This window comes from Schistocerca cancellata, chromosome 1 (assembly GCF_023864275.1).
Source record: "Schistocerca cancellata isolate TAMUIC-IGC-003103 chromosome 1, iqSchCanc2.1, whole genome shotgun sequence".
Classification (NCBI taxonomy): domain Eukaryota; kingdom Metazoa; phylum Arthropoda; class Insecta; order Orthoptera; family Acrididae; genus Schistocerca; species Schistocerca cancellata.
This window is the reverse complement of record NC_064626.1, coordinates 866,028,127-866,316,484: the sequence shown is the minus strand read 5'-3', so window position 1 is coordinate 866,316,484 and position 288,358 is coordinate 866,028,127. Positions and strand designations below refer to the sequence as shown.

The following is a 288,358-nucleotide window of genomic DNA, read 5'->3' as shown; positions in this document are numbered from 1 at the left end:
TCTATCTTCGGCACGGATAACAGTGACGATGCGTTTTTGCACGGAATCAACAAAGCCTTGATAGGTCACTGGAGGGAGTTGGCACCACATCTGTGCACACAAGTCCCCTAATTCTTGTAAATTTTGGGGAGTGAGCTCTGATGCCATGTTCAAGTTCAGTCACATGCCAGTCTGTGTGATGGGCAAAATCAAGTGTGTCTGTATGATCACCCTGTGTGAACGAGTTCTTAAATGCAAAATTTAGGACTTCTGTCTTCCTTTTGCCTTCTTCTACAGAAAGTAACCAGCTACAACGCTGAGTTGGGCCTTTATCCAGATTATATAGCAGCCATGACAATGATTCAGAGTTAGGTGAAGAAGAAGAAAATGAAAACGAGGTAGAAAATGAAGAAGTGTTGGAAGAGGTCATATTTTGATCCAGCACTTACCAGGCATTGGTCCTGCATAGGTCTCCAAAATTCTTGTTCTGAATGCAGCATCTGTCATTCCATGTAATGGGTAATATTTTTGGAGAAAATCTTAGAGCAATTAATGATTTTTTTCTTCTTTTTGTGAATACATCAGAGGTGGGATATAGGACTGCAGCTGGCTTCAAATTCTTGTGAAAAACCTTGTACCAAATAGCTGTTTTACTTTTTATAAATCCTTTACTATATGCAACTAGTTTCGGCATCCCATTAATCTTAAGGCTATACATAAACCACCAGATAAATATATCACATAGTTGGTCTGCATTATGCAGGTGCCACCAGGTTTTTTTACTAGATTCCACGGACTTCTTCAGACTGACGTGGACACCTCAGTCATAAGACAACTAGTTATATTTCTGCAATTATATGCATGGTATCCATTCTTCACCATGCATAAAATTGTATCTATACATAGCCTAGCTTGGCATTGGAGAACTTTCTTCAGTTCAGATGCACTCATACACTCAGAGCCATTTGCAGGAATATCTCATGGATACGGCGAGTGAGATGGACTGCTGTATTGAGGGTACTACTGCAGTAGTAGTGACATATGCAATTTTGGGTCAGATGGGAGACTTGCTGAGGTAATCCACATAGTCGTGATGGGCACTGTGTCTTGGTAGTGAAGTAGTCAGTGCAACTGCCTTGACAGCAGGAGTGACGGGTTCAAATCCTGATCCAGTAAAAATTTTCTTGTGTCACCATTGATATAGATCAACACAGCAAGAAAGCATTTAATAAAATCATCATAATACTTTTATGTCAGAGACATCCACATGGAACTGAAGGAGACATTCACAGAATCTAATAAAAAACTGCTGGGACCTGCACAACGCAGACCAACTACGTAGACATGTTTATCTGGTGGTTTGCATACAGCCTTAAGATGGCTGCCATTGGGTCACCAAAACTACATGCATGTAATAATGGATTGATCGTAGAAAAACAGCTGTTTGATACAAGGTTTTCCACAAGAACAAATGAAAAAATTCTGAAAAACCAGACTATTTCTCCAACAGAAAATGCCTGATTGGTGATATGTGTCATGCAATTTAAGGCATCTTGAGATTATTATCCAATTCAGCTTTCTTGAAGTAAAAATGTATTTACAATTATGCCTACACAAGTTTATCTTGTTGTCCATCTTTTCTATAACCTTTGCAAGCTTTATAAAAAAAATTGTATGAAAAGTTTACTGTACATGTTTACTTATCCTATAACTACAGCTAATTGATGCATAACATAATGCTATTGTGATGGGTTTACTCATATGTTAATTCAACCAACGGGTTTGGTTCTTAAGGTTTCAAGAAAACATAACAATTCCATATATTATGCACATGTCAGAAGCATTTCAATGTAAACATTTAAATTATGGTGAGGAGTATGTGATTTTCAACATGCTTCAAAAGTTTGATTTTAATTGCTTTAACCAAAGAAAACTAGTTTGAACTTCTCGCACAGCCCACTTTTGTATATTATCCCTAAAATGTCACAAAGTTGCCAGCAGCAATGGCAGACGGCTCTGCTGTGGCTGGTGTTGGCCTCATAGCACTTACCATGTTAAGTAATTACCAGACATTAACTGAATTTTGGGCAAAAACGTTCCATTAAAGGAAAATTCCTCAGACAGACATTAGAATTTTGGCTGCACTTTTTAAACAAGACTTCTAGATGCATATACTTCATGCTCAAGGTCCCGAAAAGCTGTTAACACATCGACTGCAGTATTGTCACTAAAAGCCACACACCTGATGCCATATGCCTGGTGACAAAACATTCATCACCAAGCATGTCATAACCAACATGTTAAATATAGAAAATTAGACCAAGAAAGTCAGCAAAATAGATTCTCAGGAACTGTTTTAATATAAATAATAATAATAATAATAATAACTGGAACTGAATAAATAATGTTCAGCTTGTCCAAGCAAATTTTGCTTTTTGACTTCATTCAGTTGTCAACTGGAAAACATTCGTACTGTAGGATTCTGGTGAATACTCATACTTTACCTGTGAAAAATAGCAAAACCATTTGAAATGACTATGTACATAGTCCAATTAATGTTACAGTTTAGTAGATATTTCAGTTACATTTTGTTAACTACATGCAATAGGATAAATGAGTCAAAAGAAACACACAAACAGTGACATTTTCTTTATTAAGCACACTCGGATTTCCACATCACCCTGAGGTACCGAGTATGATGCGTTACTCATTTTTTTACATGACGAGTTTCCCCAGTAGGCCTATAAACCATGATACCCAAACATGCACACACAACTGTAGGACAGATAAATTTAATTCTTAGAGTATGTGTGATCAAAGCCAACATGTACACTCAACACTTCACTGTCAGGTTGCACCAAAGCACTAGCAAACATCTGACTTTTCAGCCAGGGTTGGTTTACCAAAGACACTTTTTGGACTGAAGTTCTGTTTGTTAGATGTTCGTTGAACTGGCATCTTCTCATTTCTGGCACAGTGTTGGCTGACCTCCTTTCTTGGAGCGAGAGTTAACAAGTGACAGCAATTTCTTCCCACAGCTTCAGAATTTTCTCACTATCTCCCGGTATGTCTAAATTGTTCCTTTTGCTACGAGAAATCTGTTACACATGTAACTGGATTCCAATCTGGGTTCCATGCGTTGAGCAATACGAAAAAGAAACAGTTTATTCACAATTTATGGACAGTAAAAAGGTTTGTTAATTACCCATTGTGGATTACAATGATTGTGACTTAAATGTCTTCTAAGACTAGGCCGTTAATACAAATAATCCTTTCATGTGAACTGAAAGAAACTTTGCAGTACAACATTGCACCAGATTACTGAATGCACAAAGAACGAAATTCTATAGTTTTACCAGAAACGATCCTACTATTGAATAGTAAAAACTTATTATTATGCGGTGTTTCTTACCATCCATTGACTGGAATACAATCTTTTCATCCGCAGTTCGAACCATGTGCTTTTTCCTCCACATGTGCTCTCAAACTAGCCGATGTATTGAAGGAATAGCTGCAGTCGTCTTGTGGGCACTTAATCTTACCTTCTGTATTTGGCTCTACATCATGCAATTTCCTGATGTGCGGGTACAAAGTTTTTCCAAGCTGAAATGCATTATAGCACACAAAACACGTGTTGGAATCTGCCATTATAAACATAGGCCTAGAACACACAACAGTGAAGTACTATAACGAGTTAGCCACATAATGTATCGACAGACGAATGGCCTCGTTTAAAGAACAGCGCGTTTCAGACAGTAGCAACGATCTGGATTGGCTGGAGTGAGAGATGACGTCATGGCACGACGTGGCCAATCAGCAAAGCCAATTCTTTGGCGTCCCATAGACACAAGTGAGACATGGCCGCGGCGCGAAATTCATAGCAGGTCGTGACGTCACTCCAAGCGGGCCACCATGTTGTGTTTCGAAGCGTTTGTTTATCTACACGTTTGTTGGATCAAATGCTATATTCGTGCTTAAAACTAGCGATTACAGTGTTTACGTGTAGTGAAGCTACTGTGAACATGGTTTACAAGTGTTGTGTGCCAAGGTGTCGCGGGAATTACGGAACTCGACCGAAAATAATGTTATTTTCCTTTCCGAAAGATGCGAATCTGCGTTGGAAATGTCTTTCAGCGATTCATCGAAGGTAGGAGACGAGGTACTGGCAGAAGTAAAGTTGTGAGTACCGGTCGTGAGTCGTGCTTCGGTAGTTCAGTTGGTAGAGCACTTGCCTGCGAAAGGCAAAGGTCCCGAGTTTGAGTCTCGGTCCGGCACACAGTTTTAATCTGCCAGGAAGTTTCATATCAGCGCACACTCCGCTGCAGAGTGAAAATCTCATTCTGGAAACATCCCCCAGGCTGTGGCTAAGCCATGTCTCCGCAATATCCTTTCTTTCAGGAGTGCTAGTTCTGCAAGGTTCGCAGGAGAGCTTCTGTAAAGTTTGGAAGGTAGGAGACGAGGTACTGGCAGAAGTAAAGCTGTGAGTACCGGTCGTGAGTCGTGCTTCGGTAGCTCAGTTGGTAGAGCACTTGCCCGCGAAAGGCAAAGGTCCCGAGTTCGAGTCTCGGTCGGGCACACAGTTTTAATCTGCCAGGAAGTTTCATATCAGCGCACACTCCGCTGCAGAGTGAAAATCTCATTCTGGAAACATCCCCCAGGCTGTGGCTAAGCCATGTCTCCGCAATATCCTTTCTTTCAGGAGTGCTAGTTCTGCAAGGTTCGCAGGAGAGCTTCTGTAAAGTTTGGAAGGTAGGAGACGAGGTACTGGCAGAAGTAAAGCTGTGTGTACCGGTCGTGAGTCATGCTTCGGTAGCTCAGTTGGTAGAGCACTTTCCCGCGAAAGGCAAAGGTCCCGAGTTCGAGTCTCGGTCGGGCACACAGTTTTAATCTGCCAGGAAGTTTCATATCAGCGCACACTCCGCTGCAGAGTGAAAATCTCATTCTGGAAACATCCCCCAGGCTGTGGCTAAGCCATGTCTCCGCAATATCCTTTCTTTCAGGAGTGCTAGTTCTGCAAGGTTCGCAGGAGAGCTTCTGTAAAGTTTGGAAGGTAGGAGACGAGGTACTGGCAGAAGTAAAGCTGTGAGTACCGGTCGTGAGTTGTGCTTCGGTAGCTCAGTTGGTAGAGCACTTGCCCGCGAAAGGCAAAGGTCCTGAGTTCGAGTCTCGGTCGGGCACACAGTTTTAATCTGCCAGGAAGTTTCATATCAGCGCACACTCCGCTGCAGAGTGAAAATCTCTTTCTGGAAGCTGTTTTCATGTTTAAAAAGCGATCTCTCTGTATGAAGCATATTTGTTTTATTTTTCGATGTGTCAAACAATGGAACAAATTAATCTAGAAATAGGTTAAATTTATTATTGACGTTTTTAGCTTGACACATTGTCTCATTCCAACTGCTGAAAATGTCTGCTGAAGGTTTGTAGATTTTCACTGTTGACTTATGCTCAAAATCTGCCATATTTTTATAGGAAAGAAAATTTACATTACAATAACAACGCATAATTGTTTATGTGGGAAATACGGAAGCGTCCGATCCCGCTCGTCTGCTTTGACCCATGACGTCACAAATATGGCGGGAACGACCACAAACCACGATTCCAATATGGCGCATATAAAGTCATTACGTACACATTATGAGGACGAAAATACATCGAAACACACACACACTCTTTCCACAAAAAGCCTAATAATACAAACGGGACAAGCGCGGGAAATTGGGTGTTTTTGGGTGGGGGGCAAACTAAATATAAACAAATTTAGATACCCACCCCCATACAAAACCACACAAAACGACGAAAAAAACCGACATCACAAAACTCCCCAAATGCCTCTAAACACCATCACCTGGAATCGGACACTTCCCTTGACCTATATAGCTCAACAGCAGCTCCCGATCCCATAAAATAGGATCAAACACTTCCCTTAGACTATAAAGTTCAAAAACATTTCCCAATACCAATATCAATATACACAGCCACACATTGGGATCGAACACTTCCCTTGACCTGCGCACTGTTAATTTTATCCGTCATATCCATTCCTGAACAAAAACAACAACCGATTAATTTTACTAAAATTACCACAAGATGTACAGCGAAAACACTAAATTAACTCTCACACAAAATCGTTAACTCACTGAAAACGAATTCCACTACAAACACAGCCGACACTCAAACAATTCTGGATAATGAGGAAAAGCAAACTGAGCCCATTACACCACACAAACGAAAACCCTGAACATACCACCAGAGAGCGCAACAAACCACAACACGACGACATCTACAAACACGCCACGCTCACAAACCAAACTCCGCGCCGTTATGACGTCACACACAACACCCTTACGTCGCGGGTCAAAGCCGACGCGTGGGATCGGACGCTTCTGTCGACCCTTTATGTGAGGTGAGTTAAAAGTGATTGTTTGCTTGGGGAATGTACTCAGCTTTCCTGAGGGAGCTCTATAAACAGCTACACAATATTTATTTAGGATACTAAAGGCAGAGGAATTTAATATTATACACTGTATTAGTGCAGAATTTTTCATGTGAGTGTAAATAATAGTTGTCTGGTCCAGAAAGAATGTACTTTATCACAGTGCATTTTTCACAAATGTACCTTGTTTTATCATGTATATCGCAATATTATTTACATCCCGCACTCGTACGTTTTCACTGGCTATTGATAAGTCTTATGCAATTACATTACCGGTAAAAAAATATTATAAACTATAGTTTCTGCTATACCGCGATTGATAAAGTAACTTATTTTAACCATTCGGCAAAATACTCTCCTCTTTGCGTGGTATCATTTGCCAAGATCTCGTTTCGTTATCTCCAGCCGTTTACGAGATATGATAGGCGTTACGAATATTTCATTCCCGCGCGTTGCGATCGGAAGTGAAGTTGCTGCAGATGCTCAATTTTTTCGAGATTGGAAGCAGATATTGATCCAAAGTTTTACGAAAATTTCAAAACCTCATCTGTATTTCATACTCAGCAATAGAATGTGCAATATGCATCAAACACAAATTCATAGCGACACCTATTTTTGATGGCAACGTTCTCAAATTTGATACTCATCTGTGAAATACCACAATAGTTATGACCATTATCGAAATGATTGGCACTTCATCAGGAAGCTGCCATATAAAGCTAAAAGTATTTCAGAAATTAATTATTTTTTACGGAATAGGTTCTGTAAAACCGTTTGACAAAGATTTGCAGGCCGTACGTCTCGATTCTTTAATCGCAGCGCCAAGCCAACCCTGGCCCGCTTTGCGTGACGTCACAAGTAAAGTGTCTGGTAAATCTACAGAAATTTCATTCTTTGTGCCTGATGCATTTTGTTACACTGTGAAGTTTCTTTCAATGCATCTATGTCGATTACTTATGGTAATGGCGTATTCTCATAACAAATGGCTTCGATATTTAAGTTGCAATCATCGTAACTTTTTTCCTGATCAAAATTTGTGTAGTAACTGTATTCTAACTTCAGTAACCTGCACATTTGAAAACTTTTGAATGTTCAAAATTACATCATTGACCATAGTCAGTATTTTTTACAGTAAAATAGGTATGAATTGCAGTGACTGAATCCAGATTTGTGAGTGATGTAATCTGTTTTTGTAATGGATGTTTCAGAGTTTGTGAAGTGAAAGCCCAAAGAAGAGAAGACAGCGAGAAGTAGCTTTTTGTCTGTTTTATGGTTTATAGGCCTACCAGGGAAACTCGCCATGAAGAAAAAACGAGTAAGGCATCAAGCTAGGTACCTCTATGATGATGTGGAAATCCAAGCGTTGTTAATAAAGAAATTAATTCAGTGTGTGTCTGTTTCTTTTGATTCCTTTATCATGTTGCTTATAGTTGACCAAATTTAATTAAAATACCCAGGTGATAATTTCAACATAAATTGGACTATGTGCATAGCTGTTTGTAATGACTTTGCTGCTTCTCACAGGCAAAGTATGAATATCCATCACCCTCTAGCATGTATGTTCACTAGTCAGTTATGGCAAAAGAAATCACTGACTCAAAACATAATTTGCTTGGTAGACATAATTGGAATGACCTTTCTAGTTATAATTTTACGTTTTTAGATTATAGTACTCCCTGAGAGATTATCTTCTGCATTTCTTGGCCCTGACTGACATGATTAGTAATGGATGTTTCACCACCAGGTCAGGCATACAGCAGTAAGTGTCCTGCTATGCTGTCAGCAGCATGGTAGTCGATATGTTAAGCAGGCATTTAGGAACTTTGAGTGTGAAAAAGATACAGCTAGAACGCTAATTACTGTTTCAGAAATGATCCTTTACGCAGTTAAATATCTTAAGTTAAATATGTATCTAAAACTCAATTCATGAGTAACTTTGTAGTCATTTAATCATTTGGTTTTGTAAGACATTTAAATAAAAATACTGCAGACCCAAAATTGTCTGGAAGAAGTAAAATTAAAGTGTAAAATTGCTGATACCTGGTTGTTACCATGAGATCACTGCTGGGCCAAGCAGAGCAATCTGCTGTGACCACCGGCACCATCATGCCAGCCAACAGGTTAATACACAAAACAGGGCAGTGCAAGCCTTGGTCTGTAATTATCATTGGTTGAAGCAACTAAAATTAAATTTCTGAAGTATGCTGGAGCTGTGTTATTGGTATATTCCCCAGCATGATTTAAAAATTTTACACTGAAATGGCACTGACAGTGCATAATATATTTTGCAACTGAGAATAGATACTTAAAAATTTATGTGGGAATATATTTCAAGAAAACCTTTCAAACCAAACCTGACAATTATATTGACAGACAAGTAAACCCACCTGAATGGCACACAGTTACACAAGCATTAGCTGTAGGTGTAGAATAGGTAATTTAAATAGAAAACTTTTCATACAAATTTTATTGTAAAGCACACTAAAGTTAAGGGAAAGATTCAATGCCTAGATGAGATAAACTTGGACACGCAAGAGCTGGTTTTGCTCAGATATATGGAAAATTAACTGTAGTATTATATGACATATAACATACATATGACATATAACACATCTGAGGTGCAAATTTGTGGAGAGGAGAGATTGCATTGAACCTATCGTGTATGGTGCACATTTTGTTGCAGTGCAGGGATGATGTCGCCCAGATTTCAAAATTAGGAGTCTAGTAATGAAACTCTCATCAGTTTTAATATTTAAAAATAAACACGCCTGAAAAAGGAAGCTGAATTAGGACTTTCAATTAAACTGCAAAAATTCTCTTGCTTTGCATATTCACTGCAGCTGACACTTAAAATCACAGGGTTAATAGCTCTTATTGACCTTTGTGTCAGCCACAGTGAACATGTTGAAGATTTTAAAGTAACAAAGTAGTTGTTGACATTGTGGTATTAACGGATGACAGCAGGAAACACAGCAATGAAATAATGTGAATTACTTAAACCAGGAATTAAACAAGTCTACATAGCATTGAACACAGTCATTTCACACTTCTTAGTCACTGCATATTTGTGTGCTACAACGCATACAGCAACCTTTTATTTTTTCATCTTTGATCTGGGACACGTGTCACATCTTATTTGTTTTCCTAGAGCAGATCTACATTTACAAGACCCACATTTCAGAATTCTGGTAATTGCTAGCCCTACCTCATGCTGAAAGTGTGGGTTGATAGCTGTCTCTTCAGATATGATCTCATCAACTGCCATTTCAGAAACTTGAAGCAAAAATGTGATTATTTAATTTTCTGTTAGTGATGAATATATCACTAATGTATGTACTACACAAATATTCATGATGGTATAGAACAGTGCAGGGCCATCTTCTGGAACAACTGTTGGGTAGGCTAAACTGTGCACTTCACACCCAGTGCATCAATTTCTTCATAGATAGTATCACAGTACACTACTATCTCAGGCTTGATTGTTGTGATGCTCAATGAAACAGTATTATGCCTTGAAGACACTAAACTAACAGCCTTCTTAAGTTTTTGAATGAAGGATATAAGTAAATAATATATCCAAAAACAATTAAGTTTTACATTTTGCTGTCAGTAACTCTTTTGGAATCTTTCCTTTTATTATTATTTTGTACATGAATGGCCTTTTTGTATCCTCTTCCCAGTTTGACAAGTACATCTGATTGAGGATATTTATGGTTACAAACAAAAAACAAGAAAAAAATGTGGTGACAATGCAACCTGCAAACCAAGATCATCCTCTAAAACTTTAAGAGCCTAGGAAATAAGCACAATGATTTGAACATAATAGCATGTTTTAATAAACCAGATGTTTCAGTTATTACTGAGCACTGGTAAACCAAAAAAGAATCTTATTATGCACCCATCAACAAAGAATTTCTGCTCATCTTTCAGTAGGGATATCAAACCTTATGGTGATGTTGCAAAAAGTGGCAATAATTGGTGCTCAAAGATGTAATTCCTTACATGTTGAAGGTGTTACTGAACTTTCTGCGATAAGCTATAGATGGGAAAGGAAACATAATTTTAGATATAGACAGACCTCCACCTGAAAGTACAGATATTGTTTTAGCTAATCTCTATCAATTGCTTGTAGAGAGAGATAGTAAATACTCTGGGAAAATGGCTGGGTAATTATGCTGATAATTGTTCACAGTTTAATAAAACCTTATCTAACACAAATGAGTTTTCACTATGGCGAGTGGCACACACAGATCTAACATTACTGATATGTAATACAGGGTACCCAGGACTTTGTACTGGGATACTTTCTTTTGATGATTTGTGTAAATGACAAAATACTGCTCCCCAAATTCAAGCATAGTTCTGTATGCACTTGCATGGAAGTGTAAAGGTCATGAGCAACTATAAAAACTATGAAACTGTATTACAAATGAAATAATTCAGTATTTCTATGAAAGTCATCTCATTGTCAGCACAAGATAGCAGCAGTAATGAATTTTAACCCCACAAGACAGATTTTGAAATTCAGTTGTGCACTGGAACTGATACTGTCATCAAAGAAAACTACTGCTTGGTTATTTTTAAACTTTCTATATTTAACATGTTATAACATGGAAACTAATTACTGTACAAGAACATAACTTGGTAGCATTAATGTCAATGACACAGGGAAGAGAAATAATGCAGAATCAATTCAATTGAAACACTTTTAATGTGCTGCTACAGTACACCATACCATTACATACCAGCAGGAGTAGGCAAAATGCAACAGGGAATAACAATATTAATGTGCTAATAGTAAACTGCAGGAGTGTCTATAGAAAGGTCCCAGAACTGCTCTCATTAATAAATGGTCACAACGCTCATAAAGTACTAGGGACAGAAAGTTGGCTGAAACCACACGTAAACAGTAATGAAATCCTATTCTCAGATTGGAATGTATACCGCAGAGACAGGCTGGACAGTGAAGGGGGAGGCGTGTTTATAGCGATAAGAAGTGCAATAGTATCGAAGGAAATTGATGGAGATCCGAAATGTGAAATGATTTGGGAGAAGGTCACGGTTAAAGCAAGCTCAGACATGGTAATTGGATGTCGCTATAGTCCCCCTGGTTCAGCAGCTGTTGTGGCTGAGACCTGAAGGATAATTTGGAAAATATTTCGACTAGGTTTCCCCATCATGTTATAGTTCTGGGTGGAGATTTTAATTTGCCGGATATAGACTGGGAGACTCAAACGTTCATAACGGTTGGCAGGGACAAAGAATCCAGTGAAATTTTTTTAAGTGCTTTATCTGAAAACTACCTTGAGCAGTTAAACAGAGAACCGACTCGTGGCGATAACATATTAGACAAACAGACCCGAACTATTTGAAACAGTTGACGCAGAACAGGGAATCAGCGATCATAAAGCGGTTACGGCATCGATGATTTCAGCCATAAATAGAAATATTAAAAAAGGTAGGAAGATGTTTCTGTTTAACAAAAGTGACAAAAAACAGATTACAGAGTACCTGATGGCTCAACACAAAAGTTTTATCTCAAGTACAGATAGTGTTGAGGATCAGTGGACAAAGTTCAAAACCATCGTACAATATGCGTTAGATGAGTATGCGCCAAGCAAGATCGTAAGAGATGGAAAAGAGCCACCGTGGTACAACAACCGAGTTAGAAAACTGCTGCGGAAGCAAAGGGAACTTCACAGCAAACATAAACATAGCCAAAGCCTTGCAGACAAACAAAACTTACGCGAAGCGAAATGTAGTGTGAGGAGGGCTATGCGAGAGGCGTTCAATGAATTCGAAAGTAAAGTACTTGGCAGAAAATCCTAAGAAATTTTGGTCTTATGTCAAAGCGGTAGGTGGATCAAAACAAAATGTCCAGACACTCTATGACCAAAATGGTACTGAAACAGAGGATGACAGACTAAAGGCCGAAATACTAAATGTCTTTTTCCAAAGCTGTTTCACAGAGGAAGACTGCACTGCAGTTCCTTCTCTAGATTGTCGCACAGACGACAAAATGGTAGATATCGAAATAGACGACAGAGGGATAGAGAAACAATTAAAATCGCTCAAAAGAGGAAAGGCCGCTGGACCTGATGGGATACCAGTTCGATTTTACACAGAGTACGCGAAGGAACTTGCCCCCCTTCTTGCAGCGGTGTACCGTAGGTCTCTAGAAGAGCGTAGCGTTCCAAAGGATTGGAAAAGGGCACAGGTCATCCCCGTTTTCAAGAAGGGACGTCGAACAGATGTGCAGAACTATAGACCTATATCTGCAACGTCGATCAGTTGTAGAATTTTGGAACACGTATTATTTTAGAGTATAATGACTTTTCTGGAGACTAGAAATCTACTCTGTAGGAATCAGCATGGGTTTCGAGAAAGACGGTCGTGTGAAACCCAGCTCGCGCTATTCGTCCACGAGACTCAGAGGTCCATAGAGACGGGTTCACAGGTAGATGCCGTGTTTCATGACTTCCGCAAGGCGTTCGATACAGTTCCTCACATTCGTTTAATGAACAAAGTAAGAGCATATGGACTATCAGACCAATTGTGTGATTGGATTGAGGAGTTCCTAGATAACAGAACGCAGCATGTCATTCTCAATGGAGAGAAGTCTTCCGAAGTAAGAGTGATTTCAGGTGTGCCGCAATGGAGTGTCATAGGACTGTTGCTATTCACAATAAACATAAATGACCTGGTGGATGACATCGGAAGTTCACTGAGGCTTTTTGCAGACGATGCTGTGGTGTATCGAGAGGTTGTAACAATGGAAAATTGTACTGAAATGCAGGGGGAGCTGCAGCGAATTGACGCATGGTGCAGGGAATGGCAATTGAATCTCAATGTAGACAAGTGTAATGTGCTGCGAATACATGGGGTCAGCAACTGGAAGCAGTTAATTCCATAAATTATCTGGGAGTACGCATTAGGAGTGATTTAAAATGGAATGATCATATAAAGTTGATCGTCGGTAAAGCAGATGCCAGACCGAGATTCATTGGAAGAATCCTAAGGAAATGCAATCCGAAAACAAAGGAAGTAGGTTACAGTACGCTTGTTCGCCCACTGCTTGAATACTGCTCGGCAGTGTGGGATCCGTGCCAGATAGGGTTGATAGAGGGGATAGAGAAGATCCAACGGAGAGCAGCGCGCTTCGTTACAGGATCATTTAGTAATTGCGAAAGCGTTACGGAGATGACAGATAAACTCCAGTGGAAGACTCTGCAGGAGAGACGCTCAGTAGCTCGGTATGGGCTTTTGTTAAAGTTTCGAGAACATACCTTCACCGAAGAGTCAAGCAGTATATTGCTCCCTCCTACGTATATCTCGCGAAGAGACCATGAGGATAAAATCAAAGAGATTAGAGCCCACCGAGAAGCATACCGACAATCCTTTCCACGAACAATACTCAGGGTACCCTCCGCCACACACCGTCAGGTGGCTTGCGGAGTACTAGTGATGGTGATGGAGGCTGTTATGAAAATCTTACAATTTTATTCAAGTCTGATGTAGCAAGTTAACAGAACTTTTTAGCCATGTGAGTAAAATTATTGTGTAAAATCAATAGCGCAGCTTCTTACAGAAGACCCTTCAGGGCCCTTCGGAGTCTTTCACTTACATGTCAACATATTTACTCCATAATAGTATTTGTTGTTTGTAATAGGGACAATTTTACTCTGTTCAGTGAAATTAACTTGCAAAATACTCGAAGTAAAAACAATGTCGATGTAGACTATACATCCCTGCTTACGATTCAGAATGGAATTTCACATTCTGATCGAAAGTCTTTCCAGGTTGCTGCTAGACATCAGGTAGAAAACTGAAAATCCTAAGATATAAAAAAATACAAAGTAAAAAAATTATTTTACCAGCCTCTCCTTCTATAATTATAATTAAACGAAATGTTTCGACTCAAGGATGCATATGCTGGTTAACACTAAGGTTCAAATTAACAGGATTTTAATGTTACCATTATATGTAGGGTTGACAGTACTCATTGTAAAATTATGAAATGCTTTGTACGAAGTATGAGAGAAAAACAGCACTTGAATAAAAAAACCATTTCTAGCTTTCAGGGTCATTACTTCCTTGCTCTGGGAAGATGAATATGTTTTGTGACTGGAAATGAGAGGAAGATCACTTAGACTACCCGTACGGAACACTTATGTGACACATTCATGAGTACTGCTCAAATGTTTGAGATCCAGGTCAGATTTAGGCAACACACTGAAACAACTCAGAGGCTGGATGCTAGATAGGTTACCAGTAGTTTCAAACTATGTGCGAGTATTATGAAGATGCTTAGAAAACTCATGTGAGAATCCCTGGAGGGAAAACAATGTTCTTTTTGTATAACACTATTGAGAAAATTTAGAAGGCATGAGAAATGAGGGCTCATATGGTAGATAGCCTTTCTTCCCTCTCTCTATTTGCGAGTGGAACAGGAAAGAAAACGATTTGTAGTGGTACAAGGTAGATCTCCTCCACCAGGTACCATTTGGTTGCTTGTGTAGTATGTATATACATCAAAATACGGAAGAAAATTGTGACTGCCTACTACATTAAAAAGTAATAGTTGAACTAACCTAAAGCTTCGTGATTTACTTCAAATGTTTTGTCCAACTGATACACTTTGGCAATCAGTTCAAAATGGTTCAAATGGCCCTGAGCACTATGGGACTTAACTGCTGTGGTCATCAATCCCCTAGAACTTAGAACTACTTAAACCTAACTAACCTAAGGACAACACACACATCCATGCCCGAGGCAGGATTCGAACCTGCGACCGTAGCGGTCGCGCGGCTCCAGACTGTAGTGCCTAGAACCGCTCGGCCACTCCGGCCGGCTGGCAATCAGTACCTTGCATCTATAGCAGTCTTACAATTTGGAGATGTCAGTATTGCTTCGATCTATTAATATTCCCTCATTGAGCTCTTTTTATCGAAAGATCACATAAACTGGATTTTTGAGAAACTAAATACATGAAAATATGATTGGCATATAACTGTTTGTTTACAGAAAAACTTATCTCGGCTAGAGCACTATACTGGATTTCACCCCCTCCCGTCCCCCCTCCTCCATTTCCCTAGAAACCTTGGCTGGAGTTATAAATTTATTTGTAGCATAGTCTGAGGTCTACATTAGGTTGATGGTGGTGATTAGTGTTTAACGTCCTGTCGACAACGAGGTCATTAGAGACGGAGCGCAAGCTCGGGTTAGGGAAGGATTGGGAAGGAAATCGGCCATGCCCTTTCAAAGGAACCATCCCGGCATTTGCCTGAAACGATTTAGGGAAATCACGGAAAACCTAAATCAGGATGGCTGGAGACGGGATTGAACCGTCGTCCTCCCGAATGCGAGTCCAGTGTGCTAACCACTGCGCCACCTCGCTCGGTACATTAGGTTGAAAAGCGATAATATCGTTGACAGTTGTGGAACACAGCGAATGAGAAATACTGGTTGTGGTAACAGACAGACCTGTGGCTTTGCCTAATATTTGTTTGCGGCATATTTAAATGCACTTTCCCATATTTAACGCATTTCTCATAATAATAATAATAATAATAATAAAAACTACTAGGTCATCCCCAAAAAACATATATCAGAAATTGAACAAGCATCCGACGTGTTTGGATGCATATTACATACAGATATCGTACACAAACTGGAAAAATGCAATGGGCGTTCCACTACGTATGCTTTACCACATTTGATTCGTTTTTCCGCATTTGCTACTGCTGGTATGGGTTCAAAGACAAATTCGTGCTGCACACGTCTCAGTGGTAGTTAGCCTACATTAGTAAACTGCAATTAATGCGTTAAAAACATTTACACACATTGTCCTCAATGCGTAATGTGTGTTATGCTATAAATCACTCTGCCTTTCGACCAATAATTTGTAATCAGTTGGCTTCAATCAATCACGTAAGACTCTAATATGTAACTTTGACTATGCTGCGGTTTATTATGTCATCATAACCCAGATTATTCGCATTCAGACCTTCTTTCTACATTTAATTCTGTTATCGGTAGGTTCATTCAAACAATCTGGATTGATTTGACGTTCCAAAACAACAGCTGAAGGCAAGTCTCTATAAATGCTGTGGCCAACGTGTGACGCCACTTACGTCAACAGAGTTGTTTACAGGTCTAGTCACCAGGCAGCGCTGTCACGCTTTCAGCCTTTCTGATGACGTCATGAAGTGATTCCTCGGGGCCCGCGAGACGCACGTCTACTTTAGCGTTGACGCCACCATCAGCAAACGGCGGAAGCAAAGTTGTACACCTTGTATTCAGATATATACATTTTTTTCTTTAGTAAATTATTAAAGTGAGGATTGAAAAAATATGAATCTTTTATTACTATCCTCACAAAAATCAACGCTTATGTTTCAGCCCTTTCATATCAACTGCCCCCGTATCATATGACTGATGTGATTTTTTCTGACATTGAAGCAGAGTGAGCCCAGCTGCTACAACATGTTTCCTGCTCATAATGCTAGAGACCAACTATGGGTTTCAGACAAATCAAAACAAACAGGTTTATCAGGAGGTCATAATTGTTGCAGATGGCAGGGTGTTTGAGGCTCAGTTGATAGCAGAAACCCATTCTGTTTAGCAACACTGATTATTTTATTTGTGTGAAAGTGGATCTGCAGATGTCTGTAGTATGAGACCCAGACTCTATCTCCTGGATGATTGGTGCAACTGGTGGTGGTGGATACTATTCTTGCTTGATAAGCTGCTGTAGTATAAGCTGATGCTGGAACAGTTTCATGAATTCTGGCTCACTGACCACTGAGCTTAGTCTGTTGCCCTCACACATCACACTAACAAATGAACCTCCCCATCTCACCCCCCTCAGATTTAGCTATGAGTTGGAACAGTGGATAGGCCTTGAAAAACTGAACACAGATCAATCGAGAAAACAGGAAGAAGTTGTGTGGAACTACGAAAAAAATAAGCAAAATGTACAAACTGAGTAGTCCTTGTGCAACAAAGGCAACAACAAGAAATGTGGCAGTTCAGGAGCGCTGTGGTCCCGTGGTTAGCGTGAGCAGCTGCGAAACGAGAAGTCCATGGTTCAAGTCCTCCCTCAAGTGAAAAATTTGCTTTCTTTATTTTCGCAAAGTTTTGATCTGTCCGTTCGTTCATTGACGTCTCTGTTCACTGTAATAAGTTTAGTGTCTGTGTTTTACGACCGCACCGCAAAACCGTGCCATTAGTAGGCGAAAGGACGTGCCTCTCCAATGGGAACCGAAAACATTTGATCGCAAGGTCATAGGTCAACCGATTCCTCCACAGGAAAACACGCCTGATATATTCTATACGATACTGGTGACGGCATGTGCGTCACATGACAGTAATATGTTGTCGACCCACCTAACTTGTACACTTGGCGAATGGGTAAAAAGATTCTTTTACCTTGCCCGATTTAGGTTTTATTGTGGATGTGATTATCACTCCCAAAAAAGTGATCGCATCGGACGGACAGATAATAATTGTCTGAAAACAAAAAATTAAAATTTCACTCAAGGGTAGACTTGAACCATGGTTCTCTCAGTCCACAGCTGCTCACGCTAACCACAGGACCACTGCACTCCTGACCGTATACGACCCTCGAAGTTGCATATCTTGTACATGGACTACTCAGTTTGTATATTTTGATTATTTTTTCATAGTTCCACACAACTTCTTACTGTTTTCTCGATTGATCTGTGTTCAGTTTTTCAAGGCCTATCCACTCTGCCAACTTATAACTAAATCTGAGGGGGGTGCGATGGGGAGGTTCCCTTGTAAGTTCAAGCCCTCTTCACCAGCACTACACCAGCTACAGTGCAACACACTCTTTATAAGACAGAAAATGTGAATCTGCTGTATCATTTGCTTGTTCATAATTCCAGGGCATGCCAGATTGTAGTAATTTGTAAAACACACCGAGAGAATAAACCCGATAGTCCAGGGTCAAGAAAATCCATTAACAATCCGCACAACTGCAATCCAAAACATAATCTACTGGAAATCCACTAAAACAGCCAGGTCACAGAAGTACAGTGTAAGTGAAATAAAGACTTAAGCACTGAAGGATTTGAAGTATCTTGCAGCTGCTCCACCAGATTTTATTTCTATCTTGATGTTAGTGGGCCGGTCCATGTGACAGCACGCTAGTGCCTCTTACCAGCCGCTGGAAGAGTCACTGAAAGCAGACATTGCAAGGTATTGACCTCACTATCAGATAACAGAGATGTATCAGTATTCAACAGAGTATATCAATGAAGACAATTACACCTTGGTTCCAGATAAAGCTCCACAGTTTCTTAGTTATCTTTTTGAGTCATCAGTTATCTGACTGGTTTGATGTAGCCCACCAAGGACTGCTCTCTCGTGACAGCCTATTCATTTCAATGTTACAGCTTCGTATATATCCTCAATTATTTATTAGCTGTGTTCTAGTCTGTGTCTTTCTCTATAGTTTTTAGACTCTATAATTCCCTACAGTTTCATGGAAGTTATTCCAATGGCCAACCAGCAAACTGTACTGATAATGCTCCATCTAATTATGTACAAGATGACACCCCAAAAAAACAGAATAACATTGCTATGGGCAGAGCTTGTGTAGTGCGTATTTCTGTTGCTAAATGTGTATAGCGCAACGCATTGCCGGTTCAGTGCTGCCTGTGTTGTTGATCTGGCTTGTTCTGTTGATATGAGTAATTATTTTTGCTAACGCTGTTTTGTTCTTGATTCGTTTTTTATGATGGCATGTTTAAGTGAACAATGTGCAGCTGTGAAATTTTGTTTTCTTCTAGGTAAAAATACTACTGAAACTGTTTCAATGTTGAAAACAGCTTACCAAGAAGACACTATGGCAAAATCTCAAGTGCATTAGTGGTTTGCTCGATTTAAAAATGGCGACATGTCAATTGATGACAAACCTTATTTTGGACGTCCATCAACTTCGCAAATCGACGAATATATTGAAAAAATTCGTGAGCTTGTGTTCACAGACTATTTTAAGAAGTTTCAAGAAGATTGTGCAACAGCATTTGTCAAAAAAGGCCCGATTAGTGGCAGACAGGAGACTGGTTATTCTACCATGACAATGCACCTGCACCAACAGTCATCTCTGTTACTCTTTGGCAAAAAATGGCATGGTTCCTCAGCATCATGCACCTTATTCGCCAAACCTGGCTCCATGCGACTTTTTCTTATTTTCATGCAAGAAAAGGGGCATGAAAAGACACCGATTTGTCAAAACAGAAGAAGTAAAGAAAAAAAAGAGGTACAAATGTATTAGTTGCAATGGAGAGTATTTTTTAATGGGATAAGGTTGTTTTGTAAGCAATCTGAAAATACATTGCTTTTAAAAAATAATTCCTTTTTTTTAGTACCCCTTCTATATGAAGATTTGTGTAAATTTTGACTAGATCGGGTACCTCAGATCAATGTGCATTATTTATTGAGCTGCCACAGACAGGAAGGAACATTTCAAGTGCAAAAACACATACGACAAGGGACTTAAGAAAAGAAAACTTTGTAATGTTTAGTAAGAAGGTAAATGGACAAAATAGCCCTTTGATCATTGTACTGTGAGTGATGAAAACTTTTTAAACTCCTACATAAACAGTATTCTAGGTGTTTTTAATGAAATATTTTCATCTAGACTCCGTAGTAATAAAGTGTCAAATAAATTAAAGTGTACCACACGGTGTAAGGAAAAGGCAGCTGCACTGACTATTAAATGATAAGTCAGATAGTGATTTCATTGAATGTGCTAGACTCTATAAAACTGTACTGAAAGAGTTTTCAAAAACTGTTAAAAATAAGATAAAGCTTTGTGATCAGGCATTAAATCTGAACTAGTTGTTAAAATCTCTAACCAAGAAATTACAAAAATTAATATTGAAAGGAACGCTACTGTAACTCCAACTCAAATACAAGAGTGTTTCAATAAATTCTTTATAAATTTAGCAAAGCCTGATGTCAGTGTAACAGATTATTACAACAAAGTATATCCGTTTGGCCCCAATGAAAAGACTGAACACCCTACAAAATTTTCAAAAATTTCCCTGAAATATGTAGAAAATGTAACCCTAGCATTATAAAACAAAAACTCTGCAGGGTGGGATGGAATATGAGCCAAAGTTATTAAAGCAGTACATAATACAATTGCAAACCCACTAGCTCAAATAATAAATCATAGTTTTGAAGAGGGCTGCTTCCCAGGGTCATTGAAATATGTCAAAGTTAAGCCATTTTTCAAAAAGGGATCAAGAGAGGTTATGGGAAATTATCATTCTGTCTTAATTCTTCCAATCACTTCTAAACTATACGAAAAAGTTGCTATTACCCAAATCGAAAACTCCATTTCAAAATTCTCTGTTATCCCAAATAATCAATTTGGTATTCTGCAAGGAAAAAACACCATGGATGCAGTAAACAGGTTCACTGAGAAATTAGACAAGAGCAATAAGGTGTCAGGAATCTTCTGTGACTTCAGAAAGGCACTTGATTCTGTAAACCATGCATTGCTTATTTACAAACTGGAAATGATAGTATTGGGACAGTGCCCTACAAGACTTAAATCTTACTTATCAAACAGAAAGGAAAGAATTAGGATTTCTTTAAATGGGGCAAACTAATACTCTGACTGGTAAAAATATCTCATGCTGTTGTACTACATTGAGTCCTGTTTCCCTTCTATGTTAATGACTTACTATTTAATATCAGCTCCCCATCTGTTCTGTTTGAAAGTGATACTTCTGTGGCAGTTGAAACACAGGACTCAGAAAAAATTCCCAAATCTTTGATCAGTACCCTCAGTACCTTAGAAATCTGGTTACAATTAACTGTGTTGAATCTTAACATACCTAAGACACACGTGATGCAATTTAAAACCAAACAGTCAAAACGTAAGCATATTAAGGTCATTCACAGCAGCCCAGATATAGAAGAAGTTGACTCAGTCAAAGCCTTAGGATTAAATCTGAATAGAAATTTGAGTTGGCAGACACCCATTGGGTACTTGATAAATAAATTAAGCAACTTCATATTTGCAGTGCAAATATTTTAAACTGCAACCGACACAGGCAAACGAAAAGTAGCATATAAAAACTACTTTGAAGCCATTATTAGATATGGTACTGTTGTTTGGGCTGACTTGACGAACATAGTGTAGATACTGAAAATACAGAAAAAAAATCATTCAAAATATAAAGTCCCATGTCTTCTATTATTTAGAAAACTTATCTTTCTGTGGAACAGAAATGAATAATTTGAGGGAAATGATTTTGCTCACTCACATGATACAATAAACAAAGAAAATTTTACGCTTGCCCACTGCCCACTGCTTCAAACTGTGTGCCCAGGGACCTCAACACCGTATTAAGGCAAATTATAATAAATTAAAGTGGTGCAGCTTAATGCAGATGAATTCAGGTTCACTTAAAAGAAAACTATACAAGGCACTGTCAATGAAATAATGTTACTCAGTGGATGATTTAACGCAGGACGAACTGCAAATTTGAGCTGGATACAATGTGTTACACATCCCGATAAATATTATTTTAGTGCTATATTATTATTTGTTAGTGTAAAAATTGCATAGTAAATTTTTGACAAGTCTCCTGCATGCAAACCAAATTAACTGCAGATGTATCTCATGACATGAATAAACCATGACAGACCTCTTAACACATGTCCTATCAACCTGTCCTTTCTTCAACACTGTTTACCATGTGTTCCTTCCTTTCCCAGTTCTGCTGAGAACCTCCTCATTTATTATTTTATCAGTCTACCTAATTTTTAACATCCTTCTGTAGCATTAAATCTCAGATGCTTTAATTCTATTCTTTTCTGATTTTCCCATAGCCCACAATTCACTTCCATACAGTGCCATCTACATCTATATCTGTATGGTTACTCTGCAATTCACACTTAAGTGCCTGGCAGAGGGTTCATCGACTCATTTTCATACTACTTCTCTACCATTCCACTCTCGAATGGCGCTTGGGAAAAAGGAACACTTAAATCTTTCAGTTCGAGCTCTGCTTTCTCTTATTTTATTGTGATGATCATTTCTCCCTACGTAGGTAGGTGTCGACAAAATATTTACACATTTGGAACAGAAAGTTAGTGATTGAAATTTCGTAAATAGATCTCGCCTCAAAGGAAACCGCCTTTGTTTCAGTGACTGCCACCCCAACTCGTGTATCATATTAGTGACACTCTCACCTCCATAACGCAATAACACGAAGCGAGCTGCCCTTCTTTGTACTTTTTCGATGTCCTCCGTCAATCCAACCATGTATGGATCCTACACCACGCAAAATACACTCCTGGAAATGGAAAAATAACACATTGACACCGGTGTGTCAGACCCACCATACTTGCTCCGGACACTGCGAGAGGGCTGTACAAGCAATGATCACACGCACGGCACAGCGGACACACCAGGAACAGCGGTGTTGGCCGTCGAATGGCGCTAGCTGCGCAGCATTTGTGCACCGCCGCCGTCAGTGTCAGCCAGTTTGCCGTGGCATACGGAGCTCCATCGCAGTCTTTAACACTGGTAGCATGCCGCGACAGCGTGGACGTGAACCGTATGTGCAGTTGACGGACTTTGAGCGAGGGCGTATAGTGGGCATGCGGGAGGCCGGGTGGACGTACCGCCGAATTGCTCAACACGTGGGGCGTGAGGTCTCCACAGTACATCGATGTTGTCGCCAGTGGTCGGCGGAAGGTGCACGTGCCCGTCGACCTGGGACCGGACCGCAGCGACGCACGGATGCACGCCAAGACCGTAGGATCCTACGCAGTGCCGTAGGGGACCGCACCGCCCCTTCCCAGCAAATTAGGGACACTGTTGCTCCTGGGGTATCGGCGAGGACCATTCGCAACCATGAAGCTGGGCTACGGTCCCGCACACCGTTAGGCCGTCTTCCGCTCACGCCCCAACATCGTGCAGCCCGCCTCCAGTGGTGTCGCGACAGGCGTGAATGGAGGGACGAATGGAGACGTGTCGTCTTCAGCGATGAGAGTCGCTTCTGCCTTGGTGCCAATAATGGTCGTATGCGTGTTTGGCGCTGTGCAGGTGAGCGCCACAATCAGGACTGCATACGACCGAGGCACACAGGGCCAACACCCGGCATCATGGTGTGGGGAGCGATCTCCTACACTGGCCGTACACCACTGGTGATCGTCGAGGGGACACTGAATAGTGCACGGTACATCCAAACCGTCATCGAACCCATCGTTCTACCATTCCTAGACCGGCAAGGGAACTTGCTGTTCCAACAGGACAATGCACGTCCGCATGTATCCCGTGCCACTCAACGTGCTCTAGAAGGTGTAAGTCAACTACCCTGGCCAGCAAGATCTCCGGATCTGTCCCCCATTGAGCATTTTTGGGACTGGATGAAGCGTCGTCTCACGCGGTCTGCACGTCCAGCACGAACGCTGGTCCAACTGAGGCGCCAGGTGGAAATGGCATGGCAAGCCGTTCCACAGGACTACATCCAGCATCTCTACGATCGTCTCCATGGGAGAATAGCAGCCTGCATTGCTGCGAAAGGTGGATATACACTGTACTAGTGCCGACATTGTGCATGCTCTGTTGCCTGTGTCTATGTGCCTGTGGTTCTGTCAGTGTGATCATGTGATGTATCTGACCCCAGGAATGTGTCAATAAAGTTTCCCCTCCTGGGACAATGAATTCACGGTGTTCTTATTTCAATTTCCAGGAGTGTATATGAAGAAGGTATTATTAGCCATCGAGCCAATATACACTTACCTATGAAGATTTAGTTTTAAGTTAGTATTAAGTTTTTTTTCCAGGGAACGATGCATCGACATGTCCTAAAGCAAAGAAAGATAAATGCTTGTAGAGTGGTAGGTAGCATATAAACATAAGAAAGGACCGCACCGCAAGTTGAATATGGTTGTAAATTTATGGTATGTATGAATGTCGTAGTGTGAAAATATCTCACGAAGAAAACAGTTGCAGTATGTCACATATCACGATGCTGAATTAACGTTGAGTACTACCAAATAATCAAGGGGTCGAAACCTACCTGCTATGAGCGGCGACTACCCATGGAAGCGTGGAACACCTGAATTAAAATGAAATTTTTATGCACGTTTGTTACTTGTGTAAACATTGTTTTACGCTGAAACTTCCTGGCAGATTAAAACTGTGTGCCCGACCGAGACTCGAACTCGGGACCTTTGTCTTTCGTGGGCAAGTGCTCTACCATCTTTTTTTTATATAAAAACATTTATTAAAAAAACAATGTTACACTCCAAATACATACTAAGTTATGCATACATGAAGTTATTTAAACAAAACAGTTTGATCATTTCAGTTACGCTGACGTTAAGGAAAGACAACAGAGGATTGTGTTACTGACTAATTACCAGAAAGAATTAATTTAAACTTCAAGAACAAAATTTTTAAAGACATTCAAACTTCAACCTGAAGAAGTAAAATCTGCACTTTGAATTACATGAGGTGCAATCTTTACAGAAGCATAATTTCTTTATGATGGATATCAGCAAGTTTATGGGATAATTTTAATTAAAACAATTTAATAATCATATTAGACAATTTCTGAAACACTTGAGAATGGCGGAAAGGAGATATATAATAAAGTTGACTAGCCTTCCAACTACACTTTCTGGACATTAATTGAATCTTAAGTATCTGAAGTGATCAGATCTATATAATCAATCTTTCACTGGATCAGATCTACATAATCAGTCTTTCACTGAGAAACTGACTTGCACATCACAGTGCAAAAATGAACAGGGCAATGTGCCAGCCATTGAATATTACATTTATCAGATAGAATCTTATGGTTTTAAACAATTAATAAGGACATTCTATAAAAACTGTCTATTTCCAAATTTCTAGTATAAGCCAATAATGCACCTTTAATGTTTTGTGTTTTGACACTATTTCTACACACAATCTCAATGTCACATAAGTTCTGTACATTAGCTTATAAGTTGCAAAAACTACTCTCTGAAGTAGAAAAAGTACACATCATAAATATACTGTAAAATCTTAAATAGTATCCTCAAGGTAACTACAATACATCACTGTCAACACAGTCTTCTTTTTTATATTAACCAACGCCTATTCTTTCAAATACAATTTTTAACATATTACCGAACTTTTTCTTGTGATTCGAATAGCTTCTAATTTTGTGAAACTCACACAGCATGTGTACCTTGAACTCTATGATGCTATCGGATCCTAATTTGTTAAGGACGTAGTTAACAAAATTTCCCAGCAACCAGTGCACAGCGTTATTTTTTGCTTCTGGGAAATAGCGTGCGTCAGGCCTGTGTATCAATGACAGCGATATATACTCAGGGGATGTTCTTGTAATCAGAGCTATTTGCTCTCGGACCCACTTCCAACTATTCATGTGACCACTGCAAGTATATCTGTGAATTACTGTGTCAACTAGATGGCATTGTTGACATAAATTTGTTTCACAGAGTCCGATTGCGTGCAGTCTTTCATTGGTGCTAACTATGTTGTTAACTGTCTTGTACCATGCCGTTTTTATGTTAGACGTGAGCACATTAGAACTAATGTTTTTCCAAATCTCAGTCCACTCAATGTTTGGAAACTGTCGTTCTATTTTGTTTCTTCCTTCGCTTTTCTTTCGTTCCCGCATTATGGCTCTCGATGTTAAGTGTCGTGACTGCCTGAGTTCGACACTGACGTAACTAAACTCAACATAGAAAATCCCCACGTGCTGTAAGCGACTGTTGACATTCTGCACGTCAATCGGGGGAAGCAGGCTTGGAGGCTTAATGATCTCGAAAAGTTGGCTGGTTATGCTTTCTCGCGAGTCTCTTATTAAATTAACTTGCCTTTTGATAAAAAGAGCAGAGGCTTTATCCGTTATATCAGTTAATCCTAGTCCACCATTTTTAGGATCTAAAGTAGCTACTTTAGCAGGTACTCTGAACACTTCACATCTCCACAAAAAGTTGGTGATTTTGGACATTATTCTCCTCGCTATCATTCTAGGTATTGGAAACAGCTGGGCAGTATAATAAGCCTTAGCAAGGATGCATGAGTTGATATACTGTGTTCTTTGAACTTGGTTCATATATCGAGTTAAATTCTCTACAATGGCTCCTTGCACTTTATCCGCTGCAACTTTCCAATTTAAAGCCGTCATTTTCATAGGACATGCTGTCAGGGTGATCCCAAGTGTTTTATGTTGTCGGACTATTTTTGCCCACTCGACGTTGATATTATCAAAACCTCTGAGATTTAACATCTTACTTTTTTTTCGTTTGCATTGGCTCCAGATGCTCTACAGTACGAATCAATCACCGTTGCTAGCGTGGTTACCTCGTCATTATTCCTTATAATGACCCCTATATCGTCAGCGTAGGCTCTTATAACTGTTTTATTTCCTGATAATGTTAAGCCTTTTCATGTAGCATGGACATGTCGGAGGAAAGGTTCCAGCGAAATGGCGAAGAGCGACATGGACAGAGGACTTCCTTGAGGAACACCTCGTTGTATTTGCATCGGCCTGGATTGTTGACAATTCACCGCTATTTTAGCATTTATTCCAGTTGCTATGTTCTTAATCAACTGTATGACCCTATCGTTGAAACCTATTTTCTTCAATGTCTGTAGAAGATATTCATGATTTACTACATCGAACGCTTTATAAAAATCTAAAAACAATAAAGCACACTTTATGTTTGTTACAGAAGTTATTGCAATGATATCCCTGAATTCCGCTAGATTTTGAAAAATGGTTCTGCCTTGCGCACAGTTCTGATGTTGACTAATAATTTTATCTGTAAGGCATGAAATTCTCTTGTTTATTATTCTAGCTATTAATTTATAATCAGAATTCAGCAGTGAAATTGGACGAAAATTATTTAAATCTTTGTTTCCATTATTTTTTGGCACCAAAACAATTTTACTCTCCTTAAACTCAGCCGGAATAATTTTACCCTGAATAACCTCATTTACAATGTCCGTGATTTTTGCACCTACTATTGGCCAGCAACGGATGTAAAACTCTGCTGGCAGACCATCCGGTCTTGGGGATTTTTTTGGTGGTGAGGCGCACAGAGTCTCATACACGTCTTCTTCAGTGACAACCTCGAGAAAATTTTCGTTGTCATCTTCTGTCAGCTGTGGGGCTAGGATGTCAAGGAATTCTTCCAAGGAAGCATCTCTACTTTGATGTACAGAATATAGCTCGCAATAATAGCGATAAATCTCGTCCATGATATCCTGCTGGGTTCTGAGAATCGTACCGTGTTTTGTTCGAATTTCATCAATAAAAGTCCTTCTCCTGTTTTTCGTATGCTTCACTAAATGATATAGGGAAGTAGTTTCATCTTCTGACACCGAATTTGCCTTCGATTTTATTTTTAACCCTTGCATTTGACTTCTCTTGATATTAAGTAACTTGGCTTTGACTTTTTTGATGTCTGCTATCCGAAGTGAGGAACCTGCTGAGACTTGATTATATAGATCTCTCAAAACGGAGTAGTAATACTCTATAGTGCATTTCATTTCCCTTGCGCTCTGGGCACTGTATTGAATAAGAACTTTCCTCAACTTTGGCTTTGCCATTTTAACCCACCAGTCAATAGCAGTGGCATATCTACTATGGGCTCGCAGGCATATTGCCAATGTTTCTTTAATCAGATCTTCTAAATCATGATTTACTAACAAGGAAGTGTTCAAATTCCACTGATTCTTGAATCGGCGAACCGGCTGTCTTGTTAGATTTATGCAAGCTAAGACACTTGAATGGTCTGAAAAGTACGTAGGAATGGTTTCTACTTTTGTCACGGAAGTTTCAAGATTTTTAGAAATATATAGTCTATCAATCCTGCTGCGTGATATTGCTGTGACATAAGTGAACTCAACACTGGAGGGGTATTTGATTTCCCATACATCCTTTAATTCTAAACCAGTAACTAGTTGTTTTAGTTCACTTGAGAAATTAAAATGAGGTAACTGATCTTTTCGATTTAAAACACAATCAAAATCACCTCCAAGTATTAACTGTCTTGGCGATTTCCTTAACAAGTATATCAGGTCATCTTTGAAGAAACGTGCCCTGTCAGCTCGATGAGAACTTCCTGAAGGGGCGTACAAGTTGACGATAGTCACATCATAGATATTTAGTCCTATTCCTCTTCCGGATTCCAGTCGTTCCACCTCACTTACTGCAATCCCTTCCCTCACCAAAATAGCTGTTCCAACACTTGTTTCGGGAGACACATTTATGTAACTGACAAAACCGGGAATTACCAAATCCGAAATTAGAACTTCTTGTAACAGGGCAATATCAGTCGCGGATTCGTACAAAAATTCCTTAAGGGCCGATAATTTCAAACCGGTCGTGATTTTATTTATGTTTATAGTGGTGACAGAATAAGATTGCGTCATTGTGCTGTCGCTATGTAGTTGTTTTGATGAACTAATATAGTTTTATGTGGTTCAGGGTTCAGTTAAGCTGTAACAGCTTTCTCGGAAGGCTGAACATGGAATAACACTTCAATCAGTTTATTAGTTACTGTCCCGTTTTTTTCTGCTTCTGATGTTTTCTCTTGTAACGCAAGCAGACTGATTTCCTGGTAAACTTTCTGATTTTTCCTCCAGTGATTCGTGTACGACCGTTTCGGACTGAACATTCTTTGGGCTTGGGTCGCCCCTACCGGATTTTCCCTTCCCTTGGTTACGAGCTGCATTCTCATTTGGTTGTGTCGGTATTTTACTTCGCGGCTTATCTGGAGCAGCAGCAGACGCTTTCGCAATTTCAGTTGCCGGCGCCTGCCCTGAGGTGTTGACCGTGATTTCAGTTTGGCCACCACTTCCTCTTTCTTTATTAATTTCACTCACTTTCTGATCGAGGGAAACAAGTGGAGACTGCAGTTTTGCAACCTCTGCTTGAATCTGTTTATTAACAGATAGATTCTGATCTTCGCAATCGGCTACTGCACCTGATGTTTCTTGCAAATTAATGCTGATTACACCCCCTTCATTTTCTGGTACCGTATGTGTATTATCTTTCTGTTCATTAGTTTCCATTCGCATTTTGCCTTCAGGTACCTCTGCCTCCTTATCGCACTGTTTTTGCTTGCGAAGTGAGGGAGTGGGACAAGACAGCTCGTCCTCTCAACAACTATCAGTTATCTCCAGAGGTCGTTTTTTTCTGTTGCGTTTCAGTTTCACGAGTAGTGGCAACAGGGTTTCCTATTGTTGTTAACGGGGGAAATTGACTGTTATCGTGAAGGGAGACATCAGCTTGGCCCGCTGCGTTAACATCCTCAACCAGTTGTTCCGGGCTAGTCTTTGGTAACAGATCATTTAAGGTAAGCTTCTGACGCTGTATCAAATTACTTCTAAGAACAACAGTTCGCCGCGGACATTCCTGTCCGAAGTGGCCGGTTTCGTTACATATATGACATGTAGCTTCCTGACCTGTATAAACAATTTGTGTCTTATACCCACAAACAGTTATGTGAGACGGAATATTCGTCTTAACGTCCATCTCTACACAGCGGACCCCGTTAAAACACTGCAGTTTAAAGCGAGGCGACCATCTTTCATTTGCAATTGATTTAATGTCGCCGTAGTTTGAAAGAGCTTACTTAATCTTATCATTTTCAATTTCAATGGGAAGATTCAAGACACGAACGGTTTTGTAATGAATGTCCGCTCTATAGATGGAAACCTTACTTTTATAACCATTTCTATGCACAAAATCTACTTCATAGCCCCACTTTCGTAACACTTTTATCAACAGTCGAAGCACTGATTAACTTGACAAAAACACAGTATTTTTCCTGATCCAGTTGCCAGGTATGAACGGTTTCAGAATTTAGACCAATTACCTGTGTAATCCAGTCATCTATTTCCAGGGATGTCGGCTGAACAGGACGGGATTCCTTGTCAAAAGCAAATACCAGAGTATTCTTCCTGAGGTTTGTAGCCATGGTTAAACCAGCGAAGCAGTGGTTGGGAAGGGAGTAAGACAGGGTTGTAGCCTCTCCCCGATGTTATTCAATCTGTATATTGAGCAAGCAGTAAAGGAAACAAAAGAAAGATTCGGGGTAGGTATTAAAATCCATGGAGAAGAAATAAAAACTTTGAGGTTCGCCGATGACATTGTAATTCTGTCAGAGACAGCAAAGGACTTGGAAGAGCAGTTGAACGGAATGGATGGTGTCTTGAAGGGAGGATATAAGATGAACATCAACAAAAACAAAACGAGAATAATGGAATGTAGTCGAATTAAGTCGGGTGATGTTGAGGGTATTAGATTAGGAAATGAGACACTTAAAGTAGTAAAGGAGTTTTGCTATTTGGGGAGCAAAATAACTGATGATGGTCGAAGTAGAGAGGATATAAAATGTAGACTGGCAATGGCAAGGAAAGCGTTTCTGAAGAAGAGAAATTTGTTAACATCGAGTATAGAGTTAAGTGTCAGGAAGACATTTCTGAAAGTATTTGTATGGAGTGTAGCCATGTATGGAAGTGAAACATGGACAGTAAATAGTTTGGACAAGAAGAGAATAGAAGCTTTCGAAATGTGGTGCTACAGAAGAATGCTGAAGATTAGATGGGTAGATCACATAACTAATGAGGAAGTATTGAATAGGATTGGGGAGAAGAGAAGTTTGTGGCACAACTTGACCAGAAGAAGGGATCGGTTGGTAGGACATGTTCTGAGGCATCAAGGGATCACCAATATAGTATTGGAGGGCAGCGTGGAGGGTAAAAATCGTAGGGGGAGACCAAGAGATGAATACACTAAGCAGATTCAGAACGATGTAGGTTGCAGTAGGTACTGGGAGATGAAGAAGCTTGCACAGGATAGAGTAGCATGGAGAGCTGCATCAAACCAGTCTCAGGACTGAAGACCACAACAACAACAACAACAACAACAACAACCGAAATTCCAAGTAGCAGCAGCAAGACCAGAAAGAGCGATCAGATCACAAGGAACAGGAACGAACACGGGGATTAACGGACGGACGGCACTCGGCGGAGCACAAGTACAGCGATGTAAACACTGAAGTGCAGCGCAACAGTTAACAGCGGCCACTCGCGAGCGCGGCTGAAACGGAACTGCCATCTGAGCTACCGAAGCACGACTCACGCCCGGTACTCACAGCTTTACTTGTGCCAGTATCTCGTCTCCTACCTTCCAAACTTTACAGAATCTCTCCTGCAAACCTTGCAGAATTAGCACTCCTGAAAAAAAGGATTGTATTGTATTGTATTGTATTTTTATTGATCCAGGCAATCATAGTATTGTACAGCTGTACATATGATATTGGATAGGTCAAGAGAGCTATTTACAAGTAATTTTTACAAATTGATTTTTACATTATTTTGTAGCAAGGAAATTATCTATCTTAAACAAAACAATTAATACAAATTTTTACAAATTGATGTTTACATTATTTTGTAGCAAGGTAATTATCTATCTTAAACAAAGCAGTTAGCAGAGACATGTCATATCAGCGCACACTCCGCTGCAGAGTGAAAATCTCATTCTGGATTGTTTTACGCTCATTATACGTAACATATCATATTGATGATACAGCTCTGTAAACCAGCACATGAAATGGTTATCCTTTATACAATGATCATAACAAGTAAATACTGAGCTGCACTTTTCAACACTGAGTTAAGTATTTGATACGATTGGTATCGTCAGTTTTGAGTTGTACTTAGAAACAACAAACTATTGTGTTCTTGAGGTCACAGTTAAGTATATTAACGAGACATAACTGACCACATAAATGACTTTTCATGGAATTTCTACAACCCTGTAGTGTGTACATCCTTCCTGGAGAATGCTAGAGAGGCGAGGCCATGCATAGTTGTCTAAGCGGCGCATAGTATCTATTGTAGCGACTATTGTTTACTGCTTTGATTCTTTTTGAATTTATCAATATGCTCTGAAAAGAGGTCGCTGAAAACTGACATATATGTCATTATATAGCATAAATGAAAACAGAATCTATTATTGTGTAAGTGTTACATGAAGCATGTATAACCACACGAAAGTAAGATGTGTACTCATATAATTGGAATCGAATAATGTTACGAAAATGAAATCTGACAAAATGTACTAAAACCTATATATGAAAAGGTGAGAGAATATGTTACAGACTATAATGTATATGAGCAATGATGATGGCATGTCAGCAAATGTGTAGCATAAGTGTATTTTGGAATTGTATTTTATATGGCACCTGTACAGTATGTGCAAAGGACACTGCAGAAGCTTTATGTAGTATAACTGTATGAAAGGCGCTCAAAAACAAAGCACAAAAACATACAAAACCTGGCAACAAAGCTTTAAGTGTACGTGTGTTAAAACGACACGTGGGTCTGAGTGTGGTAAACTATAAATGGGAATACTTCGTGTAACATGAATTTTCCGTGTTTGACAACTTCGTAAAAGCAGCAAGGAACTTACCTTGTCGACAGATGTTGGATGCACGGCTGGTCTCCCCACTGAATAAGTGAGAGCTACGAGGTGAAATAAATTCCTCGGGCCACTGATATGTCACCGCATCGAAGTTTTCACGGAGGATCACGCCGCTGAACACGAGCTTCACGAATTTGTGCAGTGTAAGCCACTGTAAATGTGCGACATGGACACTCAGGCCTCATACTGGACATGTGAGTGAGAACTGTGACGATAACGGACGTTGGGGTGCACACGCATACTTTGCAAGCTAAACATTTCAAATATCTGTATGAAACTAAGTAAGAAATACCCCCTTCAATTTTATTAATCCATGTATCGTCGCCCTTTTGTTTCGGGAAACTGTATCGTACGGACGTATGCTTGGATCCGTCATACGAGCATTGTTAAAAATGTGTACTGTTCATTGAAAGTATTATAAAAAGTTATTAGAAAAGGAATATTTATTCGCAGAGTTTGTAAGTTCAATTCCTATCTGTTCATCATTTCACTAGCCTCCTGCATCAAGAGGTTAGGTGCAGACATAAATAATTAATGCAGTATCTGGAGGAGCGTTCCTGCATTGACATTGTCACAGTTAAGATTAGACACAATGGAATTAATGTGATGGTAATGACTCAGACTTGACAGACACCGATTGAACTTTCTTTACTTATACTAAAAATATTGTGTTTCGTGTGTTTAAAACTTATAGACAGATCAACACTTTCAAAGGCTGCAGTGATTATTCGGTACCGCACACAACTGGAAGCAGCATTATGTAACGTAAATGTTTATTGACCTTGAATGTAATGATATTCAAGGTCTGTTGATATTGGTATCAGTTAAAGTTCACCCAAGATTCTGCACAGATTCATAAATTATCTTTAAAGTTTTCTCAACTATTCTTTCCAATCAATTTTTCCAATCATTCAAGCAATTACTAATCCATTTCCACACAACTATTCAGCATGAGGGTTTGGTTGCCGGAACAAGTGGATATGGGCCACTGTTGTCCACTCCCGGGTATGCCATCTTTGTGACAACCATACGGCCAATGCTCTAGTGGCACGACACTTTGACCAGATATGCCCCTGCCTGCCGGAAGCTTTTGGTTCATGGTTGTGCCAACTGTCACCGCAGCTGCCCTCTGCCTCAAGGTCGTTGTCGCCTGGCTCTCCATCGAATTGGCTGCTTGCTTCCTCCACACGTGTGTTGGGGTTCCAGCTTCCAGGCGCCAGGTGCCATTCTGTCTCCAGCCTCTGGTCCGCTGCCACAGCCTGTTGTTCCAGCTGGGGCGCCTCCACTGGCCCGCTCACCATCGCCTCAGCCATCTTTGCCAGCAGATACAACCCTATCTCCTCCACACTTGGGCCGCATGCTGATGATGATGCAGAGATGGTGATTGCACCCTCGTTCCTGGTGCTGTCGTTGTACACCAAACAGGTCCACTGCCCTCGGGTGTGCTCATGTCTCCCAGCATTCCTGCCCTATGTTCCAGTGCCTACACAGCATCCATTCCGCCCCTGCAGTTGGCATTGACTGCCACAACTCTGTGTGTGATGGACTAGGACGGCCAGTAGAGGCTACCTATAGGAACTGTTCATATGCCACAGTCACGGCCATGTACCTACGTACGTGCAAAACAGCGCCGACTCACTCTCACTATGTTCTTTTAGTTTGTACCTCTCACATCAGATGTTCAGTGTATCACTTATGTTGCACCTTCTGTATAATTATTTTGTTTTGTAATTTATGAAGTCATGAGCGACTTATTTCCATTATTGTTCAGAGGTTTATGAAGAAAGACATATTCGTGTTACATCAGATTTAAGTATATTCTGTTAATTGGTACAAATATTTTTTTTAACATTCAAGCCACTAATTATATAAATTCTTTAATGACTACCAATGTTCACCAGGATTTATATTTGCCTCCTATCCTGTTCGCATTGTATACATTATTTCGTCAAAGTTTGCAGTGTAATAGGTCGACAATGTCAAATACCTGCAATATCGTTTGTGATTAAGAAGAAATTATGCTGTCCTTTACTACAAATGTAAAAATATTTAATTTGTAACATCAATTTATGTTATGAAAATGACATAACTTGTATTCTGCTTATAAATTAATCAAAAGTAATTCACATTGTTAATTTCCGTATATTCTCTTGCTTCACGCCTCTAAATTGTTTATTTCACAAACTACCTACATGTACTAATCAAGAAATAAAGTACCTAAATTACACTGTCCACAGTTTACCTATGTGTATCAATTTTCTATTGTAATTTTACAAATTTGCATCATAAACAATACTACTGATTTTTACCAAACTTATAACTAGATGTGCAACAGCACTGTTATTAAACAGATTACAGTCGGTTTTGAGTGAGGTAAGATGTAGTCTATTTGTAAGGCCAATCGTTCACTGCTGATACACCACCTATGCTGTAGTGAGGGACTTCATTGCAACTCCTCAACTTTCATGATTTTGCACGATGTGGCAAGATTGCCACATTTTCTTGCAGCAACATATAACGGACATCAAATACGAAAATCAAAACACAGTATTAAATTCTACCATTGAGCTTATATCGCCTAAGAAAAAAAAAATGGTTCAAATGGCTCTGAGCACTATGGGACTTAACAGCTATGGTCATCAGTCCCCTAGAACTTAGAACTACTTAAACCTAACTAACCTAAGGACAGCACACAACACCCAGTCATCACGAGGCAGAGAAAATCCCTGATCCCGCCGGGAATCGAACCCGGGCATGGGAAGCGAGAACGCTACTGCACGACCACGAGCCGCGGACATATCGCCTAAGAACTTCATTGGCATTAGATTCAGCTGAAATTTTCGGTATAAGCACGTCATGTTCGGTACCTTTATTATTAATTTTTGGTGAGACTACTCAGAGAAAATTTCAAAGTCAACATTACTATTCAGCAGTTTTAAACAATTACATTTACACACATTCCCTGCAGTAACTTTACACAATATTCTGCAGATCACTAGCATCATTGTATCTGCATTATGTGGCATTCTGATGATGTAATATAAACAGTGTCCTGTCACAGAGCCAAGTGTAGTAAGTCTGCCCTTGTCTCTTTAGTTCTGAAAACATATTTTGCAGCTATCGGACTCTAGTTTGGTGTCTATGCTGAGAGATCACTCTTCGTTACGAAAATAAATCTGACCATGTGCCTAATACAAATATGTTTCTCTTACACTTTTCCAATGTCAAAGTTATTTAATTAAATAATGAATGTGTTACTTTGAAATTATAACAGTTCCAGTAAAATTACTTTGGTTTATTGTTCCATTCGCATGCAACACTCTTTTCTCACCATTTTTATAAGAAGGTAAAAAACACCGCTCTGGCTGTAGGAAGTTTTTTCGTTAAAACCACGACAGGTCTCATGCCAGTTTAGGAGTATTTTCAGGTGATCTAAACAAGGATTAGAAAGGAAGTATTTTACAGTTTTTTCACAGATTTGTATAGTAAATATTGCTATATCAAATAGGAAATTCCTGTACATTACGTAATTAATAAATTGTGTCTACCACATCGTCCTGAAGCCTCTCCCCATCTTTCACGCCACTGATGAAGTAAAACCCGCTAGTAGCGTTTGTCAAATTGATAAGAAGGAGTGTCCCTAAAACAAAATAAAACAATTATTTGGGGCAGAGAGAATAAAATAAGCCCTACAAAGATATGCGAGGATGAATATAAGCACCAATAAAAAATACATTATCAGCTGGAGGTGTTTAACTAGCTAGAGCCCTATGCAAGCAGCCTTCAGCAAACTGCATTGGCTGTGGTATCCGAAAACCCAGTGACGTGGAGCTATAGAAAGTGGGGCAAGTGCACTGAACGGTGAAGCCTGAAGGAGAGGGAAGCACTCTACATAAAAACTAAAGTAATATAAAACATGGACGATTCGAGGATAGAAATCTAATAAGGTAAGTCTGGAATGATGCAGACTACTGGTACTAATATTTGTAATAAGTAATTTTATTCCACGCAATTTGAAAATCAATGGAGAATTTATAAATGGTAACCGTTTTTACATGCAACAAAACACGCTGTCGAAAATTGGGCTATCCGGTTACGTAGTCAAAATTTCCTAAACTATTTATGTCTCAGTTCTGTCTGGGTGTTTAAATGCTCAGAAAATCACTCTCTCTTCTAAAATATCAAGGTTGTTACCCTTATTCTCCAAATATATACGATTTGCACAGCCTCGTGTATGTCTGTGATCCTATGTCCTGTGTCACTTAAATGCACACTTACTGCTGATCCTAAATTCATGCAGTTGGTAGAGTTGAAAATCTTCTGCCAGTTTGCCCTATATCTGTGGTGTCACACTGCTGCTAAGTGTTGCAATAGACACTGGATAACTTAAATCTATGATGAAGTATATTTTCCTTGTGTCTAAATGTTTTGGCATTGTTCTTAGGAATGTAATAAGTCAGGCTTGCGTTGTTTGAAGCCATGCATTCGCCTATTCTGTCAGAAGTATCTAAAGAAAGGAATCCTATGTTACCTTTTTCTAGTAGAATCTATATTGTCTATGGTGATAAGAGTGCTGACAGTCTTTGGTTCCCACATTGCAATACACATTTAGCCCTTTGTACTATACCCCCGCTATGCACAAAAACGTTGAAATCATTTGGGGCTGCTAAAAATTGTTTTGCCTGAAACTCTCATTCCAAAGCTTCAGTAGATAACAGGAAACTATGCAGCCTGTGCAGAAGTATTCTAAATGCTACCCTATTATGTTGTATATGGGTGATTGGATGTGCTATGTACAACCATGTCAGAACTTGTTGGCTTTAATGTTTATACAAAAACCTAAAAATGAGAGGATTCCTTTTTCACTCCGTTCGATGGTAAACTGAATATTGTGTAGTATTTTAATTCCTCCAAAAAGTTATCACACTCCTGACAAGGGCTTCTATATAACAGAATGTTGTCATCAACGTACCTTGCTCAAATCTATTTTTTTTTTTTAATAATTTAAGATTTTCCGTCATCTTATGTTCAAACATAGTCATGAATATTTTGGTAAGCCAGCAGGATAATGAAGATAAAAACTAGTCTGAGGAATTGGGGTACTTCATTGATTTCGTTAGGGAGTATTCTGTTATGCTCAATATGATTCCTACTTCTTATTTGGTACAAATGGTCAGTTGGGGGTGCTGGAGTAGATGTTTTTTATTACAAAGGATACCTTCCTACAATATCTTTGCCGCACGGGGACGGCGCGAATATTTATCTACTTTCCTCTATGTTATTTACCTCAGTAAACTTTAATTTTATCAGTGTATTGGTCTTCGTGTACGATTATGGCATATTTTGATTTGCCTGCCTTTTTGACAACGACCTTATTGTCTTTATGCTTTTTATTTATTTTCTGTAAGATGATGTTTCCTTTATGTCTACAAGAAGGTGGGTAAGTAGGAACATCGGTATCAGTCAAGTATTTTTCTATTACTCTGTTTATGCCTATGGAATCTTTGCATCTAGGCCCAAAACAGTACGAGGAATCAGTTCGTTGAACTACTGTTGTGATGGTACCTGCTGAGTGTTATAAGGCAGGTCCTTATCCAAAAACTTTTTCCTTTTGGTCAAAAACAATGACTGTAAAATTACTAGTCTTTGGAAAGAACAGAAATTCGCTTTATGGTAATGCAATATTAGACCTGCATGCTGAAAACTCCTGTAGATTCTGAAATTTCCTATCATGGCCGTTAGACACACTACTTGAAATTACTGATACACACATTAATATGCAGCGAGACCCACTTGAACTGCTGGCCAAATAACATTCCAGATAAATGCAGATGAGTGAGATAAAATTCACTATCTTACCCTTCTACGTATAAAAGGAGCGAATTTCATTTCGAATTCAGAATAACGTTATACTCTTCGTATTTTTACCTGTGTCACTTGCACATCTGTAAAATAGGTTCTCACATAATTCGGGATAATGTTTTCCCTTAGGCAAGATTTGTTAAACTGGACATTTTTGGATATCCCCACAATATTTTTCTTCTAATTCAGATATTTACAAAAAAAAAAAAAAAAAAAAAAAAAAAAAAAAAACTGCTTAGGCATACAGGGCGATTTTGTTCATATTATTTCGAATTGGGGGCAACTGCAGCAAAATATCTGCATTTTTATAAGAAGGCTTTGTAGGGCTTATTTCATTCTCTCTACACCAAACGCACATTTTGTTTTAGGGACATCTCTCTTTACCAGTTTCACAAACACTTCTACTCGGTTTCAATTATCAGGAACGTGAAGGATGGGGGAGAGGCTTCAGGACAGTGTAAAATAATATTGTATACACAGCTTCGTGTAAGTACCTAATGTACAGGATTTTTTTACTTCATATACCAGTATTTACTAAGCCAATGTAAAATATTTCCTTTCTAATCCCTGTTTAGAACGCCTCAGGAAGCACCTAAATTGTTGTGGAACCAGCTGTGGTTTTAGTAAAATACTTTCTACAGCCAGAGCGGTGTTTTTTGCCTTCTTGTAAAAACATGGAAATCTGGCTGCGGTTGCCAGCAATTAAAAATATTATGTACAAAATGTCACCAGTCTCCTTTAACAGTTATGTTTCATTCACATTTACAATGAAGCAACCATCACTACACTGCATTCCCACATTAATTAAATAGGTAATCACTGATCATAGAAGCCTTTTCATTTTACATTCTAATATTCACATATTTCTCCATGACAATTACTGACCCTCAGACAGGACACTGTTTCAAACATCACCTAATTAATTAATTCTGTGCGCCTTTTCTGAAAGTAACTGAAATACTTTTCTTTTACAAACCATGTACCACTTTTAACCCACTTTCTACCAAATTCTGCACATTACTTTTCCATAGTGCTGCACTGTGTCACCACTCCGTATAGAAGCTCAAAACCGACTCCTCCACTTACGCAGCATGCTAGACGGCATGTGACCACTAGCGCTTGAGCATTGTTGTCAGTTTGAACCAAGACAATGCTCTCACACATTGAGGATGCTTGGCTCCTAAAAGTTCTAGGAGCCAGCATCAAGTAACGAGTACAAAACTGATATGTTATGACATCAGAGATAGCAGCACTCCTACAGTGGCCAGCGCCTTTAACGTCATACGTTGTGTTACAACATTCAACATGAAACTGAAGCTGATATCCTTACATTTATTTCCAATCCTGATGATTCTGCACCAGTTTGCATATTTGTCTATTTTGTCAGTACAATTTTGCATCTAGTATTCTGTTAAAAAGTTTTTGAGCATTAATGCAGAATGTCAGTAACTATATATCTAAAATAATGTTGGGAAAAGAACAATTGACAAAAGACAGGAAGAGCTATCCAAGTCTTCTCAGGGCTGACTAAATCAATTGTTACATTATTCCTCCACATAAAAACCTGTTGCACAACTGCTTGCAGTAGGTTCATTTTAGCAGTGGCTGGGTGATATCTCACTAACCCACACCGAAAGCCTCTAAAAAGGGAAACTCCTCATCGCACCCCCCTCAGATTTAGTGCTACCATAATGTTTCCTGACACAACGTGTCCAGTGACATAGACAGTCCTGAATCCAGCTTTCACACACAGGAGCAGTTGCGAACTTCATTATTGGTGGACTCGAAGTCCCTGGAAGATGGCCAATGGTGGCAACAATTTGAGTGAAATATTCCACCATTGTGTATGCAATGTGCCCTTGGTTGGTCAGAACATTGTCGTGACTCATTACAGCTCCCACTTCTCCCTGAAAGTCTCCATCCAGCCTATCATATGTGATGGTTTATTGCAACTATTTATCAAGGGCAACAAGTGTTGCCACAAACTCTTCTTGCTCTTGTTAATGTTTTCAGCATTTTGTCCACATGGTAGATTTTTAGGACTTAAAACTTCACCAATTAGTGTGCATGCTGTGGATTGTAGAGTGAGAAACTATGCAATCACCAGGAAGCAGTCTGCCTAATAAGCTACTATGAAAACTCTGGCATGATCACACCAGTGGCATAATGAGTTCCACTGGTGATGTGATCCATCCATTCCTAGTTGCATTATTTATGTACAAACGTGGTCAGCTGACTGTACAGTGTCCCGTATGTATTACTGAAGATTTATCGAGGCAGTTTTCTTTCATGTACTCCTCTGTCTAACAGATGTAAATGCAGAAAGTGGTCAATGGAGTGAGAGTTGTCCTCTTGCCACTGAGATTGTGTTTACTTCTACACAATACTTCGCAAGTCACTGTACGGTGCGTGGCAGAAGGTATCACTACTAGCCATTTCCTTTTCTGATCTACTCAGAAATGAAGTGAGGAAAAAATGACCCCCCTTGTTTCCATATGAGCCCTTTCACCTGATCTCTATGGTTCTTTTCTGAAATGTACATTGGGGGCAGTACAGTAATTCTGCAATTAGAATTTTCTCAATACCACCTCACCAAAAGAATGTAGTCTTCGCACCTGGGATTTCCATTTGAGTTCACAAAGCATATTGGTAATACTTGAGTGGAGGCCAAACCTACCAGTATCATTTCTAGCAATACACCTTTGAATTGCTTCGACATCTTCCTTTAATCCAAACTGGTGGGGATCTCACACACCAAAACCATGTTCAAGAATGGGTCGCACTAATGTTCAGCTTGTTTGTTGACGGTGAGGAAGAGAATGATACGCATAATTTATAAATAAGGTTTTCCTTTGTCAGCAGGTTGCCCTCTTTTTTTTTTTTTTTTTTCAGGGCACACAACTACAGTGGTCATTAGTGCCCAGACTAAATTATGAACGCACTGCAAGGCACAATGTTAAAACAGCAACTAAAAAGGACAACACTATAAAAGGCACATTAACAGGCAAGGGATTAAGAGAAAACAGCATAATCAAATGTCCTCAGACAGGTATGTCAAGTGGATAAAATGAAGAATGTGAGCAGCTGCTCCTGGGTTAACTGCTAAAATTTCATCCAGAGTACATGGCAGGCCAAGATCAATGCACAGTGTATTAAAATTCGGACAGGGCGTTAAAATGTGGCGTACCATCAGCAATTGCCCACATGGGCAGAACGGCGCCGGTGCATCAATTAGCAGATGGCAGTGGCTGAACTGGCAGTGTCCAATCCGTAACCGGGCCAAAATGACCTCCTCCCGCCGAGAAGGGCGTGAAGAGGTCGTCCAAGCCGTGGGGAGAGGTTTCAAGGCCCAAAGCTTGTTTTCAGTAAGTGTAGACCAATCGGCATGCCACAGCGATAAAATGCGCTGACAAATGACCCTGCTAAAATCAGATGAAGGCACAAAACAAGAAGCTGTCCGAGGCTGGAGAACCGCAGCCTTGGCCGCGGCATATACAGCTTCGTTCCCAGGAATACCGACATGGCCAGGAACCCACATAAAGGTAACTGGAGAACCATCGTCCACCAGCTGCTGAAGAGAGCGTTGGATCTGGTGCACGAAAGGGTGAACCGGATACGGATCTCTGAGGCCCTGGATGGCGCTCATGGAATCAGAGCAGATGACAAAAGCAGAATATCGGTGGCGGCGGATGTAAAGAACAGCCTGATAGAGGGCAAATAGCTCAGCTGTGAAGACTGAACAATGACCATGGAGCCGGTATTTGAAACTGTGTGCCCCGACAATAAAAGAACACCCGACACCGTCACTGGTCTTAAGAGTCATCCGTATAAATGAAGATCGTATTAATGAAATTCGAACGAAGTTCGACAAACCGCGAGCAATATACCGAAGCTGGGGTAACTTCCTTTGGGAGCGAGCTGAGGTAAAGGTGAACGCGAACCTGAGCCTGGAGCCAAGGTGGCGTGTGGCTCTCGCCCCATCTAAAGGTTGCACGGAGTGGAAAATCAAGTTGCTGAAGGACGCAACGAAAGCGAACTCCAGGGGGTAGCAGGGTAGATACATACAACCCATATTGACGGTCGAGAGACTTGTTAAAAAAGGAACGATAAGATGGGTGGTCGGGCATTGATAATGGCCAACAGGCATACCGACAAAGCAGTATATCGCACTGGTAGGTTAGTGGCAATTCACCGGCTTCAGCATGAAGACTCTCGACAGGACTAGTATAGAATGCTCCAAACGCAAGACGTAACCCCCGATGTTGTATAGAGTTGAGGTGGTGTAAGATGGACGGCCGTGCAGAGGAGTATACAAAGCTCCCATAACCCACCTTTGAGTGGACAATCGACCGATATAGACGAAGTAGGACGGTTCGATCCGCTCCCCACGACGTACCGCTGAGAACACAGAAGACATTTAGGGAACAGGTACAATGGGCAGCCAAATATGACACATGTGGAGACCAGCTAAAGTTTCCTGTCAAATGTAAGACCTAAAAATTTTGTTGTCTCCACGAATGGGAGAGCAACGGGACTGAGACGTAAGGATGGTGGGAGAAACTCTGTGTAGCGCCAGAAGTTAATACAGACCGTCTTCTCGGCAGGAAAACGGAAGCCACTGGTTACACTTTACTCCGGTCACGACAACGCTGAAGACAGCGCTCCAGGAAACATGTACGCTGCGCACTGCAGTAGATCATCCACGAAAAGGGAGCCTGATACATCAGCTAGGAGGCAATCCATTAGTGGACTGATTGCTATGGCGAAGAGAGCGACGCTCAAAACTGAGCCCTGTGGCACCCCATTCTCCTGGCGAAAGGTGTCAGACAGGACAGAACCCACACGTACCCTGAACTTTCGATCCATTAAAAATGCACGAATAAAAAGAGGGAGGCGACCGCGAAGGTCCCACGTATGCATGGTGTGGAGAATGCCCACCCTCCAACAGGTGTCGTAAGCCTTCTCCAAATCAAAACACACAGCCACTGTCTGGCACTCCCGCAAGAAGTTATTCATAATGAAGGTCGACAAGGTAACCAGATGGCCAACAGCAGAGCGGCGCCTACGAAATCCACATTGTACATTGGTAAGTAGACATCGAGATTCGAGCAGCCAAACCAAACGAGGGTTAACCATTCATTCCATCACCTTACAGACACAGCTGGTAAGGGAAATGGGTCGATAACTGGAAGGTAAGTGCTTGTCCTTCCCCGGATTAGGAATTGGGACAACAATAGATTCGCACCAGCATGTGGGAACATGACCCTCAGTCCAGACACGATTATAAGTATGAAGAAGAAAACCTTTACCCACAGGAGAAAGGTTCTTTAGCATCTGAATATGAATAGAATCAGGCCCCGGAGTGGAGGACTGTGACCGGGCAAGTGCACTTTCGAGTTCCCACATGGTGAATAAGGCATTATAACTTTCATGATTCGAGGAGCAGAAGTTAGGTGGCCTTGCCTGCTCTGCCTGTTTTCAGGGGAGGAAGGCAGGGTGGTAATTAGTGGAGCTTGAAAGCTCTGCGAAAAATAAGCCAAAGGCATTGGAGACTTCCTCAGGGGCCACAAGGACGTCATTTGTGACCGTCAAGCCAGAAACTGGTGAGTGGACCTTAGTGCCAGATAGCCGGCGCAGGTCACCCCAGACAACAGAAGAAGGAATAAAACTGTTGAAGGAGCTTGTGAAAGCAGCCCAGCTGGCTTTCTTGCTTTCTTTAATAACATGACGACACTGTGCATGTACTCGTTTATAATTAATACAATTCGCCATCGTAGGGTGGCGTTTAAAGGTGCTTCAAGCACGTCGACGAGCACGTATAGCATCTCTACATGCTGCGGTCCACCAGGGGACCGGTACATGACGTGGAGAAGTAGTAGTATGAGGCCTGGAATATTCAGCAGCAATGAGAATGGCTTCCGTGAGGTGTGCGACCTGACTATCGCAGCTTGCGAAGTTTTGATCCTGAAATGTCGCCCTGGAAGAGAAGATCCCCCAGGCTGCTTTGGAGATGTTCCAACTAGTTGAGCATGGAGACGGGGTATGATGCAGGAGATGGATAACACAAGGGAAGTGGTTGCTCGAATATGTATCAGAAAATGTATATCTTTATTATTAAAGCTTGCTAGCACAGTTGAAGTATACGCTTTTTTATTTAGTGTTATTTGATATTTGAACATTGATTATTTGTGTTTATGTTAGATATAGAAAGTGTTTTGATCACTCAAACCGACGTGCAAGTTGTGTAGTACATATAGAGAGGTCTAAATGGGAATAGGTGTGAGTTGTGTCCAAAAGAAAAGTAGGGGCGCCAGTATTGAGGCAGACAAGATTGAGGTGGTTGAAAATGTCTGCTAACAGGGAGCCTCTCAGGCAGGATGCTGGAGAGCCCCAAAGGGGATTGTGGGCATTGAAGTCTCCAGTCAACAAAAATGGTGCAGGTAGCTGAGTAATAATTTGCATCATGTCTGCCCTAGTAACGGCAGACGATGATGGAGTGTAAACAGTACAAATGGAAAATGTGAAAGTGGGGAGAGTAATTCGGACGGCAACTGCCTTCAGATCGGTGTGCAATGTGATGGGATCATAGTAGATATCATGCTGGACCAGCAACATAACCCATCCATGAGCCGGTATACCTGCCACAGGGGGTAGGTCAAAACGCACAGAGGTATTGTGTGCCAAGTCAATACGATCGCATGGGTGTAGCTTCGTTTCCTGGATAGCTACTAAGAGCAGACAGTGTAAGCATAGCAGCAACTTTAAGTCCTCTCGGTTGGAGCGAATGCCACGAATATTCCAATGAAGAAGTGCCATCATGAGAAGAAAAAGAAAAAGGAGAAGCAAGAAAGGGTCACCTCGAAGGCCGCTGAGGGCCTGGCTTCGAGCGAGCACTGCTGCCACTATCAATAGGCGGAGTGTCATCGTCCATTTTTTTTAAATAGGTTCATTGGCCACCATGGTAAGATGGTCGGGAGGGGGAGCTTCCTCCGCCAGTGAACGGCCAAATGTTCGGCTACCAGCTAACACAGGTGGTTTTTTCTGGAATAACAAAAAAATTGTGAAACAACATTTAAATGTCAGGAAAAAGCTGTTAATGATTCAAAGCTTTATAATGAGATTCACTCTTTGGTGGAGATTCATTTCATTAGCACTGGACTGTAAGCAGAGTTCATTCTTTTTGAAACACTATTTATTACTGTTTGTTTAATTTGCAACTACTACAGACCATACATTTTAAAACAATGATGGACCAGAGGAAATAAACCATTTCTGCATGCCTGCTGAAAGAAAGTGTTTTTAGTGAGGCAGAGGCAATACTGTTTGCACTATTTCATGAATAAGAATCCTCTATGAGGCATATCCTTTCCTCAACATAAGTAATTCTGCAATTATGTTTCCCAATTAGAATAGGTGCCCCAATTGTTATTTGAAATGTTGAGAAGTTAGGTACAGGAAGTTTTTGTGATGACATTTTATCACAAAAGTGGCTACGCACTCTGCCCATCTCTCCTCATAAACTCGCAAAATTTTTTGACCGTTCTATTACAGCTAATGTTAATTCTGTAAGTTACAATTTTATTGACTACTATTTGTATTAAAACTAACCATACAATTTTATCCTGCAACATTGGTAAAGGACTTTTTGAGAACTTCACTCTAGTATTACATTGAAGCCTAATCAGTCATATTTCATTAGAATTTGATTACAAGGTTTATCATTTTGTGATAATGTACTTGATTTTTTAAAATGTTAATGAAACAATTAATAGTAAAACTGGCTGAATACTCAATATTGCCAGGGTATGTATTTATTCCAGTTATATTAGACCATCCCCTCCTTCCTCCTCTCTATGTCCATCTATTTTGCCCACCTTTCTGTCCACCTCCTCCACCCCCACACTCTGTCCCTCTGCTACTATCCCCTCTCTCTGCCCATCTTCTCCTCCCCTCTCTCTTTCCATCACATCTTCCTCTCTCCTTGTCCATCTTCTTCTACCTCATATCTGTGTCCATGTCCTCTTCCCCCCTCACTGTCCGTCCATTTCTTCCTCCCCACTCCTCTCTCCCAGTTATCATCCCCCACTCTCTACGTTGTTGCTGGTTCTTACCCCCACAGTATTCCTTTCCTTACAGAAAGTAACATATGGACCAAGTTTGACTGAAATCAATCCAGATCATTAGGAGTTTTCTACCTGTGGCTTTGCCAACGTACCTATATCACACATATTTCACCTGTACCTCTTGCAAATTTTGCTCTGCAGTTTTGGTTTGACTAAGCTCAATGTTTGTGATGTCATATCTCCTGAATTGTGTGCTGTACAATGATATTATTTTGTAAATACATTACGGGACATATGTGGATACTGTATCTGAAATGTGTTCCGAATAGTGCAGTAGTAATAAATTTAAACATTACACATGATGTGACATGTTTTTCATGCATCTCTGTGTTTATCACTTCATAGCTCCTGAACTGCGCGTCATAAAATTATACAATTCTGTTGGTGCGTTCAGAAGCATATGTGAATACTTTCTGCCAAACTTGTTGGAAATAGATTTAGTAGAAATGAAGAAATTAAAATGTTATGCTTAATGAGGCAGTTTTACTGCATGAACAGCAAAAATAAACTTTTTTCATTTTCTCATTTTGTAGGGGTTGTCAGTGATAAAAAGTTTCGTAAAGGTTTGAAATTATGTGTAAAGTTTGTTGCAAGGCACTACATGCTCTCACTCTCAAATAGTTGATGAAAAATTATGGATATTCATGGGTTGTAGCTACAATCCTTTTTCACTTGCACCCCCCCCCCCCCCCCCCCTGACATGTAGGTGGTTCCCCCCCCCCCAGTATGCACACATGCAGTAATTATATCCAGACAGTAAGTGGTTTGTGTACCACATCTGGTTGAAATCGGTCCAGTGGTTTAGGAGGAGATATGGAACATACATAAAGACATACATTTTTATAATATGTATGGATTCTAGAAGGTTATTTTCATGAAAAGACAAAGTATGCTTGATCCAATATAATTTATTTACAATACCACCTTCAATGCATTATTCGAGTAAAAACACTTCATGAAATTCTTGTATTATGGGCATTACATCTATATCTACATCTACCTCTACATTAGGGGCTAAACAGAAAAGAATGTATTGCTAAGAAATTTTACAAGTCAATAACAGTTCTCATCCTGATTTCAAGTGCTTTCAATGTCAAGTTAATCCGCAATAGGAAAAGTACTTTTTGATAATGGCTGACAATATCTCATGACAGATGTCAAAACTGCATAAATTTTTAAAATATTTATTGTAACATTCCTAGTCACAATTTGCCACAAAATGATAACCTTCAGTTAAGACAGAATGTGAGTTGTTTCTTTTATTTTACTGCTAATGTCTGTGTTCTTTTACAAAAATATTTGACTTTTTATGACTTGTTATTAAGAAGATCTGAAGATGATCACTACACACTCAAACCTAGTGACTGTTATGTGACAAATTGCAACTAAGATTGAATTGATCAACCTTGGTTCATAATAATAGGCAGACACTGGAATATAGAAATTCTGTCCCAGACTGTTCTCCTTCTCCTCCTCCTCCTCCTCCTCCTCTTCGCCTCCACCTCCCCCAATAACCACCTTCACCTTGGAGGAGGGACTGGAAATGAGAACATGTATCTTGAGACGCCCAAGAATTGGCTCGACACATTCCTCAGAAACCATGCCTCATAAGACACTTGGAATTGTAAGTACGGTTCTGCTGTAATGAGTCCACTGCACTCTCAAAGTCTGAGGACAACAACAGACTTGGAGTTTGATCGAATGAGCCAACAGGCAGAGTCATAAAGAGAAGTGTGGTCTTTATTCAATGCCAAAGACCAGACATGGAAAATTTGGTCATTTCACTTGAGTTGTATCATTTATTCGGTGGTAGTAGTAAGAAATATCTGTACCAAAAGCAATACTTGCGAATATTGATGGCAATGAATAAGAAATCATGGGCCTCAGAATATTTCAGAGATGGCCCAAAAAAAAGGTGCAATGTCATGACAAAATATTGCTTTCAAAAGCCACAATACAAAAACACCATTCAGAAATCACCATTTTAAGAACCTTGAAGTATTCTAAGGCAAGCATACCAACTAGTGACTCTTCTTCTTGTGAGTTACTAATGACAGTATAACTAATAACAGCACATTACTCATTTTCTGGGAAACATTTCTTAAAATATGCATCAATTGAAGACATGAAGTCTGTACATGAGTCCGCAATCATTTTATTTTTGGAACTTTTATTTTCGCCACTCCGTCTTGATCACACAGATTTCTTTACACTTTATTACTGGTTTCGGCTGACTGCCATCTTCAGATCGTTAAAATATTCCGATAAAAATCATCGTCAAGTTAAACATGTGAGTACATGGTATGTGCTCTACCATGTACTCACATGTTTAACTTGACGTGATCTACCATGTACTCACATGTTTAACTTGACGATGATTTTTATCAGAACATTTTAAAGATCTGAAGATGGTGGTAAGCTGAAACTGGTAATAAAGTGCAAATAAATCTGTGTGATCAAGACGGACTGGTGAAAATAAAAGTGTCTAAAATATGTATGTTAGGGATAAAACTCTTTGATTGCTTCACCATAAGTACTGCATGCAGCACACCGGTTTGCTTTTTAGTAACCATATATAATTGCTTCCTTATTTATACGACCACAGTCTGTGGCAGCTAGAGCCAACAGAGTGGGGCAGCTAGGTGCCGTTGGAAGGTTAGATGGAGGGCAGAAGGGAGAGAGATTGGGGGGGGGGGGGCAGTAGAAAAAGGAGAGAAGTAAAAATACGGGTGCATTCATGGAATAGAGGGCTTTGTAGTCTGGAATGTGAACAGGAAAGGGGCTAGATCGGTAAGGACAATTACTAATGCGGGTTGAGCCACCTGCGCATTTCAGAAAAGCTGGTGTTGGTGCAAAGGATCCAGATGGCACAGGCTTTGAAGCAGTCATTGAAATGAAGGATGTCATGTTGGGTGGCGTGTTCAGCAACAGAGTGGTCCAGCTGTTTCTTGGCCACTGTTTGTCGGTGGCCACTCATACAGACAGACAGCTTGTTGGTTGTCATGCCCACATAGAATGCACCACAGTGGTTGCAGCTTAACTTGTAGATCACATGACTGGTTTCACAGGCAGCCTTGCTTTCATGGAATAGGTAATGTTTGTGACCAGACTGGAATAGCTGGTGGTGGGAGGTTGTATGGGACAGGTCTTGCAGCTTGTCTATTACACGGATTTGAGCCATGAGGTAAGAGGTTGGGAGCAGGGTTTATGTAGGGATGGAAGAGAATATCATGCGAGTTTGGTGGGTGGCAGAATACCACTGTGGGAAGGGTGGAAGGATAAAGAGTAGGACATTTCTCATTTCAGGGCCTTGCGGAGAATGTAATTCAGTTGCTCCAGTTCTGGGTGGTACTGAGTCAAGAGGAGAATGCTCCTCTGTGGCCACAAAGTGGGACTTTGGGAGATGTTGGTGACTGGAAAGATGAGGCATGGGAGATTTATTTTTGTACAAGGTTGGAAGGGTAATTATGATCAGTAAAGGCCTCAGTGAGACACTCAGACACTCGGTATATTTGAGAGGGACCACTCGTCACTACAGATACGATGGACATGGGTGGCTAGGCTGTATGGAAGGAACATCTTGGTATGGAATGGGTGGCAGCTATCAAAGTCGAAATATTACTGGTGGTTGGTAAGTTTGATGTGGTCAGAGATACTGATATAGCCATCTTTGAGGTGGAGGTGAACATCGAGAAAGGTGGCTTAATGGGTTGTGTAGCACTGGGTGAAGCCAATGGGGGAGAAGGTGTTAAGGTTCTGGAGGAATGTGGATAGGATGTTCTCACCCTTGATCCAGATCATGATGATGTCATCAATGAATCTGAACCAGGTGAAGGGTTTGGGATTCTGGGTGTTTAGGAAGGATTCCTCTTGATGGCCCATGAATAGGTTGGCATAGGATGGTGCCATGCCAGTGCCCATAGCTGAACCCTGGATTTGTTTTAGTTAATGCCTTCAAAGGAGAAGTAATTGTTGGTAAGCAGATAGTTGGTCTTAGCAACTAAGAAGGAGGTGGTTGGTTTGGAATCCATCAGATGTCGCCTTTCTGCAACTCAGTATCTCCACTTTATGCTCAATAGCAATTGTTCTTTTCATTATATTTTAACATTGAACTATGAGTTTTTTTTAAGTGTTCTAGTATGAAGGCTATTTGGTGTTGAAGGTTGTGGAGATATGAATTACTGTAACATTAACAACACAGAGAGAAGGCTGAAAATATGAAATTGTGATTTATTCACTAAAACTGGCACAGAAAGCATACAAAATTATGTTGGTTGGTTGGCTGGTTTAAAAGGGGGGGGGGGGGAGGAGAAGAGACCAAACTGTGAGGTCCTCAGTCCCTTGTTCCCGGTAGAACAATTACTCAAGGGAAAGAAGAAAACAAAGAAGACGTATGGCACAATAACAGGAGAAAAGAAGAACCAGAAGAATGACAGAAGGACAACAAACCCTACAATGGATAAAACAGGACAAGAAAGCCACAGAGAGACGCAAGAAACAGAGAGAAGGAATTAAAAACAAGAAAGCAGATTAACATGGCTGGGTGACCATGAGAATAAAAAAGAAGAAGCCAGCCACTCTGCAACACATTAAAACCTCCACCATAAAAGCCCTAGGGTGGAGAACAAAGGGGGACAAAGGACATGGGCTAAAACTCAGATCAAATGATAAAACCCAGCCTCACGAATAAAACATAAAACTAAAATCTAAAGCTGCTGTTGAGGCATTGTTGCCCAACACTGAAGGTAGTGTGCCGCTGGGAAAGTTAAAAGTCCGCCGCAGACTGGTTAAAAGTGGGCAGTCCAGCAAGAGGCGGATGACTGTCATTTGGGAGCCACGGCAACACTGAGGTGGGTCCTTGCGATGGAGGAGGTAACCATTTGTGAGCCACGTATGGCCAATGTCGAGCCGACAAAGAACAACTTATTCCCTGCGAGAAGCCTATAGGATAGGTTTCCATACATTTGCAGTCTCCTTAATGACAGGCAATTTGTCGTGCATACTACTATGCCACTCCATCTCCCAAAGCTGAAAAACCTTGCGGCTTAAGACAGAACGCAGTTCACTTTCAGAGATGCCCATCTCCAGGAGCGGTTTCCGTATAGCCTGTTTGGCCAGCCCATCAGCAAGTTCATTGCCCAGGATTCCGATATGTCCTGGGGTCCACACAAACACCACTGAATGAATGGACACTTCCAGGGCAGAGATGGACTCCTGGATGTTTGCTATCTAAGGATGTCAAGGGTAGCACCAACTCACCAGAACAGGAACAGATGTACTGAAGTGCACGAGATACGGCCACAAGCTCTGCAGTGAATATGTTGCAGCCAGTGGGCAAGGAATGCTGTTCAATATGGCCTCTGTGGACATAGGCGAGGCCAACATTACTATCAGCCATCAGTGTAAACAACTTCAGAGCACCGGAACACGTCAAGAATCAAGAGGAAGTGACAGTGGAGAGCAGCAGGGTTAACAAATCCTTAGGGCCATGTAAAAGGTCCAGACGAAGCTTCCGCCAAGGTGTACTCCATGGAGGTGTACATGAATGGACCTAAAGTGGAGGGGGTAAAGGAAAGGACTCCTGTTCAGAGAGAAGGGATCACACACGAACCTCAATCGTGAGCCCAGACCTGGGCTACCATGCGGGAGATGAACTGCCGCAAGTGGGAAAAGGAGACAGTAATTCCGATGCTCAGGAGAACTACGAATGTGTGCAACATAAATGGTGAGCAGTTGTGCACGTCAGGTCCACAATGGAGGGACTCCAGCCTTTAGCATGACTCTGGTCACCGGACCCATTCTAAAAGCTCCCATCGCTAGGCAAACGCCACAGAGGTGCACTGGGACGAGTAAATGCAACACTGAGGGCGCTGCTGAACCATAAACCAGACTCCTATAGTCAAGGCAGGATTGAACAAGGGCTATGTAGAGCTGCAACAGCGTAGAGCAATCTGCACCCCAGTTGGTGTTGCTCAGGCAGAGGAGAGCATTGAGGTGCGGCCAGCACTTCCACTTAAGTTGACGAAGGTGAGGTAGCCAAGTCAATTGGACATCAAAAACCAGTCCTAAGAATCAATACGTCTGCACTACAGTAAGTGGATCGTCGTTAAGATAAAGTTCAGGTTCCAGATGAACAGTACAATGCCGACAGAGTGCATGACACATGACTTCATGGCTGAAAACTGGAAGCTGTGGGCTAGAGCCCATGACTGCAGGCGCCGCTCAGCAGCACTAGTACTGGAGGAGCAATACGAAAGGCAGAAGTCATCTGCATACAGAGAAGTTCATCTGCATACAGAGAAGGGGAAACCGATGGTCCTGCAGCTGCTGCTAGGCCGTTAATGGCCACTAAAAATAGAGATACACTCAATACGGAGTCTTGCGAAATGCAGGGGGAACTATGGGAGGCACCAACTTAGACATGGAAAGTATGGAGCGACAGGAAGTTTTGGATAAAAATCAGGAGCAGGCACCGGAGACCCCACTCATACAATGTGGCAAGGATATGTCAGAGGTCGTGTCGCACGCTTTACGCAAGTCAAAAAAGACAGCAACCAGGTATTGGTGTCTGGAAAAGGCTGTAAGGATGGCAGACTCAAGGGACACAAGATTATCAGTGGTAGAGCGACCCTGGTGGAAGCCACCCTAACATGGAGCCGATACACCATACGTTCCAGCAGCTTACAGAGAACACTGGTGAGGCTGACGGGCCGACAGCTTTCCGCATCAAGCAGATTTTTACCAGGTTTTAGCACCGTAATGATGGTGCTCTCCCACCATTGCGATGGAAAGACGCCATCACACCAGATCCGGTTGAAGATGACGAGAAGATATCACTCGTAGTCAGAAGAGAGATGTTTAATCATCTGACTGTGGATCTGATCCGGCCCGGGAACTGTGTTGGGGCAGTGTGCAGGGGTGCTGAGGAGCTCCCACTCTGTAAATGGTGCATTATAGGGTTCACTGTGGTGTGTAGTGAATGAGAGGACTTTCCTTTTCATCCGCTGTTTGAAGGTGTGAAAGACTGGGGGGTAGTTCTCCGACGCAGAGGCTCGAGCATAGTGCTCAGCAAAGTGCTCGGCAATCACGTTTGCGTCGGTACATAGCACGCCATTGATGTTAATGCCAGGGAGGTCTGGTACCCAAAAAGGCACCTGATCTTTGTCCAGACTTCAGAAGGTGACTTATGGCACCCAATGGTCGACACATACCTCTTCCAACACTCCTGTTTCCACCGTTTTATAAGCAGGCCAACGTGGGCACGGAGCCACTTAATGGCTATTACGTGCTATAGGGAAGGGTGCTGCTTATGTCACTATAGAGCTTGCTGACGCTTTTTAATTGCCTCAGCGATTTCCAGTGACCACCAAGGGATTGTCTTTCGCCGGGGCACCCTAGAGAATGAGGGATTGCATTTTCCGTCACAGAAATTACAGTTATAGTGACCTGAACAATCACAACATCGATGGCACCACCTGGGGGAGATTCAACGGTGACAGCAGGGGTGAAGGCTACCCAGTCTGCTTTGTCTAAAGCCCATCCGGGTAGGCGTCCATGGGTATGACGCCGGGGGAGTAACAGGGAGATGGGGAAGTGGTCACCACCACACAGGTCATCATGTGCTCTTCAGCGGATAGATGGGAAAGTCCTGGGCTGCAAATTGATAAATCAATGGCTGAGTAACTGCCATGAGCCACACTGAAATGTGTGGTGGCCCCAGTATTTAAGAGGCAGAGATCGAGTTGGGACAGTAAATTTTCGACATCTCTGTCATGGGCAGTAAGCATGGTGCTACCCGACAATGGATTATGGGTGTTAAAATCTCCCTAAAGTAGGAAAGGTTTAGGGAGTTGATCAGTCAGTGCAGGGGTACTGCACCATCTGGAGGGATATATACATTGCAGACAGTTATTTCCTGCGTCGTCCGTATCCTGACAGCCACAGCTTCAAGAGGAGTTTGAAGGGGCACAGGTTCACTACATACCGAGTTCAGGACATAAACACAAACTCCACCTGACACACTATTATATTCACTATGGTTCTTGTAATATCCCCTGTAGGCATGAAGGGCAGGGGTCTGCATTGCTGGGAACCAGTTTTCCTGGAGGGCAATGCAGAAAGCAGGTGTAAAGCTTAACAGTTGCCGTAGCTCAATCAGCCAGGCAGTGGAAAAAACCGCCGCAATTCCACTGGAGGATGACATGATCTTAGACTGGGAAGGCATGAAACACTCAATGAGGCAGTCTGTGCCTCAGAGTCACATGCTGCCACCAACTTATTTCCTGAACAGGCTATATCCATTGTGTCTGAGGGTCTGGCGAGATCTAGGTCCTCAGCGGATGCCAGAATCTTCACCTCAGAATCTGACGCAGAGCTTTTAGGCAGCGGTGCTACCGCAATTCCCTTGATGTTGGGGGTCTTCTTTCTGGATTTCTCTCGCTGATCATTGGATTACTCTAGCTGGGAGGGCTTCACTGATTCAGTCTCCGGGACTGAGGATGATCATGAAGCCCTATGACCAGCTGCTTTTGGACACCTCAGCCACTAGCAGGTGTCATCTTTCCCACTAGCAGAAACCTGGGAAGGCAGTGACCCAAGGGACCCCTTCCTAGTGATAGGTGCCGGAAGAAGACTTACGCTTCTCCAGGTGAGTAGTGGGGACTGGTGTCCCCAATGGTTTTGGGGGGGGGGGGGGGGGGGGGGCAGTGCTCCCGAGGTAGGCGGTGTGGAATCAACAGGGAGGGAAGTGTCCCCCACCATTACGGGGGCAGGTGTAGTCTTCAGGCTCTGAGAGGCGACTGGAACTTTCGGAACTGATGGTGCTACAACTGTTTCTGGAGCGCCGGCATAAGAGGAGCTCATAGCCACAGGATGTAGGCGTTCAAATTTCCTCTTGGCCTCAGTGTAGGTTAGCTGGTCCAGGGTCTTGTATTCCATGATTTTCCTTTCTCACTGTAAAATCCTGTAGTCTGGTGAGCAAGGGGAATAGTGCTCTCCGCAGTTGACACAGACGGGAGGCGGGGCAAGTGGAGTATTGGGATGGGATGGATGTACACTATCTTAACATGTGATGCTGGAAGTACAGTGGGAAGACATATGGCCAAACTTCCAGTACCTAAAGAACCACCTTGGGGGAAGGATATATAGCTTGACATCACAGCAGTAGACCATCACCTTGACCTTCTCAGGTAATGTGTCACCCTCGAAGGCCAAGATGAAGGCTCCAGTGGCAACCTGATCATCTCCTAGACCCCGATGGCTGCGCCAGATGAAATGAAGTCCTTGCCACTCTAAGTTGGCGCACAGCTCGTTGTCAGACTGCAAAAGAAGATCCTGTGGAATATAATACCGAGGACCATATTTAAGCTCTTACGAGGCGTGATGGTAACGGAAACATCCCCCAGCTTGTCACAAGCAAGTAATACCCATGACTGGGCAGAGGATGCCATTTTTATCAAGACTGAGCCTGACCGCATTTTGGACAAGCCCTCCACTTCCCCAAACTTGTCCTCTAAATGCTCTTCAAAAAACTGAGGCTTCATCGAGACAAAGGAGTTCCCATCAGCTCTCCTACGTATAAGGTACTGGGGCAAATAAGGTTCACTGCCATCCTTAGCCTGGCATTCCTCCCATGGTGTGGCCAGGGAGGGGAACGATATAGAATCATACTTCCTTGCATTGTACTGATGCTTGGAATGCTTAGAGACTGCTGGCGTTTGATCACCAACAAGTGGTGATGTGGTACGCTTTATCACATATCATCCGCCCTGATGCCACCCATTCCGACCACAGGCCCTCCCCACGGGCGCCACCCAGCTGCAGCATAGGCCACCTGGCACAATGGCCATTGCTGGGAGTCCCAATGCCCCAAGGTGATGGGCATCTACTCCTTGGCATACATGGAGAGTTAATGGCACAGACATCATCAGCAAAGCGATCCCTGTGTAGTCAGGGGGCTACAACCAACAGCGTACATGGCGGCCCCACCACAACAGACTGGCTACCATGCTGGATAAAAGGTGAAAAGAATTCCAAGGTCATCATCGGCACAGAAAACGACACTGCATAGTGGGTGGAGGAAAATGCACCTAGGAAGGTGTCCTCACTCAAGAGATGGAGGATGAGTAGGACTGCAATGCCACGACGAGAAAGTGAGCTAAAGATCTCAATGCACAATGGACACGATGCACCATGTAAGGTGCCCTTCCCCAATTGGCTCGCTCTTCAGGAAAATTTTGAAAAATTGAGGTCAAACCCTACAGGGGACCATCACATAAAGGCCAAAAGGTGTGAGACTCCTTTTAGACACCTCTTACAACAGTCAGGAATTCCTTGGGCCTATTCTAACCCCCAGACCCAAAAGGGGGGGGGGGGGATTATGTAGCATACACTGTGTCATACTAAGTGCCACTGTAAACAGATGTCATGTTTCTTCTGCACAAGTATTCTTTAGAATTGGTTTTATCTATTTCCATATCTCCATTGCCTCAGACTCCTGGGACTGGCTTCGTTGCACTGCTTTTATTTGCAATATGACTGCTTCTCATGATGGTTTTTAAGACCTTTTAACATATGTAAACCAGGAATTGTCCTCAGCTGTTTTGGAATGTTGTACAAGGCCTACACCCTAATATTTGTGGTAGCATGCTAAGTACAGCTCTCCAGTTGGAACCTAAAACATGTCTACTCCATAAGCCAATATACAATGTCTGGCAGAACCTACTTCATGTACCAATTTCCAATATAAACCTTTCCTTGCTTAAGCATGTTTGTCTTTATTATATCTATGCCTCATGTTAGCCATTATTTCTGTAATTCTGTATCCGCTAGATGCAAAATTAAAAATATAAGGGGAAACAGCACACAAAATAATATTTTTGACATACAAAAAATACTGTTTTTCATCAAAAACAACAACAATCTCTCTCTCTATATATAAAGTCATGTAATTGGATAGATAAAAGATGTACTCACCAAGCAGCAGCAGGAGAATATAAACATAACAGTATTTACATCTACAAGCCTTTGGAGCCAGTGGCTCCTTCTGCTGGTGGAAGGAAGAGTGGTGAAGGAAAAGAACTGGTGAGGCTTAGGAAATGGGGGAGTTTGGAAATAATGCAGAGAACCCTGGGTCAGGGAAGACTTACTGGATGGGATAAGAATGAAAGACTGATTGTTGGGGACTCCACTGGACACGATTTTAAAATATTATGTTTTCAAAAACTGATTATTTTCGTTCCCATGTATAAAAGGAAATGTCTTGACTTATTCACTGACTCATCACCCAACCCAAACTGCTAAGGATAGAAACTTGAAATTTGGAGAGGGTGTTTATCTTATACTGTAGGCTGAAATTTGGAGAGGGTGTTGATCTTATACTGTAGGCATAATATAATATGGGATTTTTGGAAATTTCATCCCTAAGGGGGTGAAATAGGGGATGAAAGGTTTTTTGAAAATATGTCACAAAGGCAATTTTAAAGCTAGGACTACAAAAATTGGTATTTGGTTTCAGTCAGAAATTAAAAAACAAAAAGAATTGTGTGTTTCAGTGTTTATGCAGCCCCCAAGAGACTGAAAGTTTTTTTAATAATTTGTTATTAAAGAAATACTACAACATTTTTAAAGCTGCATCTATGAAAATTGGTATTTGACTTCTCAGTTTGAAATTTTTAAAAAAACGTGTTGGGGATGAAAGTCACTATGAAAATATCAATAGGCAGGATTAACAAAAACCTCTTATTTCAGCTACCAGAATTGTTTTCTAGTCAGAGGTACATCCAAAAAACACCATGCCTCTATGGTCTTAATTATCATGAAAAGTTGAGGTGTTGCAATTTGTGAACTAAATCAAGGAAACCTATTTAACAGTCACCACAACAAATCGGCTTTGTCAGAATTGCAGATCTTTAATGTATTCTTATAAAATTATTTTTGATGCAGTTATTAATGCAAACTAATTATCAGCGATGACAAAATAGATACAGTACCGCGTTTAAATGCGACTCAATGTATAGGAGTGTTTATTTGCAATACAGTGTGTAGATTTACACATGAGAAATGGGTGTAAATATAAACAAATTTGATAAAAGAAAAACAAAAAAATCTGTGCAAACTATATAGTAAACAGTCACTAAACTAGTAAGTTCTTTTCGAGCCTTAATGATCACATATTAAAAGGGCTCTAATTCAATAAAAGAACAAAGCTTTACTCAATGGCAAACAATGAAATGATTTCATTTCCTAATACCATACAAACTGGATTTAGTCCTATATCATTCCTTTTTGTAAATAAACTATTTCTTACATATTAACTTAAGAGCATATGTCCCTGCAGATCAACCAAAAGTGCCAGTTTAAATTTGGGTGTCAAAACCCACAACAGATACATGTGATTATTCAGTTTGCATATGTAGCAACCACATTTGAAACCACAACAGCTGTGGTTGGTTAGTATGCAACATAACCAACAGCCACACTCCTACAGAACAGTTATTATACTAACAGTATATTCATTTGAAAACCAAGTTGGGTAGCACAGTTGGACATTTCTCAAGATATTTCTGAGATTCTCTAAAATTTGGATATTTTTCTTGAACTTCTTGAGTGAGACAACTTCCTGTTCCTACATGACAGTCTCTAATGCAACTGGGGCTGCTTCAAAAGCCATTAAGTCCAACTGTACATAGCACACCTTGAGGCTGATGGGTTGTTATAAAAATTTGCACAATCCTATTGATCTGAGCAATCAAGCCCAGATCCCTGTGAGGGAGAATGTTCCACTATTATATTCAGTTACTGTCACATGAACATGCAAAAAGTTATGGCATTAACGGGCTGGGAATAATCAGAACATGTGCAAAGGTTATGGTATTAAAGGACTGGTGGCACTGGCCAGCCACTAATTTGAGAACTCTTTTTTGCCCACCAACACTCACACAATGCTCACATAGCTTCCTCAGTTGCTAGGCATTTGGTAAGACGCCAATGGTGTCTGTAGTTTGTTAAACACTACAATCAATGTTACACATGTATCAGCCATGCTGTAATTCCACGAATTAAAAATATACTAAATTCTTGATGCATTATGAGATATTCTATAACCCTGTGCCACTGACACCACAGTTTAGATGATTAAAAATTAAATGAATGAAGTTACCTGATACTTGATGATTAGATGGCCCTTTATGTAGAATGTGCATTATCTCCTGTCCATTTATGAAAGTGGATCACCCACATCATTGTCTGATCTACTGTTCTTATGAGCAAAATCTAGTCTAGGTACCACCCACATGGTGCCAAGTTGTTTTCGCTACACTGTAAAAGTTTTGCTGGAAGACCTTACACATCACCCTCACAGTCCCTATGTGATTTCAATATTTTGATGCTCTGAAGAAAGGCATTCACGGCCATCAACTTGCTTCGGACAAAGAGGTGCACACTTGGGTATATTCACGGTTCCACAGGTAACTGCAAATATTTTTACATGGTGGCATTGGGATACAAACATTACCAGTTATGGCAATTACTTTTGAAATAAATTTTTTTTTGGAAACTGTCGCATTTTAATTAGACTGCTCCTCATAATATTCGACACACCCTATCCAGTGCCTATCTTTTAACCCACCACAGTTGTATTCCTCACAATAAGTGCCTCTGAAACAACAATTTTCAAAATTCTTATATCAATTATGTTAAGAGTTTCATTTTAATACCTTATTTTAATTGGGGATGGGGAAATGTGGTACACAATGCACACAAAACTTCATACCTACAACAGTGTATTAGGAATTACAATATCAGGCATCCAAATGGTGTAATTTTAGTTGTATTTCAACATTCCAAAAACAAAACATAAATTTTCTATTAATAACCACCACATTCAGTAATTTAATTCTGAAATTTGGTGGAAAAGGTATTGTATTTAAATTACCTTACAAAAAATTAAACTTTATGTACAGTTTGGTATTGTTCATTCACCAAAAATATTTCATGAATCTGACAATTATTCTACCTTCCTGTGCAGCTCTATGACTAGTATTGAGCAAAACTTCTTAACTACAAATAACTCATCAAAATAAAGGACAAAAGGTAGTACCAGAATGCATATTGTGTTTGTCAAACTTTAAAAAAGGAATGTTGTTTAGATCTTTACCACACAAAAAACAACTACAACAAAAATAAAAGCATAACTGAAAGTAGCTTCTGAAAATATTCACAAAATATGCAAGGTAATGGCTTAATGAATTACTGAATATTTATGTATCAATTCTGAGATTTGCCCTTCGATATGACATTTCCTATTTTTCACTTACTAGTTGCTACGCCATTGTATACAATATGGAAACTCTTACTGACAAATTAGGAATAATGAAACAAGAACAAAACAGTAGCAAAAACATTTTACTACTACACAGAAACAAAAAAAATATCATTACATGCAAACAGAAATCACTGTGAGATAAAATCCAAACTAAAATGTAAGACATACAACGATGGCAAAAGAAACAATGTGTGGACTACTGGTTGCTGTTCTGCAATAAGTAAATTTAAGATAAAATGAAGAATAAATTATGGAAGTGGTTTTATTTTGTAGAGTTGAGCTGCCAGGAAGTTCAAACTGAATCAAATTACACATAAAAAATCTATAAACACTGCTGCAGATAAGCCACTGAGATATCAATTGGTGTTATCATCTCCATTATTTCTTCGTGAACGGGCACGATTTCGGCCACCTGTAAATAAGGAATTTTCATGTACACAATAAATTTCTTGAAAATATGATAAATGACCTAATGATGAAATCTTATCTAGTATTACCCAGTAGCATTTTCAACACATGCTTCATACAGTGTCTGCTTGTCACTTTTAAAGCACATAAGGCCACTGCTATGATTTAGGGACTTGTATTAATTTGACAATTCTATGCATTTTTCATAATGTACAATTTTTTTTGCAAAAAATTTTTCTTCATCATGGAATGACATTTAGTTCATACATGATCTGTAATGACACAACAAAATGACTAAATCAATGCAGTATGTCATAGAACTTTTACATGCTAAAGTTCAGTTACTCTGGTTACAGCAACAGCTTAACAAATTGTCAGATACATTTCAGAGATAATACTTAACTTGAATATTTAAGGGATACTACTTAACTTGAACGAAAAGGTCAAAGAAAAAATTCTACCTGTCATGAAGAGAGGTAGTAACAAACATTCTTTACAATATGTAGACATGCAGTTCTGTAAAAAATCATTTGTTTGTATGTACTGAAGCAGGGACACCTATTCAGACCTTACAGTTTACATAATAATGTGATCAGCTATAGAGAGCAGTCTGGATTTTCCACAAAGTTCAATAGCATTCAAGATATCGATCTGAGGCAGTTAAAGACACTAGAGCATTTCCTTTGGAGGACTGGTCACATGTACAGTATGTCACAGTTATTGAACCGTCACGGTAGTCAAAACCGAAATCTGACTTACCATTATAACAAGATTCACATTGACAAGCCCACTGTATCCAAACAAACATTTTATTTAATATCAAAGATGTGATGTGTTATGTGCACACAATCCACACCATTGCAGCCACCACCTACTTTTGAGAAAAGACAACAGCACATTTGTAGCTGTGTTCCAGCATCGTATCAACAATCAAAAAACAGTAATGTTCTCCATACTGATGTGGAGTAACTACTCTCTTTATCACTAGTTCTTAAAATATGTGAATCATCTTTAACTGTTTTAAACTCCTCTTAGTCCTTACACTTACTTCTTGCTTTCTGCTAACTACTGACCTACTTCCTGTTTACATAGTTTATGAAAAATACTGTAGAAAAAAGTTTAGAATTTGGTGAGGTAAAATATGAATACTATGCACATGAAAAAGAAATCAGTCAAAGTAGAAAGAAAAGTAATGACTCTTTACCTTATGACACATAGTTGGATAGGTATATTGTTGATGACAAATAATGAATTGCACAAGTGAAAAACAGTATTATCACTGCAATGAGGAACAACTAGCACTCACCTTTCCCAGGGGAGACTTCTAAGGATTACTGCAACTGTGAGGGATTCGAGTGTATAAGGCAGTTTCCCACGGGGTAAATTATGTTGACTTTTAGCACAGATAGCAACAGTGACGTGTTGGGCCTTGCTAGGTCACTCACTGGAGGGAGTTGGCACCACACTGCACATACAAGTCACTAAATTCCTGTAAATCCTGGGACGGTAGATGAGCTGTGATGCCACGTTCAAACATATTCCAGTTGTGTTCGATCAGGTTCAGATCTGGCGAGTTGGGGGGCCAGTACATCAGTTGGAATTTACCACTGTGTTCCTTGAACAACTCCATCAAATGCATGGTGTCGTGACATGGTGCATTATCTTGTTGAAAAATGCCACTGCCATAGGGAAACATGATGGCCTTGAAGGGGTGTACGTGGCTTGCAACCAGTATATGATACTGCTTGGCCATCACAGCGTATTGCAAGAATTCCACTGGGTGCATGGATGCCCATGTGAATATTCCCCAGGACATAATGGATCTTGTCTCCATCCCGCAGTACAAATGTCAAGAAGCTGTTCCATTGGAAGATGACAGATTCACTCACTCCCGTCAGCATGATCAAGAAGGTATCAGAATTCACCAGACCATGCAAAGCTCTGCCACTGTGCCAATGTCCAGTGCCAATGGTCACATGCTCATTTCTGTATTCAGACACACTTGTACTCTGCCCAGCACTAAAGTTTGCTTGTTTTGCCACTCTGTCCAGCCTGTGCCGCCCTGTTTCTGCAATTAGAGTTGGCCGCCCAACCTCACGATGCCTGGTGTGGTTTCACCTAGGTTTTACCACGTGTTAAAGACACTCACCACAGCATTCCTTGAACACTCCAGAAGACGTTCAGTTTCCAAAATGCTCATGCCAAATCTCTGGGTCATCATAATCTGACCTCGGTCAAACTTAGATAGATTGTGCATCTTCCCCATTCTACACACAGACAGCATGCTCACTGATACTACATACACTATGCGTGTGTCTGACCAGCAGTCATTCCTCACCAGGTGAAGCTGCTATCACCTGGATGGGTTTATATCGATAGTAGGTCAGTGGTCATAATGTTCTGGCTGAATAGTGTAAGTTTCATTCTCTCAGATTGGGTATTTTCTGCTTGCCAAGCAAAGATGTTCTAGTCTTCTTGAGTGTTTCTTATCATAAAACTGACCTGTTGTGTTATTCCTGCCTCCTTCAATGGTTTTTACTGCCACAATTCATTTTAGCATTTTGATTTTAGTTTTACTGCGAATTTCACAGAATCCTACAAACTTTCTAGTTAAACTGGTTGGTTATATTCTTTTAATGTATTCACAGAATTGTAGCATGAGTTTTTTCATATCCAAAAATATGTTGGTACACTTATGAATTTCTTTATTTGCCCTTAGGCTCTTTCTTCCTTCTTCAGTATAATTTGGACCCAAAATTTTCCAGATTACATTTCATTCTCCTTTTGGATCATCATCATCATTATTATTGCTATTATTCAGAAAAAACTGTTTTGACTTCAAATTGTTGATCTCATTTACGTGAAAACAGTGCAGAATTACGGGTTTCTATAGTGTGCTATTAAATTGCAGAAATTATATGTACAATTTGATAATTCATAAGACTTTGGTTGTAAGGTAGGATTATTGCTGAAACTTTCTTGGCAAGAAAAAGATTTTGCGAATGACTATGCATAAGATGTCACCTCAAACAATAAGATCAACAACTATAATTGCAAAAAAAAAAAAAAAAAAAAAAACTAATGTGATATGTTTTGTGAGCCTGTGGGAATAAAAAAGAACATTATTAATCAGCTATTCTGCTATACCTTAAAAAAATTCTGGCATTTGCCTTAAGAAACTGTAGGAAAGCAAAGGAAACATAACTCTGGATGGTTGAACAGGGAATTGTATCAATGACTTTCTGGACATTATTACAGTGTTGTAGGTATAACAGCCCTTTGAAACACACTGTAATATGTATGCAACATGAGAACAGGGTAAAAATGGATGAGACGAGTTCACAGAACAGAAAGTAATGTGTAGAAACTAAAACACGAAAAACATGATTCTGGAAAGTGCTATGCAGAGTATAAGCAATGGAGGGATGATATTAAAAGAACAGATCATGACTTTTGTTGTCAAATTATAACATAAAACTATCTGCTCCTTGATTTGATTCAATACCTCTTCACTGATATCTGGTCCCTCTAGTTAATGTTCAGCATTCTTCTTTCACAACACATTTCAAAAGCTTTTGTTCTCTTGCTGTTAGTTCTGTTTGTCCTCCATATTTCACTTCCACACAACACTTCACTCCCCATGTACACCATCGAAACAGGCTTCCTTGTTATTGGGTCATTCCACGTCAAGTGGCCTAAATTTAGACAAGCTCCCCACTCGATCATCTCCAATTTTGATGAAATTTTTATAGGATGTACATACAGACCTTACATGGAACACTGCCAAATTACAGTTTCATAGGTAGTATAGTAGGGCCACTAGCCACCTTTTCGTAAAGACTCGTTTTTCAACATTGCGACTGAAATGAACAAATGCTCAACTTTGTTTTACCATTGTTCAGTATCTAAGAGGCCTGTTGCGCTGAAACTTTGTGATGCTGTTCAACTTTTTGGGCACAATAGCTTAGTTTTGGTACAAAAGGTCAAACTATGGTAAATTCATCATAGTGTGCTCTCAAAGTGGCTCATAAATCTTGTCGTACCAAATTTTGATTATAATTTATTGCCTTGTATCTACTGAAAGAGTAACTTTCTGAAGCTAATACTTCAGTTCTTTGCAACCTGCCAGCATGTCATAAAGCTCTGCAATTACATTAAAAATATAGGTACCAGTCATACTCTTTATGGTTCCCAAGCCAAATATTTCAGTTCTTATTAATTCATTTTCTGAATTTTTTTACAAATAGCAATCACAGTTGATTCTATCAAGTTATAATGCCGGTCCATTCTTGTTGCTGATGGAGCTGGAATTACAGAAATAATGTGTTGGTTTGGAATCCAACAAGCATCCTGCCTAGCTGGTCAATAGAATGAATGTGGAGGTCCATTGGGGTGCATGAAACTGACCAAAACATAATTTTCTTCTTCTGAAACTTCGGACACATTACCAATCCATCAGTTTCCATCATACAGGCAATGTAGGCAATGTATTGGCCTGGTTTTAAGACTGTAATATTTCTGAATGGAACTGTTGCTTGACTTTGGTCAACATTTGCCACAAAAAAAATTGTATCATTGGATACTCTTCTAATACAAACTTGCTTTTAATTTAATGGCACAAAATGGTGATTCTGTCTTGTACCTGATACTGTGCAGCCATTTTTGAACCTTGCTTCCTGCTCAGTTTTTAATGTTTCAATTTCTTCTTTTGAAACAAAAATTAACTGGATTCCTCTGATATTCTTTGTACAGTATTTAAACAAATCAGTTGGTGTCAAAATCTGGTCCTCAGTTGGTCCTTGAAGGCTTGCTCTTTTAGCCAGGCACTTTACAGTTCCTCAAATCCCATCACATGGAAATTTTCCATGGCTTGTAGCAAAAAAGTTCCATTCAGCTGAGATTCCAAAGTCATTTTGATGGTGGCAGGGATTCAGAAAATTTTTAAAGTTTTTGTACTGCGCTGCTGACCCATCACTGAAGTAGTAAATGTGTGTGATTATTCCAAGGAAACACTTTAGATCTTCCAGAATGAGATTTTCACTCTGCAGCAGAGTTTGCGCTGATATAAAACTTCCTGGCAGATTAAAACTGTGTGCCCGACCGGGACTCGAACTCGGGACCTTTGCCTTCCGCGGGCAAGTGCTCTACCATCTGAGATACTGGCAGAAGTAAAGCTGTGAGGACTGGGCGTGAGTCGTGCTTCGGTAGCTCAGATGGTAGAGCACTTTCCCGCGAAAGGCAAAGGTCCCGAGTTCGAGTCTCGGTCGGGCACACAGTTTTAATCTGCCAGGAAGTTTCACTTTAGATCTTCTATTAATTTCACTATAAAAGCATGTACAGTGATTGCATCATGTTTCAGGCTGTCGCTTATTATACAGTAGCTGATGCTGCTGATGTCCAAGTTATTTCTGAAGTGCACAACAAATGGGTGTAAAGTTGCTTGGTTGTTATTCCAGTGAACACCTTGAGCTGCGTCCTGGACAATAAAGGAATAATTTTCAGCAAAGTCCCTTAATATGATCAGTTCAGTTGGCTTACAGCTTTCTTTTATGCATTTTAGGTGCTTGCTCTGGTGCTTTGCAACATAATGATGAGTGAAAAGTTTGTCAATTTTTGGAATCAGATCTTCAATAAAATCCTCAGTGGTCATCTGCTTGGTTTCTAATGTATCCCTATCAGTGTGCACCCACTGTTTGAACTCAGTGGTATCTTCTGGATCACTGTCTTCAAAACTACTTTCTAAAAACTGTTACTGCAGCTCTTTTCCCAGGCAGATTTCAAGGCGATGAAGCATGTAGTCTTTGGATTCCAAATCACACACTGTTTTAGTGAATCAGACTCTTATAATTTTCTTTAATTGGAGTGCTTGCAAGCATCAGTTTCACATTTTGGCATAAAGTGCAAACACAGACTGAGTGGGTTCCTGCAGCACCCACAGTGATGCACCATTTTGGCCTCAATTCGCAAAATTTGGAAAAGTCAATTTCAGACCCGTGCTGAAGTCGATATGCAGCAAACATGTCAATTATTTTTGAGTCAAAACTTTCTTTCCTTCTATTCTGATTGATACACACTCCTTTTTATGTGGACAAATTTGGCTAAATTCCTCATTCTGAAAAAATGTTACCACTCTTTCTTTTATGGCATCTGGAATGTTCTTTGGCAGAGCTAATACACCATTTTCTGTCTGTAACTTCCTAGCTGCTTTTACCACCCTCACTGAAACACCAAATTTTTGCATTGTCTCTTTTATAGTCCAGTTTTTACAATTTTTGAGGCTGCCTCGACAATTGCAACTTCTCTTTCAATACTTTAATCAGCTGCTTATAATCTTCACAATTAGGACATGTCTTGCTTGTACTAGGTGTTTGAAGATCTTTTGGGGGGAATCCTCCAGCAGCAGCAATGTTATTCGCAACTGCCTCTTGAGCTTCGTCTGTTTTTCGTTTTGCATAACCTTTCACATCCCTTTTTGATACACTCTGAAATTTTAGAGAGGAGACCCCAAAAGCAGTTAGACTTGAATCGACTGATACTTCTGTATATGCTTCATCTTCAGACTGGTTTGAAAGTGATTGTGATTATTCTGCTTTCTTTGCTAAAAATTGTTTTCTGCAAGTTGGACAGATCTTCTGAACAGGTTTCACATTGCTCTTAGTCATGGCTTGAATTGTTTTGCTGTTTCCACAGTGACAACCCGTAAACCCTTTCTAACAGAATGGTTCTTTGCACCAAAAGGATTACAACAAGATCTCTGTAGAAAGTCATATCTGTCCGCAAGTATTGCTTTGTGATGAAAGCATATTTGTGCATTTAGTAAGACATATCTCACTTCTTTGGTTTATTAATTCCTGTTGCTCTACTGAAAATTCTTTGATTGGAATGAAGCCTTGTTGCTGTGTGTATGTTTTCAGATGACATCTGCACGGTCAATGACACATGGTACTGAAACCACATTGATATCCATTACACTACAATTAAATTTATGCTTCCAATTGCCATTTGTTACAATATTAGATGAAGTAGAAGTGGTGTATATTTCCAACAGAAAAATATTAAACAATCATAAATAATGGGAACTTCCTTGAGAATACAACAGAAAAAAATTAAATAACCTGATAAACATTCCTAAAGAGTCACCCCGTACCTAGAAATAATTTTTACTAACCGAAAAAAGAAGTTTATCCAGTAATGACAACACACTTTACATCATTTAAAGAGGCAAACACAACGTCTGGACACTCTTCACTGCACAGCAGTGTGCTTCAGACTGATTGTTGAAGCATGTTACCAAACTCCATTGTTGACACTAAACTTTGCTGACACTAAACTGGCCTGCCTCCAAAATAAAAACAACTTTTTCTGATCACACAAGGTGAGCTCAGATAACTCAGTTATGATCTGAGTAATCTAGATGCCACTTGCAGAGCTTTATGACATGCTGACAGGTTGCAGATAACTAAAGTATCAGTTTCAGAAAGTTATTCTTTCAGTAGATACAATGCAATAAAGTACAGTCAAAATTTGGTACGACAAGATTTATGAGCCACTTTGATAGCACACCATGAAGAATTTGCCATAGTTTGATCTTTTGTTTTACAGATAAGATATTGTACCCAAAAAGTTGAACAGGATCATGAAGTTTCACCACAAGAGGTCCCTTAGATACTGAACAATGGTAAAACAAAGTTGATCATTTATTCATTTCAGTCGCCATGTCAAAAAACAAGCCTTTACGAAAAGGTGGCTAGTGGCCCCACCATACTACTTATGAAGCTGTAATTTGGCAGTGCTTCATGTAAGGTCTATATGTACATCCTATAAAAATTTCATCAAAATTGGAGATGGTCGAGTGGGGACCCTTAGGCCACCATGCAATGACCCTATTGCTTGTCTTTATTTTACATCCTCTTTACTTCTGATACTGTTAGTGCTACACACTTACTGCTTTTTGTCTCTCATTTTCTAATCTATGAGGGCATACTGAAAAGTAATACCTCCAAATTACAATATGCGACGCAAATTACTCAGTCAGCTTTTCCACTTCACTGATGAATGTTTCAATCCTATGCCACTAGACAGCTCTGAATTGTAGAATGTGCTGTAATGATGTGTAACGTAACTATGCTAGTGTATTGCAAGACCCTCACAAAACTGAAAGCGCAAATTCAAAGTCTTTATCCACATATGAAGCACTCACTCCTTCTGCATGACAATGTCAGACCACACACGAGTGCTGCGACATCTGCAACAATCGGATGCTTTGGGTTCACTTTCATTGATAATCCTCCATACAGTCCCAACTTGGTCCCAGCCAATTTTCATTTGTTTCCAAAAGAAAGAACACCTTCGAGGACCTTGCTTTGATAGTGATTAGGCGGTGGAAGCAGAGGTGAGGTAGTAAATTATGTGAAACATCCTACAGTGACATTATCAACAACCTGGTCTCTCGTTGGGAGAAATGTTGGGTTGGGTTGGGTTGTTTTGGGGGAAGAGACCAAACAGCAAGGTCATTGGTCTCATTGGATTAGGGAAGGACGGAGAAGGAAGTCGGCCGTGCCCTTTCAAAGGAACCATCCCGGCATTTGCCTGAAGCGATTTAGGAAAATCACGGAAAACCTAAATCAGGATGGCCGGACGCGGGATCGAACTGTCGTCCTCCCGAATGCGAGTCCAGTGTGCTAACCACTGCGCCACCTCGCTCGGTGGGGGAGAAATGTGTTTGTCACTAGGGTGACTGTTGAAAAATAAATATGTAGACCCGAAGAACTGAGATGTAGAATGTTAATAAAATTTCTTTTACGACACAGAGGAATTAATGACATTTCCTGCCAGTGGGCACTGATTTAAATCGATGGAGAATGTTGAAAATTTGTGCTAGACCGGGATTCAAACCCAGGTCTCTAGCTCACTAGGCAGATTTGCTGACCACTGTGTCATCCAGACACAGTGTTCACTGCAACTACACGGACTACCCTAGCATGCCTCCCGCCAGATCCAAATTCTCAACCTATCCACACACTACTGATGTAGTTCTCCTTGACCATTATCCTCATTACTTGTGGCATTTCATCGATTCCCATAAGAGTTGAAGTGTAGTGTGCATACACACTGAAGTGATCAATAGATCATCTTTGCCTTAATTATGTATGTCCAAAAGCACACACACTACATATAATATCTGTTTTATTTAAAACGCTTTAAAAGTTTTCACATAAAAAATTTGCAGGCATTACTTCTCAGCACATCCTTGTAATTCCTTTAGCATCACCTAACATAATTTCATTACCCTTTTTTACTTTTATTGATGTTCATTGTAAAGCCTCTTTTTACTACCCTTTTATTCCAAGTCCTTTGCTATCTTTAACATGATCACAATGTTGTCAGCAAACCTTAAAGTTTCTATTTCCTCTGGCTGAATTTTAGTTCATTTTCCAACTTGATTCATAGTTTTCTTTCTCGATTTTTCTTTGTACAAGTTCAACTGCATGAGGCAACCACCTAGTCTCACACTGTTCTCCATTACTACCTTCCTTTAATGTCCTTTGACTTTAATGATTGCCGTCTGGTTTTGTACAAGTAACAGATAACCTTAAGCTTCCTAGGTTTTATCCCTGATTTTTGAATTTCACATAGTATCTTGCAGTCAGTATTGTCAAAAGCTTTGTCTACACCTACAAATGTTATAAATTTGCGTTTGTCCTTCTACAACCTATTTTCTAAGATAGGTCACAGGGTCAGTATTGCCTTGCGTTTTCCTACATTTCTTTGGAACTCAAACTTATCTCCCCCTGGGCTGGCTTCAATAAGCTGTCCCAGTCTTCTGTAGATATTTTGTGTTAGTATTTTGGCTTGTTAAAGCAATGGACTGACGACACAGCTGACGTACCTTAGCTTCTTTGGTACTGAGATTATTACAGTATTCTTGAAGTATGGGGGTATTTCACCTATCTCATATATTCTGAATACAAGGTGGAACAGTTTAGTGAAGAATGGTTCTCCTAAGGATCTTACAGTTCTCAGGAAAAGTCATCTAGTCCAGGTGCTTTGTTTTGATTTTGGTAATTATAGTACTCTGTCAAATTCTTCTGCAATATTGCATCACTTATGTTATATTCATCGAATGCCTCTTCCTTGCCATAATATTTTGTTTAAGTTTCTTTCCTTTATGCAGTCCTGCTATATATTCCTTCCACCTTTCAGACTTCTTTTCTTTGTTTACTTCTGGCTTTCCGTCTGTGCTCTTTATGTTCAAACACCTGCTTCTCTTTTTTTAAAAGGATTCTTTAATTTTCCTTAAGTGGCAGCTGGAGTAAAACAGAATGATCATCTCTCCAGAGACCCATTTAACTTAGCACAGCATAACAGGATGTGAAAAATATACCAAATAAGTACAATAATGATGAAATTCAGTCCAATGTGTGCATACACAGATGACATTGCAATTACAGCAAAAGATTCACACTAATGAGCCAAAAAGTTATGTGCTCTGTCCACCATGAGATTAAATGCAGCTTGGTGCTGTTGCAGGCATGTGATGTCGTAAGAAAAATATGTAAGCAGTACAAAGATGAATGGGAAAATATTTTAGCAGTGGCACAATCTGCAAGTGAATAAATATACAGAAATAAGCAACAGTGACAAAGGGCAGACTGATACCCTGCAATGACAGAATTCTCAGAAACTGCGAACTTGGATGGCTGTTCACATACTACTGTCATCAACATCTGTGAAAAGTGGCTGAAGGATGGTGACACCACAAATAAGCGACAAGGTGTAGGACATACACGCCTCATCACAGAAAGTATAGGCTGGAGGCTTGCTCCCTCTGTAAAGCACGACAGGCAGTGGCTGGCAGCAGATCTGATGACAAGGTATAATGCTGGCGCAGATACAAGTGTTCTGGAGCCATCATATAGCACACACTGTTGGACATGGGTCTCCGCAACAAATGTCTCCTATGTGTTTCCATGTTGACCAACGACATCAACAATTACGATTGCTGTGGGCACAGACTCATTGAGATTGGACCCTGTCACCTGGTCAGATGAACTACATTACTTGTTACAATGGGTTGATGGTTGCGTCCGGACACACTGCCATCCAAATGAACGCCTGCAAAAAACATACACCGATGGGGAACATGCACCTGGGCTTCCATGGGATCTGTGGCAGCAGTTGTGGACTATGTGAACATTATTGCAGAAGAACTTTATCTGTTCATATCAGATGTCTTCCCCGACAAGATGGCATCTACCAGCAGGACAACAGACCACGTCGGAAGACTAGAATTGTGCTGCAATGGTTTGAGGAGTATGACAGTGAATTCACTGTGACGTCTTGGCCACCAAATTAGTCCAATTTAAACCCAATGGAACACATCTGGTATGTTACTGCCTATCAGGCACTACCTCCGTACCAAAAAACCAGAGGCCCACTATTTATGGGAACTGTGTGATGTGTGCTTAGACATCTAGTTTTACATACTTCCCTGTCAAGCATGTGTTGAAGCTACTGTCAGGTGCACCTAAATGCTATGAACACTTTGGCAACCAAGCCAGAGCATAACTCAGGCTACAATGTTGTGTTCAAAAGACTATACCCAAGTATAACTCGGCCACCTATCATTCAGAAATTGGACTCATTTTGTATGGAAACAATGTATAGATGTCTCACTATCCTTCCCTTGACAGGTACTGCCTTCTGTTGTCAATTTCTAGAATTATTTCAAAATAAGTGGTAACAAACGTAATGCCAGCTGTTGCAAGCGTCTGAGCCAGTATTTGATAGTGTTCTCATTAGTTTTGTGCATGTACTCGTTAGATTTCGCAGTTTGCTGTAATTCTGCTACAAATATGTCACTTTTGTTGAATGAGTAACAAATTTTGGAAGGGATCAGAGGGAGAAATATCTGAAATGCCTGAAGAAGATTCATATTCAGATAAACAGTTTTCTGTAATTTTTCATCGCTAATACTGTTCCTACAGATACTGCTGCTGTAGTTGCAATTTAGTTCTTTTTTATTCATCTTAATCTCATCTTTTTTACAGACGAATCTCATGAAGAAGTAGCACCCAACACTCATTTCCAAAATTTGATGGCTCACTCACAAAACGAGCCGGAAAGAAATGAACTAGTAATGGCCTGACTGCAACATACATCTCTTAACGCCATAATACTTCAGACTTTTCCATACAGAAGAAATTAAGTGTGAAATTGCTCATTAATTCACCTAACACTTTTTTTGGAAGGATATTTATACTTCCTGTCATCACTATTTAAAAATTTGTGATATACTGAAGATTTGAAGTAAATATTAAAAAAAAAAATTTTAAAAAAATCTCGAAACTTAGTCTCTCTCTCTCTCTCTCTCTCTTTTTGTGTTACCCTACAAGGTGCATCAAGCATATACGTGCTAGTAATACTTTAAATAATGGCACAAATGACTGGTTTTCTATGCCCAAAATTCTTCTAACTGGTTGAACTTCAAAGTGTTACACAGGTCGTCATGATGCTTTGACCCATCAGTGTAAACACCTTAGAACCAGAAACTGAGTTCACTGTTAAATGTCAGATGCGTCAATTATCTAGGTATGCTTTGTAACAGTTGGTAATATCATAAAGTTTATTTATTTAGTGTACAGCTTACTGAATTATATTTTACAAGTACATACAACTAAGCTGATACAAGATACCATAAAACGATATGAATCAATAGAAGCAGTACATTTATGTATGTGTGTGTATAGGTAATAATGCAAACAGTAGCAAAAATAGGTTGAGATTCCCATTTTCCATCATAGTTTGATATCCAAAGACTCCAGTCACTTAACTGCTGCAGGTGTTAAGTCAATGAAGTATTTCCAGTTAGCCATGAATTTTCTTTGCATTTCAGAGTTCCAATGTACTGCAGTCATATCAGTCACCATTGGTATTCACCACTACTGTACTGTGCTTTGGTCATAGTGTGGCCAGTTCTGATACAGTTGAGGAAGCTCCATATTTTTCTTCACTGGTTCAATCCTGGGGTTTGGATGGTTGGATCTATTTTACTCTTATGACCAGAGAAAGGTGTCCACTGATTTCTCCATTCATCTCTTACATTATAGCTTTCTGGGGTGAGTTGAATATTGTTTACCCACACTGGTTCTCTAGATTATAGTCAGACTGACAGAGGAATAAATGTAATCTTCCACAGCAAAAAATTACGACATAATTGACACCCCAAATATTTGGGTGTGACTCCTAACAGGTCGCTGACATGTAGGATTTATTTTTATTTATTTATTTATTTATTGTTCTGTGGGACCAAATTAAGGAGAAGTCTCCATGGTCATGGAACGAGTCAATACATGAAATTATAACACTATATTAAAAACAGATAAAATGAAATATAAAAAAAAACATATTCAGGTAACAATTCGTAAGTTTAAATGAAGACAATCAACAATGTTAACACTGGAATTTGATTAATTTTTTAGCTCTTCCAGGAGCTCCTCGACAGAATAGAAGGAGTGAGCCATGAGGAAACTCTTCAGTTTAGACTTAAAAGAGTTTGGGCTACTGCTAAGATTTTTGAGTTCTTGTGGTAGCTTATTGAAAATGGATGCAGCAGAATACTGCACTCCTTTCTGCACAAGAGTCAAGGAAGTGCATTCTACATGCAGATTTGATTTCTGCCTAGTATTAACTGAGTGAAAGCTGCTAACTCTTGGGAATAGGCTAATATTGCTAACAACAAACGACATTAAAGAAAATATATACTGTGAGGGCAATGTCAGAATTCCCAGATTTTTGAATAGGGATCGACACGAGGTTCTCGAACTTACACCACATATAGCTCGAACAGCCCGTTTTTGAGCCAAAAATACCCTTTTTGAATCAGAAGAATTGCCCCAAAAAATAGGAAACACCTATAACTAACAGGATAGAAGCTAAAATCAAAAAATAACAGATGAAGGAAACTGGCTGGTCCTAGCTGGGGATCTACTTCAAACAGCTTAAGAACTTAGCAAAAAAGTACTCAGGCACCCTGTGTTGTAACCGCCACCGGAACGGTTGCGGGGTTGCCGAGAATGAAAGCGCAGCGGGACCAAATGGGAGTGGCCCACGAACAAACAAAACGGACGAACAGGAAAGGACAGACATGAACAACAACTGATGACCAAGCAAGACCCTACAAACAGCAACACGCAAGAAGCAACGGGGTCACAAGCGAAAACCTCACGAATCAACAATGTCCACTTGTGCAAGGAAACAAGCAAAGTACATGCGCTGTCTGTAGGTGAGATGTAGATAGAATCACGCGAATATCAGACTGCCTTGCTGAGCAAGTGGCAGACGCTTAAATACATGATAGGGTACATCGCTATTGGCTTCTGGGACCACGTGCTCCACCGTGGCACCCTCACATTATACGTGGGCCAGGAGTGCGTGCAGCCATGGCTTATGGTGTGACAGCTGCAGAGACCTCTATTTGAAATCGAGGTCGATGCCAACTGGCGCGGATTTGAAACCCGCAGTGCTCGGTACCAGATCCCTCCCTCCTGTAACTTGCATGTAGGGGCGGAAATGCCCCAGACAGTGCCGCGTTGGTTGGCAGATGGGAGAAGAACCGTTCTCGCCAAAAGTCTTTGGCGGGGAGGAAGGGACATCCGAGGTGTCCATGACGGCCGACCCAGAGGCCAGGGTGGCAGAGGGAGCTGCCAATCCACCTGGGGGGCGGGGAGGGCCAGTGGCAGGCCCGTGGGGAGAAAGTAACCAGGGGCAGTGGCGGCAACTTGAGGACCACGTCTGTACCCGAAGAAGGTAGCGGAGGAGGAGGAGGTGGTGGCGGGAGTCCCGGGGGGTACACAGGTGGAGCTGGTTATGACGGCGGCGCTCCAACCCTTTCGATGTCTACACCAACATCACATGCCACCCATGGGCCGCAACAACCGTGGAGGGCATCTAACCCACCATGCTCCCGTACACATGGGCCCACACGACCACGCCACGGGTGTAATGCTGAGAGGGCTGGGAATGGGGGCAGGAGGGGGATGGCATCAGCAAATGGAGCAGGGTCTGCGGCTGTCGCCCATGGAGGAGCTCTGCCAGACTACGTCTATTAACTGGCGTGGTGCGATAGGTGCTCAAAAACAGGGTGAGGGCCAAAGTGGTTGGAGATGTTTCGACTGCCTTTGTCGACTGGTGTTTAAATATGTAGACAAGCCTCTCCGCCACACCATTGGAGGGAGGGTGGAAAGGCAGGCTACGGAAGTCGTGGAAGGAGGAGGCCATGAATTGGGTGCCATTACCAGAGATCAATGTTGTGAGGCAGGCCTCAATGGCGAGAACCTGGGCCAGGGCTGTGAATGTGGCCTCCGAGGTGGTGGACACCATGCAGACGACATATGGGTATCTGGGGATCAACACTAAGTAACCACATGGACCCCCAAAAACGGCCCCACAAAATCGAGATGGATGCGATCCCAGTGCCGGTGAGGCACAGGCCAGGGTGTGAACAACTGAGGGGGGTTTGCCTGGTGACGCGCACACACAGTGCACCCGTGGACCAGGCGGTCAATATCACCATCGTGCCGGGCCAATACACGTGCCAGCGAGCCAAAACTTTCATGCAGGACATACCCCAGTGCCCGCGGTGCAACAAACTGAGCACTTGATGCCGCAAATTTGAAGGGATGACCACTCGAGGGGCGTCCGACTCTGTGGCCAACATAAGGACATTATCAACCACGGAGACCCTGTGGGACAGGTGGCACCAGGGGCTGAAGTCTGCCCGCATCCGACAAGTAACATAGGAGGGCCACCCGTGGACCACGTAGCGGAGAACCAGCCATAAGGTAGGGTCCTGGCATGTAGCTGTGTCAATGTGAGCAGCCATTAGAGGCAGACCGTCCAGTGCATCCTGGTGGGCGGAATCATTGTGAAAGCAGAAGACCACCTGTTGGCCAAACACAGGGTAGGGGCCTGATGGGAGACACGACGAAGCGTCTGTGGGCTGTGGTGGGCTTATACCGGATGGTGTAAGCATAATTTCATAAAAATAATGCAGCGCTGGAGACGCTGAGTCACCCACTCTGATAGGTGAGAGTGAGGTCTTAAAAGCGTAACTAAGGGTTTATGGTCCATCAGGAGGGTCACCTTTGCCCCAAAGAGAAAGGTGTGAAATTTTTGGATGGCGAACACTATTGCCAGGGCCTCCTTTTCAATCTGGGAGTAGTTCCATTGCACTGGGGTCAACGTCTTAGATGCATAAGCGATGGACTGTTCTGAGACATCACCATTCCAATGTGCAAGGACGGCCCCAACACCTTATGCCGACACATCAGCCACCACAACCAAGGGGCGGTCCAGAGATAAGGGAGTAAGGCAAGGGGCGGACTTCAGCATCGCCTTTAAATGGAGAAAAGACTGGTCACAGGCAGGAATCCAATCAAAAGGCACCCCTTTGCGATGCAAGTGATTGAAGGGTTGAGCAACAGAGGCAGCCTGGTGTGAGAACTTTATGTAATAAGTAACCTTGCCCAAAAACACCTGGACTTCAGATAAGTCCTTGGGACGAGGAAGGGCCTTCATGGCTGCGACATTATGACCCGAAGGGTGAATGCCATCTTTACTAAACCAGTGGCTAAGTATTCCACTTCCGGTTGAAAAAAAAAAAAAAAAAAAAAAAACCTTGTCCAGCCAACAGCATAAACCTACAGCTTGCAGAGTGTGAAATAAGGCGCTGAGGTTTTGTGAATGTTCCTGGCGGGAACATCTGGTGACCAAGATGTCATCCAGATAATGCATGCAGGCATGGATAGGCTATGTAAGCTGCTCCAGGAACTGCTGGAAAATGGCCGGCGCCAAAGAGACACCAAATGGAAGGTACTTGTACCTGTACAATCCGAAAAGAGTACTGATAACCAAGATTTTCTGGGAATCAGCATCCAAGGGTAGCTGGTGGTATGCCTGAGCCAGGTCGATCTTTGAAAAGTACTCTCCCCCAGCCAGCTTGGTGAGAAGGTCTTCCTGTCAGGAATGGGGTTAAGTGTCTACGAGGGACTGAGCTTTGACAGTAGTGCCGAAGTACTCACACAGCCGAAGGGACCCATTGGGTTTCCGAATGACCACCAATGGTGTCGCCAAGGCACTGTATGTCACAGGCTCCAGAACGCCAACAGCCTGGAGTTGATCAAGTTCCTGCTTCACAGTCGGCCGTAAGGCCACTGTAAGGGGTCAGGCCTGGAAAAAGCGGCCAAAGTGTGATGTGCGCCTGAAAATCTGAAGCACATCTGAGATCCGTTGCAAACAAGGGCGCAGAATATGAGCACAGATTGTACAAGTCCTGAAAAGGAACAACCCTGGAAACGACCTTAACTTCATCAGAAATTGAAAAGCCAAACAGCTGGAAGGCATCCAGGCCAAAAATATTCAAAGCCGACAGATGGTCGATGTCAAATAGGGTAAGGAGCCGGGGCTCATCAGCCGCCTGAGCAATTTCAAATAAGTGGGCAATGTGGAGAATCTCTTCCAAGGAAGGGTTATTTTCAGTGCCACAGTGCAGACCTCAGGATCTGGAGCCAGCTGAACCACCACATCCCAGATCAGGGAGTCTGCATACGAAGCCTTACACTGCTGACTGGTGCACATAAAATCGCATCAACAGCTGAGACCCTGCAAGTCCATGACCTAAGAACAATACGATTGACCAGGCTGTTTATGGTACTGGTGGAATTCCAACCGAGAGGAGACCACATGGTAGTGTTGGGAATAATGGTTTGGTCAGCAAAAGGCAATTCTCCTGGAAAGAGAGAGCCACAGGATCAGACAACGGTGCCAACTTGTGGAGAAGAAAGAATGTATCTGGGGAGGCCCAAGACAAAAAAAAGCACCACTGGAAGGAGTCATCCGTGACTTGAAGAGCCATGAAATGTTGTTTCAGCTGATGTAAGTATGTTTCCCAGTCTTCTTTAGTGTCATTAAATGGGGGGAACGACGGCGAACGTGAAAAAGCATCGGACACCCGAGGACTCAGAAGCTGTTGTGGTAGTGTGTCCGTTGCATCAACTTTGTCCATTAGCAACCGTAACGACTGCTGTAAGATGTCTAACTGGAGCTGCTGCTGCTGCATGAGCTACTGCTGTTGCTCCAGGAGACAGACCAACTTCGCCTCCATGTAACAACTACCACCATTTACATCGTAGCGAAAATCTTGTAACCGCAACCGTTCCGGTTGCCGAGAGTGAAAGCATGACGAGACCGAACGAGAGCAGCCCGCACACAAGCAAAACGGACGAACAGGACTGGACGGACATGAACAACGACTGACGACCGAGCAAGACCCTACGAACAACAACATGCAACAAGCAAGAGGATCACAAGCGAAAAACCTCATGAATCAACAATGTTCACTTGTACACGGAAACAAGCAAAGTAAATGCGCTGTCTGTAGGTGAGATGTCGATAGACTCACGCGAATATCAGACTGCCTCGCTGAGCGAGAGGCAGGTGCTTAAATACATGATAGGGTATATCACTATTGACCACTGGGATCATGTGCTCCACCGTGGAGCCCTCACACTATACACGTGCAAGGAGCATGCACAGCCAAGGATTACGGCACAACGGCTGCAGAGACCTCTAGTGGTAATCGAGGTCGATGCCGTCTGGCGCTGATTCGAAACTCGCAGCACTCGGTACCAGACCCTGATGAAGAATACTGTTCTCCTGTTTGGAGAAGCAGCCATGTCAACAAAATTGATATCCATGTAAATGGTGTGATAAGGATCATGACAGGAACTCTTAAGTCCACACCAACACCATGGCTGTCAGTACTCACCAATATTGCCCCTCCAAATTTTCAACAATGACAAGGAGTAACACATGAATGGATGAAACTCAAAAGGTCCAACAGACTCAACAACTCATGAAACATTGAACAACTTACCATGCACCCAACTAAGTATCACACAGTGTATTACAGGAAAGACAGAAACAGAAAATATATCCTATTCTTCAAAGTTACATGCATTTCAGTTCTCTCTAATTGCAACAAACAGTACAGTTAAAATTTGGAGAACAACAAAAGCAGATATAAACAAAGAATATTTCAACAACAAAAATCAACGATCTATGACCAGAGGATTGGACTAAGATACCACTATAATTTACATCATCTTATATAAGGAAAAAATGCAGTTAAATTTATCAAACCAAAGGGAATATGCTGGTTAGGACACAAAGGATAGAAAGTAACCGAATGCCCAAGAGAGAAATGACAGAAGCTTGTATGCTGCCGGAAGGAAGAGCCACTCAACAGCACGATGGATGTGCAACATGGAGACAGATTGTTATGCAGGTCAAGGCCCATCAAGAGCTGTAACGCGGAAGAAGAAGAAGAAGAAGAAGAAGTAGAAGTAATAACACATGAAGCCACTACACTAATAGCTCTTGACCTTCTGCAAATAAATAACTTCTTTGTAATTTCCCTACATTTATAGTTTATCTTAACAGCAACAGTACAAAGGTAGTGAGGTTAGATTGGATACACTGTTCATTCTATCGATTCTTAGCAAGAAGATTCTCAAGGGTGTGGAACATCTCATAAAAGTAAAAAAAAAACCATATATACACTGCAGAGCCGAATAAACTGGTACACCTGCCTAATATCGTGTAGGAGCACCACCAACATGCAGAAGTGCCCCAACATGACGTCGTATGGACTTGGCTAATGTCTGAAGTAGTGCTGGAGGGAACTGATACCATGAATCCTGCAGGGCTGTCCATAAATCAATAAGAGTACGAGGTGATGACGACCTCTTCTGAACAGAGATATGCTCAGTAATGTTCATGTCTGGGGAGTTATGTGGCCAGTGGAAGTGTTTAAACTCGTAAGTGTGTTCCTGGAGCCACTCTGTAGCAATTCTGGACGTGTGGGGTGTCGCACTGTCCTGCTGAAATTGTCCAAGTCTGTTGCAATGCACAATGGACATGAATGAATGCAGGTGATCAGACAGGATGCTTCTGTTCATGTAACATGTCAGAGTCATATCTAGACATACCAGGCGTCCCATATTACTCCAACTGCACATGCCCCACACCATTACAGAGCCTCCACAAGCTTGAACAGTCCCCTGCTGACATACAGGGTGCATGGATTCATGAGGTTGTCTCCATACCTGTACATGTACATCCACTCAATACAACTTGATACGAGACTCGTGCAACCAGGCAACTTGTTTCTGGTCATCAACAGTCCAATGTCAGTGCTGATGGGTCAAGGGGAGGTGTACAGCTCTGTGTCGTACCATCATCAAGGGTACACAAGTGGGCCTTCAGCTCCAAAAGCCCATATCGATGTTGTTTTGTTGAATGGTTCACACACTGACACTTGTTGGCGGCCCAGCATTGAAATCCACAGCCATTTGTGGAAGGGTTGCACTTCCATCACTTTGAACGATTCTCTTCAGTCGTCATTGGTTCTGTTCTTGCAGGATATTTTTCTGACCGCAGTGATGTCAAAGATTTAATGTTTTATTGGATTCCTGATATTCACAGTACACTGAAGAGCTAAATAAACTGGTACACCTGCCTAATATCGTGTAGGACCACCGCCAGCACGCTGAAGTGCCGCAACATGACGTGGTATGGACTCGACTAATTTCTGAAGTAGTGCCGGAGGGAACTGACACCATGAATCCTGCAGGGCTGTCCGTACGGGAAAATCCCCACTTCATCAGTACCTCGGAGACCCTGTGTTCCATAGCTCATGCGCCAACTATAACACCATATTCAGACACACTTAAATCTTGATAATCTTCCATTTTAGCAGCAGTAACCTATCTAACAACTGCACCAGACACTCGTCTTATACAGGCATTGCCAACTGCAGTGCTGTATTCTGTCTGTTTACATACCTCTGTATTTGAAAATGCACACCTACACCAATTTCTTTGGCGATTCAGTGTATACTTTTACAAAAAAGATATTTTAATTTCCTTCTGTTGGCTCAAAGTGTGCCTAATACCCTGACTAACACTATATGATGAACTTTCAACACAGTAAAGGTCACAGGAATAATGTGAGAGTGTTAAAGCGTCAGCATTGGTAGCCAAGATTTTCTGAGTTCTCAAAGGGTGTGACAAACTGTTGCATGAAATCATCATTTAAGTGTTTCATACTAGTTACAAATTTAGATTTGAGTTTATATTATCTTGCAAGTGTAAAAACAATAATCAAAAATATACATTTTAATGAATATAGTACAAAATAACTGCTCAAAAGGCTTCTTCAGGCTAAAGTTGCTTACGGACTAGATGTTATAGAACATCTCAAGCCCCAAACAGTATTAGACAGGCTTTGTACAGTTCTACATACATTGATAGTTAAAAGTTGCAACAAAAAGTACTTAATTCACCATGACACTGTACTGATTTACTTACAGATAATTCTGACTTCAAAAAGTGTTACTAAAAGTATTTCAAGGCGCTGACAACAGCAACTTTTATTGTATAAACAACAACAATATTCACGAACGAACACACACACACACACACACACACACACACACACACACACACACACACACATGGACAAAGAATTTGTCAGCTATTGTGGCTAATCTCAAACAAAATACAAAATTCTACAGAAAGCCAAGCATAACTTACAATTTATAAAGTTTTCTAACAACAGTTCATAAAAAATATATCAGTACTTTATTGAATGCATGATTTGATATTTTATTAGTTTCACTTGACATCTAACAAGGAGAGGTACCCCAGCAGAGGGATCAACTTTTTTAAACCACCTACACCGTGTAGTAGCTTAAGGTCCCAGGTGTGCCAACCACATGAACAAAGATTCCAAATGGGCAAAAAGATGATAAGAGGAAAAATGAGAGCACATGAAAAAGTTAATATGATGTGAAAAAGGAATTAAAAAAACTTACACTTAAACCAATTAATGGAATAAATAATGATAAAAGATGTTTCAATAAAGAATTAAAAAATAGTAAGCTAAAGCACTTGACAGGATTCAAAATCACAGCTTTTTGCATGTGATCACAATTTCTTAACCAACACCACACAGCCAGTCTATATAAATATCTTTTTAAAGCTGTAGAGCATAACACAAAATTCCAATTTTTTTTACTGATTTCTCACAAATGAAGGCTCACAGGGGTGAATGGCTGCAAGATATGATACCTGGGATCTTAAACTACATCATCATATAGGTGATTTCAAAAAGTCAATCTCACTGCATGAGACTTCACCTGGTAAGACAAAGGTGAGCCCACAGAAAAATGACTGTCTGCATTATTATTATAAAAAAAAAATAAAAAAGTTCTGATATGGTATGTCAGGAGTAGTGACACCTTTTCCTGGAAATGGACCCACCTATCATATGGAAAAGTCATATGTTACAATTGACCAAACTGACAGTAGATGCTGTAAGGAGATGGGGACGGGGACGGGGACGTTGTCTCAGCTGACCTTAGACACTACCAGTGGCTGAGACCTGTGTACCTTAAAGTACTCTCATTTAATATTTCTCACCTTTGTCTGCTTCTGAACTTCTGTTAATACAAGAAAAATTGCTCAATACTGTGGTTATGGACATGCCTAATTTAAAGTTTAATAAAGTTTATTCACAAGATGAATTTTTGAGATAACTGTGTTCAACCTCTTGTTTACAGCTATCACTATATAAACCGTATAGTTGCAGGGGTACTGTGTTTCAACGAATTTTTAATTAATAAGATAATCTAATCTTAGCAAGACCTGCTAATTGTCACTGATTAAATTTTAGCACCCTTTCTCTCTGTAAAAACAATTCAGCTTTATTTGACATAAAGATTAACATTAAAACATTCATGTGATAATATATGGGAGATATTGTTTGTCTCTCTTTCTCGTATAGTACAGCAGAGGTAATGGTAGCATTGAGCACAGTATTGAACATAGTTGGGAGAATAAGTGCTATTTCTGGTTAAATGTTACTTCCTATCAGGTGACTGACTATTGGATTCAAGAAAAAAGGATTCTTCCAGTGTAAGGCAAATGACGATAAACAATCTGAAAACTGGAAGTGTGAAAAACTTTAAGTGTTGCACATAACATTCGTTGTATCAATTTCATTTCTTGCACCATATTGCTTATTCTATACAGAATGTACACCTATGAATAATGGAATCTTTGCTTTCACCACAACCACACTGTAGACTCCACACCCTTGCTATTAAGTCCAAGATTACCAGTAATTTACATAATAATACCAAAAAAAGGCAAATGAACTTTTAAGTTTTTATAACTTCTCTCTCTACCTTCAAAATAAATTTACATTCCTCACAGATGCTATTCCTTGTATCATTAGTGAAATTTACTCCCTATCACCATCCACATGTGCAACATTAATAATTATAAACAGTTTTAGTATTTAGAGTTAAAGAACAGTGTTGACTTTCAGAATAGTCACAAATCCATCCAATGCAAATGGGAACAGTGCTGAAGAATCTGACCAGAAACTACTTTTAAATAAACAAACAGTATAACTTTCATGGCAGCTTTGGAACTGGATGGTATGGAGAAAGTAAAAGTGTGGGGTACCCATGGCAAAAAATAAACTGTGATCTCTCACTTTTCCTCAGTGGGACTGATTAATGGTGCATCTCTGGAGGACTGTTGTTTCCATGGAAACAACAACTTGGCAGAACACCCGGAAGCACACAATTAAAGAATATAACTTCTCAGACTTAAAGTATACACAGCTGAAACAAAGATGACAGCAAGCATTTATGTTTCTACTACTGTGACAAAAGTTCACCACCACTGCACCTTCTACTCTGCCCTCTACCCTGATAAACTTATTAGCTTTTGTCCCTCTTAATGATATTCCCAACATGTCTCTCCCCCATGCTTGCTCAGCGCCTCTCAGTATTTGAATGGTTTTCTCAGAACTCAAAACTGACAGTAAAATTTATAGCACATTGGAATCTTTATTTCCAAACTGCTTAATTTACTAAAAGCATTAAGCTGCTTTTACTCTTCTGTTAATTGCTTTCCTTGTCGGCCCAGATGTTGTCTTCAATTGCACTAAACTCATCAACTGATTCTAAGACTCCACTGTGCATTTGTGTTATATCATATTTGATGAGCTTAGTATACATTATGCATACATTATTTTAGACTTTTATAATTGATTTTCAGGCTTGCTTGCGAACTTCCTCTATTAAGTACTTCCATTCTATGTTGAAATTTATCTGGACTAGAGGTAAAAACCTTGTTCAAATTTATTCCCTTAACATGAAAATAGGACATGGAAGGTAAAAGAAATCCAGAGTGTAATATCGACAAGGAAATGAGTACAGCTGTGATGACAACTTTCAGTACAGCTTGCACAGATTCTTGTTAATTTTGTTACAATCATAATTTTTTAACTACACCATATGTCAATTACTAAATTGTAAAGAATGGAACAAACAAACACAACCATTCAATGTATTTTAGTTGCAAACATAACAGTAATTAACTTCTTGAAGGAAATAAATTTCCTGCACTGGTAGTTATTCATTTACATTTTATTTTCTTTTATTTTTATTTTGTATATGAAGATGTTTTGGCTGAGTAGCAATTCGCAAACAAAATGCTTAGTCCAGTCCATCAAACACATATGTTTTGGGCTCCAGTCAGTCCTCTCTGACAACAGCAAATGGAATGGCTGTGTGCTACTCTCTGTACTGCACCAGATATCATGGGTACAGATTTCAAGTCAGGCCAACCACATACTGCCCACGAAAATGACTAACCCAAAACATATGGAGTTAATGAGTTAAACATTTTGCTTGAGACTGGATACAAAGCTAAAATGTCTTAGTACACAATCTAACAATAAAATGGAAATATATAACAGTCAATGGAGGGAACTTATTTCTTTCAAAACATTCAGTATATATTTCACTGAAAGATGGCTCAGTGTACAGTACATAGTAGCATCATGTACATGTAATGTTCAAATGTGAAAAGTTGACAACAGCTCAAAATGTATAAACATTATGCCACAAAACTGCTTCATTATGCAAGTAACAACAACTAAGATACTGCTCTGAAAATGAACAAACACATTTGAAACTGATGTGCTGTTTGAGGTTTTCCCGGCACTGCATCTGCTTGATAGGTTCCCAGGAATTATGCCGGATAATATTATAAGAACCACACAATATTTCAGCAAGACAACTGCCCACCATCTTCAGGTGCTACTGTCACGTCGCTGAGAAGCTCACCAGTTCATATGTTGGCTTTCTAGAACAACACAGTCGCCAGTGGGGGCATGACGTCATCGAAGTCCAATCGTAGATGGCGTCAAATACCAGAGCCCTCTGCTGGAGAAACGGGTCGCGGTCTGGGGAAGCGTGCCGCGGTGTGGGAAAATGCGGCCGGGAGCGACGGACCCTGTTCGCATGCGCGAAGTGTTGGCGCGCGATTTAAGCATCTGCGCTAAGGTTTCCCATCTGCATTGACTCGGTGCAGTTGCTAATCAGCGGCTGACGATTCCTTAGTGCCGCCAAGGCTGGCTGCCAGGCTTTGCTCAGGTGAAACCCCGTGTCTCTGTTTATTATGTCACTGCTTATATATATTTCGACCGCCTCTTTGATGATGGAGTCCCAGTATGTGGAAGCATATGAGAGGATCTTGGTTTCTTCACAGTTCATGCCGTGTCCCATATCAAGGAAGTGTTCAGCAAGCGCAGATTTCTCTGGCTGACCCAACCTCATGTGACGTTTATGTTCATCGCATCTGTCTTTAACCGTACGACATGTCTGGCCAATATAAGACTTCCCACAGTGGCACAGGATTTCATATATTCCTGGTCTCCTCAGGCCGAGGTTGTCTTTAACAGAGCCCAGCATTGATTGCACTGGTGCTGGAGGGCGAAAAACACATTTAATCTGGTATTTCTTGAAAATTCTGCCCATCTTGAAAGACACGCCACCGACATACGGTAGAAAAACCAACTCTGTGGTGTTCTCTGCGTCTTCAGGCTATTCTTGAGGTTTGGAGCGTGCTGGTCGAAATGCATTCCAGATCTGCTTCTCAGAGTACCCATTCTGGGCAAACACAGAGCGCAGATGGCTACGCTCTGCCGATAAGCTGTCCTGATCTGAGATGGCTCTAGCTCTATACACTAGCGTCCGTAATACACCGCTGTGCTGTGAGGGATGATGACAGCTTGTAGCTTGTAAATACAAGTCTGTGTGTGTAGCCTTCCGGAACACACTTGACCCAAGGAGCCATCTCCTTTCCTACGAACCAAAACATCCAGAAACGGGAACTCACCATCTTTCTCTACCTCCATGGTGGAACAGATGCTTGGATGGAGGGAGTTCAGATGTTCCAGAAAAGAAGGAAGCGTTGCTGTCCCATGTGGCCATACCACAAACATATCATCTACATATCTCCAAAACCATTTGGGTTTCAAAACCGCCGTCTGAAGTGCTTTGTCCTCACAATCTTCCATAAAAAGAATAGCTACTATGGGAGACAGAGGGCTACCCATAGCAACACCGTCAGTCTGCTCAAAATACTGGTCATTGAATAAAAAGTAAGTTGAGGTAAGCACATGTTTGAAAAGGTGTAAGATGTCCTCTTCCAGCTTAGCTCCTATGAGTTGTAATGAGTTCATCAGAGGCACTCGTGTGAACAAAGAAACCACATTGAAACTCGCTAGAAAATCGGTAGATACAAGGCGCAGGTCCTTCAGTCGTCGTATAAAATCTTCTGAGTTTCGAATATGGTGTTGACATTTTCCCACCATGGGACTCAAAGAGAAGCCAGATGTTTAGTTAGGTGGTATGTTGGGGAACCTATATTACTAACGATAGGGCGAAGCAGAACATTCTCTTTATGTATCTTTGGCAGGCCATAAAGCAGTGGCGGATCTGGTGCTCGTTCTCTTAAACTCTGAAGAAGAGTCTACAATTGGTCTTCGATGACGTTATGCGCTCACTGGCGCCTGCGCTGTTATAGAAAGCCAACATATAAATTGGCGAGCTTCTCAGCGACATGACAGTAGCTCCTGAAGATGGCGGGCAGTTGTCTTGCTGAAATATTGTGCGGTTTTTACAATATTATCCAGCGTAATTCCCAGGAACCTATCAAGCACATTCGAAAGTGGTTACCAGCTAACTCAAATGTGAACACTAACACAGAAATATAGAGAAATAGTAATATTAAATAAGGGTGCTTGTCCTTCTGCCAATGCACTGTTGAAATTCTAAAAATCAATATATAGGGCAGTCAGAAACAGTCTGAAAAGCTTGTAAGGGTGTTGCACAGTATGCCGTGCTGACAAATAATTGTGAAGAAAAAAATTCAATACAATCTGCCATTTCTGAGTTAATTAGTAGTGAAGTTAGCCAATCGGACCATTGCACATGCAGCCAGAGGTGGTGCCATCAAACATATTCTTCATTTGGTTTCCTAAAACCGAGCAACAGAGCAGTACAAAAATGGACATGGGACAGTCATAAGAATCAAATCTGAGCCAAAGACTGAGCAGTCTCATGCACTATCATCTACACTATGAGAACAACTGACATTAATTGTATGTGGTATGCCACCTGAATTTGTCCATGCAGCGACCTGATTAATTAATTTCAATGCTAATTAATGTATGCAATAAAATTGAAAATATCTGTTGGAAGTAATCATCATAGCACATGTTACAACTCATAGGAAATGTGCTGTTACTATATAGGCCTACAAGGTTAGAATAATTTGCACTGAAGAAGGCCACACAGTGAACAAAATTAATCTGTAAAATAAAGGATTTCAGTATTGATGACTGATGTTGCAATTTATTAAAAATATATTATCAATTTTTTTCTTATAATTATTTTGCAACACAACTTACCCTGCAACACCCTTACAAGCTCTTCAGACTGTTTCTGACCACCTGTATAGTTGAAGTGCATAGGCCCAGAAAAAATAAGAAACAGATCTTTGCAGCTCATCATTCAAACTTCTGGTCTTCCTCAGAGGGCACAAAGTGCCTGGGAAATGTTATTATGAGCTGACGTATATCAGTGTGCTCTGAAGAATGAAAATATCAATGCCGAGATAGAATGTTCAATTCCTATTTCATGCATGTCAGCACAGAGCAAACCAACAAGTCCTTTCTTTATGCAGTTCTATATTTATACATTCAATAATTAACATGTGGAACTGTTGGCATTTAAGAACTGATGCAGATTGTAAGTAAAGCAAGACTGTTCAAACCCTGAATGTTGGTTAGAACACCAAAGTGCTTTGGAACTGGATGTGGTATGCCCTTGCCCTCCTCCAGTTTTTTCAACTGACAAACTAATCGGTTGAAGGAGATCTGCAGTTAATGTCGACTATGAACCACAGTGCATCTTGACAACTTTTCACAGTTAAAAACAATCACTGTCAGAGGTAACAGAGGAGATAAGTGACAAAAATATTTCTAAGACAGACTTGGTATTGAATCTCAGTATTCCCTCCAAACAGCCAAATAATGTATTGCCATAATGTAACATCAAATTCTGTGGCTTATATGTGCCAAAATTACATTAAAACTGTGTTTCTCATTACACCATCAGTTGTTTAAGTCTAATGTTCTAAGGTGTGTTGCAAGTATTGCATTAACTTAGATAAGTTGAAGTATTAGAAGAAACTCTTCAGCTCTCTGCGTAGTGTTCCAGGACAACTTTATGCTTTGAAGTAGTAGATAACTGCCTATAATTTATTGTAGTGGTAGAAACCATTTCTACCTAGAGAATAATCCCATCATAAAATTTTAAGATTGCATCATATGACACAGAAAAGCAGCACCTAAATATCTATTATGAAGACAAGAATAACCACGTGAGAGCTACAAGACATGTGAATACTGAAGAGCATCCACTGAGTCACAAGCTTTTACAATTTTTAATTCCTTTGTTAGGAGGGTTGGCAAACAGGAGATAAGAAAATTTTCCACAAATAAAATACAGATAAAATGGAGAAAAGAGTCATTGCAAAATGTGTAGGAGGAGGAAGGGAGGGGGAGGGAGACAGAGAGCCAGAAGTAGAGGGAGGGGGGGAGGAGGGGGGAGGAGGAAGAGGGAGGGCATGGCAGGAGGGGGAGGGGGGAGGGGGAGGGGGAGGAGGAGGGAGGGCAGGAGAGGGGAAGGGGGAGGAGGAGAGCAGGGGACGGGAAGAGGAGGAGAAGGGGAAGGGGGAGGTGTAGGGGGAGGGAGAGGGACAATGGAAAAGGTTTAAAATTAGAACCACCCCATTCGTTATTTTTCTCTTTCCCGCTGCTTGGTTCATCTCCCTCACCCCTCCTCCAATCAATATGTTTTGATATTTAACTTTCATGTCAGTCTTCACCTTTACGTTGCATGTGCGTGACGTTCAATTAAGACTTTGTGTAAGCCCTGCTACAGTTTCTCTACCTCAGCAAATGGTAGCAACTGCTTTTCTGACTTACATTATGGCACACTGCATATTTACCTTTGTATTTTGTATTTATATTTACAACAGTGGGAAATCCATGATGGGAGATAATATGTATCAGAGGATGAGTCACTACGCATCAAATAGGGGCAGTGCTAAGCAGGGAACAGTCACCATGTTTCCAATGTAACTTTCTCTCCTGAAATATTATGGGCCTCTACACACATTAGATGAAACCATCAATGAAACACTGACAGTATACAAACGTCACACATACTTATTACTGACATTTCACTTCCTACTCACCTCGACGGATCTGATTAAGGCAGGCAAGCATACGGATCATGAAGGAAGCTGGCACGGTGATTGTATCCTTTGTCTCTTCCAGCATGATTTCGTTCCGCTTTGTTAGCTATAACCAAGATTCATAAATAGTGGCAGAAAGAGCTAAAACAACATTGGGCAGCAACAGGCTGATATCAAGTCTGAAAATAAGTGTTCTTTATACATCTTTTTCCACATTGTATTTAAACATTCACTTGAAAAAATTCCACAATATCTCAACTTTTAATACAAACCTGTACTTTACACTGTCCAGTTAAAAAACTACTCATATTTTCTAGTTAATCGCTTTTAATTGCAATCAAATTTTTGAATGTCTCCATTTTGTGGAAAAATTTTGTTTGACAGTTAAATTTCACACGTTACTTCCAGAAAGCATGCCATAAGTATTAATATGGGAACAGAGAGTCCTGACACAAGGGAAATAATGACTCCTTAAATTACTTACATAACCATTAACATATTGACTGAAGTAGTTTTCTTATTTATTCGACTTCAACTAGGGCACACAATATACAATTTTTTTGCTGTTTGGGTGGGATCATCTCGTAATTTCTGTAACAATGTTGTTATGAGAAAGCAGTGCAAAACTGCTTACTACTGTCCCTTTACTGCACATACTGTGTCATGTTACTGGTTATACAGGAAGAAAAGATATGTGCAGTTCAGTACTCCAGTAATTTGCTGAGACAAGTTACTGAAGGAAGATATTTCCTGCTTTATGGAAAAAGGAGACTTTAATGGTGAATAAAGGTAACTCAATATTTGATATGTCAGGTCGATTAGAAGATCCAAGTTTGCTTATGCTCAAGCCAGGATTCCAAATGAATAAAACTGCAGGTATGCCCACTTCCTTGCCGGCAGGTGTAAGTAGTATAGGCTGCCCGTCTTGTTGTATGTGCGTTCTGCACATACACAGATCACTCAGCCACCCCTGACATGGGCACTTGGCTGGGGCAGTACAACTGCATAAGCTAAGGTCTGGATGCCTTGCCTGCATGTCAGCTCTTTGCTCACTCATGCACATTTGTTCCAGAGTCACCTGCCAGTCTGTAGGCAGCCACTCCAGCTGCAACAGTCTGCTATACAGTTTGTATCCACTGTAAACTGAATACCTATAAAATTTCAGAAATGATTCTTGACACAATGACACAATGAATATTTGTACAAAATTATCATTTGTAATGAAAATTCAAGGAATCAGCTGTTTATTTTTCAAAAAACATCCAAGCATTTGCCTTAAACGATTAAGGACAAACACAGAAAACCTGAATCTGGATGGCCTGATGGGAATTAAAACTTTGGAAATTTGAAATTCAATAAATGATGTGGAAGCAACTAACTTTTTCCCAAACAGAATGTTGTGCCTCCTACAGTGGTGTCAGATACCTTGTAAAAGGATGAGCATTGTTAGTTTTGGGAATGAAATTACATATCAAAAGAAACATTTTCTTGAGAAAACAGTAAAATTACAATAAAACATATTTGATGACCACCACTTCCCTTCAGGAGATAGAATTCTAAGTACTTTCCAAAAGAAAGAAGAAATACATTTTTTCTAATTCTGAAGGGTTCTTTCATTTGGCGAGTACTTGGAATTTCACCTCCTGAAGGTGTATACTAATCAGTCACTTTGTCATATACACCTTTGACCTGTTAAAGAACTTCTAATTTGTTTTCTTTTAGATGAACAACGACCAGCGTCTCATAAAACAAACAGCAATGTACTCTTGCATCTACATGAGTACCGTATTTACTCGAATCTAAGCCGCACTTTTTTTCCGGTTTTCGCAATCCAAAAAACCATCTGCGGCTTAGAATCGAGAGCAAAGGAAGCGGAAGTTATGAAAAATGTTGATACGTGCCGCCACAACTAACTTCTGCCGTCGAATATATGCAGCACTACGCAGGCATGCTCTGTAGGCACAAAGCTAATATTGGCGCCAAAACCTCTGCGTCAGTAAATAAATTAAAAAAAAAAAAAAGTGGAACACGAGCTTTTTTTCTCCGCCGCGAGTTTCGACCACTGCATTTTCATACATAATCCAACGAAGTAAATACAAATTTCGTATTGTTCATCTTCGAATGTAGCACAATTTCAGTGTACTACGAAAATCTGACTGGCAAGACTGTTTGGGATGTTTGTCAATATGGCCAACTCTACGTTCTGAATTTTTTCCTATCTGTGAGAAGAGATGGTTGCTAATAGGAACCTGATGAAATTTGAATCACATACAGTATTTTCTTCACCATAAGAATAATACGAATATAAACATTTTGCCATGTATTCTTTCGTGTTTGCTGCTATCTCATTTAAATCCTATCTGCCTAATAAACTACGAAACTAGAGTGAGACAACAGCAAACGCGGAAGAATATACATATCGTGTCATGTTTATATTCGTATTATTCTTATGCCTAATAGTGATACAGTCAGAAACGAATCACAGCAAGTGACTAGATTTTTAAATCTAAGATGACTCTTATTTCTGTGCAGAATTTGATGTAATAAAGAAGCGGCCGCAAAGATTTTCAAACGGAGAAAAATTTTTGCCTAACTCTCGTTCAGAACATGTTCTATCATACGCAGTCTATTATTTGATTCTTGTTGATCATTATCAAAGAAAGCAGCAGAGATTCCTCTCTCTCTCTTTTTTTTTTTTTTTTTTTTTTTTAATTGTACGCGGCGGTAACACGCACAAAAGCAAGCCATGCCGCGAGCCGCGACAGGCCGTAAACACGCACTATCAGAATGCGACAAACAATGCATGACACAATGCAGTAATGCATTTTCAGCTTAGAGTGACGCAAACACCTATAACAAAGAAAACGACACTTATCAGATCAAAGCAAAATAAGCAATCGACTCAAACCAGACGAAGCACGTGAAAAAGGAAGGGTACCCGTATAAATACGGATGGAGCGCCTGATGCATAGCAATGGCTACGTGGTAAAGCTTAACTGCTAAGCTTACGACTTGAACTCAACTACTGTAGCTGTATCGTCATTCATTCGACCTAAATTGTGTCTCATATTACAATGGACCAACTTTGTTTCGATTTGGAGGTGCAGCTTAAAACTTTTCTCTCCCCTTGAATTTCGAGTCTCAAATTTCAGGTGCGGCTTAGATTCGGGAATTTTTTTTTTTTTCCTTTATTTCGAGTCTCATTTTTCAGGTGCGGCTTAGATTCGAGTGCGGCTTAGATTCGAGTAAATACGGTAACAAGAGATACAGTCATTAATTTTTTAATGACACTGCAGTGGAGACTTGATTATATAGACCTCAGTTTACAGATTCAAGATTATCTGGACTGTCCAACTGTGAACAAATATCTTTTTAGTCTAGTTCGTTTGTGCGTTGCTCAAGTTAAGATAGTTGCCAATTGCTATGCCACTGTGTCATTTCACATTTGTGCTGAGAAATGTTAAAGCACAAGAGAGACTTGTTGTTGCTCAAAGATAACAAACATTATGGCTTCATTAAAAAAGAAGAAGAAGAAGAAGAAGAAGAGGAGGAGGAGGAGGAGGAAGAGGAGGAGGAGGAGGAGGAGGTGAAACTGGTTGTAAGTTGGCTGATAAGCATGGAGTAGGTACTTCTACAAAAGGAGGACTTTTGGAAGAAGCTTTGTATTATTGGTTTTTACAAAAACTATCAGCTGGGTCACCAATATCTGGTCCTTTGCACTGTGGAAAGGCATCACAGTTAAATTAAAAAATAGGTGGCAAATAAAGAATGGCTGTACACACTCAAATTTTGTCATGGAATTCACGAATTGGAAATACAAGGTGAGTGAAAGTCAGCTCATGTAGAGGCAGCGAATTCTTTTAAATATGGTTTTAAAAAATAACTGAATGAAAATTATGATGTCTTAAACTTTGTTTACAACACTGATGCAACCAGATTAAACTAGAAATCATTACCATCAAAATGTTTAGCTTCTCAGCAAGAGTGTTCACCTCCAGGATATGGAACAGCAAACAGAAAGTGACAAATTTGTTTGCACAAATGCTACCAAGATCCACAAAATGCCTTTGGTCCTCAGAAAAAAAAAAACCAGATGCTTCAAAAATATCAGGGTTCCTTAAATTTATAAAAACCAAAAAGGTACATGGATGACACCGAAATTTTGATTGACTGGTATGACAACACATTTATCCATGAGGTAAAAAAAATCAAAACAAAATTGGTAAACAAGGAAAGCTTTTGCTTTTGCTTTTGCTTTTGCTTTTGCTTTTACTGGATAATGTGCCAACCCATCCTTCAGCTGGATAGTTAGAGGCAAAAAAATAGATGTTTCCAGTAAAATTTTGCCTCCTTGCAACAACCAAGAGATCAAAGTGTCCTTTAAACATTAAAATGACTTTACAGACAACAATATTTACACAGATCATTATCTGTTGATGAAGATAATGTAGAAGTCTTTTTGTCATTTTTCAAGTACGTGAATTTGAAGGAGTGTTGTTACAGGACTGTATTTATATGTGTCGGATTTGATTGAAAGGAAGACTTTGAACAAAACTTGGAACAGGAAACTGAAATGGGAGAACAAAAATTCAATAACTGATACTGGTGACTCTGTTCTCGAGGATATAAATGAGTCAATGGCAAAAATACTAATATACAGGAATGTAATGCTGATGACATGAAAGAGCGCTTCACTTGTAACAGTAATGATAAAGGTTTTTGGATCATGTCAGATGACGACGTTGCTGATAACATGTTGTGGACAAATGAACAGCACAAAATGCAAAAAGGTGAAACAGAAGAAAACTTAGAAGCCGACTTTTATAAATTGTGAATCACATGCAGTATTCTCGTCACCATAAGAATAATATGAACATAAACATTTTGCCATGTACTGTTTCGTGTTTGCTGCTATCTCATTTAAATCCTGTCTGCGTAATAAACCACAAAACTAGAGTGAGACAACAGCAAACGCGGAAGAATATACATATCATGTCATGTTTATATTCGTATTATTCTTATGCTAAACAGTGATACAGTCAGAAATGAAGCGAGGCAATTGACTAGCTTTTTAAATCTAAGATGACTCTAATTTCTGTGCAGAATGTAATGTACTAAAGAGGCGCCTGCAAAGATTTTCAAACGGAGAAACATTTTCGCTAAACTCTCGTTCAGAACATCTTCTATCATACGCAGACTATTATTTGGTTCTTGTTGATCATTATCAAAGAAAGCAGCAGTGTAAGTAACAACAAATAGCAGTCTCTTGCCATTGTTTCGCTAATGAGACGATTCCTCTCTGTTTTGTTTTAATTGTACGCGGCGGTAGCGCGCACAAAAGCAAGCCATGCCGCGATCAGCGACAGGCCGTAAACACACTGTATCAGAGTACGACAAACAAAGCATGACACAGTACAGTAATGCATATTCAGCGTAGAGTGACGTAAACACCTATAACAAAGAAAACTGCGCTTATCAGCTCAAAGAAAAATAAGCAATCAATTCAAAACAGACGAAGCACGTGAAAAAGGAAGGGTACCCGTATAAATACGGACGGAGCGCCTGACGCATAGCAGTGGCTACCTGGTAAAGCTTAACTGCTAAGCTTACGACTCGAACCAAACTACTGTAGCTGTATCATCCTTCATTCGACCTAAATTGTCTCATATTACAGTGGACCAACTTTGTTTCGATTTGGAGATGCGGCCTAAAACTTTTCTCTCCCCTTGAATTTCGAGTCTCAAATTTCAGGTGCGGCTTAGATTCGGGAAATTTTTTTTCCCTTGATTTAGAGTCTCATTTTTCAGGTGCGGCTTAGATTCGAGTGCGGCTTAGACTCGAGTAAATACGGTACATCATCAGTTGTGTGCTGTCCTTTACAAAGTTTAACTGTTAAAAGTGTAGTGGAACCACTGTCTACATAGATCAGGTTTGTTAGGAGGAATGTTGAAGTTAATTTACAATGTGCTGCTTGTAAAATATACACATAATCAAATTGCTAGTAATGCATATACAATTTCCAGGAATATAATGCCATTTACTAATGAAGAATTGGTTGACATGCTCTTAGCTTACGTGAATGTCACCAAAATGCATCAAGGGCTGCAGAAATCTATACAGAATGCTTCCCAGATGCTATCCAACTCATCCCACTTTTGTTAATGCCAACTAATGACTTTGCAGACCTCAAATTTTTGTCTCAAGAAAACCTATCTGAAAGAAGATGGCTACCAATAAAGTTGCAGAACTAATGGTTCTTCCCTCTACTGCTAAATCCATATACCAGTTCTGAACAAATACAAAGATCTCCTATTCCACATTTCTCTACATTATTAGCTGCACAGCAATGATCAACATGCCAACAGGATCAATGTGCTGCTCATGATTCTTTTACTGGAGTACCAGTGGGTGAGAAGAGGCAGTGCTACTCAGAAAGTATCTAGCATTATCACCTGATATGAGGCTATCAGCAGTCTTCCTCTGGAGCCAAATAAAGCATGTGCTATGTAAGGAGGTTCAACCAACTTAGAAACATGAGACACACAATTACTGCTGTATATAAGCAATAAGAGTAGATTATGTTGGCAGCATTGAGTTCATCAGTGAGGCAGCACATACAAAAGTATTGTGATGCAAATGATTCTCACTTTGAACATTCTTTAAAAAAAAAAAATCAACAGAAATGTACTGCTTACAATGATCTCTTCATTGTCATTTTCACAAGTTTTGGTTTCATTTATTTCGTGTATTATTTTAATGTTCGATTTATTGCTGATGTGCAAATGACACTGTATAGGTAAAAAGCCCCCCCCTCCCCCATGCTGTGTGCGCGTGCTCGCTCGCGTGCACGCACACACACACACACACACACACACACACACACACACACACACACACAAACACGGATTTTACCAAAATGGTGCATCAACGGGAGAGTACCTATGGACAGACCACACTAAATATGGTTCCTGAAGAAGAGCTATGATTTTTGTTTCCTGAAAGTAGGCAGCTCTACTGAGTGGCTTAATGATGATGGCATCACATTGGATAAAATATTCCAGAGATAAAATAGGCCCACGCTCGGATTTCCACGTAGGGACTACTCAAGAGAATATTGCCAACACAAAAAACAAAACTGGCATTCTATGGGTCAGAGCACGGAACGTTAGAACACTTAATCAGGCAGAGTGGTTAGAAAATTTAAAAAAGGAAATGAATAGGCTGAAGTTACACTACTGGCCATTAAAATTGCTACACCATGAAGATGACATGCTACAGACGCAAAATTTAACCGACAGGAAGAAGATGCTGCTGCTGTTATTTTGGTCTTCAGTCCTGAGACTGGTTTGATGCAGCTCTCCATGCTACGCTATCCTGTACAAGCCTCTTCATCTCCCAGTACCTACCGCAACCTACATCCTTCTGAATCTGCTTAGTGTATTCATCTCTTGGTCTTCCTCTATGATTTTTACCCTCCACACTGCCCTCCAATACTAAATTGGTGATCTCTTGATGCCTCAGAACATGTCCTACCAACCGATCCCTTTGTCTAGTCAAGTTGTGCCACAAACTTCTCTTCTCCCCAATCCTATTCAATACTTCCTCATTAGTTATGTGAAGAAGATGTTGTGATATGCAAATGATTAGCTTTTCAGAGCATTCACACAAGGTTGGCGCTGGTGGCAACACCTACAACATGCTGACATGAAGAAAGTTTCCAACCAATTTCTCATACACAAACAGCAGTTGCTTGGTGAATCGTTGTTGTGATGCCTCGTGTAAGGAGGAGAAATGCGTACCATCATGTTTCCGACTTTGATAAAGGTCAAATTGTAGCCTATTGCGATTGCGGTTTATCGTATCGTGACATTGCTGCTCGTGTTGGTCGAGATCCAATGACTGTTAGCAGAATATGGAATTGGTGGGTTCAGGAGGGTAATGCGGAATTCCGTGCTGAATCCCAACGGGCTCGTATCACTAGCAGTCGAGATGACAAGCATCTTATCCGCACGGCTGTAACGGATCGTGCAGCCATGTCTCAATCCCTGAGTCAACAGATGGGGACGTTTGCAAGACAAAAACCATCTGCACGAACAGTTCGACGACGTTTGCAGCAGCATGGACTATCAGCTCGGAGACCACGGCTGCTGTTACCCTTGACGCTGCATCACAGACAGGAGTGCCTGGGATGGTGTACTCAACGATGAACCTGGGTGCACGAATGGCAAAACGTCATTTTTTCAGTTGAATCCAGGTTCTGTTTACAGCATCACGATGGTCGCATCCGTGTTTGGTGACATCACTGTGAACGCACATTGGAAGTGTGTATTTGTGATACTGACGTATCACCCGGCGTGATGGTATGGGGTGGCATTGGTTACACATCTCGGTCACCTCTTGTTCACATTGATGGCACTTTGAACAGTGGGCATTACATTTCAGATGTGTTACGACCCGTGGCTCTACCCTTCATTCAATCCCTGCGAATCACTACATTTCAGCAGGATAATGCACGACCGCATGTTGCAGGTCCTGTATAGGCCTTTCTGGATACAGAAAATGTTCGACTGCTGCCCTGGCCAGCACATTCTCCAGATCTCTCACCAATTCAAAATGTCTGGTTAATGGTGGCTCAGCAACTGGCTCGTCACAATACGCCAGTCACTACTCTTGATGAACTGTGGTATCGTGTTGAAGCTGCATGGGCAGCTGTATCTGTACACGCCATCCAAGCTCTGTTTGACTCAATGCCCAGGCGTGTCAAGGCCGTTATTACAGCCAGAGGTGGTTGTTCTGGGTACTGATTTCTCAGGATCTATGCATCCAATTTGCGTGAAAATGTAATCACATGTCGGTTCTAGTATAATACATTTGTCCAATGAATACCCGTGTATCATCTGCATTTCTTCTTGGTGTAGCAATTTTAATGGCCAGTAGTGTAGATATAGCAGGAATTAGGGAAATGCAGTGGCAGGAAGAACAGGACTTATAGTCTGGTGAGTGCAGGTTTACAAATACAAAATCAAATAGGTGTAAAGCAGGAGTGGGTCTAATAATGAATAAGAAAATATGAATGCAGGTAAGCTACTATGAACAGCATAACGAATGCATTATCATAGCCAAAGGAGACATGAAGCCAACATTCAAAACAATAGTACAAGTTTATATGCCAATTATCAATGCAGATAACGACGAGATATAGAAAGAAAGTATGATGAGATAAAAGAAATTATTGAGATGCTTAAGGAAGAGAAAAATTTAATTGTGATAGTCGACTGAAATTCAGTAGTAGGGAAATGGAGAGAAGGAAATCAGTAGGAGAATAAAGACTGGGGGGAAAGGAATGAAAGAGGAAGCTGCCTAGTAGAATCTTGCACAGAACATAATTTAATAATTGCTAACACTTGGTTTAAGAATCATGAAAGAATGATGTATATGTGGGAGAGATGTGCAGACTTTAATAGAAGGTTTCAGATTAAGTCCTAATACAAATCCTAGGTAATTAATGAAAGAAGAAAATATAAAAATGCAGCAAATGAAACAGGTGAAAGGGAAAACAGACATCTAAAACTGAGGTTGGCAGAAAGTGTAAAATGGCTAAATTAGGTATGAGAATTACCAAACAATGGGAACTCCAGGAAGTAATATCAATAAAGTAGGAAAAGACAGCTTGCTAGTTACCGTAAAAAAGACATGTCAAGCTGTATACATGCACAATTAAAGGACACTCACACATAGCCTTGGCCACAGCCTTTGTCAGTAAAAGAGAGACTACTTTCACTTCCCCTTCTTTACATGATGATGTATTCCGGCTCGAAATGCTGGAGTTGACAGTCGTGTGTGCGCGGGGTGTGTGTGTGGTTGTGTGTGTGTGTGTGTGTGTGTGTGTGGGGGGGGGGGGGGGGGGGGTTACTGACGAAGGCTGTGGCCGAAAGCTATGTGAGAGTGTCGTTTAATTGTGCCCATCTGCAACCTGATTTGTCTTCTTTATGGTAAGTAGCAATCTGTTTTTTTCTACATTGTTGAGATGAGAATTATGATATAAAAGAATAATTTGAAAGAATGAAAGACCAACATGGAAACAAGGCCCCTTGGGTAGATGGCATTCCCTCAGAAATACTGAGATCCTGGAAAAGCTAGCCATGACAAAATTCCACCTGTTGCGTAAGATATGTGAGACAAGTGAAATACCCTCAGACTTAAAGAAGAATAAAACAATTCCAATTCCAAAGAAGAGACGTATTAACAGATGTGAATACTACCAAATCATCAGTTTAATACATCATGGTTACAAAATCTGATATAAATTTCTTTTCAGATGAATGGAAAAACTGGCGGAGGCCAACCTCAGCAAAGATCAGTTTGGGTTCCAGAGAAATGTACAAATGCTACGACTTATCTTAGAAGATAGGTTGAAAAAAGGCAAATGTATGTTTATACAGCATTTGTAGGTTTAGAGAAAACTTGTGACAATTTGGACTGGACTACACTCTCTGAAATTCTGAATGTCACAGGGATAAAATACAAGGACTGAAAAGTTATTTACAACTTGTACAGAAACCATACTTAGCTATATGTGTCAAAGGACATAAAAGGTATGCAGTAGTTGATAAGAGTGAGACAGGGTTGTCACTTGTCTCCAATATTATTTAATATGTACACTGAGCAAGCTGTCAAGGAAACCAAGAAGAAATTTTGAAATGAAATTAAAGTTAAGAAAGCAGCATAAATACTCTGCAGTCTGTCAATGACATAATTGTGTCAGAGCAGCTAAGGAATAAGAAGTGTAGTTGAATGGAAAGAAATTATAAGATCAACAACAACAAAAGTAAAAAAAGGGTAATGGAATGTAGTTTAAAGTAAATCATGTGTTCTTGAGAGAATTAGATTAGGAAATATGACACCAATACTAAAAAATAATTTCTGTTATTTGAGCATCAAAATTAATGATGGCTGAAGCAGGGGAGAGAGAAAATGCAGACTCGCAATGGGAAGAAAAGCATTTCTTAAAAAAAAGAGTTTGTTGACATCTAACATAAAGTTAAGTGTTAGGAAGCCTTTCCTGAAGGTATTTGCCTGGAGTGTGACCATGTGTGTAAATGAAACATGGACATTAGGCATTTAGGACAAGAAAAAGACAGAAGCTTTTGAAATGTCATGCTATAGAAGAACGCCGAAGGTTAGATGAGTACATCAAATAACAAATGAGGATGTAATGAACTATCAAAGAATGATTAAAACTATTTGGGTACATCAAACAACAAATGAGGATGTAATGAACTATCAGAATGCTGAAGATTAGATGGGAAGATCAAATAACAAATGAGGGGTAATAAAATGAGTTGGAGAAAAAAGAACTTTATGCCACAATTTGACTAAAAGAAGGCATTGCTTAATGAGAGAGACCCTGCGGTATCAACAAACTGTAAAATTGGTAATGGAAGAAAGTGTAGAGGGTAACCAAGACTTGAATACAGTAAGCAGGTATAAATGGATGTTGATTGTAGGAATTCTGTAGAGAGGAAGAGGCTTCCATTGAGAGCTGCATCAAAACAGTCTTCAGACTGATCAACATAATGCCCAAACTCTTAGCCTTTACAAATGTCTGCTTGTGTCTGTGTATGTGCGGATGGATATGTGTATCTGTGCGAGTGTATACCTGTCCTTTTTTCCCCCTAAGGTAAGTCTTTCCGCTCCCGGGATTGGAATGACTCCTTACCCTCTCCCTTAAAACTCAAATCCTTTCGTCTTTCCCTCTCCTTCCCTCTTTCCTGATGAGGCAACCGTTGGTTGCAAAAGCTTGAATTTTGTGTGTATGTTTGTGTGTCTATCGACCTGCCAGAGCTTTTGTTTGGTAAGTCTAATCATCTTTATATATATATATATATATACACACACACACACACACACACACACACTGTGAAGGTGACACCTTCAAAAGGACACTTATGCATTAGCTTTTGGATAAAGCATTGCGGTCTGAACTCCCAGAGATGGCAGTCATGTGTGCAGGAGGTGTGCTTGCTTGTCTAAATGTGTGTGTATTTTTTCATTAATTTATCAGTGGTATGTAAGATACTTCCAAAACTGTATAAAATATTTCTCTAAACCAGTATTCTAGGCCTAATTTTCGCCACAGCAAAAATGTGCAATATTCCGGATCAGTTAGGCGAGACGTGTTATTCACTACATATGTAACCCAATGCAAAATTTGGCACTTTATTATCACTTCTGTATATGCACATAAATAAGTTCAAATTTGAACATTACCACACTATAATAATTTTAAGTCTGAAAAATACAAAAATTCCACTGAAGATGGCACATGAAGAGCTGAAACATGCTTGGGAAAAGTAAAACAAATTAATAGTGTCTTGCATAGGGGAATATCTCTCTAATTTTTGTCATCAAGCACAGAAAGAAGAGGACTGACATCCAAATGATGTTTGTTTCAACACCATGCCACCATGATAGATTTGGTGATTTTACATTGGTGGTATATGTTAGGATTATATTTGGAAGGAGTGTCTCAAGAGAAGTAAAGAAATAGTAACTTGTATTTGTGCATCAAAAATTAAATACAATTATAAAAATTATAAGAATAAAAATATAACTATCACATATGTTGTTCTCTTCCTTCTACAATGCAACTAACAAAATTTAAACATAATAATCAAATAATGAAGCAACAAAACAAATAGATAATTACTACTAACAAGAAAATGAACACCACCACCACCACCAACAACAACAACAACAACAACAACAACAACAACAACAACAACAACTAAAAGGCAACAAAAAAGGAAAAGCCCCAAGAAATAAAAAAAAACAAGCAATTTTTACTCTGAAATCCGTATCAAGAGTACTATACAGATTTACAGTTTACCTACTACTCCATCTTTTAACTCCCAAAAATAAGAACCTTTTGCCTCTAAAACTTTAAAGATTGAATGATGCCAATTAAGCATGCTAGGACACTTCTGTTGTAACGAGAAGGAAAGAAAGAATTAAAAATTTATGAAGGAAGATTAAGATTTAATGTACTATTGATGATGAGGTCATTGGAGACTGACTACAAGCTCGAGTATAGGAAGAATATGGAAGAGAACCGGACATGACCATGCTTTTGGCATCATTCTGACACTAATCTTATCTGATTTGGAAACACAAGCAAAATAGAAATCAGGACAGACTAATATTCAACTGAAGGAATTTTGGAAAACCATGACAGAATGAGGATGGCCACTTAAGATTTCAATTCTGCTCCTCCAAAACAGAATTCATCACCTTGTGGATTGCTTCACCTCATTCAGGAAGTGACAGAGAGCAAATGTTCGTCTAACAAACTTGGGCAAATACATATATACAAATGCATATATACAAATGGTGACAAAAATACAAATGTAGCTCTAATCAATAAATGCAACAAAGTGAATTTTTATGCTCTTTATTTATTTTGATACTAACTGACAACCCCCTCCTCCACCATCCCTAATTCCATTAAATTTCAGTCCTTCGGAATTTTCAGTGAAACTCAGTCTTTTTCTTATATTATGTACAACTACATCCCCTCATGTCAGACAGCTCCTTCTTCCACACTGAAATAATTCTTTTCTTACATCAATTAGCAGTGGTTCTCTATTGTTTATCTTGTTAGAGATACTGTCTTTCACTCACCTATGAACTGATTACAGCTTCATTCCCAATTAGCCAATCTCTATACAACATGTGCCTGTTGAAACTGAACAAACTATTCACTTGTTGTCTTGTCTATTTTTATTAGTTCTTACTTTAAATTCAATAGTGTTAAATGGGAAAATGGACACCCTGAAGCACCTGGTTGATATAAATCAAATTATTCATATATTATACATGTTGTAACTGTACATGATCACAACAACAAGTTCAAATACTTATGAACAGATTGTCTTGGACAATAACTTGAGTATCTTGTATGGCCTCCTCTAATTACAGAGCAGCACTGAAATTGTGCCTCAAGTGTCAGATGTCACCTGGAGGGACAGAGTCCTGTTGTACACCGTCCGACAAAGGAAGTGGAGTACCCAGAAGTGGAGAAGGAAACAAAGTGTTGTGAGGCTATCCTGCGTTATATCAATGATTAAAAAACTGAGTCAGATTTACAAGAAACTTGGCAGCATGAGCCCACTTGTCAGTACGACATTATAAATCTTCTGGCATGGATGCAAGCAGTCATTCCGTTGGGGAGCTGCCACACACTCATTCCATTGGGGAGCTGCCATAAAGCCATTTCATCCTCTCCTGAGGCACACTGGCCCACAACTGTTGCAAATGGTCCCCAATATCCTGGGTACTGGCACTGGGATGGATTTTACACCCAAGCTAGTCCCACACATGTTCTATCAGGGACAGATATGGGTATTTCTGCAGACACACAAATAGCTCAGCATCACACAGAACTGTATATACATACAAACATGCCATAAGTGGACAAGCGCTGTCCTTTTGAAAAATGGCACCATGATATTGTCGCATAAGAGGTGTCGCATTAGGACAAAGGATATTGTTGCCATATTGTTGTGCAATCTGAGTTCCCTCAATCACTTCCAGCTGTGACCTGAAGTCATACCTGATATTTCCCCACACCATGGCACCACAAGTAACACGGCTGTGCGTCTCCAAAACACTGGAAGAATGGGACCTTCCCCAAGTCATCACAGTACTCATCAACAATAGTTATCCAAAGTAGTGCAGAACCACAATTCACTGCTGAACACAACGCAACACTATTCATAAGTAATCCATGCATATGGATCACGGTACCACTCCAAATACAACTGTTTGAGTTGTGTGTTGACAGCAGTCTACGCATGGGACAGTAACTTGCTAGTGTGGCTGTCGCTTGTCTCCAATCAATGGTGTGGAATGACACATGGAGTCCATACTCATCCTCAGATTGCAGGCACAGATGTCAAGGTTTACAATGTGCTTCGCCCACAGTGATCCTCCTTTTTGGTGATCAGATGTGGCCGACCATAACCTTGATTATGATAATACTTGCCCAAACAATTCAAAGCAGTACAGTACTGTACCACAGTCACATTCAAATGCTCCACAAACATGATTATTCCAGAATTCGGCCAGCTGGCCAAATGGAGACTCACAATGAGGCCCCTTTCAAACTCCGTCTGCTGATTATGTTGCCTCACATGAGCAAGCAGCATCTCTGTATTCTTCACATTGGTCATTCAACACCTACAGTTGTTCACACCTTTTATATAACCTACCAGACCTGGTAACAACACAAAACATGAATGACACTAATGCACTCTGGTGGATGTTTTACCTTTCACAGCGGATTGCAACTCTAATTATTTACATACCTGACAATGGTGTGTATGTGTACTATGTTACATTGATATCTGACCATTTCTTCTGGGTACTTCATTCTTTTTGTCGGGCAGTGTATTTACATCCATTGTCACAAGATGCTGGTTACGTAGACCTTATCATAAGGCAGTGGTAAAATATGGGGAGCAAAAGGCTATTTACAATTTATTTACAATTTGTACAGAAACCAGATGGCAGTGATAAAGAGTCCAGGGGTAGAAAAGGGATGCAATGGTTGAGAAGGGAGTGAGGGAGGGTTTTAGACTATCCCTGATGGTATTCAATCTGTATATGAAACAAGCAGTAAAGGAAACAAAAGAAAAATTTTGAGTAGGAATTAAAGTCCAGGGAGAAGAAATAAAAACTTTGAGGTTTGTCGATGCCATTGTAAATCTATCAGAGACAGCGAAGGACTTGGATGAGCAGTTGAAGGGAATGGACAGTGTCTTGAAAGGAAGATATAAGATGAACATCTACAAAAGCAAAACAACAATAATGGAATGTAGTCGAATTAAATCAGATGATGCTGAGGGAACTAGATTACGAAATGAGAAACTTAAAGTAGTAAAGGAGTTTTGCTATTTGGGCAGTAAAATAACTGATTAGAGAGAATATAAAATGTAGACTGGTGATGGCAAGAAAAAGTTTCTAAAGAAGAGATATGTGTCAACATCAAGTACAGATTTAACTGTCCGGAAGTCTTTCTAAAAGTATTTGTATGGAGTGTAGCCCTGTGTGAAAGTAAAACATGGATGTCAGACAAGAACAGAATAGAAGCTTTTGAAATGCGTTGCTACAGAAGAATGCTGAAGATCAGATGGGTAGATCATGTAACTAACGAGGAGGTACTGAATAAAATTAGGGAGAAGAGGAATTTGTGGCACAACTTGACTAGAAGAAGGGATCAGTTGGTAGGACAGGTTCTGAGGCATCAAGGGATCACCAATTTAGTATTGGAGGGCAGTGTGGAGGGTAAAAATCGTAGAGGGAGACCAAGAGGTGAATACACTAAGCAGATTCAGAAGGATGTAGGTTGTAATAGTTACTTGGAGATGAAGAATCTTGCATAGGACAGAGAAGCACGGATAGCTACATCAAAACAGTCTCTGAACTGAAGACCACAACAACAACAACAACACACCTACATGTCTTTTTTCAACTTAGTTCTGATGTTTGTTTCATAATTCGTGCTAATGACACACAGGGTATAAGAAAAGGATATAGTCTTTCATCCCTACAGTTCAATCTGTATATCAAAGAAGCAATGATGGAAATAAAGGAAAGGTTCTGGAGTGGAATTACAATTCGGGGTGAAAGGATATCATGATACGATTTGTTGATGACATTGCTATCCTCAGTGAACGTGAAGAAGGATTACATGATCTGCTAAATGGAATGAACAGTCTAATGGGTACAGAATATGGACTGAGAGTAAATCGAAGAAAGATGAAAGTAATGAGAAGTAGCAGAAATGAGTATTGATGGTCATAAAGTAGATGAAGTTGGAATTCTGCTACCTAGGCAGCAAAATAACCAATGACGGATGGAGCAAGGAGGACATCAAAAGCAGACTAGCACTGGGAAAATGAGCATTCCTGGCCAAGAGAAGCCTACTAGTATCAAACATAGGCCTTAATTTGAGGAATAAATTTCTGAGAAAGTGTGTCTGGAGCACAGCATTGTATGGTAGTGAAACACAGACTGTGGGAAAACCAGAGAGGAGATTCTGCACAGAATCGGAGAGGAAGGCAACATGTGGAAAATACTGACAAGGAGAAGGGACACGATGATAGGACATCTGTTAAGACATCAAGGAATGACTTCCATGGTACTAGAAGGAGCTGTAGAGGGCAAAAACTGTAGAGGAAGACAGAGATTGGAAAACAGCCAGCAAATAATTGAGGATGTAGGTTGCAAGTGCTATTCTGAGATGAAGAGTTTGGCACAGGAGTGAAATTCGTGGCAGACCACATCAGACCAATCAAAAGACTGATGACTCAAAAAAACAGAATGAATGGCCACCGCCAAACTGTGCGTGTGCCTGTGTGCTCAGGTGCCTCCTACAACCTTCAGAAGGGAATTTCATTCAGAAAGCTAGCAAAGCAAAACTCTGCACCTTTTGTTTGTGAACCTGACAACGACACAGCCCTTCTGCCTTTCGGTGAGTCATCTCCTTTATTCCTACATAATTAGAAACTAAACTGTGAAACTCTCACCACTCTTCGACAAGTCAAAAGGTCCACTATGAGACTTAACTTCTGAGGTCATCAGTCGCCTAGAACTTAGAACTAATTAAACCTAACTAACCAAAGGACATCACACACATCCATGCCCGAGGCAGTCGAACCTGCGACCGTAGCGGACGCTTGGCTCCAGATTGTAGCGCCTAGAACCGCACGGTCACTCCGGCCGGTGGCTATACCCTTCATTCGATCCCTGTGAAACCCTACATTTCAGCAATATAATGCATGACCCCATGTTGCAGGTCCTGTACGGGCCTTTCTGGATTCAGAAAATGTTCGACTGCTGCCCTGGCCAGCACTTTCTCCAGACCTCTCACCAATTCAAAACGTCTGGTTAATGGTGGCCGAGCGACTGGCTTGTCACAATATGCCAGTCGCTACTCTTGATGAACTGTGGTATCGTGTTGAAGCTGCATGGGCAGCTGTACCTGTACATGCCATCCAAGCTCTGTTTGACTCAATGCCCAGGCGTATCAAGGCCATTATTACGGCCAGCGGTGGTTGTTCTGGGTACTGATTTCTCAGGATCTATGCACCCAAATTGCGTGAAAATGTAATCACATGTCAGTTCTAGTATAATATATTTGTCCAATGAATACCCATTTTATCATCTGCATTTCTTCTCGGTGTAGCAATTTTAATGGCCAGCAGGAGTGTAGTTTTGAGTCTGTTCACTTGCTTTATTAGTCTGTAACTGGTGCCAGAGACATCTTTGCTTTGTACATTTTTATAATGTGACTAGGTTTTACCTGTGACTTTGTCCACACTTTAAAGGTGCCGGTGTGGCTGGCGGCTCACAAAGCTTTGCCATGCAGCCGGCACATTTGATTGTTTGCAGCAAACAACAATGCCCTATGGTGTGTAACAGCACATGGTTTTATGGCAATACTATGAGAACTTTGATTCTACCCAGCATGTCAAAGTGAAAGCTGTATCACATTTTAAATTAGACGTGCAAAAATACAACTGAAAATCACATCCAATTTCATGCATTAGTTTTTGCGTGGTGCACATACATACACACAAAAATCCTGAAAATAATTTTTTTGCTTTGATAGCCGTTAAATAAACACCCTCAAATTCAGTTTTTTTTAATATCTCCTATGTACAGACATCTTCAAGTTACAATTTTATTATATGTGTAAATTCTCAATACAGTGGAAACCACTGAGCGTATTATTCAAAGAGTACGGGTTTATATGCAGCAGAGCTATGTCCAACACTGAATGATTTTCACTGCCAATGTCTTGAGTAGCTGAGTGGATGTCTCTCCGGATCACCATCATTTGAAAAATTGTTAGAGATACCGTTAAGGGAACACTTCCTTTGAATTGTAAAGCTGACAATATTAAATGAAGTACAGACTCAAGAGCTACACCATTCTCCAATGCTATGGATTTGTAAACTGAAAATTATTAACCTGTTATTGAAATAATTGTTTAACCAATTACCTGTGTTCGTGCTTCATGTTTTACCATTCAGAGGATACAGTGGAGTGGGGTACTGCTAAGTGCTAATGCTTAAAATGTGCATCACAGGTGGTCAAAGCCGTGCACTATCAAAATTATTGCTCAAATTTTGATGCAAAATCAATTGCAAGGTTATTATTTCACCAGTGTTCTGTTTTCCTCTCTAAAATATGACTTCAAGTCATTACGGTATTAAAAACTCTCAAGTATATGCCAGTACCAAGGGTGAACAAATTCTGAGCGATAAATAAATGTCTACTGTATTCAGAATCATCCAAATAAAAACTACAGTGTTTTATGATAATATCAAACACAAATAGCTTATTCCTTCTTAGTTACATACTGAGAACCAACATACTTTTTTACTGTTTAAACTTCGGGGTACACATGAACAAACAAGGACTTTACCTTATGCTTCAGTAGTTCCCTCTTTTCAGACAGCAACTTTGGAATCACTATATAAAATAAATGTCACCCACTTAATAATCTTCTAATTTGTAAAAGAAGTTGATGATTGGCCTCCAAGCACCGATTGTTACATGTCTGTACGTCTCGGGACTTGTGTCGACTGCCCTTTTTGGATCGCTGTTCCCAATGTCAACACTCCCGTGCTTTTACATTTCTAATTGTTGTGCTGTGTGGCATTGGTTGTATGCAAGGGGTTTGTTGCATGAACTAAATGTCCCTAAGAAGCTATTGTTGGCCACCAATGTTAGCTCCAACACACCGATTACCCTATTCTTCATCGTGACACCAGAAACGTTATTAATCAGTCAGCAGAATGTTGCTAACTTAACCAAATGGTAAGATAATTCACCTTTTTCACTAGTCTACTTGCAACAAATAAATTCTATACCTGAAGTGACTGTCAAAAAATAAAGAAAAAAAAACCTCTAACTTGACAAGAGTTTTCGCGACCAGGCACGGGGACCATAGCATTTGCTAACTACTGCTACGTGCCTAATCTGGCACTGGATGTACCAGAAAACATCTCACCTATGAACTGGTCATCGTCTAAAGAATTGATATTGTGATCAGAGACTGGAGTAAAAAACATTTGGCAGTTACCATAGTTTACTCAATATTCTTTCTCCTCCTGAAATATACTTCACTGTCATACATTCAATTCTGTTTTTTTGTTGTACTGCACCCTAAACAATGTCACCTAATTCATGTAGAAATCTAAAAACCAATAATCCCTACATGGGCAATCTACTTTTACAGATCAAAATGTATCATCACACAGTAGAAGGTAACATAAAAGAATCTGCTGCTGTCGTGCACTTAGAATTAGCATGTTAACTTCTGGTGTATGTACAGTGTTTCCTAATTTTATTATAACCTGCTGTATCTTACACCCTCTAATTACGTGATAATATTGTAGAACACAGAACTGTAGTCTTCCTTTGTATTTTATGCCTATTTCTCCAATTTGTTGTCTGCCTGCAAAGTTGTATTGTTGTACAGAAAGTTTATGAGGAAGTTGAGAGAACTGCTTTACTCTTCTTTTAAAAGAAATAGTATAGTATTTCAATGAAATCCAAGCCACTTTAGGTACTAGCAAAACAACACCAGTCAAGGAATTTAATATAAAAAGGCTTAATAGCATTGCTGTGGAAAAACACACGACAATAAAACAGCAAATTAGAAATAATCAAGCATACAATATCTGATTATAACAATTCAAGGCAACATCAGAAGTGGGATCATCAATAAAATACTCAGACAATAAAACTAACCAATATTCATAATTCATAATCATTGTGTTAATGCTGGAAAAGTGTTTTACACTGAAGGTTGCATACTATAATTCATTTCCTTGGAAGTATGTTACAGAACAAAAATATAAGTCATGCCCACTCATCTTCAATTAAAAATGCTACTGGTCCTGCAAAAAAAGGGCTATTTGAATCATTGGTGGGGTTAAAGCCAAAGGTTGTAGCCAACCTTCACATCCTGCTTGAACCATGATTAATATGTAATTTCTGTTGTTCATAAAACTGCAAACAAATGTAAATTCTAGTCACTACAAAATTATAACTAAATATAAAAACAATATTATTACTCACACAAAAGGACTATTTGAAAAAGGATCCAGTACCTTTAGGCACTAAATTAGGATATGGGCTGCTCCAAATTGTTCTACGTGTTCACTGACTGAACCTAACATTATTTCAAAGATCTGCTTATTACTAAGCACTTCTACATATTCACAAATACTATAATTTCAGGCAGATGAACATGTATCACTGCTAGTAAGTTCAATGAAATACTTTATAAATGATTTGTTACCAAGACTTAACATAAAAATTGCCATGGATTACCAGAGAACAAAAAGAAAAAGTTCTGCAGGTAAATGATTTATCCTAACGCTTCAGTAGGGACAATGAGGTATACATAAGAGTGATGTTGTACCTTCTGTTTTTAGGCACGCACAAAAGCAATTTATGTTGAACAGATCATCATCATCATTATTGTTGTTGTTGTTGTTGTTGTTGTTGTTGTTGTTACCACCGATACACTATACATAATACTATGACCCCTTCCCCCCACACAACACACGATGAACCATCTGTACCCTCATAACATACGCACCATATCTCATAATCAAAAAACTAACTTACTGTTTCCGCCAGTTCGGCATCAAAACTGGCTTCCTCACGAAGTGGAGCCCAAAGCTTCACATCATAGTCAATACCAGAGGTTGCTAGCACTGGTAGAACAGGATGTGGCTGTAGACAATTGACAACATGATGATCAGCTTCCAAAAGCATGACCAATGAGCCAGTCAAACGGTCCCAAATAAAAACATGGCCACAATCTGATCCTGAAAGCACATAATCTTCACCCCAAAAAGTTGCCTCTTTTATCATTGTTCTGAAAAAGAACGAAAAAGGAAAATACAAAAGCACAAACTTTACTCTGTGGCATAATGTCTGCTGAAATATTATTCCTGACAGATTGAAAGCATGTATTCCATTTGAACACGAATTTGGTTACTTGTCTCACAAAGGCAAGACTCTACAGTCAAAAGCGACCCATCATTTCTCATGGGATTAAATGAGAGCTTGCCTGCAAAATCTAAAGATGATGTCTAGTTACAATTTAGCACAAAGTTTTAATCTGTCAGAAAGTACATTCTTTATTACAAGTTCAGACTGCGTCATTACAAAGTTTTAAATAAAATATCAAATTTTATTAATAATGTTCACTCAGTATTGGTACTAACTGATTGTAAATTAACAGACACACACAGAAAATAATCTGTATGCACAAGACCAAACAATCAATCACAGTGAGATGGCTTTCAGTCAGCACCTTCTTTAAGCTCAACAAATATAGGCTCCTGTGCTCTCACTGCTCAATTTACACCATTTTATTTTGAAAATTTCACTTCATATGTGTGGAATGAATGAGGTGGAAATACTAAAAAAAGTTGAACTATGAAAAAGGACAATGACATGAATTAACTCACCAAAAGTTTGTAACAGGCAATGTGAAGTTGAAATCAAAATGATAAAACCTCAACTATTGGGATTCCTCTTCAAAAGCTGAAAAGGGGAAGGGTGGAATTCTAAAGTGTAAAAAACAGAAGAGAGGCCAAAAGAGATGGAAAAGGATGAGCATCTCTGCCAAACATCAGCTTAAGCCACCACTCCATTTTTCACCCACACACTCTTCATAATTTTTCAAATTAAAAATATCCTCAATATTTTTTTCTCTTTCTTTTCTTCTCTCTCTCCCCACCCCCTTTCCAACCATGGTGTTTGTGGAAGAGAGGGGGAGGGGATTACGGCTCATATAAGCAACCACAAAGGTAAAACATGGTTTTGCTTGAAGAAGAATATCAACTCACTATTTAATTAATGACAAATGCAGTACCATTACAGCAAGCAGCACAGCAACACAAACTGAAATGTGTGATAAACAAAGAACACATCCCAAAATAACAGTCAACTTCAGAGGGCACTCTGAAACATATACATGGCACCTCACACGTAGTTTTCACAAACAACTTTATCCCTTAAAGTTAGATGTGGCGAAAGTGCAAGAATGTGGTCAGATGAAGAGGATAAGGCCCTTCGGCACAAACATTTCGATTTGTTGTATTCCGAAGTACTGCTACTGCCACAACTCTTATTAAGCTTGGATACAATTTTCAGTATTTGTAATCTTGATTAAAGGAGAACAAGTTTTCTCGCTGATTTCTACGAGATAATACATTATCAGAAATTAAATTTCAGACAGTTTGTAAATTTCACCAGAGGTCTTCATACCACTAACATCCATCTCACACACGTCCATTTGTCCTACATTCATGCATTCACATAAATTTGAGGAATCCTCTCCAATTCCAAGAGCATAATTCTTGTGACCAAATCTGGACTTCCCCACCTAAGTAACTCTGGCTAATGTCCTGTAATTAGACCCTGTGTATCCCTGACTTTATGAAGCTTGAATCTTGTTTGCTGCACTGCATTAATTGCTTTCCAGTGTGCCCTGTTAACTAGTCCCTGCTGAGTTGAGTTCCAAGGAGCTATACCAAGAATATTTAGCTGTAACTACTAAACTTCCTAAGGAACAGTTGCAGTAGAAGAGGAAGAAGTAAGCAGTAGTAGATGTGGTGGTGGTGGTGGTGGTGGTGGTGGTGGTGGTGGCGGTGGTGGTGGTGAAGTAAAAATGAAGAAACTTCCTCATCCAAACAGCCTTGCATTCATTTATTTATTTAGTGTTCAGTTAATCCAACCTTTAAAAAATTGTAGCTTCTTCAATCTCAAACTAACAAATACAATTTCTGTCACTATTCCCATGTATCTCTGTCTCCTGTTGTCCATTTACAGCTGAAGCATGTGAATTTCTTCAGTTCTTTATCCCAGCAATGGTAGTAATCTGTCTTGTGCTCTTTGTCTTTCTCTGGGACTTCACTACGGTACAGTCTTTGTCCATCTGTCATTTTTCATGTCCTTCCACAAACTCATCAACTCCTGTTATTGCTCTTATGTCTTCATTTATTTTCCAACAATGGAATATCCAGGACGGAATGTAACAATATTATGAGAAGGAAAGTTGCTATTCACCATATAGCAGAGATGCTGAGTCACAGATAGGCACAACAAAAATACTCTCACAATTATAGCTTTTGGCTGTTAAGGTCTTTGTCAACAATAGACAGACAAGCGCGCACGAATGCGCGCGCGCGCGCACACACACACACACACACACACACACACACACACACACACACACACACACACACACAAAACTGCAGTCTCAGGCAACTGAAACCACACTCAGTTTCAGCTGCCTGAGAGCACAGTCATGCCAAATAGCAGTGTGATGCACAGAAAGTATGTAAGAACACAGTAGAATCAGTTTATCTTTCACTACTATCCACAACATCTTGTTTCCTCCTTTTTTCAACCACAAAACCTGTGTGTTCAATGTTTACTTCATTTGTTTTGAGTTCATTACGTACCACTACATCACTATGTTTTGTTAAGGGTAACATAAATCAATCTGGCTCAGTATTCTGTTCTGTTATTTTTACTCCATTCCTAATTTCTTAAAACAAAAATGGCACAGAAAAGTAATTGATACATACAGAATGGTAAACTTAAATTTGCAGATCATATGCACAAAAAGTAATGTGAGAAATGAGTTCACATACACTGCAAGAAAATAAATTTCTAAAATAACCAATAAAAAATGTTGTGTGTTTGAGTACATACCTGGCATTTCTGTGTCCAGTAAATTTCTTTTTTATAGAAGGCTGTGGTATACTGCACTCATCAAATGCATCTTCTTTTGCATTCCTGATTGCATTAACTGCCTCATCCATGTGATCCTCAATAGGATGAACAAACCTAAACAGTCAAAAATTCATAATAATAATCCCAAAAATTCCATAGAGGTATGAGGTTCTTTTGTACAATATGCAAAACAAAGTGCTGCATTAAATAACTGGCTAAACAAACAACATTTCTTAAAATACAATGGAAAATGGAGAAAAAAATATTTGCTCAGAGAGTAGCTTTAGTAGCCCTTTCAGGATGCACAGATACATCAATATGTGTAATGTCACACATGTCCATCAAGGGCACTTGCGAAACAAACAAGGCTGATATTGCAGGCCAATTACACAAACTTCCATAGCTGTCCAAATATAAAGCTGGCCAGAGGCAGTCTCTCCCTCAGTTACTATTATCTGTTTCACCTATGCCTACTGATTCTGCAACACCGCTGTTGTTTGCTGTTTGTATACTGCTACAAATCCTGAATTTGCGGTTTCCACCACCACTTCCCAATATGGAACTTTGATTAAAAAATACATGGTATCTGGTTACGTCATGCTCGGAATTTACCTAAAATACTGGAAGGTTTCATGATAATTTCTATTTGTCCCTTAGATGAATCTTTTACCAAGAGCTATTACTGTTTGGTTCAGGTTGCGTTACAAAAATGACTTATGTTCAATGGCCTGAAGTAAGGATTACAGCAGTATCCACCTTAGAATTAGTTAAGACAGTACTACAGAAGGTATCCCCTGAAGAGGTATAACTAATACTAACACACCCAGAAGCATCTGTATGGCTTCAACATAGTTCGGTAGCTGATATTAATTGGCTGCACTGCAAATTTGTGAAGGAGGATTGTTTTTCTTACCACGATTGACAAACACACACCAGTAAATTACCTTGCGTAATGAATTATATTATCACTTTTGCAATGACTGATCAAGCTAAGCATAAAGATTTGTTTGAAAATTGCTATTTCAACATCCACCAACAAAAAATTAGAATTTTATGGAGCAGTTCAGTGAGCACAGCACAAATTATGGTTTAATATAATTAGAAAAAGGCAGGAAAAGTATTAAAAGTAAACCACATTGTGTACAAGCTGCAATTCCAACTTTCATCCACAGAAACAATGACAAAACTTCATCATATTCTAGTGGAAGAACCAACCTGTTTCATGGCAAATGGATATAGGTGGATTGGGAGACGTGATTTGTTTCCTAGCAGTTATTTGAAGAACTACTTAACAAGAAGTGTTTTCCCTTTGAATGCAAAGAGATGCAAGCAAAAATACATGTCTTTGTCAAAGTGTAGGGCCCAGCACACAATCTGCTAATGATGTGATGCCTTCTGGTGATGATTTGTGGGACTCTGAACAGACATTTTCCATAATAAAAATGAATATGAATATTTGTATGTGCATGTCTTAAGAGTCTGCTTGGAAATTTTTGTTTCTTTGTGCAACATTATTTATACATTTGGCTTAACCAGTCCATTATATGCATAATCAATAAAAGTTATATGTATGGATTAATGTAAAATGGGAAAATGGGACAAAATATAGCATTAGATTGTTGTGGGTCATTCCAAATGTGATATTAATGAGTCAAAGTATGTATAGTGACATCCTTGGAGAAACAAGATGTAGCTGCTAAATAGATTATTGATGAAAATATTAGTGAGCAGAGCATTCTGAGTAAAATTCACTCATATTTTGTGAATTAGCTTCATCGATAACCACTGCATATGACTGTTACTGTAGACGATATAACAAAAGAACATACAATTTTAATTTGATACAAACATTGAAGATTTTTCTCAGAATCATAATTTTGCCACTTACACCCAACACTCCTTTGCTTTTAACTGCCACAATTATCACCTCCCATCCTAACACAGAACTCTGGCTACTCTAAATATCAGTCTGTCACCTAGATCAAGATTTCACTTTCACTTTTGCTTGCTTCACCAATTCACAACCAAACTGTCACCTTCAAATCTATCCCAGTCCCCAGCCTACAGTTTGTCTTCACAATGTAGATTTCACCTTTGAGATGAACTCATTAATCATATTTCAACAAAGACAGTGCAAAAATGTACACATCAATAAAAAAACATTCTGTAAGAAGAAAATTAACAAAGAGCCACCCACAAATCACAAATAATTTGTACCATTTACTCACCACAAGAAAGATTTGTATATTTAAGACAAGATCATCAATAAAATTTCATCATGAGAGGTGCTACACACACACACACACACACACACACACACACACACACACACACACACACACAATGGTTTATTTAATTAGATAAAAAAATCAACTCGCCAAGCTATGGCAGAACACACACATAAAAGAAGGTTGTAATTGGCAAGCGTTCGGAGCCAGTGGCTCCTTCTTCAGGCAGAAGGGAAAAGGACTGGTGAGGTGTAGAAAAAGGGGTAGATTTCGGGAAAGTCACCCAGAACCACGGGTCAGGGGAGACTTACTGTACGGGATGAGAAGTTATTTGTAGTTACAAATTATGGTATTATACAAATAGAAAAGGTAGTAAAATGAAAGTAATCTACATTCTGAATGAATAGCAATGAGTGACTCACTGGAAAAAACATTATACATTTGTAAATTGCAGTGAACAAAGATTGCCGAAAGTTCACAAAAAGAGGCTATATATTTCAAAAACTAATGAGAAGACATACCTGTTATAACAGCAGATACATATTCTGAAATTTTATACGAAATCATGATAAACTAGCAGCTAGGGAGAGTTCATTTATCTGTGTTTTTTGAAGCCAAATGGTCCCTAATGAGTACAGCTTGTTCATGTACTGCTGGATGCCAAATACAATATTAATGGACCCAGCTCTGATAATTGGGAGTCAATTGCATAGTGCCAAAATTTAAATCACATTTGGAACAGAAGAGATTCAGATTCCCAGAAATGCAAGGCAAGCAGGTGTAGTTCCAACAAGGCATCTGTAGAATTTTGTGACCAGCAGAAATAATATTGGCGAGCAGAAAGATCACAAGGTGCCTAACTTTTTAGGGATTACCATGTGTCTCATATTTAACAATTTTCTGTTAAGAGGTGTGTTTTAAAATTATACAGTACTGTTTGTCATACTGTTGTATATCAAAATTAAAGCACCTACATTGCCAACATTTCAACTGACTTGCTGTGCAAGTCCTCTTCAGGGCAGTTAGCTGCTATTTACTGGTGAATGTGTTCCCTTACATACTATCTACTTTTAATATATGGTGGCCACCGATTTAACATATCTGGGATGTCTTCAGACAGTGTGAAGGGGCAGGGAGGGTGTGTGTGTGTGTGTGTGTGTGTGTGTGTGTGTGTGTGTGTGTGTGTTTGGGGGGGGGGGGGAGGGGACTACGGAGGGGGATGGCTGTATGGTAGGCTATTGCCTGTGCTACTCTGGTGGCTAATTGGAAGGCAATTCTAGTAGGTGATTGGCTGGAAATAATGTATAGGCAGGCTACTGCCTGTGCCACTCTAGTAAGTCACTGGTTGAAAGCTCTTGCTGGTGACTGGTAGGCAATAACAAGTCAGCAGCTTGTACCCAGAGACAGTGTTATCCTGTAGTGAAGTGTTAAGGCTGCACAGCAGTTATCTCATGACCGCAATTTATGCAGTTAAACCCGGGTCAAGTGATCCTGCTGGCAAGTGAACACACGTGGTCTACCGGGATTGAATCGCTGGCCGTAGGTTATTCTCCCTGTTCATGCTGTTAAAGTGTTTGGTTACTTCAATAGCCGCTCTTATTTTTTCACTGCTGCAATCATGGCAGCTGAGCAAGCAAGTAGGGTTCTAGCAAATTGGTAGAATGGCCACATTCCTGGTGGTGTTCAGCTACAAGTGACTTGTTCTGCCTCAGTCATAAGTAACTGTCATGATCTGACATTCACAAGTGCTAATGGGGCTCATGGTTTCACTAACACAGACTACACCGCATTCATACCAAAGTTCATAGACAGCTAGTGTGTGGAGAGCATCAGATTAGCTGGCTGTTTTTCAAGGAGTTTCTTGCAGAGTGGCGGAGTGGCCATGTACATAAAAAACAGTATTCCATTTGATTCCATAGATGTATCACGGCACTGCACTGAACAGATATTTGAATGTTGTGCAGGGGCAGTTGAATTTCGTGGAACTAAACTTCTAACTGTTGTTGTTTCTAGGTCCCCTAACTCTGACTTCAGAGCATTTCTGCTCAAGCTAGAGAGAGTTCTTAAGTCACTTTATAGGAAGTACCAGAAATTAGTTATATGTGGTGACTTCAAAATTAATTTTGTATATGATTGTGCAAGAAAAAGGATGTTGGTAGATCTCCTAATGATCTGTTGCAGACCATGTTTTATCCAACTAGGGTGCTGGGGAACTGTAGCACAGTCATAGACAATATTTTCATTCAGTCTTCATTACTAGATGAGCATTCTGTCGGTAAAAAGGGTGAATAGCCTTTCAGACCATGGCACACAAATTTTATCAGTAAAAGGCTTTTGTGCTCAAATAAATGTCACATATAATTACAAACTATGTAGGAAAGTTAATCCAATGGCAATAGAGAGTTTTTTAAACCTCGTCAAGGAACAAGAATGGCAGGATGTTTATAGTGCCAATAACATAGATGACAAATATAATGCTTTCCTTAACACATTTATCCTGCTCTTTGAGGGTTACTTTCCATTATAACATTCTAAACAGGGTACTAGCACTAAAAGGCAGCCTGGGTGGCTGACTAGTGGGATAAGGATATCATGTAGAACAAAGCAGGAATTATATGAAAATGTTAGAAGTAGTCATAATCAAGCTACAGTAGCCCTTTATAAAAAGTACTGTAAGATGCTTAAGCATGTTATTAGGAAGGCAAAGATTACGTAGTACACAAACATAATAGCTAATTCACAGGATAAAATTAGAACCAGGTGGTCAGTTGTGAAGGAAGTGTCTGGTCAGCAGCAAATGGTCGACAATATAAAGTCAGTTTGTAATAAAAATATTTCTGTTACTGATAAGTCAGATATCTGTACAGTACTTAACAATAGTTTTCTGACCATTGCTCGAGAATTAAATAAAAAATTAGTTTCTACAGGGAATCATATAACTCTCTTGGCAAATGCCTTTCCGAGATTGGTCTGAAATACTCCTCTGTGATACAGGAAAGGGAGAGATTCAGTCAATAATTAAATCACTGAAGACTAAGGACTCTCATGGATATGATGGAATGCCTGGCAGAATATTAAAGACTGTGCTGCATATGTTAGCCCTGTACTTAGCCATATTTGTAAATTTTCCTTTAGGAATGTTCAGTTTCCTGAATGATTAAAGTATTCAGTAGTAAAGCCACTTTATAAAAAGGGAGAAGTGGATAATGTAGACAATTTTAGACCTATTTCTACGCCATCAGTCTTTGTTAAAGTTATTGAAAAAGCTGTGTAGTATGTAAGGATAATTGATAATTTTATATCACATTGCCATTCCATCTGTCTACTCAGAAAAATTGCCCTGCCAACTACAATATGCTGCAGAAAGCACAGTTGCGCCATGTCAAACGTGTCTGTGATATTTGCTATAGTAGGATGTTGGTCGTTTCAGCTATAGTATGTTGGTAAACAAAGATTTTATGTCATAGCTAACAATAAGATCCACAGCCAGTATATGCTGTTCCCATATGAGCTGGACAAAATGTGTAGAACCCTTAACATAAGACTCTTGAGTCACCAACCAGGATGTGTAATTTGTGAGGCAGATATTTTGGCAGACAGTTGTAGGTAAGTTGATCCCACTGACAACCAGCCTCAAAGGACAGCATTCCTAGTGGACTTTAGGTACTCCATACATTCTTGGTGACAATGGAACATTCAATATGAGCCCCGTAGCTGTGGCAACATTGATTCTAAAACTCGAGTAGAGCTTGCATCTGTCTCACTATTTTCACGGTGAAATCACGTTTCAGTTCTTTGTACATGGGGTTATTCAGCAACTTGCTCATTTTGGCTCCATTTGATTTAGAGTCAAATATTACTGTGACGTTACCTTTGCCTGCCCGTAAAATTACAATAGCTTTGTTGCTCCTGAGTTCACTTAGGACAATTCTATCTCCAAGTGAGATGTTTGGCATTGAAGGCTTTGCATGCTGCAGGAATCTCACTGTTTCTTGACAGATCTTCTCTGGTTCTACTTGAAGCAGTTTCTGGAGCCTTGTATAGGGTCCTCTGTTGGTATGTACTGGTCCATCACAGAAAAGTTTAAACTCTTGTACAGCACATCTGTAATTGCCTTGCTACTGTAGGATGTTGGTGGTTTCAGCTATAGTATGTTAGTAAACAAAGATTTCATGTCAAAGCTAACCAGAAGATCCACAGCTAGTATATGCTATTCCCATAACACCGTATCACTACAGTGCAAGATGTATCCAGCTTCAGCTACGTACTTTGTTCCTCCCATGCTAGGCCCACAAATTCCCTATGTTGGCAGCTCTTCACTGCTTCACTCAATGTGTAGACTTGTTTGTATGTTACTTTGTCGATGTTGTCCCAACCAGTTGCCAATGACCTGGATGCCAGTTATAGACAGTTATTGAGTAGCAATCTGCTGTTAAAATCTAAGATGGAATAAAGATGATGGATTATTTCCCTCAGTAGGGAATGACTAGCATGTCTGAACAAATTACTTGCTTTCTTCTAGTTCCGAAATGTGGTCGCAAGCAAAGGAATTTTGGTACACTGTCATGATCTCTGCATCTCTCCATGTATGCGAGATCATTAAGAAGTTTCTCCCTTGTCTTCCTCTATGGCATGAACAGGGACAATGTCTATACAAGTTACCTACAGTGTGGCTGCCGACAATTCCAGCCCAGCAGACTGTGTGTGTTTATCAGCCAGAAGCATCTACTGAACCCAGTTTAACAGCAAAAACAGTAGTCATAAGAGAACTGCCATGCAGTATTAACATTTTGCTGCACGAAAACACTACCCCTGGGTACAAGCTGCCCATGTGCTATTGTGTACCAGTCACTAATGAGAGTTGCCTTCCAGTCCGCCATAAGAGTAGCACAGGCAATAGCCTACCACACAGCCATCCCCCTTCATATCAACCTCTCTCCAAATCCCAGATATGTGAAGTCGGTAGTTACCAGATAACTGAAATAGACAGTACACAGGGGAAGACATTCACCAGTATCCAGAAGTTAACCACCCTGAAGAGAACCATTTTTCTAATTGCAGTATGTGTGCCCATGTACTGAAACACACACACACACACACACACACACACACACACACACACACACACACACATACAGCAGGGGGAGGGGGGGGGGAGGGAGAGAGAGAGACCTGCACTGTCCTGGTGCTAGAGCCTGGGAAGAGGAGAAGGCAGAGGTTAATGGTAACAGCTTGTTGAACACTGTGATATGATGGAGAGAGAGGGTTAGAAGGGATGAGAATCATAAAAGGGGAGGAGAGGAACAGTACTGAGGAAAACTATGGAAGAAGATCCATGGGCTATATGTTAAACTGAAGAAGGAAGGAAGGAAGGAAGGAAGGAAGATTAGAGTTTAATGTCCCGTGGATAGCGCAATGTTCAGAGATGATGCACAAGCTCGGATAACAAAAGGATGGGGAAGGAAATTAGCCATGCTCTTTTCCAAGGAAACATCCCAGTATTCACCTGGAGCAATTTCAAAAATGGCTCTATGCACTATGGGACTTAACATCTGAGGTCATCAGTCCCCTAGACTTAGAACTATTTAAACCTAACTAACCTAAGGACATCACACACATCCATGCCCGAGACAGGGTTCGAACCTGCAACCATAGCAGCAGCGCAGTTCCGGACTGAAGTGCCTAGAACCGCTCCGCCACAGCAGCCACCAGAGCAATTTCAGGAAATCATGGAAAACCTAAATCTGGATGTGCGGACAGCGGTTTGAACCATAATCCCTCTGAATGTGAGTGCAGAACAGAGAAAGAGAGAGCATGGATTGTGAAGCAACCATTAAAGATGTGCATGTTGTCTCTACCACTGGGTGGACAGCTGATTATTTACCACAACACAATAAAAAACAACACTGTAGCACCAGTGTTGTACAGGTGGCACTCACTGTTGTTGATGGGACAGTGACAGAGCTGGAATGGAAAGTGCCAGGTAACTGCATAGAAGATGTCATGTAATGTTGTCTTTCATGTGGATATGGCCCCCACAGCACGGTGCCTGAAGCAGAAATGGGTGAACCAGGATATTTTGTAGGTTGAGTAGATGGTGGGAAACTCCTGCAGAAGAGCTATAACACATTTTGGCAAGTATATTCTTTGTTTCAAAAAAAGATGAAAGGTAGTCAACTGGAGAAGGTTCTGCTTTCCCACTGTACAGTAAAACTGATTAATAAGAGGGGTGTTCCATCAAAGTTGATAAGTGGTGCATTTGAAGTACTAGGAGTGTGAGAAGATAGTGCAGAAACTATGGACTACAGTCACATTTAGCTGTGAGGTTTCCAAACACTATAGCTGAGACATTGCTGTGAAACAGGAGTACAAAAGTGAATGTTAACTATCAATTATTTTGCTATTTATTTTCCTATTTATATTAAAAAAATTAAACAACAAAGTGCAGACTGAATGCACAACTGTTGACACTGGTAAAAAGATTTGGTATGACAGGTGACATGGCAAATTATGTTAATACTTTACACTTCTCTGAGCTAGACAACTTCTCTGAGCTAGGCAATGCATCAACCATTTTGAATAAAGCTGACTACGATGCTAAAATTCAGTTGATTCTCAAGGAGGATACCTACCGTAAATTGCCAGGGGACCTGAAGGTCAAGAATAATGAGGAAGATATCAGAGCTCCTAAAAACAGTCATCAATGGAATAGGCTGTTATTAAGAATCTTCTCCCTCAGGTGCAGGGACTAACTATGCTTTACGGGCTAACAAAGATCCACAAAGATCCTCTTCGCTCCACTGTGACACAGTTGGGTAACCAACTTAAAGACTGGCAAAACATATGGCCAGCCTCCTTATGCCGCATGTAGGTCACTGTGTGCATCACATCAAGAACACCAATGATTTTATCAACTATATTAAACATCTGTGTGTGGGGCAGGGTGATATAGTTGCCAGTTTTGACGTTGTCCCCCTATTTACACGTGTTTTTGTCAAAGAGTGCATAGATTTTCTCTCCCAGTTATTCGATAGCACAATTGTGGGATCATTTAAGCACACATTGACCTCATCATACGTCCTATATGGTGGTCAGTATTTCAACCAGCTGGACGGCATGTCGTATTTCCTATACGGTGGTCACTACTTCAACCAGTTGGACAGCATGGCGATGAGATGTTCATTAGCTCTATCCACAGCCAACCTTTTTATGGAGAAATCTGAAGACATCACTTTGGACATGGCTCCATATAAGCCAAGTCGCTTTTATCATTACACTGATGACACTTTTATCACCTGTTTCCACTGACATGACAAACTAGGAGAATTCTTAGAACACCTGATGAAAGTACAGATAGATGGTGCATTACCCTTCCTTGACATCCTCATTTGCCAGAAAACCTGTGGATATCTCAGCCACAGAGTGTAGAGGAAACCTGCATACACATACTGGTGTCTGCACGCTCCTAGCCACCACCATCTGGCACAAAAACGTAGCATTCTGAACACCCTTGTCCAACCATGCTAAAGTCGTCTCAGACACTGAAAATCTGCCACTAGCACTAAGCCATCTCCAAAACGTTTTTTGGAAAATGGCTACTATCACTGCGAGGTATCACAGGCTATTCCCGGTGAGACATGCAGGAAAAACACAACCAAAGAAAAGAACAAGAAACCTGTATTTTGCCTTTCTGTAGCAGAGTGTCAGGAAAGATTAGCTGGCTCCTGAAGAGACACATCATCCATTCAGTGTTCAGACCTCTTGCAAAAATATGACACCTCATGAGGCTTGTGAAGGACAATTTAGGGCTCAGAATGTCTGGAGTGTACACAATACTACATCAGCGTGGCTGCTACTATCGGACAAACAGTGCGCATTCTGGAGCAATGCCAGACAGAACACAAGAGATACTTAAACCTATGCTATCCTGAAAAATCACCTGTGGCAGAACACACTTTAGAAAATCGACACTAGATTCTATTCAATGAAACATCTATCATTATGAGGATTAAGGGATTTTGGGAAAGTGGTAAGTGGCTGAAATAAAAATATCTGAGAACACCATCAACAAGGATGATTGTTTGTGGCTCAGCACAGCCTGGGGACCCAGCCATCACGAGACTGAAGTGGGCGCAAGGTACGCAGGACATAAACATTACTGTAGTGGGCAAGGAAGAGTGCACCAGTGAAGTGCTGTTATTGGTATAAGTAGAACAGCTGAAGCTGCAATATGTATTACAATGGAATCCAGCCAAGATAAACTTTATAATGCTCAAAACTAAATATCCTACAAACACTGAAAGAAGACGTGAAGTGTCTCAGCATGATTGGCAAGAAGTTGATAGAAGACTAACCTATACAAGACATGATACTGCTATCAGTTTCTTTCGCAAGAATAAGGGAAACTCATTATCAGGAACAAGGCAAATATTAAACTACATTTACATCCACGTATAACCTATATGAAACATTAAGAAGTATGTGACATAGGGTATTACATATTGCAATTGTATTAAGGTTATTCTCTGTCTCATTCACAGATGGAGCATGGGAAAATGACTGCTTGTGTGCCTCTGTGTAGTCTCTTCTGGTCCTAATTTAAACTCTATCATTTTTACATGACCAACACGTATGGGACTGAAGAACATTTGTAATTACGGACCTGAAAAGCAGTTTTTGGAGTCAAAGCTATAACTCTTTTCATTTCAGTAGCTTATTTGTATAAGATGTAAGTTTATTTTTCAACTGGGCAAACATGCGGTTCTTGTAAAAAGAAAAACACAATAAATCTCTCACCACTTTCCTATCCTCTGGGTCCCTAGATCATCTATATTATCTTACTTATACTTAAAAATCTATGATTTCAAAAACCATGTATGCAAAATGTAAATTTGTCTAAACATTCCATATGGTCAAGGTGGTGTTCTCTCTTTTGGGGTTCTTGCTAACATAAGAAGAACCAAAACTTAGATCTGTACAAATCAATGAAGAAGTATTTTGTGGAAACATATATAGTATGAAATTTATTTGTGTGTAATGGATTTAGTTATCAAATAATAATACTGCAAATCAATGCTAAACCATGATGGTATAACATCAAAATGTCCAGAGCAATACACGAACTGACAATATTCATCATCACAATATTTTATTCAGTTGTATTTATGTATCTATATTTTTTCCAAATGTCCAGAGCAATACGTGAACTGACAACATTCATTATCACAATATTTTATTCACTTGTATTTATGTATGTATATTTTTTACTTTGATAGTTCATCATATTAATACATTGTACAGTAAGTTCACATTTTCTTCTGTGAATACCATGACTGAGGGTAAGATTTCACATAATCTTTCAATGTGGCTCTTAAGGTATTACATTTTGTATGGTGTTTGCTATCTTAGCTTCTTTAGGGATTGCATACTGCAGCTGAAATCTGCATAAAATTACCATTAACACTGACGAACATAATGAAATAATAGAAAAGATAGTTATAATTTTGCTTTTATACATGGCTACCTGTTCTTACACTGATGAAGAGAAGACGGTGCTTCTTTGTTACAACAGAAACAGTAAGCAACACATACAAGAAAATAAAAAACAGTGTTACTGACTTAAAGACTTGGCTATCTATTACTGTGTACTGATAGAGGGAAAACTCAACAATCTTGTTCACAAAGTAATCACAGCCACCGCTGTCAGCACAATAATGATATTTGTACTACATTTCTGTCAGTCCTCAGCCATCAGCAGATTGCAGCACTGAACCAGCAAGATAAAAAAAATAAAAATTAAAAAATTAAAAGTAAAAAAAATTGCACGAGAACTAAATTATTACTGAATAACTGCATTATCTACCAGAGTCTGAGATTACAGTTAACATGGTCTCCTATGTCACTGACAAGTAACATGAGCTGTAATAGTCTTATTACATGTCACTGGCACATACTATACAGGGTGATCAGAAGCTGTCTGAAAAGGTTATAAGGGTGCTGAAAAGCGGCAATGCACAAATATCTGTGGGTTTGTGAGTTACCACTTACTCTAATGCTCATTACCAGTTAAAATGTGACTTCTTCAGAAGTAATAGATTTAAGCTAGGTGAGCAAAGCTACATTTGTTTGGTTCAATGAAACTGAACGAAGAATACATCTCTGGTAGGTGCCTGAATTTACATGCACTATGACCTGATTGGTCAGCTTCAACACTAAATACTGTAAATTTCAGATGGCACAATGTACAGAATGTTTTTCTTAACAATTATTTCTCAGCACAACCTCTCCTCCAATACCCTTACAACTCATTCGGACTGTTTTTGACCGCCCTGTACATACACTTAAGAGCCAAAGAAACTGGAACACCTGCCTAATATCATGTAGGGCCCACGTGAGCATGCAGAAGTGGTGCAACATGTTGTGGCATGAAGTAGTGTTGGAGGGAATTGACACAGTTAATCCTGCAGAGATGTCCATAAATCTGTAAGTCTACAAGGTGGTGGAGATCCTTTCTGACCAGCATGTTGCACAGCACTCCAGATATGATCAATAATTTTCATGTCTGGGGAGCTTAGTGTCCTGTGGAAGTGTTTAAACTCAGAAGCGTGCTCCTGGAGCCACTCTGTGGCAATTCTGGATGTGTGGGGTGTTGCATTGTCATGCTGGAATTGCCAAAGTTCGTCAGAATGCACAATGGACATGAATGGATGCAGGTGATCAAACAGGGCGCCTACATTCGTGACACGTGTCAAGAGTCGTATCTAGACATATCAGGGGTCCCATATTACTCCAACTGCACATGCCCCACACTATTACAGATCCTCCACCAGCCTGAACAGTTCCCTGCTGACATACACGGTCCACGGATTCATGAGGTACACGTACATTCACTCAACACAATTTGAAACGAGTCTCATCTGACCAGGCAACATGTGTCCGGTCATCAACAGTCCAATGTCAGTGTTGACGGACCCAGGCAAGGCGTAAAGCTTTTTGTTGTACAGCCATCAGCTCCGAAAGCCCATATCAATGAAGTCTCATTGAATGATTCACACGCTGACACTTGTTGATGGTCCAGCATTGAAATCCGCAGCAATTTGTGGAAGGGTTGCACTTCTGACATGTTGAACGATTCTCTTCAATCATCGTTGGACCATTCTTGCAGGATCTTTTACCAGCTGCAGTGATGTCATAGATTGGATGTTTTACTGGTTTCCTGACATTCATGGTACACTCGTGAAATGGTTGTATGGGAAAATCCCCGCTTCATCGTTACCTCGGAGATGCTGTGTCCCATCAGTCATGCACTGACTACAACACCACATTCAAACTCACTCAAATCTTGATAACCAGCCATTGTAGCAGCAGTAACCAATGTAACAACAGCATCATACGCTTTTTGTATTATATAGGAGTTGCTGACAACAGTGCCATATTCTGCCTGTTTACATATCTCTGAATACACATGCCTGTACCAGTTTCTTTGGTACTTCAGTGTAATTACAATATTTCAGTAATGACGATCTATGCGGCTACCTATTGCAGTCAAGATATGTTTAATATATTGCAAACCTGGACCATGTCTTCCTTAGAAGGTGTCACTGTGGTAGTGGTTTAAATTTTTTTGTTGTCTAGAAACATTAAATCTACTTGGTTTCCTCTATCTGTGGCACGGAGGACATCATTTGAGGAGAGGGCAATAATTATGTGGAGCAGTTCTATTTCCTTTTTTATAGATGGGTGCGACCTCTAATTTACATGCACTGGGGCCTCACTGATTTTTAGCAATTTCAGTTGTGTTTCAACACCACTAGTCATGATTACTAGGTTGCTCATCTCAACAGCAGCACAGCTATTGAATGATGGCAACATTCCTTGATTTTCCTATGTGAAGGAACATTTTGAGGACACAACTCAGTTTTTTGTTTTGACCTGTTTTATCCAAGTGTCTGAACACTTGTTTTTTGGCGGCACTTATAGTATTAACAAACAACTAAAATTTCTTAAGGTTTCGTAACAAGCATTCTTATAGTACATTAATAAGGTAGACATTGCCCTCCCAGCAGGCAAGTGCATTTTAATTCACATCTGCCTATTTGGGGACATATGCTTTGTTTTGTACTTAGTGTATTGTAGGTGCCATTTCTTAAGATTCTTCCTGGTATAATCTGTATATCAAGGAATATCTCCAACATTTCTAATTATTCTAAGGTAGATACATAGTTTTCTACAGCCTGGTCAAAATTTGGTTGACCTTAGAGACAGTTCCTCCACATGTTCACCTCCCATATCAAATGATTCTAATTTGTGTCTACGAAATGAAGTGACTTCCTTCATCCATTTCACTAAACTTGTGGACTTTTCTAGATCTTTGCATGCTGGTGCTTATAGTTATTACAGAATACTGTGATCACTAATCTCAGTCTCTTTGCGAACATTCTCAGATACTGGTTCTTTTTGTTGCCTTCAAGTCTAGTATATTCCCATCAAGGGTAGGTTCCAAAACAACTATTCTATGCAATTTTCACAGAAAGCTTTTATAACATAAAGGTTCCTCTTGTCAGTCACTCATGAAGTTGTCAATTTTGCCAATCAACTGTAGGTTGATTAAAATCTCTTTCAACTTTTCCATCAGAATTGGAAATACACGTACAAATGTATGAAGGTTTTCTTTGAAATTACCAGTTACTTCTACAACTAAATCTCATGGCCAATAGAAGGATCAAATAAGAACTTTCTGCTCCATAGATCTTTCAACCGAAAACAATTTAGACAGTGTAGATTTTACAAATATTCCTGACCAGACGGTGTTTGAAAACAAATTTCATTTTGCTTTGATCATAACAGTGCCCAGCATAGCAAATTTCAGAGCTAACATCAGTGATTTACTGATTAAGAAAGGCTGAGCGTATTTTCCTACTTTTGAAACAAACAAAAACAAATCACATCACACTGATTCACCTTTATGAAACATAATTTATTAAGGTGTAATTTATCTCTCAAAGTGGAGGGTAAAAGGAGAGGCATATAATACTTCAGATCCGTACCTTCTACTAGCATTAAGCAAGAGATCATCATCATCACTGTCATTGTACTCATCTTCACCATCAGCAAAAGCTTGTGGCTGACCTGTAAATAGCACTTGCATTAAACATCAGCTGCAATATCTCACATTTTATGATGGCTCGATTTCACAGTTAAGCCTACCATCTGCTGGGATGTCGTCTTGCACCCTGCTAGGACCAGGAACTGCTCCATCAGGTTCTGTAGGTCCTTCAGAAACTCTGTTATCTTTATCTGCCTCTGAAACAGTACTGTCCATCTGCTCTTCTGTTCCGTTGCTCTCAACTTATGGACATAACAAATGGGAAAATACATTAACATTAAAAGTACAAAACGCACCACAATAAAGACAGCTCATTTGTTAAGATTTGATAGAGAACTGTAGTCTGTTAATGAAAAAGGCTCATTATTTCAACAACTGCACTCCAGGAGTTAGCATCTGTGCATTAAAAAACATTTTTCTGAATGGCTACTGACAGTTTTTAAACTTTTACATTTCAACAAATCAAGTTTATTAAAACTACGCAATAACAAGACTAAATTTGTGAGTGTGGTTCCGTAAAGAGCAACTACAACATTAATGTTCTTCAAACAGCAAAGTTTTTGTTACACAAATGGGCACAGAGTGAGTTGTGGCATACACAGACAAACAATGGAGTGCATGTACAATGAAACTTTTGCTATACACTTTGTACACACTGTTGTTCAAAAAATATGTAGCTTATGACCATCCAAATGATCATTAGAATATCATGTACAAATCTGAAGTAAATTGATCACGAACTTCTCAAGACATTTACTACCAATGTTTCCCCTTTATACCTTAGTCTAGATATAAAGTTTCACTGATACTTAGAGCCCATATACAGATCATAATAGCTCCATGATTCAAAACTGTGATTGTAATCACCAAATGTTGAAAAACCATTTACTAACTCCGAGACATATTGTTCATAGTTCTGTCATTAAAGGATGGTTTATAATAAGAAAAAACTAGAGGTATCACAAGAAGTTAAGCCAGTATTTAACTAAAAAAGTTTTCCAATTGTCGTTGAGATTCATCCCCATGTGGGGTTGCTGGTCCCCCACTGGGCACCTCCCCAAGTAGCGGATAGGGGAACATCCTCCAGATATGGAGGGTACCAGGGAAATAAAATACCTGGGGCAGACCAAAACCAGCAGGTATGAGAGACAGAGGAGCCCCCAACCATAACTGCTGCCTTGCAGTCAGTAGAGGGATCTACAAAGGCTAAGGATGTTCCCCTGAAAATGGAACCAGCCACCCGGCAAGCTGCAAGAGGCAACCCCTCAAATGGTTGGGCAGAAGAGTAACACTATTTCCCTGTAAAAATCACTTCTTGTGAATGCTAACAAATGAGCAAGCTGGACAGATATTCTGATGAGGACCCCAGCAAACAAAAAATGGATAAGAGATATGTACATAGGAAAATGGAATGTGCGGAGCCTATACCAAGGTGGAGCCCTACGGCAGCTGCTAACGCAAGTAAACAACTACTGTATAAAACCATTGGCTCACCAGGAAATTAGGTGGAAAGCAAGTGACATAATGGACTCAGGAAATTTCACAATCTTCTATAGCGGCGGGAGGACGAATACCTATGGTACAGGTTTTGTGGTCGCTAAAGGACAAATATGCTGTAATGCGCTTCGAACCAATCAATGAACAGATGTGTATATTAAGATTAAGGGGAAAATTTTTCAACATAATTATAAATGTACGTGCACACACAGAGGTGGCAGATGAACAACAGAAGAATGAGTTTTATAGCAAAGTTGAGCAGTTGTATGATAAGGTTCCTAAACATGTTAAGATCTTAATAAGAGACTTGAATACAAAAACAGGAAAAGAAGAGGATTATCAGCCAACTATAGGAAGACATAGTCTCCATGAAATGTCAAATGACAATGGAATTTGGGTTGTAGATTTTGCTATAAGTATAAACATGACTGCCAGCAGCGCATGGTTTCCACACAAAAATACACACAAAGAAACACAGATGTCACTAGATAGTCAAACTAGAAATCAGATAGACCATATATTGATTGACAGGAGGCATGGATCAGACATAATGGATGTTAGGAGCCAACATGGAGCTGACGCAATTCAGACCATCATCTAGTGAGACCTAAGTACAGGCAAAGGATCTCACTACTGAATAAACAAAAAGGCCACAAACAGAAAAGTTTTGACATTGATAGACTAAAGTCAGAAGAAATACGGAGAATGTATCAGGCAAAAATAGAAGAGGGGATTAAGAACAATACTGACACATCAAATGAACATATAGAAATAATGCGGAAACAATGTAAGACTGCAACCCTCGAGGGAGCTGGGGAGGTTTTGGGACATGTACAGGCTCAAAGGAAGGCAGATTGGTTTGATGAAGAAAGTATGAGAAGAACTGAGGAGCGTAACATAGCATGAATGAGATTATTTCAGAAAAGAGCTAGAGCAAACTGAATGAATATAATGAGAAGCACAGTGTAGGTAAAAGGATTTGCAGAAAAAAAAAGAAAAAAAAAGCACTAGAAAAGGAAAAAATTGAACAGCTAGGAGAAGAGAAGCAAGTACGTGAAATGTACCAAAAGATTAAAGAAAGAAAGGCTGTGTTTCAAGCCACAACAAATATATGTAGAAATAAAGAAGGAGATTTGATAGGAAAGAGTAATAAAATACTCGACAGATGGGCAGAATACTTCAAAGAGTTACTGAACCCAGAAGTAGAAGGACTAGAACAAGAAGAACTGGTGGAAATAACTTATTATGGACCAGAGGTCTTAACAGCAGAACCCACTCTGGAGGAAGTGATACAAGCCATTAAGACCTTAAAAATATTAGGGCACCTGGAGAAGACCAGATCCAGGTGGAACTTCTCAAAACGGTGGGGAAGCATTGTGGAAAGCAATACATAAAGTAATACTGAACATCTGGCAAGAGGAGAGCATGCAAATGGAGTGGAAAATGGCTATTATGTGCCCCATACATAAAAAAGGAGATAACTTAAACTGCCAGAATTACCGAGGCATATCCCTGCTAAATACTACAAATAAAGTGTTCTCCAAGATCCTAACTAGGAGGCTTACTCCCTACGTGGAAGAGAGAATTGGAGACTATCAGAGTGGCTTTAGAAGAAATAGGTCAACAACTGACCAAATATTCACACTGAAAAACGTTATGAACATAAAATAAACATACATCAGCTTTATACTGATTTTAAACAAGCTTACGATATCATCTCAAGAGTGACATTATGGAATGTGATGGAAGAGGCAGGAATACCTAAGAAGCTTGTTAAGCTTACTATGATGACCCTCAGTGAAATAAACTGAAAAGTAAAAATACAGGGCGAAATCTCCAGAGAAGTGGAAGTGAAGAAGGGACTGAGACAGGGTGAGAATATCTCCTCACTGCTATTCAACCTCTGCCTCGAAAAAGTCTTAAGTCAGATAGAGATAAATAGAGGAGGAACCATTTTTAATCGTTCACTGTAGTACCTGGCCTACGCAGATGATGTGGCATTACTCGCAAGAAACACGGCTGTGCTGGCTGATGCCTATCAACAACTGGTAGTCAATGTCGAAAAGACCAAATATATGGCAATGACCAACCAGCGAAACCCACCAAATCTGAGGATAGCCGACAAGAAGTTTGAAAGGGTGAGAAACTTCAAGTGCCTCGGATTGACTATCACAGAGACAAATGACATCAGCAGCGAGATGAAAGCTGGAATAGCAGCAGGCAACAAATGCTACTTTGCCACACTACCCATGCTTAGGAGTTCACTTCTATCATGAAAGTCTAAAATCCTCATTTACAAAACAATTATAAGACCAGTTGTTATGTATGGTGCCAAAACATGGACCATGACTGCAAATGAGGAAAAGATCCTTAGCATTTGGGAGAGAAAGGTTCTGCATAAAATATACGGCCCAATATATGATCAAGAAGTTTGCCGCATCCGTACAAATGCAGAATCAGAACAACTTTTTGAAGAATCTGACACTGTCACTACCATTAAAATAATAAGACTGCAATGCGCAGGACACATGGTCAGAATGGAGGAAGACACACCCAATCCCCTGCCACAGGGATCATACCCCGGTGGAAGACACAGATGCGAGAGCTGCCCAATCCACCCACCCAGCACCATCTATTCCAGTACCATCACAGGTTTATCCTACTCCATCAGAGGTCAGGCCACCTGTGAAAGCAGCCATGTTATATACCAGCCTGCAGTAACTACTGCACACCGTTTTACATCCCAGAAAGAGATGGGTGGACAGAATTGAAGAAGACATGGAAAAGCTGGGTGTCAGAGGATGGAGACGGAAAGCCATGGACTGGATAGAATCGCAGGATATTTGATGCAGGTCAAGGCCCTCCAAAGGCTGTAGAGCCGAGTAGTAGTACTAGTACTAGTAGTAGTAGTAGTAGTAGAGATTCATCAGACTGTAAACAAACAAGTTTTTGTACAAAAAAATTAATTGTACACATAAAGTGTCTAAGTGTAAAAGAATAATGTATGGAAAGCTCTGGTTGATAATTTTGAATTATTTAGGAATAAAGAAGATGACTCAACGAAAGGCAGAAGTGCTGTGTCATCAATAGGTACACAAACAAAAGGTACAGAGCTTAGATTGCTTTTGGATTACTCTTCCTTTTTCAAGCTTGTAGGAAAAACACACACAAATACATACACACTCACTCACATGTACACAACTGTCTCCCTACGTTGTGCTCTGTCAACTGCCAGCTCTTTTCTCGCCCATTGTGAGTGTACTACGGTTAGGTGGCGGTGTTGGGTGGGATGACAGATGGAGAGATGTGGGAGGCAGGGAAGGAGAGGGGGGGAGTGCATAGTGGCTCATGGGAGAGTGGGGAACTGTCTGTAAGCTAGATAGGTGTGTTGGTAGAGGGGGCAGGTGGCAAACAGCTGCGCATGCGATTTCATAGACTAGGGCGTAAGATGACAGCACACAACTAGCTGATGTGGTGACACAACAGGAAGGTTCTGGGAGCGAAGGATGTGCTATAAGAACAGCTCCCATCTGTGCAGCTCTGAAATGCTGCTGATAGTAGGGAGGATCCAGATGGCACAGGCTGTGAAGCAGCCATTGAAATCTCGCAGTTTGTACTCTGCTGCATGTTCTGCCACTGGGTGGTCCACCTTGTTTTTGGCAACAGTTTAGCGGTGGTGAAAGATGGTTGGTTGTCATACTAATGTAAAACATTGTGCAGTGCTTGCAGCAGAGCTGGTGTATAACAGTGCTGCTTATACTTGTGGCCCAGCCTGTAGTGATGTACATGAAGCCTGTGACGGGACTGGAGTAGATGGGCTGGATAAGTGGATTGGGCAGGTCTGCATTGGAGTCATCCACGAGGGTATGATACTTGTGGCAGGAGACTGGGGGTGGAAGTGGCATGGGGATGGACTAAGATGTTGTGGAGCTTAGGTGGAAGGCAGAACACCAATATTGGGAGTAGTTGGAAGTATCTTGCGTAGGATGTCTCTCATTTCAGGGCATGATGATAGATAATCAAAGCCCTGACAAATGTTGTGTTTCAGTCATTCCAGTCTGGTGTGGTACTGGGTGACAAGTGGGGGCACTTCCCATATTAAAGATACCAACCACTTCCTGCAACGGCTCTCCATCATCGGCACACCATTACCTCCCAGTCCACTACTCATCATTGTTGTTGCAACATCCCCATACTCCAATGTCCCTCATGCCCATGGCCTTGCCACAATTGAACACTACCTATCCCAATGCCCTACAGATTCCAAACACACCATGTAATTCCTCATTTACCTAACCAACTACAGTCTAAACCTTAACTACTTCACCTTTGAAGGGAAGATATACAAACAAATTCATGGCACAGCCATGGGCACCCGTGCGGCATCCTCCTATGTAAATCTCTTCATGGACCACCTAGAGGAAACATTCTTAGCTTTCCAAAACCCCAAACCCCTGGTCTGGCTCAGGTTTACTGGCAACATTTTGATAATCTGGGCTCAAGACCAGAACACCTTTATCCTCATTCCTTCACAACCTCAACACCACCTCTCCCATTCACTTCACCTGGTCCTCCTCCACCCATTGTGCCACCCTCTTAGATGTCCATCTCCTCCTCTCAGATGGCTCCATCCACATCTCGATCCACACCAACTTCACCAATCACCAACAGTACCTGCACTTTGAAAGCTGCCACCCCTCCCTTACCAAAAAATCCCTCCCATACTGTCCAGCCAACTGAGTAAGAGGCATCTGCACTGATGAGAACTCCCTCGCCCAGTATTCTGAAGGCCTTACAAAGGCCTTCGCAGACAGGCAATACCCTCCAGACCTAATTCACAAACAAATCTCCCATGCCAATTACCCAAACACACCTAATTCTCACATCCGTCCCAAGAACCAACCATAAAGAAGCTAATACCACCCCAGAGTGGAAGGACTTCTTCACTTACACCTGATCTTCACATCCAACCCAAGAGCCAACCACAAAGAAGCGCCCCTCTTGTCACCCTATACCACCCTGGATTAGAATGACTGTACCATGTCCTTCGTCAGGGCTTTGGTTACCTATCAACATGCCCTGAAATGAGGGACATTCTACTCAAGATACTCCAACCATTCCCAAAGTGGTGCTCCACTGCCCACCGAACCTCCACAACATCCTCGCCCATCCCTATACAACCACCACATCCAATTCCCTGCCACAGGGATCATACCCCAGTGGAAGACACAGATGCGAGAGCTGCCCAATCCACCCACCCAGCACCATCTACTTAAGTACCATCACAGGTTTATCCTACTCCATCAGAAGTCGGGCCACCTGTGAAAGCAGCCATGTTATATACCAGCTTGCTGCAACTACTGCACACCGTTTTACATTGGTATGACAACCAACCAGCTTTCAACAAGAATGAATGGCCACCGCTAAACTGTTGCCAAAAATGAGGTGCACCACCCAGTGGCACAACAGGCAGCAGAACACAACATGCAAGATTTCAATGGCTGCTTCACAACCTGTGCCACCACTTTTCTGAGTTGTGCAGATGGGAGCTATCCTTACAGCACATCCTTCACTCCCGTAAACTTCCTGGCCTGGCCCCCTCCCCTCACTCAACAGTTTCTGTGTGTGTGTGTGTGTGTGTGTGTGTGTGTGTGTGTGTGTGTGTGAGCGCGCGCATGTGTGTGCGTGTGTCACAGACCATCCCCTGCCTCAGCACCCCCACCCAATTTGTGTCCTCGCATCTGCTAGTTGTGTGTTGTTATGTCATGCCTTAGTCTATGAAATTGAGTGCCCTGCCATCTGCCACCTGTTCCCCTCTACCTGCATCCCTAGGTAGCCCACAGACAGCGCCCGCTCTCCCACGAGCCACTAGATGCTTCCTCCCTGACCCCATCCCTACCTGACGCCTCTCTCCATCCCTCACCCCACCCCAAACCACACAGCCACCTCACCACAGTACACTCACTGTGAGTAATGAATGAGCTGGCAGTGGACATGCACAATGTAGGGAGACAGGCTTCTTTCATGTGAGTGAGTGTATGTGTGTTAGTGTGCCCGTTTTTGGTACATTTGTAAAAGGTAGTGCATTCTGAAAACCATCCAAACTCTGTACCATTTGTTTGCATACCTATCGATGACATAGCACTTCTGCCATTCGGTTAGTTGTCTCCTTTATTCCTAAATAATAAGATCAAAGTAGCTGCACATCTATGCTAAGATAAAAAAGGGGAAAACCAATTCATTTCAAATTTTTCTATGATATTATAAACATTTGGACGCACATATGCTATATATTTTTTAAACACCAATGAATACGTTTTCTGTTAAAACAAACTGCAAGAAAGAAAATTTTGTGGTGTGAAAATGTGCAGTTTCATTTTCTTTCATGCAATCAGTTTTAACTATGACAGCAGGATATTTAAACCACTAGGCAAACGGTTTCTCCCACAGATAATGTTTCTCAATGTATGTAATCTTAAACAAAAATTGTATACACAACAATGTTTTCTCTTCTCCATCGTAGCTGGTTTCAACAGAAAACCTGTATATTACAAAAGTTGTATTTATTGCTTATTGGCTTACGAATACTACTATGCAATCTGATTCATCCAAAACTTTTTACTGTTACCCATTCACAGATTAAAACTATGTGAAATAGTGTCATTAAAGCTGCTATTTGCACAGATCCAGCAGTTAGAGGGATCTCTCCCATACCCCATATGAAAAACATATTTTTAAAAGGGCAACAGACACTTGCTGTGAGTTTGCTACTGCAGCATTTGTAACTGCATGAACTGACATGAAAAGTGTATTGTTCCATCAGTTAGTGCACATTCTATAGCCATGAATCATGACCCTTTGAAAATAAAGCTTAGATATCAGCACTGATGATGTTTGATTTGTGGGGTGCTCAACTGTGCGATCATCAGTGCCCGTACAGAGTCCCAATTTTTACAATGTCCAATGTTTCACTCAATCCAATCTAGCAACTGTCATGAATGATGATGATGATGATGATGATGATGATGATGATGATGAAATGATGAGGAAAACACAAACACCCAGTCCACAGGCAGAGAAAAATCTCCAACCCGGCTGGGAATCGAACCCAGTACCCCATGATCCAGAGGCAGCAACACTAGCCACTAGACCACGAGCTGTGGACATCAGCACTGACAATACTGCAAATCATTTAATGCTTTTTACTTGCATCCCTAGAAAGCATCACCAAGAGTATCCATAGGTAAAGAATATAATGCAATTGTATTGACTGATGTATACTGCTGCACTGTATTTTAGGCTGGTAGTAATGTTTACTGATTACTGATTACTGAGTACTTCCAAGAGTATATATAAACACATACCAAACTTCATCTATTCTCAGACAACTACTGAGCTCAGAACAAGAATCACACTCTTAGTGGATTTCTGTTATACTTAACCAAGAACAGAAAATTCAACAAATTCAATATCAATTTCCAGCCATAGGCTGCAGCTTTTTACCCTGCAGTCGTGACTTCAGTATTATAAAAAGGAAACTAGCGAAACAGGACAGTGTGTTTACTGTGCATGATATCATAGAAGTGATTCTTACAAGATCAAAACAAGGTAAATTTCTCATTAGAGTGGCTGCTCCTTCTGAAGTACATCTACATCTACATGGATACTCTGCAAATCACATTTAAGTGCCTCGCAAAGGGTTCATCGAACCACCTTCACAATTCTCTATTATTTCAATATCGTATAGCACGCAGAAAGAATGAACACCTATATCTTTCCGTAAGAGCTCTGATTTCCCTTATTTTATCCAGGTGATCATTCCTCCCTATGTAGGTCGGTGTCAACAATATATTTTCGCATTCAGAGGAGAAAGTTGGTGATTGGAATTTCATGACAAGATTCCGTCGCAATGAAAAACGCCTTTCTTTTAATGATGTCCAGCCCAAATCCTGTATCGTTTCTGTGACACTCTGCCCCATATTTTGCAATAATACAAAACATGCTGCCTTTCTTTGAACTTTTTCGATGTACTCCGTCAGTCCTATCTGGTAAGGATCCCACACCGCGCAGCAGTATTCTTAAGGAGGACGACAAGCGTAGTGTAGGCAGTCTCCTTAGTAGATCTATTACATTTTCTAAGCGTCCAGCAGATAAAACGCAGTCTTTGGTTGTTCATAATTGTAATATCTAGGTATTTATTTGAATTTATGGCTTTTAGATTAGACTGATTTATCGTGTAATGGAAGTTTAACAAGTTCCTTTTAGCACTCATGTGGATGACCTCGCACATTTTGTTATTTAGGGTCAACAGCCACTTTTCGCACCATTCAGATATCTTTTCTAAATCGTTTCGCAGTTTGTTTTGATCTTCTGATGACTTTATTAGTCGATAAACGACAGCGTCATCTGCAAACAACCAAAGTCGGCTGCCCAGATTGTCTCCCAATTTGTTTATATAGATAAGGAACGGCAACGGGCCTATAATACTACCTTGGGGAACGCCAGAAATCACTTCTGTTTTACTCGATCACTTTCCATCAATTACTATGAACTGTGACCTCTCTGACAGGAAATCACAAATCTAGTCACATAACTGAGACAATATTCTGTAAGCACGCAATTTCACTACGAGCCACTTGTGTGGTACAGAGTCAAAAGCCTTCCGGGAATCCAGAAATACGGAATCGATCTGAAATTCCTTGTCAATAGCAATCAACACTTCATGTGAATAAAGAGCTAATTGTGTTTCAAACCATGCTGACTGTGCGTCAATAGACCGTTTTCTTCAAGATAATTCATAATGTTCGAACACAATATACGTTCCAAAATCCTGATGCATATCGATGTTAACGATATGGTCCTGTAATTTAGTGGATTACTCCTACTACTTTTCTTGAATATTGGTGTGACCTGTATAACTTTCCAGTCTTTGGGTACGGATCTTTTGTCGAGCGAACGGTTGTATATGATTGCTAAGTATGGAGCTAATGCATCAGCATACTCTGAAAGGAACCAAATTGATATACAGTCGGGACCAGAATACTTGCTTTTATTAAGTGATTTAAGTTGCTTCACTACTCTGAGGGTATTTACTTCTCTGTCACTCAATATTCGAATTCTGGAATATTCACTTTGTCTTCTTTTGTGAAGGCATTTCGGATGGCTGTGTTTAGTAGCTCTGCTTTGGCAGCGCTGTCTTCGATAGTATCTCCAACGCTATCATGCAGGGAAGGCATTGATTGTTTCTTGCCGCTAACAGACTTCACACACAACCAGAATCTCTTTGGATTTTCTGCCAGGTTTTGAGACAAAGTTTCATTGTGTAAACTGTTATAAGCATCTCCCATTGAAGTCCGCACTAAATTTCAAGCTTCTGTAAAAGATAGCCAATCTTGGGGATTTTGTGCCTGTTTAAATTTGGCATGTTTGTTTCGCTGTTTCTGCAACAGTGATCTAACCTGTTTTGTGTACCAAGGAGGATCAGCTCCATAGTTTGTTATCTCTCAATTGCTGCCGATACTATTTCTTTGAATTTTAGCCACATCTGGTCTACACTTATGTTATTAATTAGGAATGAGTGTAGATTGTTTATCAGGAAGGCATCAAGTAAATTTTTATCTGCTTTTTTTGATAGGTATATTTATCGCTTATTTTTCGAGGATTTGGGGATTACAATATTCGATTTCACTACAACAACCCTGTGTTCACTAATCCCTGAATCGGTTTTGATGCTTGTTATTAACTCAGAATTATTTGTTGCTACAAGGTCAAGTGTGTTTTCGCGTGGGCTCATGAACCATCAGCTCGAAATAATTTTCAGAGAATGTGTTTAGCACAATTTTGGATGATATTTTATGCATACCTCCGGAATTAAACATGTCTTTTCGCCAACATATTGAGGGTAAATTAAAGTCACCACCAACTATTATCATATGAGTCGGGTACGTGTTAGAAATCGAACTCAAGTTTTCTTTGAACCTTTCAGCAACTGTATCATCTGAATTGGAAGGTCGGTAAAAGGATCCAATTATTATTTTATTTCAGTTGCCAACAATGACTTCTGCGCACACTAACTCACAGGAAGTATCTACTTCAATTTCGCGACAAGTTAAACTACTTCTGACAGCAGCAAACACGCCACTGCCAGCTGTGTTTAGCCTATCCTTTTGGAACATCGTTAGGTTCTTCGCAAAAATTTTGGCTGAGCTTATATCTGGCTTCAGCCAGCTTTCAGTGCCTGTAACGATTTGAGCATCAGTGCTTTCTATTAGCACTTGGAGCTCTGATATTTACCCAACACAGCTACGACAATTTACAACTGTTATACCAATGGTTCCTGTATCTACGTTCTTCCTGTGTTCAGCCTGCACCTTTTGTGATTGAAGCCCTTCTTGTGTTTTCCCAAGACCCTCCAACCTAAAAAAACAGCCCAGTCCACGCCACACAGCCCCTGCTACCCATGTAGCCGCCTCCTGTATATAGTGGACACCTGACCTATTCAGTGGAACCTGAAACCCAACCACCCTTTGGCGCAAGTCGAGGAATCTGCAGCCTACATGGTCGCAGAACCGTCTGAGCCTCTGATTCAGACCCTCCACTCGGCTCTGTACCAGAGGTCCACAATCGGTCCTATCGACTATGCTGCAAATGGTCGGCTCTGCTTTCATCTTGCAAGTGAGACTGGCAGCCTTTACCACTTCTGTTAGCCACTCGAAACCAGAGAGAAACTCTTCTGATCCAAAGTAACACATATCATTGGTACCAACATGAGCAACCATCTGCAGTTGGCTGCACCCTGTGCTCTTCATGGCATCTGAGAGGACCCTTTCCACATCTGGTATGACTCCACCTGGTAAGAACACAGAGTGCACATTGGTTTTCTTACCCTTCTTGTCAGCCAACTACCAATAATCCTACCCTCTATGACTGCCCAGATCTTGCAGGCTGAGTGGTTTCTTCAAACAGGACAGGCAACAGTATCTGGCTCAGCGACAGCATCAGCCACAGACAGCACCTGGAACTTGTTAGTCAGGCAAACCGGGGAGGCCTTAGGTGCGGCCGCCTGGGAAGTCTTTCGCCACCTGCTTCGCCCTGGGGCAACATTCCACTCGACCACAGGTGATGGGTCAGCTTCAGTGCGAGCAGTAACTGGGTTGGCCACCGGTGAGGACCGATCAGAGGACTCTGACGAGCTGGACGTCCATTAGTTCCCCACGGCCGGCCCACAACAATGGTGCCCACCCACTGCAGCCTCAAGCTATGTAACCAAAGCCATCACAGCCTGAAGCTGAGAGTGAAGTGTCACCAACTCGGCTCGCATCCGCACACAACAATAGCAGTCCCTGACCATACTAAAGACCACGGTAAACTAAACTATGCAGATAAACAGACTATCGGCATGTGCTACACAACTCTACTGTAGACCCTGAGGAAAACGCCATGAACTGTGTCTAGTAATATGCAGATATTCAAAAACCTAACTACCAAAGCACTCAGGTGAAACTAAATAATTTTCCCGATTAGGAACTTGTAATATGTCACAAAGTTGGTTTATTTCCGGTGCAAATGAAAATGTGAGAACTGTGGCTATTAAATATTAAATTTACATGCAGAAACTCGAAAAACTAAACTATTAAAGAGCACAGATGACATAATAAAATTCGCTCCTGGTTAGGAACTCGTAAATGTAACAAAAGCAGTTACTTCCCTGTTGCTGTGTGTCTCGGTCGGCTACTACTGCCTGACTAGGCTTCAAATTATGGTGACAACAGTACTACAACAGGAAAACCAGAATTTTGGAAGAAACTATAAGTACTGGAAGGTGACATACATATCAGCAAATTTTCGTGTTCTGTTTTTGATAACACAATAAAACGTTGTGTTACAGCTTCTACAATGTTCAAAATGTTCAATGGACTGATCAGTCATACTTTCCATCTGGGCCTTCAACGTAATCTGTTGGCTGCACAAGACAAAAGTTAAATCAAGGACTTCAGAACTCCAATATTATATGTCTAATGAACAGCTCCATTACCATGTAGAAATACTGAAAATGCCTGTAAAGAACAAGAGTCAAGATGACGAGTAAATAGGCTATGATCGTAGAACAATGCTTTAATATTGTGAAATGGAGAACTGTACATTTTATATTGTATGCAGTGAAGATAATGTTAATGTGATTAAAAAGAAATGTGCGAATTTAGTATTTTTTACAGGTATTTCTTTAAAAAGACTTCAATTTACAGCTTTTGAGAGTTAATTACAGTACCAAACTATAACATTAGAAATTCAATTTCTTGTCTGACATTCATATTCGTGTAATGGAACATAACCAAAATTATACTATTACGACATACATTATGTAAACTCAAAGACAAAAAAAAATGACACACCACAAACGAATTACCTGAATGAGATGGAACTTAGTAGATGATGTCCACCTACAGACAAACAAATGATTATAATTTCTGAAAACTTGGATGTTTTTTTGAAGAGGATGAACTTCACAAATTGAATAAGTCAATTACACATTGGTTCACCTCTGCAGTTATACAAGCAGTTATTTGGCTTGACACTGATTGACAGAGTTGTTTGATGTCCTCCTGAGGGATATCATCCCAAATTCTGTCCAATTGGCACATAAGAACATCAAAATCCTGAGTTGGGTGAAAGGCCCTGCCCATAATTCTACAAATGTTCTCAATAGGGGAGAGATCTGGTGACTTTGCTGGCTAAGGTAGGGTTTGGCAGGCATGAAGATAAGTAGTAAAAACTCTCATCACAAGCGGACGGGCATTATCTTGCTGAAATACAAGTCCAGGATGGCTTGCCCTGAGGTGTGACAAAATGGGATGTAGAACATCTTCAACATACTGCTGTGTCATTAGGGTGCCGTGGATGACAACCAAAGGAGTCTTACTATGAAATGAAATGAAACCCTAGGCCATCACTCCTTACTGCCAAGATGTACAGGGGGGCAGTATGGTACCCCACCACTGTCTGGGACATCTCCAAACATGTCTTCACTGGTCATCAGTGCTTAGTTCGAAGTAGGACTTGTCACTGAAGACAATTCCACTGATACCGAAAATTCTCATGACTGAACAAAAATAAGACTGTGAAAATATTTGTACTGATACTTTGAATACCATTGAAAATTATCCTAATTTCTTGGAAAGAGTGATAAGACATGACAAATCTTGGTTTTTCAGTTATGGTCCAGAAACTAAGAGCCAATCCATGCACTAAAAGGGCCAGCTTCACCAAGAGCAAATAAATCTCAAATGAGCAAGTCAAGACTTAAAGCATGATGATCTTTTTTTATATATATATATTCATAGAATTGTGTATCTTCACTGGTTCCTGAATGTCAAACTATTAATCAACATTACTACCTTGAAGCCCTTGCTCAACTCCCTGAGAAAACAAGGAAGAAATGACCCAAATTGTGGAATAACAAGTCATGGGTTCTGCATTAAGACAAAGCACCAGCTTGTACCGCACTGTCTGTTAAGAGGTTTCTAGTGACGTACAGCATCCCAGTGTTAGACTACCCCCTTATCTGACTGACCTAGCACACTATGATTTATCTGTTCCCCGAGGTAAATTTGCATTAAAAGGAACAAGACTTCAGTCTGTTGAAGCAATGAAAGAAAAAGAGGCAAGCGTCACCAAGTATCTCAAAGGAAGACTTCCAGTGCTGTTTCCATCAATGGAAAATTTACATGGAGCACTGCAGGGAGAGAGGGGCAACAGCTAAGCACTGCCTGGTTCGCTAGTACAGTAGATGTTGAGGTATCAAAAAATCTTCACGATTAAATCATGTGAAAATTTAGGCATCAGGAGCCCACTGACCCCTCCCTCTCTCTCACTGCAAATGCATACATAACAGGTGTTAAGAGATGATGAAGATGCCACTTCAAAGTTTGGTAATCCCACCATTTAATTTGTTAGATCTAAAAAAGTGATGCTTCCTCGATGATTTCACTTTACAACAATATTACTCATTGTGAATCTGAGCACAGTTAACTAATGTGAAAGTCCTCATCTAAATACTCAGGCTTATGAATCCCTATCGTTGTGATCCATTTGCATTCTGGAGACTGACTCATTCTGGTAGAAAAGAAATCTGTGATGTGGACACATAGTGCCCTGATTACATTACATAAACTGCATTTAGTGGACTTACCAGTGACTTTAAGCCACAACAGATCACAGACGAGTCAACTTCAATGTTCTCAGTATGGCTTTTGTGCCTTTTTTCAATTTATTAGCCCAGATACAGTGCTGGCATTTGTATTCTTTCTTATCTTATCCATATACAGACAACTTGTACTTCATTAAACTTCTAAACCACTGCAAACAAATTATGGGATGGCATTTCTTCTAAACCACTGCAAACAAATTATGGGATGGCATTTCTATCTTAAGAAAATCAATTAGACATGAACTATGGAGGAAAGATAAAACTGAAGAGCAATAAGATATGTGAAACAAAAAGAAGTTGCCAGTCAGTTAGTGCTGCTGAGTAATGGTGGTGATGGTTATGATGTCATTCACAGCAGCAACACCATGACAAACTGGGCAATTCTCTTTCAATGGAGACATGGTGCAAACATTCTTGAAAATGTTTAAAAAAAAGTATTCAGCAGAAGTTCAAAATTTGCAAATAACACACGATGTTAAATGTATTAAATAGTTTTTCCCTCAAAGAGTGAAGTTTTTTCCCCTCAAAGAGGGAAGGTTAAAGCTTCCAGTTTCTATTACAGCATGTGGTGATATATATCTCTCCTGAAGAGAGGTTGTACCCCTATGACCATATTATCAACAAATGATACTTGCAACTGAGGATTATAAAATAAGCTATCATACATAAAAGTGTATGTATTGCCCAGGGTTGTTATTTTTATTAGGATGTGGTGAGCTCAATCACACAACAACACATCTTCAACATGGATGGTAATCACGGCAACTTCCCCCAATTAAATACCTGCTCAGACCTGGAAACAATTGTGCTGTGGATCGCCGGCTGCCTCGGAGATGGAAATGTGTTCCCAAGTGTAGAAAGAAATAACTGAAGTTCATAAAGAAGAAAGACTCTTTATTAACCTTTGCCATTTTTGATGATTATGGTTCTGATTCGGATATGATATGTTCAGTCAAAAAAATGTTCATGTAAAAGAGTTAATGTATTTTTCAGAAAGAGACTACGAAAGTTATTAATACTCCTGAAATACTGCACGTTATTTGATAGGGATTAGGAAATGTGGTATAGAAGTTTTTAACAGCAACACAAGAACAGAAGGATCAGAAGTCTGGGAAGAACCAAAGACCATCATGGTAAAGAACAAAAAGAAGAACTATATTAATATTTCTATGTTAGCACACCACAGGTGCCTGCTTTTATTGACACCTAGTGAGAAATGTTGGAGAAAATTTATGATTTTAAGTTACCATGTATTTACATGGATACATTTTTTCAAGTTTTCTCCCTGTTAAGAGAAACACTGATAGTTGCTAGGCAGTATACACGACACCAATTTGGAAGTAATTTATGCCAGTGTCTGGTTCCTGTGGATGGGCTAGCCCTGCACACCAGCTGAAGTATAAATAATTAGTATGCACCTTAAGTATGTTGTTTTAAAAAAATGCTATTTATCAAAGATAGATTAGTTACTGCTCAACCTAAGCCGGGATGGGCTTGAGTATGCATGATGATAAGAGTCCACACCGGATAGGGTAGCTGATGTGCAGTGACCAATTTTTGTTCAAAGCACTGAGCGAATTCATTCATTTGTTTGGAAGGCGGGGGGGGGGGGGGGGGGGGGGGGGCGGCAACAGTTGATTAGAAGACACTTGTGAGGAATAGTATCAAAAGCCTTCAGGAAATCTAAAACTACGGAATCAATTTGATAATCCCTGTCAATAGCATTCATTACTTCATGAGAATATTAGCTTGCAAGGTGTCGTGATTTTCATGAATAATAGTTTGCAGTTCTGTTATGGCTGCTTCGTGAGAGAGGTAGTAGTGCTTCACAAGAACGATTTTATCTCAATCCATGCTGACCATTACTCCACAAATTGTTTTCTTCAAGATAATTCACTATGTTATAAAACAGAATATGTTAAAAAGCTCTACTGCAAATTGATATTAGTGATATGGGTCTGTAATTCACCGGACTGCTCCTGTTTCCTTTCTTTGGTACTGGTGTGATATGTGCAACTTTCCAGTCTTTAGATACAGATCTTCCGATGAGTGAGCAGTTGTGTATCATTGTTGTATCAGCTTACTCTGAAAGGAATCTGATTGATATGTAATCTGGACTGGAAGCCTTGCCCTTATTAAGTGATTTAAGCTGCTTTGCTACACCGAGTATATCTACTTTTAAGTTACTCATATTGGCATTTGTTCTAGATTCAAATTCTGGATTATTTTCTTCATCTTCTTTGGTGAACAAGTTTTGGAAAACCATATTTAGTAAATCTGCTTTAGTGGCACTGTCATCAGTGACACAATTGGCATTTCCCCAACAGAACTTTCTGCAACCCTCATCACTACATCTCTCCCCACGTGTGTCTTGCCGTCTGTGCAGACAGGCTATTTTGGCATCACTTTCCCCTAGTGACATCAACTAAAAGATGATAGGAACAATTTTACAACAGAGGCTTCATATGTCACACAGAAAAGAACGTGGTGGGAGGCTATAGGTCAGCAAACACACAAATTGGCAAAGAACATGAAAGTTTCTAATGGGAGGCTGCAGAAATCAGTACTGGGGTCAGTCAACAGTTACAGTACAAACATTATCAGGATAGAAAATTTTGCAGAAGGATTGCAATGAATCCTGTACCAACTACAACTGGTAAATCAATTACACACGGAAAGGGTTGGCAATAAGTTTATGATTGTTAACAATAAAGGTCCTACCCCCATGAACCATGGACCTTGCCGCTGGTGGGGAGCCTTGCGTGCCTCAGCGATACAGATGGCCGTACCGTAGGTGCAACCACAACGGAGGGGTATCTGTTGAGAGGCCAGACAAACGTGTGGTTCCTGAAGAGGGGCAGCAGCCTTTTCAGTAGTTGCAGGGGCAACAGTCTGGATGATTGACTGATCTGGCCTTGCAACACTAACCAAAACGGCCTTGCTGTGCTGGTACTGCGAACGGCTGAAAGCAAGGGGAAACTACAGCCATAATTTTTCCCGAGGGCATGCAGCTTTACTGTATGATTAAATGATGATGGCGTCCTCTTGCGTAAAATATTCTGGAGGTAAAATAGTCCCCCATTCGGATCTCCAGGCGGGGGCTACTCAGGAGGACGTCGTTATCAGGAGAAAGAAAACTGGCGTTCTACGGATCGGAGCGTGGAATGTCAGATCCCTTAATCGGGCAGATAGGTTAGAAAATTTAAAAAGGGAAATGGATAGGTTGAAGTTAGATATAGTGGGAATTAGTGAAGTTCGGTGGCAGGAGGAACAAGACTTTTGGTCAGGTGATTACAGGGTTATAAATACAAAATCAAATAGGGGTAATGCAGGAGTAGGTTTAATAATGAATAAAAAATAGGAGTGCAGGTTAGCTACTACAAACAGCATAGTGAACGCATTATTGTGGCCGAGATAGACACAAAGCCCATGCCTACTACAGTAGTACAAGTTTATATGCCAACTAGCTCTGCAGATGATGAAGAAATAGATGAAATGTATGACGAGATAAAAGAAATTATTCAGGTAGTGAAGGGAGACGAAAATTTAATAGTCATGGGTGACTGGAATTCGTCAGTAGGAAAAGGGAGAGAAGCAAACATAGTAGGTGAATATGGATTGGGGGGAAGGAATGAAAGAGGAAGCCGCCTTGTAGAATTTTGCACAGAGCATAACTTAATCATAGCTAACACTTGGTTCAAGAATCATAAATGAAGGTTGTATACATGGAAGAATCCTGGAGATACTAAAAGGTATCGGATAGATTATATAATGGTAAGACAGAGATTTAGGAACCAGGTTTTAAATTGTAAGACATTTACAGGGGCAGATGTGGACTCTGACCACAATCTATTGGTTATGAACTGTAGATTAAAACTGAAGAAACTGCAAAAAGGTGGGAATTTAAGGAGATGGGACCTGGATAAACTGACTAAACCAGAGGTTGTACAGAGTTTCAGGGAGAGCATAAGGGAACAATTGACAGGAATGGAGGAAAGAAATACAGTAGAAGACGAATGGGTAGCTCTGAGGGATGAAGTAGTGAAAGCAGCAGAGGATCAAGTAGGCAAAAAGACGAGGGCTAGTAGAAATCCTTGGGTAACAGAAGAAATACTGAATTTAATTGACGAAAGGAGAAAATATAAAAACGCAGCAAATGAAGCAGGCAAAAGGGAATACAAACGTCTCAAAAATGAGATCGACAGGAAGTGCAAAATGGCTAAGCAGGGATGGCTAGAGGACAAATGTAAGGATGTAGAGGCTTATCTCACAAGGGGTAAGATAGATACTGCCTACAGGAAAATTAGAGAGACCTTTGGAGAAAAGAGAGCCACTTGTATGAATATCAAGAGCTCAGATGGAAACCCAGTTCTAAGCAAACAAGGGAAAGCAGAAAGGTGGAAGGAGTATATAGAGGGTCTATACAAGGGCGATGTACTTGAGGACAATATTATGGAAATGGAAGAGGATGTAGATGAAGATGAAATGGGAGGTACGATACTGCGTGAAGAGTTTGACAGAGCACTGAAAGACCTGAGTCAAAACAAGGCCCTGGGAGTAGACAACATTCCATTGGAACTACTGATGGCACTGGGAGAGCCAGTCCTGTCAAAACACTATCATCTGGTGAGCAAGATCTATGAGACAGGCAAAAGACCCTCAGACTTCAAGAAGAATATAATAATTCCAATCCCAAAGAAAGCAGGTGTTGACAGATGTGAAAATTACCGAACTATCAGTTTAATAAGTCACAGCTGCAAAATACTAACACGAATTCTTTACAGACGAATGGAAAAACTGGTAGAAGCCGACCTCAGCGAAGATCAGTTTGGATTCCGCAGAAATGTTGGAAAACGTGAGGCAATATTGACCCTATCTACATCTACATCTACATCCATACTCCGCAAGCCACCTGACGGTGTGTGGCGGAGGGTACCTTCAGTACCTCTATCGGTTCTCCCTTCTATTCCAGTCTCGTATTGTTCGTGGAAAGAAGGATTGTCGGTATGCCTCTGTGTGGGCTCTAATCTCTCTGATTTTATCCTCATGGTCTCTTCGCGAGATATACGTAGGAGGGAGCAATATACTGCTTGACTCTTCGGTGAAGGTATGTTCTCGAAACTTCAATAAAAGCCCGTACCGAGCTACTGAGCGTCTCTCCTGCAGAGTCTTCCACTGGAGTTTATCTATCATCTCCGTAACGCTTTCGCGATTACTAAATGATCCTGTAACGAAGCGCGCTGCTCTCCGTTGGATCTTCTCTATCTCTTCTATCAACCCTATCTGGTACGGATCCCACACTGCTGAGCAGTATTCAAGCAGTGGGCGAACAAGCGTACTGTAACCTACTTCCTTTGTTTTCGGATTGCATTTCCTTAGGATTCTTCCAATGAATCTCAGTCTGGCATCTGCTTTACCGACGATCAACATTATATGATCATTCCATTTTAAATCACTCCTAATGCGTACTCCCAGATAATTTATGGTATTAACTGCTTCCAGTTGCTGACCTGCTATTTTGTAGCTAAATGATAAAGGATCTATCTTTCTGTATATTCGCAGCACATTACACTTGTCTACATTGAGATTCAATTGCCATTCCCTGCACCATGCGTCAATTCGCTGCAGATCCTCCTGGATTTCAGTACAATTTTCCATTGTTACAACCTCTCAGTACACCACAGCATCATCTGCAAAAAGCCTCAGTGAACTTCTGATGTCATCCACCAGGTCATTTATGTATATTGTGAATAGCAACGGTCCTATGACACTCCCCTGCGGCACACCTGAAATCACTCTTACTTCGGAAGACTTCTCTCCATTGAGAATAACATGCTGCGTCCTGTTATCTAGGAACTCCTCGATCCAATCACACAATTGGTCTGATAGTCCATATGCTCTTACTTTGTTCATTAAACGACTGTGGGGAACTGTATCGAACGCCTTGCGGAAGCCAAGAAACACGGCATCTACCTGTGAACCCGTGTCTATGGCCCTCCGAGTCTCGTGGACGAATAGCGCGAGCTGGGTTTCACATGACCGTTTTTTTCGAAACCCATGCTGATTCCTACAGAGTAGATTTCTAGTCTCGAGAAAAGTCATTATACTCGAACACTATACGTGTTCCAAAATTCTGCAACTGATCGACGTTAGAGATATAGGTCTATAGTTCTGCACATCTGTTCGACGTCCCTTCTTGAAAATGGGGATGACCTGTGCTCTTTTCCAATCCTTTGGAACGCTACGCTCTTCTAGAGACCTATGGTACACCGCTGCAAGAAGGGGGGCAAGTTCCTTCGCGTACTCTGTGTAAAATTGAACTGGTATCCCATCAGGTCCAGAGGCCTTTCCTCTTTTGAGCGATTTTAATTGTTTCTCTATCCCTCTGTCGTCTATTTCGATATCTACCATTTTGTCATCTGTGCGACAATCTAGAGAAGGAACTACAGTGCAATCTTCCTCTGTGAAACAACTTTGGAAAAAGACATTTAGTATTTAGGCCTTTATTCTGTCATCCTCTGTTTCAGTACCATTTTGGTCACAGAGTGTCTGGACATTTTGTTTTGATCCACCTACCGCTTTGACATAAGACCAAAATTTCTTAGGATTTTCTGCCAAGTCAGTACATAGAACTTTACTTTCGAATTCATTGAACGCCTCTCGCATAGCCCTCCTCATACTACATTTCGCTTCGCGTAATTTTTGTTTGTCTGCAAGGCTTTGGCTATGTTTATGTTTGCTGTGAAGTTCCCTTTGCTTCCGCAGCAGTTTTCTAACTCGGTTGTTGTACCACTGTGGCTCTTTTCCATCTCTTACGATCTTGCTTGGCACATACTCATCTAACGCATAATGTACGACGGTTTTGAACTTTGTCCACTGATCCTCAACACTATCTGTACTTGAGACAAAACTTTTGTGTTGAGCCAACAGGTACTCTGAAATCTGCTTTTTGTCACTTTTTCTAAACAGAAAAATCTTCCTACCCTTTTTAATATTCCTATTTATGGCTGAAATCATCGATGCCGTAACCGCTTTATGATCGCTGATTCCCTGTTCTGCGTTAACTTTTTCAAATAGTTCGGGTCTGTTTGTCACCAGAAGGTCTAATATGTTATCCCCACGAGTCGGTTCTCTGTTTAACTGCTCAAGGTAGTTTTCAGATAAAGCACTTAAAAAAATTTCACAGGATTCTTTGTCCCTGCCACCCGTTATGAACATTTGAGTTTCCCAGTCTATATCTGGCAAATTAAAATCTCCACCCAGAACTATAACATAGTGAGGAAATCTACTCGAAATATTTTCCAAATTATCCTTCAGGTGCTCAGCCACAACAGCTGTTGAGCCAGGGGGCCTATAGAGACATCCAATTACCATGTCTGAGCCTGCTTTAACCGTGACCTTCACCCAAATCATTTCACATTTCGGATCTCCGTCAATTTCCTACGACTTATCTTAGAAGTAAGATTAAGGAAAGGCAAACCTACATTTCTAGCATTTGTAGACTTAGAGAAAGCTTTTGACAATGTTGACTGGAATACTCTCTTTCAAATTCTGGAGGAGCGAAAGGCTATTTACAATTTGTACAGAAACCAGATGGCAGTTATAAGAGTCGAGGGGCATGAGAGGGAAGCAGGGTTGGGAAGGGAGTGAGACAGGGTTGTAGCCTATCCCCAATGTTATTCAATCTGTATATTGAGCAAGCAGTAAAGGAAACAGAAGAAAAATTCGGAGTAGGTATTAAAGTCCATGGAGAAGAAATAAAAACGTTGAGGTTCACCAATGACATTGTAATTCTGTCAGAGACAGCTAAGGACTTGGAAGAGCAGTTGAACGGAATGGACAGTGTCTTGAAAGGAGGATATAAGATGAACATCAACAAAAGCAAAATGAGGATAATGGAATGTAGTCGAATTAAGTCGGGTGATGCTGAGGGAATTAGATTAGGAAATGACACACTTAAAGTAGTAAATGAGTTTTGCTATTTGGGGAGCAAAATAACTGATGATGGTCGAAGTAGAGAGGATATAAAATGTAGACTGGCAATGGAAAGGAAAGCGTTTCTGAAGAAGAGAAATTTGTTAACATCGAGTATAGATTTAAGTGTCAGGAAGTCGTTTCTGAAATTATTTGTATGGAGTGTAGCCATGTATGGAAGTGAAACATGGACGATAAATAGTTTGGACAAGAAGAGTATAGAAGCTTTCGAAATGTGGTGCTACAGAAGAATGCTGAAGATTAGATGGGTAGATCACATAACTAATGAGGAGGTGTTGAATAGAATTGGGGAGAAGAGGAGTTTGTGGCACAACTTGACAAGAAGAAGGGACCGGTTGGTAGGACATGTTCTGAGGCATCAAGGGATCACAAATTTAGCACTGGAGGGCAGCGTGGAGGGTAAAAATTGTAGAGGGAGACCAAGAGATGAATACACTAAGCAGATTCAGAAGGATGTAGGTTGCAGTAAGTACTGGGAGATTAAGAAGCTTGCACAGGATAAGAGTAGCATGGAGAGCTGCATCAAACCAGTCTCAGGACTGAAGACAACAACAACAACAACAACAACAACAATAAAGGTAGGACTTAATCATAGTGAATTACTGTAAGTGATTAAATGCCATTTAATTTTTTTGAGAGAGTCTAGACATACAATATATAGATATGGGAATCAAAGAAATACACTGCTGTCAATAAGATCCAATGAATTGCCACAGAAACATGCACTGGAAACTACTGGATAATCCTGGCACAGAAAGAAAACAAAGGCTTGATCTTCCAATATGATGGGTTCCCACTATATTGCTCCATAAATGTCAGGAACAATTGGAATTATAGCTTGCATCAACTGCACCTAAGAGTCATGCAAAAATGTAGACATTCTCTCTTTGAAAATTTGATAAGATCATGAGATTAACTTAAGAGATGTTGAAAATACATCTCTACAAAATTAACACTCTTTATTTTAATTAAGGAACTGAGTCAGTTAATCAATGATATTATTTAAATTTTGCTTGCAGCAATCTTCTTCTTCACACTAACTAAATACTTATACTAATTACTTTCACATGCAAATGTAAAAAAAAAGTCTTAGCGTATATTTTACCTGTTGTGGTAGGCGATCTTTCACGTGCAAGTTCATCGCCCACACCTAATGAGATTGTACCACTTGACGAACTTTTGTCAGAGTACACAAGGCGAACAGCAGGTTCAACGCCATGTCTGTAATAAACACACCACAGATGTTTCAATGGCAGTGGAATGTGGAGAACACAAATGTGACAACATACTGTTGCAATAAAACATGCAGGGGTAACATTACTTGCCATTCATATCCACACCATTATGATAAAAAAGAGCATTTATACCAATAGCATGACTCAAGTGTGTAGAAAAGGTTTTGGACAAAATCATCTTCCACAATGTTTTACACACACACACACACACACACAAGTGCACATGAGAGCTAAGTTAGAGAGTGAGAGTGTATCTTTGTGTGTGTGTGTGTGTGTGTGTGTGTGTGTGTGTGAGTGAGTGAGTGAGTGAGTGAGAGAGAGAGAGAGAGAGAGTTTTGGTGTGAGAGAGAAACGGCAGGGCAGGAGGTTAACCTTTTGACTACTTCCTGTGAGATTTCAAAGTCACAATCTATATACTGCTTTGTCACACACCTCACCATGCAATGAGTGCTGAATAATTTCAGTACACTCACCATAAATATTCTAATGCATTAATGCAGAACCGATTTACAGTGGATAACAATTAGTTCTAATTTTGGTCACCAGGTGCAAATCTGGCACTGTGAATTTAAGAAAGACACACAGAAATGTTTCTGTATGTAATGAATTAGGAACGGGATATGGGCAGAAAAGGTCAAACAAGTGAGAAAGGCATAATGTTAATTTTATTATTGATCGCCACTAACACAATTTGTTCCATATGAGCACGGAGATGTCGATGAATGCTGCATCCATAAAATGACATGATCAACAGTTTCTCACAGTGGTTCTCGTTGAATCTGAGCAACATATTCCTGTGTACCAGCCTTCGGATCAGGTAGAGACCGAATGTGTATCTTGTAAATGGGTTCTTTTAGGTATCCCGACGACCAAAAGTCACATGGAAAACCTCGAGATAACACACGCATGGAAGTTTTCACTAATCATATCTTTCACTGGGTGGGCGACATGAGGTGTTGGCCAAATTTTGTGTGAAAACAGTGATTTCCACAGAGTTCTGCTCTTCCATTGCAGGAATCACATGCTTGTACAAAAAGGTGTCAATAACATGCAGACATCATGGTACACCTGACAGGCTCTCTGGGTGTATTCTCCTTAAAGAAGAATGAACTGAGAATAAATGTGCTTGAGTATCCACACAGCACTGTCACATATGGCCAAGCAGTGGCTCTTTGTGCACAATATATGGTTTATTCACTGCACAGTGTATTCACTGCATTGTGTAGTGTAAAATGTTTCTCATCACTCAACAGAATATTGCCCAGCATATGTCATCAACTTCAGTTCATGCCAGAAATTGAACAGTAAATTCAGAATGTTGCTGGGGATCTTGAGGTCTCAGTTGCTGCACTGTCTGGCTCTTGCATGGGTACCAGTGTAAAATCAATCACAAAACTTTCAATACTGTTGACCATGGGATGGACAATTCTTGTGACACTGCATGTGCACTAGCATTACCCAAGGCACGTGCTTCATGGCCAGTTACAGCAGCAGCAACCTCATCAACAACTTCCACCAGGATAGGACACCTTCTTCTTCCAGGAGCCACATCAAGCTCACCTGTGTTTTTTGACCTTTCAGTCAGTGATACTCTCTCAATGCAGCACTGTCACTTCTGCTGTTCACATAAAACAGTTTCATTACCAAAGCATGGTCTCTTCTCCTTAGCCATACTTTTCTCACACATTGTGGTCAAATGACAGCATGCATATCACACCATCATACAAACAGCATACAGCACCAGATTTCCATCTAGTGGCCACAACTGTAAATAATTTGTTTTCCAGCATAAATCAGTTCCGCACTAATGAATTAGCATATCTACCAAGCTTCATTGTGATAATTACAGCCCACACTGGTCCTTCATAAGTAGCAGAAATGTAATTGCATGCACATGGCATTTGCAATATCTGCACTATCTACTGTAGTTTTTCATAGCAACATAGTCTGTCGGGAAGCACAAAACACAGAACTAACAGAAACAACAGGATGAATACTGCGATCTCAGTATATTGAAATGCCACGTGTTGCATTTATACCCAGGCCACTGAAACTTTGCACTTGACATATGCATCTCAAGCTGACAGTATAACAGGTTAACAAGTGAAGAACGTGAAGTGCGAGCACTAAGCGTGGGACGTGAACCAATCCCTGCAGCACTATCGCAGCTGGTCGTAACGTCAAAGTTCCCATGTTGCTGGCTTTATTTGGGCTGAACAAAAAACAATGCATGTTGTAGGTAGATTCTATTAAGTGTTTGCATTGAACTGTGTTTTATTTGCTGTTATTTATAAAATTCTGATACTCAAAAAAAAATCAGAAAATTCTTTGGGTCAAGGTATGTCGATAGACAGGGAGGCGTTAAAGTTACTACAGAGAGCTCATGAGTCTTACAAGCAAGAGAAAGAATATACATGTATTCATGGACAGCCATCAGTTCCTACCAATAAAGATATGCAACGAACATCAAAAGTTCGCAAAAGCTTAAAGATGTAGACATGAGCCGTAATGACCCCAAGCCGTCTGGATCACATTATATATTTTTAGCAACTCACGACTCATGGGAAGAACAAAAAGCAGCCTCACCCTGTCACTGAGATTCTGTCAAGACTGGTGCAACTGGCAGGCATACTTATGCTTACTACAGCAGGAAAGACTATCCTACAGTAGCAAACTTACTAGTGTCATTAAAAGAAAGTGAACTTTTCAGGAGTGGGAAAACGCTGCTAAATTTGTGCTGAAAAGAAGGGCTTCTGTTACAAAACCATTTGTTATATATAGTGTCATTGCTCAATAGTTTACATTTATGAAATGAAACAGAAAACAGTATTGTCTGTTATGTGTATGAACACTGCAGTTGCAACATCACTACTGCAGTATAGGCAACCTAGCTTAATGTAATGCAAACTGTCAAGTGCAATGTTTCACCGGTGCAGGTATAAAGCACACTATAAATTATGGTGAAATCCCTGCAAAAACACCAACATCAAATTGATAATGAAGTTGTATAATGGACAGTGAAATGCCACTCTCAAGCTCAGAGTATATGTTAAGGTGTGCTGACCTCATATCTGACCACAGCCAAATGTTAACAGAGTGTACATCTCGAAACTTCCACAACATTCAATCACACTACAGCCACGTGGGCACTGAACTGCTCTAGCAGAGCTGCACAGTCAAAAGGTTAAGAACAGTCACACAAATCTGAAAGATGTAGATGCACACAGGGAGGTGACTAGTACATACAAAGGGAAAATCAGTGGGGTATGAGCCATTAGGGAAACTGCCAAGAAAATACTAACGGAGATACATGACGATCCAGAGATAGAAAAAGGGATAAGAAAAGGAAGATCTGAATGAGTCAGAATGGTATAAAAAAGTACCAAGGTATGGAGGAACGAGAGAGGGTAAAAATGGATGAAGAAACAGTACTCATGCACACTAAGATCACAGGTGTTCCTGAAGCAAAGAACACTTGCTATAAGAAAATCAGAGAAACTGCCAAAGCAATATTTCATGCCTTCCAAACTTGCATAACATCCTTGTCCATCCCTACGTGGCTAAGGCTTGCAACCCCTACCCAGCAGATCATAATCCCTGCAGAAGACCCAGGTTCAGGAACTGTCCCATACATAAATCTACCACCTCCAACTCTAGTGCTATGCATTTCCTGCAATGTCAAAGGTAAAGGCCAAATATGAAAGCAGTCAATTAGCTACCAACTGCACAGCAATAATTATACAGTGTTCTATTTTGGTATGACAATGAAATGATTATCCACCAGACTAACAAATGACCAATACCAAACTATGGCCAAGGGTCGATCAAGACAACCCAGTTGTTGAGGTCATTGCTCAGCTACTCAAAATGCATGCAATTTGGATCCCCACCCCTCAACAACCATTCTATTGGAGTGTATGGAATCATCCTGCAACATACCCTTCATTTCCACAATCCTCCTCACCTCCATCTCCATTCTCCTGTTAACACCTCATTCTACAATCCTGCTCCATCTGACGTGTCTGAAGTACGATTAACTCAACTCTATCTTCCCAATCTTATCTCTGTTGCTCAATACGTAACCTCCTCCTCTCCCTTAGAGTAATTTCTGTGATTTTTCTGGTCAGTCTCTTACTATGGTCTCTATATATTTGTGTTGTGGTCAGCAATTTCCCTTGTGTGCATGTACATGTTCCACACCATCACAATCTTTCAAAACTTTTTTTTATTACTGCCCCCCCCCCCCCCCCCCTCTCTCTCTCTCTCTCTCTCTCTCTCTCTCTCTCTCTCTCTCTCTTGCCCATGCCCCATCAATGACTCCAATGTACAATACCACCAAGCAAGGTTCATTACTTGCATACTTTTGAGTACTGTCTGACCTGTTAGATGCCTTCTGATCAGTAAAAGGTCAGTAGAGCACAAATTACTCACATGTTCTCCTACACAGTCTATGGGACTAGGCCAGTATAAGGAGGGATTTCTGGCACAGGATGACCACATAGCAGAGCAGAAGTAAATATACTGTCTGGTTAATACACAGATGTTCCCTCAGGGAGTTCAATTACCAAATTAGGTAAAAAAAAAGTCATCAAAAACTTGCTGAATTATTGTATCAGACACTGTCATGTAAATAAATCACTCCATATACACCCACTGCTACCAACATAGACTGCTGACATCAAGCATAACAGTATCACCATACTGAGTAGTTCAAGCCAAGCATGCACATAACCATTCACAGAATGGAACAAAATCTCGTAACTTGTCAAATTAAAATACCTCTCTCTACCTCTCAATTACCTTGCAATTTGCAAGTGATTTCAGTGACAGATTCCTGTGACATGTAGGTGACCCAGTGGGTACTTGCTGGAGTAGTTCATTTATTATGGAGTGTGTAGTACATGGCCATCAACATACTGTTGACACTTTGACCACTATTATAGTGGAGGTCAGTTGCTCTACAGAGCTGCAGCAGCATCAACTGGGTGTATTGGTCCCCGAGTGCTGCACTTGACATGGCCATTAACTCTGCCTGCCCTTTGTATTTCTTCTGTCACTAATTTGTTTACATATATCATTTCTAACAATTTCAATCTCGGCTCTGGGGCTCTTGAGCAAACTGAAAGAGCTCTCTAATACCCTACAAGTGCAGTCATTTAAGAGACTGGGGCACTTTCTCTCCAAATTCCAAAATCTATCCATTATTAAAGATTGGAAATATTTTCATTGTGTAATACTAAATTATAACACTGTATTATGTAGATGTACACTGTTCCAGCAGAGAAATACCATGGCCACACAGCTGAAATTACAGGTCGTAAGAGTGATGGTAATTCAGTAATCGTTCTGTTTACACTTCAGTAAGGACATGCAAAGTCCACAGACAACTTTTGCACTTGCACACACTCTCCATCATCACTGGATGTTTAATTAATGGGAAAGAGCTACTCAATTCAATACGTAACTCTTACCACAAATTTTATTGCCAGATGCAGCAATACTGCCACAAAATATTTAGTTTCTTCAATACTGATTGACACTCCCCCTCTAACTCCTGCGAAGTAGCAGTTTGAAATGTGCGTTGATGTATCTCTACATTAAAGATACCAACCATTTCTTAGATCGTCTGAAATCTGTGTCCGTCCACAACACACTTTGCTTTTCAGCATTGATGCCACCTCTGTCTATACCTACATCCCCCATGTACATGGTCTGTCTGCTGATGAACATTTTCTTAGTCAACACCCACCCGATTCCAAACCCATGACATCCTTCTTGCTCACCTTAATCAACTTCACACTTACCAAAAATTACTTCACCTTTGAGGGACAGACATACAAACAGATCAGGGGTACGGCCATGGGAACCAGGATGGCTCCTTCCTTTGCCAACCTTTTCATGGGTCACTTGGAGAGGGCTTTCCTGGGATCCATAAGCCTTCATCCACTGATTTAGTTTAGATACATTGATGACATGTTTGCCATATGAACTCATGGTGAGGATGACTTGTTAAAATTCCTGCAATCTATAAATACCTTCTCCCAAATAAATTTCACACGGTCTTATTGCAAATCCCATGCTACTTTCCTTGATGTTTATCTCATTTTCAGGAAAGGCCAGCTACACTCCTCTGTCCACATTAAACCTACTAATAAACAATAGTAGTTACATTTTGATAGTTGCCATCTTTTCCATGTTAGATGTTCCCTTCCAAACAGCCTTTGCATTTGAGGCAAACATATCTGTTCGGATGCAGACTCTTTACAGCAATACACAACCAGTCTCACATCAGCCTTCACTGGACGTAATTACCCCACCAGCCTTCTTCAGAAGCAGATTTTCTGGGCCATCAGATCCAATTCTGGTACTGCTGATCCCTTCAAAAAACAACTTCAGAGTGTGCCACTTGTAACTCAGTATTATCCTGGTCTTGAAGGTATTAATCAGCTATGTCAACAAGGCCATTATTTCCTAAAATAATGCCCTGAAATGAGATCCATTCTGTCTGAGATGTTGCCCACCACAACAGAATAGCTTTTTGTCATCCTCCCAATATCCGTAACATCCTTGTCAGACCCCATGCTCCTTCTGTACCCATCTCACTACCCTATGGCTCTGACCCCTATGACCATCCCTGCTACAAGACTTGCCCCATGCACTCTCCTACCACCACTTATTCCAGCCCTGTAACTGGCAAAACATATACTATCAAAGGGAGAGCCACATTTGAAACAATACATCATGTACCACCTGTTATGTGAACAAAGTTCGGCCTTTTACATCGGACCCAGTTATTGGTCAGGATGAATGGGCACAGGAAGAGATTGTATAGTGGCAACACATGCTCTACAACGTGACAGTCATGACCTCGGTGCCTGTTTCACCACACACACCATCTGGATTCTTCCCCCAGACACCAGTTTCTTGGGAACTTGCACTACATGTCCTTGGTTCTTGCCATCCACCTGGCCTTAATTTACATTAATTCCTTCCGTCTCAGCATTTCTTCACAGTATCTATTCCTTTCTTAACTCCATTTTAATTTTCTAAATCTCTTGTTTTCTGATCTGTCTATTTTTCGCCTTCCTCCCTCCCATCTCTCTTACACACAATGCACTTAGCTCTTCACTCTTATTAACTCATGCACAATGTTTTATTAGTAATCTCTGTCTTGCATATTATCCTGTCTTCCACCTTTAAGCTCTCAAGTTTTCAAATCTCATCCAGTGCAGTTCTCAACACTCAGTCTTTCCTTCTCATCCTATCCGGTAAGTCTTCCCTGACCTGGGGTTCTGGGTGACGTTTCTGAACTGTACCCCGTTTGCTAAACCTTTCCAGTCCTTCTCCTTCACCCTTCCTCCTTCCCTTTCAACTCTTCTGCCAGAAGAAGGAACCACTGGCTCCGAAAGCTTGTAAAAGTTAAACCTTTTTGTGTTTTTGTTCTCCTGTTGCCACTTGGTGAGTAGATTTTTTATCTATGCATTTATGACGTATTTGTGAATATAGACTACAGTAACATCTACCACCACCAGACGGTGTTGCTGCTTCCGACAGGTGGCACACTGTAACAACACTTCTTCTGGCTTACAAGTACACTGGTGAACATCTATAACACAACACGGAAGCAGACAAGCACGGGCAACAGTGGACGGTGTGATTTCTCTGGAAGCAATGAATGACTGCCTTACATATCTGCAAGAGGTTAGTAGTCATATGTAGGGAAACAGCACCAAGTCACAGATCTGTGTTTTGTTGGGTCTCAGATTTTAGGGATGGCAGTGGCTCCTGAAAACAGCAAGAGCACTGGGCGTCCAGCAACTGCACACAAACCAAACAAGTCCAGCGTGTCAATAATTTCATAATAGGAAACACCAAATCACATTTGATAAACAAGAGAAGGCAACAGGTCTATCATGGGGAATCCTCCACATTGTCATCCATGATGATATGAAGATGAAGAAGGTGATCACACAATGGGTGCCCCATTCCCTCACCACTGCACAGAGACAGAAGTGTGTGGAGATATGCCAACAGCTGGTGTTGGTGCAGTGCAGTGCAGATTCAGCTGAGTTCCTTGACTACCTGTTCACCATAAGCGAATTATGGTTCTTCCATCAGACTTCAGAAAAGAAATGCCAGTCTATGTCATGGTCACAGCTATTCATGCAAAAACAAATGGCGACTATGTTCTGGGATAAGGAAGGGATAATTCTGGCAGACTGGCTTCCTCCCACTACAACTCTCATCAGTGATCGGTACTGCAGTCCACTGCACTGACTCTTGTAGCCGCATTCAACACCACCACCACAGAAAAAAGGGCTGTGGCATTCTGGTCCAATACAACAATGTGTGCCCACTTGCCAGTTGCCATACCATTGCCACTTTGCAAGAACTATGGTTTAGTGCACTGCCACATCCTCCATATTAGCTGGTTCTGGGTCCTAGTGACTATGCCCTATTCGACACAATGAAAGAGGACATATGGTAAGAAGATCACTACAGACGATGAACTTCATGCAGTTGTCCACCAGTGGTGACAGGATAAGGTATCTGTTTGTTCAGTAAATGGTTCCTGTGAGCACAAAAATTTGTGGAGTCAATCATCTGTGAATGTCTCAAGTAATATTTTGGAAGAGTATAACAACAATGGAAATTCCTGTACGGAATAGTACATAAAATAAGGAAAAGGCAACCAGTCACCTATAGCTGACTGATGGGTTGTGTGTAGAAACAAGCAACAAAAAACAGTGTTCACTCTAGCTTTTCAGCTCTTGCTCTTTCTTTAGCTAAAGTACACACATACACATTCACAAGCACAACCACATCGATGCCCAAAAAAACACTCCCGCGGTGAGACAGAATGTGTGTACTTCTTCCGCTGGAGAAAGAGCAAGAAGTCAAAAGCTAGTGTGAATGCTATTTTCAGTGGTGTGTTTCTATGCACTAAACATCAGTTCACTATACATGATTGGTTTCCTTTCTCTTATTTCATGTAGTTTTTGAGTGATATACTGCTCTAAAATGTTGAATTCCATAATAAATGAAATTTCAAACAGCGACCTGACAGAAATCGTGCTGTATCCATCAAACTTATTTAACAATTCCTTAACAATGATGACATTAGAAACACGCTATTAAACAATCATGGTTTTTTCTTAGCTAAAGAGTTGGTTTTGCCAAGTTGAACTACTGTGCAGAACTGTGGCAATTATGATATAATACTAATTTGTCATTGTAACAATATTATGAAAAGGAAAGTTGCTACTCACCATATAGCGGAGATGCTGAGTAGCAACTTTCCTTTTCATAATATTGTTACATTCCATCCTGGATTTTCCATTGTTTGATTTGTCATTATGTGTGAACTCTGGGCAAAGGTGTGTCATTTATATCTTGGGACAGCAGAAAGAGGAGATTGTTTTATATCATTTGTACATGATGTTTATCAAGTTTGTGAGGAACACAGTTGCCCAGTTTCTTGGCCCTTAAGAGATGCCAAAAATCTGTGCTTCATTTGTTCCTTAGTTTAGTGTAGATCAGAGAGGATTTTTTTAATTGATACACACAAACACAATCTGCTACCATGAATTACATCACAGAATTCCTTCTCTCTTTCAGCCCCCCACCCCTCCCCCTCCACTCCTACTCAACTGCAAAGTGGTAAATTTGAAATTTGTAGATGTATAGCTCTCACACAGAGATTCCAGAAATGTTAGACATTTCTGTGGCCATTCATGTAGGTGGTGTTCCATCTTCTTGATTTAAAATAAATAAATAAAGGTATATTACCAATTTGCTTCAGACATAGTCCCAAGCTGATAAAAACAGTACTATTAAAATGGAAAACAGTGATATTAAATGGCTGATGCAAGTAATTATTGGAGATAAAGTATAACAATTGCTATCTCACACATCAAAAATGGATTATATTAAAGTGTATTGTACGAGTTCTCTAAGAAAGATCTTTGCACATGGAAGGTAGGAATGAAGCACTGGCAGAGTGAAGCTCCAAGTGTAACTGAGAGGCATTCTCTTCTGATTCAATTGATAGTGTTATCTATGAAAAGCAAATATCTCATGTTTGAGACTTTTATAACAACACAATGTTTTAATCCGTCAGACACCACAAACTCTGCATCAAATTGAAAGTTTCACTCTAAATGGATGCTTAGTTTTAAAAATGAATCTAAAACACAAGAGGAGATGCCACCCAATTTGGGTAACATTTCTGAAGATTCCACTAAATATTACTCCTATTTCTTTCAATTAATTTTCAAATCACTACTTGTTTGTTTTCTCTTAAGTTTTAGTCCTTTACATAAAAAAAATCCAAACAAGAAATGTAGTAATAATAATTATCAAGCAACAAAATGTGACAGCACTGTCAGTAATATGATAAATTTGAATCCACTTGGCACAGATTTATGGTCACCTTTTATGGCAGGAGTAGAACACCTTTCGCCAATTAAATGCTTTTACAGTTCTTGAGTCTTTGACTAATACTTTCTAAGTGAAGCAATTACAATAAGAAAACAAAATATCTGTTACTAAATTATTACGTACCTCTCTATGAAGCCATCTCTCATACACGTTAGCTGATCCTGTAAGTTGCTGATCTTATTCTGTAGAAGTGCTGCATCTGGAGCTTCTTCAGATGAAGTGCTGTCACTGGGCTGTGGCTCTTCAGTTTCTGCTGGTGTCGCAGCAGAGCTGCTGCCTTCTTGTCCTGAAGGAGTGGGTGAACTTGCGCCAGCAGCAGAGCTGGAATCAGGCTGTGCTGGATCAAGAGAGAGTGCCGAGAAGCGCCGTTCAGCAGGCTCTCCAGCTCCACCCTCCAACGAGTCTTCGCCGCCACCACTCAGAGCAGCTCGCGTTGCAGGGTCATTGAGCATGCGTGACAGGACATCTGTCATCCGCTGCATTAAAGTTGCATGGAGTGTTGGGCGTGCCTGTGCTACTTCTGCTGAGTATGAAAAACACAAGCATTACATAAGTATATTATTCTTAAAGTGGGAACTAACAATTGAATAACTGCTTCAGTTACAAAAGCTGTACTGGAGACATATCTACCGCACAACTAATAGTTTAAAGAAGTAAGAATCCATAGCCTTTATAAAAATTTCGAGCAAGATAAATATCACTTATGGCTAGAGAAAGAGGAGGAGGAGATATAATTAGTTTGGGTACATGACATCCAGGTCTTTAGCGCCTGTATGTAAATCAAGAGACAAGTCTGGTTAAAAATGATAAAATCATGCAAAGAAAACTGAGACTGGATTTCTTTCTTTGAAACAACTGTAACAGATTCTACCTGCATATGAAGGTTGACAATCACCATCCTTTCCAGAATGAATTTTCACTGTGCAGAAATGTGTGCACTGCTATGAAACATTATGGCAGATTAAAATTACATACCGGACCAGTGAAGACAGCTGTTCTTTTTCACATAATTTTCACGACAGTATGAGATTTTTGTTAAATTTGATAAATGCATATTTCAAGAGTAGTGGATTCAACAAGTATTTTGTAGAACACTGATTTTGATTTGTACACCGAAAACAAAGAGATTTTTTAGTTTGAATTTAGTAGCAGCAGCAATAGCAGCAATGGATTTGTCTTGCTCTTCTGGCAATTGCAATCAACAATGTAAATGTTGGCCACAATGTAACTAAATTTCTTTCGTGCAGATTCAGAAGTGGTAATGACTGGTTCTCCTGCTAAATGCCTGTAATGAGCACTGTTTTGAACCAGTTTAACAACCAATATCCACACAAATGAATCAGTAACCTCGGAATGCTTATTTCCATAAAAGTGTTTTTGCAGCTGTTTGCACGCCAGAATATCATGCTAAAGTAAAAGTCTTCTGTTAAAAACAGTTATAAACAATTAATTTAATTAATAAATTAACTGCAATTGGCTCAACAGCCAGATGTAGCATTATTAGCACACAGAAGAGGTGAAACAAGAACTATCAAATGTACGCAACAGCTTTTACAAAAACCAGCATTCTGTCCAAACTGATGTTTTTGCACAGACAACAGTTAGTTAACTGATTCAGGAGGCACTATAGGAGGACCTATCACCACAGATGTTCCTCCCTCAGACATTCAGTTACTTATGGATCCCTACATGATTGCATTGATGCTGACATCAATAATTTCAAGCATTTATCATTCTAATAGAAACACCTATAATACAAACTGTAATTATAACTACATTTTCATTTAAAACTTAGATCTAGTGGAGTGATTAAAAACTAATATGTCTCAAGAGTACCAGCCCCTGTCAATCAGAGTAATGCAAAGAACAAAAGTAACAAAATGTAATCTACCAATCGAAACATCAAACATTGCTTGCAAAATGTATTTACGCTATTTTATAAATAAAAATAACCTAAGTGGTGTCCTAATATGCACAAATATAATATCAACTGAGGAATGTGAAAAATTGCATACAGTTTACATCAAGGATGGATTTCTATGTATCTGCCTTTATTAATAAATTTTAATGACCTCCAACGATACTTTAGTAACCAGGCAAAGATGTGTTGGCCACTGATGTAAACATTCTGATCGCATTCTAACTTTGCACAACAGAATTTAAAAAATTAAATAAAAGATAGAAAGGTGTACAAACAGTTTCAATAAACACATTTCATTAATTTCAGATTGTGAATAATAATTGAAAAGGTTATGAAAATTATGTTACCCATACACAAATACCTTAGATACTGATACAACTCAGTTTTAAAGAGATTAAAGTATGTATCACTGTCCCAACAATAAAGTAAACCACTGCATGTCACAGTAAAAGAATGTTTCATCAATTATGAAGTCATTAGAGACAGGTAAGTTCCTACAAAAATTAAAAATTAATAACTAGTCACAGCAATAAAAGCTATTTATTAAAAACAGTGGCTGGCAGCTGTTTTTTCTTTTTAACTTTTTATAAGAATTAACATGTACCTCTAAATACTCATGCTCTTACCATGCAAATTTTCAATAAAATAGTGCCAGTATGGTAAAGAAAGCTTTTGTGAAATGTAATTTAGGAGTAATGTAACTCCATAACCAGATCCAGAGGGTTACGCAGTCCCAACTGGCTGCTGCGTGATCCTCTGCCATATGACATCATTCAGAGGTAGTATGGAGGAACATGGGGTCAGCACACCACTCACCCAACATCTGTCACCTTTCCAGATGTTGGAGTCGCTACATCTTATTTAACTCTTTTGCAGGCATATTTTTTGTAGCAACTCAGCAAAGATTTTTTTCTACCCTATTGCAATTGTGATCAAATGACTATATCTGTTTCTTGATAATTTTATTATTGTGATTTAAGAGGAAGCACTATGGTGGTACATATATAATCAAGGCACCTTTGTGAGGTATTAAAACTATGGTGGGAAATGGGTTTCACACTTCCCTTTTGTCAGCTGTGTTGCCATTACATGTAAAGAAATAATGAACAGTGATTTTTGTTTTCATTTTATGTTTTCTTTTACTTTATTTAACAAATATTGTTTACTGATAATAAAATTTACTTACCACAATGTACAAACAATCCTCGAAACTTTACCATGCAATAAAGGTATGAGCTGATCTACGTCACAATAATGTATAGTGCATACGTGAAGCAATGCATTCCGATAACAGTAGTGATCCCACAACAAACAGAAATTGATTGTTGTAGCAGTTTTCAAGCACCTGGTGCAGTGTACTACCACAAGATACCAGGCATGGACAGAGGTGGTAACACATATTCCCAAAAGCTTTGGGATACCCATAAGTTGGTGGTAAGTATGCTTTCCGAGGACCACAAATGACAGATTAATTTTGTGGGTAAGTATACTTCCCAAGCCACTTTCAGAAACTACTTTGGTCATGGCCATATTTCCCAAGAACCATTAAAACACCATTGTTTGGTGGGATATATACGTCCCATAGTCCTGAAGGCTATATTTCACAACAAGCAGAAACAACAGCTGGTGCAGCAGACTGCCACTAGATGCCGGGAGTATACAGAAGTAGTAACACACATAAATTTAGTGGGAAGTATATCTCCCACGACCTGCGAAAGGGTTAAGTAGTTCCTCAATAGGCATCATGAGGCTGAGAGGACCCCGTTCCACTTCACACACCAAGGAAACAAATCCCTGGTAGCACCAGGAATTGAACCTGGGTCCTTTGCACAGCAGTCACACATGCTGACCACTCAGCTAAGACTGGGGTGAAGGGCCGTGTTGGGTACGGTACGAGAAGGCAGAATCCAGGTGGAAAGTGCGAGGGAAGGTTGGGGAAGACTGGCTGACAGCTTGGGGGAAGGCAGTAGGTGTATGGGATAAGAATGCGACACGAGGGCCCTGGAGCCAACGAAATTATGCAGTGTTTGATGACTATGACATGGCACGATGGGTTGGGAGGGGTTGATAAAAAAGAAGGAATGGGAGACTGTTGGGTAAAGATGAGGGCACAGTAGTTATAAGATACCGAGATCAGGAGAATTAATGGAATGAAGGTTCTGTTAGGAGGATAGAAGGAGCCAGTGAGTTCCTGCAGTGCAGACCATGATGTAAGGCAATGATAGGGAGGAGATGACAGAACACAGGATGGAAAGACTGTTGGGTAAAGATGCTGGTGTGGTTGTGGGGTGTGTTATCCGAGTCTGAGGCCAGGAGAACTAAGGGAATGAAGATAGTGTTGCAAGAAAAACTTCCATCTATGTAGTTCGCAAAACTCGGTGCTGCGGAGAAGACTCCAGAAGGCATAGGTTGTGAAACAGTCAATGAACTCGAGCACGTTGTACTCAGCAATGTGTTCTGCAAGTGTCTGCTCAAATCTGCTCTTGGCCACTATGTAGTGGTGGCCACTCATTCCAGTGGTCAGTTGGTTGGTGGTAATGTTGGCATTAAATGCTGTCCAGAAATTGTTGCACAACTGGTATATCATATGGCTGCTTTCAAGCACAGCCTTGTCTAGGATGGAATAGGACAAGCCTATGATAGTACTAGACGATGTGCTGGGTTATGAAAAAGGGCAGATCATCTTGCACCTTGGTCTTCCATAGGGAAATGGTCCATGTGGCAAGGAGTTAGGAGTGAGTAGACCAGGATCTTGGGTAGATTCAGTGGGAGGGGGGAGGGGGGGGGGTGCCACTTTAGGAGGGGAGCGAAGTATTGTGGGCAGGAAAATCATTTCAATACATGGATCCCCTAAGACCTGGTGAAGAACATGGCTCAGATACTATAGTCCATACTTGTCTTGGGAGATGAGGGAGGTGCTCTACTGCAGCTGGTTGTACAGGGTGGTGGAAATATTAAACGTGTGTAATTGTGATGAAGAGTGGACCACAATGTGGGGTGGGAGGTTGAATACCACTTTAGGAGAGACGGAAAGGACTGTGAGTGGAATATCTTTCAGTCCCGTACATGATGAAGGATCCTTGAAGTCTCGTGAAGGAAATGGTTCAGATTCTCCAGTTTGTCATTATATTGGGAAATGAGGGAAGTGCTCATATGCCTGTCTGTGAAGGCCTTAGTAAGATCTTCAGCATACTGAACACAACAACTCTCTCCACAGCAGATACGCTGTACACGATTGGCCAGGATACATGGGAAGGATTTTTTGGTGTGGACGGGACTAAATCTGTCAAAATGCGGATATTGTTGATGGTTACTAGCCTTCGTATGGACAGCGGTATGGACAGAAACAATAGAGTCATGGAGATCAACTACAAGGAAAGAGGACATGGTGAAGATAATAGGAGAGAAAGTGTTGAGGCTGAAGATTGTTTGGGCCTGGGTCCAGATCATGACGAGATCACAAGAGGTCTGGAGTGTTTGGTGGCTAGGAACATTACTTCTAGCTGGCACATACCAGACTGGCATAGGAGGGTGCCATGTGGATGTCCCCATGGCTGTGCCACAGATTTATTTGTATAGCTTACCTCATACAAAAATTAGTTATGCATGATGATACAGTTGGTTAGATGTATAAAGGATGAGGTACTGGGTTTATAACAGGAAGGGTTTTGAGACACATAGTGTTCCATAGCAGCAAGGCCTTGGGCATGGGGAATGTTGATGTATAGGATGATGGCATCAAGTGAGATAGGATGATGACATAAATAGAGATGTGAAGAGATCCAAGTGGTAACAGGTTTGGGAATGGGCAAGAATCAGTGAAGGAAGTGGTTCTCATGTTTAATATGAGAGGGTAAGCTACAAGAGATTGGTTGGGGGTGTTGGTCAATAATATCAAAGTTTCTTTCAGTGTGAACAAGGTAACCAATTACAATGGAGTGTCGAAGGTTGTTGGGTTTATGGATTTTGGAAGATACATAGAAGGTAGGTCTGTATGTGAGGGGGGGAGGGGGGCGGGGGTTAAGAGGAAGACGGATTCCAGGGAAAGCTGTTCAGATTTGAGTTGAAGTTGTTGGACTGGAGGTTATGCTGGACTCCTGGAATGGGGTCACTATGGCAGAGCCTGTAGTAGGAGGAATCAGATAGTTGGCTGATGCCCTCTGTCACAGAGACATTGATTCATCATGACAGTGGTGTCTTCATACACAGGCAGGGTGATTAAATCAAGGACTGACTAGAGACTGCAGATGGCTGTTCTTTCTTCTGTTGAGATATTTGTGTTCTTGGGAAGGGACATGGAGAAGGATGGTTACATCAGGTTCTAGGGAATGAGTTCATGGAAACTAAGCTGCTGGTGATTGGTTGGGACAGGGGGAGAGTCACAGTTGGATGGTGGTACGAACTGGGAGACAGAAGGTTCGAAGTTGGAATTATCTACATTCTGTATGCTTCCCAAAATCCATAAATCAAACAATCCTGGATGCCATGTTATAGCCGGATACTGTACTCCCCTTAAGAATCTCCACTCTTGTCGACCACCATCTCCAACCAACTGCTCATAGCCTAGTCTCTCATATCAAATACATGAATTACTTCTTTCGTATCACATGGATCCCTACTCATCACTACTGATGCCATGTCCCTAAACAAAAGCATTACCCATGGCCACCTCCTTAGACAACAACATTCTCTATGCTGATGGCCTTGCCACTATCACACACTATCTTTCCCAACACACTTGCAACTCTAAACCCACTACCTCAATCCTTACTCACCTAAGGAATTACATCATCACACGTCAATGATTCTCCTTTGAGGAGAAGATACATAAACAAACCTGCGGCATGGCCATGGGCAGACATGCATGGCAGTCCCCTATGCCAATCTGTTTTTAGCCCATATAGAAGAAATATTCCTAGCCTCCCAACAACCCAACGTCCTTGCCTGGTTCAGGCTCATTGATTTCATCCCCATCGACGCGCAAGTCGCCGATGTGGCGTCAAATCGAAAGACCTGCACTAGGCGAGCGGTCTACCCAACGGGAGGCCCTCGTCACACGCCATTATTATTTACGATATCTTCACAATCTGAACCCAGGCCCAAGACATCTTCACTCCTCCGCAGTCTCAGCAGCTTCCTCCCATTATCTTCACTTGGTCCTCTTCAGCCCAATGTGTCACCTTCATGGACAATGAACACCTCTTTCATGGCTTACTCCACATTGCCATCCATATGAAGCCCACACAGAATCAACAGTACCTGCATTTTGACAGCTGTCATCCCAGCCACACCACAAAATTGCTCCTGTGTGCCCAGGCCATGTTATAGCTGGTTACTGTACTCCCACTGAAATAATCTCCACTCTTGTTGATAACCATCTCCAAAAGCACTGCATCTGCAGTGAAAAGAATTTCCTTCTATAGTATGTTAAAGTTCCCAAAAAGGCCTGCCCAGAAAGAACTGCCCTACAAACCTAGTTCACCTACAGATTTCCCAATGTTATCCCAGACTGGAGCAAATGAACCATGTCCTTCATCAGCATTTTGATTATCTAAATTGGTGTTCTGCTAGCCACCCTATGCCCTCTAACTCCTGATCACTTGCTACACAAGTCATATCCCAATGGAAGACCTAGGTGCAAACTTGCCCAATTCTACACCCTGCACATCCTACTGCAGTCCTGTCTCTGGCTTATCCTAACTCATTGGAGACAGGGCCACCTGTGAAAGCAGCCATATCATATACCAGTTCTGCTGAAGTTTCCGCACACCATTTTATGTTGGCATGACCACCAACTAGCTATCCATCAGAACAAATGTCCACCGCCAAACTCTAGCAAAGAGTAGTGTTGAGCAGCCAGTGGCAAAACACATTGCTGAGTAGGACATGTTCGAGTTCAATGGCTGTTTCACAAACCTACACCATCTGGATGCTTCTTCCCAGCACCAGATTTTCTGAACTATGTAGATGGGAGATATTCTTGCAACACAACCTCTAGTCTCGTATTTCTTCTGGCCTTAGCCTTTGCTAAACCACTGCATCTACACTCACACTCTTAGTCAACACTCTCCCCTTCCTCCTTTCTGTCACCGCTATCCGTTGCCCCCATGTCATAGTCTTCACTGCATGAACGCACTGGCTCCATTGCCTGTGTAGTGCATTCCTACCCCTCCCTCTCTTTGAGAGATCACCCTTTAGCTATTTTCTCCCTGCATATAACCCACCTAACACAACCACTAACCACAATCAACTTGCCAAATTGCAGTTCCAGCATTGTGTTCAGCTGGAAGAAATGTAGTTATACTGGTTGTGTGTTGTGTGTTGTGTGTGTGTGTGTGTGTGTGTGTGTGTGTGTGTGTGTGTGTGTGTGTGTGTGTGTCCGTCCGTCCGGTCCGTCCACCTGCCCCTGGATGCATGTTTGTGTCCGTGTCCATGGTTGTTCGCAGGTATGCATGCAAGTGTACAACTGTGTACTCCAGCTCGTTAAAGGATTTGTCCAAAAGCTAGCTGACTGCACACTTTGACTATTCATTCAGTACCTGATTAAGATGACAGGCATATTGTTTTAAACTAGCACACAAACTTTTCACAAGTTAAAAACAGCAATCTTCAGATGAAGACACTGAAATCATTGTATGGCATTATTGGCTGGGAGACCACACCCCATCTGGGGCTGCTCAGCTGCCCAGTGCTAGACTCTCTATTTGATGCTACTTTGGCAACTTGTACATCTTTGTGATGAAGGTGAGATGAAATAATTAAGACAACACAAACACTCAGTTTCCAAGGGATCCTATGGTGTAGAGCCAGCAATGCTAACCAGTAGAACATGAGCAGAAGATGTTAAAGACTTTCTTACATTAAAATGTCTATTCAGGATTAAAAACAGACATTCAGAATAAAATGAAATGTGAAAATAGGTACTATCCTTGAGAGTTCCCAACCCAGTACTTGAATGCTGAAACAGTCGGCCTCAATAAAGAATCTTTGTGATCTATTACACTGTAGTCAACAAGTCATCTACAATTTTATATTTTATATCTCCAACCCCCCAAGAACCATGGACCTTGCCGTTGGTGGGGAGGCTTGCATGCCTCAGCAATACAGATAGCTGTACTGTAGGCGCAACAACAACGGAGGGATTTCTGTTGAGAGGCCAGACAAACGTGCGGTTCCTGAAGAGGGGCAGCAACCTTTTCAGTAGTTGCAGAGGTAACAGTCTGGATGATTGACTGATCGGCCTTGTAACACTAACCAAAACGGCCTTGCTGTGCTGGTACTGCGAACGGCTGAAAGCAAGGGGAAACTACAGCCATAATTTTTCCCGAGGGCATGCAGCTTTACTGTATGATTAAATGACGATGGCGTCCTCTTGCGTAAAATTTCCGGAGGTAAAATAGTCCCCCATTCGGATCTCCAGGCGGGGGCTACTCAGGAGGATGTCGTTATCAGGAGAAAGAAAACTGGCGTTCTACGGATCAGAGCGTGGAATGACAGATCCCTTAACCGAGCAGGTAGGTTAGAAAATTTAAAAAGGGAAATGGATAGGTTAAAGTTAGATATAGTAAGAATTAGTGAAGTTCGGTGGCAGGAGGAACAAGACTTTTGGTCAGGCGAATACAGGGTTATAAATACAAAATCAAATAGGGGTAATGCAGGAGTAGGTTTAATAATGAATAAAAAAATAGGAGTGCCGGTAAGATGCTACAAACAGCATAGTGAACACCTTATAGTGGCCAAGATAGACACAAAGCCCATGCCTACTACAGTAGTACAAGTTTATATGCCAACTAGCTCTGCAGATGACGAAGAAACTGAATAAATGTATGATGAAATAAAAGAAATTATTCAGATAGTGAAGGGAGATGAAAATTTAATAGTCATGGGTGACTGGAATTCGGTAGTAGGAAAAGAGAGAGAAGGAAACGTAGTAGGTGAATATGGATTGGGGCTAAGAAATGAAAGAGGAAGCTGGTAGAATTTTGCACAGAGCATAACTTAATCATAGCTAACACTTGGTTTAAGAATCATAAAAGAAGGTTGTATACATGGAAGAATCCTGGAGATACTAAAAGGTATCAGATAGATTATATAATGGTAAGACAGAGATTTAGGAACCAGGTTTTAAATTGTAAGACATTTACAGGGGCAGATGTGGACTCTGACCACAATCTATTGGTTATGAACTGTAGATTAAAACTGAAGAAACTGCAAAAAGGTGGGACTTTAAGGAGATGGGACCTGGATAAACTGACTAAACCAGAGGTTGTACAGAGTTTCAGGGAGAGCATAAGGGAACAATTGACAGGAATGGGGGAAAGAAATACAGTAGAAGAAGAATGGGTAGCTTTGAGGGATGAAGTAGTGAAGGCAGCAGAGGATCAAGTAGGTAAAAAGACAAGGGTTAGTAGAAATCCTTGGGTAACAGAAGAAATATTGAATGTAATTGATGAAAGGAGAAAATATAAAAATGCAGTAAACAAAGCAGGCAAAAAGGAATACAAATGTCTCAAAAATGAGATTGACAGGAAGTGCAAAATGGCTAAGCAGAGATGGCTAGAGGACAAATGTAAGGATGTAGAGGCTTATCTCACTAGGGGTACGATAGATACTGCCTACAGGAAAATTAAAGAGACCTTTGGAGAAACGAGAACCACTTGTATCAATATCAAAGAGCTCAGATGGAAACCCAGTTCTAAGCAAACAAGGGAAAGCAGAAAGGTGGAAGTATATAGAGGGTCGATACAGGGGCAATGTTCTTGAGGACAATATTATGGAAATGGAAGAGGATGTAGATGAAGATGAAATGGGAGATATGATACTGCGTGAAGAGTTTGATAGAGCACTGAAAGACCTAAGTCGAAACAAGGCCCCGGGAGAAGACAACATTTCATTAGAACTACTGACAGCCTTGGGAGAGCCAGGCCTAATAAAACTCTACCATCTGGTGAGCAAGATGTATGAGACAGGCAAAATACCCTCAAACTTCTAGAAGAATATAATAATTCCAATCCCAAAGAAAGCAGGTGCTGATAGATGTGAAAATTACTGAACTATCAGTTTAATAAGTCACGGATGCGAAATACTAACGTGAATTCTTTACAGACGAATGGAAAAACTGGTCGAAGCCGACCTCAGGGAAGATCAGTTTGGATTCCATAGAAATATTGGAACACATAAGGCAATACTGACCCTACGACTTATCTTAGAAGCTAGATTAAGGGAAGGCAAACCTACATTTCTAGCATTTGTAGACTTAGAGAAAGCTTTTGACAATGCTGACTGGAATACTCTCTTTCAAATTGTGAAGGTTGCAGGGGTAAAATACAGGGAGCGAACACTATTTACAATTTGTACAGAAACCAGATGGCAGTTATAAGAGTCGAGGGACATGAAAGGGAAGCAGTAGTTGGGAAGGGAGTGAGACAGGGTTGTAACCTCTCCCAGATGCTATTCAATCTGTGTATTGAGCAAGCAGTAAAGGAAACAAAAGAAAATTTGGAGTAGGTATTAAAATTGATGGAGAAGAAATAAAAACATTGAGGTTCACCGATGACATTGTAATTCTGTAAGAGACAGCAAAGGACTTAGACGAGCAGTTGAACGGAATGGCTAGTGTCTTGACAGGAGGATACAAGATGAACATCAGCAAAAGCAAAACGAGGAGAATGGAATGTAATCGAATTAAGTCGGGTGATGCTGAGGGAATTGGATTAGGAAATGAGACACTTAAAGTAGTAAAGGAGTTTTGCTATTTGGGGAGCAAAATAACTGATGATGGTTGAAATAGAGAGGATATCAAATGTAGACTGGCAATGGAAAGGAAAGCATTTCTGAAGAAGAGAAATTTGTTAACATCGAGTATAGATTTAAGTGTCAGGAAGTCGTTTCTGAAAGTATTTGTTTGAAGTGCAGCCATGTATGGAAGTGAAACATGGACGATAACTTGTATGGACAAGAAGAGACTAGAAGTTTTCGAAATATGGTGCTACAGAAGAATGCTGAAGATTAGATGGGTTAGATCATATAACTAATAAGGAAGTATTGAATAGGATTGGGGAGAAGAGAAGTTTGTGGCACAAATTGACTAGAAGAAGGGATCGGTTGGTAGGACATGTTCTGAGACATCAAGGGATCACCAATTTAGTATTGGAGGGCAGCGTGGAGGGTAAAAATCGTAGAGGGAGACCAAGAGATGAATACACTAAACATATTCAGAAGGATGTAGGTTGCAGTACGTACTGGGAGATGAAGAAGCTTGCACAGGATAGAGTAGCATGGAGAGCTGCATCAAACCAGTCTCAGGACAAGACCACAACAACAACATCTCCAACAATCATATGTATAATTTGAAAGAGTACATCACGTTGGCTTCTATCTTTATAAATCAGAAGATGCCCTTTGAGGCTGAGACTGGTTATCTTCACTTAAATTAATGAGAAACTATGTATAAAATAATCAGTTTATGCTTCTGAGTAACTGACTGATCGCCATTATGGTCATGGAAAATATCTAACAATGTAAATGATACACATATGGTGATTTCAAGATGGAGTACTGCAACATTCTTTGCTTTTATATACAACTGTTGATCTCTATCTCTCTCTCTCTGGTTATCTTGGGTGTAATGTATCTACTTATCTTAACCATTTTATCATCACAAATAGGATAATATAAAGAAGAAATAGTCTTAATATATAGTCATGAACAAGAGAATCAAACATTTCGCCAAATGTTCACATTCAATCTATTATCTCTTTTTCAATAACTATGTTTTCTACAGTCAGATTTTCTTTTTAATGCAGTTTTTGCGTACGTTAATTCCAATCATTATTCTAATGTATTTTGCTTTTATGCACTAGACAACAGTTCTCCAGCCTAAATTAAATTACAGCCAATCGTCATGGCCTCCTCTTGTTTTCAATCTTTTGTTTTCTCTGCCACTCCTGAATCCAGTCAGTGTTACATGAATATTTTATTACACACTATCCCAGCCCTCTTAAGTCACAGAGCTTCTCGATACAGCACACTAGCTATAAACTAATGCTTTTTACATACCACTGACAGTTCAACAGCAATCTTGTATTCAAGACAGTTTCATGATATGTTAGTCATTGTAACACTTTTACACATCATTACTACTGCTGTCAACAGGTTACTGCCTTTATCGTACAATTGACACAAACCTTCTTTGGGCCTGTATGCAGTTCTCATAAACAAATCACAGTGACCACCAACTGACTTCAGTCTTCCTCTGTTCCTACATTATACTGGCACTCCTTACTACTAGTATTTTATCCATTTTTTGCCCTGCTGGATAGAATGCAACAAAGTCATTCTTCTGACATACTCAGGAGAAAGTTAAACATGACTTGCAATTTTGTAAATGTTCTGACTACATACAACACAACTGCAGTACATGTTTAAACAGGTACCTTCAATCATCTGTACTATCCACATTTAGTCTACGAAGATATTACATAGTTGTCTCAAAGGTCCTTTATTTACCTATTCAACATGTAACCAAACTTTTTCAATGTTTTCTGTGTATTTTATACATTTCTGCTACATGCAAGCATTATACCCGCATGCAATATCACTGATGTTTACCTCCACGGCGACCACCTTCTCTTTCTGGTCGAGCATCTGGTCCAGTATCAGACCAGTCGCCTCTTAGACGAAGTCGCCGTACTGGTGGTGGAGAGCGCTGAATAGGTTTTTTCCCCTTCTCTGAACATGGTGGGGTGGATTTTAGTGTGGACCCTCCCTGCTCCTGTGCCAGTCAACAGAAAGCCTTAGAGTAACATACATTAAATTGTCACTAGAAAGCAAAGTATGTTAACAAATAATATCTATTAAAATTGAAGGAAGAATTTCCCCTTGGCAACAGCTTGCAGGGACATAAACCAAATTTCAGCTTCCTGCAATGGACTGTTCCTCTCTTATAGTAAAAAAGGGTAAGTATGGGAGGAAGGAAGATGTGTGACAGTGGCATAAAATCTGCTTGAGGATTTTTGTACTGACCACAGACAATCCACTTAATTCCAAGGGATACATTCAAGATGCCAAATACTGAATTTGTGATATCTGTTTCACAATTCTAATCAAGCGAAATCATACCATAAACAAATTTAACATCATTGTTATTGTAGTGTTGTTGAAGTCAATCAAAGTAATCTTCCACTATACTAAAAATGTTTTTAAATGTCGCCATGGTCAACTGAAAGCATGTGGAGAAAGAAGATTGAGTCACTTCACAGATGACTGTTTAAGTGATGACTAATAACATGTTCGATGACACAATACCCATATTACAATTTTTAAGAACTGCAACTATATTTAAAGTAAGTGGAAGTGACAATATAACTAGACAAGCTTTTACATAATAAGGGATTATTTTGTCTGTCGCAAGGGCTTCTTCTTAAAAATTCTTGAGATTTCGAAAATTTTGAAATTAAAGTATACACAAACTATTTTTACTTTACTTTTCTTTTTCTATTATTCTGGTGTAATTTGCATTCTTTGGTGAGAAGCTGATTCTTGTGTGTTTCATAGTATGAAGGCTGTGCTGATGAATCAGTTTTTCACTTGAAATTTTTTGAGGAGTTATAACACATACTAGATGACCTTGACAGTTTCAATTTTTGGAAGAAACAGGCCAAAAACTGTTTGATGTTGAGACAGCTTTTCACGAGGAGGACTCATAGAGAATGGATGTGCTACGTTCACTGCTGTGATTCTGCTACTGCTGCTGCTGCTGCTGCTGCTGCTGAATGCACTATGCTTTGATGTGAAGCTGCAAAATTGTCGCGTTGCGTTATGTTCCATGGCACAGCAAGACTGTCGTGTGTAACATGCAGGCTTTTGCACGGTGTGGTAAACTGTCGTGTAGAGGAAGTTGGATTGGTCCCTTTGTGGTGCAGCTGCTGCCGGTCTACTGGTAGCACAGTGTCTGCGGGACCGAGCTGTCTAGTTGTGTAATTGACTGAAGTGCTGCCATCGTGTTCCAGACAGAAACTGCCGCAGGGCATCTTCCCTGCTCCTCCATGGCTTGTGGTAATTACCTGGCTACCTGCGCATAGTCTGTGGTAGGGCTGGTACTGCTCAAAGAGATCTACTGTTCCAACGAATGAACAACCTGCACCCCTTGAGAGTGACAGTCTGACTTCAGAATCTGCTAAACACGCGTTGGATAAACCCAAAGCCCCAACCCACTGTGGCACCCAGTCTCTGGGCTCCTGCAGCCAACCCAATACATCCATCACCAAAGCAAAAACACATACACAGGAAAAGGACATTAAGTCAGTTCCTAAGGGTCTAGGCTCAAGTCGGCTCACTGAGGAAGAGGTCCTGGAGGAGATAATATGGAAATAGGAGTTGGAACCATAGTCACCAAAGTCCCTACCTCAAAGAGCTTTGCCCTCACTGCAGATGCAAAGGCAGAAGTAACTGCGGATTTACAAAACAACACCCAGCCTTCGTCATTAGGTACGCAACAAGCAAATCAGAAACATGACAAAATACCATCTGTCATCGAACCATCCACAAAGGGGTGATGAAAAACATCAAGGAAATTGCCCCATGCTTAAAAGGCGGCCTCAACACATCGTCTGTGGCACTCCCATAAAATTTCAACCATCCAGCCCTCCAAACTGAAAATATCTGTGTGACTACTTCACAGTGAACAAAATACCATGTCACACATATCCCACAACTAAAAAGGAAACCTACAAAGTAGTCTTTAAAGGTCTACAAAGGGACACGGACCCTGAAGAAATAAAAGTAGAACTCATCTTCCACAAATTCAAAGCTAAACAAAATTATAGAGGTAAATAGCAAACAAAACCCACAGACCCTGAAAAGCCTGCTGGAGGCCACATAAAGTGCATGTCCTTCAAGGTCAACCTCCACCCTAATCAAACAAACTGATTTAAATAAAACTGAATATTTCATGCACTATAAGCTGAGCATGAGAAGTATCGGTGGCCTGAAAGCACTGTTCAATGCCATCAGTGCCAGAAGCTCTTCCACAGTGCTGAACAATGTCACCACCCCACAAAATGTGTCAATTGTGCAGGGCCACACTTGTTCAGCACATGCAAAAAGAGCCCTAAGACACTGGCAAAATGTGCCCTGTGTAATGACAGGTGCCCAACTAATTACAGTAAATGCCCCACTAGACATAAATTGATGGCAAGCAATCCCCCATGCACTGCTACCACAGTTGCGAGAGCAGCTGCTATCTCTAACGCCGCCAGAAGCAGGAAACAGAATGTGCCCGTGCCAGCGTCGTTCCCTGTGCTTCCCTCTCCATATGCCCTGATTGCGGCCACTGCCTGGGTTTCCCCACCACCACCACCACCACCACCACCACCACCACCATCACCACCACCACCTCAGCCTGCTGCCCCAGCACAAAACCAGCTGACAGACACCCCGCAACAACAGTCGTCCACTGATGCTCAGCCACAGACGTCGTTCAATACACTGGGCGAACATTGCGAGTCACTCCTGCTGTTCGTGGGTTTTGGCCGAAAAAGCATTACAACTATGTTTAAGGGTACCATGGCAAAATTCAGAGCTGTGCCTGATGGCCCAAGCAGAATCATGGTTCTTGCAGAAGGAGCAGTTAATGGATCTCCATAGATTCAAAAAATTTTAAACTGGAACATGAATGGCGCAAAATCCAGGAAGTAATACTTGAGGACTTTCTGGACTGGCACGCCATCGATATTGTGTGTCTTACAGAAACCCACCGCAAGTCAGAAGACCACTTCGTCATTCAAAACTACTCTGTCCCCAGATATGACTGCGTGGACTGCCCTGATGTTGCAGCAGCAGTTCTAATAAAAGGCAGAAAGTGCTTCTGTATACTGGAGCCACCATAGACATAAAGTATAGTGGCTGCCGGTGTTGAAATTAAACTGTGGCAACACCTATGGCACATTATTTCAGCATACCACCTCTCCCCGCTCTTCCACCATCCAAGAATAGGGCCTTCACGCAATGCTTGGTACTGGCATGCATGTGGTTATAGGAGGGGACCTAAATTTCAAGCATAGGATCTAGGACTGCTGCACAACGAACGCAACTGGTAAGAGGCTCTTTAGCCTCGTTGAGAGGTGTGCTGCTCTATGCATCATCGCACCTGATGAGCCTACATAAATTCCCACAGGCACAAACAAAAATGCAGATATTCTGGGCATTTTTGTAGGAATAAACTTGGATCTCAATGCAACAGCCGTAGTACACAGTGAACTGAACTCCACAGTCCAGTCATTCTGGAATTAGCCAGTGCTGAAGACGATACCGAGAGAATGGCAAAAACACAGATAATAACAAACTGGGCCAAATACAACTACCTGGTGGGGAAACGTGGAGGAAATTACCCCAATGTAAAAGCAAGAACAGTAATCAGATTAGAGACTCAGATTATAAATACGAGCTCAACAACAGAATTCATGCCTGTTATCGAGCTGACAATAAGTGCCCTAATCAAGCACCAGTGGAACCACAAAACCCCAGGCCCTGATCGAATCCGTATCCCACTCCTGAAGCACCTTCCACCTCCTGCAATAACATACCTAGCAAGCACATATAATGCCTACTTAAAATTGACATAGTTCTTCCACAGCGTGAAAAACTGCAGTCATCACTTCCTCCAAACCTAAAAAAAACCTGCTCCTTCCCAAAAGCTATAGACCCATCTTCTTACTCCCAGGCCTTGACAAAATCCTTGAATTAATAATCCTAGACCCACTCCACAAATTCCTAACCGAAAACGGTACCCTGATGCCTGAGCAGTTTGGTTTCCAAATTGAGCACTCCACCATCTAGCAATTTCTACACTTGGTTGAGTACATCTGTCTCCTCAGGGTGAAGAGAGAATCAATAGGAGCAGTGTTCCTGGACATTGAAAAAGCGTTTGACCATGTCTGGCACAATGGCCTTATTTACAAACTTGACCAATTATGCTGCCCAGAACATTTAATCTGGATCATCGATTTGTTTCTTATGAGGCATCAGTTTTTCATAAGAAACAAAACACGATTCAGCCAGACCCATCCAATTGTGGTAGGAGTACCACAAGGTTTGGTCTTAGGCCCTGTCCTATACACTATCTACACAAACAACATAACCAAGCACATTGGTGGCGAAATAGCCTTATACACCAACAATATAGCCATGTACAAGAGCAGCAGCAACCTTTCATTCATTCAGCATAAATTGCAAGAACACCTAGACAAGATCACGCAATGGTGTAATACATGAGAGGTGAAAATTAATACCACTAAATGCCAGGCCATTTACTTCACTACAAAATTTAAGCTTCCTAACTGGCTACAGACGATCAATGGATGAGAACTGCCCTGGCATGATTCAATCATATACCTGGGCCTCGAAACAGACATATGCCTCACATGGTGAAAACACATTAAAAAACCAGAATAAAGGTTGCACTCTCTTGTGTTGTTTTTATATACATGAAATGCCATCTCCTCCTTTGGCACCAGTTGATACTTCCAGTCATCCTGTATGGCTCGGAAGTGTGGTGTATGGTGCCAGACACCATCTACCTAAACCTCCAACAACTTGAGAATAAAGCCTTCCGTATTATCTCAACTATTTCTCAGACACACACATAATAGACCTATTAAACCAGCCCACTATCTGCACAATCATTAAAGATAAATCAACAAAATTTTATGAAAAAACACAGACATTGTCCCACCTCCTAATACACCATTTAGGCAAAGAACCCTCCAAAACTTCACAGAAACGTCAAAAACTAACACTTACATGCCACTTTGGGCAGTATCAACGGAAACAAACACCTAACACAAACATTTACATTAAACACAAGCCCACATATCTCCAACCTTCATTTTTCTAAAAACCCCAAGCACACTATGAAGTCAGACAGATACAGCCCAATGGCACTTCAAAATTCAAACCACACACACACATTGCCTTGAGACAGCCTGGACACTCCTTTCAGAATGAGAATGGGCAGCGATCTTAAATGGGGGGAAGTCACTGCTCTTTGCAAATGGCAAAGGCTGAATCTCACTATCGTTAGGCCAGCTTCATGACATGATGTGCTCTAGGTGTCCTCAGTGAACAGCTGTGTTTCCCTTATTTTACATGATTTTTAATATTCATAATTCAAGGTTTAAGCAATACCTGGTCAACTAAAGGGTGCTGAACTGATTGTGAACTATCAGGTTTCCCTTATTAATGGTGTGCTTTCGAGTGTATGGTTATGAATAAAACAGAACAACAACTCAGCTGTATACCCAAAACATACCATCCGCTTTAACATAATAGCGGTTTATAATTTTTAACAATAACAGAAATTCCTAGATGGCGCAATATGTAAAATACAGGAAAGGGAGCAACTCACTTATGGTGGATTGAAGCGTGAAGCACAGAAACACATAACAGAAAACAGCTTAACACTAGCTTTCAAGCACTCACCCTTTTTCTGGGAAAAAGTACGCATGTTCACACACACATCCACATGACAGCCAAAGAAACACTGCTGTGGCCACAGCAAGACTGATTATTGATACTTGATTATTGAAAGCAGTTGCCCGATCTGATGGAGGTGGAGACAGGATAGGGAAGGACACAAGGAAGGGATAGCGAGAAAGAGGAAGGTTTTTGGACAGATTACTCCATGATTGCACAACAAATGAAAAGAGAAAAGAGCATTGCACAAAAATAGATGCAAGAAGAGGGAGGGGGGGGCAATAAGAGAACCACAGAGGTATCTGTGCGAAGACCCATCTTTTCTTGTTACCCTTCCTTTTGTACTTCCCTATCGCCTTCCCACCTCCATCAGATCAGGCAACTGCTATGAATAATCGAGTATCAATAATTAATCTTTACGTTGCATAGGAGTGTGTGTTTGGCTGTCTGTGTGGTTGTGTGTGGGAATGTGTGCACACACTGATGTGTCCTAGGCAAACAGCTGTGTTTCCCTTGTTTTACGTAGTTTATAATATTCATAATTCAAGGTTTAAAAACTTTCATGTTGCTGTTTGCAAAAATATTAACTGAAAGAATGTTGTGTGACAACTTGTTGGCCTTTGTCTGACTAGAGATGTATGACATTTCTTATCGTAACGTTTTATAATTGTGAATGTAATACCAAAAAGAATCAGAAGTTGTGCTCACAATTTTCTTCAGGATACTGGCTAAAAACATTAAAATCACAATCGCTCTAGCTAGTTGTTGACTGGTAGCCAGACAACCATCTGCTTGAGTAATATCATGCTTCATCGAAGAAAAAACTGCCATCAGCCAAACTTTTTGGATGAATGATTTATTCATCATAATTAGTTTCTGGCCTGGGCGCATCATCAGAAAGCAGCAAGGATTTCTTTTACAAATATTACATTTTGGATTTGAGGAAATTTATTTGAGAAATCCTTGCTCCATCTGATGATGGGCCCAGACCCAAACTAATTCTACATACATCTACATCTGCACTGTACTCTGCAAACCACCACATGGTGCATGGCAGAGGGTATTTTGTAACACTACTCATCATTGCTTTTCCTGATCCACTTGCAAATGGAACGAGGAAAAAATGACTGTCTCTATGATTTCTTATTTCTGTAACCTTTTCTTCATTGCCTATACGCAAAATGTATGTTGCTGACAGTACAACTGTTCTGCAGCCAGCCGCATATGCTACATCACTAAATTTTCTCAAAAGTGTTTTGTGGAAAGAACATAGTCTTTCTTCCAGGGTTTCCAGGTTTGAATTCACAGAGCATTTCCATGATACTCACATGTTGATCAGAGCTACCGGTAAAAAATCCAGCAGCATGTGTCTGAATTGCTTTGCTGGCTTCCTTTGACAGTACCTAGTGAGATTCTTAACACTTGAGCGGTAATCAAGAACGGTGGGACACACTAGTGCTCTATAGGCAGTATCCTTTCACAAAAAGCTACTCTTTCCTAGAAGTACCCCAGTAAACCAAAGTCTACTATTCACTTTCCCTACAACCAATATTGTGCACTCATTCTATTTAATATCACTTTGCAACATTATGATATTTATTCAGTGAGACTGCGTCAAGTACCACACCACTACTACTGGATTGAGACATTACAGAATTGTTTTTCTGACTCATCTGCAGTAACTTAAATTCTGTCTATATTTATAGCAAGCTGCCATTCATCACACCAAGTAAAAAGTCTGTCAAAGTCATCCTGTACTCAATGATGACACTTCACTGTGGTGTTACCAACAAACAGTCACTGATTGCTGCTCACTCTGGTCGTCACATTGTTGGTAGGATACACAAACAGTTCTATCACACTTCCTTGGGGCACTCCTGACAATATCCTTGTCTCCAATGAATACTCGCTGCCTAGGACAATGTACTGCTACTTAACAAGTTTTTGAGCGACTCATGCACACTCAGGAACGCTGAAAATAATACACCAAGAAGTGAACATTGGATCAAAATGAAATTTGTTACTCATAATGATACAGATGAGACAACTCCTTGATCCCAAACTCAAGACAAGTAAACAAGTACAATGAGTACAAGTAGACAAACGCAGTGCAACATCAATGATGCACTGGACCACCTTTTGCTGCAATACATGCTACAACATATGCTGGCATTGTCTGGTGCTGTCCTAAGGCATACTAGCCCAAGAATCCTGAACAGCCACTTCCAAATCATGTAGAGCATGACATGGCAGCATCTGATGTTTCAGATGGTCCCTATTGTGGAAGAGTTCCAGCAGCAGGCCAGCCATGGAAGAGTTGTAACACGACCTAGGAAGTCTTGAGCAACTCAAGTTGTATGTGAATGAGCATTATCTTGCTGGAAAGGTGGTTCTGGTAGGCCATGTTGGAAAGGTTTCGTATGGGGTTGAAAAATGTCATCAACATAGTACTGGGCCATTACGGTTCCATGTGCCACAATTAGAGAGGACCGGCCATAGAAGGCTTCACTGTGAGAAACGTCATCTAACTTGTCTACCTGGTGTTCTACGTCTACTAATGCCCTCCTTGAGTAAGTATATGATCATTACACGCATGACTCATCCACTATGTGCCATTTAAATATGGTACTCTACTCAATTGCAGCGCCACTGCAGGGACTGTGGGCATGTGCACTCGCACCATACTTGGACTATTTGCACATCGGATCTCACTGTATTTATCTGCAAAGTTTCGTGTTTGTACCTTTCTTCCCTCTGGGTGCGCTATTTTCAGTATTCCTGAGTGTATCTATGAACCTATTCCATGTGCTTGAGCCTTTGTTAACAGTGTAGTTATGGTGATATAAATCATTCATTCAAAAAGTGTGACTAGTTGCTAATCTTTCTTCAGCGTTATTTGGAAAACAGCTGCTGTGTTCTCTAACCATCATGGATAATATAATAGCTGCATTAGCTGTTCTGCAATTCATGCTAATCACTGCAGAAGTGTCTGGCATTACAGCCATGAAACAGTTAATGCAGCATTGGGAGGTAAAATATGTATGAAGTAGACGTCTAGCAATGAATTGATCAAAACAGGTTACATACAATGTGTGTGTGTGTGTGTGTGTGTGTGTGTGTGTGTGTGTGTCTTTTGGGCAATTTAGATTACATAAGAAGCAGAACAACTGACTTCTCCTCATTATTTTAAATGCATAATGTGAAGTATTGTAGCCAAATAAACAAGACTGTTGCTCATGGCATAATGTTTCAAAGCTCGGCAACACTGGGGTGTCACATACTCTGCTGCCTCACTTAAATGCTGTCCCTCTCTTCCATAATGCCTTGTTAACCAAACATGTGCTACAGCCAAAAATGACAATACATAATTCTGCTAGAAGGCTTAAATTACTCTGATATCTGAGAATATGTTAAACATTGTACTGTCAACAAGCATTTCACACTGCATAGGGTTGGTATAACTGTATGCTGTATGACACCCTGACTTTTAACATGGGAAATATAAATGTTTCATTAAGATAAATGTTTCCATCAAAGCTGGAAAAGCAAAAACAAATGCCAGCATGCCTCACTGGCATCAAATAGCACACTATCAGCATCTGAGTGAGTTCAAATGTTCAAATGAAGCAGAGAAGACTATACCCAGCAAATTGTTTACTGTCATCTATAGCTTGAATATAATAACTTAGTGTGGCAAATGTCAGTGGTGGAGGGCAGAATTGCCGGCTACTATCAGTATGCCAAATGCTTATGTGATCCAGACAAATCACTCAATGTTTCACTCTCTCCCTAGACCCAATATAACCTGTCTTTTTGCTAATGCTCTAACTGCAACAGCAAAAAATGTTACAAAGAAATGTGAATTTATCTGCCACTATTGGCAGCATATATGTTAGACATACCACGGCTAAAACTGACAGCCTACACCAGAGGCGGGCAGCAATCCTGCACGTGTGCGGTGCACTTGCACGCGTGCAGTTAACAGGTGTTCTGCGTGCACACAGGGGCAAGCTGGCCACCTGCTTATCTCCCCTCCCCACCATACCTTCTGTCCACTCCTTCCTCTGTAATGCGTTTTGTTTCCTAGCTTGCTTTATTGAATGATGGAGTAAGGTTAGTAGGAGTGCTTGGAAGAAATCATGGTTTGAAAGAGTACCTATTAACTATGATACATTTTATTTAATTATCACGGGTGGAGTTTACAATAAGTTTAATATCTGGAACAAAATTACTACATACAGACAAACGCAAACAGTTACGTAAATTTTCATCACTTATGTTTGCTCTTAACTGAGGGTTATTAATTCAGCAAATGGTTTTCCAGCTCTCGCAATATTAAGTGCAATTTTATAACTTGCACGTACCGCTGACCTATTATTGTTGTCGTCCTGAAAAATTGAAAACAGTGCTCCATAAAGTGTTAAATCAGTTAGATGAGAGATATGACGAAGGAAAGTCGCAGATCTCTCGTGACAACAGCAACCAGGGCAGATTCATCTAATATCATCAGATCGCTCTTCTTAAGCTCAGTCAGTTTCCCCATCCGCTCAGAATCCGACAATAAATTTTACTCGTCCTTGTGGAGTATATTATAATGGCCTTCAATACTAAACTTCCGTTGACCAGCGAGAATACTGTCACAAATTAAACATTTCGAATTTTCACGTTTTTGCACAAAGAAAAAATGATTCTCCCATTACTTTTTAAAAGATAGCAAATCTCTACTTTTTAAAAGATAGCAAATCTCCAATTCTCTGTTTCCTTGTTTCACTCTGCATTTTCCGGTTCTTGAAATACAACGTTCACTACGTAGTGGTCGCTTCGCATCAATGTCCGCGGCTTAGTCTGGCACTACACTGCCTCAACCTGCCGACTGTCGCCACTACCCTGGTCGACGATTGCACGCAAGCAGCACACGTGCAGCGCTGTGCGTTCATGAGCCGCGTGCAACGTTTGCCCACCCCTGGCCTACACTCTTGAATGCACAAAGGCCTGATGTGATAGTTTAAGGAGACACTGGAGACAATATGCAATTTCAACTCCCACATACTAAATACAGTTGAACAGTAACTATCACATCATTACAGTTAAGATGTAGCAATATGAGTCACTCCTTTTGATATAATTCTGGTCCTTAAATAAATAAGTTTTCTTCCTTCTATTTTTCATCATATACCATTTGAACTACAAAAATGCAAAATTCTTATTCATACAATATTTCACTACCTAAAAGTTATTAATCACAATATAATTTACAATCTGCTGATGACAATGGTATATTTGGACCATACAGAAACATTTTATTTTAACAAATATTTATATTTTATGATACCTGCACATCATGTGCATGTCAAAATACAATACCACTAAAATTTGTTTGTTTTAACATTGACGCAGTTTACTTCAAACCCCTAGGCCTCCTGTTTACAGCAAACGTTTTACTTTATGTAGAAACGTAATATTTCAAGAGTTATTTGTATTCAAAATTTTCACGTTCCAGAATGTTCCAATCTTAAAATGTAACTATCTCTCCAATCTAGCATTCAGTTTAGTAAATTGATCTTTCTTTTTTTTTGTTAATTTATATTTTCCTTAAAATAACATGTTAGTTTATTAATTATCCCAACTAGAAAACTTCACTTTCTATCCACCCAGATAGCCATGCATGTTAAAGTGCCACTTTTGAGCCAGGGAGATGCACTGCATCCACTCGGCGGACTAACAACAAGGGTCATTGTGCCAGCTAGCCTGGATGTGGTTTTTGGGAAGTTTCCCCCACCTTATAGTTGAATAGGGGGCTGATACCTAAGTCCTGCCTCAGTTACATCCGTAAACATTTAGAACACTTTTGCCCACTTTCACATAAACAACACTGGAGACAGTTGGGGTACACATATTCCATTCCAGGGAGTTAAATGGGGTGGCAACAAGGGCATCCAGGCATCCCCTAAACTAACCATGCTAAATTCATTAACAAGCATGCTGAACTGTGTCAATGAGGGCCAAAGGCACAAAAAGAAGAAGAAGAAGAAAATTTCAGTTTCTAGAAAATTCATGGTGAAATCTGGGAATCCCTGTGCACATGTAAACTTCCTTCACGTAACTGTATAGCTTTTGGTTAAATTTATTGCACTGCTCACTGAATCTCTGCCTATTTCATTTTTTCTATCTTTTATGTTAACATGCTGAAGATTAGATGGGTAGATCACATAACTAATGAGGCGGTATTGAACAGAATTGGGGAGAAGAGGAGTTTGTGGTACAACTTGACTAGAAGAAGGGATTGGTTGGTAGGGCATATTCTGATGCATCAAGGGATCACCAATTTAGTATTGGAGGGCAGCGTGGAAGGGTACAAATCATAGAGGGAGACCAAGAGATGAATACACTAAACAGATTCAGAAGGATGTAGGTTGCAGTATGTACTGGGAGATGAAGAAGCTTGCACAGGATAGGGTAGCACGGAGAGCTGCATCAAACCAGTCTCTGGATTGAAGACCACAACAACAACAACAACATGTTAACATCCAAAAAGCAACAGCTATGTATTTTACTGTTTCTTAATTTCTGTAATACAAGTACAAGCATCTATAAACTGGCATCTTGTACATAGCCTCATGGAGTCATGATTGAATAATTAAAGTGCAGGCGAAGCTCATAATTAAAGGCTCTAAGGTGGAGCTGACCTGAAATAAATATTAAAATAAATTTCTCAATAAAGTATTACAGAATTTAAATCATCAGAACACAGCATTTTGTATATTTCTCAAATGGATTTAAATAATGCTGGTCAGCATTTCTGAAACTGTTAAATGTGATATCAAGCATTGTTTTTTGAACAGACAGTAGCTTGAATCGCTGCTTAGCTCTATGTAGCAGAGGTCTCGGGGCATGACTTCCTCGGAGTACAGCTCTTATGGACGTCCCGAAGGCCTTGTGTTCCAGCCCGAGGGTGTCCTACCAACGTGCACACAATTTTCATGTTTCACTGCTTATTATCAAAAAGAGATGAACGGAGTTGCTCAAACTCTGCTACTGTATTCCTGTCTCTGTAATATCTCTATTACACTCTGACGCATTCTTAATTGACATTTAGTATTATTGTTTTGATAGTGTTTCAGACAGTAATTTTTTTTTCTCCCCTCCTGCCATTGGCTATTCTACCCACCACCGGAATGAGTTTGCAATTGTATCCCCAGAGTGCACTTGAGTAAAGTGACATAAGTTATGAGTGTTTAACTAATCATTAGAGGAAAAGTACATAAAATACACCCCATGCACAAAATATGTCCTGGTACTTTAGTTTCCTTGATTGCTGACTGTGGATAATGTGCATTATTAGCAAGTTTCTTTTTGTGAGGTTACTGCGCACTAGTTTAGCAAGTTATACCTCCTAGCTAATAACAGCAGCATACCACAAGTTCAAAACCTGCACAATATGAATTCAGCATACAATTTATCATGTAAAATTTTGGAACATGTGATTAGGATAAAAGTGAAGGAACTTGGTGTGCCCACACCCAATGTAAACATGAATCAAGAACAAAAATAGTGTAAATCCAGGCAAGGGTATACATGCAATTTTAACAGAGAAATGTAAAATGCAGCTGAGTGGTTGTAGTCTAGATCACTTAAAATGCATATTTCTGTGATACACAAGTATAAATACAACAAACATGGGGAGTAAATTACCAAAACATCTGAAGTTTAGAAACGAAAATACCAAAAACATTAAGTATGCAGCAAAGCTAACATACACTGCATTTAAGATCTTTCCAAAACACATCTTTTAGTACGAGTTGTTATTGTAAACTCTTAGAAAATGACATTGGTGGATAAATAGGCTACCTACAGATTTTATCTTAGAGTTAGCTTCCGATGTTATTTAGTAATTGATTGTAAATACAGCATGTAAACATTTGACCCCTCCACCCCCAACCCCCCTCCCTCCTCTCCTGAAATCTTGGTTGTGGTGAAAGACTGATCTGTAGCGTAGCCTGACATTTAGGTTAGTTCTATCGATAAATGTCACAGCCTTCCCCAGTATGGAAACCATAAGCTGTGCCTGGTAAAGTGCATAGTTATTTTGGGCCATTGACTCTCAGCCCACAAACCAAAATTCATAATTCTATGTCAGTTTTGAGTCAGTGTATAATCATTACTGAGTGCACAATCTATGTACAAGTCATTAGTTTTCAATCACCCTGTAATGTAACAGACACAGATAAACATTGAATTTTATTAGGTACTACACAGAGTGTCCTATCGGGGTTGCAATTGATTTTCGTAATTGTAAGGTTGCACAGAAAGATGTTCATTTTTTCCATGCACTGTTCAAGACAGAGAATTATTGTGAAGGTGGTTCGATGAACTCTCTGCCAAGCACTTAAGTGTGATTTGCAGAGTATGTATGTAGATGTAGATGTCGGCTATAAAATTTCAATATTATCAAGCTAGTTCTGGCTTTGGTTGCTAAAAAAATATAAATAGTTCAGTATTTGCAAGCGACAAATCAAGAGTTCACTTCAGTTCACTGTACATCTTCCCTGAGTTCACTTGTGCACGTAAGGCAGCATTATTCACACTGTTTGGAAAAAGTGCAAAATGTTCATCAGACTTCAGTTAATTTCGGTTTTTATTTATTTATTTTACCCTCAATCTTCCTCTCTGTTACCAACTCTAGAAGAATATATTAGGTGTTCCATAAACTATGTCCTAGGTATGCAGTTTGCAGTTTTAAATGTTAATATTTCTTGTTGTTTGTGTATGCATCTCAATACATCTGCATTCGTGATTCTTACTGCCCACAGCACTTTAAGCATTCTGTGATAAATCCACATTCTTTGCTTCTGGCATATTTAATGTCCATCCTTCAGAACTGTGCAGAAATACAAACGAGATGTAGTATGTGACAAATTCAGCTCTAGCAGCTAGGTCTGTGCTAATCAGAATTTTCTTGAATTTTAATATAGCATTATTGGCGTTCTCTATGCAACATTTTATCTCCATATCTGAACTGCAATTCTCACACAGCCTTGTTCCCAGGTACTTAAACTTGCCTACTGTTTGTATTGCCACTGAATCATAGATTTGCATTTGTAGAGTAGTCAGGCTGTCATGTGGCACTCATAAAATATGTTTTTTTGGTGTTGATATTCAGACCTATATCACTGCTTTAATCTCCTGCTATAATTTCAAGTTGCTGTAGATCATCTAAACTACCAGCAATCAATACTGTGTCATCAGGACAGTGTGCAACATTTTTGATGAAGACACATCAACCTTTATGCCTTTTTCTGTATCATCAAGTGCTTCCTGAAAGATACTGACTGAGAACAAATTGAGTAACAAAGGTGACAGAACGCATCCTTGTCGAATTCCTCTACACATATTAACCAAGTCAGTAACTTCATTATCAGTGGGAGTTAAAGAGTACAAAAAGTTAATTTTTGCAGTGGTGTACATTATTTTATAATTGCTCATTACATTCAATAATCAGAAGAGGAAGATTAAAGAAGGGTTTCGAAAAAACGGAAGTATACGAAACGAGTCAGTATGTTACAGAGTGTTAGAGCCCTAGCTCTTTCATGCATCTCCCTGCCATATTTCAGCAAGATGATGATCTGTCAGATGAAAGAAATGTGCGGAACCCTCCAAAAAATGAGAGACGCTACTACGTCTGGGCCTGTATGTTTGCTTGTACACTCCTGGAAATTGAAATAAGAACACCGTGAATTTATTGTCCCAGGAAGGGGAAACTTTATTGACACATTCCTGGGGTCAGATATACCACATGATCACACTGACAGAACCACAGGCACATAGACACAGACAACAGAGCATGCACAATGTCGGCACTAGTACAGTGTATATCCACCTTTCGCAGCAATGCAGGCTGCTATTCTCCCATGGAGACGATCGTAGAGATGCTGGATGTAGTCCTGTGGAACGGCTTGCCATGCCATTTCCACCTGGCGCCTCAGTTGGACCAGCGTTCGTGCTGGACGTGCAGACCGCGTGAGACGACGCTTCATCTAGTCCCAAACATGCTCAATGGGTGACAGATCCGGAGATCTTGCTGGCCAGGGTAGCTGACTTACACCTTCTAGAGCACGTTGGGTGGCACGGGATACATGCGGACGTGCATTGTCCTGTTGGAACAGCAAGTTCCCTTGCCGGTCTAGGAATGGTAGAACGATGGGTTCGATGACGGTTTGGATGTACCGTGCACTATTCAGTGTCCCCTCGACAATCACCAGTGGTGTACGGACAGTGTAGGAGATCGCTCCCCACACCATGATGCCAGGTGTTGGCCCTGTGTGCCTCGGTCGTATGCAGTCCTGATTGTGGTGCTCACCTGCACGGCGCCAAACACGCATACGACCATCATTGGCACCAAGGCAGAAGCGACTCTCATCGCTGAAGACGACACGTCTCCATTCGTCCCTCCATTCACGCCTGTCGCGACACCACTGGAGGTTGGCTGCACGATGTTGGGGCGTGAGCGGAAGACGGCCTAACGGTGTGCGGGACCGTAGCCCAGCTTCATGGAGACGGTTGTGAATGGTCCTCACCGATACCCCAGGAGCAACAGTGTCCCTAATTTGCTGGGAAGTGGCGGTGCGGTCCCCTACGGCACTGCGTAGGATCCTACGGTCTTGGCGTGCATCCGTGCGCCGCTGCGGTCCGGTCCCAGGTCGACGGGCACGTGCACCTTCCGCCGACCACTGGCGACAACATCGATGTACTGTGGAGACCTCACGCCCCACGTGTTGAGCAATTCGGCGGTACGTCCACCCGGCCTCCCGCATGCCCACTATACGCCCTCACTCAAAGTCCGTCAACTGCACATACGGTTCACGTCCACGCTGTCGCGCCATGCTACCAGTGTTAAAGACTGCGATGGAGCTCCGTATGCCACGGCAAACTGGCTGACACTGACGGCGGCGGTGCACAAATGCTGCGCAGCTAGCGCCCTTCGACGGCCAACACCGCAGTTCCTGGTGTGTCCGCTGTGCCGTGCGTGTGATCATTGCTTGTACAGCCCTCTCGCAGTGTCCGGAGCAAGTATGGTGGGCTGACACACCGGTGTCAATGTATTCTTTTTTCCATTTCCAGGAGTGTATCTTGCCTGATAAACACATTCAGGCTGTGGTAACTTCACAACTTAATCATTACAGTTCTCTAGCAACCACTGTCCATATTTTGTGAACTCTAAAAATGGATAATTCATGATGGAATGTAACAATATTATGAAAAGAAAAATTGCTACTCACCATATAGTGCAGATGCTGAGTTACAGATAGGCACAACAAAAAGACTCACAAATAAGCTATCACCCAAAGAGGCCTTTGTCTAAAATAGACGACAGACACAAATTCATGCAAAAGCAACTCATTCGCACATGACTGCAGTCTCTGGCAGCTGAAGCCACAATGCTGGCGGCAGCAGCAGCAGCAGTGCATGATGGGAGTGACAACTGGGTGGGGGTACTGAGGGAGCTGGGGCGGGGATGGACAGGGATAGTAGGGAAAAGGTGGGGGGACAGTGAAGTGCTGCTGGGAAGTGCACAGGGATGAGGTGGAGAGAGAGAGTAAGGCAGCTAGGTTAGTCGAGAGGTTAGACGGAGGGCATGCCCACACAGAATGCAGCACAGTGGTTGCAGCTTAGCTTGTAGATCACATGGCCGATTTCACAGGTAGCCCTGCCTTTGGTGGGATAAGTGATGTTTGTGAGCGGACTGGAGAAGGTGGTGATGGGAGGATGTATGGGACAGGTCTTGCATCCAGGTCTATTACCTGTTCCATACATCCTCTCACCACCACCTACTTCATTCCAGTCACAAACATCACCTATCCCATCAAAGGTGATGTTTGTGTGAAACCAGTCATGTGATCTACAAGATAAGCTGCAACCACTGTGCTGCATTCTATGTGGGCTGACAACCAACAAACTGACTGTCCACATGAATGACCACCGACTAACTGTGGCCAAGAAACAAGAGTACCACCCTGTTGTTGAGTACACTGCCCAACATGAGATCTTTCATTTTAATGACTGCTTCACAGCCTGTGCCATATGGATCCTTCCCACCAACACCAGCTTTTCTTAACTGTGCAAGTGGTAACTCTCCCTGCAATATATCCTATGTTCCCATAACCCTCCTTCGTTAGTCATTGTCCTCACCCATCCAGCCCCTTCCCTGCTCTCATTTCAGCACTACACAGCACTCATTCCCCCAATGCACCCAGTTTTTTTACTTCTCTTCATTTCTTCCTCCCCCCCCCCTCCACCCCACCTCTCACCCCCAACCATTCCATCTCACCCCTGCCCTCCATCTAACCTCCCGATTGCACCTAGCTGCCCTAACCTCTCTCCACCATGTCCCTGCGCGCTCCCCAGCAGCAATTCACTGTCCTTCCCCCTCCCTGCCCCAGCCTCCTCCTTACCCCCACCAAGTTGCCACACCTATCATACACTGCTGCTGCTGCTCACAGTGTGGCTTCAGCTGCCAGAGACTGCAGTCACGTTTGTGTGAGTTGCGTTTGCGTGAGTGTGTGTCTGTCACCTATTTTCGACATAGGCCTATTGTTTTGTGAACTCTCACAGAAATACCATGGAGGGAGACTATCCTGTAATACATTTAAGGCCAATGCTGACTGAATTCCAGGAAATTTCTTGACCTTAACTGCAGCACATAGGAGCTTAACAAAGCTGGAAGTTATGTCCAGTTCTGTAACTCTAATTGTTAGAGTATTTTCACCTGGTGTAGCAATTTTCACTAACATTACTGTATGTTCAGGGAGATGCATTAAAAACATCTAAAGAAATAATAAATATATCTGTGGAAGATAAGGAAGATAGAGTCATTAAAGTCTCCAGTACCCTTTATGATGCTAAATACAAAAAATTAAGGGATTCAAGTTTAATGTGTTTGAGTAAAAATAGAAGAGCGTAAGGAAATCAACTTCGAGGTTCTTTTTTTGTGCAGCAGAGTATCAACGATGAAAGGTGCAGAGAAAGTAAAAAATGTTTGGAAGGAAAAGTTTCTTGCATCTCATTTCTGAGACACAGAGTGTTGTTCTCAAAAAGCTGGAGCAACATTCCGAACAGCACCTGAAGAAAGTACTCTACCCAACAATAACCTATTACTCACATCCAGTCATTTTGTCAACCTACCATACCTCCCTTACATTGCATTGCATATTTACTCCATTTCACACATAGCCAGAAAATTTCTTCACCTCTCATTAAAAGAAAGTGCTACTGAAAATTCCAAGGTTGTCATCAGCCTATCTAGCAAAAACTTGAACTCTGCACAAGTTTTAGTGCTCTCAAAATGCCCTCTCCTTTAGTCCCAAATTCAGATTCGCTTCAATGGAGTAATAAAGGAGTTACTTTACTTGTTACTTTCAGAAGAAGTATTTCCTTAGCCCCCACCCTATGGACTACATGCTACTAAAAGCATGCACAGAACCTTGCCGCACACAGTTCCAACCTTTCTTCAACCATGATCTGTCACTCTGTGCTCCCAGGCACATGCAAATTTCCAGGAATTCCTCACCACCAACCTCCCTTCACCATCCTTTCCCAAATCCTTTGCAATCAATCCATAATTACATACATGAAACTAAAAGCTACACGTTATGGCCTTAAAGCCGACTGTGACCTCATCTAGTTTGCACTGGACGATTGTCATGAATCGAAGTGACTGCTTTTTATTTATTCCCCAAGTTCCACACAACTACTTTCATTTCCAATGTGAGTGCTTAAAATTCTCCAGCAGGAAAACATTCTGCCTTCATTAAAAATAAAATCTGCCTTCATTAAGCAGAATCTCTAACCAATTGTCTGCAGTCTCACTTAAGACACCAGTCACTTTCCTCACCCATCTACCTCTCCCAATTCCTGTCCCATTAGCATCACATTCCTTACTTCTTACTGTGGGTGCTAACCCATAATTTTTTCTGCATTGAAGGCTGAATCCACAAACAAATCTGTGATACTAGAATGACATTTTCACTCTACAGCGGAGTGTGCGCTGATATGAAACTTCCTGGCAGATTAAAACTGTGTGCCGGACCGAGACTCGAACTCGGGACCTTTCCCTTTCGCGGTCAAATGCTCTACCAACTGAGTTGCCCGAGCACGACTCATGCCCCGTCCTCACAGCTCTAATTCCGCCAGTACCTCGTCTCCTACCTTCCAAACTTCACAGAAGCTCTCCTGCGAACCTGAAGTTTGGAAGGTAGGAGACGAGGTACTGGTGGAATTAGGGCTGTGAGGACTGGACGTGAGTCGTGCTCAGGTAGCTCAGTTGGTAGAGCACTTGCCCGCGAAAGGCAAAGGTCCCGAGTTCGAGTCTCGGTCCGGCACACAGTTTTAATCTGCCAGGAAGTTTCAAATCTGTGATACTGCGAAATGTGTTCATATAGTTCCGTGTTCATATAGTTCCATTCTTTGCCAACTTGAGTAAATCCTTCCTTTTGTTAGTGCAAAAATGTGCGCTGGATGGGTGCTTATGGCATCAGAGCAGACAGGAGCTCAAAGTCTACAGAAAGGTGCAGTGTGCCATGGAGCTCCATCCATGGCGAAGTTTCATAATCATGAGACTCAGAAACTAAGGAGATCTATGTATCAAACAGAATCGTTTTTTTTTTTTACTCTCAAAAGTAAGAAGGGTCATTGCATGTTATTAATTGGTTGTAGGCATTTATTACCAATTGGAAGTTAAACCGACATGTAATCAGGATAATGAACTCTGCTTGTGAATCATCTAACAGCGCATGTTATTATGTAACAGTAGTCATCTCATGGAAAAAGTCTGGTAGAAGGTGGGGCCTCTCCAAAATGACCAAGAAGACATCATCAAGAAGGAGAAAACCCTCACACTTTCCACTTACTCAACACCAAAAACATATAGTCCAGTTTAGATTCTTTGGTAACACCTTCACTATGTCGACTGATGGAAAGGAATATTTCAGCTTTTTCTTCCACAACATCAAAATCTTCTCCTAATTATACTTCCTAGACGTTGATCTCTACCTCTTAGGTGGCTCCATAAGAACCTCTATTCTTATTTAACATATTAAAGAAGAATAGTATACCTATACAAAGGCTGCTATCCACCCCACATTAAAAAGACTGTAACCTACAGCCTTGTGTCTAGTGGATGCGGCATCTGCAGTGGGAAGCAAGAGTTGCCAAATATACCAAATCTTCACAGGCACACAATATCCTGACTAGCGAGGCCACACGTATTTCATATGCCATCTTTACCTGTGTCACCAACAAATCTATGGCCACTACGAACAGACACTGACCAATATTCCCCTTATCATCAAATATAACACAAACTTTGAAAAACTAAACCACATACTTCAGCAAGGCTTTGCCTACATCTGATGGTGCCCAGAGATGAGGAATATCCTACCCAAAAACCAATCCTTTCAAGTCAAAGTTGTATGCCATCACCCAAACAACAACCTACACCATATTCTAGTCCATCTCTTTGTCGTTCCTGATCATAACCAGCATGACATGGATTATTCCCTTGTAGATGACTTAAGACTGGTTCTACACACACACACACACACACACACACACACACACACACACAGTCACATCTCCCAGCCCTATGCTCTAAACTTGTATTTGCCTTCCTCCTCTTCTCTTCCTTCACCACTAACGTACTCTACCTATCTCCCTATTTCTCATCTATAGCACTAATGACTTCCGCATGCATAAAATTGTTTGGAATTTCTTGGCTGGTGGTAGCAATGCATATGACCTTGGCATGCATGTTTGCTTCATCTCCTGTAATTATGCAGCACAGGAATGGGCAGTGCTAGCAAGCTCAACTATATACTAAAACATAGTGCCACGAACACTGACTTTACTCAAAAGCCCCATGTGCAACCAGTATACATCTGCCCAAGTCAAAGACCTCTTCAAAGTATCTGTGTAACACTTCTCCCACCAGATTGTGTGTCACCACCTTCTTGAAACCGTGCTCTGCATACTTGGCAACCTGTCGGATTTCATTCAGCCTGGGGGGGGGGGTTAAAGGCTATATTTCTAGAAGTGCAGCTGCCCTACAGCATATATATAGGATGAAGATCAGACACATTACATAAAACATTTATCAGCAATGTGTGCAAATGCCGCAATCACCTGCTGTTGGCCTAGTGGGAAATTCTAACATCTAATGTATATTACAGCCATAGGACCTATGATTACGTTACCGTATTTACTCAGATCCAAGCCGCACTTTTTTTCCAGTTTTTGTAATCCAAAAAACCGCCTGCGGCTTAGAATCGAGTGCAAAGCAAGCGGAAGTTCTGAAAAATGTTGGTGGGTGCCGCCACAACTAACTTATGCCGTCGAATATATGTAGCGCTACACAGGCATACTTTGTAGGCACAAAGATAAATACTGGCACTAAATCCTCTGCGTCATTAAAAAAAAAAAAAAAAAAAAAGGTGGAAGACGAGCTTTTTTTACTCCGCCTCGAGTTTTGACCACTGCATTTTCATACATTATCCAACGAAGTAAATACAAATTCCGTATTGTTCATCTTCGAATGTAGCAGCATTTCAATGTACTACGAAAATCCGACTGGCAAGACTGTTTGTGATGTTTGTCAATATGGCCAACTCTACGTTCTGAATTTTTTCCTACCTGTGAGAAGAGATGGTTGCTAATAGGAACTTCTATGAATTGTGAATCACATGCAGTATTCTCTTCACCATAAGAATGATAAGAATATAAACATTTTGCCATGTATTGTTATGTGTTTGCTGCTCTCTCATTTAAATCCTGTCTGCCTAATAAACTACGAAACTAGAGTGAGACAACAGCAAACGCAGAAGAATATACATATCATGTCATGTTTATATTCGTATTATTCTTATGCCTAATAGTGATACAGTCAGAAATGAAGCACAGCAACTGACTATATTTTTAAATCTAAGATGACTCTAATTTCTGTGCAGAATGTAATGTACTAAAGAGGTGTCTGCAAAGATCTTCAAACAGAGAAAAATTTTCGTTCTACTCTCGTTCAGAACACCTTCTATCATACGCAGTGTATTATTTGGTTCTTGTTGATCATTATTAAAGAAAGCAGCAGTGTAAGTAACAACAAATTGCAGTCTCTTGCCATTGTTTCGCTAATGAGACGATTCCTCTCTTTTTTTTTTAATTGTAAGTGGCGGTAGTGCGCACAAAAGCAAGCCATGCCGCGAGCCGCGAGCCGCGACAGGCCCTAAACACGCACTATCAGAATGCGACAAACAATGCATGACACAGTACAGTAATGCATTTTCAGCTTAGAGTGACATAAACACCTATAACAAAGAAAATGGCGCTTATCAGATCAAAGAAAAGTAAGCAATCAATTCAAACCAGACGAAGCAAGTGAAAAAGGAAGGGTACCCATACAAATACGGACGGAGCGCCTGACGCATAGCAATGGCTATCTGCTAAAGCTTAACTGCTAAGGGTAAGACTCGAACCAAACTACTGTAGCTGTATCGTCATTCATTCGACCTAAATTGTTTCTCATATTACAGTGGACCAACTTTGTTTCGATTTGGAGATGTGGCCTAAAAAGTTTCTCTCCCCTTGAATTTAGAGTCTCAAATTTCAAGTGCGGCTTAGATTCGGGAAAATTTTTTTTCCTTGATTTTGAGTCTCATTTTTCAGGTGCGGCTTAGATTCGAGTGCGGCTTAGATTCTAGTAAATACGGTACTCTTATAAATATCACTGTAGCAAACTAATGGCATCACAATTATCCCAAGGAGTTTTCCTCATGCTCACATACATCTCACTCACAGTATTAAACACATCTGCCCAACAGTGTTACACACACACACACACACACACACACACACACACACACACACGTGTTGCTATACAGCTATACAGAATTGGCTAGAAGCACACTGCCAGGGTTTCATATCGGCAGGTGGACTACGGTGGGGTTGGGTAGTGTCAGATGATGTGGGTAGAGGGTTACAGAGGCGGAAGGCAGGAAGAGGGGCTGGAGATGGGTAGCTAGTAGCTCAGAGGGAAGCAGCTGGTTTTCTGGTTGGGTTCTTCCCTCCATTACCAGGTTTTATGAATTACATAAATGGGAGTTATCCTTGCAACACATCCTTCACTCTCATAACCCAACTGGCCTCAGTCTCCATTAACCCACAGTCTGCCACCTTGCAGCCAACTTTATCCCATTTCCCAGCCTATTCCTTCCTCAAGTTCACCTCTTCATGTCACCTTCATCATGTGCCACTGCCCACCAGCTCCGACACCAATGCATCACATGCCTAGCCCATGCACCTGTCACCCCTTCATCCCACACTCCAGCAGGAAAACCAGCTGCCTCTCTCCAAGCTGCTCACCCTCAATCCCTGTTTCTGCCCCCCCCCCCTCTCCTCCCCCCCATACTCATCCCATTGAACACAGCCCCCACCCCACCCTAGTCGACCTGCTGAGCTGCAATCTAGCCGATACTGTGTGTGTGTGTGTGTGTGTGTGTGTGTGTGTGTGTGTGTGTGTGTTCTAGCTCCAGAAAGAAACTTGCTAGCTTTCGGAATAAATTATTTCTTTTTCATGTGTGCCGTTCAACGACTCAACACTTCCACTTTCTGGTGAGTGGTCTTTTTTACTTGTGTAGCTTTTAGATTCTGCCATAATTTTCCTACTACTGGAGACAGAGTCTGTAAGGATATGGCAGTTATGGAATCAGTACCATGATGTCCCTATCGTACCGTCCCTATCGTACCTGAATTTCAAAATTTTTTAGCCTTGAGAGGAAGATATAACACAGATTGAGGTTATGCTGCCATGCCTCAAGAGACCCATTACATTAATACAAGTATGCAGCCCTGCTTCCCAAAATAAAAAAAATTAAAAAAAATCCTGTTTAACTGAAATGTCATGGATTTATTTATGTTTATTGTAATCAACTGCCAACCTTCAAGTTCTGTGATGTGTGACCTACTATGTGGCCCACAATAGAGTAAGTTACAACAATCACATTCATATATGTTAGCAAAATATTTTTCATTCTTTCCACATAAATACATAACAATCACATTCGCATTAGCAATTTGTACTGTAATTTTATTTCAATTAAGCCAGCTAAATTTTTCTTACCTTGACGCAAAAAAGATAGAGATGGTCAGATGAGTAACTGACAAGGACATCTTCGCCAGCTGGACTAAAGCAGAGTGACGTAATACGAAATGATCGATTCTCAAGTCCAGGTACCGTGAATGAACAAAGGGGCCTCAATGATGATCCTGTGTCCGTCCAACCTAAAGCATTTCCTATCTGTTACATTGCCATGAAATATATCATAAAAACAGTATTTTAATAATTAGAAATTTAACCAAGTCAATTCTGAAATCAATTCAACAACTTAAATTAGATATACCTGATGCTTTAGTTCCAAGTGTGCGGCGATCAAACATTCGCACTGTGCTATCTGAGCAACCAATTGCCAGCTGGTATGGTGCTACTGGGTTTACAGACAATGCCGTAACTGCACGCTGGCATGATATAAGAACATCCTGTAATATAAACAGTATTTTTGAAAGAGAAGTAAGGAGAGAAGCATAAAAGACAAAAAAGACATAATTAGAATAAATAGGGTTTTAAACCCAACCCCCCTCCTCTCCCCCAAGAATGTAAGACCACAAGTTGAGCAAATTGCAGTGTGATAAAATGAGCTGAATGCAAATACAAACAAACATTTATACAAATCATATCTATTACAGGCAAACTGAGGAATCTTAAAAATAAAACTTACCTCCTTGCATTGAGGTTTATTGCATCGATCCTTCAAGCGTAGATCGAACCACCGAACAGTGCCATCTTCTCCACAACTCAGAAATGAATGAGGATCATTAGGAACAGTGACCACTTCATATGTTGTACCAGAATGGCAATTAAATTGGTTGTAAAATGTCTCTTGTTTCCTAGTGAGATCTGAAAGTTTCAAAGAAAAGTGAAAATTAATATTTTTTTCTATTAGTTTCTTGGTGTCTCCCACACCCAAACAAAACAGAAACAAATTAGCTACCACAAACAAAACACTGAAATAAATGTGTTTAGTACAAGAAGGCTGTGTTGAGCATATGTTGTGGTAATGAGAACTCCAGTCAGAAATAGCAAATAAATTACGAGTACAAGCCATCACTTACCTAACATGTGATGCATAAACGTTTTTAAAGATCAGAATGTAACACTCGCACTTAAGCTTGTATTCTATTTCATCCTGTATGTCATAACATAACAGTACTGAAGCTCAAAACCTAGTGTAATTTTCTGATCTTCAAGTACGCTTATGGAACACCCAGCACTCAATTGCCAGTTAGTGACTGCCAATTCTGCTCTTTTTGTTTGTTTGTCGCTTTCATGCGTTAAAACTGATATTCAAAAACAAAGTAAAACATCCAATACAATTATACTAGTCAGTCCTGTATGAAATACAACCAACACTAAGAATTGTGACAGCACGCAATCGGATATCATGGATGTGTAACTAGTCAATCCTGTACGGAATACAAACAATGTGAAGAGTTGTGACAGCACGCAATCGGACATCAGGGATGTGTATAATTGAGGCTTGCCAGAAACTAATATAAATAGGTGTGTCACAACACAAAAGGGACTAACGAATTTGAAGCTGATTTGTGATATGTCAACTTTTCTCGGTGACATTGTTTACTGGTATGCTTTTGTGTATACAGCTGGACTCCATGCCATGAGTACACATAACAGTACAACTCACAGCGCCTAAAGAAACAGACTGGTTCAATCTTCAAAATACTGTGCATAAAATCGAAACAATTCAGCTGTGTACCAGGAAGTAGACCATTAATTTAGCTACATTGTTTATATAAATGCTATTTTTCACTTGTGTAACATTTTACAGGGGCTCCTGGACATTGGAGAGACAATTTTGTGCCGTCACTGTGTGAGTAACAAGTATGTTGTTAATCAAGCATCATACCATGGTCTGGAGCCACTGAGGATGTTGATCTAAAAATCCATTAATAACCAATAACGAAAAACATAAGAATGTATTACTCACTCTTGATTCTTGTAATGAAAAATTACATTTTCTGTGATGTTAAAACATTTGTATGTGTGTGTGTATGTTTTTAACTTGTTGCCTTCTACCTATATCATGTACAAATGCAATTTGCATGAAAATGCTGAGAGACAACATGGTCATCTGGATGCACTTTTTTGTCTTGACCACACTTTTATTTTTCAACAACCTCAGGCATTTCGACTTTCCATCATTATCAAAGGCTACAAAAATACAACACCAAATTGGTATCAGGCAATACGATATATTTCACCATTGATAACAGACATATTACAACAACTAGAATATGGTTTCCTAGCTTACTGTGCCATATCAGTCAGATAAAAACATTAGATACATTTTATTAAATCACAGATTTCATTGTTACAACATATAAAATGATTTCATCAGTCAATAGGAAAAAATCTTACCTTCATAGTCTCGGATGTTATTGAATTTAGCATATGTTAAAATGAAGTACTAAGTAAAGAACACACAATTTTTTGTTTTCTCCAAAAAAATTTCTACTCCAAAGATGACACTGCGCATACCATTTTGAAGATGTGAATTTTGGAAAAAAATTTAAAATGCTGTATCTCTGGAACAGATCTAAATATTAAGTTGGTTTTTTTTTATTTGAAAGATAATTCCTTTATAATTACAAAGAAATCAAAGTTCTTTTACTAAAGCATTCTAAACTTTTTTTTTAATTTATGGAAGTTTTTTTTCCAAAATGCCAATCCCCCCCTCTGTTGATTAATATCGTATAGTACTACATTACCTGAAAAGGAGAGCTTCCACTTTTAGTTTGAACAGGTTTTATAAGCAACTGAAATTTTTGCCATACATAAAACCTCTTTCATTACCACAATATCACATGACAGGGACATTAAAATCAAAATCTAGCCTTATTTAACATAATTTTAGTTTTGAAAGATGAGTTTGAGGCTCATTTTTCAAGCATTTTAAATGGTTCCAAAATGTATGTGAAAGGCCCAAATACTTAAAGGTTTCAATTTATACATCTTCTGTGCACTCTGTTTTGTACTGAAATTAGCCAGTCAATGAACTAAAAAGGTGTTCCACTGCTTCAGTATCTTCCTTTGATATAGAGATGCCTTCCTGGTGAACCAATAGGAACTGGAGCACTTACACTCTTCAAAACATCGTGAAAGGAAGTGAGCACCGATGGCATTGTTGCTGTCCTTCAGCTGGAAACCTATATCCAGCAGCTGGTGCATGTGGTAGCATAAAGTTCACTACAATTTCATTTAACTCATAACTTGTGTCTATAATCTCTGCAATGCGCCAGTCACAGTCACACACACATGCCACAAACATCCCCCTTCTCAGGTTGTGAATCTGAATATTATCCTGCTGTTTCTGAGGTGTTGGCCGGACAAATAAAATTTCTTCTTTCTTTCTCTTAAAAGTGCGTGCAATGTGAGTTTGCCCATCACTTTGAGTCCAAAAATATGTCTTGTGAATTCCTTTTACAGGAGTAGCTTGTTGGGACCATTCTTCTTTTTCCTGCTCATGGAATTCTTTGATTTCCTCTTTGGACAAAAGAATGAGGGCTGTTGACATGTAAAATATCCCGACTCTCGTAAAATCCTAAGCATTCTGAATCGCAGCTGTGTTTTGTCTAGAAAGATTATGTTTTGTAGCATAGTGCTTCAGCAGGCCTCCTACACCATCACAAGGCCCCTTCCTGTGACCAGTAACACTGTATACCCACTCAGTTGGCACAAGCAACTTACTCGATTCAAAGAGACTAGGAGCACCATCAGAAATAATGAGGATCTTCTCTGCCCGTTTGCAGTTGAAGAATTTTGCGCATTGCTAACGGAGCATGTGCTGAGTCACGTCTTGTGTCCTCACTTATAACTGCAATACTTGTGGTCTTGTTTTGAAAATATGCCACTCCTGTAAAAACTGAAACCTGGTCATTACTCCAATGATACCCATGTACTTCTTGTGGGAGAATTACAGACCAGTTCTCAGGAAAATCACAGTGAAGCACTAAACACAGTTCTTCAACCAGTACACACCCTTTTATTTCTGCAATGTGATGTTGTTGCAATTTCTTCGCATGCAGATGTGTTATTGCTTTCACTGACCATTTACCAAGTTCATCAATGAAACTGTCAGAGGCAACAGTTTTCTTAATTAGTTTATTTTCCTCCCACGTCGCATATGTAATTTCTGCAGAGTTATCTGCTACATCTTCCAGGCCAAGTGTCTGTACAGACAGTCCTCCCTTTCCACAGCAGTCACCACATTCTTGAAAAAAAAAAAAAAAGTGTCTTGCTTTACATCACAGACTACTAAATACTTCACATGCCCAACCAAGGAATCAAATGTCATGTGCACCAGTAAGTTCTTCAAAGTTACCACACAAAGTTCAAAATTCGCACAGTACACATATAAACAGACATCTCTAGGTGGGTGTGGAACTACCCACATAGGTCGTAGAGCATAAAATTTTGATCTTACAATACGTGAAGTTGTATAGTTGCTCTTATAAATTGCAAAAGTTTCTTTAACACTGCGAGTCATATTAAGCACTTTCACAACTTTTGACCTTATAGTGTCTGTTTTTGTTGGCACTCTGGCGAGAACAGTCCCATTTATCTTCCGGATAAAATTACCTGCACTATTTGAACTTTAGCTGCTTCTACAGGATGACCATAATAGGGATCTGGTCTTCCAAAGACTCCTTTTACAGACCTCACATTTCTTGATTTGTCTACCATGTACTTTGATACTGATGGAATGTGGTTCAAAATTGTTTACTTTGAAAATGTCTCTGGAATAATAGTTAAAACTTGCACCTTTTCACTGTAGGATGCACAATATTCAACAGCTGAATTGATATCTGTGAAAACTTCATGGTAAGAGGTGCAAGAGTGCTTTGGTTCATTTTCTTCTGAAGATGGAATTTCTGCTTTGAAGAGTGTGGTCAGTTTTGCTGTAGTGTATTCATCTATAGCTTTAGTAATTTCTATGCGCTTTCCTAATGCATAGAGCTTATGACTCAACTTCACTGACCACGGTTTCTTAACAGGACCTGTAGTTGATTGATTCAGGGTATATAATTCTTTGTCTATTGATGCCAAATCTGCATCATCTGCACCATGGGAGGCTTCACCTTGTTCAGATACTATCATTGTTGTTATTCTGTCAAAACATTTAGAACACAAAAAAGTTGTCCCTGGAAACATCTTCACTTTGAAACAGAATCTTCAAATGAGAACACTTATTCCCAACCTGAACAAAGTTTGTTTTTTGTTTGTCTTTCATGGATATGCAAATAGTCAGCATACTTCACTCTCTTGTAGCCCCAGTCAGAAGACATCTCAAACAGTCCTTTTCACAAAACACACTGCAATTGTGTTAACTGGCAAATTCCTCACGAAAACACAGAACTCACTGGATGGTCTCAGATTTCTTATAAGCCTCTTCAGTAAACAAATTAGCACTGAACAACTACAATACAGAAACCTGCAATGAACAATCACGACAAAGAAACTGACAAGAAACTACAACAAAGTGTAAGAAATATCTGCAACAATGCAAGTGATAAGAAATAACTGCAACAAAGACAATAGAAATAAACATTGTACCAAACAAATTAGTAACAAACAACTACAGTCACCAAGACATACATTAGCCTTGAAAGTTAAAAAAAATATTTTTAAAAATAAAACTTGTCCAATTTAAAAGTGGAAGCTCTCTTTTACAGATAATATGGTACTAATGGTACTAATCAACAAAAAAAAATTAATTTTCCTGGATTGGCATTAAAAAAAAAAAATTCTGTAAATTATTAAAAAAAATTCAAAAGCAGACAGGAAAAGAACCTTGACAAATATGTCCAAACAGAGGATACCATTGTAATCATAAAACAATTATCTTTCAAATAAAAAAAACTCTAACAAACTATCTAGAACTGTATAGAAATTTTTAAAAAATTTTCTGAAATTCGCATCTTCAAAATGGTGTTCGTAGTGTCATCTTTGGAGGCCTTTATTTATTTATTTATTTAAATGTCAAGTTCCGTAGGACCAAATCTCCAAGGTCATGGAATGTGTCAGTACATGAACTTACAACATAAAATGTAATAACAGATAAAAATAAATGTTCATGAACCTGAAAGAAAATCAGTCCATAAGTTTAAGCAAATGCTATCAGCAATACAATGAGAATCATCTTAATTTTTCAAGGAACTCCTCGACAGAATAAAAGGAGTGGCCCATGAAGAAACTCTTCAGTTTCGATTTGAAAGCGCGTGGATTACTGCTAAGATTTTTTAATGTGAGTGGCAGCTTATTGAAAATGGATGCAGCAGTATACTGCACACCTTTTTGCACAAGAGTTAAGGAAGTCCGATCCAAATGGTTTGATTTCTGCCGAGTATTAACCAAGTGAAAGCTGCTTATTCTTGGAAATAAACTAATATTGGTAACAAGAAATGACAATAAGGAATATACATATTGAGAGGCCAATGTCAAAATACCCAGACTCGTGAAAAGAGGTCGACAAGAGGTTCGTGAACTCACACCACTTATTGCCCGAACCGCCCGTTTCTGAGCCAAAAATATCCTTCTAGAATGGGAAGAGTTACCCCAAAACATAATACCATACGACATAAGTGAATGAAAATAAGCAAAGTAGACTAATTTACGTGTCAAAATATCACTCACTTTCGATACCGTTCGAATAGTGAAAATGGCAATATTAAGTCTTTGAACAAGATTCTGAACGTGAGCTTTCCACGACAGCTTGCTATCTATCTGAACACCTAGGAATTTGAACTGTTCAGTTTCACTAATCATATGCCCGTTCTGTGAGATTAAAAGTCAGGTTTTGATGAATTGTGTGTTAGGAACTGTAAAAACTGAGTCTTACTGTGATTCAACGTTAGTTTATTTTCTACAAGCCATGAACTGAGGTCATGTACTGCTCTACTTGAAACCGAGCCAATGTTGCACACAACATCCTTTACTACCAAGCTAGTGTCATCAGCAAACAGAAATAGTTTAGAGTTACCCATAATACTAGATCAGGGCATGAATTTTTTTGGAGAAAACAAAAAATGTGTTTCTTTCTTACTCCTGAATTTTAACATATGCTACATTCAATAACATCCTGCCTGTCTTGGTACGGATTATGCCCGGAGGAATGTGTGCCAATGGAGTACATCGGGATCACCTTTGTTTTGCTGATGACAGTATGCTGTTTGCCTCTGGTGCAGATAAACTTCAAGATTGAATGGAACACTTTAAGAACAAATTTAGGACTAAAACTAATTATAATCAAAACCCTAAAAAGCACACAGGATAAATTAAAAAATAAAGTCAACGAATCAGTTGACTAGCTTTTTTATGTAGGGCAGTTGAAGAGAAAAGCTAAATGGACTTTAAAGAATTGGACAAGAAATTAAAATTACCTGAAGTGCCTTTGGTAAACTAAATAAGAGTTTTCAAAACTATACCTCCAATATGTCTAGAATGGAAAGTTTAAAACCAGTTTGTATTATCAATTTGAACTTTTTGATAGTGAGAGATAGACTTTAAATACAAACAAAACTGAGGATTTCTGAATGAGCAAAGGAGAGCAGCGTGTTAGGAAGTAATGGGGGGGGGGGGGGGGGGGGGGGGAGCAAACAAATAAATCAGGAAACAGACTTGTGTGGAACATGTAATTATGGTTGCAACAAAACTATAAAATGGAGGTATAGACAACATTAGCCCACTGAATGGAAAGTAGATGCACCAAGCAAGTTCTTTGTTGGATTCCAAGAGATAAGAAAAGTGAAGACGACAACCTAATGCATGGTGCATTGATGACATCAGAAAATTTGCCTGAGCAGTATGGACTGGTATTGCTGAAGACCATAATTTGCAGAAAGATCTAGAACAAGCTGTTATCCAACACCGAATGCCAAATGGCTGATGACAATGATGAAGAGACAATGAGTATAAAACAAGGTGGGTAGCAGTCTATCCTTTTCCTAATGTTGTTGGTTGCTTGGTTGATTTGAGAGAGGGGTTCAAACATTGAGGACATTGGCTCCATCGGCTTAGGAAAGGCTTGGGAAGGAAGTCAGTCATGCTCTTTCAAAGGAACCATCGTCGTCCTAAACGTGAGTCCAATGTGCTAACTACTGTGCCACCTCGCTTGGTCCCTAATTTTGGTCACAGTAATCCTCAGATAAGTTATGCTAACAACTCTCACACAAATCACTATCTCTGGCATCAGTTTTAATTCATGATATATTCTGGGTGGTTATACTTTGTGCAGTTACTCACAGAGATCCAGTGTGAACCGTAATTATCGCAGCAAAACTTGGTAGATAATCTAAAGCATTAATGTGGAACTGATTTATGTTGGGGAAAAAAAAGAAAAAAAATTGTTCCAATTTTGGTCTCCAGGTTCAAACTTGGCACTGCTGTGAATGTCAGAAAGAAATACAGAGATATTTCCACATATAATGGATTAGGAACTAGACATGGGCAGAAAAAGGCAAACAATTGTGAATGACATAATGCTGATTTTATTGTTAACCTCTACTTAACAAAATTTGTTCAATACGTGCACCGGAGACATCAACAAGACTCTGTACAATGCCAGATTTGTGTCTGGTGGCAAAAACTGGAACTATTTTTGTTTCCAGCGTAAATCGGTTCTGTATAAATTCATTAGCATATCTACCTAGTTTCACTGTCATATGATAATTATGGCCCACAATGATCCTCCAAGAGTAGCTGCTCTTTAATCATATACCCGTATCTGGGACATGGAGTCTTTGCCTATCATAATGGCATTAACAGCAAACTTGTTCGCAATGTTCTCTAAACTTTGTCTGAAGTGTTTTGCCCATAGCTTCTGAGGCAGGTGGTACATAAAAGCATCCAATTACTGCGTCTGATCCAACATTGGACGCTTACCTTTACTTACATTATTTCGCATTTGGATTCTATTATAACCTCAGTAGATATTATAGATAAAATTAAATGATCATATGGCATTGTTGGTCGGAATGTCCCATTCAGGTTCGGCCACCAAGTGCAAGTTTTATTTCATTCGGAGCCACATTGAGCGACTTGTGGCCGATGATGAGGATGAAATGATGATGGGGACAACACAACACCCAGTCCACGAGCAGAAAAACTCTCTGACCCAGCTGGGAATCAAATACAGGCCCAGTGCAAGGGAGACAAGTATGTTACCACCCAGCTAAGCAGGCAGACATATTACAGATTCTTTATGATAATAAATATGTCATCATCATTGCATCTAGCCTATCCTTGTAACATTTTCTTTTTCTAGTCTGCAATGACAAAAGCTTTCTTTTAAGAGTAATGTGGCTGATACCCCTTTATTTTTGGCAGGAAATTCATTACTGCCACAAAGGGAGGGTTTCTCTAACATAAAGAAACAATATGTACATGTCACACATACTCCGTCATCCAAGCAGTTACTTCCTTTGCATAGTGTACACCTTACCTATTAAGACAGGAAAAGGCAAGGTTGGGAGTGAACGTTGCACATCCTGAACATAAGTCCAGTGGCTTAAACACTGTGCCACCTTGCTCAGGACTAGCACTCTAACAGTGACCGTCATAAAACACTTCAAAAATAAACTCTCAATAATATGCGAAGCTATAATTTGGTGGTGGTGGTGGTGGTGGTGGTGGTGGTGGTGAACAGCATTTCTAAGGGACTTTTGCAGGTAATACAGCATAGAGCCAATCCAAAGACTGTGATACCATCACACAAAACGACTTTTGGAGTACATATAACCCACAATATCAATGGAAGGAGTTATAAGACATGCACTAGTGGAGACACCATAGTGGGTGGAGAGAATGGGTCATCCAGGACAAGAACTGTGGTGGAAAATGGAAGAGGTACACCCCCACCCCTTTTCCCCTTATACTTGCACCAATGCCAGGACAAAATGCCAGAAAAGATGAAAATTTGAAATTAATGTATTATGTGAGATAAGGAGAAATGACAGATTTCAAGGATACTGGGGTAAGAACCAGCTGAGTTGGAGAAGGCAAAGTGCCTTCTGGAGCAGGACCCCCCCCCCCCCCTTTCCACATCAAATACATCCTCTAAGCCAAATGCAAAAATGGAAGTTTTAAATTGTGTAGTAATATCCATTTTCATGTATGAAGATAGGAACATGAGCTGCTTTTGTTGCATCATCTGACAGTATCTGTGGCAACGACTGGTTCAGATGTACTCAACACCGTAGTTGAACTGTGTCTGGATGGGGTGGAGCATCAGGGTCACTCTGCATATGCACTAGGGAAAGCTCTTTTGGCATAGAATATATAGGTAGTTATAGCCAACTTGGAAGTGACACATAAGGCTACAACTTTTCTCCAAGAGGGGTAAAATGACACCTTCCTCTTTTTGGTGGAGGACCTTGTAATCCAGAGTTTGTTGAGTCAAGAATTTATCACCACTCTTCTTCCCACTTTTGTAAGATACAGCACATGAAATTCATGTGTAAGTCAGTTTCAGGAGTTTGTATTGGCAGCAGGTTCATTGTATAGCCATGATGGTTTAGTGGCTATTGCACTTGACTGCAGCCCTGGGGATTCTGACTTCAAACCCAGGTAGGAGTTCGTCATTCCAGCCCTGCAGGGTCACCCCAGGTCCACCCAATCTGCTATAAAAATAAGAACAGGGCTTTTTCCCTAGGGGTACAGGACAACTGGGGTGAGGGACTCGCCAATCCCTCCTCTCTTAATGCCATGGCAGGCAGAAGGGCTTCGCTCCATCTGCAGTCAGACCAACAGTCCAGTCCCAGGCTCGTGCCATAGGTTCACTGTGAGGTCTTCCTTAGCTACTACATCCTTGGCCAAGATGCCTCTGTAACTCTGTGTTCAGACAAATACAACGTAAGTCCCTGTTTGTGGAGATTGTATAAACGTTTGTGAATGGTGGAGACTGATGGGATGACAGAGAAACTAATTGTCAATAACTTCACATTTTGTACTATGGAGGGAAGCACTGAGAAAGAGAATACTTCTGGCAGAATGAGATTTTCACTCTGCAGCGGAGTGTGCGCTGATATGAAACTTCCTGGCAGATTAAAACTGTGTGCCCGACCGAGACTCGAACTCGGGACCTTTGCCTTTCGCGGGCAAGTGCTCTACCAACTGAGCTACCGAAGCACGACTCACGCCCGGTACTCACAGCTTTACTTCTGCCAGTACCTCGTCTCCTACCTTCGTGCTTCGGTAGATCAGTTGGTAGAGCACTTGCCCGCGAAAGGCAAAGGTCCCGAGTTCGAGTCTCGGTCGGGCACACAGTTTTAATCTGCCAGGAAGTTTCATATCAGCGCACACTCCGCTGCAGAGTGAAAATCTCATTCTGGAAACATCCCCCAGGCTGTGGCTAAGCCATGTCTCCACAATATCCTTTCTTTCAGGAGTGCTAGTTCTGCAAGGTTCGCAGGAGAGCTTCTGTAAAGTTTGGAAGGTAGGAGACGAGGTACTGGCAGAAGTAAAGCTGTGAGTACCGGGCGTGAGTCGTGCTTCGGTAGCTCAGTTGGTAGAGCACTTGCCCGCGAAAGGCAAAGGTCCCGAGTTCGAGTCTCGGTCGGGCACACAGTTTTAATCTGCCAGGAAGTTTCATATCAGCGCACACTCCGCTGCAGAGTGAAAATCTCATTCTGGAAACATCCCCCAGGCTGTGGCTAAGCCATGTCTCCACAATATCCTTTCTTTCAGGAGTGCTAGTTCTGCAAGGTTCGCAGGGGAGCTTCTGTAAAGTTTGGAAGGTAGGAGACGAGGTACTGGCAGAAGTAAAGCTGTGAGTACCGGGCGTGAGACGTGCTTCGGTAGCTCAGTTGGTAGAGCACTTGCCCGCGAAAGGCAAAGGTCCCGAGTTCGAGTCTCGGTCGGGCACACAGTTTTAATCTGCCAGGAAGTTTCATATCAGCGCACACTCCGCTGCAGAGTGAAAATCTCATTCTGGAAACATCCCCCAGGCTGTGGCTAAGCCATGTCTCCACAATATCCTTTCTTTCAGGAGTGCTAGTTCTGCAAGGTTCGCAGGAGAGCTTCTGTAAAGTTTGGAAGGTAGGAGACGAGGTACTGGCAGAAGTAAAGCTGTGAGTACCGGGCGTGAGTCGTGCTTCGGTAGCTCAGTTGGTAGAGCACTTGCCCGCGAAAGGCAAAGGTCCCGAGTTCGAGTCTCGGTCGGGCACACAGTTTTAATCTGCCAGGAAGTTTCATATCAGCGCACACTCCGCTGCAGAGTGAAAATCTCATTCTGGAAACATCCCCCAGGCTGTGGCTAAGCCATGTCTCCACAATATCCTTTCTTTCAGGAGTGCTAGTTCTGCAAGGTTCGCAGGGGAGCTTCTGTAAAGTTTGGAAGGTAGGAGACGAGGTACTGGCAGAAGTAAAGCTGTGAGTACCGGGCGTGAGACGTGCTTCGGTAGCTCAGTTGGTAGAGCACTTGCCCGCGAAAGGCAAAGGTCCCGAGTTCGAGTCTCGGTCGGGCACACAGTTTTAATCTGCCAGGAAGTTTCATATCAGCGCACACTCCGCTGCAGAGTGAAAATCTCATTCTGGAAACATCCCCCAGGCTGTGGCTAAGCCATGTCTCCACAATATCCTTTCTTTCAGGAGTGCTAGTTCTGCAAGGTTCGCAGGAGAGCTTCTGTAAAGTTTGGAAGGTAGGAGACGAGGTACTGGCAGAAGTAAAGCTGTGAGTACCGGGCGTGAGTCGTGCTTCGGTAGCTCAGTTGGTAGAGCACTTGCCCGCGAAAGGCAAAGGTCCCGAGTTCGAGTCTCGGTCGGGCACACAGTTTTAATCTGCCAGGAAGTTTCATATCAGCGCACACTCCGCTGCAGAGTGAAAATCTCATTCTGGAAACATCCCCCAGGCTGTGGCTAAGCCATGTCTCCACAATATCCTTTCTTTCAGGAGTGCTAGTTCTGCAAGGTTCGCAGGAGAGCTTCTGTAAAGTTTGGAAGGTAGGAGACAAGGTACTGGCAGAAGTAAAGCTGTGAGTACCGGGCGTGAGTCGTGCTTCGGTAGCTCAGTTGGTAGAGCACTTGCCCGCGAAAGGCAGAGGTCCCGAGTTCGAGTCTCGGTCGGGCACACAGTTTTAATCTGCCAGAAAGTTTCATATCAGCGCACACTCCGCTGCAGAGTGAAAATCTCATTCTGGAAACATCCCCCAGGCTGTGGCTAAGCCATGTCTCCACAATATCCTTTCTTTCAGGAGTGCTAGTTCTGCAAGGTTCGCAGGAGAGCTTCTGTAAAGTTTGGAAGGTAGGAGACGAGGTACTGGCAGAAGTAAAGCTGTGAGTACCGGGCGTGAGTCGTGCTTCGGTAGCTCAGTTGGTAGAGCACTTGCCCGCGAAAGGCAAAGGTCCCGAGTTCGAGTCTCGGTCGGGCACACAGTTTTAATCTGCCAGGAAGTTTCATATCAGCGCACACTCCGCTGCAGAGTGAAAATCTCATTCTGGAAACATCCCCCAGGCTGTGGCTAAGCCATGTCTCCACAATATCCTTTCTTTCAGGAGTGCTAGTTCTGCAAGGTTCGCAGGAGAGCTTCTGTAAAGTTTGGAAGGTAGGAGACGAGGTACTGGCAGAAGTAAAGCTGTGAGTACCGGGCGTGAGTCGTGCTTCGGTAGCTCAGTTGGTAGAGCACTTGCCCGCGAAAGGCAAAGGTCCCGAGTTCGAGTCTCGGTCGGGCACACAGTTTTAATCTGCCAGGAAGTTTCATATCAGCGCACACTCCGCTGCAGAGTGAAAATCTCATTCTGGAAACATCCCCCAGGCTGTGGCTAAGCCATGTCTCCACAATATCCTTTCTTTCAGGAGTGCTAGTTCTGCAAGGTTCGCAGGGGAGCTTCTGTAAAGTTTGGAAGGTAGGAGACGAGGTACTGGCAGAAGTAAAGCTGTGAGTACCGGGCGTGAGACGTGCTTCGGTAGCTCAGTTGGTAGAGCACTTGCCCGCGAAAGGCAAAGGTCCCGAGTTCGAGTCTCGGTCGGGCACACAGTTTTAATCTGCCAGGAAGTTTCATATCAGCGCACACTCCGCTGCAGAGTGAAAATCTCATTCTGGAAACATCCCCCAGGCTGTGGCTAAGCCATGTCTCCACAATATCCTTTCTTTCAGGAGTGCTAGTTCTGCAAGGTTCGCAGGAGAGCTTCTGTAAAGTTTGGAAGGTAGGAGACGAGGTACTGGCAGAAGTAAAGCTGTGAGTACCGGGCGTGAGTCGTGCTTCGGTAGCTCAGTTGGTAGAGCACTTGCCCGCGAAAGGCAAAGGTCCCGAGTTCGAGTCTCGGTCGGGCACACAGTTTTAATCTGCCAGGAAGTTTCATATCAGCGCACACTCCGCTGCAGAGTGAAAATCTCATTCTGGAAACATCCCCCAGGCTGTGGCTAAGCCATGTCTCCACAATATCCTTTCTTTCAGGAGTGCTAGTTCTGCAAGGTTCGCAGGGGAGCTTCTGTAAAGTTTGGAAGGTAGGAGACGAGGTACTGGCAGAAGTAAAGCTGTGAGTACCGGGCGTGAGACGTGCTTCGGTAGCTCAGTTGGTAGAGCACTTGCCCGCGAAAGGCAAAGGTCCCGAGTTCGAGTCTCGGTCGGGCACACAGTTTTAATCTGCCAGGAAGTTTCATATCAGCGCACACTCCGCTGCAGAGTGAAAATCTCATTCTGGAAACATCCCCCAGGCTGTGGCTAAGCCATGTCTCCACAATATCCTTTCTTTCAGGAGTGCTAGTTCTGCAAGGTTCGCAGGAGAGCTTCTGTAAAGTTTGGAAGGTAGGAGACGAGGTACTGGCAGAAGTAAAGCTGTGAGTACCGGGCGTGAGTCGTGCTTCGGTAGCTCAGTTGGTAGAGCACTTGCCCGCGAAAGGCAAAGGTCCCGAGTTCGAGTCTCGGTCGGGCACACAGTTTTAATCTGCCAGGAAGTTTCATATCAGCGCACACTCCGCTGCAGAGTGAAAATCTCATTCTGGAAACATCCCCCAGGCTGTGGCTAAGCCATGTCTCCACAATATCCTTTCTTTCAGGAGTGCTAGTTCTGCAAGGTTCGCAGGAGAGCTTCTGTAAAGTTTGGAAGGTAGGAGACAAGGTACTGGCAGAAGTAAAGCTGTGAGTACCGGGCGTGAGTCGTGCTTCGGTAGCTCAGTTGGTAGAGCACTTGCCCGCGAAAGGCAGAGGTCCCGAGTTCGAGTCTCGGTCGGGCACACAGTTTTAATCTGCCAGGAAGTTTCATATCAGCGCACACTCCGCTGCAGAGTGAAAATCTCATTCTGGAAACATCCCCCAGGCTGTGGCTAAGCCATGTCTCCACAATATCCTTTCTTTCAGGAGTGCTAGTTCTGCAAGGTTCGCAGGAGAGCTTCTGTAAAGTTTGGAAGGTAGGAGACGAGGTACTGGCAGAAGTAAAGCTGTGAGTACCGGGCGTGAGTCGTGCTTCGGTAGCTCAGTTGGTAGAGCACTTGCCCGCGAAAGGCAAAGGTCCCGAGTTCGAGTCTCGGTCGGGCACACAGTTTTAATCTGCCAGGAAGTTTCATATCAGCGCACACTCCGCTGCAGAGTGAAAATCTCATTCTGGAAACATCCCCCAGGCTGTGGCTAAGCCATGTCTCCACAATATCCTTTCTTTCAGGAGTGCTAGTTCTGCAAGGTTCGCAGGAGAGCTTCTGTAAAGTTTGGAAGGTAGGAGACGAGGTACTGGCAGAAGTAAAGCTGTGAGTACCGGGCGTGAGTCGTGCTTCGGTAGCTCAGTTGGTAGAGCACTTGCCCGCGAAAGGCAAAGGTCCCGAGTTCGAGTCTCGGTCGGGCACACAGTTTTAATCTGCCAGGAAGTTTCATATCAGCGCACACTCCGCTGCAGAGTGAAAATCTCATTCTGGAAACATCCCCCAGGCTGTGGCTAAGCCATGTCTCCACAATATCCTTTCTTTCACGAGTGCTAGTTCTGCAAGGTTCGCAGGGGAGCTTCTGTAAAGTTTGGAAGGTAGGAGACGAGGTACTGGCAGAAGTAAAGCTGTGAGTACCGGGCGTGAGACGTGCTTCGGTAGCTCAGTTGGTAGAGCACTTGCCCGCGAAAGGCAAAGGTCCCGAGTTCGAGTCTCGGTCGGGCACACAGTTTTAATCTGCCAGGAAGTTTCATATCAGCGCACACTCCGCTGCAGAGTGAAAATCTCATTCTGGAAACATCCCCCAGGCTGTGGCTAAGCCATGTCTCCACAATATCCTTTCTTTCAGGAGTGCTAGTTCTGCAAGGTTCGCAGGAGAGCTTCTGTAAAGTTTGGAAGGTAGGAGACGAGGTACTGGCAGAAGTAAAGCTGTGAGTACCGGGCGTGAGTCGTGCTTCGGTAGCTCAGTTGGTAGAGCACTTGCCCGCGAAAGGCAAAGGTCCCGAGTTCGAGTCTCGGTCGGGCACACAGTTTTAATCTGCCAGGAAGTTTCATATCAGCGCACACTCCGCTGCAGAGTGAAAATCTCATTCTGGAAACATCCCCCAGGCTGTGGCTAAGCCATGTCTCCACAATATCCTTTCTTTCAGGAGTGCTAGTTCTGCAAGGTTCGCAGGAGAGCTTCTGTAAAGTTTGGAAGGTAGGAGACAAGGTACTGGCAGAAGTAAAGCTGTGAGTACCGGGCGTGAGTCGTGCTTCGGTAGCTCAGTTGGTAGAGCACTTGCCCGCGAAAGGCAGAGGTCCCGAGTTCGAGTCTCGGTCGGGCACACAGTTTTAATCTGCCAGGAAGTTTCATATCAGCGCACACTCCGCTGCAGAGTGAAAATCTCATTCTGGAAACATCCCCCAGGCTGTGGCTAAGCCATGTCTCCACAATATCCTTTCTTTCAGGAGTGCTAGTTCTGCAAGGTTCGCAGGGGAGCTTCTGTAAAGTTTGGAAGGTAGGAGACGAGGTACTGGCAGAAGTAAAGCTGTGAGTACCGGGCGTGAGTCGTGCTTCAGTAGCTCAGTTGGTAGAGCACTTGCCCGCGAAAGGCAAAGGTCCCGAGTTCGAGTCTCGGTCGGGCACACAGTTTTAATCTGCCAGGAAGTTTCAATACTTCTGGCAGATTAAGGTTCTATATGTCTGAGAGCTTAGAGTATTGCTAGCAATTCCATTGTGTAGATACTGGATAATGGAAGAAATGAATTCTGTAAAAACAACTTTTTGGCTATAAATGACTTTTGAATCATTCTTGAAGCTATCAGTATGTATCACGCTAAAAGTAGCGGAGTCTTGGAGGAACAAAGCCTCTAGCAATGGACATTTGGGTCTGTGTGATCCTTGGTATTATATTCTCTGCCTTTAGGGTATGTGGGCAAGTTATCGGGGAGAGAAAGAGCTTTCAGTACTTGTCAAGTCTAGCTACTGCTGTGATCCCTGTTTTCAAGCAGGTTAAAAGGAGACACCGTGGGCTTTCTGCAAAATTATTTGAAAACAGTAATGTTTTGACCCACAATGAATCTTAACCACACAATATGTTGTTGGCAGTGTATCTTCTGAGATGGAATATCTTATCCACAAGAACGCATAGGGCTATACACAAATCTTCTGCAGAAAGCTCCAGCCACTAGGTGGACTCCATGATGGTGCACAGGGTCCAGTATGCCTTCAATGGAAGGTGCTGTTGGCCAATAAGTAATACATCCTTAATCTAATTTAGTGAAAGTCCATGACAATTAAAACTTCAATAGAACCTGTCAATATACTTGCAAGAAGTGCTTTTATTCACAAACATCTTTTATCACATGTGCTTTTGGGTTTTCCCGGAAAATATGCTGCTTTGAAGTCTCTGGGCATAAGCCGGATTGATTCATTATTGTAGAAGGAATTTTTGACTGTAACATGCCATCATCATCAGGTCACTCCTGCTGACTACCATCCTGGACCGGCAGGTGTGATAAATCTACTGGTCATCTCCCCCCCCCCCCCCCCCTACTGACCCTAGGTATGGACGACGCAATATGCAGGCCACAGTGGTGGGGATACCTCAGGCACGGGAGTTGAGCTGCAGTTCTGAGTATGTGCTTCCACCTTCCACCGTGCTCAGTGTTCCATGCACAAATGTCTGTGTCAGCCAAATCATTTGCACAATCAAAGAACGATACACAGAATACAAATGGCACACCAACCTCCAGCAGCCCACAAAATTAGCAAATGCTGAACTCTGCCTCAAAACCAATCACAAAATGAAATACGAGGGTCGTTCAATAAGTAATGCCCTACTTTCTTTTGTTTTCTCAGAACATATGTAATGTTAAGAGTCAGAATTTGTGGGCAATAAACATCAACATGTCTTGTCCACATCCTATTTTTCTACATAGTCTCCGTCACATTCTATGGCTGTATGCCAATATTGTGCAAGAGCATGTATTCCCTGCTGGTAAAAGCTCTTGTTGTGTAGGCGTAGCCATGTTTGCACTGTAGACTGACACTCTCGTCATCTTCAAAATGTGTTCCCCGTAGACAATTGAGTTGTGATACGCCGGTTGGCACGAATAATGGCATCCACACAATTCAGCGTGTCTGGAGCAGTGTCTGTGACAGGACATCCCAAGCTTAGCTGATCATGGAGCTCTGTTTCTGCATTTCCTGAGGCAGTAACCTTCTTCACCCATTGCCCAAATGTACTTCTATCAACAGCAGCATCGCCATACGCTGCACATAAATGTTTATGGATGTTCACCACAGTTTCTTTTTCAGCAAACAAGAATTCAATAACAGCATGTTGCTTGTAACATGAGTCTTATGTAAATGCCATTTTGATGCTGTACTACGGCTCTGCCATCTGCCAGAATGGTTCGGGACTTCACCGGTGCACAGAACAAACATCAAATGTGAAGCACCAATGAGAACGTTTTTCTATGTATATTAATGGCATGGTAAAAGAATGTGGGGTATTACTTACTGAATGATACTCGTACAAAATACAAAAATTCTGCACAACACATTCCACTATTGCGACTGTGTATACAAGAAGGCTATCACAATCTGACTGAATGAGAACTTCATCAACAAGGGCAATGGATTTCAATTTAGTCAACTGTGGAATTCGGCAATGAAAATTCTCCTGGACTGAGGACCGCAGTGGGGTCAATGGAGGGAGGATACGACCGATATATTATCACACCCACTGGTCAAGGAAGTCGGTCATTATCATGATGATGGCACATTACACCATCGAAAATTCATTCTACAATTATCAATAAGTCCTGCTGCATCACCAAAAGACCTTCACATCTTTGATCCCATTGGGCTTATATTTTACAGTTAACCAGTTTTGGCTCTAATAAGTTGTGTCAGCATTAAAAATTCCTTTCATTTTCATCAATTTTATTAATGCTCTATGTCATTGCTCGGTAGCAACAGACTGAATAAGGTTATTGTAATTAGAGTATTTGTACTGAGAGCTCAAAAAATTGTTTCACTTGATTCCTAAACATGTTGTTTTACTTCCCTGGGTCGACTGTGTGAGGCGAGCATTGGAGGATGCGGCACACTGAGTTTCTGGTTGGGGGCTGCACTTCCCTGAATTCTGAGGGGTTCGTATAACAGGCGTAAGTGCCTCGTGGAACGACTGACGTCAGTCGAGTTTTGCCTATTGTATGCAGGGTGAAACAACCTGCGAGATGTCTGAGTGGAGCCGCAGTTTATGTGTTTATCGTTCCGGTGCATCCAGAACGAAGATTTCTAGCACCGACTGACTGCATTGTTCTCTTGATTCTGAGAATACTTGTGGACTGTGCCCTGCTGGGTGCGACTGTCTGGCGCCGGATGGCCGGTGGTCTAGGCACGTTGTTTTCATAGCCGGTCAAACAACAAGTTCAGTGCCCTCAGCTGAATAGCAGAGGCATGATTGGTCAACTTAAATTGAGGCTAGCTGACGTCATAAAGCCCTGCTCGAAATTGGAGGGAACGGTCGCTATTAGCGCGAATGATGTTCCAAGACAGTGTGGGGGAATTTTGGAATCAGCACCGAATGCTGATTCGCGGTTTTCGAGGAGAGTAGGAAGTTGAGCAATGCAGGCTTCGCATCACAGTGGGATTCAGGATCTGATGTTCCTCGGAGTTGACCGGTCTTGCGACTTGGTCGCTCGTTTTCGGAAGAACTTAGAATTCTCGTACAGCCTTCATTGGCCAGGGGTTGACACAGAGTCGCTGCACAGCAGAAGTCGGCGCCTACATCATCAGGACGCTGCCTACTGACGATGTGCTGCAGATTTCAGTACTGGTACAGTATTTTGCGGCTCCAGCTTTGTAAGACCTTATCAATTTTATACTGAATCCCTCAGCAGCACACGTGCTCACTTTGCTGCAAGTCCACCTTGCTTGTTTCTCCATGTGATCCCATTTGAGCTCTCACTACTAATTGCGATACTGCTACATAGTCAGGAGATTAATATTTGATTCATTAGGACCTCCAGTCATTATCGTCAACCTATTGCATCACAGTGAGTAGGAGCCCCTTGTTCTCGAGCCAACTCTTATTCTCATAATATTTCAGTATACCCTATCCTTTAACTTACTGTGTGTGTCGACAATCATGTGCATTTATGTTCTGATGTATAATAAATCTGATTGTAATATTTAATCTGCACATCATTTCGCAGATATAGGCAGAATCCCATTTCCTGTTGTTTATTATGAAAAAATTCTCTTTTTTTGAGTAGATTACAATTTTTATTAAATTATTGTGAGAGTGTACTCCTTATTTTACCAACTAGCAGGGCCCACCATCATTTTCTTCCGTTACCGTTGTGCTCACAATTAATTAGCTGGTAGATAAGGAGGGGGTCGAGTGCATGTCTCGTTCTCATGCAAAATTTGTCTGCTCTTCTCCACCCTGGCACCTTGCATAATATGGCGACCCATGCCTCAGTTCTTTCCTGGGACTGCTGAGACGCTGTCAGGACCTGATCGATAACATTTCCTTATTTTAAAAAAACATAATTAATTTTCTTTGCTGTAATTAGATTTCACAATAGAAATATTTTGTGGTGTGCATGTAATAGCCATTGATTATGTTCATTTATTTAGTAATTTCATGTTGTTTTATTTTGTGTGTGTTGGTTGGTGTGTGTGGGTTCTGTACCACATCACATTCTGTTGAAACTGACAGCGTTGCTTCAGCATTGAAGTTATTTTGGAGGGGTTGTTTTATCGACATTTGTACTTGTGGGTTTTTTTTTTTTTTTAGTAGTAGTAGTAGTAGTAGTAGTAGGAGTCGATTAGTGCAATTTTTGTGTCAACTGTTATATGGGGTTTTCGCTTTTATATTTTTCTTGTTGTTGGTGTTCTGTGAATGAAAGTTGTCTTGTCGCAGGGTGCGACTGTTGTCGAACACATCTCGAATAAATAGACTGCACAAGATGGAGCAGGATCAGTGTGGTATCAGGGTTGAGTCATATGATGAAACGTTGAGTTTTCATATGGAATGGGAGGTATGGAATACAGATGACAGACTCGAATCAAGAGTCAGACCAAGACCAGGAGGAAATGAGTGGTGAAATCGGTGAGAAAGTAGGGGAGGCAGAAGCGAATAGGTATGTGGAGGATCTTGTTTATATAAATAAGACCACAGATGAAAATACACCTACGAAAATCAGCCTCCACAGCATAACAGTGCTCAACTGTCCAGAGTAACATCACCAATTGGTGAAGATGGGCCATGTCAGCCTAAGGATTTATTATTAGAGATTTTGGGGGTGGTAAAGGACCTAAAGCAGAGCCTAGAAAAGAGAATGGGTGAAATAGAGGGTAAGGTACTTGTGGTTGTGAACAAAGTGAAGAATGAAATAGCAGAGGTCGGTAAGACGAGTGTCGAGGCGAATAAAAGGGTCGTTGAAGCCAAGAAGCAAGCAGAGTTAGCAAGTGTCAATGTAGTAGGAATTGATGCAAGGGGAAGGAAGCACTTGCGGACACAACACAAAGAATGGAAAGCATTGAAGAACACATTGTGGGTACCACCCAAAGGTGCAAAAGCGTAGAACACCAAGTACAAATTGGTACATTGCGTCCAGAGGCAACGACTGGCGGACATCGAAGTGTGGCACCGGACGGCAGCCACCGTGCACTGGCTCGGTGCAAGGTAGTGGACTACCAAGCGCACACAGCAGCCCAGAGAGCACACGGATGCAAAATTACAGCCCGACCGCAACAACTAACGCTCAGTTCCATTATCATTATGGGGCAGAACTATTTGGTGACAGCACGAACCACGAGACGTCAGATCGCGTCAAACAAGACGGGCACGTTTGATACTACAACCAATAGAAATATGCAAGAGGGACCAGAGTTTGATTACAAATACTTTTTATCGGTCCTCAAATTCCAAAATTTCCAGGAAAATAGAGGCTCACTTCACCCAAAAATTTGGCTGTCACAATTTTCTAACACACTACCAATATCTTGGCCATTGACAGCAAAATTAGAATTTATCTGTGGGCACATCAAGGGCATGGCATCTGAGAAAATGCGCAGTGTTGCAGGTACATACCGAACATACCAAGAATTCACCGACGCGTTTCTCGGAATGTACTGGTTGCGCGAAATGCAAGACCAAATAAAACAAGAAATCATTTGGTGCCCAGATCTGGAGGCATCAGGATACAAGAGCCCCACGAAGTTCTTTGAGGCTTTAATTAAAAAGAATCAGTTTCTTGATGTGCCACATAGCGATGGTGAAATAATTAAGTTCTGTTTCGCGAAACTGCCAAGCAACTACCAGCAAACGCTTGTAGGAAAGTACGGATCGAATATTGAAACATTCGAAAGCCATCTGTGCGAGTTGGAGCTAGTTTTTGAAAAAGAAGCAGCACATGATCGAAGGGAAGGGCAATATAACCATTACAATGGCGACTTACGTGGAGCACCGCACAGTAACAACTATGACAGGAAGAATGAGTGTGATGGAACATCCAGGACGGCAGAGTAACTTGCAGAGACAAATCGATACCCGCAAGCATGACACGAGCTGGAGGCGCAGAGATTCACACGAACAGCGGGATGAGTCAATCAAAATACGTGGTCCTAACCCGAGTTCCAATCACAGAAAGAGAAATGGAGGGCGAGATTGAAGCCGGGACCATGAGAATTCGGCTCGGGGAAAATCTGCACAAATACTCGGACAGAGCCGTTTACATATGTTGAAATGTTAGGAGCGTGGGAACATAGTTTTCGTATAGAAAAAACAGTGTTGTCTGCGTGTGAGACAAAAGGGAAACATTTGTTAAATAGACAGGGTTAGAAAACATCTTTCTGTTGTGTACCTATTAGATATTAAGTGTGGTAATTTGTTTTTATTTAAATTCTTTAACATGTACATGTGTAACTTGTATGAACCTTGAGCAATCTTTGTTAACTCCGAAAACGAAGTGTCAGTCTAACTCACTTTTCCGGACTTCCCGTCACATGGTGGAGCCACCACTCTTCCAAGTAAATGGTAACACAGACTTGATCTTCATGTGTGTTTTGTCTTTACAACATACCTATTACTGTGTCTTTGTTGAGAAAGAGCTACTGGATGCATATCGACAGTCTTCTGGGCACGCCTACAGCATTGCACCATTTGTTTGTTTTCACGGTATTTGTCACTGGTGTTATGGGCACACCATTGCAGTGTTGCACCTATTTTCAGTGAGGGCCCCCCCCCCCTCTCCCGTTGGCATGCTGGGCACGCCACAGCGTGTTGCACCATACTCTTATGGTTTGGAGGCGGCTATACAAAGGTGGCCATTGTGCCCGCCCATGTGCAACCTATCTGGAGTGTGGCAAGTTTCTCGTACGATGGTATGTCATGTCTCTGAACGTGTGCGGTCATCGGGATTTATCGTATGAGCGGTGTAATGCAAAAGGTATGGAATTCCTCAACAAGTCCGGTAATTGGTGTCTTGGTGTGAAACCTAGCACACAAGAGAAGTCTAAAAGTATGATATTTATAAGAACTTGTTTACAGAGGTAGAGTCTTTGCATTGTAACTTGCAAAGTCTGCCATGTTTTTTTGTGTAAATTTTCCACCGTAAGTTTCAGTACATCCAGTTCCATCTCAGATGAGTAGTGACCAACTCAGCGTATTGGTCATGCCAGAGACAGCAACATCCATGAGTTGTCTCAGCGGAGCAGAACTTTGTGTGCGGCTACCATGTCTTGAGGAGTTTCAGGGATCCATCGAGGCCTCTGGGATCAGAGACGGCGAGGGACATGCAGTGGCGCCTGTAGATAGTGTAGTTAGCATAGTTAGCGTAGTTAGTGAAGTTAAAGAGTCACCAGTAGTTGTGACCATGCTCCAGTGACGGGTAGGCCATAGTTGGGATTACATATAGTATTTTAGAGTACTTCAGCTTCTCTTTCTCGTAATGAATCAATAATTACACATACCCTGGTATTAACAATGGGCTCATAGGTTAAGTCACTATTCTTTACTATAAGCATTAATTATAAAGTCTCTCAGCAGAGTATAAGAATTTTCTAATGTATTAGTGTAACAGTTCTATTCATGTAACTATTCAATTCTATTAATTTTTTTTTAATAAATGTACAAAATGTAATCGTTATAAAGTCTGAATGCTGTTTTTGTAACAAGTTTTGGGGAAGCACACTTTATAAAAGGACTTAAGTATTGTGCAGGTACTGGGAACAGCGACTAACTGCTGGACAAGAATTGACGCTACAAGGTGGTTGATGTGGAGTAAATGGGGACCGAGCCGCAGGGAAACGCCTGAGGGAGGCGGCTATCAGTTACGACATATACCCCTCTCCCCGATGGCACAGAGGCGCATGCCGCCTACCTGCTCAGTGCAGTGAAAGTAAGGTGACGGCTCACGTGGCCGACAGCTCTGGGTCAGCTGAGGGCAGATACAACCCCGGATTCCCACCGGAACGGGCGACCCCGTTGGCGGTTGGCCAAGAAGACAGCACGGCGCCGCTCAGAGGTGACGCAGAAGAGGTGTCGGACGACGAGGCCATGCTCTAACAATGGCTGCAGGAAGCTTCGGAGAGACCTCTTGAGCCGCACTTATAATGGACGCCGTTTACAGTTCCTGCACGAGTTCGGACAACTCACTATAACGGACTGCACGCCCAAAGCAGTTCCATGCTGGGTACTGCTGGACTGCAGTTTGTCGTGATTATGTCCTCTCCTACAGAGAGTAGTTCTGAGCAATCGGCCACATTGATCGATCTGCTATCCTTGTTTCAACCTCCATCAGATAACTCCACGAGTGTTGGAGTCACTCTAAGAGTAGTATGCTGTATTGCAATTTTTCGGTGTAGATAAGATCAAGTGTTCCTGTCTTCGAATAGCCAACTACCTGTCCTATGGCTCTGTCCCGAATCTTGTGGCCCTCAATACAATTAGAGCCTGTACATGTGCTTGCATCATACCGCGCTGTACTGCACATCAACAATAGGCTGTCGTACTATCCCACGAGCTTCTTGTTGACAGGCAACGCCACTACAGAGAGTGAAGGATGACTGGAGCTACTCTCAGATGTCACACCTGGTTCTGAGAAACATTAGATTGGTGGCCCACACCACTACTCGCACTCCTGCCAGCTGGCACCCCTTTCTCCATGCCAGGAACCACCAGCCCATTCCACAGACGAGTGCGGTAATGTCCTTGTGTTGAGTGATTCGCTGTGGGATAGCAGCGTGTGAAGGATGTTATGGTCAACTGCCTCTCTCTCTCTCTCTTTTCAGACAACTGTGTGAACACAGTAATATTCGTGCCTTTAGTGAAAAAACATTGTTTTTTTTACCCCCTCCCAAACTTTATTCAAGACACTAGAAACTGGAAATACAATGTTAACTGCATGTATATTGTTTTGTTTTATATCTTTCAGTCTTATGTCTTACACATAAATGTTCATGTTAAAGATATCCTGTTTCCCTATCATCATGTCAGTTTGGAACAATTTTTTTTGGTGATGCATACTTTGTTACATAATCTCCGATCACACGGGTATACTTACAAAATTTCTGTCTTTTTTTGTGTACAATATATCTCTCTATCTCACTTACGTTGATGCCTGTCAATTGTCACTATGTGTACAAATTTCTTATGCACGTGTCAATAGTTACAAAATGTTATACACAATAATATGCTACAGTTACACAAGAGTATTTTTGTTTGTGTATGTGAGCGGGATATCTGTGGTTACAATTCTGGTTAATGGTGAATGGACCACCAGTCAATAAATTACTGGGGAAAAAAAAAATCATCATTTCTGTTCAGGGAAACAGTGTGAGTGTGGTTAAATGTTTCAACCATGAAGCATAGAAATATTGATTGTCTTTTTGGCTTCATGCAGAAGTATGTGTGTGTTTGCATTGGACACCAGTAGCTAATTCTTAAATGTTACCTTAATGAGAAGCTTGCAGGCCATTAGGTCAACATTTTACTGCAGCTTAGAACTAGACTTTTTGGCATGTGTTCAACATTTGTATGACTGTGTGAGTACATCCCTGTGGGACAGTGGGCTCCCTGAGGGTGAATCTGTGTTGCGTGTGACTCATTCGTCAATGTGAGTAAGATGTAGGCAAAGTCATAAGAAAAATTCCACCTTTCATTTTATCATCAATTTTCAATTTAATCTGCCAATTTGTTGAGACATTTTGGAAACTGTTTAGACCAATTCTTTTTGAGTGATTGACACACTACCTTTGTCAAGTGAGTTAACCACTACCAAAAATAATCTAAAGTGACTGGGGAGTGGGGGGGGGGGTAATGAGAGGTTCCATGCCCTCTTTTGCAGGTCTCCCCTCATTTTCATCAATTTTATTAATGTTCTATGTCATTGGTCAGTAATAACACCGCGAATGAGATAATTGTAATGAGAGTATTTACACTTAGAGCTCAAAAAATACTTTTCACTTGATTCCTAAACATGTTGTTTTACTTCCCTGGGTGGCCTGTGCAAGGCGAGCATTGGAGGATGCGGCACACTGAGTTTCTGGTTGGGGGGCTGCACTTCCCTGAATTCTGAGGGGTTCGTACAACAGGCTTAAGCGTCTCGCGGAACGACTGACGTCAGTAGAGTTTTGCCTATTGTATGCAAGGTGAAACAACCTGCGAGATGTCTGAGTGGAGCTGCAGTTTATGTGTTTACCGTTCCGGTGCGTCCAGAACGAAGATTTCTGGCACCGACTGACTGCATTGTTCTCTTGATTCTGAGAATACTTGTAGACTGTGCTCTGCTGGGTGCGACTGTCTGGCACCAGATGGCCGGTGGTCTAGGCACGTTGTTTTCATAGCCGGTCAAACAACAAGTTCAGTGCCCTCAGCTGAATAGCAGAGGCATGATTGGTCAACTTAAATTGAGGCTAGCTGACGTCATAAAGCCCTGCTCGAAATTGGAGGGAACGGTCGCTATTAGCGCGAATGATGTTCCAAGACAGTGTGGGGGAATTTTGGAATCAGCACCGAATGCTGATTCGCGGTTTTCGAGGAGAGTAGGAAGTTGAGCAATGCAGGCTTCGCATCACAGTGGGATTCAGGATCTGATGTTCCTCGGAGTTGACCGGTCTTGCGACTTGGTCGCTCGTTTTCGGAAGAACTTAGAATTCTCGTACAGCCTTCATGGCCAGGGGTTGACACAGAGTCGCTGCACAGCAGAAGTCGGCGCCTACATCATCAGGACGCTGCCTACTGACGATGTGCTGCAGATTTCAGTACTGGTACAGTATTTTGCGGCTCCAGCTTTGTAAGACCTTATCAATTTTATACTGAATCCCTCAGCAGCACACGTGCTCACTTTGCTGCAAGTCCACCTTGCTTGTTTCTCCATGTGATCCCATTTGAGCTCTCACTACTAATTGCGATACTGCTACATAGTCGGGAGATTAATATTTGATTCATTAGGACCTCCAGTCATTATCGTCAACCTATTGCATCACAGTGAGTAGGAGCCCCTTGTTCTCGAGCCAACTCTTATTCTCATAATATTTCAGTATACCCTATCCTTTAACTTACTGTGTGTGTTGACAATCATGTCTATGTATGTTCTGATGTATAATAAATCTGATTGTAATATTTAATCTGCACATCATTTCGCAGATATAGGCAGAATCCCATTTCATGTTGTTTATTGTGATAAAGTTCTCTTTTTTTGAGTAGATTACAATTTTTATTAAATTATTGTGAGAGTGTACTCCTTATTTTACCAACTAGCAGGGCCCACAATCATTACCGTTGTGCGCATAATTAATTAGCTGGTAGATAAGGAGGGGGTCAATTGCATGTCTCGTTCTCATGCAAAATTCGTCTTAATCAAAGAGGTACAAACTCTTCTCCACCCCGGCACCTCACATATGTTGTTACAGAAGTAAAACATCATGACATTATCAATCACTCACTGACTTTAAGTGACTACAAACACCACCTGATCACACCTTTAAATGTTACTTCTGTAACAAGATGCCAGATTTTTAGTTCCGATGATGACTCATAAGAATAAAAACCAGCAAATTACAATGAATTTTCAGTCAGTAGTGGAGTGTGCACTGATCTGAAACTTTCTGGCAGATTAAAACTGTGTGCTGGGCCACAACGCAAACTGGGGAACTTTGTCTTTCACAGACAATCACTGCACTGACTGAGTTATGCAAGCACAACATCGCCCTCCACCCTTCACAGTTTCACATCCAACAGTATCTCTTCTCTCACCTTGCAAACTTTACGGAAGTCCTCCTGCATACCTTGAAGAACTAGCACTCTCTGAAGGAAGGAAGGATGGATGGATCAAAGGAAGGAAGGAAGGAAGGAAGGAAGGAAGGATGGATGGATGGATCGAAGGAAGGAAGGAAGGAAGGCCTTTCTGGTGGGAGTGTTAGTCCCTCGAGATACACATGAGAACTTCTGTGAAAGCTGAAAGGTAGAACATGAGATGCCAATGTAAGTGAAACTGGTGCGCCGTGAGTTGGGCTTGAATACCTCAGTCGATAGAGCACTTAGCCGCAAAAGGCACAGCTCTTTGGTTTGAATCTATGTCCAGTTTATGATTTTATCTACCAAGAGGTTGCAAAATATATGACAAGTGCGATCAAGACAGTTGTCAATAAAAGGGTGTATCTCAATCAGAACACTTGCTGGAATCTGAAAATGCCAGATTTCATGTATTTCTGCATTCAGGATGTCTTCAACTGCTTTATATGAGGTAATCTTATCAGTCTGTGATCGAACAGCAGTTCTAAAAAGTGAAGTTGTCTAGCATTTACAGCAGTTCTGTAGTTGGTTACCTAGTTATAAATCGGGGTGTGTTTGGGCCGTCCAAATTCTGTGTAAGTGCATAACCCAGAGTTTTGCAGGTAAAAAAATAATACCAAGATTGTGAACTACTTGCATCTTCTGCATAGCAATTTGGAATTATAGTATAGACAAATGTCATCAGCACACAAGACTGACAATAAGTTTGGTCCCGTGGCCAATTCAACCCTATTCACAGCAATGGTGAAGAGGGTAAAATTTGAGACTGACTACTGTGTAAGACAACTTTTGCACATATTGATTACTAAGGGTGCTATCAATTCTGTGCTGGATATAGAGATAGGATAACAAATCTTAATGAATTGGGGTAGACTGTCTTGGAAGCCCCAACCTTGTGACGCAACCGAAATCTTGTGTAACGACGTTGCATCACATGGCCCTTGTAAATCAAGGGTGACCACTACCAAATTACGTACAAATGACTCCCTGTTGGCAAACTTCCATCACAAAAGGTGGTCAGTGGCAGATCTAAGGCTTTGAAATCCAAATCAAAATACTAAAAACAATTCACCCCCTGCCCCGACATCAAAGATGTCCCTCATTCAAATCCATTCCAAGTGTTTGCATAAGGTCTCCATCCATTGGGTGATGAAATTCAGTGTTGAGTAATACCTGGGTGCAAATTGTTTTGAGGCTAAAATTTCAGCATTATGTGTCATCAGTAATTTTGCTCGTCAGTAGTTTGGTATGGTGCATCCTTGGTCTAAAATTCCACATATTTTGGTTCAGAAGAATATTAGCTGATACATCACAGTTTGACCCACATTTTCATATATTTTGTATGTGTGTTTATTGACATGATGTATTCTTCCAGGCAATCCCACTTAAATTTTTTTTCTTAAATAATATGCCTTTGCTCATAGTCATTTGTTATAAAATTTTCCTATTAACAGAAGAACATAATCTTAGTTGTAATTTTTGAAGATCTCTGCTATTTTTTGAGACCACCAAGAGCCAAATTTGCATCGAGATGGTGTAGAAGAGTAGGTTTCCACAGTCATCAATTCAAGGGTAATCACATTCATTGTTTCTGGCACTATCTCATCACTTTCCTTTTCTTTGGGCACTGTGATGCAGGCTTCAGAGAAGTATGAAATCCTAACTGGTCTTTATAGAGACTCCACAACTGTGGAGTGTTAGTAGGTCTAAACCACAATATCACCTAGCAAGGTGGTGCAGCTATAAGACACTGGATTCGTATTAGGAGTGATGGTCCTCATTCAGGCATCCGCATTCAGGTTTCCCCATTATTTCCCTAGGTAGCTTAAGGAAAATGTTAGCTTGGTTCTTTTAAAAAGCATGGCCAGTTTCCTTTTCTACCTATTCCCAATACAGGATTGGACTCAATCTTTAACTAACTCGTCATCTCAGGATATAAAATTGTTATCTTCATTTCTTCAAATGTGTTATGGATAAAACAAGTGATTATAAAGATCACTGTATCATAGGTTTAAGACTAGAATAGCAGAGCATTAAGTCAAATGCCGCAGAAAAGATTAAAATGTGTAGGCATCCTTGTATTCAATAGATTAGATTAGGTTTTCACTTGACAGACCCAAAAATGAGATGATTCTTGTGGGCCATAAAATATAACATAAAAAAAACATAAAACATTTGAATATAAGACTTACTACCCTGCTCATTGATCAGGAGATTGTCAAAGTAGGTGAATACATTACAGTAAACTGGAACTGCTAATATTTACAAAATTAATACACTGCCAGAATGAAACATCGTTTTTCATTTTTAATAAATTTATCATACACAAAATACCTAATCTTGACTGTTGTGACCAAGAGTTGTCAAAACTAAAATCTAAAAGACATTTTTATTTAAGCTTGTCTAACAGTCCCTGTTAAGATATTCATCTATAGAGTAGAAGGAGATGCTTATCATATTCTGTTTAAACAGTGCTTTATCTGAAACCAAGTTTTTAATGGTTGCTGGCAGTTTATTGAAAATGTGTGTTCCTGAATATTGGACTCCTTTTTGGACCAGGTAAATGATTTTAGGTATTTATGTAGGTTGTTCATATTCCTAGTATTGATACTATGTACTGAGCTATTGGTTGGAAATCGAGATATATTACTTGCAACAAATACCTTGCATCACACAAAAGGTTAAAAATCCAGGAAAAGCTGTTCAACCAGTTGAACACTACAATTTGTAGTGATGCTGCCCCTCAGGCAACTGTTGGTTTTGAAATAACACAATAGAAAGATAAAAACAAAGGGACAAAAGGGAAGAAGGCGGGAGTGTAATTGACAAAATAGCTCCACCACCTCCTTCTACGATATATCTATATTTGTGGGGGAGAGATAAAATGCAAATAGTTACAAAGACAGGAAGATTCTAGTAGCTACAGCCTGAAGTATGGTGTTCAACAGAGCTTGGTCCTTAAAGTGGGTGAGTGCACCAATGTACAAACACCCCCACAAGCACTCTCTGTGCCAGCTGTATTGTTACTAATAATCGTAAGTCACTATGGACAGCAGGAGGGTTCCAATAAGCATGACACTTACAGTGTGACACATACAGCATCAGCTGCTCAAACTTCAACCACATGGAGGTGATAACCATTAGTGTTCCATAAAATTTTCATTAGTTTAATTGGTGATTTCAGTCACTATTTGTTCCATGGCTTCCTGTGCGATGGGTGTAATATCTATTGCTTCATCTTGGTATGAGGTGACTATTGCTGCACCTCTATCGTTCTGAGAATAAATATAGCCTCTGCGAGCTGCAGAAATGTTTGATTAAACCTCTCTGGTTACAACAATGAGATATGATGTTGCTCATTTTGAGTGTGCACCATGGCAGTCATGGTTGTCGTTCGAAGTTGGCCGGAGTCGTTAAGAGACACCATTAAAGTGGTGTCATAGTATGCATTTGGTCACATGTGTGAATATTATTTAACATTGGCGCCAGTGGTAGGGAATGTTGTCCTAGAATGAATGACTTCTGAATGCAAGTTATCAGGTTCTCATAGCATTGTTTTATTATTCTGATTTCATAACTGTCATTGACAAAGGAATTCAACAATCAATAGTTGCATCTCAGTCTGTTGTACTTTCTGAACTTAATCCACTGGTAATAAAATGTTGTTAATTAGTCAATGAGTCATTGAGAGGTGTTATTCTCAAGTAAGTGGGGTACAGGGAGTCTCACAAATGGCGACATGTGTTACGGGCTATGATTTCATCGCAATCTACAGTGGTGGATGCTGCAACAGAACAACAGAAAATGGCGAGTGTGCACCATTCCAGCACAATAGCACTTTCTCTTGCTAAAAGCAACACTGAAAAAGAGTGACAATTTTTTTAACTATAAACTGGGAACAGATGTGACTTTTAGGAGTAGTAAGGCACATGCTATGATTGACGGTGAATGTCAAAGTGACGATACCATCAAGAGGAGATATCAATATGCAGGACAATCCAATTATAAATGTTGATTGTGAAAACGAATAGGGAATTTTGTTTAGTAACAGCACCTTAAATAATGAGAATAATGAACTAGGGGAATTGGTAGTCATCTCAACAATAGAGGTTAGCAAACCAACAGTTTGCCATGGGCCAGTAATAGTGGGGTACAATCAATTGCTCACTTAGGTACATTAAGGAAATTAATACTGATATTAGGCAGCAGAGTGATGATCTTAAACAGCAAAATGCCCAGTAAACTGACGATCTTAAACAGAAAACTGCCGATTAATCTTAGGAAGCAAACTGCTCAAATTATTAATTGCATGGAGGACCATGTCAAAAAGAGCGTGTGGCTATTTCGAGATGGATTTAAAAAGTTGCAAAGGAAATTTGTTGATATGTTCACAGGAAAGCACAATGGTTACATGGTGGAGTTATGGTCAAACAATCAAAGCTCAGAGCAGAGGTTGATAAATTAAAACTTAACCATGATAAAGATCACAAGTCAAAGTCATATTCGGTCAGGTGGAAAGTAAAATCAATAAGGAGATTGTGACAGTAAAGAAGGATTGTTCACAGCACAAGAAGATAGTCTCTAAAATGGTAGTTGGCATACAGGAACGATGGATGACCCTGGCCACTTTATGTCGAAAAAAAGCTGCAATCCACGTTGGATGAGTGTATGCTAGAAGATAAATATGGTACAAGAGAAATGTTGTCTTACACTGAGTACAATGCCAAGCATGACTGCTGATACCAGTACTGGAACATGCAAATTTCACGAATTCATACCGGCTCAAGGACTACATCCTATTTTTTCACATGCCAGTTTAAGCATGCTTTCACAACATTGCATTTTGTGAAACAAAAAATAGATATCCGTATGAGTTATTTGAAAGGCAGTGCACAGACATGAAACATGAGAGCTGCTGATAGTTACAATAGTTTCAGTAAATTTCAGACCACATCCTCAAATAAATTTTGGTCTACCGCACAACAGTTGGCAGTCATGTCAAAATTATTGACACCGCCATCGTATGGCTGCACAGGCAGTACCATTCATTCATGAGTTTTTGCAGATGTAATAAGATTGTAATATATACCTGGATGAGTCTGTCAAAGCACAGAACTCATAGTTCAGCAATTACCACTGCTTGCCCATGAGAAAGTACTCTCTCAAGATATAAGGATATCAATGATGTACTGTATATATTCGAATAATCCACGCATGTTTTTTTCCCAAATTTAAGGATGAAAAACTTGTGTGCACAGATTATTCGAAACTAGGTTGGTACTGCTCCGCCTACAACAATAGATCACGTTATATTATTGCATTGTTGCGGCCTCTGTCTGTGATGCGTCAGTAGCACATTAGAAGTGAAGCACTAACAACGTCTTCAAACTTGTTAATTATGGTTACAATTTCTTGTTATCGCTGAAAACTGAAAATTATTGAAAACGCCAAGAACATTGGAAACCATGCAGTGGGAAAAAAGTGCAATGTGAGCGAGAGTTATAATCGAGATTGGCGAAAAAACAAAATGCGGTTTCAAGAAAACAACAGTAATCGCCAGGCATTTCACAGCCGAAAAGTGAAGCATTTGGACCTCAAAAAAAGGCTCTGCGATTACGTAGATGAGAAGAGACAATATGGATGCACAGTGACAAGTGAAATGTGCCAACTTAAAGCATTGGCTTTAGCCAAAGAACTAGGCATACGATATGTGACTGTAGGTTTCCCCGGCGTAAACTGTTGATGAAGGTTTCTTGGGTCTGTGTCAGTGAAACACATATCAACAGTGCACGTAAAAGGAAGAAGGAAGCAGTGGCAACCCCAGAAGAAGAAGAAGAAGACAAATGACTCACGTTTCTTCCATATGTGGGTCCGCTCTCATCCAAAATTGCACGACTTCTGGGCAAATACAATATCAAAATCATTCTCTGCCCAACATCCAAGACGAGGGAGCTCCTGGGTTCCGACAAAGACACGCTGAAGCTTAACACACCAGGAATATACAGCATCCCATAATACGAATGTGGTAAACAATACATTGGACAAAAACAGCGCTGTATATCTAAATGCTGCGAAGAACATATCAGATGTGTGCAACTAGATCACACAGAAAAATCAGCCATAGCAGAACACAGCATAAATGAAGAACACACCTCCAACTTCAAAACACGAAGGTGCTGTGCCGACTATCTGGCTTCTGGGAAAGTATTATCAAAGAATCCCTAGAAGTAAGGATTCACAACAACCTGGTCAGCAGGGATGAGGGATACCAACTCAGCGCAGCACTGAACCCTGCAATAGCTGCAATCCGTCAGGAGCGCGCCTGTCAGCATTCTCTGCTGCGGACGCAGACAGAATGCTTACACTGAGAACCGAACACAGCCGCCGCGGACGACTGGTACTTTCACCTACAACCTGCTTGTCCACCGCAGCCTCCCGAGGTCTTGTGGAGGGGGGTGACTGCATATATAAATACCCCGCTCTCCATGAGGAAACGTCGCAATATATTAACACTACCACCCGGCTGGAGAGCCGAGAAACCTTCATCAATAGGCATTACGTGTTTCAAAGCAAGCCAGGACTGGCTATCAAGTTTTTTCCAGCGAAATGGATTAGGACTCTGAAGGGAAACTACCATCACTCAACAGCTTCCAGATGACTATGAGGAAAAAATTGTGTATTTTCATTGTTACGCGATAAATCTGCGACACGAACAGTCCTATATATTATCACAAACTGGTAACGTGGATCAAACACCAGTCTATTTTGAGATGCCATTCGACAACAACATGAACAAGAAATGAGAATCCAACCACACGACATTAACTGGCGGCAGTGAGAAGCAAAGGTGTATAGTGATGATGTGTCTAGCTGGCAATGGACTTAAGCTACCACCTTACGTGATATTTAAAAGAAAAATTATTCTGAATATATCAGTGAAAGGCACATTAGTGAGAGCGAATCTGAAAGGATGGATGGGTAATGACCTTGTGATTGACTGGGTGACACATGTTTGGCAATGTCGTCCAGGTGTGTTGGTCCAGGACATGTTCTGCAGACATAAAACTAAGGAGGTGCGAGGCAAATTACAAAAAGGGAAAACTTACTTGGTCATTATCCCTGGAGGCCAAACATCCATCCTACAACCACTAGATGTGTGCATAAAGCCAACTGCCCAGCCAGCTGCACACCACTGAATCAGTTGTGTTTTAACGATTTATCAACCCACACAACAGTATGTGAAGATTATGATGATCTTCTTCAAACCAATTGATATTATATGTAATTTTGAACACATCATTTTTTTTTTTTTTTACATAAAGCAATGCAAAAAAAATCCCCTCCTTCAACATTAGGGTGCACGGATTATTGGAGTAAATAGGTATATTTGATGACAGACCAAATAGAAGCTCTTGAAACCACGAAAGGAGGCGTGAGGACAATCATTTCGACATGAAAAAGCAATACAAAGAGACATCACAAAATGAGCATCATAATGAACAGAATTTTAGGGCATCAAATCAGCGGAATGCATAATACACCAAGGAGATACAGTAAGTGTAGACAACCTATGATGGGTGGCAGAGATATTGTGTAAGCCACAGAAACGACCATTGTGAGACTTACAATTGATCACCCCCAACAGGGAAGAAATGATAATGTGGTTCCAGTTCGGGATTTGCAGGAAAACTAGTTAGTTTCGGATGCAACCCACTCTGAAACTGAATGTACAGAAATGGGTCACCCATTACAATACGAACAATGCACACAGGCAATGGGTATGACATTATGGAACACTTATTAAAGAAAGATGAGCAATGTACTAAGTACACCTTAAAACCAATTGTTACAGATGATGTACATGGAGTTGGTGTTGACACCTTATTAGATTCTGGTTTGGAGGTGAGTGCAACTGCAGAGAAGTTATTTCACCTTATTGGATTCTGGTTTGGAGGTGAGTGCAAATGCAGAGAAGTTATTTCAAGAACTCAATGATCATGTAAATATGCCAATTTTTCCAGTGAATGGACTCGGAACTGTAAACATGGTTGGGTATCAAAGCAAGCCAATCAGAGATCAAGTTCTGCTAAAGTATCAAATTTTGGTAGAAAGCTTCAAGCAGCCAGTTTTTGTTGTTCCATTTTTTAATATTGAAATCACCTTCGGTACCAGCTGGGTGGTGGAAAGATCATGCTAATTACATCTTGTAGAAGAATGTGCTTACATGAAGAATAAAGAAGAGATAAAATTTGCTCCACAGAAATTGAAGATGAAGATTGTAAGAGCGCTCTGGGCATGAAGTTTTGTATTGTCTGTGTGAAAGAAAAAGTGGGAGATATGACTCTCAGATTTCAAGACGAAGATAACAACATGAAGTCAGGGGATGACATAAATGATGATGCTGCAAATATTCAAGTGAAACTAATAAATTACCAGAACTTTGCAAACATGAAAGGAAAGAGCTGAGAGAGATACTGAGGTTCCACAAAGTGTTATTTCGTCTCAATCCAGAATAATGAGAGAATCTTATGAAATCTTACTCTGTTTGGTCGGCCAAAAATTTCAGCACTGACAAGGAGATTCAGAAAATGTTGGACACTGGAATCATCCAACAATCAAATAGCGAGTATTTTAGTCCCATACAGGTAGTAATGACGCAAAATGGTACGGTCAGAATTGTATTGATGCCAGAGCAATCAACAGGATAATTCTTTTGCAAAGGGATCAACCCAAAAACTTACAAGAGTTATCACAATAACTTATTGGTATCAAGTATTTGATAGAAATTACATTTCATATGTTCAAGAACTTTCTACACACTGTAGTGCACCTTTATCTCCATGTAAACAGATTGGTTCGGGTATCTCCAGTGAATGTATAGACTGGTTTTGGTATCTTCAGTAAGTTCACAATAGAAAGTGTCATGCCATATATATTACTATCTTTTTTCCCTTTTTTATATGCATGCAGAAGTCATTGAGTGTTAAAACTAATTACCCCCTCATGACACAAGTGCAGTAGCCTCTGCCTTCACACAACACTTGGTTGTTTTGTTGCCATACAACTAACGTTGTTAAAACATCTCTGCCTCAGTCGGTACACTAGTGCACTGGGACCCCAACCACCCACCGCCACTGGAGCACATGTTTTGTGACAACTGTACTGCCAGCTGCTGTCTACTGCAACTGCTGGTGCTTCCAGTTGAGGACATCACATGAGCAGCTGCTACGAAGCCCACCATCTTACCTCCCCACTGCATGTCTGTCAAACTGCATGGAATCCAAACATGTACTATGCCCACAACTTCAATGCAACTTCATTGCATTCCACAATGCATTGTTTTCTTCACGAGGCATCCCCTGTAGCCTGTTATATCTTCTCCTCTTTGCTATGATATTCTCATGCTACACTATGTGATCAAAAGTATCCAGACACCTGGCTGAAAAGTTCATGGCGCCCCCCATCAGTAATGCTGGAATTCAATATGGATCGGCCAACCCCTTAACCTTGGTGACAGCTTCCACTCTCGAAGGCTTAAGTTCAATCAGGTGCTGGACAGTTTCCTGGGGAATGGCAGCCCATTCTTCACAGAGTGCTGCACTGAGGAGAGGTATCGATGTCGGTCGGTGAGGCCTGGCATGAAGTCGGCGTTCCAAAACATTCCACAGGTGTTCTATAGGATTCTGGTAAGGACTCTGTGCAGGCCAGTTACTGGGATGTTACTGTCATGTAACCATGCCACAACAGGCCATGCATTATGAACAGGTGCTCGATCACGTTGTAAGATGCAATAGCTATCCCCAAATTGCTCTTCAGCTGTGGGAAGCAAGGAGGTACTTAAAACATCATTGTAGGTCTGTGCTCTGATAGTGCCATGCAAAACAACAAGGGGTGCAAGCCCCTTCCATGAAAAACATGACCACACCATAACACCACCGGCTCCAAATTTTACTGTTGGCACTACACACATTGGCAGATGATGTTCACCAGGCATTCTCCAAACCCACACCTTGCCATTGGATCACTACACCGTCTACCGTGATTCATCACTCCACACAATGTTTTTCCATTGTTCAATCGTCCAATGTTTATGCTCCTTACACCAAGCGAGGCGTCATTTGGCATTTACCAGTGCAATGTGTGGCTTATAAGCAGCTACTCGACCATGAAATCCAAGTTTTCTCACCTCTCACCTAATCGTCATAGTACTTGCAGTGGATCCTGGTGTAGTTTGGAATTCCTGTGTGATGGTCTGGATAGATGTCTGCCTGTTACACATTACAACCCTCTTCAACCATCGGCGGTCTCTGTAAGTTAACACATGGAGTCAGCCTGTACGCTTTTGTGCTGTACGTGTCCCTTCACATTTCCACTTCACTATCACATCGGAAACAGCGGACCTAGGGATGTTTAGGAGTGTGGAAATCTCGCGTACAAACGTATGACACAAGTGACGCCCAATCACATGACCACTTTTGAAGTCCGTGAGTTCTGTGGAGTGGCCCAGTCTGGTCTCTGACGATGTCTAATGACTACTGAGGTTGCTGTTATGGAGTACCTGGCAGTAGGTGGCACAACAATGCACCTAATATCAAAAACGTATGTTTTGAGCACATAGTGTATGAGTATGTCAGAGTGAAGTGTTTAAAAACAGAGCATAGTGAAATGGTGAATTAAATAGTGCATCATGAAAGTGCATCTACATAAAAAAAAAGGGAATTTACCATTTTTGAAGGTCTTTCTGAATCATACTCTAACATTTTAGTAAACTTATACTACCAATTTTAGACATAAATTTTCTGATGAAACAATTTTATCTAAACGCTATGTAATGTAATGATTTAATAATCTTGTTTAATAGCATCTATTATTTATCTTGGGGTACTATGATCTGAATATTGCTGCAAGATGTTTTTATGTCTTTAGAGCTCTCTTTTTCACATAACTAACTTTTTACGAAAAAACATTTTACTCCATAAATATTCAACTGTTACATCAAATGACTGCACTAACAGAGAATCATAAACCAGTCAACCTAATATTACTTTTAAAGTCTTTCAAGATTTGACACTGATTTCGTATTACTTAATTACATATCAGACTGAGTGCTTACACAGAAGTACATGACTGTGTTTTTACAGAAGTGATCTTGTTTATTAATTAGTATCTTTAAAACTGCTATCTTCTTGATTATTTAATAGTGGCCACAGTTTCAAAGTTAGATTAGATTGGTCCTTTTTTCCTCTATGACTGTATTCCACTAACAAGTTTTCTCCGTATTTGTTTGTTACCTACTTAGACGTTGCCTTCGTAATTGTTTATTTTTGTTGACATTGTATGTCTTTCCAGTAGTTACAGCTATGTTAATTATGCAATTTGTATATTAGTTATAGACATCCCACAACATTAGTGAGTGTCTGATCTTTCTTGCCTTTTATAATATTTCTTGAATAACTTGAATATTTTGGTCAGGGCCTGTTTGAGTTTCTGTCCTTAGATTTGACAAACACATGAGGAAACCAAGGTCAAAATTATAAGAGTTATGGGGAAGTGGGGTTACCATTTCCGTACCTTTGTCAATACAAGAATAAATATAGCCTCTGTGAGTTGCGGAAAAGTTTGGCTAAATCTCTGGTTACAACTGGTTTTGGATAGGCAGCATGATAGTCATGATGGTCACAACTGGCCAGAGTCAATAAGAGGTATTGTTGAAACAGAACCATAATATGAATTTGGCTATGTACATGAATAATATTTAATGTTAGCATGAATGAAGGTAATATCGTCCCAGAATGAATGACTTTTGAACTTAAGTTGTTATTAGAATTTCATGACCCAATTTCATTATTCAGATTTCATAAGTGTCATCTACACGGCCATTAATAAATCCACAGTTGCTTCTTAGCCTGTTGTACTTTCTGAACTTTGTCCATCAGTAATTAAGTCTTATTAATTAATCAACAGATCTGTCTCACATGGGGGAAATTCGAAGTCAAGTGGTACTCTCAATGTAGTTTTTGCTTTACAAATTCTTGAGAGGTTTCCTCAGCTTCTTTATCCAAATAAAATGACAATAGGACTGTTCTATGGCCTGGTTGCCGTATCCACTCCTCCCAGTGATTGTTATTCTTGTGTGTCAGGCAGTTAAAATGCAAGAGGAGAACACACCTAAGGAGGAGGGTGGAGGATGGAAGTGACTGCTACCAGCAAGGCTCAGCTTAGGTGATGTCAAAAGGAAGTAGTAACTTCTTCCTCGAATCATTTATTGATATGATAGGTAGTTCACAACTTGGAACAGAGAAGTTGCTAACTATAGCCTTCACAAATTTCATTTTCATATAAATTAAATGGAGACATTCGTACTTATTCGAGTTTTGATATACTCTGTTCCTGTGTTCTCTTTTCCTTCTTAGAAACTGAGACAACTTGCAACACTGGGAAAATGATGGTCTGGGCAGACTGCACACAGCGAAGTTTTTTCACAAGGGTGGTCATCATATGGAGCTCTGCCACAATTGCCAGAGATGGGTTCTGAAGGACAAAAAGATGGTACATGATCAAAACTAAAACATCAGAAACACCTTGTGAGTAGCAGAACGTAAGGCTTAGCGCCACAGCTATATGCCATAATATTTATGTTTTCTGGTAGGATGTGTCCTTCAAATGCCAATATGAAAGCAGCAATGTCCACCCAATTTTCCTTTGAGACCTTCTATATATGCTGTACAAAATTCGTGCTGTGATGTTCTATGTTTGCTCTGAGTTCTTTGTTCAGCTGGAGTGTTTTACACTTGAAAGATAATGCCTTTGGTTGTACACAGGATATTGGGCGGGGCAATAGTGCTAGGGGCATCTCCTAAAATGTTTCCAGATTGGAGTGCTTAAGATAGGGATTTCAGTTTCTGCTTTACTCTACACAGATCCATTCCACCTTTTTTCCAGGGTAACTAGTTCATCAAAATTATCTGTGACATACTTAACAAACAGTAATGTCATTGTTGCGATGGAATGACAATCTGTCCTAGCACGACCTAAACAATGTGTAAATTTATTTTTCTTGTTTTCTAATCATTCCCTTGTCCAAGTGACAGGAAGGAAAGGTTGTGGGCAGTATGTCTGCCACCGATCCGTCAAAGCTCTTCAAGGGTGCCACCCAATCATGGCTACATCCTCCTGCTTGAGGCCATAGTTCAGACTCAATATGCCCTACAAGGAAAGATATTTTACATAGGGCAGTAACAGCTTGAGCATCAACCACTCAAATCCTTCAATGTCAGGTGGTAATGATGGAGAAGGTACCTGACGCCTGATGACCCCAAAATGTCGGATTGGCTACCATTGTGGCTTGTTGGCAACAGTACATATCTAAATAGAGGAAATGCATAGGTGATTTTACTGTCCTGTGGATGTGTCCCACTTAGGTCTTTTCCACCATATGGTCCACACTACAGTAAAAATATGGAAAGAAAATGTGCAGAGTCAAACCCAAAATCAGGGATACTAATATTTTACCAAAAAGATAATCACGAGAAGAAAGCAAGGAAAACAACCTGAAGAAACAACTTAAAGAATAGACACAGTGGCATCAAGATGCAACACTAAGGTCAACTGGGCACAACAGAGGGAGGGGGAAGGGGAGGGAGAGAGAAAGAGAGAGAGAGAGAGGGGTAGGGGGGATGAAGATGGGGGAATTGTGGCATAGGAAAGAAAGAGAACAATTCTGTGGTGGCTTAAGGTCTCATGCACATTGCATATACTCATAAAGGAGACATGAGCTCCCGGGGAGGCATAACTTATCAGACTTACTTCCAGTCACAGTGGTATGACAAACAAACAAATAAATGTCTATCCACCTCAGAATAGACACACGTAACATATATGATGCACATACAAAATTGTACCATGAAAGTGGCCTCACAAATAAAGTTCAGTGATGTAATGGGTTTGATAAAATGTTGCTACATCAAAACTTCAAGCTGGATTACTGAAAACCAATAACAAATTATAATTTTTCCCTTCACATGGAACAGAGCACCAAATTCATTATACTCTCAACAGGATGCTACATCTAGAGTGGAGGACTTTGCTTTAATCTGTAAGAGGTTACCTCATACAGTTTTTTTAGCATCCTGAAATAGCACTGACACTGAGTTATTTCAAATTGTGAAAATGAAACAATTTACCCAAAATTACTTCCAGGGTTAATTATCTTCAAAGAAATTTAATATTATGTGCAGATGGCTTCCTCATAGTGTGAGAAGAAACAAGCAAATAAGAAGTGATGCAAAATACCTTTTGGTTGATTAATTTAACACAAACTTTTTTGCATTAAAGGTGCCTACATTTGTGTGTCACTGACAGAGAATATGTAACTATCTGATATAACAAAATCTGATGTACATCAAAAATAGAAACATGGTAATTACAGAAAAGGTGTTGGTATCTGAGGTTATGTTTAAGTGTACAGTGATTATGGCCTTTAAACCTTTCCTAAATTGTGTCCTAAAACCATAACAAAACTTCATATCTGATAACGTTCTCTAAATGTTAAGAACTAAATTTGATGTCATGACTATATTTTACAATTGCTGTTGTTGTTGTTGTGGTCTTCAGTCCTGAGACTGGTTTGATGCAGCTCTCCATGCTACTCTATCCTGTGCAAGCTTCTTCATCTCCCAGTATCTACTGCAACCTACATCCTTCTGAATCTGCTTAGTGTATTCATCTCTTGGTCTCCCTCTACGATTTTTACCCTCCACACTGCCCTCCAATGCTAAATTTGTGATCCCTTGATGCCTCAAAACATGCCCTACCAACTGATCCCTTCTTCTAGTTAAGTTGTGCCACAAACTTCTCTTCTCCCCAATCCTATTCAATACCTCCTCATTAGTTACGTGATCTACCCACCTTATCTTCAGCATTCTTCTGTAGCACCACATTTCGAAAGCTTCTATTCTCTTCTTGTCCAAACTAGTTATCGTCCATGTTTCATTTCCATACATGGCTACACTCCATACAAATACTTTCAGAAACGACTTCCTGACACTTAAATCTATACTCGATGTTAACAAATTCCTCTTCTTGAGAAATGCTTTCCTTGCCATTGCCAGTCTACATTTTATATCCTCTCTACTTCGACCATCATCGGTTATTTTACTCCCTAAATAGCAAAACTCCTTTACTACTTTAAGTGTCTCATTTCCTAATCTAATTCCCTCAGCATCACCCGACTTAATTTGACTACATTCCATTATCCTCGTTTTGCTTTTGTTGATGTTCATCTTATATCCTCCTTTCAAGACACTGTCCATTCCGTTCAACTGCTCTTCCAAGTCCTTTGCTGTCTCTGACAGAATTACAATGTCATCGGCGAACCTCAAAGTTTTTACTTCTTCTCCATGAATTTTAATACCTACTCTGAATTTTTCTTTTGTTTCCTTTACTGCTTGCTCAATATACAGATTGAATAACATCGGGGAGAGGCTACAACCCTGTCTTACTCCTTTCCCAACCACTGCTTCCCTTTCATGCCCCTCGACTCTTATAACTGCCATCTGGTTTCTGTACAAACTGTAAATAGCCTTTCGCTACCTGTATTTTACCCCTGCCACCTTCAGAATTTGAAAGAGAGTATTCCAGTTAACATTGTCAAAAGCTTTCTCTAAGTCTACAAATGCTAGAAACGTAGGTTTGCCTTTTCTTAATCTTTCTTCTAAGATAAGTCGTAAGGTCAGTATTGCCTCACGTGTTCCAACATTTCTACGGAATCCAAACTGATCTCCCCCGAGGTCGGCTTCTACCAGTTTTTCCATTCGTCTGTAAAGAATTCGCGTTAGTATTTTGCAGCTGTGACTTATTAAACTGATAGTTCGGTAATTTTCACATCTGTCAACACCTGCTTTCTTTGGGATTGGAATTATTATATTCTTCTTGAAGTCTGAGGGTATTTCGCCTGTCTCATACATCGTGCTCACCAGATGGTAGAGTTTTGTCATGACTGGCTCTCCCGAGGCCATCAGTAGTTCAAATGGAATGTTGTCTACTCCCGGGGCCTTGTTTCGACTCAGGTCTTTCAGTGCTCTGTCAAACTCTTCACGCAGTATCTTATCTCCCATTTTGTCTTCATCTACATCCTCTTCCATTTCCATAACATTGTCCTCAAGTACATCGCCCTTGTATAAACCCTCTATATACTCCTTCCACCTTTCTGCCTTCCCTTCTTTGCTTAGAACTGGGTTGCCATCTGAGCGCTTGATATTCATACAAGTGGTTCTCTTCTCTCCAAAGGTATCTTTAATTTTCCTGTAGGCAGTATCTATCTTACCCCTAGTGAGACAAGCATCTACATCCTTACATTTGTCCTCTAGCCATCCCTGCTTAGCCATTTTGCACTTCCTGTCGATATCATTTTTGAGACGTTTGTATTCCTTTTTGCCTGCTTCATTTACTGCATTTTTATATTTTCTCCTTTCATCAATTAAATTCAATATTTCTTCTGTTACCCAAGGATTTCTATTAGCCCTCGTCTTTTTACCTACTTGATCCTCTGCTGCCTTAACTACTTCATCCCTCAGAGCTACCCATTCTTCTTCTACTGTATTTCTTTCCCCCATTCCTGTCAATTGTTCCCTTATGCTCTCCCTGAAACTCTCTACAACCTCTGGTTCTTTCAGTTTATCCAGGTCCCATCTCCTTAAATTCCCAACTTTTTGCAGTTTCTTTAGTTTCAATCTGCAGTTCATAACCAATAGATAGTGGTCAGAATCCACATCTGCCGCAGGAAATGTCTTACAATTTAAAACCTGGTTCCTAAATCTCTGTCTTACCATTATATAATCTATCTGATACCTTTTAGTATCTCCAGGATTCTTCCAGGTATACAACCTTCTTTTATGATTCTTGAACCAAGTGTTGGCTATGATTAAGTTATGCTCTGTGCAAAATTCTACAAGGTGGCTTCCTCTTTCATTCCTTCCCCCCAATCCATATTCACCTACTACACTCCTGGAAATTGAAATAAGAACACCGTGAATTCATTGTCCCAGGAAGGGGAAACTTTATTGACACATTCCTGGGGTCAGATACATCACATGATCACACTGACAGAACCACAGGCACATAGACACAGGCAACAGAGCATGCACAATGTCGGCACTAGTACAGTGTATATCCACCTTTTGCAGCAATGCAGGCTGCTATTCTCCCATGGAGACGATCGTAGAGATGCTGGATGTAGTCCTGTGGAACGGCTTGCCATGCCATTTCCACCTGGCGCCTCAGTTGGACCAGTGTTCGTGCTGGACGTGCAGACCGCGTGAGACGACGCTTCATTCAGTCCCAAACATGCTCAATGGGGGACAGATCCGGAGATCTTGCTGGCCAGGGTAGTTGACTTACACCTTCTAGAGCACGTTGGGTGGCACGGGATACATGCAGACGTGCATTGTCCTGTTGGAACAGCAAGTTCCCTTGCCGGTCTAGGAATGGTAGAACGATGGGTTCGATGACGGTTTGGATGTACCGTGCACTATTCAGTGTCCCCTCGACAATCACCAGTGGTGTACGGCCAGTGTAGGAGATCGCTCCCCACACCATGATGCCGGGTGTTGGCCCTGTGTGCCTCGGTCGTATGCAGTCCTGATTGTGGCGCTCACCTGCACAGCGCCAAACACGCATACGACCATCATTGACACCAAGGCAGAAGCGACTCTCATCGCTGAAGACGACACGTCTCCATTCGTCCCTCCATTCACGCCTGTCGCGACACCACTGGAGGCGGGCTGCACGATGTTGGGGCGTGAGCGGAAGACGGCCTAACGGTGTGCGGAACCGTAGCCCAGCTTCATGGAGACGGTTGCGAATGGTCCTCGCCGATACCCCAGGAGCAACAGTGTCCCTAATTTGCTGGGAAGTGGCGGTGCGGTCCCCTACGGCACTGCGTAGGATCCTACGGTCTTGGCGTGCATCCGTGCATCGCTGCGGTCCGGTCGCAGGTCGACGGGCATGTGCACCTTCCGCCGACCACTGGCGACAACATCGATGTACTGTGGAGACCTCACGCCCCACGTGTTGAGCAATTCGGCGGTACGTCCACCTGGCCTCCCGCATGCCCACTATACGCCCTCGCTCAAAGTCCGTCAACTGCACATACGGTTCACGTCCACGCTGTCGCGGCATGCTACCAGTGTTAAAGACTGCGATGGAACTCCGTATGCCACGGCAAACTGGCTGACACTGACGGCGGCGGTGCACAAATGCTGCGCAGCTAGCGCCATTCGACGGCCAACACCGCGGTTCCTGGTGTGTCCGCTGTGCCGTGCGTGTGATCATTGCTTGTACAGCCCTCTCGCAGTGTCCGGAGCAAGTATGGTGGGTCTGACACACCGGTGTCAATGTGTTCTATTTTCCATTTCCAGGAGTGTATGTTTCCTTCTCTCCCTTTTCCTACTGACGAATTCCAGTCACCCATGACTATTAAATTTTCGTCTCCCTTCACTACCTGAATAATTTCTTTTATCTCGTCATATATTTCATCTATTTCTTCATCATCTGCAGAGGTAGTTGGCATATAAACTTCTACTACTGTAGTAGGCATGGGCTGTGTGTCTATCTTGGCCACAATAATGCGTTCACTATGCTGTTTGTAGTAGCTAACCCGCACTCCTATTTTTTTATTCATTATTAAACCTACTCCTGCATTACCCCTATTTGATTTTGTATTTATAACCCTGTAATCACCTGACCAAAAGTCTTGTTCCTCCTGCCACCGAACTTCACTATTTCCCACTATATCTAACTTTAACCTATCCATTTCCCTTTTTAAATTTTCTAACCTACCTGCCCGATTAAGGGATCTGACATTCCACGCTCCGATCCGTAGAACGCCAGTTTTCTTTCTCCTGATAACGACGTCCTCCTGAGTAGTCCCCGCCCGGAGATCCGAATGGGGGACTATTTTACCTCCGGATTATTTTACCCAAGAGGACGCCATCATCATTTAATCATACAGTAGAGCTGCATGTCCTCGGGAAAAATTACGGCTGTAGTTTCCCCTTGCTTTCAGCTGTTCGCAGTACCAGCACAGCAAGACCGTTTTGGTTAATGTTACAAGGCCAGATCAGTCAATCATCCAGACTGTTGCCCCTGCAACTACTGAAAATTGCTATAGGACCATTAATTATGATAAAAATTCTTTTAAGAAAGAATCTGCTGTCAAATCATCCATTTGGTTAGTATGTGTTACAATTTTGTACGTACTACACAGTTATTCAAAAAGTTAACTTTCTATGTGCACATTGTCCTTAGGCCACGTTTTCATGTAAGCCACAAAATCCTTCCCTGTTCCAGATCTGCTGTGTCTGTTTAATACATTGTTACAATAAAACTGTGGTAGTGACAAATTATTAAACACTCAGCTCAAGCAACTTCTTTACTGACTTAAATATTAACGGGGTATTCAAGTAAACAAAACGGAACTGTTAGATTTAATAAAAATTTCAGTGAGGTGCTGGAAGACTACAAATTCTGAGTTAATGCTTTCAAAACAAACAAGAGAATTTCATATTATTCAAAGTTCACTCATAGAAAAGTAATTTCCTTCCAGGCTTAGCATAAAACTTCAAAAATGCACTGTAATACAACCATACATTATAAAATAGTCTATTGGAAAATATTTCTATTATGAGACCAATTATTTCCAAATTCATACATCCATGTCTAATCTACATCACAGAGGAGTACCAACCAGTGTAGAGTATTATGCCATCACCAGAACATGAGATGATACTTGTGTCACCACTGCTTGGTAGGAACTTAGCACTGAATATGTTGGCACGGTGACTAGTTTTCAGATCAGTAAGAACCTGGAAAATGCACTACAAAGTTTTAAATTGTAAAGTTATACAACAAAAATAACATTAGGACACACACACACAGTATGGCACAGGGGAACGTGTAAAACAACTAGCAATAAAAAATGAATTTTACAACTGGTGTGTCACCAGTGAACTTAGATTTTTACATTATACGTACTTTTACAGTCACTAAAGAAAGCTGTTATGGGCAAACTTATTCCCAGACGTAGTAAAGCAGACCACTATCAAGCAATGCCTTATCTGAGTTACACACAGAAACAGGACTTTCATATCTTCATCTACATCTACATCTATACTCTGCAAACCATCTTGAGGTGCATGGCAGAGGGTACGTCCCATTGTACCAGTTATTAGGGTTTCTTCCTGTTCCACTCACATATGGAGTGTTGGAAGAATGATTACTTGAATGCCTTTGTGTGTGTGTGTGTGTGTGTGTGTGTGTGTGTGTGTGTGTGCAGCTATTATTCTAATCTTATCCTCACGATGCCTATGTGAGGGATACATAGAGGGTTGTAGTATATCCCTAGAGTAATCATTTGAACCCATTTTAGGAACTTGGTTACTAGACTTTCTTAGGAGAGTTTACATCTGTCTTCAAGAGTCTGCCAGTTCAGTTCCTTCAGTATCCCTGACACTTTCCCATGGACTAATCAAACCTCTGACCATTCAGGCTGCCCTTCTCTGTACATATTCAATATCCTCTAGTAGTCCCATCTGGTACACACTTGAGCAATGTTCTAGAAACTGTTACATGAGTGATTTGTAAGAAATCTCTTTCATAGACTGCACTTCCCCAGTATTCTACCAATAAACCGATACCACCCGCTATGTGATCATTCCATTTCATATCCCTGCAAAGTGTCACAACCAGGTATTTGCACGAATTGGCTGATTTCAACAGTGACTCATTGATACTAAAGTCATAGGATACTATATTTTATTCATTTTGTGAAATGTGAAATTTAACATTTCTGAACATTTAGAGCAAGTTACCAATCTCTGCATGATGTTGAAATCTTATCAAAATCTGGCTGAATATTTATGCAGTTTTCTCAGTTAGTACTTCATTATAGACAAGTGCTTTATCTGCAAAAAGCCTGATTGTGTGCAAGGTCATCAATATACAACATGAACAGCAAGGACCCCAACACAATTGCCTGGGGCACACCCGAAGTTACTTCTGCATCTGGCGATGACTCTCCATCCAAGATAACATGCTGGGTCCTCCCTACCAAAAAGTCCTCAATTCAGTCGCAAATTTCTCTTGATAGTCTATATGATCACACTTTCGACAATAAGTGTAGGTGCAGTGCAAAGTCAAATTTTGTTTGGAAGTCAAGAAATACTATATCTATGGGTTGCCTTGACCCAAAACTTTCAGTATGTCACATGAGAGAAGTGCGAATTGGGTTTCACATGACTGATGTTTTCGAAACTCATGCTGGTTGGCCCTGAGGAGCTTTTCTGTTCAAGATACCTCATTATTTTTGAGCTCAGAATATGTTCTAAAATTCTACAATACATCGATGTCAAGGATATTGGATGGTAGTGTTGTGGATCATTTCTACTACCCTCCTTGTACAGGGTTATTACAAATGATTGAAGTGATTTTACAGCTCTACAATAACTTTATTATTCGAGATATTTTCACAATGCTTTGCACACAGATACAAAAACTCAAAAAGTTTTTTTAGGCATTCACAAACGTTCAATATGTGCCCCTTTAGTGATTCGGCAGACATCAAGCCGATAATCAAGTTCCTCCCACACTCGGCGCAGCATGTCCCCATCAATGAGTTCGAAAGCATCATTGATGTGAGCTCGCAGTTCTGGCACGTTTCTTGGTAGAGGAGGTTTAAACACTGAATCTTTCACATAACCCCACAGAAAGAAATCGCATGGGGTTAAGTCGGGAGAGCGTGGAGGCCATGACATGAATTGCTGATAATGATCTCCACCACGACCGATCCATCGGTTTTCCAATCTCCTGTTCAAGAAATGCCGAACATCATGATGGAAGTGCGGTGGAGCACCATCCTGTTGAATGATGAAGTCGGCGCTGTCGGTCTCCAGTTGTGGCATGAGCCAATTTTCCAGCATGTCCAGATACACGTGTTCAACTGTTTCTTCGCTCACTGCAGGCCGACCCGTTGATTTCCCATTACAGAGGCATCCAGAAGCTTTAAACTGCGCATACCATTGCCGAATGGAGTTGGCAGTTGGTGGATCTTTGTTAAACTTCGTCCTGAAGTGTCGTTGCACTGTTATGACTGACTGATGTGAGTGCATTTCAAGCACGACATACGCTTTCTCGGCTCCTGTCGCCATTTTGTCTCACTGCGCTCTCGAGCGCTCTGGCGGCAGAAACCTGAAGTGCGGCTTCAGCCGAACAAAACTTTATGAGTTTTTCTACATATCTGTAGTGTGTTGTGACCATATGTCAACGAATGGAGCTGCAGTGAATTTATGAAATCGCTTCAATCATTTGTAATAGCCCTGTAGATAGGTGTGACCTGTGCCTTTTTCCAAGAAGTGGGCATGATCTTTTGTTCGAGGGATCTAAACTAGATTACAGTTAGAAGATTGGCTAACTCAGCCACAAACTCAGCGTAGAGTCTCACAGGGATTCCATTGAGGCCTGGAGCTTTTTAACAATTTCAGCTGTTTCTCAATGCGATTGACACTAATACTTATTTCATTCACATTTTCAGTGGTATGAGGACTAAATTGGGACAATTCTCATATATGAGCATTTTAAGAGTGCTATGTGGATATTGAGTTTCTGTGAAACTAATGAACTGCTGATAGCAGTATGGTCTAAATAAGCCTAGATAGTGTTTTGGGGGTGGGGAGTGGAAGTGGTGGCAGCAAGCATCATCTGGTGCAATTGTTGTTCTGCCACAAATATGATGTGTGGTGGAGCTGCAATGATCACCACCTTGCACACCATGCAAAATCTGTCCTGTGGAACGGGCATTTGCAGTCAAACTGAATGCCTATAATGACTGCAAGTCAGGGTCTGTTTCCTTATTTGGTTTGGCACATTTTCCTTTGAACAACGAACATCTGAAAAATACATCAATTAATCCACTGCATCTTTCTTACAATTCTTCAACATTTTACAAAATTTAGTAGTAAAGGAGACCACACACTGAATAGCGGAAGCAATGAGACACAGTCATGCATATGTGTGTGTGTGTGTGTGTGTGTGTGTGTGTTTGTGTGTGTTTTGACTCATTACTTCTACTATTCGGTGAGTGGTCTCTTTTACTTCTAAATTATTTACCTTCTGCCAGAAATTTCCTTACCATATTTCTCAAGATCTGTTTCATGAGATTGAAGTTCCCATAAATGAAAGAGTGTTAAAGCTAATGATGGCAATGTAATGGTATGTGAGACATTTAACTGGTCCATCAAAAAATATTACTAGCACGCCCTTTCTCAACATTTACACCCATTCATTTCATGTTTTTAATACAAAGTGTTCAACCACTTCTAAAACAACAATGTCACATCACATAACAACAGTAGCAACAGGAAACACAAACACATTGATTCACAACTGTCCTTCTGTCACGAGTACCAACTCTCCTAATTTTAGTATCACTGGGCAAAACCAAAATATTTCCTACAACAGACAGTGAGAAAAGACATTCCTAACCACAGAATACTATGTGAAATAGTTTGAATTTAGTTGTATGCTCAGTTAATGTCAGTGTTTAATCCAAAATGTTCAATGAATTTCAATATAAATATAGTTGATTGCTCTATTAGTAAAAAAAAGTGGTTCCATTACTGTGACCTTCCAGGTTTCCTTTTTTTGAAATTCAGACCTCTTAAAACGTTTTGCGTCTTTGCATGGGTATTCTTGAGCAACTTCACATGCTGTTCATCGCTGAATGGGCTTCAGCTGCTAACACAGGATTCCATAATGAATTGAGGTGATATCACCGTTGGTGAGATTTTCATGGAACCTAATTTCTATCAATCCCACATCAGCAACTATATGCTGAAAGTATGACCAGCGTATGAGTTGGATTAACAGTGTCCACAAAGAGATTCAAACAAAGCCTCCAGTCTCGGTTCACTACCACTCCACAGTTCCCGTCCAGCAACCCTCTCGCCCACCAACCGCCCAAGCCTCAGCCCATGTATCCATGGGGAGGTTGTGCTTGTCTATCTCGTGTAAATACCAGGACACCTGCAATATCTCACTACTTTGCTACAAGATGAGTAGTATGAAAACCCATCAAAACATCGAAGTATTTTAAAACTGACCCTCAGCTAGAAACTGGCAGCCTTTCATCATTTGTTAGTGTTATTCTCAGACTACATCCATCTGCTTAGTCATGAAAGGCAGTATCTTGAAACTCTAAATAAACACTTGTGACATCAGAAGATGCTGATTAAGCAAAGAATACTTTGGCCAAGATAGCTATGGAGAATGTTTTCATAATGATTTTTCACCATTGTAAATTTTCTGAGCATTTTTAGATTAGGGAGACGCTCACCAAGCAAAAAACACTTTGGTGAGGACAATTGTGGAGAATGTTCTCAGAATGACTTTTCAGCACTAAGTTTTCTGGGCACTTTTAGGTTATGTCTCCCCAGTTTATACCATGTTTTTACGTGCTTGCCTCCCACGCAGTGGGCCTGTGTTCGATTCCCAGCCGCATTGAAGAATTTCTAAGCTTGTGGACTGGGTGTTGTGTTGTCCTCATCATCATTTCATCCTCATCACTGGCAAGCGAGTCGCCCAATTTGGTGTCGACTGAAATAAGACTCACACTCAACGGCCAAACTTCCCTGAATGGGGCATCTCGGCCAGCAATGCCATACCATCATTTCACTTCACTTCATTAAAGCACAGGAAGTAGAGAAAGCCACTGTTTGTCTGTGCTCAAGTAACTGAATTTTACAACTATGGAACCTTATCATCTGGCTACAAAATTGAAATTTGTAAGATTTCCACTGCTAACGCCTGGAGAAAGCACGAGCTCTGGGGTAATTTCGTTATTACTACTACCATTCATACTGTTATTGGCAGATTAAATTAATTTAAAATCATGTTTACTGATTTAATACTGCAGATCTACACTAAAACTTCATCTACACCTACATCTCTTCTCTGAAAACCACCATGAGGTGCATGGCAGTGTCTACGTCCCATTGTACCAGTCACTTGGGTTTCTTCCTGTTCCGTTCACTTATGGAGCACTGGTAGAATGACTATCTGAATGCCTCTGTGTGTGTGTGTGTGTAGCAATAATTCTAATCTTATCCTCACGATCCCTATGTGAGCGGTACATAGGGAGTTGCTGTATATCCCTAGAGTAATCATTTAAAGCCAATTCTTGAAACTTTGTTAATAGACTTTCTTGAGAGAGTTTATATCTGTCTTCAAGAAGCTGCCAGTTCAGTTCCTTCTGTATCTCTCTGACACTCTATCATGTATTGAACAAACCTGTGACCATTCATACTGTCCTTCTCTGTATGTGTTAACAAACCTGTGACCATTTGTGCTGTCCTTTTCTGCATACGTTCAATATCCTCTGTTAGTCCTGTCTGGTACAGGTCCAACATACTTGAGCAATGTTCTAGAATCTGTTACATGAGTGATCTGTGGGCAATTTCCTTTGAAGACTGATTGCACTTCCCCAGTATTCTACCAATAAATCGAAGTCTACCACCTGCTTTACACATGACTGAACATATGAGATCATTCCATTTCATATTCCTACAAAGTGTCACACCAGGTATTTAAAGGAGTTGGTCAATTCCAAAAGTGACTCATTGATATTATAGCCATAGGAGACTACTTTTTTTTTTCCTCTTTTCTTTTAGTGAAGTGCAAAATTTCACATTTCTGAACATTTAGAGCAAGTTGCCAATCTCTGCACTATGTAAAAATCTTACAGAGATCTGAGTGAATATTTGTTCAGCTTCTCTCAGATAGTACTTCATTATAGATAATTGCATCATCTGCAAAAAGCCCGATTGTCTGCAAGGTCATTAATACACGGCACAAACAAAAATGGCCCCAACACACTTCCCTGGCGCACACTCGAAGTTACTTCTACATCTGACAATGACTCTCCATCCATGCTGTGTTCTCGCTACCAAGAAGTCCTCAATTCAGTCACAAATTACACTTGATACCCCATATGATCGTACTTTTGATAATAAGCATAGGTGCAGTGCTGAGTCAAATGCTTCTGAGAAATCAAGAAACACTGTATCTACCTGTTTGCCTTTATCTAAAGCTTTCAGTGTCATTGTGAGGAAATGGCGAGTCGAGTTTCACATGATCAGTGTTTTCAAAATCCACGATGGTTGGCACTAAGGAGGTCATTCTGTTAAAGACACCTCATTATGTTTGAGCTAAGAATATTTCTTAGATTCTACAACAAATCGATGACAAGGATAGTTGACAATAGTTTTGTGGATCACTTCTTCTATCCTATTTGTAGACGGGTGTGACCTGTGTTTTTTCCAAGAACTGGACACTGTTTTTTGTTCAACGGACCTATGAAAAATTATGGTTAGAAGAGGGGCTAACTCAGGTGAAAATTTAGTACGGAATCTGATAGGGATTCCATCGGGAAGGGGGGGGGGGGGTCCTAGAGCTTTGTTCAATTTTAATGATTTCAACTGTTTCTCGACACAACTGGCACTATTACTTATTTCATGCATCTTTTCTGTGGTACAGTGATTAAATTGGGCCAATTCTCCTGGGTTTTCCTTTGAAAACATTGGAAAATGGAGTTAAGTATATCAGCTTTTGCCTTGCTACCCTCAATTTCAATTCCTGTCTCATTCCCTAGGGACCAGACACTAACTTTGGTGCCCCTAACAGCCTTCAAATACAACCAGAATTTCTTTGGATATGCGGAAGATCACTTGCCAATATATTGCTACGATAGTCACTTAAGGCACAATGCATTGCTCTCGACAGTCAAACATGTTTCATTCAGCATCTATAGGGCCCTATGCTTTGTTTTACTCCTATTTTGCAGTAGTCTCTATTTCTTCTTTACAGTGACTGTATACCATGGTGGTTCATTCCCATTATGAACTGCTCTACCGGGTACATATCTATCCAGTGAATCTTAACTCTGTACGAACAGGCCTCAGAGGGGCCAACATTACTGACTGTTTGCAGCTGACAGGCATCATTGGATTCAGATGTGGAGGGGCATGTAGTCAGTACATCACTCTCCTGGCCATTGTCAGTTTTGGTGATTGTTTACTATGAACACTTGAAAGTGACAGACAGACTTGTAGAAACAGTACATGGGTTACTGATGTGTCAGATACAGTAAACAGAATAATTCGCGTTCCATGCAGGTGTTTATAATGTTTTCTCAGGGAACATTTAGAGAGTTTTCATAAACCCGAAAATATATTAACTTGATGGTGCTCCATCGTTCAATAATAAGAGCATCTGGAGTACACTATAGCCTTCAGTATTAACCTGTGTTACGAGAGAGATCTGAAGACTCTGATCTATAAACTAATATTTGTTGATCAACAAGTTTGACATTACACCGCAACCTCTCAATATGAGAGATTTTGACCCTCTGGTACAGTTACAATGGAGCACTAATGAATTGCACTATATCAGATGAGTCTTCTCAACCATTATTAAGAATGTACTAAGAACGTAATATGCCTAACTGTATACATAAAAACTAGTAAACTTTACAGTTTCGAACATATTACCTTATAATTGTAACCATGTGTTACAACAAGATGTTGATCATCTGAGCCTGAAAGGATGTATTCCCCTGTCTCATTCCAACAAATTGAATTCACACAGCCATTATGCACAGGCAGGCTCTTCAGTAAGCGAAGTCTCTGTATTAAATCGAGGCTTCCTGACAGACAAAAAACATCCATGGTATTACAAAAACAGTACTCTTCTCTGAACCTCCGCTATGTACACAAATGCCACAAAACTGAAAATGAAACATTTCACAAGAAGAAGAAAACAAATTTTACAGTTCCAAGTCAGAAGCAAGCAATGTTGAGTTAATTTATAGTACAACAAACTACAAATAAATGTTGCACACAGATAAGATGTTCAGTTGTCCTTTATGAAAAACTTGTTAAACAATTTCATATTACGGCAATCGTCTATTTACACCATTGGTAAGTTTCCACAAGTTTGTGTTTCTAACAATACTTTCCCTTAAGCTGAAACGCTGTAATTGTTGGTTTGAAATGTTAAGCTACCAATAGGAGATAAAGAGCAGCTTTGTTCTAATTTACTTGACTATTTGATTGGCTTAAGCACATATTGCGTCAACAGTAAGCCTATAGTGGTTATTTGTTGTTGACACAATATACTATTCAATTTTCTATAATTAACTTGATTACTTTCCACATCCCTGCAAGTTCTCCTTATTGATGGGACCTGCAAAGCATGATGAACAAATGACAAGTGTGAGCCAGGAATATCACTGCACTGAATGATTCTGCGCATTAGTTTTGTACACCAGGATTTAAATTAATAGATAACGTCCCTTCTAGCTGCATAGTCGTCAGAATGAATGTAAATATCACAGCTTTGAGCATGTTAATTCTTAGTAAACTTTCTTTCGTTTACTGGCTTCGAATTTGCTTTCAGGGTGTCAAGAAATTTTATTGCTTCATATAGGGACTTGATAGTTTAATTTTTTTTCCATCAATACATCATTTTCCATTGCTGTCCCCATGACAGCTAATCGTTTGCTACATCAAACTTTTCGTGGGTGCTTTCAAACTCACTATTTACTTTAGCAGGTGCCTATACTTACTGTACTTAGTGTCAGCAGTTACTGTGAAGAGGGGGGGGGGGGGGATTTCCCTATTCATTGGATAGCTCTCAGTTTACAGTATTATTTCATTTGATACGGTTTTTTTTGTTTAGTAAATAGCAACTAAAGTGAGTCAGATCTTACAGCGGTGTTCCCGTTGCTATCCCTATATTCGTAGTCATTTTACTAGGCTCAAAATACTATAAGGAAATGAACACAGACCACTGCATTTACATCTAGTACTGTTGTTTCATTTTCTTCAAATAGGTAGCGGGTAGCGATGTAAAAATAGATCAACAATCAATCCATGATGACATTCCTCTTACTGGACACCAACCTTTGCTGCTGTTGTATAATTTTATTCTTGTTTTATCGTCGTATGGCTGATGAAAAACATCTCGAAACACGCTTTTCCTACCTTTCATTATTATGCTACTTTCGTTTTCTTTAAACACTTTCAGTTGTCTAAAACTGCAGTGTCAAGTTCTGAGCAACAAACATGTAGAATACCGTAAATAATTTCCTTTGCGAATTATCTTTGTTTGGAACAAACAGTTTTTACTCTCAGATTTTAGCTGGCACGCTCCCTCCCAACACATCACGACACCATTACGCTAAAAATAAATTCGCTCTGTGAGTCGCAGCGTTCAACACACGATCAGCTGTTTCTTGACACCAAATTTTGCAGGCGTCATTTGTTTTACTGCAGCCAAATATTTGTAGACAGCAACAATATCTTTATCAAGGAAAACAAACAACGCGTGCAACATAGCCCACTTGTTAAATAAACAACAGTTGTTGAGTTTTGCATTTGAATGAATGTATTATAAATAATCAACACATCTTTCCGGCGCCGATTAAGAGATTCATCTTCAGTCCGTGAGAACTTTGGCTGTTTGACCGTAGGGAAGGGTTGCCTGTTTTTGTGCCAAGGTTTGTTATTGTTTACTGTGCAGTTTGAAATAATTCTTCGACGACCTAAAGTCGTTTACATTTCTGTTATGCATGTCAACGCAAAGAAAGTGCTACAGAGTATATAGAATTCTTCAGCACAATTCATAGAATAGTGAGAAAGGATTTTAGTCGCGTGCAGACTGCGGCACAGTTTTAGACAGTTTTTTAAATTACAGTACGCATCAATTACGGCCTACCAATTTAAACTAAGGCACTGTAAAATTGTTCTTTTCACCAGTTTGCGAGTTTCTTCTGCAAGGTTCAGAATTTCTGTGCTGTAGTCTGTTGATACTGAACTCTGAGGCAGTTCAAAAGATTAACCTAGCCGTGCTTATTCATTGTTTAAAGGAAGACCGAGGTCATAGTTCATCCTTAATCTTTTACGGGGAAATATCATCATCACTAGCTCTAGTATTATTAAATTTGCGTAATGTATCAACACCTTGGGCCAGCTTATAAAATGCGTAGGACCATAAGTACTTGTACAGTGACTCGTGTTGTAACTCTTTCATTGATATTCATTCATCCATCTACTGTGTTGAGTAGATCCCATCAAGAATGAGAACTTTACTGATGAGCATTGCCATCAAAAGCGAAGCAGAATATAGTAAGTTAGTTGATATGTAAACTTTATTAACAATCCAGAATGAGATTTTCACTCTGCAGCGGAGTGTGCGCTGATATGAAACATCCTGGCAGATTAAAACTGTGTGCCCGACCGAGACTCGAACTCGGGACCTTTGCCTTTCGCGGGCAAGTGCTCTACCAACTGAGCTACCGACGCACGACTCACGCCCGGTACTCACAGCTTTACTTCTGCCAGTACCTCGTCTCCTACCTTCCAAACTTTACAGAAGCTCTCCTGCGAAACTTGCAGAACTAGCACTCCTGAAAGAAAGGATATTGCGGAGACATGGCTTAGCCACAGCCTGGGGGATGTTTCCAGAATGAGATTTTCACTCTGCAGCGGAGTGTGCGCTGATATGAAACTTCCTGGCAGATTAAAACTGTGTGCCCGACCGAGACTCGAACTCGGGACCTTTGCCTTTCGCGGGCAAGTGCTCTACCAACTGAGCTACCGAAGCATGACTCACGCCCGGTACTCATTAACAATGATTATAACTGTGCTGCTTAATACTATTCTTCCTTAACCTTGCCAAAAGTTACCCAAAAAATTGAAGAAAAGCTGCTACTCTGAAAAAATTGCATTTTCCTCATCCTTATTCAACAGCTACTGTTTATCATCTTTTTGCAGCTTAATATTTACTTAAATACGTAAGTAATTTTCATAGAAAATAGTTTCCTATATCTGTAAATACTGACTGCTGTTACGAATACACTACTACTGTCTTGCCGCCGTATGGTGAACACTCCTGCTTACAAAGCAGGTAATGGAAAGCTTCAGTATAGATAATCATTCAAACTGTAGAGAGCCTGATTGGGGTTCTTAATTTTTTTCCTTATGTTAGATGGAAGCTTATGAAATACACTCCTGGAAATGGAAAAAAGAACACATTGACACCGGTGTGTCAGACCCACCATACTTGCTCCGCACACTGCGAGAGGGCTGTACAAGCAATGATCACACGCACGGCACAGCGGACACACCAGGAACCGCGGTGTTGGCCGTCGAATGGCGCTAGCTGCGCAGCATTTGTGCACCGCCGCCGTCTGTGTCAGCCAGTTTGCCGTGGCATACGGAGTTCCATCGCAGTCTTTAACACTGGTAGCATGCCGTGACAGCGTGGACGTGAACCGTATGTGCAGTTGACGGACTTTTGAGCGAGGGCGTATAGTGGGCATGCGGGAGGCCGGGTGGATGTACCGCCGAATTGCTCAACACATGGGGCGTGAGGTCTCCAAAGTACATCGATGTTGTCGCCAGTGGTCGGCGGAAGGTGCACGTGCCCGTCGACCTGGGACCGGACCGCAGCGACGCACGGATGCACGCCAAGACCGTAGGATCCTACGCAGTGCCGTAGGGGACCGCACCGCCACTTCCCAGCAAATTAGGGACACTGTTGCTCCTGGGGTATCGGCGAGGACCATTCGCAACCGTCTCCATGAAGCTGGGCTACGGTCCCGCACACCGTTAGGCCGTCTTCCGCTCACGCCCCAACATCGTGCAGCCCGCCTCCAGTGGTGTCGCGACAGGCGTGAATGGAGGGACGAATGGAGACATGTCGTCTTCAGCGATGAGAGTCGCTTCTGCCTTGGTGCCAATGATGGTCGTATGCGTGTTTGGCGCCGTGCAGGTGAGCGCCACAATCAGGACTGCATACGACCGAGGCACACAGGGCCAACACCCAGCATCATGGTGTGGGGAGCGATCTCCTACACTGGCCGTACACTACTGGTGATCGTAGAGGGGACACTGAATAGTGCACGGTACATCCAAACCGTCATCAAACCCATCGTTCTACCATTCCTAGACCGGCAAGGGAACTTGCTGTTCCAACAGGACAATGCACGTCCGCATGTATCCCGTGCCACCCAACGTGCTCTAGAAGGTGTAAGTCAACTACCCTGGCCAGCAAGATCTCCGGATCTGTCCCCCATTGAGGATGTTTGGGACTGGATGAAGCGTCGTCTCACGCGGTCTGCACATCCAGCACGAACGCTGGTCCAACTGAGGCGCCAGGTGGAAATGGCATGGCAAGCCGTTCCACAGGACTACATCCAGCATCTCTACGATCGTCTCCATGGGAGAATAGCAGCTTGCATTGCTGCGAAAGGTGGATATACACTGTACTAGTGCCGACATTGTGCATGCTCTGTTGCCTGTGTCTATGTGCCTGTGGTTCTGTCAGTGTGATCATGTGATGTATCTGACCCCAGGAATGTGTCAATAAAGTTTCCCCTTCCTGGGACAATGAATTCACGGTGTTCTTATTTCAATTTCCAGGAGTGTACCTTAGCACCGGAGCACTTATGGCACCAGCACAGCAAGTCATTTTTGCGTGTTTGAAAGGGCAAAGTATGAACAATTGCATATCTCTGTGAGCCAGTTTTGGACCAGTTCAGAAATCATCTGATCAGCAGAATGACTACTTTTTAGTGAGCTGGTGAATTTTGTAATCTCTTAAGGGCTTATACTTTTCAAACAAACATCAATAGTGTCTGCTGAAGTAAATGAGCATGATATGACAAGGTAAGTAGCACATGAGGGGATAACCACAAGTTAATCGACAAGGCCTGTAATGGAATGAGCTAGGTTTCACATAATCATTGTTTGTAGAATCCATTTTGATACCAACAGAGGAGATTTTCAGTCTTCAAAGGGTCATAGTACACAAGCATGAATCGTATCAAAATCCTACAACAGACTGACATCAGTGATACAGGCCTATAGTTGAGTGCTTCTGTTAGATAACTCTTCTTGAAAAGGAATGATGTTCACATTTTTCCAATCACTTTGTATGCCTAATTCTTCTAGTGACCTACAATAGATTGCTGTTAGAGAAGGAGCAAATTGATTTTCATGCTTTATGGAGATTTGTTTAGATATGTCATTAGGTCCAGTAATTCAGGCTTCTCTCTTTCATCTTCAATTTCAGTGCCAGTGTAGTCACTGTGTGATGGAAAAGTGGCTGTGATCTGTTTACCAATTTAACATAGTACCAAATCATCTTACAATTTACTATCAGATCGGTAAATAGAATTTTACTTTTGGATTCAGAAATGCTTCATGCATAGCTCTTTTTTATTTCATTTGGTTTTTGTTTGTCTGCAAGGCTCTGGCTATATTTAAATTTGCTGCAAAGCTCTCTTAGATTTAAGAGCAGCTTTCTAACACAGCCAAAACATTGTAAGTTGATTTAAGACCTTACTGTCATGAGTTTGTTCTCTTATTAACTGCTCAGGGTAATTTTCAGGTAAGACATTTATTATATCAAATAAATCCCCTCTCCAATCACTTGGCTTTTCCAGTCCAAAAGTGGTAAGCTGAAAGATTCAAGAAAGAACTGCGTGTTTCGTTGGGGGTTTGTGTAGTAAGCACGAGAGTAACATGAAGGTGTTCATCCAACACCAGTGGTGGTTGCTACAAAGAGACACTTTTGCATTATGATGTAGTTTACAGCTGAAATAATGAGAGTGCATGTTCATAGGAGAATCAATCAATATTTTGCTTGGTCCTAGGAAAAGACCTTGAAGATTAAATTTGTTAGATTCACACTTACATGGAGACTTACCAACAGTCATCCATTCTGTCACTGTTTGTTAACTGGAACCAGAAATTTGGAAATGACTGTGGTACACAAGCAATGAACAACCCTCTCACACACATTGTAACTTGGCTTGTCGAGTATTGGTGTAGAAGTAGTAATAGACTTTATTTTACGTGATAAATTTGTAAGTGCTGTGCTAGAGCCCATTACAGGTCATTACACAAATTGAAACTTACAGCAGAGAACACCATGTATTTCCCACAATGACAACAGCAAATGTTGCTACGCATCACTACATCAGCGACCTTGAGACACCTGAACCCTGTCATAACTAGACAGCATGTGGAACAGGGCATTTGTTAGCTATGCTCAATTGTTTGTACCCATTAATATTCAACAACTCAAACATTGCAGATGTTCAGACAGAATAAACAACTTATTCTTCATATGTACTTATTCAGTCTACTGCAATGTTCATGGTAAGGTTACTTCATACTAGTATTAGCCATTTGCTTCAGTATTCCATATCCTTGAGGAGTTTCACAATGTTCGAACTATGAATACATTTCTGCAACATGCAGCATACTTGAACACCTGTTTACAATTGTTTCACATCTTATTTCCAGTTGCTTAGGACTGTTCATAACTCAAGAGGTTCTCAGCAAATATAAGCCAGTGAGGTTAATTTTATTGGATAATGTATCAAGTAAAAAAAAAAAAAAAAAAAAAAAATCTATAAGGGCTTTTAGTTCCTTATTTGTTTCTTAGGGTCCCCCCCCCCCCCCCAGTGCAATAAGTTCTTATTTAGGGGTCATCTGTTTACAGCTAGAATCAACCACGAATAAATCTATGGCTACCATTGCCAGTGCAGCACTCAAATCTCTTACTCCAAAACTAAAGTAATTAACTGCAGTTAGCTTGTAAAAGTCAAGCTTAGATTTCAGGGTTTACGTGATTGGTGATTGTCTTCTACATTTCACAAGTATACTAAAAATGTTGAGTGTGTGTTGGGGGGGGGGGGGGGGGGGGGGCGGTGATAATATGATGATTCTTCAGTCACCCAAACCCATCAATCGGTGAAGATGTGATTCCATATATAGTAGTAACCAGTCTATCCTTTAATCATTAACAGTGAGTTTTCAATCAGTAATGAATAGTTGTTCAAACTACTGTGGCATAACCAACCAGAGTTTCACTTTCCTTGTCACTACTAAAGTGTGAGGTGAGGCTGAGCAGAGGAGTGCTTATACATCAGATTCTGATGTTTCAGCAGTTCTGTGTGTGCTATATGGAGGTACCGGCCAGGTACACAGCAGCTTAGCAAAGTCAGATCTGTCCAGTGCCAAGTTTTCTTCACTACAACAAAGAATGTTGAGATGCCAGCTAGTAGCCAAGGCCCTCGCAGCAGCAGCTGGTGCTGGCCATTGTGCACACAATAGTCATTGATTTATAAATGAAAGTTATAGTTTTGCAAACAGTTACATATATAATGGATTATGCTTATCCATTACAGATATTTTAGAACTGTGACTGTATACTGCATGTAAATAAATTATACAAAACTGCAACCAGTCACTTTTTTGAATAATTATGTTTTATTCCATGAACCAGCTTTCGAACCTTTTCAGGTTCATCTTCAGATGGTTTCAGGAAGTTACATCATTATTGCTAGCATAATTCTGGGTGCTGACTTGCGACGGTATAGGTGGCTTTTTTCGGTTAGTGTCCATCTGTGTGCCTCCATTTTGATGTTCAGTTGTTATATCACTACACACACTTCCACACAAACTATATTAATTTACACTCTGACAGCGATACGTTTCCAGCATCCAGCACGCGCTTTACAGTTGTAAATGGATTCCTTATTAAGAACTTCTGCATTGCTCACTCAGTCGTGTCAGATCCTGTTCTCCACCAGATGCAGCAGTATATCCAGAAGGAGTTGCTGGAATTGCTTCTGGCTTGGAATCGGATACCACCCATAATTATTTTGTGCTGCTCCATAGACTGACTCTCAGGAGGAATGTCCTCCGTCTCTTGCACCAAGGTCACGAGAGGGCTTCAAGGATGAAAATGCTGGCTTGCCAACACATCTAATGGCCCCTGGTTGATCAAGAGATTGAACATTTAATTGCTGCTTGTCTCGTGTGCAGATCACCAGGCTGTATCACAGCAATGTTACTCACTGTGTCCAGATCCGTCACAGCCATACAAACCTTCCACCTAGATTCCACAGTCCTTTCTGGATGCATATTAGTTGAATGTAACAGATGCCTATTGCCAGTTTTCACACACTAAACTGCCATTTCATGACAATGGAATTGATGATGCAGGTTCTCACCCCTATCTTCTCCCTAGAATGCTTCCCCAGGCCCTGGTGATGGACAATGGCCCCCAGTTCATCTCACAGACTGTTCAAGATTTTTATCTGGAACATCTTACCCACCACATCAGAATGGCCCTATTCCACCTTCAGCTGTATGAAAGGTAGAAATCTTTATAAGGACTTTCAAACCCCAAACGAAGAAATACATCTGAGATGGCCTGGTGCACTGGCGTTGTTTCAGTTCTTACAGGTCCATGCTGATTGGCCAGAAGAACCTGGCTGAACTTCTGCACTTGTGCCACTCACGCATGGTGGTGCACCCCATGCTGCCTACCTCACACTTGCCTACGTCACTTCCATCACCACACTGCATGCTGGGGACCCACATCCTGGCTCACGCTTTTCATCATGGTAAATGCTGCATTCTGCTGGTCATCGATGGCTAGTAGGTTTGACGAGTCTTCATGCTGCGTATGGAGGACAGACTTGTGGCCCACCATCACAACCAACTACATCCATGGATGGGGGACCACCTCCATCTCTGCTGTCCCCAGACTCACCTCCTGAGCCTTCCTCCCTCCTGGAGTCATGGTTTTGTCTTCTCCTCAATCCCATAGGGCACCTTCTCTTTTTTGGCCCCACCTCCTGCATTGAGCTCACCTTGCCCACCACAACTCCTCTTTTGTTTTATCCACTTCATGTTTAACACTTTGGTTAATTATAGACTTTTAATGACTGGCTTCTCTGAAGTCCTTTCCATCACACTCTTCACCAGAGACCAACCCTCATCACATGTACACTGAAAGCATGACATATTAGTGTGTCACATTTCTTTATCAATTTGTAAGGTTCTTGACAAATCACATCGTGATATACTTGAAATAGCATACATGTTCATTGTCACTAAAGTTAACAACTAGAGCACATTTATAAAAGAAAATGAACTTACTTAACAGTCGGTGCTCAGATACTGGTCTGTCTGTAATTATTAGACAAGAATAAAAGTTGTTCTAGTTATGAACATAAGTTGTGTTTGTTTTCTATGTCATAAATTGGTATTCAAGATTTATATCTTCCACAAGTACTGAATTCTTTTTAGGTATACATAATACTTATGATTTGCATTGAAGTATGCAACATTTTGTGACAGCAAAGTAACACTGAACAAGTTAGTAAAAAGAAGCCAGACGAGTACATATATGGTACAAAAATGTACAGGTTGTTTCAAAATGAGTACACAGGGTTTAAGGCTTTGTAAAAAATTTTAAATTCGATTTACAATTATAAATAATATATAAAATGAAAGAGCAACTCAAACAGTTTTCCTTACAACTGTTGTATGTGAGTACTATTTGTCAAACTTCAAGTCGAAAGGTGAGTTGTTCCCAAACCTTTATCAGTGTGTTTGGAGTAATTGTTGCAACAATGCTGTTTCCAAAGTTGGGTAGATCAGCTAGTAGTGGAGGCATACACACACAATCCTTTATGAACTCTCAAAGGTAAAATTCACATGGCATCAGATTGTGTGTGAACATGGAGTTCATGCAAAACAACTTATCTACTAGTTGCTTGCATATCAGTGTCAGTTATATATGAGGTGGGACCAAAAGAACTGGACTGAGAGGGTGCTGCTATTCATAGACATAGTACAGAGTTAGCCTGCTAGATGGGGTTAGTAGAGACCTTCACACACAAGTGTGCAGATGATGTCAGTGTGTAGGTGTCCTATCGTGGTAGGGGAATGATGACCTCAGATGTTAAGTCCCTAGTGCTCAGAGCCATTTCTATCGTGTTCCTCTGCCTGTTGGTATGTTCCACTTGCGAAGTCATTAAGGCAACTTTTGAAAGAACAAAAAGTGTGTGTGAAATTTTGTTTCCTGCTTAAAAAATCAGCGGTGGAGATCCACCAAATCCTTCAAGAGGCTGTGAGCTGCGCACAAGGTTTCAACTGGTTTGAGTGCTTTCAACATGATGAGATGAGCACTAAAGACCAGCCTCAGTGTGGATGCCCTGCAATGTTGCAAAACAAGGAAAACCTTGAAAAAATCTACCAAAAAATCGACGAGGACTGTTGTTTCATGATTGACCAAATTTCGACAGAGACAGGCATGAGGTGGAGCTTGTGCCAGTAAATTCTGAGTGGAAGTTTTAAGATGTCTGTGAGAGGATTTGCAGAGGAAATACCCAGAGCTTTAGTGATCAAGTGACTAGTTAATTCATCACAAAAGGTCCATGCACACATGGCCTTACAAGTGAGCCACTATTTGGCATCTCAGGAATGGTCTGTCATTCCCCATCCTCTGTATTCATCAAACCGACCCCAGGCGACTTTCTTCTATTCCTGCAAATGCAAAGAATGTTTAAAGGGAAGCGCTATGATGATGTGGAGGCGGTAAAAACAGCTTTGCAAAGGGCACTGTATGATATAACTTGAAGACGTCCAGATGTGCTCCAAACAGTTGGAAAAAAGACAAATGGATTGCATCTAATAGAGAGTACTTTGAAGGTGAATGAAGGAATTTTGTAAAAAGATTCATGAATAGATTTTTGATAACACTTTTTTTTGCCTCCTACAGTGTTAATTGGATCTGGTTGGGTATATCCATTTATGACACTCTTTTTGCTTTAAGTGTCATTGTATTTCCTCTCATTTCCAAAAATTAACTCTGACTAAAATGTGATGACTGCATCTATTGTAGTACTTATTTCTAATTGTAGATATTGGTTGCAATCATATTACTGCACTCAGCCAGAATGATGACAGAAAATTGTATTACATTTCACTAGTATTTCATTGAATTCCAATTAATATGACACTTCAGAAATAGATACATATTCTTCTAGACAGGCAAGCTCTACTCACTCATGATTTCATACATTAATAATCGATTATGCTTTGACGAACATACCATTCTACACGTGGAACACCATTCCTCTAACCAAAACTTTCCTAATTTAACTTCTTACATAATAATAACAATAATAATCCTTAGATACTTTACATACACCCGTAACATCTGTAGTAAACCGAGCGAGGTGCCACAGTGGTTAGCACACTGGACTCGCATTCGGGAGGACGACGGTTCAATCCCGTCTCCGGCCATCCTGATTTAGGTTTTCCGTGATTTCCCTAAATCGCTTCAGGCAAATGCCGGGATGGTTCCTTTGAAAGGGCACGGCCGATTTCCTTCCCCATCCTTCCCTCACCCGAGCTTGTGCTCCGTCTTTAATGACCTCGTTGTCGACGGGACGTTAAACACTAAGCTACTCCTCCTCCTCTGTAGTAACATAACAATTGAGATTTCAAATAAAAATGCAGTCACTCTAATGCTGAATTCATATAAGCACTCTTTACATTGTCCTTGTACACAGTCGGGTCAGTACCTTTTTCATGTACAATGATCTGCAAGTGTAGTGAAGTAAAAAAAGAACATAAATCATTACAGACTGAGACAGAAGCCACAATGCTCAAGGGTTAAATAGAATGACGTTTGCTGTTTCCACGTAGTGGCACTAGTTGATGGCTGCGTGCACCGCTCTTGATGCATGTCTGTCAGTATTGTCTGAAAGTACCACCTCTTGGCCTGGTGACTGAGTCACCTGCCATGCTCCAGCATGGGTGGATTGAATAAGACATGAGAGGCTGGCATCTCTGGATCTGCAAAATTTGACAGACAGCAAGGTGCTGGCGTGATTGAGGTGGTAACTGCAGATTATCACAGTCCTCTCCTTTTGTTAAGGTGCCTCTAAGCAGGTGCCACCTCGACACCTGTCCCGTGTAGCGTGGGATGGCATTCAGTGCTCAGGAAGGTGATGTCTATGTCTTCTGTGGTACTGTCAGTAGATGCCCTCTGTGCCGCAAATAACTCCCTGGTGGCCTGCACAGGAGAGTAGGGCCAGAAGTGATCCGGACAGTGATGGCATTGCTGCAGGTGGATGCCCACAGGTGGAATGCCAGCCGCTGGCACCACCAACACTGGAACTGTATCCATGGAGGCATTCAGGGGATCAGGGGCATGAGATGGCTCCAGCCAAAGTGGCACTTGCTGCCAATTCAGGATCTACACCTGTTGTGTATGGCCATCCGTTCCCAGGTTCTGATGAACTTGTGGAGGAGATGAAACATGAACAGAGGATTTTGAGCAAGGCCCAGTGTCATTGGGGGCAAAACAAACAGAAGGGCTGCAGAGGACAGGAGTTAGGAAGGAGGACCAAAAAGAGTGGACAATCTTGTAGGCATGTGAGGAGGTGGTGGCAACCAGGCCTCCACTATAGCGCACAGTTAATCGCAGTGGTGGGTCACCAGCTGTTCTTCCGTGTGCAGTGTGAAGATGCATTGACTGCAGTTGACTGCCAGAATTCAGTGCTCATGGCGACCAAACATACGAGCCCATGACAGGGTCCTAGAGCTGTAGCATGTAGTCATAGGGAGGAGTAGATTCAGCTCCATGTGTGGCTCGCAACTGTGCAGTAGCTCCAACAGGCTCTTCTTGTCAATTAGCATGGAATTGTAGGAACAAAGAAAGCATATGTTTCTTTATTTGCATATTAAAAGTATGGATGAGGTGTTCCACCTCTCCATTTGACTGAATGTGTATGAATGTGGTAAATATTATAGTGTGCACAAAAATTGTGAAAAATCTGAGAGATGAGTTGTGGTCCATTGTCAGATAGCAGGTTGTGGGGCAGGCCTTCAATGGAGAATATCCACGTGAGAGCCTGCACCATCACCTCTGCTGTGGTGGAGCAGCAATTGACAACATATGGAAAATGTGAGTAATCGTCGATGACCACCAACCAATAAGCATCCAAGAAAGGGCCTGCAAAGCCAACATGGACAGGCTCCCAAGTCTGTTAGAGCTCATACCTGGTGAACAACACTGCCAGGGCATGGTCTGATGACATGCACATTTAGAACAAGCAGTGATTCCATATTCAATCTCACTAACAGTTCTGGGCCAGAAGACATGGTGGCAAGTTGGCAACTTTGTGTGTGAGACATCCCAGGAGGTGAAGAATGTTGCGCCAGAGACATGGTGGGATAATCACCTGTGGAGCAGCATTTCCAGTGGAAAACAAAATAAAGCCATTGATGGGTGTGAGTTTGTGCCTTATTGGAAAATAGTTGCAGGCAGGATCTGATGCATGAGCTGAAGGTGACTTGGACCACCCTTGCTGAATACATTATCACACAACAGAGAATGGGGTCATCAGCTATGGCTTGAGCAATGGTAATCGGGAATGCACCCACTGTCTGCCAACCTTCCTCATCGAGGTAAAAACAAAGTACTTCATAGTGATTGAAACGAGTGTTAGGACAATTGGTAAATGCAAAAGAGCATGAACATTTGAATGCTGAACCATAGGGCAGAAATGAATCTCATAATTATATCTACTAAGGAACATGGCCCACCTTTGAAATCTACTGGATATCTTGTCCAGCAAGTGTGCAAATGAAACTTTATTCCATAGAGCAACATACAAAACTTTTTGACAGCATGAATAAGAGTGAAAGCTGCCACCTCTACTTGAGAGTAAGTCTTCTGTGCATCCCCAAGTATCTTAGACACAAAAGCGATAGGTTGTCCCGAACCCTCTGCATGATGTAGTGACAACATGGTCCACACACCATACTGCAATCCATTCATTGCGCAGGCCAGTGTGGCGGAGCAGTTCTAGGTGCTTCAGTCTGGAACCGCGCGACCGCTACGGTCGCAGGTTCGAATCCTGCCTCGGGCATGGATGTGTGTGATGTCCTTAGGTTAGTTACGTTTAAGTAGTTCTAAGTTCTAGGGGACTGATGACCTCAGATGTTGAGTCCCATAGTGCTCAGAGCCATTTGCATCCATTCATTGCAACCACAAGCTGGAGCCACAGCTGAGACATAGCCAAACATGGGACAAAACACAAACCATCCTTCAACATCTTGAATGTGTAGTTGCAGGCAGAGGACCATTCAAACACTGCTCTTTTCTCAAGCAATTCATTGAGAAGATAGGAAACTGAAGCTGCCTGTGGAAGGAACTTGTGATAATATGCAACTTTGCTTAGGAATGCCAGGAGCTCATTCACTTTTGTAGGGCGCAGGAGGGCCACGATATCTGCCATGTGACTGTCGGTTGGCTAAACCCCCAGATGGGAAATAACATGTCCCAGATATTCTATAGAGGGTTGGAAGAAACATGACTTTCCCACATTACACTTAATTCCTGCATCAAACAAGGTCTGAAACAAAAGAAGAAAGTTGCGAAGGTGACCCTTGGTGGTGGTACCAGTAACACTAATCTTATCGAGGTATCTGATGCAACAAGGAATTATTGGGTAAGTTGTTCCCTAACCAGCATGCCAGTAATGCGAGAAACCGATCAGTTGCACCTCTAGAGGCCTTACAGTGTATTAACAACAAGAAGATAAAGTGATTCTTCAAGTGGCAGCTGTAAATATGCTTCTGACAAATAAGTGTTTTGAAATATACTGTCCTCCAGCCAGCTTCATCATTTCATCCAGGTGAGGAATGGGGTAAGTATTGACCAAAGACTGTGAATTAACCCACTAGGGGCTTCACATCTCTTCTGTGAGTAAGTAATTGTCGACCATGGGGACAGGACTTTGCAGTGCTACTTCCCTTTCCATGCTGCAAGCCTATCCTTCCATTATTCTTTTTCCCTTCTGCCTTTCCATTGGATGTTCTTCTTGAAGATGATGGCACTTGGCTTTGGTTTGTGATTTTTGACATTTGTTTTCTTCCCTTCCAGCATTCTACAACTTTTCATTCATAAACATAAGGCCCTCATTGTTTGGTTTGATATGCTACCTCTTCTCCAAAATTTACAGAAGTGCAGATCATGCAGGGAGTTTGTCATGGTGATGTATATTCCACCTTTTGTCACTTTCTCTCTTTGCACTCTTCCTTTCTTGGAAAGATAATATGTGCAAAACCCAACATGGCAGCTATTCAGTTGTGGGAGGGGGTCCAATACCTGCTCTATGGTAGCCCTCTGACCGTGCAGGGTTCGCACTGTTGGTGCCTGAGTTCAAAACTCCACACACATGCCAAGGGGTATGTGCCCATCATAGCTGGAGCACGAGGACTCTGGGCAACAGTTTACTGGCCAGGTAACCATTGCTGCGGACTGGTGGAACCCATGGGGAGAGCCCTTGTTCAGAGTGGCTGGCACCATGGCAGAAGACTTATGCATGAAGCAAATTAAACTTTTCTGCACATGGCCACATGACCTCAGCAATCTCTTCTTAAGGTAAGACTTATCGTGTGGAGAGAGACGACCTTAGCATGTTTCCTTCCTTGGCGATGCCATGGGAGGAACATAGTGCTCAGATACAATGAGAGAAATACTTCATTTGTTCTAGGTTTAATGGGGATTCCTCTTTGGCAACAAGGCCACTGCTGTTCATGGAACACCTCAAGGACAGGTTTGGGGAACTAGCAGTGATTTCAAAAATAAAAAGTGGCTCTGTTCTGATGTAAATGGCTAACCTTGCTCAGTCAAGGGTGCTGCTTACCTTTGACAATTTGAGTGACATTTCTGTAACTAAATTCGCCATACCAGTCTCAATAGGGTGCAGGGTATGATCTTTCAACATGATCTCCTTTTGCTGACTGATGATGAGTTGCTTGCCAATTTGGAACAACGGGGTGTACACATTACCTTTTATATCCAATGGGAACCAAAGGACAATAGGATTGATACTGGCACCTTCATCTTGGCCTCTGAAGGTGACTCGTTGCCTGAGGTGGTCTAGGTGATGGTGTATTAATGCAATGTGAAGACTTATGTCCCCCCTCCCATGCAGTGTTACAAATGCATGAGATCCTGGGCACATGTCTTTGCATTGCAATTCCAGACCCCGTGTAGGGATTGTGGATGTCAGTTGCTCACATATGCTCCATGTTCCTCACCACCCTCGTCAACTGAGGGAGCACCATTCCCACTGTTCCCCAGAATGCACTGTCTTCCAAAGAGAAAAGAAAATCCAGGAATACAAGACTCTTGACTGACTCACACATCAAGGCAATGAGAAGTAATACGATTTTCTACATCTTACACATATGATGATGATGTATTCTGTGGCCATGAAAATGTCATCCTCTAGCAACTGTACCATTGCCCTCCATTTCTTATACTTCAAGCCCTAGGGGCCACTTGACTACATCCACTCACCAGCCTTGGTAGTTAGGGGCTCTCCTCTTACTGCTTCCCCCATATCCCCTTTGGGGACGTCGCCCTCATCCCCCTGCCAGAGAAGCAGTGCCCTGCTCCAGCACCAGCATCTCTTACCAGGAAGCGGTCCCTTGGGATGCTCAATTCCCAGGAATCTGCTGATTATCAACCAGATGCCAGCTAGTGGCAGAAAGAGCCACAAGTTGTAGATCGTAAAACTCTGCGTTCTTCCTCTGTCTCAGAATCTTGGACAGACAAGCCCTTGCAGACATGAAAATCATCTAAGGAAAAGAATGTCAAGGAGAAGGAGATTCTGGTGGCCCCAGTGCCACTCGGCTCTGCATGCTCTGCCTCTGATTCTGAGACAGCATCCCTGGTTGTCCCTATGGCTCTGAAGTCCGCCACACACCTTGGTTCAGAATCAATGTCTCTTGATGCAGTATCCTCACAGCTGATGGCAACAGACACCCCTGAGGAATGACCTGCCTCCTTGATCCCTACATGCCCCCACAGGATACTATTAGTGTGATCCTCCAGCGGAACTGCAGTGGACTTTTCTATCACCTTGGCTGAGCTGCGGCATCTGTTATGTGTTTCTCCTGCTTTTGGCATTGCCCTTCAGAAAACTTGGCTCCCAGAAATGCAGACAGATGATGTTCCCAATGATTCACCATGCTTTTGTTCACTGCCAAGTCTCTGTAGACATTCTGCAATCACCTATGAATATCTGTGGTGCTCTCTGCTTGAAATGCATCTCCATTACAGATGCCACTTAGAAGGCCGTGTATAAAACCACCACCTATCTGAACTTCATGATATTATAGGGGCTGAAGCAGGAGTATTCGATAATGCCCCACAACAGACTCCACATTTTTTCAACTAGAATTGGCCAAGAAAAAAAATTGTTGCATTACTTATTGAACACCCCATGTATTACAACTTTGACTTTACTGCATTATCTTTGGGTTATAACTCAAATTTTGTAGTTTGCTGCAGATGAAACTTTTTTAACTGGAAACAATACTAGTGTGTCATAGTGTAAAGGTAGCACTCTAACTATAAAATAACATATACAAAACATTATTATGAAAAGGATAGTTGCTACTCACCATATAACAAAGATGCTGAGTTGCAGATAGGCATAACAATATTTTATAATTATTTTTGTTGTGCCCATCTGCAAATCAGCATATCCTATCAGCATATCCATTATTTGATAAGTAAAGCATTAAATTTTAACTTACAATATATTAACTTTCAATATATCAACAAAACCAAAATAATTACATCAGTTTTTACAAGTATTGTGATGACTGGTGTATTGAATCATATTATTTTTTTCTTTTCTTATATATAAGCTACATGTAAACTGGATGAGCTATAAACCAAAGACACCACCAAAAGTAAATTAACGAGTTGTTTTGTGGCAAGGATAATGTTTTGATACATTGTTAAATATATGTATGAAACAAAGTAGGAAACATGCTCTTCAATTTATTAATTCACCTGTCTTAACCCTTTTGTTTCGGGAAGTTGTAGCGTACAGACGTATGCTTGGATCCGTGGTACCAGTATTGTTAAAAATGTGTATTTTATCCATTCATTAAAAGTATTATAAAAAGTTATTAGAAAAGGAATATTTTTCACACAGTTATAAGTTCAATTCCTATCTGTTCATCATTTCACTTGCCTCCGAGATCCTGCATCAAGAGGTTCAGTGCAGACAAGAATAATTAACATCATATCTGGAGGAGCGTTCCTGCCTTTACATTGCCACACTCAAGACTAAACACAATGGAATTAATGTGAAGATAATGACTCAGACTTAATAGGCCCCTATTGAACTTGGATTACTTATACTAAAAATAGTGTGCTTTGTGTGTCTAAGAACTTATAGACAGATCGACAATTTCAATGGGTTCGGTGATTATTTGATGCCACACACTACTGGAACCAGCAGTGCATAATGAAAATTCTGTTTATCAGCTTTGAATGTAATGGTATTCAAGGTCTGCTGTTATTGGCATCAGTTAAAGTTCACCTGAAATTGTGCACAGATTCATAAATTGCCTTCAAAATTTTCTCAACTATTCTTTCCAATCAATTTTTCCAATTACTCAAGCAATTATTAATCCATTTCCACTTCCCTATTCACTGGCACAGATGGAATGACTTACAAATCAAAATCAAACCTAGACCTGTTTGGTTACTAACACATTAAATAGTTCTACAGTAATCACGTATTAATTTCATATAATTGGACAAATAGCTTTGATTGATTTACAATTGAAAGTTACAGGTTTGCAAAAAATTACACATATCATGAATTACTATATCTCATTGACTATCTTTTGTCATAATTACAGTCTGGAATATACTACAGTATTCATGTAAAATCATATTGTGTTACATGTCTTAACAATGTTTCCAACTAAAGTTTTAATTACAACTTAATTACTTTGAACATTTTATGACAATCAAAATTCTGGTGTTTGTCTGTAAAGTGTGTTCTCTTGTGGTGTGGAGAAAAATTAAGCTTTTGATTCCAGAATTATTGACATGTCAGTCATGCTATAATATTTCTGTGATTTACTAACTTATATGAAAACACTAAACAATTAGCAAATAGTTACACAAATATGAAATAGAAGTGATAATGCAATCTTAACTGAAGTGAAAATATGGGTAAACGAAATAGTAAACGTACACAGTGTGCAAGAAAAATAGGTGACTGTGGTATCAAATACGCCAGTATACCTAGCATAATTCAATACAGTAAGTGTTGTCCCTCTGTGCCACATTACAAAATTGTGCATGTTGTCTTTATTATCAACTGTATGGCTTTGTAATGGTACCTGGAATTTCCTTAGCATATGCCCCAACAAAACAACACAAACAATCAAACAAAACACTATGGACGTGTCTCTAAGTAACTAAATAGTGTAGAACATCTGAATTTACTGATATGCATTCACAATATACACACAATTCTCAATTAGTCTGGTCCAAGAACTACTGATTCTTTTACAAATCACAATTCACATTTCATTAAATCAAACTGTCCTCATTTAATTAAAAGGAAATAGCGAGGTATGCAGTCACCTTCACAGAGTGATCTCTGCAATACTAAACCAGCAAATCTCACTCAATGAAGTACCACATCAAAAAATGCAGCACTTCATTCAGGCATCAATCTTATTAAGAAAACAAATTTAGATAGCCAGCCTAAACTCACAAGGAGTCTTTTCGTATCTAATGCAATGTTCAACATATAGTATTGTGTCCATAAGAATTGGAGAAGTACCATTCATTTTGATGTAAGACATAAACAGTATTGCGACCACAAAGAACTCAAATACATACAAGCATAGAAACAATACAGTAAGCAATAGAACACATCTGATGACAAGTGCCTGCTGCACTATCCTTATATAGGGAAGATGGCACAGCAGATACCATGCCACATTCACAAGTTGTGGATGGCCTCTGCTGGCTGGTCCAGTGCAAATGTCAAGATGGCTATTGACACATCTATATATTTGCAGTGGGTGTCACAGGTGATGACAGTGGGAATGGAAGAAGATTCTGACCTTGAATTGGTGAGTAGAGGCGGACATGGCACAGTCTTGGACACATGTAGCAGCCATCCCACGTTGAAGTACCAGAAAAAAGGATGGGTGATGAGGGTGCAGGAAGCATCTCAGTGTTCGGATCTTCATCATAATAAAACTGTACTGACAGCAAAGGCACCAACCACTCAGGCAGAGGTGCCAGGGACACTGGTGCCAAGGGAGCTGACAACACCAGCCCAGCCTGTGGTGGAAGCGCAGATAGCTGTGGAGCCTTGCGGGAAGGGCTGACAGCAAACATCAGGTGGCTGGGGCCCAGGGGAGAGGCAAGAAATGGTGACATCCACAAGGAGGGCAGGTCTGCCCCACAGTAGGGATGTCCCACAAGCCTTGGACAGGCACTGAGGGAGGAGGTGGAGGCATCTACATCTACATTTATACTCCGCAAGCCACCCAACGGTGTGTGGCGGAGGGCACTTTACGTGCCACTGTCATTACCTCCCTTTCCTGTTCCAGTCGCGTATGGTTTGCGGGAAGAACGACTGTCTGAAAGCCTCCGTGCGTGCTCGAATCTCTCTAATTTTACATTTGTGATCTCCTCGGGAGGTATAAGTAGGGGGAAGCAATATATTCGATACCTCATCCAGAAACGCACCCTCTCGAAACCTGGCGAGCAAGTTACACCGCGATGCAGAGCGCCTCTCTTGCAGAGTCTGCCACTTGAGTTTGCTAAACATCTCCGTAACGCTATCACGGTTACCAAATAACCCTGTGACGAAATGCGCCGCTCTTCTTTGGATCTCCTCCGTCAACCCGATCTGGTACGGATCCCACACTGATGAGCAATACTCAAGTATAGGTCGAACGAGTGTTTTGTAAGCCACCTCCTTTGTCGATGGACTACATTTTCTAAGGACTCTCCCAATGAATTTCAACCTGGTACCCGCCTTACCAACAATTAATTTTATATGATCATTCCACTTCAAATCATTCCGCACGCATACTCCCAGATATTTTACAGAAGTAACTGCTACCAATGTTTGTTCCGCTATCATGTAATCATACAATAAAGGATCCTTCTTTCTACGTATTCGCAGTACATTACATTTGTCTATGTTAAGGGTCAGTTGCCACTCCCTGCACCAAGTACCTGTCTGCTGCAGATCTTCCTGCATTTCACTACAATTTTCTAATGCTGCAACTTCTCTGTATACTACAGCATCATCCGTGAAAAGCCGCATGGAACTTCCGACACTATCTACTAGGTCATTTATATATATTGTGAAAAGCAATGGTCCCACAACACTCCCCTGTGGCACGCCAGAGGTTACTTTAACGTCTGTAGACGTCTCTCCATTGATAACAACATGCTGTGTTCCGTTTGCTAAAAACTCTTCAATCCAGCCACACAGCTGGTCTGATATTCCGTAGGCTCTTACTTTGTTTATCAGGCGACAGTGCGGAACTGTATCAAACGCCTTCCGGAAGTCAAGAAAATAGCATCTACCTGGGAGCCTGTATCTAATATTTTCTGGGTCTCATGAACAAATAAAGCGAGTTGGGTCTCACACGATCACTGTTTCCGGAATCCATGTTGATTCCTACATAGTAGATTCTGGGTTTCCAAAAATGACATGATACTCGAGCAAAAAACATGTTCTAAAATTCTACAACAGATCGACGTCAGAGATATAGGTCTATAGTTTTGCGCATCTGCTCGACGACCCTTCTTGAAGACTGGGACTACCTGTGCTCTTTTCCAATCATTTGGAACCTTCCGTTCCTCTAGAGACTTGCGGTACACGGCTGTTAGAAGGGGGGCAAGTTCTTTCGCGTACTCTGTGTAGAATCGAATTGGTATCCCGTCAGGTCCAGTGGACTTTCCTCTGTTGAGTGATTCCAGTTGCTTTTCTATTCCTTGGACACTTATTTCGATGTCAGCCATTTTTTCGTTTGTGCGAGGATTTAGAGAAGGAACTGCAGTGCGGTCTTCCTCTGTGAAACAGCTTTGGAAAAAGGTGTTTAGTATTTCAGCTTTACACGTGTCATCCTCTGTTTCAATGCCTTCATCATCCCGGAGTGTCTGGATATGCTGTTCCGAGCCACTTACTAATTTAACGTAAGACCAGAACTTCCTAGGATTTTCTGTCAAGTCGATACATAGAATTTTACTTTCGAATTCACTGAACGCTTCACGCGTAGCCCTCCTTACGCTAACTTTGACATCGTTTAGCTTCTGTTTGTCTGAGAGGTTTTGGCTGCGTTTAAACTTGGAGTGAAGCTCTCTTTGCTTTCGCAGTAGTTTCCTAACTTTGTTGTTGTACCACGGTGGGTTTTTCCTGTCCCTCACAGTTTTACTCGGCACGTACCTGTCTAAAACGCATTTTACGATTGCCTTGAACTTTCTCCATAAACACTCAACATTGTCAGTGTCGGAACAGAAATTTTCGTTTTGATCTGTTAAGTAGTCTGAAATCTGCCTTCTATTACTCTTGCTAAACAGATAAACCTCCCTCCCTTTTTTTATATTCCTATTAACTTCCATATTCAGGGATGCTGCAATGGCCTTATGATCACTGATTCCCTGTTCTGCACTTGCAGAGTCGAAAAGTTCGGGTCTGTTTGTTATCAGTAGGTCCAAGATGTTATCTCCACGAGTCGGTTCTCTGTTTAATTGCTCGAGGTAATTTTCGGATAGTGCACTCAGTATAATGTCACTCGATGCTCTGTCCCTACCACCCGTCCTAAACATCTGAGTGTCCCAGTCTATAACTGGTAAATTGAAATCTCCACCTAAGACTATAACTTGCGCCCCGCTGTGGGATACCAAAGAGCAGAGTATGAAAATGTTACCAATAGGCAGAGGCAGCAGCAGCAGCATTGAAGCCATGGCTCTTGCCATGATGCAAAGACACAGCTAATTGTGGTGGCTTGCCAAGAGCTCATCACTGGTGCACACTTTACAGAGGCAACAGCCACAGAGCTTGGCCAGAACCCGTTTCAGTCCATGGCTAAACGCCTGTGTCCAGACTGTGGAGCCAGGAGTGAACCACAACAAGGGCCCCACTGACAGATGTTGGTTGGGCAGCATGAACATGTGGAGGAGGGTGTGATGATGGCGACCATGGAGCATCTCAGCCAGACTCCAATCAACGTAAACCTGTAGGAGCTCAATAAGTACGTCACAATTTCAACTGTGGAAGAGTCCACAATGTACTTCTTCATTTGAACCTTGAATGTGTGGATGAGACATTCAGCTTCATTGTTAGATTGGGGATGGAAATTAAGACTAGCCACATGGGGAATGCCTCAATGTGCACAGAAATAGTGGAAGTTCTGAGACACAAACTGGAGACTATTATTTGTCACAAGTGTATACAGCAATCTTTTAACAGAAAATTTTTTGGAAGGGCCTGAACCATAGCTGTAGCTGATGTCAAAGGACAACAGACAACATATGGAAATTTAGAGATGGCATTGACAACCAGCAGTGAAAAAGAAGTGGTGAAGAGTCCTGTAAAATCAACACAGATGCATTACAACTGACACTGTGCTGTGGGCCACAGTGAGAGTGACACCCCTGGTGCCACCTGTTGTGTAGCACACCAAGACTAAGATGCTTAGTGTAACCTTTAACCTTCAATAACTGGGCCTAAATGTGTGCAGATGCCCCCCCCCCCCCCCCCCCCCCCCAATATCTTGAAGTAGGAGCTGAAGCACATCCCACCATAGGGTGGCCAGCATCACAACCAGAGTCTGCAGCTAAGAGAACAACACCCTCCAAACACTGAAAGTTAGTGACGGAGTGCAAAAAAGTAAAGGATCAGAAGGCCTGCCCAACCAACCGTTCTGAACAAGGTGAACAACTTGGCGGAAAACTGGATGGGTAGCAACAGCAGCTGTGATCCGGGAGCCTGTAATAGGAACCCTTCCACTGTACCTTGTACATCTTGATCAAAAGTAGTCCCATCAGAAGCCGGGATATGGCACTGCCATTGGCATGCTGTACGGTAGGCAAAAATTTTTTCCATAGTTGAAGCAAGATAAAAACAAGGACAGTGCTGGAGATGATGTGCTGCCTTGTTGGGCAACAAAGCAGAAGGATTCAACAATGAAACCAAAGGCTTGTTGTACACAAGGAGGTGGAATATATGAAACTTTTTCACGGCATAGATGATAGCAAGCAGTTCCTTTTCAACTTGGGAGAGCTGAGCAGAGCTAAGTGATCTTGATCCACAAGCTGTTGGTTGTTCAGAGCCATCCTCATAGTGATGTGCAAGAATGGCCCTGAGGCCATACTGAAAGGCACTCGTAGCAAAGACCAGGTGGTGGCCAGAAGCTAAACAAGGATCAGAATGTAATTTAGATTTCAAAACTGTAAATGTATACTCACAGGACAGCACCCTTGCATAGTAATTTATGGAAAGGATAGGCTAATGTGCCCACACCCAGAATGAATTTATGATATGAGGCAATTTTTGTGAAAAATGCTTGAAGTTCTTTGATATTTGTTGGGCGAGGCATAACTGTGACATGATGATTCAGAGGCTTTACGCTGTTCCGAGAAACTTCATACCCCAAGTAAACAATTGATGACTGAAAAAAGTGGGACTTGGCTAAGATGCACTTCAACCCTGCAGTACGTATGAGACCATGAACAGTAAGTATAAGTTGCATATGTGTTTGTCCATGGACATCATTGAGATAGTTGGTGTACCTCAGCACAAATATGGTCAATTGTTCTAAAAAGCTCTGAAAAAATGCTGCAGCACTTCCTCACCAAATGGGTGATATTGATATTGGTACAATCCAAAGGCCATGTTAAACACAATGAGCCATCTCGAATCTTCATCCAATGGAACTTGTAAATATGTTTCAGATAAATCAAGCTTAGAAAAAAGCTGGCCTCTGGGTGAGTTTGGCCAATAATTCATCCTGATGGGGCAAAGGATAGGTGTCAGTGACAGACTGATTGCTAATGGACACTTTAAAGTCACCACAGAGCCAAAGATGACCATTTGGTTTTTTAACAGTCATGAGGGGAGTAGACCACTCACTTGATGTAATAGGCTGCATGACCTCCAATGGTGACAGTCTGTCCAACTCAGATTTCACTTGATAATGCAAGGCCACTGTAATAGGGCATACATGGAAGAAAACTGGCTGTGCCATAGGTTTCATGTAACATGGGCTGTAAAATTACACGGACAACTTAACCTATCTGAAAAAGGAGCACAGAATATAATCGCTGGTCCCCCACATATTCTATCAGTGACAGATCGGGGATACTACTGGCCATAGAAGTACCTCAGCACCGTAGAAACAAATCCATGTGTGCACAAGCATTGTCCTGTTGAAAAATGGTGCCACAATATTGTTGCAAGAGAGATAACACAAGATGATGCAGATGTCTGTGTCATACCATTGTGCCCTCAGAGTTCCCTCACTCACTGTCAGCCATGACCTGAAGTTATACCTGATGGCTCCCCACACCATGACACCAAGTGCAACACTACTGTGCCCCTCCAAAACATTGGAGGAATGGGACCTCTCCTGAGGTTGCTGCCATACCCACTGGTGGTGGTCATCTAGGTTGGCACAGAGCAGTATTTGATCACTGAACACAATGTGATGCCATTCATCAGCAGACCCTGCTTCCTACTCATGTCACCATTCCAAATGCAGCCATTTGTGTTGACAGCAGCCTGTTGCAGCTGCCACTAGTCTCCGACCAATTGTGTATGATGACACAAAATGTTGCACAGAGTCCATTATTTGTTCCTGGATACATGTGAAGATATTATGATGAACTTGGTGCACAATATGGTGTCCTCACTTATGGTGGCCAGGTAAAACTTTGAAGATGCATATGTCTGCCCTAAAATTCCCAAACAATCTTACACTGGATCACTATTATATCTGAATGCCCTAAAAAATCTGGATTTGCATGATTTGAGCAGCATTGTGGATGCCCACAATGAAGCCCCTTCCAAGCTCTATCAAGTGCTGACATTGCTGCCTCACATGTGAACAAAGCACGTTCATGCCCTGCACAGTGAGCACGTCCATGCCCTGCACAGTGACCACTCAACATCTGATGCTACCCATGCCCCTTATATACCATACCAGGCTTGGTAACAACACTAAACATGAACAATACTAATGCACTGTGGTTGCTGGCACATGTCACAGAGATCTGTAACTCTGATCATTTACATACCCACCAATGGTGTGTACATGTGTGAAGTTATATTGACATCTGACCATGTTTTCTGGCTGCTTCACTTATTTTGTCAGGCAGTGTATTTTATATAAGCACCCAGAAAGTGAAGCAGCAAATTG

General features: G+C 41.0%; 1 protein-coding gene across 3 annotated transcripts; it reads right to left on the bottom strand.

The window, feature by feature from the left end:
* Positions 1-60,772: 60,772 nt before the first annotated feature.
* On the bottom strand, positions 60,773-263,600 carry LOC126189637 (DDB1- and CUL4-associated factor 6-like). 3 transcript variants are annotated; one of them, XM_049930961.1, is made up of 15 exons: positions 263,156-263,600; positions 261,743-261,897; positions 253,891-254,008; positions 206,139-206,317; positions 205,764-205,899; positions 205,484-205,644; positions 180,463-180,625; positions 167,055-167,454; positions 156,362-156,477; positions 131,660-131,755; positions 131,500-131,581; positions 116,205-116,339; positions 113,100-113,352; positions 91,392-91,497; positions 60,773-61,648 (listed from the first exon to the last, which is right to left on the bottom strand). In XM_049930961.1, the coding sequence occupies exons 1-15, from the start codon at positions 263,241-263,243 to the stop codon at positions 61,593-61,595; spliced, it is 2,244 nt and encodes a 747-aa protein (XP_049786918.1). In that variant the 5' UTR covers positions 263,244-263,600; the 3' UTR covers positions 60,773-61,592. The 3 variants fall into 3 exon arrangements, with proteins under 3 accessions (XP_049786918.1, XP_049786917.1, XP_049786916.1); XM_049930960.1 differs by having other exon boundaries at positions 131,660-131,800; positions 167,055-167,451; positions 263,156-263,589; XM_049930959.1 differs by having other exon boundaries at positions 131,660-131,800; positions 263,156-263,586.
* Between the last annotated feature and the right edge of the window lie 24,758 nt (positions 263,601-288,358).

Excerpts from the sequence above, each read along its gene's own strand:
- LOC126189637 (XM_049930959.1), bottom strand. The coding sequence starts at position 263,243 with ATGAAAGGTAGGAAAAGCGTGTTTCGAGATGTTTTTCATCAGCCATAC. Across the intron at positions 261,898-263,155 it reads ATTATACAACAGCAGCAAAG|GAAGCCTCGATTTAATACAG; the intron begins GTTGGTGTCCAG and ends TTTGTCTGTCAG. Across the intron at positions 131,582-131,659 it reads AGACGACATCCCAGCAGATG|GTCAGCCACAAGCTTTTGCT; the intron begins GTAGGCTTAACT and ends TGCTATTTACAG.